The sequence below is a fragment of the Podarcis cretensis genome, assembly GCF_951804945.1.
Source record: "Podarcis cretensis genome assembly, chromosome: 12".
In the NCBI taxonomy this organism is placed as follows: domain Eukaryota; kingdom Metazoa; phylum Chordata; class Lepidosauria; order Squamata; family Lacertidae; genus Podarcis; species Podarcis cretensis.
The window spans coordinates 45,198,520-45,486,877 of record NC_137181.1 but is presented as its reverse complement, the minus strand read 5'-3'; the positions used below and the strand labels follow the sequence as shown (position 1 = coordinate 45,486,877).

General features: G+C 44.0%; 5 protein-coding genes and 3 long non-coding RNA genes across 11 annotated transcripts in view; 3 read left to right on the top strand and 5 right to left on the bottom strand.

The window, feature by feature from the left end:
* Positions 1-5,640, bottom strand: part of CMTM7 (CKLF like MARVEL transmembrane domain containing 7) — a 15,218-nt gene extending 9,578 nt beyond the window's left edge. Inside the window, exon 1 of the mRNA XM_079947461.1 lies at positions 5,388-5,640. Coding sequence (XP_079803587.1) covers positions 5,388-5,555 — 168 coding nt within the window. The 5' untranslated portion in view covers positions 5,556-5,640. The remainder of the gene's footprint in view (positions 1-5,387) is intronic.
* Positions 5,641-14,562: 8,922 nt separating this feature from the next.
* Positions 14,563-51,415, bottom strand: CMTM8 (CKLF like MARVEL transmembrane domain containing 8). Its single transcript, XM_079947460.1, has 4 exons — positions 50,991-51,415; positions 20,343-20,516; positions 15,438-15,554; positions 14,563-14,673 (listed from the first exon to the last, which is right to left on the bottom strand). Exons 1-4 carry the CDS (start codon positions 51,186-51,188, stop codon positions 14,590-14,592), a joined length of 573 nt encoding a protein of 190 aa, XP_079803586.1. The 5' UTR covers positions 51,189-51,415; the 3' UTR covers positions 14,563-14,589.
* Positions 51,416-76,640: 25,225 nt separating this feature from the next.
* Positions 76,641-121,074, top strand: LOC307199553. The gene is made up of 3 exons (XR_013832046.1): positions 76,641-76,655; positions 77,046-78,876; positions 121,044-121,074. It is a non-coding gene; the product is annotated as an uncharacterized lncRNA (long non-coding RNA).
* Positions 80,152-104,844, bottom strand: GPD1L (glycerol-3-phosphate dehydrogenase 1 like). Its single transcript, XM_079947411.1, has 8 exons — positions 104,642-104,844; positions 95,767-95,944; positions 93,782-93,922; positions 92,402-92,540; positions 91,771-91,883; positions 85,799-86,032; positions 84,320-84,426; positions 80,152-81,806 (listed from the first exon to the last, which is right to left on the bottom strand). The coding sequence occupies exons 1-8, from the start codon at positions 104,689-104,691 to the stop codon at positions 81,710-81,712; spliced, it is 1,059 nt and encodes a 352-aa protein (XP_079803537.1). The 5' UTR covers positions 104,692-104,844; the 3' UTR covers positions 80,152-81,709.
* A 1,438-nt stretch (positions 121,075-122,512) lies between the features above and the next one.
* On the top strand, positions 122,513-201,509 carry OSBPL10 (oxysterol binding protein like 10). Of its 4 annotated transcripts, XM_079947266.1 has the most exons (13): positions 122,513-122,856; positions 143,972-144,147; positions 146,518-146,597; positions 152,861-153,055; positions 157,815-158,025; positions 160,719-160,870; positions 167,167-167,220; positions 176,635-176,781; positions 185,468-185,945; positions 195,427-195,613; positions 196,753-196,935; positions 199,498-199,651; positions 201,400-201,509. In XM_079947266.1, the coding sequence occupies exons 1-13, from the start codon at positions 122,528-122,530 to the stop codon at positions 201,442-201,444; spliced, it is 2,391 nt and encodes a 796-aa protein (XP_079803392.1). In that variant the 5' UTR covers positions 122,513-122,527; the 3' UTR covers positions 201,445-201,509. The 4 variants fall into 4 exon arrangements, with proteins under 4 accessions (XP_079803392.1, XP_079803393.1, XP_079803394.1 ...); XM_079947267.1 differs by lacking the exon at positions 167,167-167,220; XM_079947268.1 differs by lacking the exons at positions 157,815-158,025; positions 160,719-160,870; positions 167,167-167,220.
* Positions 201,510-206,924: 5,415 nt separating this feature from the next.
* STT3B (STT3 oligosaccharyltransferase complex catalytic subunit B) lies at positions 206,925-250,678 on the bottom strand. The gene is made up of 16 exons (XM_079947264.1): positions 250,198-250,678; positions 236,496-236,604; positions 232,937-233,224; positions 231,125-231,190; positions 228,952-229,051; positions 222,393-222,491; positions 221,598-221,744; positions 221,152-221,200; positions 219,441-219,595; positions 218,127-218,338; positions 216,996-217,183; positions 215,854-216,025; positions 214,916-215,089; positions 213,652-213,765; positions 210,927-211,139; positions 206,925-208,472 (listed from the first exon to the last, which is right to left on the bottom strand). Exons 1-16 carry the CDS (start codon positions 250,497-250,499, stop codon positions 208,392-208,394), a joined length of 2,469 nt encoding a protein of 822 aa, XP_079803390.1. The 5' UTR covers positions 250,500-250,678; the 3' UTR covers positions 206,925-208,391.
* Positions 250,679-261,607: 10,929 nt separating this feature from the next.
* On the bottom strand, positions 261,608-262,222 carry LOC307199586. Its single transcript, XR_013832085.1, has 2 exons — positions 262,121-262,222; positions 261,608-261,794 (listed from the first exon to the last, which is right to left on the bottom strand). It is a non-coding gene; the product is annotated as an uncharacterized lncRNA (long non-coding RNA).
* Positions 262,223-264,290: 2,068 nt separating this feature from the next.
* LOC307199592 lies at positions 264,291-273,144 on the top strand. The gene is made up of 2 exons (XR_013832091.1): positions 264,291-265,249; positions 272,693-273,144. It is a non-coding gene; the product is annotated as an uncharacterized lncRNA (long non-coding RNA).
* Positions 273,145-288,358: the final 15,214 nt, after the last annotated feature.

Below are 288,358 nucleotides of genomic sequence, written 5' to 3'. Positions count from 1 at the left end.
AGTGGTGCTAAAGAACAGTTTCAGGTTAAGAATCGACCTCCAAAAGAAATTAAGTACTTAACCCGAGGTACCACTGTACACATACGATTCCTTAAGCTTCAAAATTCCAATATCCTCCACATTTATTTTATTTTTTTATAAAAATTTTATTGAGTTTTCACATTTTATAAACACAAACACACACACACAGACAAAGACAACACATATAAAATTTCATATCCTTACTTTCCTAACCCCAGTTCTTGACCTCCCCCCACCCCCCTTCATACATCCTAATTCAATTAAATTAGCTCAGCAAGTTCATATCTCTCATCCTTTACCTATTATTATTATATATATATGTTTTTTAAAAAATACTTAATTCTTATTACTTGGCCAAATTTTACTTATCCAGTTTTCTTATAAATATTAAATCCTTTTCTAAGGTCGACTCAAATTCCTTCCACGAATTTCCCTTTTATCTTAAAAATAGGTCATAATAATCAAACACAAAGGTCATAAACATATTTTTAAAAATTCTTTCCCCCCCCCACCCCGGTTTCTGTCCCTTCCCAATGTCCCCATGTCCACAAAAACAGTTTTTAGCCTGGATTCCTCACATCTGAGGCCTTTAAATCTCTGTCAGTCTCTCTCTGCCGATTTTGTTGGTAGCCCTCTTTGTTGATCCTCAGGTCTCGAAGGAGTTCTAGCTCAGTCTCATCAGATTTTCTTCCATCCAAAGTACTTGGTACCAGCTGCTGCGAAAGGTCAGCTAATCCATACTCAAAGAGGAAGCCCCAATCATGTTTCTTAATTCTTTTAAATTCAAATATTCCAAGTGTTCCAGGGGCTTCCTCCCTCCTCTTTCGCTTCTTTCGCAAATTTGTAATCCAAAGGTCTTCTTCTTTGTGTTCTGACAATGTAGGCTTCTGGTTGGTACTCTCCATCTGTACTGGCCCTTGTTCCCTCTCCTCCTGTTCCGAAGTTATCTCTTCTAATTCAGCTGCAGATTTTTTCCCGGTCAAGTCCATTGTGCATTCAGCAGAGCCACTTATTTTAGAGTTCAAGGTTATAAGTTGTTTACTCATAGCCGTAGTCTGCTCCTGCAACTTTCCCACAAGAAAAAACATTCTTTCTATCTCTGCCTGTAATTTTCCATCTGCAGCCATTGTAGTGTTTCAATGTTTCCCCTAGGGGGATTCTGGTTACTTAATAGTCTTTTCCCAACAGTCCGTTACTTTGTTATTTCACTACTTTGTTCCCAACCATTTTAATTCAAATATAACAAATTTAGTCCAGAAAGGTGTTAAATAATAAGATTTTTAACTTTCACTGCCCGTTTGACAGCTCCTTTGACAGCTGTCAAACTCCTTGTTCCTTTTTCTCCAGCTCACATACAGGACACTCCCGGGTCTGGGGGGGGGGGTTTAAAACAAAGGCTTCTAAAATTCCACTCTTACCCTCCAGCACAAATCTTCTTCTGTCAAATTCATGAAAATATTATCTTTTAAAAAACACCAAAAAGAAAAAACTCTCCACCTTAGTTCTCCGATCCTTGCTTTAAATCTTCTGTAAGCAGGGGGGTGCGGACTTCCCTTTAGCACATCCCCCGGTCGTACCGAATTCAAGGGTAGAAATTTTAAAGTCCAAATTCCATTCTACTCATGGATTAATTAAAGTCCGAATTTCAGGGAAGAAAGTCAGCGGTCTCCGGCCATGGCTCGCGGCTTCGCTCCACTGCAGTAGCGGTCCACTCACAGCACCACGCCGCTCCCCGTACCCTCTCCGCAGCCTTTAAAAAGGCTCTTCGTGGGTCGGGGGGGGCGCTTTAGGTGCCCGCCGAGTCACCAAGTCCGCAGGCTTCAGCGCCTGCGGTTTCTGAGGGTCCCCGCGTCGCCGTCGCAGTAGAACCCTTCTCCAGCGGAGCCGATTCCCTCCGGAGCTCGGAGGGAATCCGCCATTAACCAGGTCGCGCTAACCCGGAAGTCAATATCCTCCACATTTAGAGACATCCAGCCATTTACACACTTCAGAAGCTGCCAATCTTTCTGGGCCTGTGAGTACATTTGCAAACCAGAGAAACTGTTCTGGGCACCATGTACATAATCAGAACACAGATGCAACACACAAATGCACTTATTCTTCACCTGCCAGACATTCCATTTAACAGCTGCAAAAGACTATGTCTTTCAAAACTAATCTCAGCATGGCAGGTAGGGAAGGACAGGACCCCATAGGTGCTGGGGAAGACATTTGCATTAGATACTGGGAAGGTTAGCAAGCTCTACAACCAATGAAGGTGCTTCTGATTAGCTGCATTCTGGCATTATGCAACTCAACATTACATAGAATATGCAAACAGGGACGAGCATGCTACCTCTGTCCCCATCACTGTATAAGAGTTGGAAGGCAGAGTGTCTGCAGTTAAGGCATTGTGCTCCTATAGATTCCTGACAAGATGCAGAATACTGGAGAAATCCAGGCTCTACACTGCCATGGGAAGTTTCCATTAAGTACCAGAGGTCCCTCACTGCAGATGGTTGTCCTCCAACTCGTGCAAGGTGACAGGGACAGGTGGAACAGAAGTGGCACTTTCCTCCCCATCCACATATTCTACTTACTCATCCATATAATGCCTGAATTGAACTGCTCTTTCACACCAATTCAACAACCCCTCATGGAGATAAACGATTCCACTGCACAGATGGAGATTTCAGAACCTTCGCTTCCATGAAGGGTAGCTCTTCATGCAAAAAAGGAAATCCCAGAAAATGTGGCTGTCTTCATTGTAAAGGTAAAGGTAAATGGACCCCTGACCATTAGGTCCAGTTGCGGACAACTCTGGGGTTGCGGCGCTCATCTTGCTTTATTGGCTGAGGAAGCCGGTGTACAGCTTCCGGGTCATGACTAAGCTGCTTCTGGCGAACCAGAGCAGCACACGGAAACGCCGTTTACCTTCCCACCAGAGTGGTACCTATTTATCTACTTGCACTGGTGTGCTTTTGAACTGCTAGGTTGCCAGGCACTGGGACCAAGCAATGGGAGCTCACCCTGTTGCGAGGATTCAAACCACCGACCTTCTGATCAGCAAGTCCTAGGCTCTGTGGTTTAACCCACAGCGCCACCCACGGCTCTTGTCTTCATTGAGGTGCATACAAAACCTTGATCTCCCAGAGCACACCAGTCTACCAGTTCTCAATCAATATGTATTTCTGAAATAATAATATGTAAAAAAAGTACTCCTTCTAGATAAAAGTTAAGAGACCATATTTCCCCCCCCCCTCTCTGTTAGGGGGTGTGGCGTTTGCCTCCTAGGATGGATCAAGGAAAGGGTTAAAATGGGTGTGATGTAATTGGCCAGTGAGAATGCAAGGGGGGAGTAAAAGATAGAGTGGGAGGTTTTGAAAAGTTAGTTGAGGTTTGGGAGTTGGAGAAGGAAGAGGGTGGAATAGGTAGTGGGTTGGTCGAGTTGTATTGTGAGAGAGTGAGAGGAATTGTTAGGGAGTTAGATAGATAGTTGGGAATAAATCAGTTTGAAGTTGTTAGGAACTAAGATTTAAGACACTGACAAGAGAAAAATAAACTGAAACCATACGCTTATTCCTGCACTTACAAATAAACTTGATTATTTGTTTATGTTAACAACTGTCTGGACTCCGTGTGTCCCCATGAGAAGCGGGGTGGTGGCAGCGAAGAAAGCAACCGCAGTGGTGGCACAGGGTCAATAGACCATGAAACGTCCAGGGGCCCTGTGTGATCGCCACAGGGGGATAATGCAATTCCACTTGAGAAATCCTCAAAAAATAATAAGGAATAAGGGAAGAGATCCTAGAAAATTCATGCACCTTCTCCAATTCAAGATGGATTCCAGTCCCCACTGTGCAATGCAACAAGTGTGTGCAAGATAAGAGATTTGATACAATAAGCCCTAACTTGACAGTTACGCATTTGAGCAGAATTCCCTTTCTAAATCTCAGGTGTCGGGGTTACCATGTGCAATACTTTCTCTAGCTTTTTTTTTCAAGGTTAGAGAAAGTAGTTGACAGTAAACCACCTCAATTCCCAGGGTCTTCTTTGAACAGGAAACACATTTTTTGTGTCTTCCTGTTTTGACTCAGCTGAATCTGCTATTCCTAGTTCTTTACAATGCTACTCAAATCTTTCAATATTTATAGAACCCTCCTTTTTTAAGAAACAAGCAAACAAAAATGCCATACTGAATTGGTTTTACGTTTTGAAACCTTTGAGGAAATTCAGCCGCAACTGAAATAGAGAGCCCTCACATGGGGAAAAGATTACAGCAAAAATGTGTCTTTTTCTAGCAAGTGATGATTTTTAATGCAGTCTTTTCAGAGCTAGCCTCCAAGCTAAAAAAGACAAAGGGTTTAACAAACTTGAGCTTTAATCCTGTCATGTCCTAAAGAAATCTTAAGTTGACATGTTTTCAATTCATATGCAGATGCAAAGCTTCCCCTTATTATTTTTTCTTCAGATCTAGAAGAGAACCATGCACAACAAACACAAAACAAAGGTAAAGGGCTGGATCCAAATGTGCCCTTTCACTAGTGGAAATACTCCTCCACTCACGAAGGAGGCTTGTTTCTGGGGGGAAACCCTAACAAGCATAGCTGCCCTACCTGTGCCCCAAGGTACTTAATTTATCAAACAGTTACGGCAAACTTCCATGTCTCAGTCCTTTGTAGTTCTTCCAGGGCATCTAAGCGGCGCTATTAGAAGTGTGCGCGGAGGGAAGAAAGAGGCAGAGAGCAGACCAGAGTTGCAAGGCGAGGAAAACGGGAAGGAAGGAAGGAAGGAGGCAGAAGGGAAAGCAGTAAGTGGAGGGAGGCAGGCAGGCAGACAGCTGAGCCGTCGGAAAGGCTGAGAAGAGCAGACCCGACTCCATGGCCGCGGAGGAAGTCACTGGCGGAGCGCAAAAGACGACGGAAAGCAAACTTTTTTGGAGTTTCTGGTCCATGGTCTCTCCCGCCTTCGGAGGCGCAGATACAGCTCCTCGCCACGGACGCACGAGGGAGTCTAGGTACGCCTCTGCGTAAATATAGCTAGTCACAGTTTCTAGGCCATCGACTTTGAAAGCAGCAGTCCGCTCAGCTTCCCTCCCAACACCCAAACAGGATTGACCAAAGGCGGAGGGGAGCGAGAACAGCGCGAAGAGCCGTGCTTCTCCTTCGCGCGCTCGACGGCGCATTGTGGCGCCCGCTGTTCCTGGAGCTGGCGGGAGCGACACGTGCAAGAAGCCCTCTGCCTCTCGTTGGAGCGCCAGATTTAGGCCACGTCGTCCTCCGTTGAGGGGGAAGGAAAAAAAAGGCGCGCGGCAAAACAAGCTCCAAAACTTGGGAGAAGGAACCCGGACCCCGGAATCCGTGGACCACCCGCCTCGGCCCCCTTACCATCTGGGCCACTTTGAGCAAGGCGGAGCAAGAGCCCGCGTAGCCTCTGTCCAGCACCCCGGAGTCCGGCCCCGAAGCCGAAGGCGCCGCCGAGGACGTCGACGCGCCGCCACCGCCGCCGCCGCCGCTGCTGGCGTCGGTGCGGACCACCTGCAGCCCGCGAGACATCTTAGCGGGCGAGGAGACGGCGCGGCCGGCCCTTCCCTCACGCGCTCTTCTTCTTCTTCCTCCTCCTCCTCAGCGCTGCTAGGACCGCTCTGGGGCTCCGGAGGCGGGACAGGGCGGGGTTGGGCTGGGTTGGCTGGCTGCAGCGCCTCTCTGCACAGCTGGAGCGGGGCGGAGAGGACGAGCGAGGCTCCGGCGCCCCTGAGTCTCTTCCACCAGGCGGCCTGCTGGAAATCTGTGGCGCGCGTCCTGAAGAGGGAAGGTGGGCCTCAGCGGCGGCCGCCTGAGGCAAGAGCCGTTTCCTAAAGGGACGGCGGGGGTGTCAAGCCAGAGCTTTAGCCGGGACAGCGGGGCTCGGCTGCAGGGGACAAGGAGGGCACCCAAATCCTCTTCAACAAGAACTCTTAAAACTTGAGTTTACACGGTGCGAGAATTCACACGAGACTCCCGGGCCCAAGGCCTCTCTCGCCAACGCTTTTATTTATTTGCCTATCCCGTCTCAGGCGGCGGGGCCGACTCTCCTTTTACGTTACTTTCTAGAAAACTTAAGTCCACAATAAATATTTCAGTCGTCGAGGTGTCACCAGACTGCTGGGCTGTTCATTTATAGAAGCTTTAAAAACAATGACGGTGTTTTTCTCTTTCTCTTCCTCCACCCCCACCTAATATTCGGCAGAGTTTGGAAAGTCGTCTTTTAGCTTTTGCAACTTCCTTTCCGAAAGGTCTCTCAGGGTTCACTCTTCTGCTTAATAAAAGTAGGTGGTTAATTACTCGGAGGTGCAAGTGATGGGCTTTCCATTCTATGCTACCAACTTCCTCTCCAAAGGTTAAGCTCTGGACTGTTGTTGTTTTTAATTAGATCTTAATAGTCAGCAAATAAAACTCTAGATTGTGAACAAAATATGCTAACTGGAGGTTCTGGTGGGAAAAACAAAAACCCTTCCCTATTTATCTCCTGCTGCTTGTGCAAAAACAGTGGCATAATAGTTGGGCATTTTAGTCAACTCCTTTTATAAGGCACTATGGTGTTTTGTTTTTTTTTAAAAGACTTCTGAATTGTTTCAATTGAAGTTTTAACTCATTATTGCCAACTTTCCCCAATAAGGTATATAATTGAGGTGAGTGATAATGCAGGCAACAATTCAGGAATGTCAGCTTCCCTTTATCGTTTCTACAAGGGGAGACCCATGTTAGTCTGTTACAGCAAAATCAGGGAGCCTTGCAGCACCTTACAACAGTGTTTCCCAGCCTTGGGCCTCCAGCTGTTTTTGAACTACAATTCCCATCATCCCTGACCACTGGTCTTGCTACCTAGGGATGATGGGAGTTGTAGTCCAAAAACAGCTGGAGGCCCAAGGTTGGGAAACACTGCCTTACAAGACCAGCGAATTTTATTATGGCATAAGCTTTCATTGATGAATACTTAAAAAGGTAAAGGGACCCCATTAGGTCCAGTTGTGGCCGACTCTGGGGTTGCGGCGCTCATCTCGCTTTATTGGCCGAGGGAGCTGGTGTACAGCTTCTGGGTCATGTGGCCAGCATGACTAAGCCGCTTCTGGCAAACCAGAGCAGCGCATGGAAACACCATTTACCTTCCTGCCGGAGTGGTACCTATTTATCTACTTGCACTGTGTGCCTTCGAACTGCTAGGTTGGCAGGAAACAGGGACTGAGCAACAGGAGCTCACCCCATCGTGGGGATTCAAACCGCCAACCTTCTGATCAGCAAGTCCTAGGCTCTGGTTTAAATTTAAGGAGTTTGCTGTCACAGCCTACTTAGATGGGCTCAGCATGTCATTGGGAAACAGGCGCTGCCCTAAAGCTAGTCAGAACATTGGTCTGTTTGGCTTGGTACTCATAAAGAATCAGAATTGTAGAGTTGGAAGGGACCCCAAGGGTCATCTAGTCCAGTGTTTCCCAACCTTGGGTCTTCAGCTGGTTTTGGACTACAACTCCCATCATCCCTAGCTAGCAATACCATTGGTCAGGGATGATGGGAATTGTAGTCCGAAAACAGCTGGGGACCCAAGGTTGGGAAACACTGATTCTAGTCCAACCCCCTCCAATGCAGGAATCTCAACTAGATCATAAGTAACAGATGGCCATCCAGCCTCTGCTCTAAGGAAGGAAGAGTCCACCACCTCTCTTGGGAGTCTGTTCCACTGCCCAACACCTCTTTACTGTTGGAAAGTTCTTCCTGATGCTTAGTTGCAATCTCCCCTTTTTCTAGCTTGAATCTATTGGTTCTGGTCCTAGCTAGGAGAAAACAAGCTTGCTCCACCCTCCATGTGGCAGCCCTTTAGATATCTGAAGATGGCTATCGTATTTCCTCTCAGGTCTCGTCTTTACCAGGCTAAACATACCCAGTTCCCTCAACGGTTCCTCATAAGGCTTGGTTTCCAGAACTTTGATGGCCACCCTCTGACAACAATGGTGAACAGCACCTCTCCAGGAATTCAGGCAGAGATCTTTGCAGCCATAGCTTTGTATGTCAGGAATTGAACTTCTATCCTTATTTTGCCCATACCCCATGGGCCAATTTTGACAGGTTGGAACAAGAGTGCCCACCTGTCAAAGTTCAAAGGGGCTTGCTGAGATCAGCAGAAATTTCAGCTTCACCCCAAATACACAGGAGGAATACGTAATACTTGTCCCTGCTAGTGTGAATAAAGGACCATACAGTATTATGCATTTCTTCCTCTCTTCGTGGTGTAGTTTATCTAATTTCTGTGTGCAGGGATGTATTATATAAAAAGAGATAGTGCCCATGTCTCCACAAAAATCTTACCTTCACCGTAACATTCCAAGGGACCACAATGGAGGTTCATTTATCTCTTATTCAAATGTATGGGGGGTGGGAGTATTATAACACAGCAAGCCCAGAGACCAGACTGAGAAAAGAGTTACCGCATTTTTCGCTCCATAAGACGCGCCTAGTTTTTAGAGGAGGAAAGGGGGAAAGCCCTGTTTTTTTGGGATCAGCTCAGTTGTGCAGCTTCTTTTGCAAGGGAGAAAAGCCCCTTTTTCTGAGGATCAGTTCTTCAAAGTTGTTGAGCTTACTTTGCAAAGGGTTTTTATGGGGTTCAACTCACAGTTCTGCAGCTTTAGGAAAGGGAGCCTTTCTACAGTTTCCAGACAGATAATCTAATCAGCCAGTCATATGTCGCTGGGGAAACAAACAGCCTCCATCTGCAGAACATTAAAAAATGGAGGCCTGGGCAAGGGGGCGGGGCCAGAAAGGGAGCCAGTGATCGACCACACATTCGCTCCATAAGACACACAGACATTTCCCCTTACTTTTTAGTAGGGAAAAAGTGCGTCTTATGCAGCAAAAAATACAATAGCCTACTAGACCATTATACCATTTCCCCCCTTTAAATCAGGAGAGAAGTATTTTGGCTTCACAGGCCAGGTCCTTATTACGTCCATCAATCTTCTTCCTCCACCACCTGTCCAGAAGATGACTTGGTTCTCCTGTCCAGAAGGAGTGATTTAAACCCCTGCTGAAATGGAGGAAGGGGTTTGCCTTTTCTTCCCCTGAAGATATCCTGCAAGGCAGAGGGTATGGATTTTTCTTCAGGATTTACTCCTGAAACCTCTTTCTCATGAATGAGTATACAGTGGTACCTCTGGATGCGAACGGGATCCGTTCTGGAGCCCCGTTTGCATTGGGTCGCACTTCTGCGCATGACGTCATTTTGAGCATCTGCGCATGCGTGAGCGGCGAAACCCAAAAGTAACATGTTCTGTTACTTCCGGGTCGCCGCAGAGCGTAACCTGAAAATGCTCAACCTGAAGCATATTTAACCCAAGGTATATTTAACCCAAGGCATTTCCGTGCGCTGCTCTGGTTCACCAGAAGTGGCTTAGTCATGCTGGCCACATGATCTGGAAGCTGTATGCCGGCTCCCTCAGCCAATAAAGTGAGATGAGCACAGCAACCCCAGAGTCGGTCATGACTGGACCTAATGGTCAGGGGTCCCTTTACCTTTATGATTGTAACTGCAAGGCATCAGTTTTCCTTCTTGAAGGGCGACCACCTTCCCAGGTTGACAAGCCCCATCTGCCCCTCCCTTCCCTCTATAGCACGTGCAGAAATCACTGCCTTGACTGTTGGGTCCTCTATTGGTCTCGTCCACTCAACCCACCAGAACCTGTGCTACTGTAACAAGTGACCAAACTGGAGCATTGCCAATGTACATGCAGCTGCAAGAGGCTTTCCCTGGTACCCCAACAGTCCGTTGCACCTGCTGAAATTAGGCATGAAAGGTTTCTGCTGTAGTTGACGTAATATGTTGTGGTGCATGCTTGTTTGTAGAGTGTGTGTGCACACTGAGGTCCAGCTCCAAGGGCCTTCTGGCGGTTCCCTCACTGCGAGAGGCCAAGTTACAGGGAACCAGGCAGAGGGCCTTCTCGGTAGTGGCGCCCGCCCTGTGGAACGCCCTCCCATCAGATCTCAAAGCGATAAACATCTACCTGACATTCAGAAGACATCTGAAGGCAGCCCTGTTCAGGGAAGTTTTTAATATGTGACATTTTAGTGTATCTTTCATCTTTGTTGGAAGCCGCCCAGAGTGGCTGGGGAAACTCAGCCAGATGGGCGGGGTACAAATAATAAAGGTAAAGGTACCCCTGCCCGTACGGGCCAGTCTTGACAGACTCTGGGGTTGTGCGCCCATCTCACTTAAGAGGCCAGGGGCCAGCGCTGTCCGGAGACACTTCCGGGTCACGTGGCCAGCGTGACATCGCTGCTCTGGCGAGCCAGAGCCGCACACGGAAACGCCGTTTACCTTCCCGCTGGTAAGCGGTCCCTATTTATCTACTTGCACCCGGAGGTGCTTTCGAACTGCTAGGTTGGCAGGCGCTGGGACCAAGCAGCGGGAGCGCACCCCGCCGCAGGGATTCGAACCGCCGACCTTTCGATCGGCAAGTCCTAGGCGCTGAGGCTTTAACCCACAGCGCCACCTGCGTCCCTGCGTCCAAATAATTAATTATTTATTATTTACCTGCGTCCAAATAATAAATTATTATTATTATTATTATTATTATTATTATTATTATTATTATTATTGCAGGGGATTCGACTAGATGACTCTGGGGGGTGCTTCCAACTCTACGATTCTATTATTCTATTGCGGATGACAGGACCTATTGTTTGCAAGTGTGCCCAGAGGCCCAAAAAGGACAGTGACTCCATGTCTCGCAGCAAGAGAGAGAAGAAGGGGTGATTCTGTCTTGTTTGGAGTTCTCAGGCCTACCCAGCATGCTGGTTCTTGACAGACTGGTCCTGAAGAAATGAGACCTTTGACAGGAAGAAGGCCTGCTTACCGAGTCAAAAGATCAAGGTATAAATGCTCCTTGGATTGACATTCCACAATTTTTGAATTAGTAAGTGAAATAAAGAACACTGCAACAATTAATATTTTTTTAAAAAAAACTTTCGTTTTTATGTACATTGAAATGGTTCGAGGGAATACAAATCCAATACTTTACAAAATGTGCAATGAAGGTAGGAGGAGGAGATCATGGCACCACACAGGTTGGAAATGGTTTGCTTTTTATATATATAAAAAATAGCTTGGTAATCGTAATACGCAGATTTAACGATAAAAAAGAAATGATCAAATCATCTCCAACATAGATTCTGCTGTAATATCATAGCACCAATATTGCTATTGGACAAATTCATAATCAAGGAAGAACTTGTTTGTCAGCAATCAAATGAAAAACAAATTATGTCTGAGATAAAAATGTATCAAATGTGAACTTCCAGAGGATGTTTCTCTGTTTCTTCCATAAGCCACCCAATATGAGCCAGTTACTTAGAAAGTAATTTTTTTAAGGCTTCAATCCTAGGCACATCTTCCTTGGGAGTAAGTCGTATTGAACTCAGTTGGACTTACTTCTGAGTAGACACATATAAAATTGAGCTGTGAATTTACAAAGTTCCCACTGCTTCTAGCAATCTACCAGCAATGAAAGCTGATTGGCCTACCCATATTAATTTGAAAAAGGATCCACTCTACAGTCTTGTAGATTTCCCATTCTAGTCATATGTTTACACTGCAGCAGCTTCAGATTAGTACATTACCTTTGGCCTTTGGCACCATTAGAAGGTTAACTCTTGTAAGCAATTGCCAGATTGTGTCTTGTTATAATAACCAGAGGCTGAATATTTTCTTCCAGGCCAATTTAGAAAACATTAGCGCTCCAAGGAGAATCTCATTTATACCTCTAAATCTTCAAGACTGTGTACAGTAGCATTTAAGCAGGAAAGCTTTCCTAAACACAGAAAGTTAACATGTATAAAAATATTATAAATTATTCTAATATATATCTCATCACCTATTCTAAAAGCTGCAGTCCTATGTGTATCTGAGTCAATATATATAGAATTGGACTGTGACAGTTATATGTACAAAGTAAAAAAATAAAGGGAGGCACATTTCGTTACAACAGAATACATACACTGCCTTCTGAAACATATTAATTGATGTAAAATATTCAGAATACTTCTTAATCAGGCAGAGGACACTATTGCTTCTTGCTAAAAATGAGACACACTCACAGAGGCATTGGTGTGGGGACAGGAAGATAGGGCTTTAGGCTGGTGCAGGAATTGGGCCCAGATCACACCCATGGCTGGCCAGCACAGGCTAAGATTCCAAGCTGGCTCAGTCCTATCCTTGGAACACCCTATTCAGAACTTTCTTCCAGACTGATGAGAAATCAGTGGGTGGAATACTTTCAATGTGCAGAAGAGGGAGGTCTGTGCTGGCAGAGTAGCAGAAACACCACCCCACTGGCATCAGTCAGCAGGAGATGAGATGAACCGGCAGAGGCGAGGAGAGAAATGTCTTCCCTCTCTACAAATCCCCCCAGTCCAGCATAAGGGGTGGTGGTGGAGGTTTCCAATCTTAACCCCCTACATTTCCCATCAAATCTAACTAAGGCTTCTTTCTAATAATAATAATAATAATAATAATTGTATTATTTATATGCTGTCCATCTGACTGTCCTATCCGCTCTGGGTGGCTCTCAACAATATATTAAAAGAACAACAAAACATCAACCATTAAGAACTTCCCTGAACAGGGCTGCCTTCAGGTGTCTTCTAAAAGTCAAATATTTATTCATTTCAGGTAGGTAGCAATGTTTGTCTGATGCAGTAGAAATAGATAAAAAATTGTCCAGTAGCACCTTAGAGACCAACTGAGTTTGTTCTGGGTATAAGCTTTCATGTGCATGCACACTTCTTCAGATACACTGAAACAGAAGGACTTCAGATACACTGAAACACTGGACTTCTGTTTCAGTGTATCTGAAGAAGTGTGCATGCACACGAAAGCTTATACAGTGGTACCTCGGGTTACATACGCTTCAGGTTACAGACTCCGCTAATCCAGAAATAGTACCTCGGGTTGAGAACTTTGCTTCAGGATGAGAACAGAAATCGTGCTCCGGTGGTGCGGCAGCAGCTGGAGGCCCCATTAGTGGTGCTTCAGGTTAAGAACAGTTTTAGGTTAAGAACGGACCTCCAGAACGAATTAAGTACTTAACCCGAGGTACCACTGTACTCAGAACAAACTTAGTTGGTCTCTAAGGTGCTACTGGACAATTTTTTAGTTGTTCATTTGTGTGACATCTGATCGGAGGGCGTTCCACAGGACGGGCGCCACTACCGAGAAGGCCCTCTGCCCGGTTCCCTGTAGCTTCATGTCTCACAGTGAGGGAAGCGCCCAAAGGCCCTTGGAGCCGGACCTCAGGCTGGACAATGGAGGTGGAAACACTCCTTCAGCTATACGGGGCTAAGGCCATTTAGGGCTTTATGCATACTTACTTGGAAGCAGGCACCATCAAACTTATTAGTCTGGTTCACACTAGAATAATAGAATTGTAGAGTTGGAAGAGATCCCGAGACTCAACACCTGTGATGCAGGAATCTCAGGTAGCTCAAGAATGACAGAGAAGTCACCCAACCTCTGCTTCAAAACCCCCCAAAAAGGAGAGTCCTGAGGGAGTCTGTTCCACTGTTGAACAGCTCTTACTGTCAGAAAGTTATTCCTGATGTTTAGTCGGAATCTACTTTCTTGTAACTTGAAGCCATTGGTTTGGGGCCTAGCCTCCAGAGCAGGAGAAAACAAGCTTGCTTCATCTTCCCTGTGACAGCCCTTTATATATTTGAAGATGGCTATCAAAACTCCTCTCAGTACTTTACTAGGCTAAACATACCAAATTCCTTCAACTGTTCCTCATAAGGCTTGGTTTCCGGATCACAGACTCCCCTTGGCCTCACATGTTCTCATCTCTTCCTGCACGGCCAGGATGACTTCAGAAACCTCTGCTTTAGTTTCCCCTCAAACACAGCTTGTCACATCACACTTAAATTGGGGTTTGTAGTTTATATCAACTATGGTTAGTTTAAACAAGACAGCTTCATAAACCATGGTTTGAAGTTTGCTTGTTCTGAAATTGGCCAGAGTTACTGTTCTAGCGTAAACCCTAATCCAGATGCTACAAGCCTTGCTTAAAGAAAATTAAGTAAAACTTTATGGTGTCCTCCAACTTGCACAGGAGAAAGGGAATGTGCATTGTACTGAATCCTGGTTCAGTATCAGATGCTAACATGATAACTGGTTGAGTTTAGGTATCATAGCTGTACCATAGGTTTGGCCATCGGGAACATGCTATGAGTTTCCATGCTTTCTTCTCACAATCCCTCATGCTAATCCATAATCAGTTTCTTTATTTATGGTATCCTGCAATTTGGAAGTCACAGGAAACAATGGTTACCACAAATCAGGGAGTAAGAAGATGGAATTAGCTTGTATGAGGGAGAGGCAGGAAGGGGCATGAAAATCCACAGCTTCCTCCTGACAGTCAACTATGGTTTGGCCATAATGTGAGCCATGAGCCATTGAAGTTCTCTTGAGTAAAAATGCTTTGCCTGAGCATTAAGAAAAACCACTGCAGGAACTGATAATATAAAAACGATGCATTATACCCAAATGTGTTTTTTCTTAACTTAAAGAGGACATTTATTGCAAGTTCCGCGATCTCCAAGATACAAAACTAAAGTAGGCATTTCCACCGTAGCAGGAAGTTACAACGAATGCAAAGAACTGTGGGGGGAAAGAAAACAGCTGTTAGAAAATAGTAAAAACCATTTAGCAGATTTATTTGTATTCCCAGATCACGCATGGGGTACAAGAAAAGGGTTTTAAAATAACCACTCATTGTTTTATTGTCCTTCGGGACCCTGTCTTGAGCCCCCCTGTTCTGTTCAGCTTGCCATGTAAGGAATTCTTTTGGTTTCAGTTCATGTGTGGTTAAAATGTGCTGGTAGTTCAGCATCCTTCACTGCTTTAATGGTCTCAGTTTAATGAAACCTCTTGGTTTCATATCCTGGTTTGTAAGCAGAGCTTAAACCACAATTTCCCTCTTTGGATGTAGCAAGAAAATTGGCACCTGTCTGTCTTGGGAGACAATGTAGGGGATGTCTTCAAGGGTGAATAAAAGTGTGTTTTAATAAACCCATGAGGTTTTGAATTCTAGTGTTGAAGAAATAAATAAAAATAAGGAAGATGCTGCGCCAGTCTCTTTATTATGGTATCAACAATACTTACATATCTAGATCAGTGTTTCCCAACCTTTGGTCTCTAGCTGTTTTCGGACTACATTTCCCACCATCCCTGACCACTGGTATGATGGGAGTTGTAGTCCAAAAGCAGCTGGAGACCCAAGGTTGGGAAACACTGATCTAGATTACCCCTCTTTCAACCTGAACCAATTTAATACCTCGTTCCTGAATATTTGTTGGAACCCATAAACAACTTCCTCCACCCACTTCCATATTTCATGATTCAAAGATTAAAAATTAACTTACTGAAGAAGCCGCCCAGCTGTTGTAGTTGTGGCTGTCCAATTCCTTGGAGACGGCACATGCGTCTACAATGGCAGCAATGAAGTACAAAAGAAAGGCACTCCCGTTAAAACACAGGCCCTGTAGGGAGGGCAAAGAAAGACAAAATGGTAGGTTTTTCCCCATGTACAATGTTCACTAGATGCTTCCTATCCAACTGGAAGCAATGCGAATAACAAGAGATGAGAGCTTATTCCTGTGGCCACAACCCAAGACTTGCTGTTATTGCCGGACTTCTCTACCGAAAACTCATCTAGGTTTGCTCACATCTAGCTGAAGCTTCTGCTTTTACAACAACTTTTGTCAAAAGATCTGTGCCCCAGGAACAATTCCATACAATCATCGTTGTTTTAAGTCTGCCAACTAATGCACTGTCTTCAAAATTTGGGTCAGTAACAACTGGTGTTAGGAAGGACCCATTTGACCCTGCGATACCTTGGGTGGTGTCGCTGGTTAATGCTCTAGTTCTGCATTATTTTGGGGGGTGGAAAAGCAAGTACAGTGGTACCTCTAAATGCGAACGGGATCCGTTCCAGAGCCCCGTTTGCATCTAGAAGCAAACGTAACCAGTGTCGGCACGGCTGCGCACGCACGCACCGCTTTTCGCCACTTCTGCGCATGCGTGTGACGTCATTTTGAGCATCTGCACATGCGCAAGCGGCGAAACTCGGAAGTAACGTGCTCCGTTACTTCCGGGTTGCCGCAGAGCGCAACTTGAACACGCTCATCCCGAAGCACATTCAACCCGAGGTATGACTGTACCGCATTATGAAAGACTTAACTTCTTTTTGATGCTCCTCAAAGCGCCTGAATGGGACATCTCAAGGAATACTGCCCGTTTTCTCAGGATTAAGTGAGTTGGCAGGAAAAGGCTCCAAGTCTGCTGCTTGAAATGAAGAGCTCCAGGAAAAAGACTCCCCATTAACAAGCTGTGGAGCACTCTGCCTAGAGATGCACCAATAAGCAGACATCCCAATTCATTGGTTCACAAGACTGGGGTGCTTCCACATGCTTCTCATGCTCCAGTTTCTGGACACACATTTCGCAGAATCATAGAATTGTAGAGTTGGAAAGGGACTCCGAGGATCATCTAGTCCAGATGTTTTGGGACTACAACTCCCATCATCCCTGACCACTGGTCCTGTTAGCTAGGGATGATGGGAGTTGTCGTCCCAAAACATCTGGAGGGCTGCGTTTGCCTATGCCTGATCTAGACCAACCCCCTGCAATGCAAAATGCCTTCCAACCTCTGCTTAAAAACTTACCAATGAAGGTTTTAAACCTCCAGTGAAGGTCCGCAAGGCCAAAGAGTAACAAAGAATGTTCTGCAAGGAGAATGGGCGAGGAAGAATGTCACATTCCTCCTTCTTAAAGTACAGTGGTGCCCCGCAAGATGAATGCCTTGCAAGACGGAAAACCCGCTAGACGAAAGGGTTTTCCGTTTTGGAGGCGCTTCGCAAAACAAATTTCCCTATGGGCTTGCTTCGCAAGACAAAATGTCTTGTGAGTTTTTCCATTCTTTTCGTCTTGCCAGGCACCACTGTAAGTGTGAGGGGAACAACTTATTACTGTACATTCCAGAAAAAATCAAATGTTTGTAATTCACATTGGCTTCCCTGTTCACTTAGGTAAGAGGGGCAGTTTTACACATACACCACTGTGTGCTGGCTGGGTTTCTCGAGTGTGGCCAACAGAACACAACCGTATCCATTCTTTCAAAGACGTCAGAGCTCCCACTCTCAAGCAGCCTCTCTCTGGTATGCTTTGTGTTTGATATTGTATGTCAGCTGTTCATCACTTGAATTCATAGGCGTAATAATAATAAATTTTATTTATACCCCGCCCTCCCCGGCCAGAGCTGGGCTCAGGGCAGCTAACACCAGTAAAAACACAATAGGGGGGAAAAACCAATTTAAAATACAGTCATACCTCGGGTTACAAATAATAATAATAATAATAATAATAATAATAATAATAATAATTATTATTATTATTATTATTATTATTTATACCCCGCCCATCTGGCTGAGTTTCCCCAGATGCTTCAGGTTGTGTTTTTTTGGGTTACGGACCGCTGAAACCCGGAAGTGCTGGAATGGGTTACTTCCGGGATTCGGCAGTCGTGCATGCGCAGAAGTGCTAAATCAAGCTTTGCACATGCGCAGAAGCACCGAATCCCAATGCACGCATGCACAGACGCGCTGCTGTGGGTTACGAACGTTGCGGGTTGCGAACGTGCATCCCACATGGATCACGTTCGCAACCCGAGTGTCCACTGTACAGGTTAAAATGCAATTTAAAATGCAGCCTCATTTTAAAAGTAGCCCATAGATCAAAACCATAAGAAGAGGGAAACATAAGGGTCAGACTGAGTCCAAACCAAAGGCCAGGCGGAACAGCTCTGTCTTGCAGGCCCTGCAGAAAGATGTCAAGTCCCGCAGGGCCCTAGTCTCTTGTGACAGAGGATTCGACCAAGTTGGGGCCACTACTGAAAAGGCCCTGGCCCTAGCTGAGACCAATCTAACCACCTTGCGACCTCCAAAGTGTTGTCATTTGTGGACCTTAAGGTCCTCTGTGGGGCATACCAGGAGAGGCGGCCCCGTAGGTACGTGCGTCCTAGGCTGCATAGGGCTTTAAAGACAAAGGGCTCATCACTTCTACTGCACTCTTCCAAAAACTCAAGGAAGATTTTGCATTTAGAACTGGCTGTCCATGGGTTAACCCTCCTGCCCCTTCTTCTTCATGCTTCAGTCAGAGATTAATATTCCATCCACACAAGGATGGCTCAGGCTTCTTCCCCTTTGAAGTTGCTTGAAATCAAGAGGGCTTTTAAGACACACAAATTCTGGGAGCCATGCCTGGCACCCCATTTCTGCCAGCCAGTAAAGGAAGAAATGCACTCCCCAAATTCCAAACACCTGTCTTCTTTTAAGAAGGTCTTTGAGCTTGATTATCTCTGCTTATACATACTTGGCTTCCTATTTGTGGAGCATTTTATTATTCTTTTCCATTTTCGCTCCTGCTGGTAATGTTTTCTGTTTAAATTATTTTGTGTGCTACTGTTAAAGCTTCCTTTTTTATTATGCATTTTGAAACTTTTTTTAAAAAATTCCCTCTCCCCCTATCTGCTTTGAGTTATTTGTAGGGAGACATTACCATCTCCATTTTCATTTGAAATAAACGCAAGGCTTTTTTTTAAAGCCAGAACTCACAGGGACTCAGTTCCAGCACCTCTCAGCTGGGCTCCATTGCCATTATAAGAGAACAAGGGGAGCGTTCATGGTGAGTTCTGGCATCTCTTTTTCGAGAAAAATAGCACTGAATAAACCCATGTCCTTTTTTCAGTGCAGGACTGTTCTTTTGTTTCTATCCTTTGTTTGTTCTCACCAAACTTGCTATTGCCTTGGCCCAGTATACCTGAAGGAGCGTCTCCACCCCCATCGCTCTTTCCAGACACTGAGGTCCAGCTCTGAGGGCCTTCTGGTGGTTCCCTCCCTGTGAGAAGTGAGGTTACAGGGAACCAGGCAGAGGGCCTTCTCAGTAGTGGCACCCGCCCTGTGGAATGCCCTCCCATCAGATGTCAAGGAAATAAACAACTATCTGACTTTTAGAAGACATCTGATGGCAACCCTGTTTAGGGAAGTTTTTAATGTTTGATGTTTTATCCTGTTTTTAATATTCTGTTGGGAGATTCCCAGAGTGGCTGAGGAAACCCAGCCAGATGGGCGAGGTATAAATAATAATTTGTTGTTGTTGTTGTTGTTGTTGTTGTTGTTGTTGTTGTATACCCCACAGAGGACCTTACGGTCTGCAAATAATAACATCCTGGAGATCCTGGGCCTCAGGGAGATTAGGCTGGCCTTTTCAGCCTTGGCCCCAGCCTGGTGGAACGCTCTGCCACAAGAGATCAGGGCCCTGCAGGATTTGACATCTTTACGCAGAGCCTGTAAGACAGAGTTGTTCTGCCAGGCCTTTGGTCAGGGCTCAGCCTGACTCCCTTCCCTTTTTGTATAAGAACTAGTACGAAAGGCCTCCCAGCATTCTCACAGGTCCTTGTAAGATCAACGTACACAGTTGGGCCTGATGAGCATTTACTGTTCCCATCCCAAATCCTGTGGAAAGCCATCTAATTCAGATTTTAATTTTATCCTGACTTGTTTTTAAGAGGTGATTAAATTATTGTTTGATTTTATATCAATGTTTATATCTGATGTTAGCCGCCCTGATCCTGGTCTCGGCCGGGACACAAATAAAAGATGATGGTGATGTTGATGATGATTATCATTATTACGGTCCAATACTTAAAAATTGAAGGGATTCTTGTAAAAAGAGAACTTCGACGTGTGTTTAGGGCCTCAAGCACCTGTCGCAGTGGCAGAAATATTGACTCTTTCTGGCTTTTGGACTTTTTAAAGGAAAGAGGTAGAGGTCAAGGTTGAGAGGTTCAGGAGAAAACCCTGCATGTTCCTCAGTATTCTGTTACAATAGCCCCTCCAATGAAGTGAATGGAAGGTTTTCTCAAGGGTGGGGAGCTTGGTGCACCCACAGGAATTTCCTATATGCACAAGGATACAGTGGTACCTCAGGTTAAGGACTTAATTTGTTTCGGAGGTCCATACTTAACCTGAAACTGTTCTTAACCTGAAGCACCACTTTAGCTAATGGGGCCTCCTGCTGCTGCCGCGTCACCGGAGCACAATTTCTGTTCTCATCCTGAAGCAAAGTTCTTAACCTGAAGCACTATTTTTGGGTTAGTGGAGTCTTTAACCTGAAGCGTATGTAACCTGAAGCGTATGTAACCTGAGGTACCACTGTATGCTGTTATCATGACATTCCCATGTTCCGAATTAGATGAAAGCTGATACTCACTACAGTGGTCCATGGCACTTGGGGAATCCGAGTGTACGTCATTGTCATGTAGACGATTAGGAAGAACAGCGTAAGGACCCAGTAAAACACAGCTACAAACATTACCCAGCCGAAGACAGGATATAGGAAATATTCTGTTCCAGCAATCAGCGTCCATACCAACAACCCCAAGACCTGCAAATATGCAAAGAAAACAGAATAGTGTTACCCAGAAGAAAGGCATGATATGTACATGCACAAAGTATTGTTCTGCTTCATGAAAATGGGTTACTGGAATAGAAGGCCAACTCTAAGCAATTATTTGCTGGCACAGAAATCACAGAACGGGATAGAGCTCCTATCCTATTACAGTTAATGGGAATAAGGTTTGACTTTGGTGTAGTCAGGATTTTACCACATCTAGGTGTGTCATAAGAGCATTTCTATATGAAAAGGGTTTGTACAAATGTTAGCGCAACAGATTTGTTTCCAAAGCAATTTAAATAATATTTCACAGCCCAAAAACATCCATGGTTAAACAAGAGGCAATTTCAGTAGACAGACTGCTTGTATAATCTAAAATAATGAAAGCTAGGCAAAATGTGTAACATCAGGTAAACAGCTCTATAGTAAGGTAGGATGACAAAAAAAAGTTTGGAATCCTTTAGTGAGAGTTTCATTTTGTCAACTCAGCAGAGACTCTACATTCAAAGTAATGTATGGAATTGTCTACTCTCTCCCTGGCTATGACCTTGAGGAAAATGTAAGTCTGAATAGCTTTAATCTATCTTTCCAAATCATTAGGATTATATCAGTTCTGAATGCCCATATTTAACAGGCCTTAAAACCAAAAATTTCATACACTTTCATATTATAGAAAGAGGGTAAGCCGTTTTACTTTGGCTTTTTTAAGGACCTATTATTATATTATTCTTTGAGCATTGCTCAGGATTTATCCAAATGCAATGCTAACTTACACCACAATAATAGAATTTTAGGAATATTTCACATCCTACATACACGTTCATTTTTCTTAATTCTAATTAACACTTAAGAGGAACAACAGAAAGGGGCTACTATAATTTCGGGCACGCTTATCCAAACCCTTAAATCTTATATTTGTTCATTTGTATGTAGGAGTATTTTATGCAAATGAAAAGCGTGTTAAATAATTGACGTGTGATTTCTTTAATTTAGTAACAGGCCATATTAATATTCATTGTTATATTTTTATATAGGTTGTCATCAGTTGCCAACAATCATTTCTAGTACCAGTCAGCTTTTTCTGCCACTGGAGGTCACCATTGTTCTACACAGAAATGTGTCTTCTGAGGTATTAAAGCAGTTTCTAAAAAAACAGGGGATAGAATTAGGTTGTGATTTTTGCCTTGATCAAACCTCCAGTTCTGAAATAACCTATGGTAACCACTGAGTTATCCAATTCTTCAAATCTCCATTAATGACCAATAACTATAATTTCTAATTGATCTATAATAAAGGTAAAGGTACCCCTGACTGTTAGGTCCAGTCACGGACAACTCTGGGGTTGTGCGCTCATCTCGCTCTACAGGTTGAGGCAGCTAGCTTCCGGGTCATGTGGCCAGCATCTGGCGAAACCAGAGCAGCACACGGAAACGCCATTTACCTTCCCGCCGGAGCAGTACCTATTTATCTACTTGCGCTCTGATGTGCTTTCGAACTGCTAGGAGTTGGGACCAAACAATGGGAGCTCACCCCATCGCGGGGATTCGAACCGCCCACCTTCTGATCAGCAAGCCCTAGGCTCTGTGGTTTAGACCACAGCGCCACCCGCGTCCTTAATTAATCTATAATACTATCTAGTTAAAGTAGTTCTAACTGCCACAGCCACATAAGGGTGCAACAGATTTTCTTTTTTCTTTTCTCTTGCATTAAAAACAGTTGTGAGCTTTATGGTAGCTTTTCCTTTCCCAAGATGCTAGCTTTGCTGTCACTGGTCTAGTTTTCTCATTGGTCCAGTTGCAGATTTTAAGATTGGCTTCCTAAATAAAAAAAATGATGCTTTGCAAGTTGGCAGCCAGACTCCTCTCTTGGTACACGTTTTGCTCTCCCTTCCTCTGTTTATCTTAACCATTGCTTAGAGGTAACCCGTCCACATAGGCTAATAACTGTTCATTATTTATTTTAGACCTAAATATCCAGCAAGCAAGGCAATAAGAAGAAATCACAACATATTCTACATTTCACGAAAGGGGCAAAGGGCAAACAGGAGGGCAAACAGGAGGGCAAACAGGAGATTATGAGGCAGGCTTGCCTAATTGTGGTAGTCAACTTTTTTGACATACCAAACTAGCAAATAATGGGTTGTTCTGATAACCCCCCCTAGATGTCTCGGGGGGTGTGTGTGTGTGTGTGTGTGTGCGCGCATGTTACAGCCTCATATATTTTCTAAGCTGGCTGGGCCTGTGAATATTTAAATCAATTTGCAAGAGACATTTTTAACACTGTGGAAATTCTGTATTTCACACAAGTATACAGATATGGATTGAGCATAAGTCATCAGCCAACAGCCAGCCTGACCTTTTCGAAATTCTAATCAAGAAATGTGTAATGTTGTTTTGGAGTTTTGTCAGGCTCAATAAAATACAGTGTTCAGCTTTCCTGAAACAGCTGAAAATGTCAAACACCCCTGAACCCATTATATCTCAAAGCTGAGACCAAAATTAATGAAGTGTGCCCCTCAAAGCTCACACGGTGCCTAGAAGAACATCTTGTTTATCATCTTCATCAGGAAAAAAATGTTTTTGTTATGGATGAGGACTAGAAATATTCCTTCTTTATTTCAGGGAATCACAGAATGGTAGAGTTCGAAGGGACCTCTGTGATCATCTAGTTCAACCCCCCTGAAATGCAGGAATCGTTTGCCCAACATGGGGCTTGAACCCACAGCCTTGAGATTAAGAGCCTCACGTTCTACCAACTGAGCTATCCCAGGGCCTTTATGAATCTTTTCCCATAAGGCATCTCAAAGTAATTTGCAATGTAACTGAAAGAGCAATCTTACATGGAAGGGGGGTGGCATAGCCATGTCAGGTGAAACATCAATCAAAAGCACTTCCAGCATCACACATGGGGGAGGAATCTTTCCTTTCATCTCCCTTTTAAAGAGACATTGGTCACCATTTGTAAGTATTGAGTGTAAGTATGTCAACTGGTGTAACCCTTGCTCTTTTTCATGGTGTGATGTCAGGAGAACAGAGGAGGGGTTTTGCATTCTGCATATCCAGAGCCCCTCCTGATGATTTGCCCATAGATCATAGATTTTTTTGCCTGGTCCAATAGAGAGTGTGGTCTCATTCACATAATGGCCAGGTACAGATTTCAAATGTCCCCAGTTCAATAATTGTGGTTTGTTGGAATGGGAGCAAGTCATGAGCTGAGGTGCTCCCCCTTCTCTCACACACCTGCCTTGATAGGATAGTTTCTGGTTGGTTAAACTACAGTTTCCCTTGGTTCCTGCAAACCATGGTTTGCAGTCCTGGGTTTTGGACATCACCATTTGTTGGACCAAGTACGTTTCAGACGCACCAGGTCATTGCATCTATGAAAGATGCAACTTGCTATCTCTTGATCTAATCTGCTTCATAAAGCTACTACAATGATAAAATGGGAATACATCCTATAGGCTCCTCTGCAATTTCTTAGGTGGAGGGATGAATGGTCAAGCCAAGTTTGTTTACTGAACAATCTCAGAAGTCATCACAATAACAAGTAGGAGAGAAAGTTAGTAACACAATAAAGAACTTTCATGTCCATAATTCTTGAACCTCTGCCGAGATATTTTTTTATGAAGGAAAGAGCAAGTCTGTAGCAGCATATAAAGGATATGATGCATACAAATCTATTGCTGGTGTGATGGTTTCTAAACCTTGATTTGTTATAGCAGTGTTGGATCGTGTTAAGGCATAACTCTCCCCCGCAAAAAAACCATAAACACCCCAAAAAGGTTTATGTTTTCAGACTCTAACATAGAACATGGATAATCAAATACATGTGGACAATATTTCAGAGATCCATTGTGAAAAATAGCTCTGTGCGATCACTTTCTTCTACCTTTCTTGCCAGCAATGCACATACTGATGAAATAGGAACATCTTTGTGCAACAGAATAAATGGACAAAAATCAGGCATTATGTATGGCAAAGCTCAAAAACCTAGTGGCGCAGCAATAAAACTGCTAGCACATTTGCAGAGCTAAGCAGGGTTCAGTATGAATTCAAATTGGATGGGGACCATGTGTTGAGACTCCAGCATTGCAGAGGTTTGGACTAGATGACCCTCGGCGCCCTTTCCAACTCTACAATTCTATGACATGCTGTAACAGACTTGAAAGCAGCTGTGCTTCAACACAAGGGTATTTAACAAAGATAAGCTCCAAAGTTGGAATTCATGTGCACTATCAGACTTCGGCTCAATGCAGGGAGCAGCTGGCTGGCTACAGGAAGCAATTGTCTCAATCTAGACTTGTTCACACAATATTCATCTGGCTTTGCTAATTCATTCTATGGTTGGATGGTGGGTTGCACCAACTCGGCTTGGATCTTCTATTCATTTTGACTAGTTCTCCTTATCATTTATACCCTGCATAATAAAGTGACAGACACATGCACCTCATTGCCTTACTGGGCCTCCTAGCTTGTAATAATTTTTCTCCACCTTCTGCTCTGCTTTGCTTAAAAAGGTAAAGGTACCCCTGCCCATACGGGCCAGTCTTGACAGACTCTGGGGTTGTGCGCCCATCTCACTTAAGAGGCCGGGGGCCAGCGCTGTCTGGAGACACTTCCGGGTCACGTGGCCAGCGTGACATCGCTGCTCTGGCGAGCCAGAGTCGCACACGGAAACGCCGTTTACCTTCCCGCTGGTAAGCGGTCCCTATTTATCTACTTGCACCCGGAGGTGCTTTCGAACTGCTAGGTTGGCAGGCGCTGGGACCGAGCAGCGGGAGTGCACCCCGCCGCAGGGATTTGAACCGCCGACCTTTCGATCGGCAAGTCCTAGGTGCTGAGGCTTTAACCCAGAGCGCCACCTGCGTTTGCTTAGTACTCATGAATATACTGTACTTAACCTGTCAACTAAGAACATGTCATGCAACTGTCAAAGTGGGCACTGGCCCAGGGTGGCATGTGCACAAAACTGTTAAGTCTTATAGATGTCATAGACCCATAGAGTTGGAAGGGACCCCAAGGGCCATCTAGTCTACCCCCTGCAAGGCAGGAATCTCAGCTGAAGCATCCACAACAGATGGCCACCCAGCCTCTGCTTAAAAACTTCCAAGGAAGGTTCTTCCTTCTCAAAGAAGACTCTTCATTGGTTTAACCTGCACCCTTCTAAACTAGAATAAACAGATTCCTATTTATCAATGGAGAAATTTCTCCCAGTAGTGATGTATGGAAGTGAGAGCTGGACCATAAAGAAGGCTGATCGCTAAAGAATTGATGCTTTTGAATTCTGGTGCTGGAGGAGACTCTTGAGAGTCCCATGGACTGCAAGAAGATCAAACGTATCCATTCTGAAGGAAATCAGCCCTGAGTGCTCACTGGAAGGACAGATCGTGAAGCTGAGTCTCCAATACTTTGGCCACCTCATGAGAAGAGAAGACTCCCTGGAAAAGACCCTGATGTTGGGGAAGATTGAGAGCACAAGGAGACAGGGACGACAGAGGACGAGATGGTTGGACAGTGTTCTCGAAGCTACCAACATGAGTTTGACCAAACTGTGGGAGGCAGTGGAAGACAGGAGTGCCTGGCGTGCTCTGGTCCATGGGGTCACAAAGAGTCGGACACAACTAAACAACAAAATTTCTCAATGGAAAGCTGTGACACATTAGTGGGTTTTTTTTTTTAATGTTCCAGTACTTTTCCTACCCAATTAAGAATGTTCGTTTCCTAAAGTGGAGTACAGTGCAACAGGATCTCACAGATCCACTGGGGAGAAGACTCTGGTTTTCCTTTTTCAAGCCTTGTCCCAGTTTGCTTCTGGCAGAATATCAGAAAGCCAAGGCCTCCATCCTTGCAAGGATCTCAGCTTGACCTTACACAAAAGGGACTGTCTGCTCTGCTCTCTTACAATTGTGACATAATCAGATCAAAGAAATACAGCTTTCCTCCTTTCCCCCCTCTTCCGTCCCCCTTGCTGAATCTCCTTGAAATCTTCACTGGCACCTGTATTGTTCTTCAGCACACACCAAAGCGTACTTAGGTTTCACGAGAACAAATGGGTCTGAATTTCACTGAACTGCAGATAAAATCTGGACTCCCTAAGTAGCAGCGGCTAGTGCAAAATGCAAATAGATGGCAGCTCGCTTGGGCAAAGGTACCCTGAGTATCACCCGCTGTTAGGCTGCGGACTTGTCCAAATACAACTGAGTTCACCAGCAGTTAATACAGCTAAAACTCTATTACAGGATCAGGAAGTGTAATTTCAGCTGAGGGCTACATTCCCTCAAGAGTAATCTGTTAGGGGATGCATACTGGCAGTGGGAAGAGCCACAGGCAAAGGTATTATGGATTAAACTAATTCAAAATAAAGGATGCCCTGTTTCAATCTTCATCATGACAACCTCAAATTAAAATTCCCAGGCTTACGCAAGTTTATTCAGAAGCAAGCCCCACCAGATTTGGTAGATTTGCTCTCAAATGGGTAGATAAAAGATTATTTCAGTACCAGAGACCAATACAGCTATTGTTATGGAAAGCAAGCGAAAGTAATTCCGCTCCGACTTTGATGTGTTTACAATGGCACCTTGGGTTACATATGCTTCAGGTTACATACGCTTCAGGTTACAGACTCCGCTAACTCAGAAATAGTACCTTGGGTTAAGAATTTTGCTTCAGGATGAGAACAGAAATCGTGCTCCGGCGGCGTGGAGGCAGCAGGGGGCCCCATTAGCTAAAGTGGTGCTTCAGGTTACGAACAGTTTCAGGTTAAGTATGGACCTCCGGAACGAATTAAGTACTTAACCCAAGGTACCACTGTATATATCTACACACACACACACACACACACACACACACAAGGCAGGAACTTACAAGTCTGTTCTCAGAGAACTGGCAAAAGCCTCTTTGGCCCAAACCATACAACCAGAGAAATGTTCTGGTTTTTTAAAGAGCAATTATTATTTTTAAATGAAATACTGTCCCTTGCAATTTTTCTGAAACAAAAAGAGGCGGAAGAGACACTTTCATGAGCCAGATCTTTTAATAGGTAAGCTAACAAAATGTGGGTCACAGCTGTGGAAACTCTTATGGTATAAACCAGAGGTTTTCAACCTTTTTGAGTCCACGGCTCCCTTGACCAGCTACATTCTTTCTGTGGCACAACTGTGGGGCTCAGGAGCCCAGTTACGTCACCCTTTGCCTGCAGAGATGGCAGCCTCTCACCCTTTTTTGAGCATGCTCCCTTGTGGAGTGTTCCCTCAGCCTCCTCTCCCCTTTCCCTGGGAGTCCTCTGGGCAGCCGCTGCTGCAACGAACAGCTGTCCAAGCCTTTGGGAGGCAGAGACAGGAGAGGGCATCAGAGGAGGGAGGGAAGGAAAGACGCAGAGAGGCTAGCGCTGCCCAGGGCACCCCTGGTCATCATTCAAGGCACCCCAGGGTGCCACGGCACACTGGTTGAAAAGCACTGGTACGAACCAACAACTCTGGTGCCACATTTCTTTTCTCAACTAAATCTAATTTTAAAATATTGAATAACTTTTCTCAGAAGCTGGCACCAGGTTTAGCCCCCTCGTCTTCCACACTAACAAAGGAGCTTGCAGAGAACCAGCCATATTCCACCATAAACTTATCAATTAGGCTGTATCTTGTCAACTGGCTCAAGGTTGGGTACATAACTTCATAAAGCCAGGGAACAGTCTTATAAAAAGACCTTCACTGTTTCAACTTGCTTCTACTTTATTTTCCAACGTACCATATTTTTCCATGAATAAGATGGTTTTTTTTAATTATTCATTATTATTATTTTTGGTGGCTGTTTGCGTCAAGCAGGCAAACGATGGGTCAACAACTCTGGGCAATCTCCCCCCAAAAAAGCTCCACAACTCTGGGCAATCTCCCCCCATTTCCTTAATTTGGTATCCCAAAAAATAGGGGTCGTCTTATACACGGGGGCAAAAAATACAGTATTTCATATCAATAAAAAATTTGGTGAGGCGCGAACAGATTTTTATTCTGAAACTGTGGCCTAGACAAACAAGTTTAAGAACTACTGTGCTAGAAAGATTCATACAGAAGCTTCTTTCTGATCTCACCTCCAAGTACACTTGCTTGGATGCACGTCTCATCCTGTTTCTCAGTTTCATTGTATTTTGATTGTTTTCATTCTATTTCCCTTTTGCTTTTAAATGAGCTGCTCTAGGGTCCCCTTTGTAAGAGCCAAAAAGCAGTACAGTATATATAAAAAAAGTTTATAAATAAATGAATTCCAATTCACGGGACTTACACTTTCGGCTAAACAGGATGAGGATCAGGCTGTCAACCTATGAGAGACTTTTAACATTTCATATTTCACATGGGAAAAAAATGTGTGGAATGTAAAATACTAGACTAAAGTATGTCCTTTGTATAAGCAATTGCATAAAATATTCCCTTTGAAAAAGAAACTTGGGACTTTTTTTTTTTTTTACTTCAGTCCTAAAATTTGCCCTTTAATATTAAAAGGTTTTATTTACATTGATATTGTTTAAATGCAAATACACTGTAATGAAGAGTTGTCTTTTTAATGGCTGCAGATTTAATATCCCATTGTATTACTGAGCCAGTGCTATGCCTAAATAATATCTGAGTGACACCCCCCCCCCCCGATTTCTGTTCTGTTGAGGAATGTCTAACAGTGGCTGTTAACACTCCCGACCAAAGATTTATTTACATTGGTTTGTTTGTTTAAGGAGTTTCAAACCATTGCAAAAGAACAATGCTGTATACATCTGCTTCATTAATAGTGGCAAGCTTTCTTGTTGTTTTTTGAATCTCCACCTTCCTGCTACGCCATCTATATATAGCTGGCACCATCATTGTTCTGTGAATCTGTTTTTAACATGAGAAAAAGCTTTTCCTAACACTTGTTAGAAACAAGATTTGCATTGACTCCTGTTGTAATAAAAGCTGAACATCTAAACAAGGCAGAGACAAAATGGAAACATGGTCCAACCAGACAACAGATGCATTAACATATTCTCAAAGAAACCATTTAAGAACAATTCTAAATTTTTGTACTGTACATCTTATTTATGACATTTGCATGCTGCACCACAAGTTCTCTTGGCAGCTTACAAGAAATAAGTATGAAAACAATTTGAATGCAAAATGAAACATGAATACATAAACTGAAAAGTGAGATAAATGCAACAAGAAAACAAAACTCAATCCATAACCTCAAAGTGAAAAACAAAACAAAAGAAAACCAAATTCTAAATCCCTTCCGCAAGACTATTCATGTTTTTAAATCAGAAGACTGGAACCTTCATTTATGCTTGTGAAGTAAAGTACTTTCAGCTACTCTGCATAATCCAACAGAAGTGTGAACATTCTCCTCTAGACAATTTGCAGCAAAATACATTCAGAGTATAGATCAAGCAGTGCAAACATTAACTTCTCAAACTCCACAGAATCATAGAATCGTAGCATTTGAAGGGACCCAAGGGTCATCTTATGCCAGCAAGTTTGGAAAACTCAGCAGTGGCCAGAGGATTGGAGAAGATCAGTCTACATCCCAATCCCAAAGAAGGGCAGTGCCAAAGAATGCTCCAACTACCACACAATCACACTCATTTCACACGCTAGCAAGGTTATGTTTAAAATTCTACAAGACAGGCTTAAGCAGTATGTGGACCAAGAACTCCCAGAAGTGCAAGCTGGATTTCGAAAGGGCAGACGAACCAGAGACCAAATTGCAAACATGTGCTGGATTATGGAGAAAGCTAGAGAGTTCCAGAAAGACATCTATTTCTGCTTCATTGACTATGCAAAAGCCTTTGACTGTGTCGACCACAGGAAACTATGGCAAGTTCTTAAAGAAATGGGAGTGCCTGATCACCTCATCTGTCTCCTGAGAAATCTCTATGTGGGACAAGAAGCTACAGTTAGAACTGGATATGGAACAACTGATTGGCTCAACATTGGGAAAGGAGTACGACAAGGCTGTATATTGTCTCCCTGCTTATTTAACTTATATGCAGAATTCATCATGTGAAAGGCTGGGCTGGATGAATCCCTAGCCGGAATTAAGATTGCCGGAAGAAATATCAACAACCTCAGATATGCAGATGACAGTACCTTGATGGCAGAAACTGAGGAGGAATTAAAGAACCTTTTAATGAGGGTGAAAGAGGAGAGCGCAAAATATGGTCTGAATATCATGGCCACTGGTCCCATCACCTCCTGGCAAATAGAAGGGGAAGAAATGGAGGCAGTGAGAGATTTTACTTTCTTGGGCTCCATGATCACTGCAGATGGTGACAGCAGCCACGAAATTAAAAGACGCCTGCTTCTTGGGAGGAAGGCGATGGCAAACCTAGAAAGCGTCTTAAAAAGCAGAGACATCACGTTGCCAACAAAGGTCCGTATAGTAAAAGCTATGGTTTCCCAGTAGTGATGTATGGAAGTGAAAGCTGGACCATAAAGAAGGCTGATCGTCGAAGAATTGATGCTTCTGAATTATGGTGCTGGAGGAGACTCTTGAGAGTCCCATGGACTGCAAGAAGATCCAACCTCTCCATTCTGAAGGAAATCAGCCCTGAGTGCTCACTGGAAGGACAGATCCTGAAGCTGAGACTCCAATACTTTGGCCACCTCATGAGAAGAGAAGACTCCCTGGAAAAGACCCTGATGTTGGGAAAGATGGAGGGCACAAGGAGAAGGGGACGACAGAGGACGAGATGGATGGATAGTGTTCTCGAAGCTACCAGCATGAGTTTGACTAAACTGCGGGAGGCAGTGGAAGACAGAAGTGCCTGGCGTGCTCTGGTCCATGGGGTCACGAAGAGTCGGACACGACTAAATGACTAAACAACAACAACAACAACAACAACAAAGGGTCATCTAGTCCAACCCCCTGCAAGGCAGGAATCTCAGCTAAAGCATCCCTGAAAGATGGCCATCCAACCTCTGTTTAAAAACCTCCAAGGAAGGAGAGCCCACCACCTCTCGTGGGAGTCTGCTCCACTGCCTAACAGCTCTTACTGTCAGAAAGTTTTTCCAAATGTTTAGTTGGAATCTCCTTTCTTGTAACATGAAGCCACTGGTTCAAGTCCTACCCTCCAGAGCAGGAGAAAAGAAGCATGATGCCTCCTCCATGTGACAGCCCTTAAGATATTTGAAGATGGCTATCATACCTCCTCTCAAGTCTCCTCTTTTCCAGGCTAAACATACCCAGCTCCTTCAAGCGCTCTTCTTAAGGCTTAGTTTTCAGAACCCTTGATCATCTTGGTTGCACATGTTCCAGCTTGTCAACATCCTTCTTAAATTATGGTGCCCAGAATTGGACACAGTATTCCAGGTATGGTGTGACCAAGGCAGAATAGAGTGGTACTATTACTTCCCTTGATCTGGACGCTATCCTTCTGTTGGTGCCACCTAGAATAACCATTAGCTTTTTTGCTGCTGCATCAGAACTGTTTTTCCAAATAACCCAACGGGCAAATTTGGAAACAAATTATTTAGATTCTTAGTATAAGAATTATACAACAGAAAATAATATTCAGAGTCCACTGGACTCCAGCAAAACTATACCAGAAAAAAAATAACAAGTGCAGACAACTGCTGGAGATGTGGGAGTAAAAATGCGAACTTAGTACATATGATGATTAAATGTCCAATGATAAAATCATTTTGGTGCGAGGTGAGGATATTTATAGCAAGAGTAATAAAAAGAAATTGTTATTTCGGGGATCTGAATTTAATTCTAAATTATATTCCTGAAACGTGGGAGATTACAAGGGGTCAAAAAATGTATGTAGAAGCAAAAAAAACTTGTTTTGATGAATTGGAAGAACAGCAAAAAGATTCCAGTGGGCACATGGATAGATAATATGAACAGACTAGCTACATATGAACAAATTGCATGTCAACACAAATTAAGAATGGATAAATATGAAGAAATCTGGAAGGAATATTTAAGGAATAAGGCGGATAATGGTGGGAAGTAGGGGGAGGAGAGAGAGTTGGGGAAATATTGTTTAAAAGGTGTAGTCATAGGTGTATCAGTATTCAAAGTTGAATTGTCAAATTGTGTTAGTAATGTTATTATGGTTTTTGTTGTATGTGTCTTTTGCGGTTGTTGAAAAAATGATTAAATAAATTAAAAACTAATAAATCATTTAGATTCTTTGCCTATGGAAAAAGCAGCGTGCATTTGGGCACTGCCGGTCAGACAAGACCCCCAATCTATTTCCAGCTCTCCTGTTTTCCTCAACTCAGATTTCCAGGCAATTCCGATGAACCCTAAAAATTATGGACTTCATATTGTTCTAGGATACACATAAGAAAAGCCTGCTGATAAGGCCAACCACATGCCTATGGGAAGCCCGCAATCATTACTCAAGCAGGACAGCATTATTCCCATCTACAATTCCCAGAAAATGGTGTTCAGGGGCCAACTGCCTCAGGTAGCAGAGTCATCAGTTAGAAGCCGTGATACACATATCCTTCATGAATTTGTCTAATCCTCTTCTATTTTATTTTTTAAAATTTATTGGAAATTTCAACACAATAGTTTTATCAAAAATACATCATCCACATTATTATTTCCCCCCTCCATTTTCCCCTCCCCCCCAAACAAAACAACCCCCCCCCCAACCTCCCACCCCACCCCCTGACTTGTCTCAGCTCCTTTCTCTGGTTTCTCAACACATATTTCTATCTGCATGTTATAAAATTGTAAAAATCCTCAAGTTGTCTATCTATATCTTACAATAAACAGTTTGTGAATGTTTATTCAAAACCTGCCAAAGAGTCCAGTTCATTTTGTTGCTTCTTCAAATATTTCATAAAAGGTTCCCGTTCGTCTTTGAGGTGACAGTTATCCATATCACGTAGTTTGTGTGTCAGTTTTGCCAATTCCGCATAATCCATCAGTTTTTCTTGCCACAGTTCTTCCGTCGGGATTTCCTCATTCTTCCATCCTTGTGCTATTAAGACTCTTGCCCCTGTTGTCGCATACATAAAAACATTTTTTACAGGTCTTTATCCACTATCCCTGTCTAATCCTCTTCTAAACCCAGCCAAGATGGTGGACATCATTGCCTCTTCTGGGAGCAAATGCTATAGTTCAACTATAACCTGTGCATCTTTCATCTGTCCCTAGTCTCCCAAAGTTTAGCTTCGTTTAATGCCACTGAGTTTTAGTATTTTGAGAGGAACGAACACTTTCCCCTATCCGCTTTCCCAGCACTGTTCATCATTTTATTGCACAGTCCTTGGAGAGGTAAAACGCATTCCTTGAAGGTCAAAAGATGAGCCATAATTGAGGCCTGTGCACAGAGCTCTCTCTCTTGATACACACCCACACACAATTCTCTGTTTCTTTTTTCAGTTTCAGTCCCACCAGAGGGTGTTCAAGGTGGCTGACAACAGTAAAAGAGAGACCAAAATACCAAGCGAGAATTAAACACCTAAAATCAGGCAGGTAGAAAAATCCATAACAACCACCATCAAGCAATCTGCTTGAACAAATGGCAACATATTGACAGCGGCCAAAACATTGTTCATTAAGTCATTCATTCAGCTTTTTATAAGGTCAAGTGCCTGCCTGCCTGTCTCCATAAATACATATTTGCTTGATGATCAAAGAATGAGCAGCTGCCAGGGCTGAATAATACCAGTATGTTTCCGAGCACAATTCAAAGTGTTGGTGCTGACCTTTACAGCCCTGAACAGCCTTGGCCCAGTATACCTGAAGGAGCGTCTCCACCCCCATCATTCAGCCCAGACACTGAGGTTCAGCTCCAAGGGCCTTCTGGCAGTTCCCTCACGGCGAAAAGTGAGGTTACAGGGAACCAGGTAGAGGGCCTTCCCAGTAGTCATGCCTGCCCTGTGCAACGCCTTCCTGTCAAATTTCAAGGAAATAAACAACTATCTGACTTTCAGAAGACATCTGAAGGCAGCCCTGTATATGGAAGTTTTTAATGTTTGATATTTTTACTGTGCTTAATGTTTAAATTGCTGGAAGTCGCCCAGAGTGGCTGCAGAAATCCAGTTAGATAGGCGGAATAATAATAATAATAATAATAATAATAATAATAATAATAATGCACCCACAAAAAGTTATGTTCTCCACAGCCTGCCCAAAATCTGTTTGGCAAACTGGGGGAATGTAATTTTGTCAAGAGAGAATGGTACACAAATGGGGAGGTATGCCTATATGAACGTCTATGAATTTACCCCCCACCCAGTTCAAGTCCCACCCACCATCACATATGGCTTCATGGAATGAAATGGTTGCCCCCCTCTATTCCACTCCCATGAACAATGTAACACTGGTGGACGAGTTTCTTAGAACTTTAATCGGCTAGACGCCCTATTTCACTGGACATCCTGTTCAGCCCAGGAGATCTGCAAAATAGAACATATCCTCCTTTGTTTCCCTGTGTTACACTGTTCATGTGAGGAGTTAAATGCACAAGGGAGCTAGCGACAACACCCCAAACCAGCTCTTAAGTAGAATAACATGATAATTTAGTTCCAACCTGAACACGTCATAAATTAGCATTGTTGTTTGTATGGAAATGCCTTGTAACTGCTTCCAGTGGACCTTGTGAAAATGTAGAGCTAAAGAAGCGCCACATCAGAGCAGGTTTCCAGTGCCGAGATAAGAAAATTGCAAAAGGAAAGCAAGACAAGAGAATCTAAAGGCAATTCCATTGACTGCAAGACCTGCAGACCTTTTCTGGCATTTAAAAGCCACTATATGTCAAGACTGTCAAGTCCAATATTGTTAAGCACAGTACACTATGCAGAGCCTGAATTATTTCTTCTCTTATCCCACAGTTATTGTGAGTGTTGGGTGGGTGGTTTTTTTTGGGGGGGGGGGAAAGAGGTACTGGCCTTCAAATGCACTGTAATATAAACCAAGCAACCTGTACTTGCTCAAAATCACTGCTCACCACCTCTGCATATAGTTTAGACAGCCGAGCTCGCAAACCATTTTCTGTTGTTGGGTTGGGAGGTGCTGGTGTTGGGAGGTGCAGTCAAAAATAAAGAAACAGCATTGCTGGAAAAGGGTGGTTTTATTGCCCAGCTCGTTTTCTTTCCACCAAGAATCTCAGGTTCCAAAGATGCTTTGCAGTATATAACTGCTGGCAAAAATATCAACATGTGAGCCAGTGAAGATTTCTCTTTTCACTGTGCTGCAGTTCCAAATCCAGAATAAGAAGCTTGAGTTCTTGTTACATTTAATCTTCCTGTAGTGCGGGACTGGGGAACATCTGACCCATGGACCAAAAGTAGCCTTCACACACACACACACACACACACACACACACACACCCCTCTGATGTCACAAAAGACACCAGGTGTGGGAAAGGCAAGAGTGGGATTTAAAAGTTGTTCCACTGATCAAGAAAGGCATGCTGCTGCCTCCAGCCTCACTTCCTGCTTCTTCTTTGAACTGTAGAGGGTGTTTTAAGGCACACTACTGTCCCAGCAACTGATGGGTAGCTGACAGCATCCCTCAAACTCTCCTGGCTTCTTCTTAAAGTAAAGGTAAAGGTAAAGGGACCCCTGACCATTAGGTCCAGTCATGGCCAACTCTGGGGTTGCAGCGCTCATCTCGCTTTATTAGCCGAGGGAGCCGGTGTACAGCTTCTGGGTCATGTGGCCAGCATGACTAAGCTGCTTCTGGCAAAACAAAACAGCACATGGAAACGCCGTTTACCTTCCCGCCAGAGCAGTACCTATTTATCTACTTGCACTTTGATGTGCTTTCGAACTGCTAGGTTGGCAGGAGCAGGGACCGAGCAACCGCCAACCGTGTGATCGGCAAGTCCTAGGCTCTGTGGTTTAACCCACAGCACCACCTGTGTCCCTCTTCTTAAAATACCCATGGTTTAAAGAAGCAATGTGGGGCCCTTCTTTGTAAACTTCCCTGTGTTGGTATGCTCTCAAAAGGGCTGCTTGACAGTCCTGCAGTTGGCTTTTCAAGTCCTGACAACCGGATAGCATCTCCGGGGTAACGTCACTATGATGTCAGTTGACTGGCAGGCAGGCAGCCCTGCCCACCTGTCAGCTTTGGCCCATCATGGGTGAGGGGAATAAAGACGTCGCCCTCTAGCCACCACCAGAACAGGTTCCCCATACTTGCTGTGGTGCCACACAAATGCGTCCTCTGCTGCGAGCCAGAATAAGGATGGGGGGGAAAGTAACAGAAGGGAACATGCCCCCCTCTGTTTAATCCATCCTGTTAGTTATTGATGTAAATGACAAATAGACATAGGTCAATTCACAGGAGGTTTCCTCCAGCAATACAGTACAGCAGCAGATGCTGCATAAAGCAACATGGTGCATCTTTGCTGGTTCCTGACATTTCATCTGCCTCATCTGGATTTGGGTCTGAAAGACCAAGGAAAAGTTGTTGTGGAAGGTTAAGTTGTAATTAAGCACAGCTTGTGATTACAACATTGCAAAATATATTTGCATTTGTGTTAAGGCATCATCAGCCTTCATTTCCTGGCTTTGTAGAAGAAGAAGAAGAAGAGTTTGGATTTGATATCCCGCCTTTCACTCCCTTTAAGGAGTCTCAAAGCGGCTAACATTCTCCTCTCCCTTCCTCCCCCACAACAAACACTCTGTGAGGTGAGTGGGGCTGAGAGACTTCAGAGAAGTGTGACGAGCCCAAGGTCACCCAGCAGCTGCATGTGGAGGGTTTTCTCTAATCTAATTGTAATTGTAATCTAATTGTAGGGTTTTCTCTAATCATTGCATTGAAATTGCTATGCTGATCAAATCGGATTTAGTTATACCAACTATGACCAAAAACCCATCTCTTTTTTTAAAAGTGTACTTTTGCATTAACCACCATGCAAACATTACCTGCCTTCCCAAATCGTGGCAGGAAGACAACCTCTATCTCCCCACTATGACCACCAGTGAGCAGATGCAAGGATTTCCCCCATTTCCAACCTTTAAAGTTTTCAAAGGTAAACCAGGTTTTTGGGAACATTTGGAAGTCCACAATGTGTGTTGGCTTTAGTACCTCTGAAATATTTAGGGGAGCTTTAGAACATGGGGGTCTCTTTCCTTCATGACCCCCTCATTCAGCCCAGACACTGAGGTTCAGCTCCAAGGGCCTTCTGGCAGTTCCCTCACGGCGAAAAGTGAGGTTACAGGGAACCAGGTAGAGGGCCTTCCCAGTAGTCATGCCTGCCCTGTGCAACGCCTTCCTGTCAAATTTCAAGGAAATAAACAACTATCTGACTTTCAGAAGACATCTGAAGGCAGCCCTGTATATGGAACTCAGACTCTACTCTGAATTCCTGGAGAAGGTTTGGAACAGCCATGAGAAAAGGGTTCTCCCCTATTTCATTTTTCCTCATTCAGTTTTCCTCTGATACAGCAAAGTAAGGCTTACGTTACTATTTCAAATTGAAACCATGAAAATTGATCTGCTTGCTTATTTGCAGATCTAGTTTCTGCTCCAAAGGGGCCCAAAACAGTGAAAATAAGAACTGAATTCTACAAGTTTTAGAAACCAAGGACACAATTCATGCAAAGTTAAAAGCCCATGCAAAGTTAAAAGTTTAAAAGCCTGTGGGAAATTGAAGGGTGTGCTTAATGCTCTGTTGAAACCACAAGGTCTTAGAAGTGCTTAACTTTCCCTGGGTAAATTTGTCTAATTTATTCTGCCATTTTTACTGTATTGCCTAATTTATCCTACTGCTGGAAAGACCCAATATGCTACATGAACACTGTGATCCTTTCAAACTACTCCAAAACTTCTCCAGAAATTCCTATGGCTTCTGAGATCTTACCAAGCATTGAAACAAAAGACAGTATAGTCATATCACCTCTGTAACTCTACTTCTTCACGTAATCTTATAAGGAGAACATAAATGCCAACTTGTAACTAACTTAAAGAATTTGGCTTCATTAATCACTTGTGAGTGATGAAGTGAGTTTTGACTGTTCTCAACAATGGCACTTTCTAAAGCAGGGCCATTACCTCCCAGAGATTATCTTGCTCTGCAAATATTTGCCCCTACAGCCCTTTTCCGTTGGACAAAGAGACAAGCCAATGGGTTTTGCACAATGCGTCTGGTCATGTCTGATGATAACCAGATTCTAGAAATAAATCCCCAACAAGCTCATTAAAGTATTGTGTGACTCACTGCATATTGTCTGGTTTGATCATTCCCAACAGGTGAAAGAATCAACGACTTCTTACTCTTAGCCATTTCTACTATTAAGAGAAAGGGAAAATAAGCCTTAGACATGCATCAATTGATATAATCTGTAATGGCAATTTGTCCTTATAAAAGTGGGGGTGGCAGGCAGAGGGCAGCCCCCTATTTCTGCCCCCACCTTCTCTCTTCTCTCTCAATCCCTATCTCACCATTTTCATCCCGCCTTGCCACCCTAGCAAAACTACCCCTCTACCCCTTTTATATTAAACAGGCTTCCTTGAACCTGGCCATCCAGATGTTTTGAGACTACAGTTCCCATCATCCCTGACCACTGGACCTGCTAGCTAGGAATCATGGGAGTTGTAGGCCAAAAAATCTGGAGGGCCGAGTTCGAGGAAGCCTGATATTACTGTATTCTTTGCTCTATAAGACTCACTTTTTCCCTCCTAAAAAGTAAGGGGAAATGTGTGTCCGTCTTATGGAGCAAATGCAGTCTGCGCAGCTATCCCAGAAGCCAGAACAGCAAGAGGGATTGCTACTGCGATCCCTCTTGCCGTTCTGGCTTCTGAGATTCAGAATATTTTTTTCCTCGTTTTCCTCCTCCAAAAACTAGGTGCGTCTTGTGGTCTGGTGCGTCTTATAGAGTGAAAAATACGGCAAATATCATGGGGTTAACAGCTGATATTTTATAAACAGGAAGGTGAAGACTCGGCACATTGGATCTTTTACTCTTTTTGACTGATTCTCCTTGTCCTTAGTGCTCTAAATAATACTTTGACACATCTGCTACTAACTATAGGGTTGCTAGGCCCTCTGGTCTCGCAATAATAACATTTTGCTCCCTATCCCATCATTCTTCCATGCAGACAATCTGCTGACTGAGGGCAAGACTTTAGTGTGTTTAATGAAGTGGGCTCTGGCCCATGGAAGCCCATCCTACAAGATTTAAAAATAAATTAAAATTAAATTAAATTTCCAGGTGTCAAAAGACTTCCTGTGCTTTTGTTGCATATCATAATTGTTACCCACTGGAATAATGAATTTGTATCAAGTCGAAGAGCAACGTTGACTTACGACAGATCAAACAGCCAAATAAAGTTTCGTAAGGATATTACACTACACATCAATATCAGATTACATGCCAATAATCTTGACTTCTCACCCACTGGGTGGGGTGGAGGAGTTGCTAGATAGGTGAAAAAGTTGGGGCACACAGCCCATGATGCTATTTTGCATTTGTATGTACAGTGGTACCTCGGGTTACATACGCTTCAGGTTACAGACTCCGCTAACCCAAAAATAGTACCTCGGGTTAAGAACTTTGCTTCAAGATGAGAACAGAAATTGTGCTCCGGCGGCGTAGCAGCAGCAGGAGGCCCCATTAGCTAAAGTGGTGCTTCAGGTTAAGAACAGTTTCAGGTTAAGAACAGACCTCTGGAATGAATTAAGTACTTAACCTGAGGTACCACTGTACAAATTTATATGCATAGATACTTCTGGTACCGCCGAATTTAATGTATAGGTGGATGGCTGGAATCTCACAAACACAGTGCACTTTGAAGCAATTTGTTTAATAATAATAATAATAATAATAATTTGCACGTATAAAAAATTTGTAAGTACAAGTTCATATGCATAGGTACCTCTAGTACATTTAATGCATTTAATGCAAAGGTGGATGGCTTGAATCTAATCAAAACTGTGCAATTGCAGCTAACAATAACAATAATAAACAAAAAGGCACAGAAAGGGCCAAGAGATCTGGCCACTTTAAAAGTCTCCTGCTTATGAGTATCTCTAAAGAGGTAGATAGGTTTTACCTTTGGCTAAAATGTCTTGACTGATCAGCAGATAGGAATTCAGAAACATCTTTCTCAGGGACCAAGACAAGGAGCAACTTTGTGAGATTTGTAACCCAAACTGCTGTACAATTCCCTTGACTGAGCAAGTTATGCACACAGTTATACAAGCAGAGTTATACGTAGCAACATGTTTTGTGGTTATATGTCCTTTAATAATTAAACTAGTCATTCACAATTATGTGGCACCGATTGTTCAACAGAAGGCCTGAAGCGGGCAAACAATCACAGGTGCCGATTCACAAAATGTATTAAGAACAACTGTTCATTTATTTCTGCTGTCTGTCTCTATGGTCTCAGTCATGCGTATCAAAGGATGGATTATCCATCACACTAACTGACATTTGCTAGTTTCAGTTATAGCAGCCTCTACCTGCATATGACGGAAGCCGAAAACTAAATAGGAAGAATACTTTAAGACTACACATTTACTTAGCAGCAGGGCTTCTTTTTTCAGCCGAAACTCACTGGAACTGAGTTCCCGCACCTCTCAGGTGGGCACTGTTGCTATTATAAGAGAACAAGAGAGGCATTCATGGTGAGTTGCAGCACGTCTTTTTCCAGAAAAATAGCACTGCTTAGGAGTAAATCTCACTGAACACACTGGGGCTTACCTTTAAGTAAGCTTGCATAGGTGTGCGCTGCAAGTCAGGGGTTGTTCACACACACATTTTTTTAAAAAAAGACCAGAGAATTTCCTCCATATGAGCACTGAGTACACATTGCTGTCTTGGTGTTTTTTGTTTCGTTAGCCCTTCATTCAATCTAAATGTGAACTGCATGATCATTCATTCCCTTGTCAATCTCTCCATCATTTTCTTGATGTGCTGGGCTCATTCCATGTCTCACCTCTCATTTTTTTCCTGTTTTTGACACCACCAACCTACCGCTTTTATCACCCACACCCAAAAAAACCACAGCCCACAATAAAGCACAGCAAATTATATTTCTCAAGGAAACATACTGGACAGTTGTAGGTCTGTCAGGAGACAGAGTTTAAAAGAATAGTACATTTTCAAAGCAACCTAACATGTATGCACACATGCACACACAAACACAACATGGAACACGCTCACGCAGAGTTCTGATTATTGTGAAGAAAAGATAGTAACAATGTAACATCTTTTAAAAGACCGCCCAATAGCCATCTTGTTAAGAAAAGAAACAAACAACTCACCCAAAATTTACAGATCTGCTACCTTCTGAAATTTGACTACACTGGGAATTTTACCTGAACAGGAAGAGTAGGTGCTAAGTCAAATATTCACGGAGTACTTTGCTCCCCTCCCTACTTTTAGTGTATATAAAACAAAGATTTCAAAAATGAAGTGACCTTAAGTGTATAGGACAGATGCAATCAGGAGGTCGATGTCCTCAACACTCTGTTGCTAGATCTTCTTGGAAAGATTTTACTTCTTAAAATCTGCAGTTCACATTCAGCAATAAAACTGGTTTGGGGGTGAAACACTAGTATGGCTGGAACACTAGTCTCACTGCTGGAAGAGCTGCAGCTATTTGCTCTTTTGGGCCAAGTGAAGTAGTTCAGTTGCCCTCATGCATCCCCCTTGGTAAAGGTAAAGGGACCCCTGACCATTAGGTCCAGTCGTGGCCGACTCTGGGGTTGTGGCGCTCATCTCGTTTTACTGGCCGAGAGAGCCGCCGTACAGCTTCTGGGTCATGTGGCCAGCATGACTAAGCCACTTCTGCCAAACCAGAGCAGCGCACGGAAATGCTGTTTACCTTTCCGCAAGAAATGCCGTTTACCTATTTACCGTATCTACTTGCACTTTGAAGTGCTTTCAAACTGCTAGGTTGGCAAGAGCAGGGACCAAGCAACGGGAGCTCACCCTGTTGCGATGATTCGAACCGCCGACCTTCTGATCGGCAAGCCATAGGCTCTGTGGTTTAACCCACAGCACCACCCGTGTCTCCACAGTGCACCCCCTAGAGAGGTCCACAAAAACCAGATAGCCCAGGATTTGCAAAAGGCACATGATTTCACCCAAAATGCCATTACAGTGGTACCTCGGGTTACATACACTTCAGGTTACAGACTCCGCTAACCCAGAAATAGTACCTCGGGTTAAGAACTTTGCTTCAGGATGAGAACAGAAATCGCACGGCGGTGGCGCAGTGGGAGGCCCCATTAGCTAAAGTGGTACTTCAGGTTAAGAACAGTTTCAGGTTAAGAACAAAGCTCTGGAACAAATTAAGTACGTAACCAGAGGTACCACTGTAAATATTTCCCCTTTTGAGATAAGAATAAAAATTCATCTTAAAATTCCACATTAATAAGGGTAGCAGTGGAACTCCAGTGCAATCTTTGGCAAGAAATTAGTCAAGCTTCAGCTTTATCCTGCATCAATTCTACAGTCAGGTTTTGGTAGCCTTTGAACATTCAGCTTACTAGTAAAACGTGTGTCCTCTCAAACTTCCTGTACAGAAAGTAAACACATGGACCACATCCTTGGCAACCTAAACGTTCTGCAACAGGATCTGTAACAGCTTGGAAGTGTCTCATCATTTAATCATAAGATTACTGGAAAGACAAACATAATGCCTTATGAGAGGCACCAACTTCATCACAGGAAAAAATAAACAAGGGAAGCTTTATGGGAACAGACAGAGGGATGGAGAGAGCTTGCCCTATATAGTATTCAAATCATTTATCCAAAAGGCCCCCAGAGTTTATTACAAAAATCAGAAGTAAAACAGTCCCTGCCCTCAGAATAATCCCTAGTTTGTGTTCAGTAGCAATGATCCAATTTTTAAAAAACAAAATAAAATACAGTATTTTTACACTTAGCCAGTGTTAGAAACTCAGATATGTAAGCAAGGTGCCAAATGGCTGCGTAAACTGTTAGAATTCCTGCTCCGTGATTGCAGTCATAGGATTGTTGTGTATCATATGATGGTGTATGTTTTGATTCCACAGAGTGGGAAGTGACGAAGACAGGATGTTTGTGTTACTGTGTTCCATGAAGTGGGACTATTGTTCTTTGTTCTTTCTCTTTGCTGTCTGATGCTAGAGAGGGATAGGGGGAGTCATGTTGCAGTGCTCCGTGTGTGTTTATATGTAAATAAAGTAGATTAGCCAAAATGCTGAGTTGCTGAGGTCTGTTACGCAAGCTGCAAAGACTCTGCAGATCCCTAAGTGTGCCGGTGTCTGTTGGCATCGGTCGCTGTGATGTTCGGGCTGAAGAAAGCTTTTGAAGGAAGGCCAGGAGGGAGAGAACATGCCAGTCGGGCATGTGTCTCTGCCAGGGTCCTACTCGAGTGTAGGAAGAGCTCCTGACATAAACCAGGGTTGCCGCCACCAAAACAGAATGCCTAGTTACCATTTTGGGACCAGGCGGCTAGAAAGCCATATTGAAAAACACAACTTTTTGGTTCCTGAAATTCATTCAGATTGTGCAGATAAAACATAACTGATAGAATTCTACAGGATGGGGTATTAGTGTGTGAAAACAGTCCGGATCCAAGGATCCTCAGGTATGACACCTACAGAAGGCGGAGGCGTCAGGTGACATCCTGGTGCCCAGGCATCTTCACTTGGCTGCAAGTGGCCAATAAAGGTAAAGGTAAAGGGACCCCTGACCATTAGGTCCAGTCGTGACCGACTCTGAGGTTGCGGCGCTCATCTCGCTTTATTGGCTGAGGGAGCCGGCATACAGCTTCCAGGTCATGTGGCCAGCATGACTAAGCCACTTCTCGCAAAACCAGAGCAGTGCACAGAAACGCCGTTTACCTTCCCGCCGGAGCGGTACCTATTTATCTACTTGCACTTTGACGTGCTTTCGAACTGCTAGGTTGGCAGGAGCCAGGACCGAGCAACGGGAGGTCACCCTGTCGCGGGGATTCGAACCGCCGACCTTCTGATCAGCAAGTCCTAGGCTCTGTGGTTTAACCCACAGCACCACCTGCGTCCCGAAAGTGGCCGATAGCCAGATGCAAAATGTAACTGGCACCTGGCGAATTTTGAACGCTGCTCTTAGCTCTATACAGTGGTACCTCTGGTTGCAAATGGGATCCATTCCGGAGGCCCATTCACAAAATGAAAAAAGCGCCACCCGCAGTGGTGCATGTGCACACACGTGGGTTGCGATTCGCTGCTTCTGCGCATGCATGTGACGTCATTTTGTGCTTCTGCACATGCGCGAGCTGTGAAACCCGGAAGTAACCCTTTCCGGTACTTCCGGGTCGCTGCGGGACGTAACCTGAAAGAACATAACATGGAGCGGACGTAACATGAGGTATGACTGTATTAACTTTCACTTTTTTAACTAAGAAGATAACAACATGTTACTAAAGGTACAATAATGGCACCAAACAAGACATCCCTCAAGGCCTTTTTTGGCACTCTCAGCAACATTTGATATCCCCTTTCCCACCAACAGCGCCCCTGGGCTTTGAGAAGGTGGCATGAGATTTCTAACAGGGTCCCAGAGTCATCCTGTCTCCTTGCCAAAGTCTAGTTAGAACTTTCCAAGATTTGGGAAGAAGGTAGGAGGGCTCTAGGACCCTGCCAGAGCCTCACACCTTCTTCCCTTTGGGCTTCACTATAAGGCACTATTTTAAAGGTGTACTTGACAAGGAAGACACACAGCCCTGGCTATGAATTCCATGTTGAAGTACTCTTGCAGTCCACTTGGTATGAAAAGTTGGACTGGCCTGACCTAGAGGAATGCTGTTGCTGAAGGTGGCTTGGTGGATGGTTCCATCCTTTACAATAGGCAATAACTGCAAGAAAGAGCATAGTGAAGGTGACCACAAACACTGGCATGGAATCATAGAATTGTAGAGTTGGGAGGGACCACGAGGGCTATCTAGTCCAACCCCCTGCAATGCCAGATTCTTTTTTCCAACTTGTGACTTGAACCCATGATCCTGAGTCACATGATCTATCAACTGATCTATCTCAAAATTTCAGAGCAACTGTCCCTCTTAACTCTCTGTGACTATTTTCTATTTTGCTGCAACGAATCAAACGTGTGTTGTTGTTGTTATTATTATTTGTTGTTGTTGCCGTAATTATCATGGAAAATCTTTACCCATCCATTTCTTTCAAGCAGCTATGCAAAATAACCAAATTGGCAAAGATGGGGCTCCTGCTCCAAAAGAATCCCACAGACTTAAATCAAAATGTTGCAAACAATTCCTATAGATTGCAGCCATTATGTGCTGCAAATATGAATAATAACTACCTGCAAACAACAATAACAGTTTTATGAAAGGAGAGCAAAGCAACTTTGAGAATTCAGCCGCAAGTTAGGAGAACACTTTGAAGGAGAGTGCTTTGGGGAATACAAAACAACAAAGCTTGGTATCTGAACTATTTTAAACTATTTTAAAGGTGTACTTGACGAGGAAGAGGGACCCACACACACAGCCCTGGCTATGAATACTCCTTACAGTTAATAGCACATATTATAGTGCAATCCGGTTCATGGCTACTCAGAAGTAAATTCTGTCAAGACTTATTCCCTGGTTGTGTGGCATAAGAATTGCAGCTTTAGTCAACATTTTGTAACATAGTTCTTTTCCTGTCCTATTCCCAAAGTTCTAAAATGCCTCTGTTTCCTATTAGGACGCTTTTGTTTTGGAAGCCATGAGGAAGTGAGTTGAGCCGTCCACCAATCCATTGTTTTATCTGCAAAGCCAACAGCAGCTTTCCACCCCCAAAGGCATCCAGGTATATGTGATCAAGCAAACAGCCTATTTACATCATCAAAGCCAAACAGTCAAGTAGAACAATTCATAAAAGGTTTAAAGGAGGACTTGCAAAAAAAGAGAGAGGAGCAGAACAAAGGGCTTTAGATCCCCTAATCATTAACCACTTAAAATTAATTTGTGCTAGGGGTGAGCACCCAAAACCCACACAGCACTCTTTATAATGAGCTGAAGCACCAACGGTCAAGATCATAGCAGGAATGTTTCCGACTTTATATTTACAAAGCCTGACTTAACTAGCTTATGGATCGCTGTTTGCAAATAACAGCATTTTCTGCTATTCTGAATATTTCTGTTTTGCGTAGCAAGATGTCAGAAGTATATGCTGAAAGCATTTGAACAAAAAGCACTCTGGTCTCTCTAATAACTTTCAGGAACTTTGGCAGAACGCAGCATTGAAGGCGTGGCAGCTAATAAGTGTGGCAGGAGAGAGAGAGCTACCTCTCGAGTACACTATGGAACAGGCTTTAGAAGAGAGGCTCTGAATGTGTAAATAACCTGTTCAACAAAGGCCCAGGACAAAAACAAAACAGAACAGTTACAGTTACTCCTTGATCTATGTGAGCAGGTCTTCAGTCTCATCTCACACAGCGTTCCCATGAAATAACATTTCCCCTGCAGGAGCATTCTTAATACCATTGCAGATAAATCTAAATGCCTTTATTTATTCTAAAGAAATAAAACACTGGGCTTTAAGCAGCCCATTTTCCATGCCAGTCATGGTTACTCAGGCATGCTGAAACCAAACCAAAAGTTATTCTGCCTTCAACGTGGTCCTCAAAAAAGATACTGTGCTTCAAACTTTTGCACCAACTACCGGTAAAGGTAAAGGTAAAGGGACCTCTGACCATTAGGTCCTGTCGCAGCCAACTCTGGGGTTGCGGCGCTCATCTTGCTTTACTTGCCGAGGGAGCCAGCTTCCGGGTCATGTGGCCAGCATGACTAAGCCACTTCTGGTGAACCAAAGCAGTGCACCAAAACGCTGTTCACCTTCCCACTGGAGAGGTACCTATTTATCTACTTGCACTTTGACATGCTTTCGAACTGCTAGGTTGGCAGGAGCAGGGACCGAGCAATGGGAGCTCACGGGGATTCGAACTGCCAACCTTCTGATCGGCAAGTCCTAGGCTCTGTGGTTTAACCCACAGCGCCACCCACGTCCCTCTCAACTACTGGTACTTTAATGCAAAACAAAACCAGGTTAAGAACAGTTCAGGTTAAGAACAGACCTCCAGGACGAATTAACTTCTTAACCCGAGGTACCACTGTATTATAGGCAATTTGACTTAAAACATGTGGTGCCTCAGAACGTAACTCCCACGTCAAAGGTGAGTTGCCTGTACAGTGGTACCTTGGTTTAAGAACAGCTTAGTTTATGAACAACTTGGAATAAGAACGCTGCAAACCCGGAAGTAGGTGTTGTGGTTTGTGAACTTTGCCTTGGAAGCAGAACATGTTCCATTTGTAAATTGAGGCCCCCCACTGCTATGGGAAAGTATGCCTTGGTTTAAGAATGCTTTGGTTTAAGAATGGACTTCCAGAACAGATTACGGTAAGTTCGTAAACCAAGGTACCACTGTATTACAATTTAAAAACCTTTCTATTGTTGGGTTGTGATTCAGGCTACCTGCTCAATACAGAAAGGCAGCGTATAAATATTTTTCTTTTAAAAAAAATTAAAGAAAAGATGGGTAACATAAACACCTGCTGCTGTAGTCTACTTCCAATTCACTATACTATACTAAGGTAAAAGGTAATGGACTCCTGGATGGTTATGTCCAGTCAAAGGCAACTATGGGGTTGCGGCGCTCATCTCACTTTCAGGCCGAGAGAGTCGGTGTTTGTCCACAGCATACTGTGTCATGTGGCCAGTGTGACTAAACCGCTTCTGGTGCAACGGGACATTGTGACAGAAACCAGAGTGTACGGAAATGCGATTTACCTTCTCACTGCAGCAGTACCTAGTTATCTACTTGCACTGGTGTGCTTTCAAACTGCTACGTTGGCAGGAGCTGGGACAAAGTAACGGGAGCTCACCCTGTTGCAGGGAGTTGAACCACCGAACCTTCCAATCGCCAAGCCCAAGAAGCTCAGTGGATTATACCACAGTATAGTATATAAGGTATATAAGTATATAAGGGACGCGGGTGGTGCTGTGGGTTAAACCACAGAGCCTAGGACTTGCCGATCAGAAGGTCAGCGGTTCGAATCCCCGCGACGGGGTGAGCTCCCGTTGCTCGGTTCCTGCTCCTGCCAAGCAGTTTGAAAGCACGAAGAGCAAGTAGATAAATAGCGGGAAGGTAAATGGTGTTTCCATGCGCTGCTCTGGTTCATCAGAAGCGGCTTAGTCATGCTGGCCACATGACCCAGAAGCTGTACGCCAGCTCCCTCGGCCAATAAAGCGAGCCAGCACCACAACCCCCGAGTCGTTCGTGACTGGACCTAACACTCAAGAGTACTTTTACCTTCACCTTTTATATTATAATACTATACTACACACTTTGATAATGGGAGTTGTTCCAGACACCTCTACTCTCCCATCTCTGGGCTCTCCTACAGCACACATTCTTGGGAGTGGATATCTAGGCTGTTAGGCACATTCCTGGGCAGTTTTCTTCCTCTTCACTACCAAAGGCTTAACAGAATGCCATTCTGACTATGGGTACTGAAGTGCTTACAGGAGATAAAAGACGGTTGTGAATGTGCCCAGCCAGCCCAGCTTGAGTTATTCAGGATTCACCTGACACCAGGATTCTAATCTCGCCTCAGGTGACCTATTAAGGGCAACAATAACCTGTCCAGCCTACAACCACTTTAGCGCCTCCATTTCAATAACACAAAAAAACAACAACCAGAGGAAATGGCCCCAAGAAGCTTCCGAAAAAGCCTATTATTCAGATAGCTGGAAAAAAAGAAGCCCACCCCAACTCCAGGGCATAGGTTCTTTGTCTAACTCTCTGCTGTCCAAGTGAGCTGTTAAGCTCGAATGAATTTGCAACAAGCTGGGAGAGATGTGTTAACAAGCCAGTGGAGAACAAGCACAGAACAAAGCTCAGGTAAGAAACAGAAATGGAGAGAGGAAACTGTTCTTTGGCAGATTTGAAAGCAACCGTCAGTATTACTCCTGTATCTTCCAGATCTCTGCTAACAAAATAAAGGAATTGAGGTCCCTTAGCAGTTAAAATGATCTTAATGCATGACTCCCTCTCCTTCTTCCACCCCTGTTTTCTTCTTCCCTTTAGCATGGAGTTACAATGAAAAAACCGCCCAGGGAGTCGTATCCTATTTCCACGTCGCAAACGTCCAAAGGAGCGTTACACCTGTTCAGTTATGTCTAAATCAGTTCTTATTAATTGGTGCAGGGTTTTTGACCAGCTATAGGGACGTGGGTGGCGCTGTGGGTAAAACCTCAGCACCTAGGACTTGCCGATCGTATGGTCGGCGGTTCGAATCCCTGCGGCGGGGTGCACTCCCGTCGTTCGGTCCCAGCGCCTGCCAACCTAGCAGTTTGAAAGCACCACTAAGTGCAAGTAGATAAATAGGTACCGCTTACCAGCGGGAAGGTAAACGGCGTTCCGTGTGCTGTGCTGGCTTGCCAGATGCAGTTTGTCACGCTGGCCACGTGACCTGGAAGTGTCTGCGGACAGCGCTGGCTCCTGGCCTCTAGAGTGAGATGAGCGCACAACCCTAGAGTCTGGCAAGACTGGCCCGTACGGGCAGGGGTACCTTTACCTTTACCTTTACTTTTGACCAGCTTACCATGCTCAGGTCTTGGCACTTTTAAGGCAATGGGCATGCCTCTGAGCATGTATAAAGTCATTTTCTTCTCTCTTCCACTACAAGCCACACACGTGGATAGCTCAGTCGGCAGAGCATGAAACTATAAATCTCAGGGTTATGGGTTCGAGCCCCACATTGGGCGAAAAGACTCCTGTGTTGCAGGGGGTTGGACTAGATGACCCTCGGAGATCCCTTCCCACTCAGATTCTATGAAATGTTCCAAGTTCCAGAGGAGTGCAGGGATGGATCTCTCTCCCTCGCACCCCAGCTTTATTTTATAAACACATCCCGTTCCAAAACACTCCGGGGGCAGAGCCAATTCCATGCGAGAGAGGCTTCACATATTTGATTTTATTGCATTTTCTACTTTACACCTGCCCTGGGAACTGAACCCTTCTGCCTGGGGGCGGGGGAAGAGCTATGCATTGGCTAGAAGAATGAAGTGGCAACATCAGGAAGCATTTGTAACAGGAGCGGAAACCTAATTATATTTTTTTTTATAAAAACTGTATTAAATTTAATAATTTGGACAGTTTTGTTAAAATTTGGAAAGCTAATAAAAATAAAAAAATGTATTAAATTTTAATTTTAATACATTTTATAAAAAATGTATTAAATTTAATAATTTGGACAGTTTTGTTAAAATTTGGAAAGCTAACAAAAATATATTTTTTTAAAAAAAGAGAGAGAGAGAAATGCACTGGCGAGGGGGATGTGGACAAGAAGAAGAGCGGAAATCGCAACCGTGTCTACTCGGAAGTAAGCGCTATTGAATTCAATGGGGCTCCCTCCCGGATAAACGGGGAGGTCCGGGTTGTGATCGGTCCCAGCGAGCGCGGGATGTGGCGGCGGTGGCGGCAGCTTCTCCTGCGCAGCTCACGTTTCCTGGGGAGCAAGCGAGACGCGCTGCTCCTCAGCTTGGGCTACTTACAATCTCGGCCACCATGAGGATCCCGGGCAGCGTCCTCAGGAACTCTCGGTCGTAGGCGAGCGTGCTGGAAGCGGACGACCAGTTGGCCGTGAAGGAGCTGCTGGCGGTGGTGGTGACGGTGTGCGAGCGCGAGCGCTCCTGCGCCGGGTGGCGGTGCGGCTCGTGGTTCGGCTGCTGCTGCTGCTGCTGCTGCTCCATCGTCGCTTCGGCTCCCGGAGGAGAGCCGACGCCCCAGCCAGGGCGCCTCCGCTCCCCGCAAAGTCAGGCCAGACTCGGTGCTGCCCGCCTGAGGCGAATTGCGCGCGGCGAAGGCGGCGCAACAGCCCGGGGACGAAGCGCCTGAGGGGGAAGCGGCGGCTTTTGTGCAGCGCCTGTGAGGAAGCCCGTCGCCGGGACTCCAGGGGGCAGAGCTAAGGAGCCGGGCGCGCGGGGAGGGGGCGAGGCCTGAGGCTGCAGCCGGGTCCCGGGAGGGGGGCGCGGGGCGCGCGGGCTGGCTGGCTGGGGAGAAGGGAAGGAGATACCCGGTAGCGCGCGCGCGCGCGCCAAGCCCTGAAGTGGCGTCCTCTGCTCCCTCTTCGCCTCAGGTTTTTGCCCCCGATTACTAGGGGGCGAGCTCCCTTATGGAATATTTTGAACCCCCCGCCAAAAAAAAAGTTGATAAGCATTGCCATTCAAATTGTGGGTGTTGTGGGGCAGGGCTTACCTGGGGACAGTACCGGATTAAACCCTGTGGAGGACCCCCCCCCCCCCAGGTAGTCGAAATCTTGCAAATGGTCTCCTTTTTAAAATAAATTTATTTATTTGATTTTTTTTCAGATTAAATTTTTATAGTCACAAATCCAGCATGCCACATAAAAAACAAGATTCCAAAGAATGGCATGGACTTCCCTCTTCCTCTTTGTGGGTCCTATTGTTAATCGTTTCCTCCTGCATCTTTAATGATACAGTAATCCAAAATATTTGACCACTCCATTGTGTCCAAAATTCGCCATTAAACGACAGGTGACATTTCAATCCTACTAACAACCTTAACTGTTTACAATGGTTTTTAAGATAAGTTATAACCCCCCCCCCTCAATTCCTTATTAAAATTTTGGTCTTTCTGATTCTTCTGTTCATTTCAGCCATTTCGACATAACCCATCAATTGATCTGCCTTTCTTCTCTGGTGGGCCAATAACATCCATGCAGCTGTGGTCGCATACATAAATAATATTTTCTGCTCCTTTGGGATTTCCGCACCTAGAATTCCTAAAAGAAATGTTTCGGGGTTTTGTGTTTTTTAAGAAAATGTTATTTCAAACATTTTCCCCAGCTCATTATATATCATTTCCCAAAATTCTTTTACTACCTTACATTCCCACCACATATGACAAAAGGTGCCTTCGTTTTCCTTACATTTCCAGCATACATTTGACCCTGTTTTATCCATTTTTGCTAATTTACCAGGAGTTAGATACCAACGGTACGTCATTTTCATATAATTTTCTTTCAGCGTGTAATTTAAAATGCACAGCATGTTACCTGCAAATGATCTCCTAATACGTTTTTGATTTTTACCAACCTAACAATTTTAACTCACTAATTTTATTACACAATATTATTTTGATCCGTTTTGAGGGGCCCCTGAAAGGCATGGGGCCCATAGGCTGATGCCCACTCTGCCTATTTGGTAATCTGCCACTGCCTACCACTCCCCACCCCCACCCCATAATTTATTCAAGTTGGCACCCCTGGCCTGACATGGCAGGAAATGTTGCTCTGAACCTGTCAGTTATTACCCTGTAACAAGAGCTGTTTAGGCTGCAGATATTGACTGAGGGCCATTCAGTTCAATGGGACTTGCCTCTGAGGGGACATGAAGGCCGCAGTCCTATGCGCACACCACCCAGGAGTAAAGTCCCACTGAAGCCAGTTGGCATTACTTCAAAGTAAAATGAAGAAACATTAAAATGTATAGATTTGGAAGGGACCATGGGGGTCACCAAGTCCAATCCCCAATGAACCTACAACCCTGAAATTGAGAGCCTCGTGCTCTACTGACTGAGCGTACAGAACCTCCCTGTAATGAGCAAAACCAAGCAAATATAAATATTATTTTTAAAGGGGCTTTTTTTCCAGACAGAGCTCAGCTCCTGCACCTCTTAGGTGGGCACCATTGCCATTCTAAGAGAACAAGGGAGATGAGCTCCAACACCTCTTTTTCTAGAAAAACAGCACTGGTTAAAAAGCAGTGTAAACGGAGTGCGCGTTTCAGATGTGCAGACGCCATGCAGGAGTTTGCGCAGTTTAGCATGTGCTAGGGAAAACAAGAATGTCTAGATGCACTTGCAAAGTGCCTATTTTTGGTGACAGGCTTAAAAGAATAACACAGCTGCTTCTCAGTGCCGTGTTTAAGTTTCACTTGGTTAATAGTACAATTCTGTATGCCCCCCCTGACTTCAATGGGACTTGTTTCTTGCTAAGTGTATAGCAAAGGTAACTAACCCCTCGTTTGGGCTATGGGTGTGCTCCATGCCACTCTAGTGATTCTGGCAGCGGCAACCTTTTTTAAAAAAGTGCACATAATTCTGGGGTGGGCAAAGCACATCATCCTGATCTAGATATATACGTAATTTTATTTGTACGGCACCTTTCCATAGTTAAAACCATTCTCAAGGCGGATTACAACGTGATTTTTTTTTTTTTGCATAATTACAAACTTACCTAAAGTAGTCATAAGCAATAAATAAAACAGCCAAAAGTACACAACCACATTAAACAACTTCCACATAAATCGTAATCTAAAGATCTGAACAATTTCAAAAATGGCAGCTCCCCCGCTCCCCCAATCAACACCCCAGCCCAAGAATCTGTTCAGCAACCTCAGCTTTTGTAGCTGGAGTCAGTCAGAGCCCAACCCTCCCAGGCCAGGTGGGGAAAGGCCTGCAAGGCAGGGAGCAGGTCTTCCAGGAAGACCACCCTCTTCCTGGTCATAAGATTGAACATTTGATTAGCTCAGAGGTGGCAATTATCCCCCACCCCTCCTCTTCTGTCTGCCTGTGTGCTGATGACATCTGGTGTGCGCATGTGAGAGTGTGCGCATGATTGTAGAACAACCCAATCCACTTCTGGGTTGGCCAAGGATTAATGCAGCACTTGCTTGGAAAACACTAACCACTTCTCATTTTTAGGAAACTGCAGCCCTTTTTTATAAGATTGTATTAGTTTAAAAGGATCTGAACCATTTCGAACCTATTTAGTTTCTTTCTTTTGAAAGGTAGATTGCACATTTCAGTACAGTGGTACCTCGGGTTACATACGCTTCAGGTTACATACGCTTCAGGTTACACACTCCGCTAACCCAGAAATAGTGCTTCAGGTTAAGAACTTTGCTTCAGGATGAGAACAGAAATCGTGCTCCGGCAGCACGGCAGCAGCGGGAGGCCCCATTAGCTAAAGTGGTGCTTCAGGGTAAGAACAGTTTCAGGTTAAGAACGGACCTCTGGAATGAATTAAGTACTTAACCCGAGGTACCACTGTATAAGAAACTGGAGCACGTCACTGGCTTTTTAACATGCAAGTTTGAATAGTAAAGGAGCACCCACATGCAAAACGACAACCGCAGACGTCATCATGTTTTGCATGAAAAACGCACTTCCAAAGCCAGCAAAATAACAGTACGTGCACGGCACACATGGTGGGAGAGAGTAAATGGCAAGGACTGACTACCCAGGAGGATTTCTGGTCGCAAGATTGCCCTGGCAAAGTTAATATGAATAACCAAGGCTTCTTACTGATGTGGCAAATGCATTTTATAATTGTGGCAATTTTCGCACGGGGATGCTGTCAGGCAAATGTGAAACATAAGGCAGCATGGAGTCTGCATAAAAGCGTTGATCTACAATTACATCTCAGGGCTAATCTACATTTAGTAACAAGCAGACACACACAGTGCAGTCCTCCAGGGATTTACAATTTTGGAATACAGATAGACTGTCAGTTTTATCACACCAGGTCCCCTTTGCTTATTGGGAGCTAGCGTATGATGGGGGAGGGTTAACACCTAGCTTTCTCCCTGTGCATACTAATTGTCTGTGCGCATGGAGCCTTTAATGTGTGGATGGGCAAGCTGAACATGGTTTTTCCTTGCCGGCATTCTGAAGTGGTACAGTGCCCCCGGGAGAGCTATGCCACTTGCTTTTTCTAAATATGAGGAGCCTGGCCTCAGTTTTGAAACCAGATTTCAGTGTCCGGGTTGAACGATGGACCAGGGGGCGGCAACCTAAGGTCCATGGGCCACAAGCGGTCCACGGGGGTTGTTTAACTGGCCCATGAGCCGCCCTCGAACCAAACCGCCCGCTCAGCAAGCCCTCGCATGCGCTAAACTGGCACAGCACGGCACAGGGACTCGCTTCCGTGGTGCGGGAAATCGCATATGCGCATGTGCAGTAGCTGGAAACCGTGTCTGCGCAGACGTTGGAAATCGCATCTGCACAGATGCAGATGCCAGAAATCTCATGTCCACGAAGGAATCTCTACTAGAGTGAACCAGTCCAGGCAAGGTAAACCTTGCCGACCCCTGCTCTGGACCATCTATTGCTTGTCATCTGTTCTGGATCTGTCCCCCTTAATGTTTAGGCATGCAATGCTGCACTCAGTACAGTGGTACCTCGGGTTACATATGCTTCAGGTTACATACGCTTCAGGTTACAGACTCCGCTAACCCAGAAATAGTGCTTCAGGTTAAGAACTTTGCTTCAGGATGACAACAGAAATCGTGCTCTGGCGGCGCGGCGGCAGCAGGAGGCCCCATTAGCTAAAGTGGTGCTTCAGGTTAAGAACAGTTTCAGGTTAAGAACGGACCTCCGGAACGAATTAAGTACTTAACCTGAGGTACCACTGTATTTGAGATGAAGGAGCTAGGACCCGCATGTCCGATAATGAAGGGGTGACTAACCAAAGTTGTTGGATAGCAGCTTCCATTAGTCCCAGTCATAATGGGCAGTGCTCAGGGATCATGGGAGCTGGCAGTCCAGCAACAGATGGAGGGTTATGCAAGGTAGCTGGTGGGGTTTAATCCCATTTTCAAAGTGTAGCTCAACCTCCTTGAGGTTTTTTCCGCCCCCCTCTCGAGAATCTCATTGCAGAAGTAATGCGCTTCCCACAGTCTGTGCTTTGTGATTCGAGTGCTGAGGGCTCTTTACTTTTAGACAACAACAAATAAATTGCCTTGGGGTGTGGGGAGGGTTAGTAGTGGGAAGGAGCTATCCTGTGTTTTCCCCCAGTAGGACATTTCAGACATTATTTGTATAGCCATCACTTTTCTCAAGTTGACGAGGCTTAATGTAGCTTTCTTTAAACATACCACGACAATTATTCCAGCAGGAAGCGTTTTGCTGTGCTGCATTTCAGTTTGCTGAAATTCAACACAAGAACTATAGCTCTCTTGCAGTTCTTTTTAAATTGTACCTCTAGGTAGCCATCTGGCATTCTTAAATTGCAGGGCTGTTCTTTCCTCCAGCAGACCAATTCTTGCAAAAAGATGGGGGGGGGAATGCAGCAGATGCAATCACCCTTTTATAGCTGTGCAGTCAGAATGAAAGAAGGGGCCCATTTACCTTATTTTTTTATAATGAACTTTTCAAGTAAGGGTGCAAGCCAGGTCACTATGATACTTCAGTCAACACTTGGAACCTGATTTTGACAACTGTGCTTCATCATGCACCCTAATTACACATTCACCTAATGTGCTACACTAGCAGGCCAGGGTAGTGCAGAGGACAATAGCCACAACCCCTCAAGCTAATTTGGGGAAATAAAACATAACAGGAGGCATTGAAAGCTGCAGCTGATAGAGACTTAGGTGGTTATGAGCTCTAACCCAGGGCTGGATGAGAGCATCACGTGGTTTTAATAAATAATATGGAGTGCAGGTGAATAACTCTGAACCCTGAAGGATGCAATCCATATGCATGGTTAAGTACAGTGGTACCTTGGTTTACAACCACAATCTGTTCCGGAGGTCCGGTTGTAAACCAAAACAGGTTGTAACCCAAGGTGCACTTTTGCAATGGGGCCTCCCCCTCAAAATTGGTTGTAATCCAAAAAAAGGGACACACACTTCCGGGTTTGACATGGTTGTGATCCAAAGCGGTTGCAAACCAAGGTACCACTGTCCTCTGGAGTCACTTATAGAGAATTTGCTTCCTGTAGACTAGAAATGTTTACTGACGGATAAACGCATGAGAACAAGATACCAGAGCACAGGAGATAAGAGAGGCGATATCTGAACAATGCAATGTTAGTATTATTAGTGCACAAAGTGCTTTGCAGTCATTTCCGAAACCATACTATTTTTCCTTTGTACAAATGGGAGCAACTGGTGCAATCAAGGTAGGACTTGGGGGCAGCACTTTAGGGCCCTATCCAGCAGGAGAGCAGAGCAAGTGCAGCACAGATTGCCACCTTTTGCAAGAAGTAATGGATACCCCTTGCTATCTAAAGAGGCAGGTCCCCACTAGACTTTTCAGTCCTCTGTCCAAAATCACCTAATTGCAGCACTGAGCTGAGCCTAAGTGCACAAAGAATTTTTGTGCCAAAGGATCCCATGCCAAGGAAGGATTTGTCTCAGTTGGAATCTTAATAACAGCAAAATTATCATACTGACTCTGATGAGCAGTACACTTTAGCATTATTTCCAGATGATTACCAATATATCATGTACACCTGAAGTATATAATAATATTTGCTTCCAAAAATAAAAATAAAAATCTCATCAAGAATTCTATGGCTGCCTGTATATCACCTGGTTATGTGTCTGTTGCTTCATCTTCACCTGAAACAGAGGCTTGACTGGTCCTTCCCCCACCAATTACCCTATTTTAGCAAAAGCCTGGATGAAATGTTCACTTCCAGTGCATTAAGCAACGGATGGATGGAAGAGAGAAACCAGCATATATCTGCCTATATTTTAGGTGTAACCGAGGCTGCTGAAGAGTGTAAGAATCTTAGCAGCTCCTAATAGTTGTTCTGTGATAGAATAAGCACAGAAGAAGAGCATAGTGAAGGTAAAAAAATGGGTAAAGGACCCCTGGACGGTTAAGTCCAGTGAAAGGCAACTATGGGGTTGTGGAGCTCATCTCGCTTTCAGGCTGAGGTAGCCGGCGTTTGTCCACAAACAGCTTTCTGGGTCATGTGGCCAGCGTAACTAAACCGCTTCTGGCACAATGGAACACTGTGACTGAAGCCAGAGCACGCACGGAAACACCATTTACCTTCCCGCCACAGCAGTACTTATTTATCTACTTGCACTGGCGTGCTTTCAAACTGCTAGGTTGTCAGGAGCTGGGACAGAGCAACGGGAGCTCACTCCGTTGCGGGGATTCGAATCGCCGACCTTCCAATCGCCAAGTCCAAGAGGCTCTTGTTTAGACCACAGTGGCACCCACACCCCTGCATTGTGAAGACAATGTGTGCAAGGCAGTATTTCCAGTGAGCCAGTGCTTTACAACCTACTCAGCAAAATGCTTATCCCATGCTAAGGTCCAGAATGCTAGCAGGCTATGGAATCTGCTGAGTTTCACCTATGACCCCACTATGTACCTCCACTTTATATGTGTGTGTGTGTGTGTATACACACAAACACTCACAGAGTATACATTAATTGTATGCTCCTGTTGATGTGAAAGCATTAAATACAGCCCTTAAACAAAGCAAGTAATTTAATATGACACACTGATTTCTAGCAGAGCCTTAAAACAGACTTCAGTAGTACAATGCAGAGACTTATCTTTGCTAATGTGAGCCTGATCTGGGCTTTGATAACTCTCTAACAACAAGCAAGCTGATGTGGTCTTTTGATAAAAAAACCAGCCTCAGCTGGCGGGAACAAAGGTTATGCAAAGAAGCATCTACTAAGGCTCAAAAAACCCCAAGAAACCTCCAAACCTCTGACGCGGGTTCTGTTTTGAAATAATGAGGTAGAAATAAATTGTGGAATAGAAGCATGACAACAGTTTTTGACAAAACCAAAACAGTGATATGGAAATCCCTTTCTTGGTATGGGGGAGAACAGCCGAAAAAGCATGCCAAAAAGATGGCTCCAAACCTCCAAATGTCTTTATTTACCAGGTACAGTTGTACCTTGGCTCTCAAGCAGAATGCGTTCCGGGAGCCCGTTTGACTTCCGGAACTGTTCAAATACCAAGACATGGCTTCTGATTGGCTGCAGGAAGCCACGCCGGATGTTCAGCTTCCAAAAATCGTTTGGAAACTGGAACACTCACTTTTGGTTTTCAATCATTCGGGAGCCGAAACATACGAGTACCAAGGCTTTCAGCAACCAGGGTATGACTGTATAGTCTTACTTATCCCATCCTCGTCCCTGATCCCTGTTTACGGGAGTCACATCCATGTCATGTGCTTCTGTCACATGGCTTCCCCCCAATAGAATCCTGGGAACAGTAATTTGTATCTGCTAGTTACCATGAAGTTAATAGCTTTAAACAACAGTTGTTTTCTAATATGTGGGATTTAGGTAGGGTGAGGTAGTGCTTTCAGCCTCACTGAGTAAGAAATCTGGTTAATTAATTGATACACTTGCAGTCGGGGCCTTATTAAACTTATGCCTGCATTGTCAGTAATAAATAGCCACGTTTTTAGCTGTGAAACCTGAATGTTTCAAACATTGGTGAAAGTCCATCTCAAAGACGACGACTGCGAAAGTCTGTCCGGATGCTGAAAACAAGATACTTACAGTGCAATGCAATGCATGCTTACTTGGAAGTAAGGCCCACTGTGTTCAGCGTACGTATGTTTAGGCAGCCTTTGTATATTACAGATCTAACTACTTTCTTTCTGCCCTGCAGCTGATGTGGACAGAGCAATTTATCTTGTCTTTTTCACAGTATATAGATATTGTTACGTGCCACCCATACTTCCAAGTGGTGTGAGGTTCCAGAGGTCCCAGGAACTTACCCAGAATTTCCTACAGAAATTAGGCACGGCAGACACAGCTGTGTCTTTGATATAAGGTTTTATTTTATGCATATATGCAACCTGCACCTAGGTAGAAGAAATGCAGAGCATTCACATCCTATGAGGGCCTGGCTGGATTCAGAGGACATCAATAAGGCATCCTCTTGTGTCTCTCTGTTCCAGCCTGTCATCTCCAGCTCATTTGGAGTTCTGCCCTCCTTCTCTTCTTCACTGCTAACCAACCTCAAGGACACCCTCCCCCCGCTGACATCATTCAAAGGTGAAACCCTAGTCAGCATAACTAAATGCAGGGGGTTCCATGTTTGGCAAAGTTTAATCAAGCCTTGATCAATTCCAACTTTTACTAAATCCAGGAATTATGGGGAGGATCTGGCACCCTGGAATTTAGGGAAACATGACACACCCACACACCACAAACCATCATGTATAGTGTTTGGGTATAGAGACGCGGGTGGCGCTGTGGGTTAAACCACAGAGCCTAGGTGTCAGAGCTGCCTCCAGGTCCCAGCTCACAGAGGACCAACGCTAGGCTGTAGTTATGTACAAAAGTCTTTATTGAGATTCAGTCTCCATTTTAAAGCCGCAGCGTGCAGCTCTACGTCCCGACCTTAGACCGGCGAAGTCCCGTCTGAGTCTCCTCCCCCTCCACACCAGTTTAAGACTCTCGCTTTGCTCCACCTCTTCCTAAGTTCCTTTCTCCTCTGGGCCCTCCTGCCCGCTAGGGTCTCATCCTTCCTGGACTCCTCTGACGCTGACCCTGACGATTCTTGCCCCTCCTTCCGGCGGGCTTTAGGACCTGGTTCCCTATCCGGGCTACCTTCTGTGCCGCTCGCCTGTACCTTTGAACTTGGCGTGCGCGCCCAGCCTGCAACTTTCCTCTTAACCGTTAACTCGCTCTCCGATGGAGGCGTGGTCAACCCTGACTCATCTTCTCTCGCTGGTGGTGCATATGTGGGCTCTGACACCTGGGACTCCTCCCCCCCACTACGCTCTGGTGGGGAAGCTGGTCCTGATTTCCAACTGCTGCTCTGGGAGTCCCCGCTGGCCCCTTGCTTCTGGGGTGTCCCCCTTGGGTCGCCCCTTGCCCTGCCCATCGGCGCCCCCTTCTGTGAATCTTCCGATTCGCTGGAGAGGCTCATGGAATCTATCGGGCTGCTGTCATATTCTCCTACGCTGCCCTCGGATTGCTCCCCCTCGCTTTCCATCTCCTCTCCTCCCTGTGCTCCCGCTGAGTCCCTGACATCCATCCCCCCTCGAAGCCCCCCATTCCCCCCTCCCCCTCTTCTGGCGTGGGTTCCGGGTGCTCCAATGCTATGGGGGTGCATGCCGGATACCGGTCTTCCCCCCTGGCATGCTGCCAGTCCGTGACGGGTACATCGACGTCGCTCTCCTCCGCTTCCATCTCGTTGCCGGCGTGCTCGAACCCAAGATCCTCCCCCAACCCGTCCATGCCCCCTTGTTCCCCCATTTCCTCTGGGTAGTCTGCGTGCCAGGGCCCTCTGAGCAGTCTCCTGCGCCACTCCTCCTCGGGTTGAGTGTCCCACCAATAAGAGCGTTCCGCACCCAAGTCTGAGACCGACCCCTCCGGCGAGGTAGTCTCTGGAACCGTCTCCTCAGCCGAGGAGAACCCCTGAAACGTACTGGCTGAGAGTGTGGGGGTGAAAAGATATTCGTCAAAATAATCCTCCGGCATGGGCCTGTGTGGGAAGAGTGCGTGGAACTCGTCTTTGAGGTAGTGCTCCTCCACCGCACAGTACGGCACCCAGCTGTTGGCGCTGGCCGGGGCACCTTCCCTTGCGATGAGATATTCGACCCCCTCTTCCCCCCATCTTGAGTCCAAAATCTCCGTCACCTCGTTGAGTGGCCCCGCCCTCGGCGACCCCCCTGTCATGGGTGCATCTCTAAGCGGACTGGGAGCTGTCCCTGGCTCCTGAAACCTGTGAGGTGCCTTGTAGGGCGTTAGCACCGATCTATGAAAGACCGGGTGCATTCTGGAACCCTCCGGTAGTGTCAAACGGAAAGCCACTGGGTTGATCTGTGCCTCGACTAGGTAAGGGCCCAACTGCTTGTGTCCTAGCTTCTTCTTAGCTAAGGATCTGGCCGGCACTGCCTCGGCCGCTAACCAGACCCAGTCCCCTACCCGTATGTCCTCCCCCACTCTTCTGTGTTTGTCTGCTTGCATCTTGTATACGTGTTTTGCTAGGTCTAACTGTCTACGGAGCTGTTCATGGACCTCCTGTAACTCCTCTGCCAATGCCTCTGCTCCCTGTGGCTCCCCCTCCCCCTCTTTCTCTAAGCCCGGGAAGGTCCTGGGATGTCGCCCGTGGTTGGCAAAAAACGGTGTCACCCCCGTGGACACGTGTTGTGTGTTGTTGTAGGCAAACTCGGCCAGGGGCAGATAGTCCACCCAGGTCGAGGGCTGCTGGTTGGCGTAACATCTCAGGTACTGCTGCATGACGGCGTTGACCCTCTCCGCTTGTCCGTTGGTCTGCGGGTGTCTTGCCGACGCTAGGTTGACCTTGACGTTCAGGATCCCCATCAGCTTCCGCCAGAAACTCGAGATGAACTGGCGCCCCCTGTCGGACAGGATAGACCGTGGCAGGCCGTGTACCTTGAACACGTGGTCTATGAACAGCTTGGCTGTCTGTTCCGCTGTGGCCACCTTCGCGCAAGGAATGAAGTGCGCCATCTTGGTGAACATGTCGACTACCACGAGTACTGCTGTTTTGCCCCTCGAGCTGGGCAGGTCAGTGACAAAGTCCAAGGCTACCCTCTCCCACGGTTCGGACGGGGTCTGTAGCGGTTCTAACAGTCCCGCCGGCGGTCTGTGTACTGGCTTGGCCCTTTGGCAGGTGTCGCACCTCGTGACGTAATCCGCGACTTCTCCCCGCATCTTGGGCCACCAAAAGTCTCTGGCTACTAATTCCACCGTCTTTTCCTTGCCGAAATGTCCGGCGCTGGGTGCGTCGTGTAGCTGTTGCAGTACTGTCGCGCGGAGTTCATCTCCCGGTACGTAGATGGCCCCCTTGCGGAGGAGCATTCCGTCGCGTATCTGGAACTCGTCGTCCTTTGCCGTGCCGCTGCGCACCTCCTCCATCTTGGAGCGCGCGAAGGAATCTGTTCGCAGCTCGCGCCGTATCGCTTCCAGGTCTACTGTGGCAGAAGCGCATGCCCACGCCTTGGGTGCGAAAATGTGTTTGGCCGCTACCGGTGCTGCTTCCTCCAGATACTGCGGCTTCCTGGATAGCGCATCAGCCATGATGTTGTTGTCTCCGGGGATATATTCTATCCTGAAGTCGAAATCCGCAAAGAACTCCGCCCAGCGGATGTGTCTCTGGTTCAGGAACCGCGCTGTGCGCCAGTACTCCAGGTTCTTATGGTCCGTGCGAACTTGCACCGTGTGTTTGGCTCCGATGAGGAAGTGCCGCCACGCCTTGAATGCTGCATGAATGGCCAGCAACTCTCTGTCCCAGATGGTGTAGTTCTGCTCCGACTTGCTGAGTTTCCTGGAGTAGAAAGCACACGGCCTCCAATCCCCTTGCGGGTCTCGCTGCAACAGGACTGCCCCCACGGCTCTGTCGGAGGCATCCGTCTCCACCCTCATGGGCTTGCTGGGGTTCACATGCAGCAGTTGTTCCTCGGAAGTGAAAAGACGCTTGAGTTTCTGAAAGGACTGCTCCGCCTGCTCCGTCCAGATTAACTTCTTCTTCTTGGAGCTGAGGGTGTCCGTGATGGCCGCCGTCTGCATAGCGAAACCCTTGATGAACTTGCGATAAAAGTTAGCAAAGCCGACAAACCTCTGGACCTCCTTCCGATTGCGCGGGCTCTTCCAGTCCAGTACTGATCGTACCTTGGCGCTGTCCATGGCGATTCCCTTGTCGGACAGCTTGTAGCCCAGGAAATCCACCTCCGTCATGTCGAACTGGCACTTCTCCAGTTTGGCGTAAAGCCTGTGCTCCCGTAGTCTTTGCAGGACTTCCTTGACATCTCTCTCGTGAGCCTCCTGCGATTCCGAGAAGATCAGAATGTCGTCCAGGAAGCAGACGCACTTCTTGTAGAGGAGCCCCGCTAACACGTGATGCATGAAGGCTTGGAAGCAGTGGGAGCCATTTTGTAAACCGAAGGGCATAACCCTATACTCATAGGTGCCCAAGGGCGTGAACATGGCCGTCTTCCACTCGTCGCCCTCCCGCATGCGTATAAGATTGTACGCCCCTCGTAGATCCAGCTTGGTGAAGATGCGTCCCTTCCTCACCGTCGCGAGCAAGTCGTCGATCTTGGGCATCGGGAAAGCCGTGGGCTTGGTTTTCGAATTTAAAATTCTGAAATCAACTACTAGCCTCTTCTGGGGCGTGTCTTTTTTCTTCACAAAGAACACAGGACTGCCCCCCACTGCTTTGGATTCTCGGATGAATCCCCGCTTCAAATTGTGATCTATGAACTCCCTGAGCTCTTGCAGTTCGTCTTCAGACATGGAGTACAGTTTTCCGGTCGGCAGCGTTGCCCCCGGCAGGAGGTCAATCTTGCAGTCGTAAGGTCTGTGGGGAGGCAGCTTGTCCGCTTCCTTCTCGCAGAAGACCTCCAAAAACGCCTTGTACTTGTCGGGTACCGCTTGCAGCATGCCCAGTTGTAGCTGTGGGTCATCCTCTTGCCCCTCGTCCTCCTGGTTAGTCATGATGCAATGTTCTGCGCAGTAGGAGGAGCAGAAGGTCAATTTACGCTGGTACCATGCCAATGCCGGGCTGTGCCTGTCCAACCAGCTCATGCCCAACACTATGGGCGTGTCTGACAGGTGGGTGACGTTGAAGCTGATGACTTCGCGGTGATTTCCAATTCGCATCACCATTGGCGGCGTTTGCTGTACCACCTGTCCCCCCAGCAATTCTCTTCCATCGACTGTCACTACTTTCAGGGGCATCGTGGCAGGCAGGAGCGCTATGCTATGTTGCTTGATGAAATCCACTCCTATAAAGTCTGCATTGCTACCAGAGTCAATGGTAATAGGCACTTCCATGGTGAGCCCATTGGGAAGCTGGAGTGTTGCGGTGAGCTGCACCACTGGTTTGGGCGGGAGGGGGTCTGTGGGCTGTAAGATTCCTGGGGACTGCTTCACTGATTCGTCTGGCTGGGCCCCAGCGGCTCTGCTTCCAGCCAGACTTCATCGTTTCCCTGCTGCGGTTCCCTCTGCTGAGCTGCTTCTGTTACTTTTGCTGAGGCTGCATTGTGCTTGCGGAGCCTCTGGGGGCACTCTTTTGCCATATGCTGAGCACTTTCGCAGATGTAACACTTCCTGTTCCCTCTAGGAGGCTTCACCTTGGCTGCTCCTGGTGTGAGGGCTCTGGTCGCTGACTGAGCCTTGGCACCACCTATCTCCATCGGCTCCTCTCCCCCTCCCAGTGGAGGCGTGGATTGAGCGCGCGCTGAGTCTCTGGGAAAGAAAGGAGGTGCCCTTGCTGGCGTGCGTCCCCAACGCCCTTCATCCTTGCTCCAGGGACGTTCTTCTAGCCGCACACCAATCGTCAACGCCTTCTGGACCACTTCTTGAGTGCTCCGTGGCCTCTCCCCCCTTGCGATTTCGTCTTTCACAGCCCCGTTGAGCCCCTCCCAGAACAGGTCCCTGACGGATGCTGAGTCTTTTTCCCATCCCAGCGCGTTGACCAATGCAAAAAAGCGGGAATGATATTGCCTTACAGTGGCTCTGCCTTGTTTCAAACCGTGAATCTCTTTTCTAGCGACATCCACATCTATCTCCGATAAAAAACAATCGTCCATCGCCTTAATGAAGGCTTTTGCGTTTTGGAGGGCTGGATCATTATCTCTCCACAGATTGCGCAACCACGCTTTAGCTTCTCCATGGAGATGCGTTAGTATGAAGCCTACTTTCTCCTGCTCATCTCTAAAGTCCTTCTCCAGCAACTTTAGCGCAAAAACTACGTCTGCTCTGAAGTTAGGATATTGCTGCAGACTCCCATCGAAATGCGACACCAGGCTCCCCCCTCTCTTCCCGAGCCCGATCCCTTCTGATTTGGCTCCCGGTGGCCCCTGTTTAGTCAACATTTCCAACCTGTTTTGCAGATCCTTGCAGACAGCATCTGATTCCTCTTCTCTCCTCCTTGCCGCTCGTATTTCTGCGTTAAGTTGTACCACGGCATCTTGCAAAGCTGCCAGTCGTTCTTCTGTAGTCATCTTGTGCTGCTTTTGTGAGCTCGCGAAGCACCAATCTTCGCCCCTCGCTGCGTCCTCTCACATTGCGAGGTTCTTTGAAATGAGAGACGGGACTTACTGTCAGAGCTGCCTCCAGGTCCCAGCTCACAGAGGACCAACGCTAGGCTGTAGTTATGTACAAAAGTCTTTATTGAGATTCAGTCTCCATTTTAAAGCCGCAGCGTGCAGCTCTACGTCCCGACCTTAGACCGGCGAAGTCCCGTCTGAGTCTCCTCCCCCTCCACACCAGTTTAAGACTCTCGCTTTGCTCCACCTCTTCCTAAGTTCCTTTCTCCTCTGGGCCCTCCTGCCCGCTAGGGTCTCATCCTTCCTGGACTCCTCTGACGCTGACCCTGACGATTCTTGCCCCTCCTTCCGGCGGGCTTTAGGACCTGGTTCCCTATCCGGGCTACCTTCTGTGCCGCTCGCCTGTACCTTTGAACTTGGCGCGCGCGCCCAGCCTGCAACTTTCCTCTTAACCGTTAACTCGCTCTCCGATGGAGGCGTGGTCAACCCTGACTCATCTTCTCTCGCTGGTGGTGCATATGTGGGCTCTGACACCTGAAACTCCTCCCCCCCACTGCGCTCTGGTGGGGAAGCTGGTCCTGATTTCCAACTGCTGCTCTGGGAGTCCCCGCTGGCCCCTTGCTTCTGGGGTGTCCCCCTTGGGTCGCCCCTTGCCCTGCCCATCGGCGCCCCCTTCTGTGAATCTTCCGATTCGCTGGAGAGGCTCATGGAATCTATCGGGCTGCTGTCATATTCTCCTACGCTGCCCTCGGATTGCTCCCCCTCGCTTTCCATCTCCTCTCCTCCCTGCGCTCCCGCTGAGTCCCTGACACTAGGACTTGCTGATCAGAAGGTCAGCGGTTTGAATCCCCGCAACGGGGTGAGCTCCCGTTGCTTGGTCCCTGCTCCTGCCCACCTAGCAGTTTGAAAGCATGAAGTGCAAGTAGATAAATAGGTACCGCTCCGGCGGGAAGGTAAACGGCATTTCCGCGTGCTGCTCTGGTTCACCAGAAGCGGTTTAGTCATGCTGGCCACATGACCCGGAAGCTGTACCCTGGCTCCCTCGGCCAGTAAAGCGAGATGAGCGCCGCAACCCCAGAGTCGTCTGCGACAGGACCTAATGGTTAGGGGTCCCTTTACCTTTACAGTGGTACGTTGGGTTACAGACTCTTCATGTTACAGACGCTTCAGGTTACAGACTCAGCTAACCCAGAAATAGTACCTCAGGTTAAGAACTTTGCTTCAGGATGAGAATAGAAATTGCGTGGCGGTGGTGCAGCGGCAGCAGGAGGCTCCATTAGCTAAAGTGGCACCTCAGGTTAAAACAGTTTCAGGTTAAGAACGGCCCTCCAGAACAAATTAAGTTCTTAACCTGAGGTACCACTGTATAGTGTTTGGGTATAGAAATATCCAATTCCTTTATTTCCTGACACAGACTCTCTCTCTCACACACACTATAACTATATATATAAATAGGTCATTTTTAATGTTTACCATACAGTGGTTGGTTGGGTGCTTGTCAAGCAGCTGTGTGCTTGTGGGGGTGGAGAATCTATTTTCAGCTGCTGAAAATTGCACATTTGTTTGTAGGTAAATACTCCAAGATCAGAGGGGCTTCAACCCACTGATCTCATCATATCGCACCAAGTGCTATTTCCAGTTATCTTCAGAATTGTGCAGCCTACTCAAGACAAATCCCAATGGCAAACACAGAAACATTGTGGGGGAGGGCACTGTGCTACTCTGTTGCTGCTAAAACAAAGAGCCTTGGGGCACGGCAGCTCATTTTAGACTAGCACACCTTGCAAAAATTCTGCATTATCAGTTTCTCCTTTCTATGCCGTTCTACAGCTGCCTTACTTCCTGTTTGTAGGCAATTTCAGCTAATGCCTCAGAATCAGGCTTCCTCAACCTTGGCCCTCCAGATGTTTTTTGGCCTACAACTCCCATGATCCCTAGCTAGCAGGACCAGTGGTCAGGGATGATGGGAATTGTAGTCTCGAAGCATCTGGAGGGCCGAGGTTGAGGAAGCCTGTTCTAAATGGCTTCCTCAACCTCTACAGGGCAACTCCAATACATCTGGAACTTCCTTAGATAGACAACTTGTCTAAACCAGAGCTTTAAAATAACCTTTACCTCGAGTCTTTGCTGTAAACCCCATAGTTTTAGTGCCCATATAGCTTGTTATTGACACAGGTCATTCCATTGTTTTATCTCGTGGTTTTATTCCTATTGTTATCAAGCCCCTTTGCATTTACTTGGAATTCAGTGGGGTTGCTGTCATCAATAGCATCAAATATCTACTGGCATGTCAGCTGTTCTAGTTACCCAACAAATTGCAGGTAGCACAGAGGGGGATTCCTCAAATTTACACTTGCCTATAAGAACACTAGGGACGCAGGTGGCGCTGTGGGTTAAACCACAGAGCCTAGGGCTTGCCGATCAGAAGGTTGGCGGTTCGAATCCCTGCAACGTGGTGAGCTCCCGTTGCTCAATCCCTGCTCCTGCCAACCTAGCAGTTTGAAAGCACGTCAAAGTGCAAGTAGATAAATAGGTACCGCTCCAGCAGGAAGGTAAACAGCGTTTCCGTGCGCTGCTCTGGTTCGCCAGAAGCAGCTTAGTCATGTTGGCCACATGACCTGGAAGCTGTACGCTGGCTCCCTCAGCCAATAAAGCGAGATGAGCGCCGCAACCCCAGAGTCGGCCACAAGTGGACCTAATGGTCAGAGGTCCCTTTACCTTTACCTTATAAGAATACTGCAAACACTCACATTATGAAGATACACTGCAGTATATTCCTGCTCCTAATTCTCACTATTGCTGCCTTTTAGAACAGGAACGGAAGACCTGTGTCAGAAAGACGCTTCTCCCAGAGATGCTTCATCTTAGCGATTATCCTAATAACCTAATCAAGACCAGGTTAGAGAGAAAAATAATGGGTTTCTTAGGTGTGTGTAATAATTAAAATAAATGGATGTGCAATGGTTGTTCACAGTTTGAAAACAGCTGTGTTCATTAGCACTGGGTTCTTTATGTCACTTGGAATGATTCAAAAAGGGGCGCCTTTAAATTAATCTTTCCAAATCTCTTTTCTTTAAGCTCTTTATAGAAATGCTGATTTGTTCCTATGGAGTTCTCTTTTAACTGTTTCTATGGAGAGCCCCTTGATCAGCAAGAGAGCCTAATTTAACGCTTTGTGGGCGAGGGAGAAAGAAGGGATATTTGGAGGGGAGAGAGTTATTTCCCCTGCAGGAATCTTAAGGGCGTTGGGGAATTTTCTTAATCTATACTGTGCCCAGGGACGCGGGTGATCCTGTGGGTTAAACCACAGAGCCTAGGACTTGCTGATCAGAAGGTTGGCGGTTTGAATCCCTGCCATGGGGTGAGCTCCCGTTGCTCAGTCCCTGCTCCTGCCAACCTAGCAGTTCGAAAGCACGTCAAAGTGCAAGTAGATAAATAGGTACCGCTCCAGCGGGAAGGTAAACGGCGTTTCCGTGCGCTGCTCTGGTTCGCCAAAAGCGGCTTATTCATGCTGGCCACATGACCCAGAGGCTGTATGCTGGCTCCCTCGGCCAGTAAAGCGAGATGAGCGCTGCAACCCCAGAGTCGTCCACGACTGGACCTAATGGTCAGGGGTCCCTTTACCTTTACCTATACTGTGCCCACCAGTCTGGGAGCAACCCAGTGGTGCTTACTTCTCTCTTTTTTTGGGGGGGGGACTTAATATTTTTCATATATAATGGCAACATATTAAAAATGCAATATATAACAGTCCTATTTGGTTTGATTGGTCTGGTATGCACCCTTACCTTTGTGTTATTGTTCTTACTTACATATTATAAAGGGATAATTTTAAGAGCAATGCATTATTCCATCTCAGCCTTTCCAGTCTCTCCATGAAACTTCTAGTTGGGGCTTACTTCTGATTAGATGTGCACAAGATTGCACCGTTAATACACTATTTTACACCCCAGTTCCTAATTTACTAGGTACTTCTTACCTCCACCCTGTGGAAGGTGGGAATTTGCCTGAAGCAAATACTAATCCACTTGTAATATTATCAGCGAGAAGAATAGCTCCAACTGTGTAATGTAAACTTTGACCAAACCAACATTGTATAAAAGCTCTTAGCAACAGGACTAATATGAAGAGCTAAGTGCTATGCAGGAACTCAAGTAAATCACCATGTCAAGTGCACATGTGACTTCTGATGGCATGTTTGAGGCCTGAGCTATAGCAACAGGAGAGCTACAATTTGAGGAATGATTCATTAGCGTTTACACCAGTTTTCCCACAAGTCCGTGCCTCTAGGTCAATACAAGAAAGATGTAACATCTGGTGTGCAAACAAAGAGGCGGCAGGTTGAATGCCCTTTTAGTCTGATGATGACTAGCCACTTATTATCCAAATGGTCAGAAGCAAAAACAAATAATCTGCCTATTTCTAGTAAATCTCTGTTAAGCCTCGACTAGGAACGCAGGTGGCGCTGTGGGTTAAAGCCTCAGCGCCTAGGACTTGCCGATCGAAAGGTCGGCGGTTCGAATCCCTGCGGCGGGGTGCGCTCCCGCTGCTCGGTCCCAGCGCCTGCCAATCTAGCAGTTCGAAAGCACCCCCGGGTGCAAGTAGATAAATAGGGACCACTTACTGGTGGGAAGGTAAACGGCGTTTCCGTGTGCTGCGCTGGCTCGCCAGATGCAGCTTTGTCACGCTGGCCACGTGACCCGGAAGTGTCTCCGGACAGCGCTGGCCCCTGGCCTCTTAAGTGAGATGGGCGCACAACCCCAGAGTCTGTCAAGACTGGCCCGTACGGGCAGGGGTACCTTTACCTTTACCTTTTAGGAAGTCTCTATTATGTCTTGCCTATTTACATTGCAGATGCCTTGGCTGTATTGTTTTAGATGCCTGTTGAAAACTTTTGTTTGTTTTAAAACTTTTATTGATTTTATCTTTACATCAGGCCAGTGGCTCTATCTAGTCCACTGTCCTGTTCTCACAGTGGCCAACCAGATGGGAAGCCCAAAAGCATTTTTAATCATGTTTCTAATGATAGTTTTATGTATACATACCCTCCAACATTTCTCCGATGGAAATAGGAGCGTCCCAAGGAAAAGTGGAACATTCCAGGATCAAATCAGAAACCAGGACGACTTCTGTAAATCTGGGACTGTCCCTGAAAAATAGGGGCGCTTGGAGGGTCTGAGAAAGTAGACTTCAGAACACAATCATGTGTTTTAAACAGTGGAATAGCATTAATTTGATTTTTCAGCAACTTTATACGTTGAGTCAGGCTGAAAGGCAGTATATTAAATAGAGAGAGAAATTCAAGTGAATGAGGTGTGGTCATGTTTTAGCCTGAATCAGGCTACAACAAAAATGAAGATAAAATGCTATATATATATATATATATATATATATATATATATATATATATATATTGTCCAGTAGCACCTTTGTTGTTGTTCAGTCGTTTAGTCGTGTCCGACTCTTCATGACCCCATGGACCAGAGCACGCCAGGCACTCCCGTCTTCCACTGCCTCCCGCAGTTTGGTCAAACTCATGTTCGTAGCTTCGAGAACACTGTCCAACCATCTCGTCCTCTGTTGTCCCCTTCTCCTTGTGCCCTCCATCTTTCCCAATATCTAAAGTAGCACCTTAGAGACTAACCAAGTTTGTTCTTGGTATAAGCTTTCGTGTGCATGCACACTTCTTCAGATAAAATTGTTCAGGTGGTACTCAGCCACTTTAATTAGATATTATTGAACAAGGTTTTTCTCTCTGCCAAAAACACGGTGGCAGCCCTGAACTGTATGTGTTTGCTTGAATAATTTGTCTATCCTAAAATAGCCCTGGGCTACCTGCAATCTCCTTTGGGGGAATATTTGCTAGAACTGGCAGCCCCTTCTGTCTGCAATGAGAATATAGGAAACTGAATCAACAAGATGGAATGGCTTATTATACACTTTCTGCTCTAGCTTGATTACTTTCTGAGTAAAACGGGGGACAGAAACTCTCAAAGAGATCTCTCCTTGGAACCAAGTATATGGTAACTCTTGAGTTTCATGCAGGAATGACTTTAGTTACCTTTTCTCTTCCTCCTGCCCCTGCCCCATGAACATCAAAGAACAAAATGAATAAGAGCCAGTTATAGCATGAAAGAGAACTTGTGTTTTCCCCTGTACTTGAAAAACTGCTGGCTTTCAGTGTTTGCATTGCATTGTTTATATTCCAAGGTTCTCGACCTACCGTATTTTTCCGTGTATAAGACGGCCCCTACTTTTGGGGACCCCCAAATTTAGAAAATGGGCATATGCACTATCCATGTATAAGCTGCTCCCAGATTTTTAACCTTATTTTAAAGTAAAAAAAACCCTTGTCTTGTACACGGAAAAGTACGGTACAGTCATACCTCGGGTTACAGCCATTTCTGGTTGCATTTTTTCAGGCTGTGGACCGATGAAACTCAGAAGTACCAGAATGGGTTACTTCTGGGTTTTGGCGGTCGCACATGCACAAAAGCACTAAATTCCGCTTTGCACATGCGCAGGAGCGCCAAATTGCAACCCGTGCATGCGCAGGCATGGGTTGTGAATGCTGCGGGTTGCGAATGTGCACCCTGCATGGATCACGTTCGCAACCCAAGTGTCCACTGTGCTTGTAGCTTGTTCCTAACACTTTAATAAACTATATGGAGGTGTGTTCTCTCTCTCTCTCTCTCTCTCTCTCTCTCTCTCTCACACACACACACACCCTGCCCAAACTCACCTGTTCATGTATGTGATGTGGGAGTGGGAATGCACTTACTACTGGCCCTTCCCCCAAGCACCAACATACACATCGGCCGTTCACACAACAGCCTGCATGCCTGGCATCTGTGTGAAAGGGCTATGCAAGTGTACAGATGCACACAATCCTTGACATGAGTGGGAATCCTGGGAGAGTTCAGGATCAGTCACCATGCAGACCTGTCCCCTTCACACAGGCATCAAACATGCTGGCTGCAGGTGCAATTCTGTTCATCCCATGCACACGTAAGGAGGTTGTGTGGATCACTCTAATGTAAATACCTTGTATGCCAAGATAAGGGGAGATACTACTGAAGGATAAATTGATCAAGGTTGTATTCAAAGAGCCTGTTTTCCACCATGCGGTATCAATCTCTCTCTCCAGGGCAGCAGAAGGTGGCAGTTTATGGTTTTGTTTTTTAAGAAGTCCTGGCAGCATTCCCCAACACTGCCTTTTTCATAACCTTTCAGCTATTGCTCTATTAGCATGAAATTATTGAGTAACTTTGTTTTGGAAAAGGAACCCTTGGCAAACTTCTGGTTTTATACATGCTTGTTGGATAATTTCTGCCTTCCTTTCTGTGTTGATTGAATACCTTGGATTTTAAGGAAATGCTTACAAAAGAGCAGCCTCAAAATTGTGAGTACAGCATACACATACACACAAATACAGAGCTTTGAGCTGAATTAAAAACTTAACAACTGTGCTTTGTAGCACCTACAGGAAATCAATGCTCACAGCTCCTTTTAGAATAAATATGTTGTCTTGGGCTAACTAAAGAGTTTAATAGAAATTATAATTAACAAGGAACAAATGGAAACTGGGATTTAGTTCTTTGAACATGAAAAGCTGTTCAACCATCATTATATATAATACATATAACAATGCTACAATGTATGCAATTAATTCCCTAATTGCATATATGTAACATGCCTTGTTAAAAAAAAAAACAGGAGTTGTGGGCAGGACTTTTCCAGCTGTTTCTCACCTATATAGAGTGGGCGCCCTTTGGACTTTTACTGAAAAGCTAAAACTACACTATATTAGCTACATATGTGTGTGTGTGTGTGTGTGTGTGTGTGTGTGTAACACTGGGGACGTGGGTGGCACTGTGGTGTAAACCAGTGAGTCTTGGGCTTGCCGGTCGGAAGTTCAGCAGTTCGAATCCCCGCAACAAGATGACCTCCTGTTGCTCTGTCCCATCTCTTGCCAACCTAGCAGTTCGGAAGCACACCAGTGCAAGTAGATAAATAGGTATCACTGTGGCAGGAAGGTAAATGGTGTTTCCGTGCCCTGCTCTGGTTTCACCAGAAGCGGCTTAGTCATGCTGGCCACATGACCCAGAAAAACTGTCTGTGGACAAACGTTGGCTCCCTTGGCCACTAAAGCAACATGAGTACCACAACCCCAGAGTCGTTTGTCAGGGGTCGTTTACCTTTACCTTTTTTAGTTTCTGAAAGCCTGTTATTTGGATTCTAGGGCAAGTGTATGGGCGGAACACCAACCCTAGCCCATTTTTTTTTATTTAAAAAAGATTACTGAATGACACTATGAGGAAGCAGGGCATGGCCTGTCCATCTGTGCCAATTAACAGGACAACACTGCATGCGCTCAGCACTTCCATTGCAACGAGCTGCATGCAGTCATGCCACTGTGCACCAGGTAGACCAGGGGTCTTGTCACACGTGCCCTTTCAGTCAAGACCAGGGGTCAGCAACCTTTTTCAGCTGTGGGCTGGTCCACCGTCCCTCAGACCATGTGGTGGGCCAGACTATATTTTGAAAAAAAAAAATTGAATGAATTCCTATGCCCCACAAATAACCCAGAGATGCATTTTAAATAAAAGCACACATTCTACTCATGTAAAAACACCAGGCAGGCTCCACAAATAACCCAGAGATGCATTTTAAATAAAAGCACACATTCTACTCATGTAAAAACACCAGGCAGGCCCCACAAAAAACCCAGAAATGCATTTTAAATAAAAGCACACATTCTACTCATGTAAAAACACCAGGCAGGCCCCACAAAAAACCCAGAAATGCATTTTAAATAGAAGGACACATTCTAGTTACGTAAAAACATGCTGATTCCTAGACCATCCGCGGGCTGGATTGAGAAGGCGATTGGGCCGCATCTGGCCCCCGGGCCTTAGGTTGCCTACCTCTGTCCTAAAGCACTAGCAAAATCTCAAAAAATAAAAAGAAAAAAAAGTTTTGAGTTATTTTTTAGGAACTTTGCCAAAATCAAGACTTTCGACACGGGTCCAGATTTAACCGGACATTCCAGCTATTTCCTCCCAGACTCTGGTTCTGACTGCCGTATTCTGGCTATGTCCGGACACATGGCAACCCTACTGTGGTCCCTTCCAGCTACTATTCTATAATTCTAAAAGAACCCCAGCAACTATTGCAGAGAAAATGCTAGGGTCGCCACCCTAGCAATTTGCACAGCAGTGCCCTCTAGTGGAACTTCACATTATTGCAATGAAATGTGTTGATTATAATCTGTGCAATGGTTGAATAAACAGGAATAGGAAGGAATTGGATGGTATGCCACAGGTGAAAGTCTTACGTTTCATAAAGATAATCGTAAGTGTCCCTTTCCATTGTTATGATTTTTTGCTACCAACGTGGGATCTCTACCACTTGCACAGGGCCCCATTCATCTTGGCAGATGTTCACACATGTGAAACAAACAGAATGGTTTATGTGCAGGAGCTTCATACGCACGCTGAAGCACACATGGAGCTCTGCATTAGGGCAGCAGTGGCTGCTCGCTGAAAGCCTTTGCACCCCAAATACGCATAGTCAATACTAAATCCTGCTTTGTTAATTGTGGAGGAAGCCACATTTAAAACAAACAAACAAAAATTAAAAAAATAGAAGTCAGACAGCAAAGCCATCCCACAGTAAAATAAGTAAATAAATAAAAATTCTTAATGGCTTAATTGCTGTTCATTTGTGACTTAACGAAAATATCTACCCACATAACACTACATGGTTGAAGGTAAAGAGCTCTGTCCACCAGCTATTTTTTTTTCCTTAAAAAAAACCCTGAATGTTTATCCCTTTGCTGTAGTGTATCATTTTTTAAAAAGCTAGCTTGCAGTTCAATCCTAAACAAGTTCACGTAGGAGCGAACACTTTCTCGTAAGCGTACTTAGCATTGCAACCTTAGAGGCACATTCCAATATACTTAGTTTCAGGCGTAGTGTTCCTTCAAACTGCAGGCTTCGGTGACTTTTAACATCATGCCAATTTTGTCTTCCCCCATCCCTGCTGTTTTGCTTAATATGCTGCATAAAGGAGACTTTTGAAGAACTCAAATGATTGCTGCTTATTTTGTGAGATTTCGGCTGACCTTAATAAAGGCATGCTGTACTTTGGATTTTGTGCTTCCCCTTCAATTGACCGAGGCAGCTACCTATTATTTTGTGCATTAGTTGTGTAACTTTTAGAATTATAGAATTGTGGAGTTGGAAGGGCCCCCCAAGGGTCATCTAGACCAACCCCCAGCAATGCAGGAATCCTGCTCACAGCTGTCCCTCAGTGGGCTCGAACCACCAACCTTTTGGTTAACAGCCAGATGCACTGCCCCATTGTACCACCTGTGGGCAATCCGAACTATGTCTACCTGGAAGTTAAGTCCCATTGAATTCAATGGGGTTTACTCCAGAGTTAGAGGCGTAAGGTAAAGGTAAAGGTAAAGGTACCCCTGCCCAAATGGGCCAGTCGTGTCCAACTCTGGGGTTGCGCTCCCATCTCGCTTAAGAGGCTGGGGGCCAGCGCTGTCCGGAGACACTTCCGGGTCATGTGGCCAGCGTGACGAAGCTGCTCTGGCGAGCCAGCACCAGCGCAGCACACAGAAACGCCGTTTACCTTCCTGCTATAAAGCGGTACCTATTTATCTACTTGCACTTAAGGGTGCTTTCGAACTGCTAGGTGGGCAGGAGCTGGGACCGAAAGACGGGAGCTCACCCCGCCGCGGGGATTCGAACAGCCGACCATACGATCGGCAAGTCCTAGGCACTGAGGTTTTACCCACAGTGCCACCCACGTCCCTAAGGACGTAAGGCGTAAGGACTGCAGCCTAATTTAGGAAATCCACGGGAAAGAAACGAGTCCTTTCCAACCTTTTGTCCTCCTTCCGTATTGTTAAAGTGCAGCAGAAAACAGCAATGAAAGAAAAAAGTCTTTGTAACATAGGAGTATTTAGCTGGGCAAATAAATGTCTACAGGAATAAACACAACACAAAGCATAGATTATTACGTTTTACTGAAAAAACAATAACAACAACAATAATAATGAGTGGAGCTTGGAGAAATCATTCAATGTTACTTCCATTGCATTTCAAAACCAACTGGCTTAACAGAAACAAAACAAATATTCATTTCATTAAACAGAGTTAATAGCTTTTAAAGCGATTCAACAGTACATGTAATTTGCTACATTCGGTTTACATAGCCCTTTATGTACTACACAAAACATAAATGGACATACACATTGTATGTTTAAAAAATAATAAAGGCAGGTCCATTATTAAGCTAGATAATTAAAAATTAAAAAGAAATGTCATAATTTCCCATAAGACCCTATAGGGTTTACGCCATCAAGGGGAGTGTGTACTTTCTGCCCAATATAGCCCACCAACAGCTGGATTAGCCATTCTTTCAAACATGCTCTTCTGAGATTCTAAACAAATCTCACAGTTACACATTAAATTTGAGCCACTCAAGTCCTGAGTGTGGAATAGTGGAATCAAGAAAATGAAGGCAAAATGCAGCCCATAAAATTAGCAGCTGCACACTTGTGGTGTAGAGAGTTAACAAAACATGTTTACAGATTATTATTTTTAAATTGCTATAGCAAAGGCTGTTTCACATGTGCTTTTATTACATGTGGGGGGGGGGGAAAGGTGTGCAGTTCACTTACGTGACTATGGGGAAGGGGCTATAGCTCAGCAGTAGAGAATTTGGTTTGCTTGCAGAAGGTCAGAGGTTCAATCCCTAGAATCTAAAGGGTAGGGCTGGGAAAGACTCCCCCTTACCAGAAATCCTGGACAGTGCCTGCCAGTTAGTTGACCCACAGGTCAATCATGGCTCACCATGATTGAAGGAAGGAGAGATAAAGGTCTGGCCCACTGAGCAATAAAAGTTCCTTACCCCCTGGTGTAGGCAATTCTGATCTAGATGGATCCAGTGGTGTAGCATGGGTTGCCGGTATTTAGGGCCGCGTGGCAGGGCTGGGTGGGAGGGAAACGGACGGAATATGCATCTGCGTTCAGTTGCCTAACGGCATCTGTGTCACCCAGGAGACTGCAGCCGCAGAGATAAGAAAAGAAGGGTCGTTCCATTGTCTGGAGAGGTCACTTCCTGGTTCACACGGAGAAGCCGTTTTCAACGGAGCCCAGTAATGGAAGCATACAGCTGTATTGAGGCAGCACCGAGTGGTGAAATTTTGCGCCCCTAACAATTTTGCACCCCTGTGGCCTCGCCCACACACTACGCCACTGGATGGATCAATGGCCTAGCACAGTGTAAAGAAGCTCCCTATGTAGCAAATACATGCAAATGCAATTAGCACACACAAAGAACATCATGCTCTGCGTTTTTAGTTTCCACCCTTTTCCCTGCGTGGCAGGAGGGGCGTGTGAAAGTATCTCCATTCTCAGGTTTTAAGCACTATCTCAGCTGTGTAAATAAACGTATGTGAGGCATTCATTCCCAGGCATCCATTTCGTCATAACACATATAACCTCAAAAGGCTGCACAATAAAACTACTTGGGGCACTTCCATAGCAGGACTATTCTGGGTCTTCTGAATCATATAGGAGTTGAACTTCCAACAAGAAAGACCTTAATAACCATACCCAATCCCTTTGAGGGCTAGGAGGGTATGTAAAAAGGTAAAGGTAAAGGGACCCCTGACCATTAGGTCCAGTCGTGAACGACTCTGGGGTGGTGGCGCTCATCTCGCTTTATTGGCCGAGGGAGCCAGTGTACAGCTTCCGGGTCATGTGGCCAGCATGACTAAGCTGCTTCTGGCGAACCAGAGCAGCGCACGGAAACGCCGTTTACCTTCCCGCCGGAGCGGTACCTATTTATCTACTTGCACTTTGACGTGCTTTTGAACTGCTAGGTGGGCAGGAGCAGAGACTGAGCAACAGGAGCTCACCCCGTCACGGGGATTCGAACCGCCGACCTTCTGGTTTAACCCACAGCGCAACCCGCGTCCCTCTAGGAGGGTATGTAAAGGTAGCTAAAAAGCAAGTGTGCTGGAGTGGTGAGAGCATTTTGGTCTACAATTGGGGAGACCCAAGTTCAAATCCTACCATGAAGCTTCACTGGGTGACCTTAGGCGAACCGCATCTCAGCCTAACCTACTTCACAGGGTTGTTAGTTGTCAGGGAACTGCCATCAGTGCCGGAGGGAGAGAGCCAAATCCAGAGGGATTCCAGAGAGCGTCCCGGGATGGGGAGAGGCAGCCCATCTTCTGGGGAAGAGAATCAGCGTAGCACCAGTGGAGAAGGGGGGCAGATGGGGGAAGCAGCGAGGCGGTCCATGACTCCTTCCCGGGGACCAGCGGGGAGAGTAGGGGTCCTCCGCTGCCTACGCCCTCCTTGCGCAGAATGCTTCCGCGCAGGGAGAGTAGGAGGAGACTAGGCGTCAAAGAGCTTCTTTGCTGGAAGAAGTTCAAGAAACGCCCACTGACGGATTCTGCCAGCGATTGAGACAGCCACGGGTGAGTGGCTGTCCGGACAGAAAAGGTTCACTCAGGCAACCCAGCCAGGTGTTTGCACCGGCTTACGCACGAGCAACCCCTAGAACCATTACATTAGTTAAACTTGAGGACCACACACATCACTTTCAATCCCTTTTAGGAAAAGTGGGATATAAATGTATAATAATTTCCATGCTGAAAGTTTGATAATCAACACAGGATTGTCTTCTAGTACTTGACATACTTGCATTCATCTCCAGGTTATGAAATCATATTAATACACCTGACAACATTCCCCCCCCCCCAGTTTTTGGTATCTTTTCTTCCAACATAAATAGGCGAACTATTTAATGTCCAATTCTTCAACAGCTCAAGATAAAGTAATTATTTCAGTGTTTAAGACCACAGTCCTATACACGCTTAGGGAGGTCAAGGCAGTTTAGATGAGGAAGAACGCCCAGAAACATTTCTTATTTTAAGTCAGTGGGTACTATTAAATATATTTCAACAGCTGGGCAGAGAAGTCATAACAGGCACTGAAATAAACCAAAGTCATAACTGAACACAGTTTGCTTATTATACGTACAATCATGTGCTAATGGGAATTGCCATCACATTCCTCGGTGTGTGGTATTCTGAGCAACCCCTGGTATATTACCTACACCAGGGAAGGGGAGCCTGCGCGCCTCCAGATGTTGTGGACTACAACTCCCATAATCCCTTACCACCAGCCATTCTGTCTGGGGCTGATAGGAAATGGAGTCCAACAACATCTGGAGGGCCACAAGTTACCCACCTTTGATCTACACTAAGTACAACATACTGAGTGCTAGAAAGCAGGGCCTGTGAATCATAACCACACAAGTTGCTGTCAGATAACAGTATAACAGCACTAAGTTCCCTGTGTAGGAATCTTTCTGTGGGATACAGGGGAATTTGCTATTTCTAGTGTAACTTGAGGAGTGGACAAACAACTAAGACAATGAAACTGCAAGAGGTTTTTCCGTCTCTGCGTACTGGCCATTTCCAACACATCAAAGCATGCCAGCAGATCAGTAGCAAGATTGCATCTGAGGATCTGTTTTGAATTCCTTTGAATAGCTTTCCAAGCCAAGTGGCAATGAATTTGCAATTTCCCTCATACATGCGCTGGATCAGATAATTCTCTCTCTCTCTCTCTCTCTCTCTCTCACACACACACACACACACACACACACACACCTGTTTGCCTGAATCCAGACGGCATAAGGGCAGTTTTGCATTTGCATGTTCCAAAACCACAGTTTTGTTTTGGTAATAAACGTGGGATGATGCTAAGCACCAAAGCCGTATCTATAAAGCCCCTTGCTTGGTACACAGGTCCTGTCTACATTATTACTTCCCCTTTTTAAAAGATGAAAGATATTGCAACTATTTAAACACATTTGATCCCCCCCCCTCAATTTCTTAAAATCTCTTTTAAAATGTAAGTAAGTTAAAAGGTCAAAGTGCTCCTCCCTCGCCTAATTAATGCTATCAAATTGATTATCATCAAAACATTTGTTAAAGAAAAGAAACATTCTCAAGAAAAGGCATGTAACCCTGATTAAAAGCTGGGCGTACATTGCAGAAGGCTCATTTTTTATATATATAGCAAAGAGCCTCAATGCAGAATGCATTTCAGGCCATATAATCACTGGAGTGCTCCAGATGGGTCCCTTTAGAAAAAGAAAGCATCAGAATGAAGGCTACAAAAACATCAAGCATTTTCCATACTGCTAAGACACATACATGGATACTTAGAGGAGTGTGAAAGCCCTGCTCGGCGTTATTCTGAAATCTACCCAAAATGTTAGCCAGTAAAGAAAAGACCGCTGACATTCTAGGCATCGCACTATTACATCAAACTGAAAATTACCTACAAATTGACATTCATTTTGCCATGATTGCTTAACAAGTTAACGCTTTGCAAAACTTCATTATATCCATTTGAACCCACGTATTACTATGAAAAGGCAGGAATTGCGACAATGGCAAGGCATGCGTTATATATGCTCGGGGTGACTCTGAAGACAGGAAATCATATCCTGGACGGGTTTCCCTTCGTAGCAGATTTGGTAGACAGCAGCAAATAGTGGAAACCTAAAAAACAGACACGAGAGGAAGTCAAACACGCTTTACTAGATGGAGAGGAGAAAAGCTAAGAATGCTGAGCATTCAGGATGCATTGATGGCAGAACAAAATTTGATAGACAAATCTATCTATCTATCTATCTATCTATCTATCTATCTATCTATCTATCTATCTAGGGAAGAGGTTTGTTACTGAAAAAGAGCTTGAGGAATGTATATGAATTAATGCAAGAGTTCTTTATGGGACATTTTAGACAACTGCCCATCTAAACAAAATTTTCATCTCCCAAGAAAAGTCAGTTGTAGATGCTGGGGCCGCCAACTCAGGGCTGAGCTTTCTTCCCCCACCCCACCCTATTTTCTAACCCTTCTAGAAAGTTAGGAAGCAAAATACGCATGTATCCTAAGCTGTTTCTGTGAAATGAGCCAACGTGGCTGCTTCCACCCGTCAGTGTTTTCAGACAATGAGTGAAGTCAGAGCCTCATTGCAAAGATTTCACACTTGAAGGAGGAGGAGGGATTATTTAACATCCACCTGTGCTTATTGTGTCATATCGTTTGCACAAAATAACTTCTAGGGACCTACCTGATCTCAGACAAACCCGCCACTGGAAAGATGCATTCCCTGCTTGCTAGGGGAAAGGGCAAACTACAGAAAAAAGAAGTGTGCTAAAGGGGATGGGACAATAGCAGCTCTTCAGGACCCTGGGGATTCCTATGGCCTGATGGCCTGATGTCCAGAGAACTCACTTACCATCGCAGGGATTCGAACCGCCGACCTTCTGATCGGCAAGTCCTAGGCTCTGTGGTTTAACCCACAGCGCCACCCGCGTCCCGCAATGAGGCTTAGGCTGCTACTAAGAACGTGCCCATTTGTTTGCTGCCATTCATGGGAACCGGGTAACTTTTTCATTTGTGGCAATAAAAATGCTGCCTTGGACTCAGAAAGCAAGGTAAGCATACCGTATTCCTGTTACTAACACCAGACAGGGCTGGATCTAACACAAATCCTTCTGCAAACTGACGTAGTCCTTCCGTTTGAGGAAGGAACTTCAGTTTGGCAGAGGCTTTTGTAAACAGAGCTGAGAAGTCAATCTTCCTCAATTCCACCTTATACCTGTAGCCACCTCTAACATCGTCCCTCAACCCTCCAGAGCAGATTTTCAGATGCAGGGGGGAATGCCTAAAATAGTCTCCCCACCTTCTCTTCACGGTAGCCAAATGTGCCCTGTTCCACAAGCAGAATTCTGCTCATGGATCTCCTTGTTCCTTCTAGGAACAAAACAAATCTTATTTTTTAGGATTAAGCCCCCAAAACAGACTTTGGACATGTCTGACGCATTTCTCTTCCTTGCCTCCCGCAGGGTGCTAAAAGGTGGGAGAAGATAAAACAAGAATACTGAAATCTAAGTTGGCATAAGTGGGAGGGTCAAACATTTTTCAACTCTTTTTTTGGGGGGGGTGTGTGCAAAAAACAAGAGCGGAAAACTAAATTCAGTGGTAGCTTCCAAGTTCCTCCAATAAGCTACTATGCACATCTTATTCCTTGGTAAAACTGCAACCTGTAATATAGAAAAGATGACAGCCCAAGAGAATTGCTTTTAAAGCTGATGGATAAAAGTGGCACTCCTAAAAGGAACTGCCAATCAAAAAGCAGCAATTATTTGGGAGACTAGATTGAACAAAAAGAACAATGAAAAAGTGGGGGAACCACTCGATTTCTAAGGTCTTTTGGTAAAAGTCCCTTGGAATTTCTCATGATTATTCAAAAGTCTATTCCATCATTGGGAGCAGCCATCTATTAAATGCACGAGTACTTGAATACAATGAAACCAGTGCCCATGTTTTCCACTGAGACAGACATGAAGAGGCAACCTACATTTTAACTTTACCTTTGCGATGAATCTTTCGTCAATACATTAATGTCAGTGTGTTCTGTAGAAATGCTTCTTTTATTTGCATATAAACCAGGCATAGGCAAACTTGGCCCTCCAGATGTTTTGGGACTACAACTCCCATCATCCCTGACCACTGGTCCTGTTAGCTAGGGATGATGGGAGTTGTAGTCCTAAAACATCTGGAGTTTGCCTATGCCTGATATAAACAATGAATATATTTTAGTGAGAGGCACCACGAGGTAGCTGTTCGTTTATAATAGGGATGGTTAACCTTTTTTCATTTTCTTTTTGCTTGAGGACCGCATTCACCCTCAGCCAACTATCTGAGGGCCACATGCTAGCTGTCGATGTGCTCACCCACACTTTCAGACACAGACAAGGCACACAAGCCCCCAGCGGATCCATGCAGACTATTTTCCCCCACCCTGCTCATCAAATGTTCAAGCCCATGCCAAACTGCATCTCTTATCAGGGTACTGGGGTATAATTTGTTCTGGAGATTATGTTAAAGAATAATTTGGGGCCAGGGGGAAAACAACCAAAAATAAAGTTACTAGAAGCTAGTGCCAGCATATTTGAGAAGGAAAACATTTTAAAACATGGCTTAAACACGTTCTCACTTACTTCTCCACTAATCCTTTCTGTTGAAGAATGCGATACACCTCTGCGGATGTCTGCGGCCCTTGAAGCTTTTGTCCATTCAACATCTCTTGCTCCAATTCTTCAATAGACTGAACATTTTTTTAAATAAAAAAGGTGTATCTTTTAATAATCCATAAGATGTAGATAAGCGATATCTTTTTTGTGTGTGGGGGGGGGCAGTGTACCACCTTGGCTACCCCAGATTTACATGTATCCAGGCTAATCCACAAAACACAGAAATTGCCTTGTTAGATCACACCACTTTGTCTTCAGCTATGGATGGTGGCTGCTGTAATCCAGAAACATCTGGAGGGCTGGATGTTCCCCGTTCCTGATTTAGAGGGAAAACTTAACAACTCTTTGGACCAAGAGGAGAACCAGCGCAGGCTGAACCTAAACTGAATAGTCCATGCCCCAAATCAGAAGAGTCCATGCCCCAAATCCAAAGCCCTATCTACTGCAACAATCCACAGGTTACAGAATCATAGAACTGTAGAGTTGGGACTCTCAGGATCATTTAGTCCAGTGATGGCCGAATTTGGCCCTCCAGCTCTTTTGGGACTGCAACTCCCATCATCCCTAGCTAACAGGAGCAGTGGTCAGGGATGATAGGAATTGTAGTCCCAAAACAGCTGGAGAGCCAAGTTTGGCCATCACTGATCTAGTCCAAGCCCCTGCAATGCAGGAATATGCAGCTATCCCAGGCTTCCTCAACCTCGGCCCTCCAGATGTTTTTGGCCTACAACTCCCATGATCCCTAGCTAGCAGGACCAGTGGTCAGGGGTGTAGTTCCAAAACATCTGGAGGGCCGAGGTTGAGGAAGCCTGAACCATCCCATCCAGGGATTGAACCTGCAACCTTGGCATTATCAGCACCCCAATCTAACCCAGTGTTTCCCAACCTTGGGTCTCCAGCTGTTTTTTGGACTACAACCCCCATCATCCCTAGCTACCAAGACCCAGTGGTCAGGGATGGTGGGAATTGTAGTCTCAAAACAACCGGAGACCCAAGTTTGTGCTAAATTTACTGAAGGGAGGTGAGAGGTAATCGTAGAGGACACCTTCGGAAAATTCCCATGCCTCAAACCCTGACTCTGTCCCCCCACCCCAATTTTAAATAAATAATATTGGCCCTCCTGTTCCCTTCCAAAACCAATTATCTAAGGAGCTCATCACACTAGGTAATGGAGTCAGGTCCGATCTGATACATCCTGCAATGGAACACTACTTAAGAGAATGAGATACAAGGCTGTGGCTGCCATTATTGTCATCTCAAGACCCCAGCAAGTCACCATGAGACCCGCGTTGTACTTTTCCCACATGACAGACAATTATTTTACTCTGTGTGTCCACCTGTCACAAGATTGTTCCAAACAACGGAAGAGATTCGAGAGTCAGTCAGTCACAGGACACAATTTGGGGGAAAGCAAGTGAGAAGAAGAGCGAGTCCCAGGGACCGTACCTTTCCTGTTTTCACAAATGCTTCGGCCACTCTCCGATTGCGGCCCCCGTAGCACGTGGTGATCAGGTCTGCCACGCCACAGCTCTCCAGGAACGTGGCAGTGGACACCTGCCCCTTGCAGAAGAACTTCGCGAAGGCAATCATTTCCATCAGCCCCAGCCTAATAACAGCTGCTTTGGTGTTATCGCCGCAGCGGAGGCCATCGCAGAACCCAGCTCCCACAGCCACAATGTTCTAACGGAGGATTGAGGAGGAGAAGAAAAAAAGGGAGGGGAAAACAACTGTTTGAGAAATAGACTCTGAAGCAGCAAGGAAGGTGGAAGGGCTCTTGCTTAGTGACATAGCTCACTGGATGACCTCAGCCTAACCTACCTCACAGGGATGTTGTGAGTGTATGTGCCTGGGGGAGCCATGTGTGCCATCCTAAGCTCCAAGAAAGCAGCAGAAAAGTTTTAAAGCAATTTTAAATGCAAAAAAAGATGTGCAATTCTTATTGATCCCTATTACTCCTACTCTTACACAAAGCAAAACACTGACTTGTCCAGGAGACCTCAATGACTTCGCAGTTCTGGTCCAGGAAAATAAATCTTCATGCTAGAAATGCTATGTAAATGATCAGGCACATTTCGCCAAAATGATGTAGCGTGCTTAAAATCCCCACCCTGGCTCCAGGATAAAGAGGCTACGAAGCTTCCTCTTTGAGCCAGAGAGCTCTGTAATGTTCCATCCCCATTTGGTAGCAGCTTACAGCATTTCACTGCACCACTTAGATCAACCTGTTATTGTCGTAGGATCATAGAGCTGGAAGCGACCATGAGGGTCATCTAGTCCAAGGCAAGAATCTGTTCCCCAGTTTCAGGGGACTGCTATTGGAACAGGGTAGGGAAGCAGAGGGGCAGCTGGGTTACAGGGAACCTCTGAAAATCTTGCGAAGCAGTTCCTCTTCCTGTGTTGGGGAAAGCCCCACCTCTAGTGGGGAAGAGGGGAAGGGACCAGAGGATGCTGCTGGGAGCCTCAGCACCGCTCCTGGCCAAGGAAACACGCCCCTTCCGTCACCCACCCTGCGCAGAGGTGTAAAACGCAAAGAATGAAGGAAAAGGCTGGGGGTGACGAAGCTATTGTGTTGGGGGAGGACCCGGAAACGACCACTCCCGGATTCTGCTAGCCACTGAGGCAGACATGAACTTGTGGTTCTGCACTGTAAATAGTTTTGCACCAAAATAAAACCTGTAAAAGACAGGTCGGAGTCCTGACTGGTTACTCACGAGCAACCACCATTGCCATCTGACACCCAGCATGGGAATCGAACCCACAACCCTAAGATTGAGAGTCTCGTGCTCTACCGAATGAACTATCCCAGCAGACACTGAGATGACAGCTATGCATGCAAAAAGGCCCACGTTCAATCTGAATTCTCCAGTTCATTCAAGTACCTTTGCCTGAGGTCTTGTACCTCCCTCTCCAGGCTATTCTCTCACTCACTCCTACTGTGTGTAGGCTCCTTTTTGAATTTGCATATTTGCGGCTGTTCCATACTAACACGAAATGCTGCCAGATTCTTTTAGGGTAACTGGGTAACAGCAGCAATTACGTGATGTACAGCGTTGTAAATATATGTCTGCGCTTCCTCTGCTGTTGAGGAGCTTTGTTTCTGGCTGTTCCATGCCCTGGAAATGAGGGAATGCAAGCCACAATCCATTATTCACACCAGCTCTCAGCTAAGCTTGCCAAGGTGCATGTTGGCCATCTATTCTGAATTTATTTCATTTCTGGCAAAGTTCTCTGCGCTTCATTGAATCTGAGCTCAACCTTGTGATCCACTGCCTGTCTCCCTGAGCTATGGGCAGTCTGAACGGGAAAGCCAGTCTCGGACAGCTATAGATATCTCCACGGTATTTACATCATGAGCATATGATGCTACTTTGTGAAGAATCGGACCATTGGTCTTGCAGCAGAATGCCAAGACCTCAGGCAAAGGTATTTGGCCTTAAAGAAAGCACTTTCTACCTCTCTGGAACACAATTTTGCTTACACCAACTTGCAGGTGTTTAGGATGCTGAAGAGCAGCGCACTAGAAAATTTGTGTGTGGTCCAGCACAGCTACATCTCTTCCAGAACTAGCTCTCAGCAGTACCACCATAGCCTTGGGCAACAAGAGAATGAGCAAAGTGTTGTGTCAAGGAGTTCACTGGAAATTGATGCTGCAGGCAATGAAGAAGAGTGATGCTCTTGCTGGAAGGGATGGAGGAACTGGGATTGTGCATCCTAATTGTCTCTCTCCAGCAGGTATTTTTTTGGCAGTAAAGGGGAACTTTACTGGAAAAAAGCAGAGACGTCACCTTGCCAACAAAGGTCCGTATAGTTAAAGCTATGGTTTTCGCAGTAGTGATGTGTGGAAGTGAGAGCTGGACCATAAAGAAGGCTGGTCGCTGAAGAATTGATGCTTTTGAATTATAGTGCTGGAGGGGACTCTTGAGAGTCCCATGTACTGCAAGAAGATCAAACATCTCCATTCTGAAGGAAATCAGCCCTGAGTGCTCACTGGAAGGACAGATCCTGAAGCTGAGGCTCCAATACTTTGGCCACCTCATGAGAAGAGACGACTCCCTGGAGAAGACCCTGATGTTGGGAAAGATGGAGAGCACAAGGAGAAGGGGGCGACAGAGGACGAGATGGTTGGATAGTGTTTTCGAGGTTACCAGCATGAGTTTAACCAAACTGCGGGAGGCAGTGGAAGACAGGAGTGCCTGAAATGCTCTGGTCCATGGGGTCACGAAGAATCGGACACGACTAAATGACTAAACAACAACAACAACAAAAGGGGAACTGGGACACAAAGACACCAATTATTCTCTGTATATCCTTTCAGCAGGACCAAGCCCTTTCATAAAGCAGGTGGAAATGTCCCAAGGGTCTCCTGTACTGTGCCCCCTTGCATTGGCTGAGGCCAAATAATCCTATTGGCTGCAAAGGAGAGGTGACCCCCCTATCGCTGCCAAAGAGAGTGTGCAGAGAGGGGGCAACAGGAACTCACCGTGAAGGAATGAAAGAATAAAGTTTACTTGGACCTTCACCCTCCTCGCCGTATAACGATCTGCCGTTCCCTATTTGCTTTCACATATTGTGGAAGGAAGGGTTTCAAATCACTGAAAGACCTACATTGGCTCACAGTATGTTTCCGAGCACAATTCAAAGTGTTGGTGCTGAACTTTAAAGCCCTAAACGGCCTCGGTCCTGTATACCTGAAGGAGTGTCTCCACCCTCATCGTTCTGCCCAGACACTGAAGTCCAGCTTCTGAGGGCCTTCTAGTGGTTCCCTCATTGTGAGAAGTGAAGTTACAGGGAACCAGGCAGAGGGCCTTCTCGGTAGTAGCGCCCACCTTGTGGAACACCCTCCCATCAGATATCAAGGAAATAAACAACTATCTGATTTTTAGAAGACATGTGAAGGCAGTCCTATTTAGGGAAGTTTTAAATGTTTGCTCTTTTATTGTGCTTTTAAAAATCCTGTTGGAAGCTGCCCAGAGTGGCTGGGGAGACCTGGCCAGATGGGTGGGGTATAAGTAATTAATAAACAACAACAACTACGGCAGCAAGGATTCTTCTAGCAAAGTATTGGAAGACACAAGAGCTACCCACGCTGGAGGAATGGCAGGCGAAAGTGATCGACTTTATGGGTCTGGCAGAAATGACCGGCAGAATCCGTGACCAATAGAAAGAGACTGTGGAAGAAGACTGGAAGAAGTTTAAAATATATCTTAAGAGTTATTATAAAATTGAGGAATGCTAAAATGCTAAGGGAGAGGAAGATGTAGAATTACAGCGGCAAATTTTGTTTGATTTAGGGTAAAATTGAAAAGGAGAATGAATTTATATTTAAATTGACTAAAAGGGTTGTTGAACAATTGTAAAAAGAAAAAAAGGATGCAAAAAGGGGAAGGTATGGGGAAGTCCGAGAAAAGAGGCTTATGGAAATAGGGTTAAGAAAGTATGACTTTTTGTGTTTGTTTTTATGTTGTTTTTGTTGTGTTTCTTAAAAATTGGAAAATTAATAAAAAAAATTATTAAAAAAAAACAACAACAACTCTTGGGGCCAAGTACAAAAAAAAGCCTCTATCGCGCACAGATGTTCAGATCTTACTGTGAAAGTTTTAAATCATATCTCTAATGGATTCCAGCATCTGAAGTGTGGCACTTCTCCACTCTCTTAAAAAGAAGGGAAATGTATTGCTTTCAAAAGTACTCATGTATGCTTTTCACCAGATTGGTCCCTAGCAATGAAAATGGCCAGTGCACAAAAAAACAGGCAGGAAGCTCTTGTCACCGGGCGCTCGTTTCTAGTGCCTTGTCTCTACGGCACCAGTGTGAATGATAACAATCTAACACATCTGGTATTTTTTGAAATGGGGGAAATCTATTTGCAGAGCCTTTTAGCTGCATCTGTATCTCCACCAGCTTGTTGCCAGACATGATAACAATACATCCAATGAAAGCGGATATGCAGCAGATGTTCTTTCATCATCTTCCAGCTGCAATCATTATAGGCACTGCATTTAGATGTGCCTTTAAGCAATGTCGTGAGCTAAAAATGATCATGATTGGCACATGAATCCCACCTGCAGAACTTTTTTTTTTTTGGCGCTTGATTCAGTCCTAAGGCAGCTATCCTTAGGGAAACCTTCCCTGTTTTTAGAAAAAGAAGGCAAAGGTAAAGGGACCCCTGACCATTAGGTCCAGTCATGAACGACTCTGGGGTTGCGGCGCTCAACTCGCTTTATTGGCCGAGGGAGCTGGCATACAGCTTCTGGGTCATGTGGCCAGCATGACTAAGCTGCTTCTGGCGAACCAGAGCAGCACACAGAAATGCCATTTACCTTCCCGCCGGAGCGGTACCTATTTATCTACTTGCACTTCGACATGCTTTCGAACTGCTAGGTTGGCAGGAGCAGGGACCGAGCAACGGGAGCTCACCCCGTCACGGGGATTCAAACCGCTACCTTCTGATCGGCAAGTCCAAGGCTCTGTGGTTTAACCCACAGCGCCACCCACATCCCTATTGAAAAAGAAGAGCCAATTAAAAAGAGTGGGGCGCCGCATCCCACAAAACAGATATGTGAGTACAAGGAGTTTTAGCTGTGCAAAATAACTCCCCCCCCCTCCTATCCTGATGCACCCAACTAAAATTGTTCCGTACTTTCCCCCAATCCACTAGAACAGATTTGGGGAGAACACTGAGGTATATGCAGGGAGGAGAAGGTCTGTTGCACAAGCCGAAATCCTTCTGCTACTGGATCTATTTATCAGATTTATATAGTCCAGCAACAACCAATGGGGCAACGTTGGTGGTACTCATTTGATACTTAAGGACTTCAGAGTATTGCCCTGTGCCTATTTCTCTGGTGCTCATCTTTTGAAATCCAGCCTGCAGATAAGAGAGCCAAATGCAAACAAAAAACATGACACCTTCACACATTAGGAAGTGCCCCTACCACCAAACCCCTTTACAAAGAAATAAAGTCTATGTTTGGGTCACTGTCCCAAGCTTGGCCAGATTCTTCTGCTTTGGCACAAAGGAGACAGTTCTTGGGACTACAACTCCCATAATCCCTGTCCACTGGCCCTGCTGGCTGGAGTTGATGTGAGTTGGAGTCCAACAATTTTGGGAAGGCCGCAGGCTTCCCCATCCCTACCCTTGTGGTTTGTTTGGGGGTTCTTGTTGCATAGGAAGAACGGAAGATCTTGAGTATGGCATCACAGTACTTCCCCTCGGACACAAAATATGAGGAAGCCATCTGAGAGAAGGCAAGTTGAGTGGAGTTTTGTCATCACCCTATAGCCAAACTCTAGCATCAAGAGGAAGCAAGCATCAGGTGTTGGCCTAGTACCCAACTTCCCATAGCTCTCTGCTCTCTAGTTTTAGGGTTGTTGTTTTTTAGCTTTTAAAGTCATCCCTGCCCAAAAACAAATATTACCTTAAGAGCACCGCAAAGCTCAACAGTATCGGCATCGTCCACCACAGTTATTCGAAAGTTCGGAGTCTGGAGAAGTTCTTTGAAGAGGAAGCCATTCTCCAAAATTTTGCAGCCTGTTATTTTGGGGTGTGGAGGTGAAGGGCAGAAGGAGAACGGTCAGCTTTATTTTAGCTAGCATGCTGGCTTTTAGAAACAAGACAGAACTGTTTAAAACAAGGTACTAGGCAACTACTTTTATATCCTTTAAAGCCCTTGATCAGGCATATACTGTATTGGCCCACATATAAGCCACACTCCCCCCGCCCCCAAATTCTAACCATTAAAAGTTAAAGTGCAGCTTAAATTCGCGACCTTACAAAAATTATCTTTTACGATATCGCTGTTGAAACAGAAATGCGGTAAAATGGAACACACACACAAAAAATGTTTTATTGCTGATTTGCAAGCTTGAGACTGTCCATTTGCCATTTATGGGTGTGAGTGCCTGCGGAATTGTAGCAATTTAATAGCGATTTCCTATTTTAGCGACTGTGGGGTACTATAGAGGAATCAAATTCTACTGTTTGCGTCTTGGGTGAAGGATGGGATAAAAAAAGGTCGTAAATAAAATCTAAAGTCCTTAAAAAATTACCTATTGTGGTTTCACAGAACTTCTCCGCTGCTACTTCATTGGCAATATTTGCTCCCATCAGCACACTGATGTCTATTCCCATTTTCTCTCGGATGATGTCAGATATGAGTTTGAGACCCTCTGGACCTTCGTCTATTCCCTGCAGTAAACATTAAAAGGTAACCACTAGCGTTAGTTATCAACATCGGACAGAAGACTGATGATTATCCTCACTAGTGGGTGAAAATTTGCCTATATGCCATCTGGGTGGAATCTACACACATATTAAAAAACGCTGTGAAAATGTTTGAATGAAAAACTGTTCGAAAAATACACTGAATTTTTGCATAGCTCACTTTCACCATCTAGTGTCACATTTCTATATTGCACTTTAAAAGGTAAAGGTAAAGGACCCCTGATAGTTAAGTCCAGTCATGGACGACTCTGGGGTTGCAGTGCTCATCTTGCTTTACTGGCCGAGGGAGCCGGCGTTTGTCAGCAGACAGTTTTTCCGGGTCATGTGGCCAGCATGACTAAGCCGCTTCTGGCGCAACGGAACACCAAAACCAGAGCAGCGCACAGAAACTCCATTTACCTTCCCGCCGGAGTGGTACCTATTTATCTACTTGCACTTTTTTGGTGTGCTTTCATACAGCTAGGTTGGCAGGAGCTGGGACAGAGCAACGGGAGCTCACCCCGTTGCAGGGATTCAAACCGCCGACCTTCTGATCGGCAAGTCCAAGAGGCTCAGTGGTTTAGCACCCATAGTGCACTTTACAACACATTTAAAACGTTTCATTTTAACGTGTAGCTAAGTCCATAGATTAGGCCGAATCCGTAGAACTGCAATGACCATTTAAAAGCTGTGGGGTTTTTGTTGTGTGTTTTTTAATAAAAAAATCAGAATTCATAAACTGCTTTGCAGAGAAGACCCAAGCAATGTGCAGAAATGAAAAACACAACACAACACAAATCAAGGAGCAATGTTAAAACATAAAAATCAACAATGAACAAAATCAGAAATAAAATAGGAGTAATCTGAGAATGCTTGGGGAGAAATAAAATGTTTCCACAAACATCAAAAACAGAACAATGTAGGAAGAAAATTCAAGAGGGAGGGTGCCACAGGGTTACAATGATGAACTCCAGTCACAGCAAGTTTGCCGCAGGGGTGTGTGGCATTACGCCACAGCCTCACTGACTCTCCATGTTACCATCTTTACATAATTACATGATGCACAGCGCCTTTCAGAACTCAAAACTACTGATCCAAATGAGCTGGATCTATATTGCCGTAAGTCTAGGGATGATACATCTCTTCAGCACTGTTTTTGTCCAACAGCCCATTGAACAATTCCAAAGGATTCATTGACACCAAAGTAAGTCTTGTATCTGTTGTACCTTAATGAGAGTTATACCGACAGCTTTCTTGGCTACGCGCCCCGTGATCTCATCGCAAATTTTATGAATGAACTGGTGGGGAATGACAAAAACCAGCAAGTCTGCGTCTTGTACGGCATCCTTCAGATTTGGGACAGCAACCTATGGACATTTATTCAAGGGAGGAAGAAAGGGAGAGATGAGAAAGAGAGAACAAAGAAGCCATTTCTCTCAATGCGCTGATTTTATTTTGTTTGTGGAAATGCTTTTTTTTATTACCGTGTTATAATGGACGTAAAATTTAAAGATTTTAAACTAGCACAGATTAAAACTAAGCACAGATTATTTCTACTATTCCAAAATGACTCTTTTGTTGGCTGGTTTTGACCATTTGCAAATGCATCCAGCTGGAATTGCAGAAAACTTATTTGCACAGCAAATATTTTATACTGCCAAGAAGCTAATACCTTGCAGTGCTATCTAGTATACTGGTCTTCGTGTTGCTTGTATTGTTTGTTGTAAGAAGCTAATACCTGACGAGCCAACTGATAATAACAGCAAATTTCAATTATAAAGGCACAAGCAAATTTGGAACTCATTCCCACCCAATGTAAACTAGCAAAGTATTATTAATATTATTAATTCAATTTGTAATTTTTTTGGCCAAATAATATTTATTAGTTTTCCAAATTTCAAACAAACCAATGGCAATTTACACCAAACTTCTATACTGCCCTTCATCCGAAGATCACAGGGCAGTTTACAATATAAAAACACGAAAATAAAGTTTCTGATTGCTTCTAAAGTTGGAAACAGAATTAAATAAGATACCATTTACATTGGATTTGGGGGAAATCTAATACTTATTGCAGATAGTAAATGGTTTCTATTCTCTGTGGGTTAGAATCAGAGGTTTGTGAGCAGAATTTCACTCACAGAATGGAAACAAATTCTGTCTCCTTCTCCCCTAGTTAGCCCCCTCATGCTTCTATAAAAATCAACTTCAGATTGTTGGTGCAACTTCCAGAAAAATAACTTGTTTTGCGACGCAGCACAGCAGAGAAACAATTTCCTCTCAGTGCTATGAATGGAAGGCCTGCCAGGCCCAGGCCCCTTCCACAAATGGCAGAACTCCTTCGGTTCACTGGGAGGGCACAATGGGTTCCAATTTTTGCAAATGACTGACAGCTATTATTTTGGAATTTAACAAAACGTAAATGTGAATAAGAGCTTTGGTTCTTTTACTTTAAGCCTATTGTCTTTACTCTGCGCCGTTCCTCTCCTCGCACAAAAACCAGGTTCTGAAGAAGTTTGTCAGTTGGGCCCAATGGGGTTGGACCCACACTAAAGTCACATCTGCATTTGAAGCTCTCTTATTTCACTTCAACAGGCATAGCTTCCCCCAAAGAATCCTGGGAACTGTAGTTTGCTAAGGGTGCTGCGATTTGTTAAAAGGTAAAGGTAAAGGTACCCCTGCCCGTACGGGCCAGTCTTGACAGACTCTGGGGTTGTGTGCCCATCTCACTCAAGAGGCCGGGGGCCAGCGCTGACCGCAGACACTTCCGGGTCACGTGGCCAGCGTGACAAAGCTGCATCTGGCGAGCCAGCGCAGCACACGGAAACGCCGTTTACCTTCCCGCTGGTAAGCGGTCCCTATTTATCTACTTGCACCCGGAGGTGCTTTCGAACTGCTAGGTTGGCAGGCGCTGGGACCGAGCAGCGGGAGCGCACCCCGCCGCGGGGATTCGAACCGCCGACCTTTCGATCGGCAAGCCCTAGGCGCTGAGGCTTTTACCCACAGCGCCACCCGCGTCCCTTGCGATTTGTTAGGAGACCCCTTATTCCCCTCACAGAACTACAATTCCCAAAGTGGTTGAGCAGTCAATCCCTCTTCCCAGAGAACTCTGGGAAATGCAGCAGTGTGAGGGGAATAGTAAAACTTTTAAAACAATACTTTTAGAATACTAAAATGCTTAAAATAAACATAGATAACTAATATGTCTTACCACATTGTCTGGAAGCTTGTGTCCAGGGAGATATTTTACATTCTCGTGATCATTATTTATGATATCGGTTAATTTCCGTCCATCAATGTTTTCCTCAAAAACCCACATTTTCACTGTAGAAGCAAACTTTTGCAGCGTTTTTACATTGTTGCCGATTATTTTAGCCACAGCAGAACCCCTGTAATAAATAGAGAAAAGATGACACCTTATTAAATATGCCACATTAAGACAGAGGGCTTGCCGATCAGAAGGTCGGCGGTTCGAATCCCCGCGACAGGGTGAGCTCCCGTTGCTCTGTCCCAGCTCCTGCTAACCTAGCAGTTCGAAAGCATGCCACTGCAAGTAGATAAATAGGTACCACTGCAGCAGGAAGGTAAATAGCGTTTCTATGTGCTCTGGTTTCCGTCATGGTGTCCTGTTGTGCCAGAAGCGGTTTAGTCATCCTGGCCACATGACCTGGAAAGCTGTCTGTGGACAAACGTTGGCTCCCTTGGCCTGAAAGCGAGACAAGCACCACAACCCCATAGTCACCTTTGCCTGGACATAACTGTCCAGGGGTCCTTTACCTTTTACCAAACTACAATCCCTATCAGCCCCAGCAAGAATGGTGCCAGAACTGAGCTCTGGCTGGCGGATAAAAGCCCTGCTTTTACCGGTTCTTCTATTCCCCCTCATTTCACTTCACTGAGAGCTGAAAAGCAACTTGTGCAAGGGATAACAAAAGTAATCTAAACCATCGTATCAACAACAATCCCATTTACCCTTCCTCAAACTTACATTGGAAAGTCAACTCCTTATTTCCTTGATATTTACTAGCAGAACATTTGTAGCGCACAAGGTCCACGCTAAGAAAATTCTTGCATGGTTTGGGTTAGTGCAGGGGTCGGCAACCTAAGGCCCATGGGCCACAAGCAGCCCACGGGGGTCGTTTAACTGGCCCATGAGGCACCCCCGAAACAAGCTGCCCGCTCGGCGAGTCCCCAACCGCTGTGCTAAACCGGCGCAGCATAGCCCGGGGACTTGCTTCTGCAGCAGCAGAAATTGCGCCAATGCAGACACTGGAAATCGCTGGCACACGCGTTCCCACACACGCGTGAACCCGCCTACGGAGGGATCTCCGCTGGAGTGAACCGGCCCAGGCGCGATAAACCTTGTCGACCCCTGGTTAGTGTATGCAAAACTCTGTGCCTACAGCAGCCCAGTTACACGGGCAAACTGCACAGCAAGGCATTTTGCATTAAGCACCAGTTTGGCACCTTCGGGGAGGAGGTTAAACTTCTTCAACTGATAAGCAAGGTAATTTGAGAAGCATAAAACTCTGCCCCAGTGCAGCATTTAAATTTATGCCCTTTGAACAATGACAAGTGCTTCAAAGTCACGGACACTTGTGCCTGAAGCTTTGTATCATAAGGGCAGAGCAGTTTTATGTTCTCAACTTGCCTCCAGTCATTCTGTACTTGTCACATGTCTTTTATATGTTAAGGATAATAAGGACGGGTATTTAAACTGCATGTGCTTTCTTTGACGCAAGGCCCCACTGAGCCATGAGGCAATGGATAAATTAAAAAAATGCATTTGTTAAGAGACTTCTTCTGTCTTACTTGTGCAACCGTCTCTTTCACACACAACTCTCTTTCATGAGTTCTGCCTAGGAAGTGTCACATGGGCTAGAATAAATTTAGAAATAGACGAGGTCCGATATAATGAAGGCTTTTATAGATTACTAAAACACACTGAGGATACAGCTCCTTTTTCTTCTTCTTCTTAGTATCAGCTGCCTTAAAAAGGGGAGGGGGTGACCCCTTTGGAAATAGATGAAACATTGACGTTTTATACTGAGCTAAATGCAAGACTATCAAAGTCACTAGGTTTTAATTTGAAAATTATGCGCTCTCCTGGGTGCGGTACGTAGCTGACAAAATCCATTGCTAGGGAAGCAATCAATGAATCAATTCTTTCTTATCAGGAGATATTTTTCCAGTGTTTTGCAGTGATCATAATCCAGGCATCCCCAACCTTCGGCCCTCCAGATGTTTTGGACTACAATTCCCATCATCCCTGACCACTGGTCCTGTTAGCTAGGGATCATGGCAGTTGTAGTCCCAAAACATCTGGAGGGCTGCAGGTTGGGGGTGCCTGTCATAGACTTTCAAACTACCACTAGGTTCAAGTCACTCAGTCAGGAAGCTCACTTAGTGACTCTGGACGAACCACTGAACATGTTGGCATGTCATGCTAAGCCAAACAATGACTTAGCTTGAATGCACTGTGTAAAACAATTATCGAAACAGCTATTAATATTCGTAGCTTAATATATTTAAATTAAACTGAATGATGCAAGGCAAGGCAAATACAGTGGTGCCTCGCAAGACGAAAAGAATCCGTCTAGCAGTTTTTTCGTCTTGCGAAGCAAGCCCATTGACGGCTTAGCGGATTTGCACTATTAGCGGCTTAGCGGCTTTTAGCGGCTTAGCAGATCAGCTGATAAGCAGCTTAGCGGCTTAGAAAAAGGGGGGGGGGAGGAAAAAAACCCCGCAGGAACTCGCAAGACATTTTTGTCTTGCGAAGCAAGCCCATAGGGAAATTCGTTTTGCGAAGCGCCTCCAAAACGGAAAACCCTTTTGTCTAGCGGGTTTTCCGTCTTGCGAGGCGTTCGTCTTGTGGGGCCCCACTGTACCAGTAGTTCCTAAAATTAGGGTTATGTGCACGTACTTGTCAAATCCTTAATTGGAAGAACTAATGTTCAGGGTGTGCTGAGAGAGTTTCCAAGCCCCCCCCCCCCAAATGGTTCATCTCTTTGGAAATACATTAACCTGTTGCATGCCAAGGATCTGCATTTGTAACCACCTTGGGGTTTGTTTGTATTTCCACAATTGGGAACCTCTTTTTGCTTGTCTGTCCCAACGTGTATTTGCTCTACCTCAGATATTTTGCACATTTAAGATTGAAACAAACGATTAAACAGGGGTTAAGACCTCAGACTCACTCAAAAACACACTTTCCCTCTTCAAATTCCTTGGGTATATCCAACAGAGGAAAAGCCCCGTGTAACTTAAAATATTGCATTGTGCATTGTGAACGTGAGTTTGCCCTCATAAAAGCTATATGATAAATTCTATTCCAACAGGCCAATATATAAAATAGGTCAACATTGCTAAGCTTTGACCAATATGCTACCTGTAAAAAATGGAATAACGTATTCACGTAGAGCCTTTGCAACAAAGGAAACAAAACAAACAGATAGGGCATCCATGTTAAAAAGCAGTCGTGTTACTGAATATATTTACAGTGGTACCTCGGTTTATGAACTTAATCGGTTCCGGAAGTCCATTCTTAAACCAAAACCGTTCTTAAACTGAGGTGCACTTTCCCTAATGAGGCCTCCCGCCGCCGGTGCCCTTCCACCGTTCGGCTTCCGTTCGTAAACCAAGGTAAAGTTCTCAAACCGGAACACTACTTCCGGTTTTGTGGAGTTCATAAACCAAATAGTTCATAAACCGGGCTTTTCGTAAACGGAGGTGCCACTGTACTGCAGTATCACAATGGCAATGGATGAAAGCAAGTAACCAGTATAGGAACACAAAATTGCAAAAATCTCCCATTTCCTCATTCCCAGTCCTGAAAAGTGTGTGCTGTGTAGGTTTGCAACAATCTGTAAAATGCTTCTGACAGCTCCTACAAGTGACCACGAAATAAAGTTTTGTCTTTGCAAGTTTGTAAAACTTATGCCCTTCAGGAAACAAAGTCAGCACTAATCTGCTGCCAGCATTGAGCAATTTGAAGAGGCTCTGTCAGCTGACATTGCAGAAGATATCTCAGTGGGTGGAAGACAAAAAGCAGGTTAAAAATATCCCACGATTCCTCCTGGATATAAACATCCCTCCCCCTTTTTTTAAATAAAGTACAGTGGTGCCTCAGGTTACATACGTTTCAGGTTACAGACTCCGCTAACCCAGAAATATTACCTCGGGTTAAAAACTTTGCTTCAGGATGAGAACAGAAATTGTGCTCCGGTGGCGCGGCAGCAGCAGGAGGCCCCATTGGCTAAAGTGGTGCTTCAGGTTAAGAACAGTTTCAGGTTAAGTACGGACCTCCGGAACGAATTAAGTACAGTGGTACCTCAGGTTACATACGCTTCAGGTTACATACACTTCAGGTTACAGACTCCGCTAACCCAGAAATATTGCTTCAGGTTAAGAACTTTGCTTCAGGATGAGAACAGAAATTGTGCTCCAGTGGCACGGCAGCAGCGGGAGGCCCCATTAGCTAAAGTGGTGCTGTCAGCATCGCCCTTGAGCCAGTACCACCAACTGGACTCATGCACTTCAGCCCCAACTGGGCTAGGCGAGCTGGGTAGCACTTCCAAAGACCACCTTCTGGACAGGAACAGGTCAAAGTGCTGTGGACTCACAGCTTAGAGTTGTGAGAACCGGACTCACTTCCACAAGAAGACAGTCGTCGCACAGCAGAGTATAGCAGAGCATATAAACGACTCGGAGAGCAGCTCTGTAGAATATCTTCTTTATTCTATCTACAACTATAATACAACTATATACAGAGCTAAATGAGTTCTAAGCATAAATGAATGCTAAACTGCACTGAGTGTCTGCAGCTGCTCTTAGCAGCAACCTTATCTATACACACAATCTCTAACACTCAGTCTCTATCTCTCCGACACACTGACTGACTGACTGACTCTTTGATGTGGTGCTGGAGCAGAATATGTAGAGAGCAGAACACTGCCCCTCCTCTCTGGAGAATCAGCAGAGACATCAGGAGATTCTTGGATATGGGAGGGGTGAAATCTCCTCAGGTGCTTCAGGTTAAGAACAGTTTCAGGTTAAGTATGGACCTCCGGAACGAATTAAGTACTTAACCCGAGGTACCACTGTACTTAACCCGAGGTACCACTGTAGTACTAAGCACCCCTATGGGGATGGTATTGAATTGTACAAGTGACCTTGGTGAAATATAGGAAATGAACTATTGACCCAAACCCATCTTGTGATGAAGCATTCAGATGGGCTGCTAGCAAAGCTTTACCGAAGACACGTTTCAGAAATGTCACAAGCCATGGCTGTCCATATATTACCAGAAGTTAGAAACGCAATGAAACCAAAGGCAGATAACTCTTGCCAACATGACCAGTGGAACCAATGATGAGAATGTTCTTAATGGGATTGTGTTGCATTTTGTGTTTTCTTGATTTCTGTAAGCTACCTAGAGGACTCAGTTTATGGGCAGTCTAGAAATATAATTCCTCCTCCTCTAGGGCTGGTGATAGATATATGAGTATATCATCCAAATCAGTTTGAAGTCCATATTGTGATATCGGTTTCATAATTTTTGACCTCGCAATATATCATAAATCATGATGTGTATGTGTGTGATATGCAAAAATCACGATGCAGAAAAAACCATGAAGCCAACCAACGCCTCTACATAGCTCCATCTTTTCTTCAGACATTGTGATATATCAGTACAGTGGTACCTCAGGTTACATAAGCTTCAGGTTACATACGCTTCAGGTTACAGACTCCGCTCACCCAGAAATAGTGCTTCAGGTTAAGAACTTTGCTTCAGGATGAGAGCAGAAATCATGCTCCGGCGGCGTGGCGGCAGCAGGAGGCCCCATTAGCTAATGTGGTGCTTCAGGTTAAGAACAGTTTCAGGTTAAGAACAGACCTCCGGAACGAATTAAGTACTTAACCCGAGGTACCACTGTATATTGCAATGTTTAGCTGGTGATATATCATAATGTTGAAAACCAGATACCGCCCAACTCTATCCTCCTCATCTGTAAACAGACCAAAACATTATCCAGATTCCTTGAAGAGCAATCTGAACTGCTCCCCAGCCCGCAAAAAGCTGCTCCATTCGAAGGGATAAAAATGCTATCCCAGTTATATCTCTATTGGATTTGAACTTGTTTTCATATATGTAATTTTTCTAGGTTTAATTGTATTGTAGAATTGCTTTGAGGTGCTTCACAGGAAGCAATTTGCAAATATCAGTTATACATAGAGCCATACACTAAGCTTAATAATAATAATAATTGTACCCCACCCACCTGGCATAAAGGTAAAGGTAAAGGGACCCCTGACCATTAGGTCCAGCCATGACCGACTCTGGGGTTGCGGCGCTCATCTCGCTTTACTGGCCGAGGGAGCCGACTTTTGTCTGCACCCAGTTTTTCTGGGTCATGTAGCCAGCATGACTAAGCCACTTCTGGCGAAATCAGAACAGCGCACGGAAACGCCGTTTACCTTCCCGCCGGAGCGGTACCTATTTATCTACTTGCACTTTGACGTGCTTTCGAACTGCTAGGTTGGCAGGAGCAGGGACCGAGCAACAGGAGCTCACCCTGTCACGGGGATTCGAACCGCCGACCTTCTAATCGGCAAGTCCTAGGCTCTGTGGTTTAACCCACAGCGCCACCCATGTCCCATACAAAAGCATTAAAATCAAAGGTCAGCTAATGGAAAGGTGAAATGCCTGCATAAGCACAGCAGGCATTTAAAAGCTGACACAGGAGGCGCCTGCGGAATTTCTATTGGCAGATGACACTAAAGGCGTGGCTACTTGTTGCAGTCAGCCGCAGGAGCCTCACCTTCACCAATGACGCACCTGCGGATGAATGCCCAGAGGGCAAACTTTAGCTGAATGTGCAGAGGGTGGGGCTGGATAGCATGTTCCCCTTCTCCTTCCATTTGTTCAGACGACAGGGAGAACAGGGCTAGGTCTCCCAGTCCTGAATACAGACTCCATGCATGTGTAAGTAAATTGAGCATTTATCCATGTGCAGTCTCAGCTTTGTCTGTTCTGCGGAGCTTGGGGGGGGGGGGGAGTGGGACCAGCTAGTGTGATTCTCTCCCTCCGTGTATATTCCATGAAAGGATGAAGACAAAGGTGAGCAAAGGGAGTTCTACAAGTAATACTTTCCAGAGCAAAAGGTATTCTTCTTAATGCAGCATGGAAAGTGGAAATATCTATATGCAACAGGCATCGTGCAAAAGGAATGACAGCTACTGTGGTTCAACGGTTGACTAGAACCCAGGAGGACCAGGTTCAATTTTAGCCACATTCAGGCAGCAGACAAGAGGAACTTAGGACAAAGTTTGTTACTGACGGGGGAAATAAGTAGCATTCTGAAACAGACACTTCTGGTTTGTAAGTGGAGTATTTAAGGCATTGTGGGACACAGGAAGCAGGAACATGGTCATCTCACGGAAAGTGAAGTATAATGGGCCTGTTTCCATCTCACTAGTTATCTAGCACACATTCATCTGATAGCTTCAAGCACAACTGCTGGAAGGACTAGACACTGTCATGCAAAAGGAGCCATCGTGGTGCAATGGTTAGCATACTGGACCAGAGCCCAGGAGAACGAGGTTCAAATCCCATCTCCAACATGAAGTTCACTGGGTGGCCTTGGGTCAGTGACTATTTTTCAGCAGAACAGGACTGCTGTGTGGATAAAATGGAGGGAGAGAACAGAACCACTCACTTCACCCTTGGAGGAAGAATAGAATATGCATGTAAAGCATACGTAACAAGTGAGCCCTGCAAAAAAAATGTTACGTATGTGTAGCTGGATAGCTCAGTCAGTAGAGCATGCAACTCTTAATCTTGAGGTCATGGGTTCACATAGCTGTCAACGTTTCGGGTGGAACTGTGGGTTAAACCACAGAGCCTAGAACTTGCCGATCAGAAGGTCGGCGGTTCGAATCCCCGCGACGGGGTGAGCTCCCGCTGCTCGGTCCCTGCTCCTGCCAACCTAGCAGTTCAAAAGCACATCAAAGTGCAAGTAGATAAATAGGTACCACTCTGGTGGGAAGGTAAACGGCGTTTCCATGTGCTGCTCTGGTTCACCAGAAGTGGCTTAGTCCTGCTGGCCACATGACCCGGAAGCTGTACACCGGCTCCCTCGGCCAATAAAGCGAGATGAGCGCCGCAACCCCAGAGTCGGCCACGACTGGACCTTTTACCCTTTTACCTATGGGTTCAAGACCAATGTTGGTTCCCTAAACAGTCAGCATACTGCAACAACTTAGCATGCTTAGACTTCATCTTCATCAAGCTGTTTTGAGTTACCTTCCCCACCTCACAATCCCATTTATTTGTACTTCCACAAACTCTGGAGAGCTATTTCTCACTTGCACATGGACTCTTTAATCTTAGGGTTGTGGGTCTGAGCTCCACGTTGGGCAAAGGATTCCTGCACTGCATGCGATTGGGCTGGATGACCCTCAGTGTCCCTTCCAACTCTACAATTCTATTATTCTACAGATGGCACCCTTTTGGCGTTGCATGGACCCGAGTTCACGTTGAGTGCATGGGAGTTTTGTGGGCTGTTCTCTGGTGGCGTGCGTCCTGCCCACCTGCCTCGGGAAAACCCTCCCAAACTAGAGAACCGTCATCGGTGCCCTCAGAATAACGCCATCATTCTTCCACTATCATAAGCCAGGGCGAGGACAAGAAAGAGGGGGGAAATCAGCGGGTGATCAGGCCCAGCCCTCGAGGTATTAAAACGAAACGCAAACCTGACGCACGTGCGATTAACTACTCAGGAAAAATAAATAGTTGCCATTCAGAAAAAAAGGAGATTTGCAAAAGGGTGATCAGGGGTGTCGCCTATTCCCGCCCAACAAGGAAGTAGAACAAGGATGACAGCTGCATATATTATTTTGCAGGGAATTCTTTGTTAGGAAAAACAGACCTCGATCCAGAGGAGCTGGAGACGCCTGATTCTCCACCCCTGCCTGCGCCCCTAACCCGCGCATCCTAAGCAACAAGGGCTGAGGACCAGGAAGCGCAGGTTCCTCTCGGTGCCCCGGCGGCCTCTGGGAGGATCGCGCCCCCCACCTGCGCTCACCAGTTTCCTGAGCCCACGATGCTGACTTTCAAGGGCGACGCTGTAGCCATGGGGGCGGCGGCAGCGGCAAGGGAAGCAGCGCGAAGGTAACGGCGCCTAGAGACCCTCCAATGGCCGCGGCCAGCAGTCCTCCGCCGCCCATGCAGAATCGGCGCAGGAGACGATCCCGCCCCCCCAGCAAGAGCCAGGGACCTCCTCCTTCACCCGGAGCTTGCTGGGAATCATAGTCCTCTTCCGACTGACTAGGATAGACACGTGCCGCCGGGTATTGCTTTCATTTCATTTTTTTAAATCTTGCTGAGGATGCAGCGCCGTTGCGCTGGATTTGCTTTGCGCGGCTCATTCTTTGCAAGCCCAAGGAGTTTAGGCAAGCGTTTTGCAGTTACCTGGGAAGGAGTCCCGTTGAACTCGATGGGGTTTACTTCTGAGTAGGCACGGTGAGGCTTCCAACCTTGGCAGATCCAATCTTCTTATTTCTGTCTGTGCAGAGGATTACTCTTGCTAGAAAATGAAAGCGCTGCAAGGAGCCACAGGACATTCCCTAGCAGGCACACTTGACTCACAGGAAAGAGAGAAATTCCACGTGGGAGTGGATCCTGCCCGCTTGTGGATCAGACGCTGCTATTCATATTTATTTCCTCTCTCGCGCAGGATTAAACAAGGGCATCTTAAGGTTTTTACTGTAGCAGCAACTGTATATATTGTAGCAGAATAAATATAACATACGTGTGTGTGTGTGTGTGTGTGTGTTTATCCTGAATATCTACATACTTTCCCCAATATTTTCTGTGTATCAGAGACAAAGCCTAGGTAGCAGAACACCGCTGGGGAAAATGTGCAAGAGGTGTCATGTGACAGCAGAGAGTTTTCAGAAACACAAGTCACATGCCTTCAGATGCTTGCTAGGCCTGCATATGCAGAAGTTACAGACTCATAGAATGGTAGAATCGGTGACCCTAAGAATTATATATTCCAACCCCCTGCAATGCAGGAATATGCAGTTGTCCCATATGGGGATCGAACCTGCAACCTTGGCATTACCAGCACCATGCTCTAACCAACTGAGCCTCAAAATGCCAATGGGGTTTAATCACAAATAAGCATGCATATGATCACAGCTGTGCAATGCAGCTCACCCCATAATAAGTCCTATTGAATTCAATTGTGCCTTACTCCAAAGTAAGGGTACGTAGTCTTGCAGAGAGAAGAGGAGAGTGGGCAAGGGCAATGTTGGTTAAGGGATGCTCGATTTAGCCTTTCCCAAGTTGGCTGGGGATTATTTGAGTCTATGACAACATCAGCCATAGCCAAAAGGACCTATTAGAAGTTGGGGAACAGATCTTGTCGCATTCGTGTCTCTGAGCGACACCGTTATTCTCTTTCATATTTGGATGTGGCCTTTAGGGTGTGGCCTTTAGTAATATGGTGCCTTGAGCGATGACAAAATTTGGTGCCCCCGCTAAACATTTCTTATTTTCACAATAATTCGTTTTTTTATTTAGCACACACACACAAATGTGCCTTTTTATTTATTATTAATTTGTGCAGGGGAACTGCCCATCCCACCTTAAATCCGGTCCTACATCCTTTCCTTTAGGGAGCCCCCCCTTCTCCCTCTTTCCTTCTTTTTGCAAAATGTCATAAGTAAAATCAGATCAGATTGGAGCCATCAATTCCTTTGAGAGGACAATGCAACACTAGAAAAATACAGCCATACATGGAAGCTGGGAGATGCATGGATCATTGAAGGCTTAATGGAGTATGTCAAGAAGAGTAAGATATATTGGCTTGAAGGATTTACTCTCAAAGCATGAGAAAGTGCATTTAGAAGAATACAAGCCTTTTTGATCATAACAAGCTGTGGATGAGACAGGATTTTAAACATTGCAGCTGACAGTTTGACGTCAGGTGGGCATACTGATATTTTACTTTCCGTATGGGGGTGGGGAAGCATTTCATTTGCCAGAGCCCTCCCTTGCAAGCTAAGGGAGGTGCAGTGTGTGGCATTAAGGTTGGTGCCTTAAAACTTTTGTCCAAAAGTTGCAGCAGTGCACTGTTGCGGTACAGTGGCGTAGCGTGGGTTGTCAGCACCCGGGGCAAGGCAAGTAATTTGCGCCCCCTAACCCTGAGTGAGCCAGGTAGGGGCAGAGAGCTGCGAGTGCGAGCGCGCCCCCCCAGATGGTGCGCCCGGTGCGGTCGGCCCCCCTGCACCCCCCACGCTAAGCCACTGGTGCAGTAGCAATGAGGCAATATTATTGCTCCACTCGCAGCTGGCGTCTCTTTTGCTGCATTGCCTCACAAAGGCGTCCTGAGAGATAGAAACATGCAGAGAAAGGGATGTGGTTAGTCCTTGGTTAAAACTCAAGGCCTCTTCGACAAAGCCAGTTAAATTGGCGGAAAAGGGAAAATTACATGTGTACAGCACACACAGACTTCTAGTCATGTGGAAGGCTAGCCACGTACAGCTATATAAAGCTGGAATAAGAGATTATGAAGCCCCAAACCATGCCCCTATTACAGTGGTACCTCGGGTTAAGAACTTAATTCGTTCTGGAGGTCCGTTCTTAACCTGAAACTGTTCTTAACCTGACGTACCACTTTAGCTAATGGGCCCTCCTGCTGCTGTCGCGCCGCCAGAGCACGATTTCTGTTCTCATCCTGAAGCAAAGTTCTTAACCCGAGGTACTACTTCCAGGTTAGCGGAGTCTGTAACCTGAAGTGTCTGTAACCTGAAGCATCTGTAACCCGAGGTACCACTGTATTCTAACAGAAAGGATAATGAAAACATAAATGGTTTGAAGCTACGGTGTGAACAGTTATGGTGGAGAAGAGTTGTGAAACACACTGGGCGGGGGGATACACAACTTTACTGACATTAAGGCGGTAATGTGAACACACCCAGAGTGTGTTGCAAGGCCAGAAGAAATACCCCATTGCCACCATCACATCTACCATGTTATCCTGCCTCTGCTCATAAAGCCCTGCAGCTCTCAAAAGCTTCTATGGGCTGCTGTTAGAGACTGGACAGAGGAGGAATGGTGGAGACGGCCTGCCCAGCCTGACTCTCCCAGAGAAGAATAAAGTTCAGAATTACAACAGGGGTTTGAGGGAGGTCACAGTTCAGAGGCAGATGAGGGGAAAGGCTGGGAAATAATGGGAGAGGGGGACGTTAAGCACCAGGAGGGCAACAGCTGATGGACAACAGCTGATGGACACAGCATTCCAGACACCGCCCCCCTCCCAGAACTCAGCAAGCCTTGAAAGTAGGAGAGCAAATACCACCAGGTAAATGATATACTGAATGAGGACAAGAGGAAAGTTGGGTTTGAGGATAAAAATATATATATCAAGATTTCAAATAGAATTGATAGAAGGCAGAGGTAAAACACTATCCAGGATGTATGATTTGTTGTTAGAATGGTTTACAAAAGATGAGGAACTGAAAGAAGCGAGAATAAAATGGGCTATAGATTTTGGGCATAACATTGAATTGGATGCATGGATAAAATTATGGAATGAAAGTATGAAATTTACGACATGTACGGCTCTGAAAGAAGATTTATAGGTGGCATTTAACACTGACAAAATTGGCAAAAATGTATAGGGTGAGGGATAAAAAATGTTGGAAGTGCAAAGAGGTGGATGGTGAATATTATCACATGTGGTGGACTTGTGATAAAGTAAAGACATTTTGGGAGTCGATTTACAACGAACTTAAGAAAATATTAAAATATACGTTCCCTAAAAAGCCAGAGGCTTTTTTGCTTGGCCTGAAGGGAAAGGAGATTAAGACAAAAGATCAAAGATTATTCATGTATGCCACAGCTGCGGCAAGGACTTTGTTGGCCCAAAACTGGAAATCACAAGAAGTTTCTACCATTGTGGAGTGGCAAACAAAAATGATGGACTACGTGGAGTTAGCCAAACTGACTGGCAGAATTCAAGATCAGGATGATCAAAGATTCCAGGAAAATTGGAGTGAATTTATTGTGCATTTAAAGGACAACTGTAAAAACTTAAAGACACTAGCATGATTGAAGTAACTCCTACAATGTGGACAAGATGATTTAGGTGTAAAAAGATAAAATACGCCACAGGATGTGATAAGGGATACCAACTGGAGGGAGGGAGGGAAGTCGCAAGCTTGGGTGAGCACAAGGTTTATAGGTTGATTAATGTACTGTAAGAATGAATGTGTAAAGAAAATAATAAAAATTTATGGGGGGGGGAGGGGAGAAAGTAGGAGAGCAAAGGGCTCAGAAGGAAAGGGCCCTCAGCGCCACCTTTAGAAGGGATGACGAATGAGGAAGTGGGAGAAAAAGCTGGTGGAGAGTCACTTGGGAAAACACCACTATTCTAAGAGACTGCTTTCCCAAGCCTCTCTGTGAATAAAAAGCAGGTGTTAAGGATTTTTCCTTGTCTTATCCATTCCTGGCAACCTGCCGCGGCGGTTGGTTCCTCTGCTGCCTGACAGCTCCATACATACCATAGATTTCAAGTACAGTGGTACCTTGAGTTACATACACCTCAGGTTACATACGCTTCAGGGTACAGACTCCGCTAACCCAGAAATAGTGCCTCAGGTTAAGAACTTTGCTTCAGGATGAGAACAGAAATCATGCTCCGGCGGCATGGCAGCAGCAGGAGGCCCCATTAGCTAAAGTGGTGCTTCAGCTTAAGAACAGTTTCAGGTTAAGAACAGACCTCCGGAACAAATTAAGTACTTAACCCGAGGTACCACTGTACATGCTTTCCCTCAAAGAATCCTGGAAACTGTAGCTTATCCATTGCAGAACTAAAGTTCCCAGCACCCTTAACAAATTACTATTCCCAGGATATTTTTGAGGGGCTGAGAGCCATTTTCTTTAAACATATAGTGTATACACAGCCATCGTCTCTAACCCTGAGCCCCAAATATTTTTAATCTCAAGGGGCAGCACCCTTACACAAATCTGCAGTATCCAAATCACTATTTTTTAATTTTATTTAAAAGAGGTTCTCTTTCTACTGGGGTAGGAGAGCTGGGGGGAAATCATGTCTGGCAACCAATGCATTGTTTTGGTTTCAGATAGTACATGGGTAGAGGAGTCTAAAAAGCCCAGGACACAAATTTTCACATCCCTCTAGTGGTGATGGTGGCTCATGCGGCAGAAGTAACATATTTAGCATGAACTCTGGAAGTGTATCATTGATTCTGACAAAACTAAGCCTTCTAGAGTTCCAGAGTTAACATTAAATAACATTGCTTCTGTTAAATGAGCAACCATCGCCACTAGAGGGATGTGAAAATTTGTGTCCTGGGCTTTTTAGACTCCTCTACCCATGTACTGGGACACAGGTGCCGCTGTGGGTTAAACCACAGAGCCTAGGGCTTGCCGATCATAAGGTTGGTGGTTCGAATCCCTGCAATAGGGTGAGCTCCCATTGCTCAGTCCCTGCTCCTGCCAACCTAGTAGTTCGAAAGCACAAAGTGCAAGTAGATAAATAGGTACCACTCCGGCGGGAAGGTAAACAGTGTTTCCGTGCGCTGCTCTGGTTCGCCAGAAGCGGCTTAGTCATGCTGGCCACATGACCCGGAAGCTGTACGCCAGCTCCCTCAGCCAATAAAGCGAGATGAGCGCCGCAACTCCAGAGTCATCCGCGACTGGACCTAATGGTCAGGGGTCCCTTTACTTCTTACTACTAACAATAATTTAATTATTTATACCCCACCCATCTGGCTGGGCCTCCCCAGACACTCTGGGTGGAGGCCTAAAAACAGAAGAAAACTCCAAACATTAAAAACTTCCCTAAACAGGGCTCCTAGTTTTTCACCGGCTTCTGTTCAACCTGCCTTTGATTTCCTCTAATTGCAGCTAGTTCCCCTTCCCTATCTCTTACTTAGGGAAATGCCAGGATTTACAGAAATGCAAACTTTTTTTCCCCAAGGGGGGAGGAGCTCTAAAGGGGATCCCTTTTGTACCAACAGCTGGTGCGGGTTTTATCATCTTATAGTACAGCGGCCACAGAACACAGACTGACTTCGTTAGGAGCAGCAGGGGGGGTGAGCAGCAGCAGCCCCCACTGTGATATTTGGGTGTAGGGCCCTCTTGTCAATCATCTCAGTATCAAGATGGGTTTCGTAAATGTAAACAAAAGATGCTTCAGGCTGCCATTTCCTGAACATCTACTACATCATGACACCAGGCGATATGATAAATTAGTGTTTCAAATCTGAAATAAAAGTTAAACGTATGCTGGGGTTATTTAATCCAATTAGGCATAGAATCCCAAAGGAGTTCAGAGCCATTAAAAGATTATAAGGGCTAGTATAATGTCATGTGCTGAGTTAATTACTACATTCCCAGTTATCAACTTAAATGTGATTTAGTATGTCTAAGAATGCTGGATCGCTTGTAATGAATTCTGAGTAGTTTTGCATCGTATCGCCTTCAATGCCTTTTATTTCGAGCTCTTTAAATCTTTTAAATTCTAGAGGGCAGAGATGAAGTCTAAAGACACGGCTGCTGGGTCTCACTGATGTCAGTTGTGCATGCAGATAGGGGCAACTGATGTCCTCTTACATGGTGAGTAAATAGGGACCATCCGGAAAATGGTTTCTAGTTCCCCGTGGCTCTCCTTAGGCTCAATGGGGCAGGTTGCAGTAAACAAGACTGTTAGAGCCCTGAAAACCAATTGCCTTGAGAAATCCAATGGCTGTAGGTCCCTTTAACTGGTCGCATTCTGCTCCAAGAGCTTGAGCAGAACCTCAAAGTTAACCTTCCAGTCTATCTTGTTCCAAGGCACCAGCCTTTGTTGGCTGGAAGAAACAGCTGACCATGTAATATGGAACTGTTTGAAGTAAAGCAGTGAATAGTGGAGCAGGAGAGCTGAAAACAATGCCAATATATTTCACATCTGGCAACCAATGGGCCCTTGGTTTTCAGATAGTACATAGGCAAGGTAAAGGGACCCCTGACCATTAGGTCCAGTTGCGGACGCTCATCTTGCACTATTTTGGGATCAGGTCAGAAACTAGGGATGGCTTCTGTAATTCTGGGACTGTCCCTGGAAAATAGGGACACTTAGAGGGTCTGCAGAAGGTCACAACAGTTTAAAACACAACCTTAAAGGTAAAGGGACCCCTGACCATTAGGTCCAGTCATAACCGACTGGGGTTGCGGTGCTCATCTTGCTTTATTGGCCAAGGAAGCCGGCGTACAGCTTCTGGGTCATGTGGCCAGCATGACTAAGCCACTTCTGGCAAACCAGAGCAGCGCACGGAAACGCTGTTTACCTTCCCGCCGGAGCGGTACCTATTTATCTACTTGCACTTTGACATGCTTTCGAACTGCTAGGTTGGCAGGAGCAGGGACCGAGCAACGGGAGCTCACCCCATTGCGGGGATTCGAACCGCCAACTTTCTGATCAGCAAGTCCTAGGCTCTGTGGTTTAACCCACAGCGCCACCCGCGTCCCAAAACACAACCTTAACAACAGCCTAAAACAAGCTACAATCACAATAAGAGGATGGGTCCTAAATATACACATCTCAAGTGTCAAAGGGCAGGGGGAAGATAGAGGTGTGTATTAGAAATCTAAACAAGCAACCCAAGAGCAAATGCAATTAACATTTATGTAGATTTGTCTCCTCTTCTAAGGGTGGGGTGCAAGAGGAAGACATTTCCTATTTGCATATTTACAGGTATGCCCTGTTAGCTAACATCAAGGCTAAAGCTCTTACAAGGCAACCTCTGCTTTGAGTAGGTTTATATATGGCCATGTTGTAATCTTATTGCTGTATATCCATCTTCCTCAACATGGTGCCACCCAGATGTTTTGGCCTGAAACTCTCATCTGCTCGACCCAGCATGGCCAATGGCCCGGGATGGTGCAAGGTGTAGTCCAGAAAATCTGGAGAACATCAGGTTGGGCAAGCCTGCTCTATATGAATATGTCTCCATCATTAGTACCCTGAGCATTTGCATATTTGCTCACTGAATGCAATGGGACTTACTCTCAAGTAAGTGTGCATTAGAAAGCAAGTTTCATTAGTCTAGTATTGACTCGTTGCTAGACTCAGTATGTTACTTCCAAGGATGTGATTCATTCAGCCTGAGTTCAGTGCTGTTCGGTTTATTTTAAAAGTTAGTCATGTTGTTAAAAAAACCTGTGTGTCCCCCCCCCCGTCATCTTTAACATTTAGACTTATTTGTTCACTCAGCTCTGACAGTACTAATTATCTGGTGGTTGTTATAGAGATGTTATTTACCTTTCTACATTCACCCAGAGTGCAGAGGAAATTAAACAGATGACATGACATGCCTGGGAAAGTGCAAGCAGACACTTTTATGGGCCTGTCTTACAGTTCTCTACTTTATTTGAGCAGTAGATGCATTTGCCTGGAGAACTGTAGCCCGTGACCTTTTTGGTCTTTAGAGTTTAGAGAGAGAGTTTGGATTTGATACCCCACTTTATCACTACCCTAAGGAATCTCAAAGCGGCTAACAATCTCATTTCCCTTCCTCCCCCACAACAAACACTCTGTGAGGTGAGTGAGGCTGAGAGACTTCAAGAAGTGTGACTAGCCCAAGATCGCCTAGCAGCGGCATGTGGAGGAGCGGGGAAGCGAACCTGGTTCACCAGATTACGAGTCCACTGCTCTTAACCACTACACCACACACACTTTCTCTCTATTGAAACAAAGAAAGCACTAATGTTAGGAGAGAGGCAAGAGAAGTGGAATTATGGTTAGGGAGAGCTACATGGAAAGAAAGCTGAGACGGTAGCTGAAATTGGCCTCCTCCCAGAAGCCAGAAGAAGTCTTGGGAGAGGTTCTTGATGGAAGAAGACTCCTGGGATGGAGGATGACTGAAACTGCAGAGAGCTTTTGTCAGTCATGAGCTACCCTAGACCACTGGCCTGACTCAGTGTAAGGTAGTTTCCAACATTCAACCTTAAAGCACTGGGGATGCTCTGCGTCACACTCTCATCTCAGTTCACTCAGGCTGATACTCAGGTATCATGAGCTAAATGTGCCCTGTGTAGCACATGCCTCTGAGCTCAGATCTCCAGTCGGAGCAGAAGGAGGGCTGAGTCTCTGAAAGAAGTCACTGAAGAAGGACTTAAAATGTGAGAAAGGACTTGCCAGGACAAATATCTGATGTTAACCTGAAAAGATGTTCCAGCCCTAAGCCATGAACATAAAAAGTGAGGAATACAGTGGCAGATCCCAGGGGAAATGTCTCTTTGACCTCCTCTTGACCTTGTAGTCTAGGCTGTATGTTTGCCGTTATTCATTGGGATGGGGATTTATACAATATAGAGGATCCTTTCGAGACCTTCTTCCCCTCTCACACAACTGCATTTTCAAAGGGTGGAGGAAGTTGAGGTCAGGGGCTACCCCTTCATTCACCTCATATCAAAGAGGACTTGTTTGGAGCTTCTGTATTTTTTCAAAAAACAAGAAATAGTTTAACAAACCAAATACACACACTTTGTGTAGTCCGACCCTAATGCACACCAGTGTAATCTGTCCCAAATGACGTAATTACATAGCTGCTGTCACTCTGCTGGAGTGGAGGCCACACCCTGGAGGAAATCTTTTATGATAATCCCATTCCCAAGCCTTCAAACAATGCCAACCCAGTTCTGCAGAAAATCAGAAAGAGCTCTGCCCCAACTCCTGGGGTCAGGATAGAACTGCCTGAAGGGGAAGGAGATTCTGCAAGAAGACTCTGTATATCAAATGCTTGTACATTATATCTCCAAGTTTCCTAGTACGTTAGTGCGTTGGATTCAACATTAACTATGGTGGGTGAATGTTGAAAGGAAATGGACCAGAAACATATGAGTTGGAAAATAAACTTATTTGCAATGCTTCTTTAGGGTGGAGTTTCCTGAATTGTGGACAGCTATGTTCTTGTGAAAAGTATGACTCAATATTTTTTTTAAAAAAAGGCAAACGTAACAAGGAAAAGGAGTAGGATGAATTCCCCGCTGCCTCTCTGTGTAATGCATTTCTCTATAAGCAGCAAACAAGTCACAGGCGTGCTTTGTATGCATTTGAAATGCAGGAATAGCTGGTTAAGAGCAGTGCCAGATTTACGTATAAGCTAACCAAGCTATTGCTTAGGGCCCCACTCTCTTGGGGGCCCCAAAAATATTTAAAGGAAAAAAAAACCTGGATGTACATTTCCAAAATATAAGATAAAAAACAAATAAAAATAAAACCTACATACATACAGCAACAGTGTTTTGTGTTGTTTAGGCTCCTATGATGTAAGTAATGCTAGCCTGCTCCCTCAAATATCACTGGTTTGCTCATTTCAATATATAGGATGCCTACATTCTGCATGTGCAAATGGCTTTAGATACCTATTAGGTCCATAAATTACCATATAGCATATATTCAACACAAAAAAGTGAGTTTGTTGTTGACAAAGGACAGCTGGACATATAAAGGGCCCCATTACCTTCAGTAGCCGAGGGCTTCTCAAACCTAAATCCAGCCCTGTTAAGAGTCAGAGAATGGGTGGCATGCAGAGCACCAAGAGAAGATTCATTCTCTCAGCAGTATCCCTCACGGCAGTGCTTTTCAATCTTGGGTTCCCAGATATTGCTGGACTAGAGCTTCTGTGCTCCCTGAGCTGTCTAGTGCTGATGGGAGGTTGTAGTCTTGGGAAGACAGGCGAATTAATGCCAGTGTACTGAAGAAGCAAAGATCACGAGTGTTGAAGCAATGATTCTTCAACATCAACTTCATTGGACTGGTCATGTTGTGCGGATGCCTGATGATCGTCTTCCAAAGCAACTACTCTATTCCGAACTTTAAAATGGAAAGCGTAATGCTGGTGGTCAACAAAAGAGGTTTAAAGACTGTCTCAAGGCAAATCTTAAAAAATGTAGTATAAACACTGACAACTGGGAAACACTGGCCTGTGAGCGCTCCAGTTGGAGAACAGCCTTTACCAAAGGTGTCATGGGCTTTGAAGACACTCGAACTCAGGACACAAGGGAGTCACTTATGGACTCATTGTTAAAACCATGTTTATGGAAGACAATCTTACTCGGCTACGAGTGATCACCAAAGAAGAAGTCTGGCAACATAGCAAGCCTTAAGGCTGGAGAACAAAGCAGGAGTGTTTCAAATGGCTAGAGTTTTTCAAACGTTCAACCTACAGGAAACCTTCCCTACATCAAGATATCTGCTGCAGAAGCTCTGTAGAGTTCCAGGGATTACTGGTATTCAGAAGGATGCTGCCTCGGACCATGGAAGCAGAGCAGAGCCATAATGGCTAGCAGCCATTGATACCCTGCTCCTCTGTGAATTTGTCCACTCCTCTGTTGAAGTTGGTGGCCATCACTGCCCCTGTAGGAGCAAGTTCCACACTCGCTGTCACCAGTGTTGAAATGAGATTCAACTGCCAGTCCTGCTACCCTCTGTACATGGAATGGAGGACAGAGGGGTAGAGGTTGTCAGCTTTTTATTTGACTCAGGCGGTAGAACACTTACCTGTCCAAACATCTAGGCTACTTTTGGAGGATCTGTTGCCTCTGCCTTCCCAAGTAAGGCAGGTGATGACTGGGGAAAGAGTATTTTCATTTGTTGTCATACCCCAACCCTGGAACACTCTCCTCTAGAAGGCTTGCCTGGTAGACAAATTATTATTATTATTATTATTATTATTATTATTATTATTATTATTATTATTATGGCACTCATCTGACTGGGTTGCCACAGTCACTCTGGGCAGCTTCCAACAAATTAAACACATTTAGCACAGTAAAACATCAAACATTAAAAACTTCCCTATACAGGGAATTGATATATTTCCAGGTGTTTGCTATTTAATTATTTGAGGCTGCTTTTGACCTGCATCTCCCCACCCTCCCACTTCATACTGCACTGTTTTAATTTCAGATTTACAGTGTTTTGTTTTTACTTTGTTAGCTTCCTCAAAATGTAGGTTAATGATGGGCAGGGTATAAATACGTTGAAGAAATAAATAGTACAAAGATGTAGGAAAGAAGAGGATCGTAAAAGTTTTGAAACTTGCAGAGAATGTGGCTGTAGATTCCCCACCGCCGCCACCCAAAGTCTCTGCCTTTGCCACAGCAGCTATAGTGAGGGACAGGACTGAGTTTGCCAGAAACACTTTGCTAAGCACATTTAGCTTGGAGTATAGGATTGCACTGGTAAGGTCTCTACGCATATGCTCTTGAAAGTATTTGCTTCCATGTAAAACCTGCCTAGGATCGTGGCCAAATAACATTGTAAGCTTGTGTTGAGGGAGAGAGAAAAAAATCCCATTGTCACCTTCTGGGTCTTTGTATAGGAGGAAAGAGCAAAGACCAAATCTGTAGTGCTAAGTTTCATTTTGTATTGAATTGGACAGAATGGATTCCTCTTGCAAGATTTGAACAGGAATTGACTTGGAAGTGTGCACCAGTTCATATGAGTTCCAAACTGTTAGGCATGGGCGGCTGGGCTTCTGAACCCAAGCCCACATTTTCTGGCATTGTTTTCTCTGTGTCTGTAATCCTACAGTAACAGATACATCAAATGATCCAGCGAACCATTTTGGCTTATTTTCTTGGTGCATTTTAGTATTGGTTTTTTCTTCATCTTTGAAGGCTTTTATCATTGCATTGACTTACATTTTGGACAGCTTCCAATACTTGTATGGCAGCTATTAGCTTTAAGAGGTGAGAAGTTTCTAAATATAAAAAAATGAATCACAAAAGCTGAGTAATCCATTTAACATGTTCCTAAAACATAAAGGAGACGCGGGTGGTGCTGTGGTCTAAACCACAGAGCCTAGGGCTTTCTGATAAGAAGGTTGTCAGTTTGAATCCCCGTGACGGGGTGAGCTCCCGTTGTTTGGTCCCAGCTCCTGCCCACCTAGCAGTTCGAAAGCACATCAAATACAAGTAGATAAATAGGTACCACTCCGGTGGGAAGGTAAACGGCGTTTCCGTGTGCTGCTCTGGTTTGCCAGAAGTGGCTTAGTCATGCTGGCCACATGACCCGGAAGCTGTTTGCGGACAAATGCTAGCTCCCTTGGCCTATAGAGCTAGATGAGCGCACAACTGCAGAGTCGTCTGTGACTGGACCTAACAGTCAGGGGTACCTTTACCTTTACCTTTTAAATCATAAAGTGGCACAGGTGGTCTTGGAAAAGAAATAGGTCCTGCCTTGTACTCTTTATGTACCTTGACGGAATGGTACCTTTATCCTCAGGGCCATCTTAAGCATATCTGACATCGTGGTGCAAAGATCCCTCCGGCGCCCCCCTGGCAACTCCAAAACAAGGGAGGGGGTGATGGAAAATGTCCTCTGCCTCCCCCACTGCTCTGATCCCTGGTGTGGTGGTGGCGATCAAGCAGGAAAACATGCTGGCGGACATGCTCTCTGGCGTTGGGGTGTCTGAGAAGGGAGCGCAGGAAGGCTGCACGCCACCTTTCGCCAGGAAGCAGGAGGAGAACAACGACCAGGAACAGGGCCATCTTTAGCAGATGCAGAGGCTTGGGAGAGAAGCTGCGTGAAGTTTCCTTCCTAAGCCTCTGCGGGGATTGCTCTCCTCCTGCGGAGGCTTGGGAAGAAAGCTGCATGCCCGCCAACCATATAGTTGGCAGGGCGCAGCTGGTGGGCGTGCAGGGAAAGGGGAGGCTGCTGGCAAAGCCGCGCAGCTCTCCCACTCACTAAGGCGCCCCTGAGAGGCCGGTGCCCTGGCACAACGAACCACTAACACTAATGGGAAAGATGGCTCTGTTTATCCTAAATATTTGTATTAGCATATATTGCATAAAGAAGGCTGATTGTCGAAGAATTGATGCTTTTGAATTATGGTGCTGGAGGAGACTCTTGAGAGGCCCATGGACTGCAAGAAGATCAAACCGATCCATTCTGAAGGAAATCAGCCCTGAGTGCTCACTGGAAGGACAGATCCTGAAGCTGAGGCTCCAATACTTTGGCCACCTCATGAGAAGAGAAGACTCCCTGGAAAAGACCCTGATGTTGGGAAAGATGGAGGGCACAAGGAGAAGGGGACGACAGAGGACGAGATGGTTGGACAGTGTTCTCAAAGCTACCAGCATGAGTTTGACCAATGTGCGGGAGGCAGCGGAAGACAGGAGTGCCTAGCATTATCTGGTCCATGGGGTCACGAAGAGTCGGACACGACTAAACGACTAAACAACAACAAAATATTGCAATGCTGAGCTGCTGTGGAACTGCAAATCTCCCACATCTCATTTGATTGGATCGAGCTACATCATGAGAGATATGGGGGGGACCAGAACTGCAGACAAAATGAAGGATAAATCCTGACATGAAGCTCTGTGTGCTTTAATGGGGTCAAGCTTTTACCTCTGCTTCAATTAATACCCTTATGGATCGATCCATTAAGTGTTTAAGTGCAGTGCAACATCAGTAAGAAGGCACTGCAAGCAGAAACTCTAATACTTGGAACCAGGCTGCCAGCAAACACATTATAGCAACCTGCATAGCAGGAACATTTATATACAGTACTTCGGTATGAACAATACAAGGGTGTTGGTATTTATTTTAGAAAAAAAATGCTACAGGGCTCTAACACTTTTTTTAAAAAAATGAGCACTAAAACATTACTAAATACAGACTAATAACTCCTTTACTCGCTCTCGTATTTATCTACGTAGTGTTGATTCACACATACGACTGTGTGGAGGATGGCACCACGGTTGTAGTCATTCTGAAAAACTCTTTTAAAAAAATTATTAAATTTTCCATTTTAACAATCCAATCAAATCACATTAAATATTCCAAATTATACAAATACATATCATATAGCCTGAATATTCTGCCAAATTATAAATTTTTATTGGGACTTCCCCTGCTTCAAGTTCGGGGGGGCTCTGATCATCTTATATCTCTACTGCCTTGAGTTTCCAATAGTTCCTTTAAATCTTCCTGTTGTTAACCTTCCTTCTTTCATGGCCTCTGAGTTGTTTCCACAGGCAAGTTGAAGTAAGCAATGATATGCTTGTGTGTGAATTTTGTATGCTTGACTCTCCTATTGTTGCAGCTTGTAAGCCTATTGTTGCAGTATCTCCTCACATGCTGGTGTTTATGCCGAATCAATCCAAAAGTCATTTCACTGCTGGCAGACGTCATCTTCTCTCAGTTCCGATGAAATCAAATATAGCCATTGCTAGTTATTCTTAAAAACTCGTCGCAGTGGACTATTTGCTTAGCTCATTCCTTGCTGAGGTAGCTTTCTATTTGCAAGGAGTTTTTTGTGCAAGCCTGCACTCAACAAATGCTATGTGCTATAGGCAGCCTGAAGACCAGGGCCTGATTGGGATTTACACCAAGTAGACAAGCACAGGAATGGGCTGCACAAAGAGTCACAGGGTTGCATTATTCTAACGCTTTCAAAAGCCTATGATCAAGAAGTGGTCGCGGTTTGGTTTTAATCCATGCAATCGAATGTTATTTATTATCCTCTATATCCCACCAGACTTGTTCAGTTCCCAGTTCAAATTATGTAGGGTGGTGGCAGTGCATTTTGTGATTCATAAACCCAGAACCAATGTTCATCTGTTTTAATTCAGGTCATGCTCCCACCAGCACCTTAGCTTCATGCCCCATGGAGAACATACCCCACACATCCAGAGCCCATGGTTACTTCAGATTTAGGCCTCCTAGTGGTGCAACGAAACTGCTAGCTCATGTGCAAAGCGAAGCAGGGTCCGATTTCAACTTGGGAGAACCTAGTGTTGAGATTCCTGCATCTCAAGGGGTTGAACTAGATTACCCTCAGGGACCACTGCCAACTCTTGTATTCTGTGAAATTAGCTCACAGCAACCGGCCACACCTTTCAGGTGCATGTGGGCTTTGCTTTTGGCAAGGTGAGGCGGAAGGCTGCTTTTAAAGCATCCCCTGAAGCAGGGGTGCCAACCTGAATAAATTATTGGGGCAGGAACGAGACCCAGGTAAGCCCTGCCCAGTATAATCAATCACATGATGGAGTGCACCCACATTATTTGAATGACAATGCCCATTAACTTGGGGGGGGGGGAGGGTGGTCCATAGGTGTAGGGGGGGCAGCTGCCTCCCAAATCAATACAAATCTGAGGTTCTCCCCCTCCACAAAAAATTCTGGCTACGGCCTACCTCACATACTTTATTGGGGGTGGGGAGTTGGCTCCTATGCCCTGAAGTAGTTGTGACCAGTGCTTTTTTTTCTGGGGAGACGCAGGGGTATGCATACCCCTAAACATTTTGTGAATCTTTGTACTTTTGTCCATTTACTGTTATTTATTTCCCCCCAATTTGAACTGTAAAGTGGTAGCTTCCTCGAGTGAAAATGAGAATAAGGGGGGGAAACCACACTGGATAGATAGAGTGTTTTCCCCTAGGGGTGCACATAGTTTAAAGGGACCCCTGTCCATTAGGTCCAGTCGTGACCCTCTCTGGGGTTGGCTCATCTCGCTTTATTGGCCGAAGGAGCCGGCGTACAGCTTCTGGGTCATGTGGCCAGCATGACTAAGCCGCTTCTGGCAAACCAGAGCAGCGCACGGAAACACTGTTTACCTTCCTGCCGGAGTGGTACCTATTTATCTACTTGTATTTGATGTGCTTTCGAACTGCTAGGTGGGCAGGAGCTGGGACTGAACAACGGGAGCTCACCCCGTCGCGGGGATTCGAACTGACAACCTTCTTATCGGCAAGCCCTAGGCTCTGTGTTTTAGACCACAGCACCACCCGCGTCTCCTTTATGTTTTAGGAACATGTTAAATGGATTACTCAGCTTTTGTGATTCATTTTTTTATACTGTATTTAGAAACTTCTCACCTCTTAAAGCTAATAGCTGCCATACAAGTATAGGTCCAGTCGTGACCCTCTCTGGGGTTGGCTCATCTCACTTTATTGGCCGAAGGAGCCGGCGTACAGCTTCTGGGTCATGTGGCCAGCATGACTAAGCCGCTTCTGGCAAACCAGAGCAGCGCACAGAAACGCCGTTTACCTTCCTGCCGGAGTGGTACCTATTTATCTACTTGCACTTTGACGTGCTTTCGAATTGCTAGGTTGGCAAGAGCAGGGACCGAGCAACGGGAGCTCACCCTGTCGCGGGGATTCGAACTGCCGACCTTCTGATCAGCAAGTCCCAGGCTCTGTGGTTTAACCCAAAGCGCCACCTGCGTCCTGGGGGGGACTCATACCCCTAACCATTTTGTGAATCGAAGTTTGGCAGTCTTTCAATATCAGTAGGAAAATGAGAGTACCCCTAAACATTTTTTTTAAAGATACAAAGCACTGGTGGTGACGCCTGGAAGCCATTGCCTTGAGAAGGCTCGGACTAGACGACCCTCGCGGTGTGTGTGTGTGAGGGGGGGGGTCGCTTCCAACTCGACGATTCTGAGAGACGCGTCGCCAGCGACCAAGCTCCCTCTCCGCACATCCCCGCGCAATTAAGCGCGGCGCGCGCACCGGGGCGTAGCAGGGCCCTTCCTTCCCTCCTCCCTCCCTCGCCCGCCTGGAGGGCGCGAAGGGTGTTTCTCCGTCCCCTCCTCCTCCTCCTCCTCCTCGCATCGCCCATCTGTGGTGGGAGTCTCCTCGCGCTCGCTCCCGGAGCGAGGCAGCGCTTCATGGCCGCGCGCCTGGGCTGAGGGGCCGGGCTTGAAGCGGGAACATCGAGGGACGGGGCGGATCTCTCCGCCGCCGGACACAAAGCGTCGCCGACGCCGACGCTGCTTTTCGCGAGCCCTGGAGAAGGAGGAGGAGGTGGCGGCGGAGGAGACGGCGACGGCTGCCCCTGGGGTCTCTCTCCGGCCCTTCCTCTCTCTCTCTCTCTCCCTCCTGGCGTATGAGTCAGGTATTTCCCTGCCCGCCGTCGGCAGCCGAGGCCGCCTCCTCGCTCCATGGAGAAGGCAGCGGCGCAGGGCGGCGACTCCGGAGCAGCCCCGTCCAGTGGCGGCAGTAACAGCAGCAGCCGCAGCAGCAGCCGCCCCACCTCGGCGGGCTCCTCGCCGTCCTCCTCCGCCAGCCGGGGAGGGCTCTCGGGCCGCCAAGGAGCCGCGGCGGCGGCGGCTACACCAGCGGGGAGGCCGGAGGGAGGCGGCGGCGGAGGCAGCAGCAGCAGCCCCAGCTCAGCCGCGGCCAGCCCGGGAGGGAGCGGCAGGACGACGGAGGCGGTGCTCGAGGGCTCTCTCAGCAAGTACACCAACCTCATCCAGGGCTGGCAAAGCAGGTAAGGGTGCCAATAACCTCCTCTCTCAGTCTCATTTTTTTTTTGGGGGGGGGTCCAGTGGGTCGACCTACTTCCTCAGCCCCAAGGATTTGCCCCCTCTTCCCGCCCGCCTCTCCCACGCCCGCCCTCTTTGACTCAGAGGTAAGCTGGGCGAACTGTGGAAGTTTCCCCCTGTCCTGCGACGGCTTCCCCGTGGGATTCCCCACCGCCGCTTCCCACAGGGCAGGTGTCTATGTCTCCCCCTGCTGGCTGCTCAGGAGGTGTCCAACGCTGTTCCCCCCCCCCCCCCAATTTACCTAATGGGTGGCGCTGTGGGTTAAACCACAGAGCCTGGGACTTGCCGATCACAAGATTGACGGTTCGAATCCCCGTGACGGGGTGAGCTCCCGTTGCTCAGTCCCTGCTCCTGCCCACCTAGCAGTTCGAAAGCACATCAAAGTGCAAGTAGATAAATAGGTACCGCTCCAGCAGGAAGGTAAACGGCGTTTCCGTGCCTGCTCTGGTTCGCCAGAAGCGGCTTAGTCCTGCTGGCCACATGACCCGGAAGCTGTACGCTGGCTCCCTCGGCCAATAAAGCAAGATGAGCACTGCAACCCCAGAGTCAGCCACGACTGGACCTAATGGTCAGGGGTCCCTTTATCTTTAATTTACCTGATTTTTCTTTCTTTTAGATGTTGCTTTTCCAGCACGCATTCATATGCCAAATTTGAACTCTCTGGACCTGTTCCATATGTAGGGGATAGCTCAGCCAGTAGAGCACGAGATCCTTAATCTCATGGGTCACTGGTTCAAGCCCCATGTTGGGGAAAAGATTTCCTGTGTTGCAGGTGGTTGGACTAGATGACTCAAGTGGCCCCTTCCGACTCTACAGTTCTGTGATTCCAGTGGCAATGGGATAATAACAAGACAAGAGCTTGAGAAGCCATGTGTTTGGTAGTACCCAGCTCTTGGGAAATTGGCTGTGTAGGCAGCCCAGTGCTGTGGGCCAAAGTTGCAGGTTCGATCCCCGTGTGGGACAGCTGCATATTTCTACATTGCAATGAGTTGAATTAGATCAGGCATAGGCAAACTCGGTCCTCCAGATGTTTTGGGACTACGATCTCCATCATCCCTAGTGGTCAGGGATGATGGGAGTTGTAGTCCCAAAACATCTGGAGGGCCGAGTTTGCCTATGCCTGAATTCAATTATTCTCAGGATCCCTTCCAGCACCACAGTTCTATGCTGCTAGTATGCGGGACTCTGCTTTTTGAGGCTTTCTTGCGCATGCTGAGAATTTAATTTTGCATGTGGCAGTGGTGCATGTGAGCAAGCTTTTCCCAAGGCTACCATGTTCCTGGAATATCTAAACTGGCTATGTAAATAGCCTGAAGTACCTGGAATGATTGGGAGCATGTCCTGAAGACTTAAAATTGATCTGTTTTCCTTCTTGGTATGCTTTATTCACCCTGTCATGTGGGCTGCTTTGACTGCATGCTTACTAGTGAAATTGAGGTTATGAAACATTAATTCTGAATTATTCAATGCATCGTTGTGATATTCTTTACTTTTTAGTTAAGATTAGACTGCATTAACTGCTTGTTTCACACTCAGGTTGACTAGGGAAAAGAGTAGTGGGTTCTTAACCCTGTCTATACAAGTTTATAGAAGAAAAGGAACTCTTGTTTTTCATGGTTTCCCCAATTTGAAGTTTGAAAGCAGAGATTGCGCAGTTGTGTATGCAGCAGAAAACATTTCGGGTTTTTGGTTCCTGTGTTTAATTATCCCATCTCTTCTGGGATAATACACTGTCAAAACGTTTGTCCTGTCACTTTAGAGTTGAAAGCTGCAGTCCTAACCCCAGTTTACCTGGAAGTAGGTAATTGGAATCCTAACCCCAATTTACCTGCAATCAAATTTACTTCTTACTAGACAAGGTGACGCGGGACGCGGGTGGCGCTGTGGGTAAAAGCCTCAGCGCCTAGGGCTTGCCGATCGGAAGGTCGGCGGTTCGAATCCCCGTGGCGGGGTGCGCTCCCGTTGCTCGGTCCCAGCGCCTGCCAACCTAGCAGTTCGAAAGCACCCCCGGGTGCAAGTAGATAAATAGGGACCGCTTACTGGCGGGAAGGTAAACGGCGTTTCCGTGTGCTGCGCTGGCTCGCCAGATGCAGCTTTGTCACGCTGGCCACGTGACCCGGAAGTGTCTCCGGACAGCGCTGGCCCCCGGCCTCTTGAGTGAGATGGGCGCACCAACCCCAGAGTCTGTCAAGACTGGCCCGTACGGGCAGGGGTACCTTTACCTTAGACAAGGTTAGGATTGTGCTATCAACTGTATTTTTATTTTTACTCTTCTAGACTTTTGCATGGTTGTGGTTGGATGCTAGCAACTAAAATTTTTGTTTGAATTTTTTTTGTCATTTTGACTGACAATAAGAGTTGGATTTGTTTGTATGGTGGTAAGATCAATGACATTTGTTGTGCGCAAAATGGCGCAATTTCTGCTACAAATGACATTAGTGGAAAGATGGAAGGAAATATTCAACGTTCCACAGCACAATCCTATACATACCACTTCTCAGTTGACCCGAGTCCTAGTTCAATAGGGCTTACTCCTAGGTAACTGCGTACAGTCTTGCAACACAATATTCTTCTGCCCATTCGGTCCCCACTCCCGGGGAAAAAAACAAAACTTTTTCCATTTAATACTCACTGGGTGAAGAGAAAAATTATTGTATTTCATGTGCATAGAAAGCTAGGGATTGACAATATTGATTCTTTTGGTTTGCATAACTTCCTGGTGCATTATTAAGAGCAATCTGCCCCTTATAAAGTCACTCTGTCTTTTGATGGCATGCAGGTGGAGACAGCCACTGTGAAGGGGAAAAAGGTGTGGCATGTTTTTGCAGCCATCTGTAGGAGAATGTAATGCTGATTCCTGCTTTTTTCTTTTTAATTTATCAGAGCTGAGGTTTCTGTTTTCCTGTTTTACTGAAAACAGTAAATTTGCAGAAATGTTTACTCATTTCAGTACAGAACATATACCCTTGGCTTAGCCACTCATTTTGCTGGAGAGGCAACATGAGAAAAGGGGTTATGGTGGCCAAGACTCTGACCCTAGTCCCTGTCTGACCTGCTAGCAAGGCTGGATGTCATGTATACTCCATGTTTTTCAAATGGCAACTTGGGAAAGGGAGGCAGGCAACTCCTTCTAGGAGGCTGGATTTGGTCCAGGAACTACTGGCCGCTGATCTTTATAGTCATTCTTTTCCTTACTGGGAACTGGGATTTTCTAAGTCAGTGTTTAACTTTCGGATGGGGAACATAGATTCTACACAACGATCTTAAATATAATTCTTTTGAAAAAGCTTGCGAGAACCAATGGTCTTCGATGCGCCTGTTCTGTTTCTTTGCAATTTCCTTTCTGATACAGACTGGAAGCATTATTTCTAGCACAGTATGGGCATGCTGTTATCTTATGATAACCTGCTCTTCTGCTGTTTCAATCCATTTCCCTGTTAACTTTCATAAATTTACATGAATATCATTCTTTCGGTTTCCTTCCTACCTTGATTCTTTGATCTGCTTGGTTGGTAGATAACAGGTTTGTTTGTTTTTGTAATATTTAAGTAGTGTCTATCTAAAGTTAAGATAACATCATCCCAGTGTGTATTACTTTAGAGCACTGTTTCCCAATGTTGGGTCTCCACCTGTTTTTTGACTACAGCTCCCATCATCCCTAGCTAGCAAGACCAGTGGTCAGGGATGATGGGGATTGTAGTCCGAAAACAGCTGGAGACTCAAGGTTGGTAAACACTGCTTTAGAGTTATACCGTACTTTATGATCTGCTGATTTTTTGAGTTTGAAGAAATTAGTGGAGTTGCTCAGCCTTGAATATTCACCATCCTGTATAATTGGGTGATATCTACACACCTGCCTGCCTCACTGTCTACTGCTGACTCAACATAAACCCACCTGTTCTGGTTTGAATGTAGATCCTAGCAGAGTGTACTGTTTGTGGACACTGACATTTTGTTCCTACACACACACGGTTCCTTAATCAGTTAAGGATCTAATGTTGTTGTTGTTATTATTATTATTATTATTATTATGACTATTAAGTCCTGTTGGAACCTTTTGTGATGAGCTGTGTTAAAAGGTCTCCCCCATCCAAAATAAAAAAATCAAATTGAAAATGTTCCCTATTAAATGCATAGGGACATCCCTGAATAACACGAAACACTTCTGTTGCTGCTATTCATTAGATTTCTTATCTGCCCTTCATCACAAGGTCCCAGGGAGGGTTACAGCAATCTAAAAATATAATATTGAAAACAGTTGAAACAGATTACAACCAAGAGAGCTGAGTAGATCCTAACCTATATATCTGAGGTGTCAAACCACAGAGTAAATATGTGCATACAATAAAAACTACATTAGGTAGGTGACAGATGCGCACCTCGGGGGATGCCACGGAAAGGCCTCTCCTGGGCTCTCTGCTGTTCTTAACACCGAAGAAGGGAAGGAGGCAATATTTCAGATATTTGGGTCCGATGTATTGAATACAGTAGTTCAGAATTAATGTTTCGTAACCTCCATTTCACTAGTAAGCATGCAGTTAAAACACCCCAGAATACAAACATAGGGTGATTAAAGCATACCAAGAAGGAACACAGATCAATATTAAGTCTTCAGGAAATGCTCCTAATCATTCCAGGTATTTCAGACTATTTACATGGCCAGTTTAGATATTCCAAGGTACATGGTGGCCAATTTGAGCACCTTGAACTGGGCCTGGGAACGAACCCCAAACCAGGGCAGCTATTTTAAAATGGGGGTTATACCAGTTCTAAATGGAACTCCTGCCATTGATCTGGCTGCTGCATTTTGGACCAGTTTAAGCTTTTAAGCCAACCTCAAAGGCATCCCCAAGTAGAATGTGCTTTAATAACCCAATCTGGAAGTTACCAGAACATGGAGCACAGCAGTCAAATCATTTCTGCCTGAAAGAGACTGTAGCTGGCGAACCAGCCATAGCTGGAAGTAGGCCTGAGACTCTAATGACATGTTGGATCCAGGAATTCCCTGCTTTATAATGTAGTCCTAACTACATTTGCTCAGATGTAAGTCCTGATTAATTCAATGGAGCTTACGCTCGGGTCATTGGCGTTAGGACTGCAGCCTGAGTTAGACAAGGCTTCCCCTTACAAAAGCCATGCTGGTTCTTTTTGGTAAGGCTTGTTCTACACTCAAGCACATGTTTGTTTCACCCTACTACCCCCTTGCTGATCATTAATTGACCAGGTCAGAAGAAGTTACAGGTTTGCAATTTCTTGGTATCTTTAACCACTTTCTAATCTAGTTGTATGGTAAAGAGGTTGATATGAGAGAATACGTTTCCTCTTTTGCCCCACTCACCAGATTCAACTGTTCCTGGTCTGGATATCATGTAGATTACTTACAGCTGCATATATCTTTTGTGAGGGCTCCCAGATGCTTGTTAGAATTTGGTGTGGGGAGGAGAGGTTGCAGTTTGTAGTTCCACACTCCATTGCATCCTCCCCTGTCCTGGACACGTTGCCTGCTGCTGACCTCCAAGCTGGTGACACATGTCCTTCCTCAAGAGTTGTGCTTCTATAACTAGGAAAATTAAAGACCTCCGTTGTATGAATTCTAACCTGCACTAGCTGAACTCCTATAGCTGAGTCTTAAGTATATCCACTAGGGCTGGGTGATAGATCGATAAATTGTCCAAAACTAGTTTGAAATCCATATTGTGATATCTGTTTCATAATTTTTGACCTGGCAATATATTGTGACTCATTGTGTGCGCGCGCACTTATGCAAAAATCACAATGTAGGAAAAGCTGTGAAGCCAGCCAGTGCTTTTACATGGCGCTATCTTTATTTCAGACATTGTGGTACATTGATGTATCACAATGCTTAGCTGGTGATATACAGTGTTAGAAACTGAGATATGAAAGCTAGGAGCTAAATGGCACCTTGAATCTAGGTTATGGGTGCGGTGCAACAATGGAATGTCTAGGTGCACTTTTTTATAACAAGAATACAAAGCTGAAAATGAATGAACTGCAGCTAAAATCTTAACATTCATTTTTCACATGGTCTAGACTCTAGTCCTCCTCTGAAGACTGCAAAAAAACAAAGCCATACTTTCTAAGGGGGTCTCTTCTCCAGTCTTCAGTCTTCCTTTCCTTCCACTCTGCTGTTTTAATCTGAAATCTACTTCTCCCAGACCTCAGAAACTGCTTGCGCTAGTGAAATTCCTTGTCGCAAAATGCTCCTAGAACAATGGGAGTTTTGAACACCGGTGATATATCTCAGTGTTGAAAAACAGATATTCCTCAGCCCTGATATCCACTGAGCCAATGTGTTTCTCAGTTGCTTCACATACATTGGGGTTCCTGACTTTTCCCAATATGCTTGGCTTAAAAAGCCACTTTTGAAACTTGGGGAAATGTTGAATGTTGGTTATGATGCAGAGGGGTGGTGGTGGTTCTTAGGTCTCCTGAAGGAGATGTTGCGACCATCCGTGGTAATTGTTTATTGGCATCAACGCAGCATCCTGCTGTTAGCTTGTAGGCCCATATCTGAGTGAATAGTTTAGCTCCATTGACATACAGCTTGGTGGGAACTGATGTGTAAAATGGCACTGCTCTACAGCCACATTTGCTTCCTTCAAGATCTGAGATATTTTTGAAAACATGATTCTTTTGCAGTAGAATAGAGTGCATCGTAATCATTTTTTTAAAATTATACCTGGTAGGTCCATAATTTGTGGCACAATCCACCCTGGGCTTCTTTAGTAAGAAGAGACATATATAAATTGGATAAACAAAATAATAAATAAATCGTCTAGTCAAAGACTAGGTCTCGTTAATTTCAGTGCGAGATGTTTGAAGCACGTGACCGTTGTTCATTGGCTGTATTCAGTTGTCATCCCCTCAGTTTCTAATGTATTCAGAATTTGCTTCTTGCTACAAGTCTGGTTATAAATTATCAGTTAAGTTTTTAAAATGAGCAGTTCCCTAGGGCACATGCTCTTTACAAATTAACCACTGTTGTTGTGATCCATTAACTGTTTGCCACACTGCAGGAATTAAAAGGCCTGTGTAGAGTATCAGTCTGCTTTTTTTGAGTCTGTGATCCAGCTAAGTAGAAATGGAATGAATGGAATATACCAATATAAGTAGAACCCTTTCAGAACATGATTGCTCTAATCCAGGATTTCCCAACCTTGGGTCTCCAGCTGTTTTTAGATTACAGTTCCCATCGTCCCTGACCACTGGTCCTGCTTGCTAGGGATGATGGGAGTTATAGTTTGAGAAATGTGGCAACAACGTTTCTCAAACTTGTGTCTCCAGCTGTTTTTGGGCTACAGTTTCCATCATCCCTGACCACTGATCCTGCTAGCTAGGGATGATGGGAGTTGTAGTCCAAAACCAGCTGGAGACCCAAGTTTGGAAAACCCGGCTTCCGATCCCTAAAACTTCTGTTATGAGAAGCTGTTGTCAATACCACACAAATCACCATGGCGTGTGTGATACATTAAAATACTAGGCAGCTAGTAAAATTATTAGCATTAGCATTTTAATCGCCGCTTTTGATGTTCAGTCATTTTATTTGTATACAACTTTTCTGAAGTCAAAACCATGCTCCAGGCTGTTTACGACCTATATAAAAGAATTACATAACTACAAACATAACAAAAAGCAGCCATAAACAATAAATAAATCATCGAAAAGTACGCAACCAAATCAAACAATTTCCACATAAATCATAAGATCCAAAGGCATTCTTAGTTTTTAATTTAAATCCCACTCCCAGTCTGTTAATAATGGAACAAAAATAATCAGCAAGAGGTTAAAAAAAAATCTGTTCTGTTTGTATCAATAACGATATGGAACAGCTTGATGTATTCTGGCTTTACACTTTAGGTGAAGGCTGTCAGCTAATTAAAATGCTCTCCACACCTCCTCATATCAGTGTTGCATAATATGAGCTGGTACAATAGTTCTGTGTCAAATACACTCTTCATGTCCCCAGGTGTTTGTATTCCATAGGCACTGTGGAGTTTTAATATATTATCTCACACAGAGCTTGCTTTAATTCAGTTAATGTAGAATGAAGTATATTAATGCTTGTCGTTTTACATTTGTCCTTGACTTAGTAAAATGTCTTAGACTTCTACTATCTCAAATCATTTCTGTCATAGATGTTATATTAAAATACGTGTGGAGTAGTAGTTCCTGTTTTGTTACTCTTTCAAAGAAGTAACTTTTCAAGATTTATATCTCTGATTTATAGTTCTTTGATTACAAAGAACTCATAAATTTTTTTTCCTGGTACATAAAGCCAACTGTGAACTGAGAGATTTTGGAACCGGGACTGAAACTGCAGTCCTATATACACTGACCTCAGAATAAGCAACCATTAAATTCCCTAGGGCTCATTTCTGAACCCGATATGCATAGGATTCACTGTGAATCAATTCAGTGAGCAAACTAATATAATGCGAATGTTGCCTGATATTAGACAGTACATAGTGCTGCGCCTGGCCTGAAATATCTGTGTGCTCCATCTTCAAGCAGAGCTCCTTGCCAGATTCTTTCAGGATTGAAATTCTTCCACCTTTTGCATCTCTCTGTCCATTTCTTAACTGCAGTCTGTGACAACAACAAAAGAAATTCCAGAACAAATCCCTCATTTCTCTTCAAAAAGTGGTTTTAACTTCACAATACCTTGGAAGTCGAACAGAATCTATTCTGCAAGTGTGTTCGACATCTGAAACATTCAGAAACTAAAGCACAGCTTCTGAATGGCTGCAGGAAGCTGCTGCAGCCAGTCGGAAGCCCTGTCGGACGTTCGGGTTCCAAAGAACATTCGCAAACTGGAACAGTCACGTCTGAGTTTGCGGTGTTCAGGAGCCAAAACGTCCAGGTACCGAGATATTTGGGATCCAAGGTGTGACTGTATGTGCAGGAAGCTCCTGCAGCCAATCAGAAGTCACACCTTGTTTTTCAAACAGTTCCGGGAGTCGAACGGACTCCCAGAATGGATTAAGTTCAACAACCAAGGTACCACTGTATGTTGGGACGCGGGTGGCGCTGTGGGTTAAACCACAGAGCCTAGGACTTGCTGATCAGAAGGTGGCGGTTCGAATCCCCGCGACGGGGTGAGCTTCCGTTGCTCGGTCCCTGCTCCTGCCAACCTAGCAGTTCGAAAGCACGCCAAAGTGCAAGTAGGTACCGCTCTGGCGGGAAGGTAAACGGCGTTTCCGTGTGCTGCTCTGGTTTGCCAGAAGCGGCTTAGTCATGCTGGCCACATGACCCGGAAGCTGTACGCCGGCTCCCTCAGCCAATAAAGCAAGATGAGCGCCGCAACCCCAGAGTCAGCCACGACTGGACCTAATGGTCGGGGTCCCTTTACCTTTACCTTTACCACTGTATATTGCCCAGGCCTGGTAGGTAGGCAATCTTAAGTGGCCTGATGGTCTGAAAGAAAGCCGAAAAATGAGAGTAATTTAACATTCTGATTTCAAATGTCTCCTCCCTAGTTCCTGGTTGCTTGGATGTGATCCTTTCTTGCTGCAGGAGACCACATAAATGGTGGTTTGCAAGCCTCCTTGAGAAGTAACCAGATTTGAAGCAACTGCATCAAATTGGATGATCCTGTAGCTACAGTCAAAACAAAATAAAAAAAATCCTTCCAGTAGCACCTTAAAGACCAACTAAGTTAGTTCTTGGTATGAGCTTTCGTGTGCATGCACACTTCTTCAGATACACTGAAACAGAAGTCACCAGACCCTTCTGTTTCAGTGTATCTGAAGAAGTGTGCATGCACACGAAAGCTCATACCAAGAACTAACTTAGTTGGTCTTTAAGGTGCTACTGGAAGGAATTTTTTTATTTTATTTTGACTATGGCAGACCAACACGGCTACCTATCTGTAACCTGCAGCTACAGTGAGGCTGGAGATACTTTTTTGGGTGGGCAAATGGAAGCTTAGCAAATGGATGAAGAAATATGTACATTTTTATTCTTCATATAAGAGTTTCCCACATATGAGCGAGAGGCTGAGGAATTGGTTTAGAAACCTATCAGCTCCTTTTCTCGGTGTTTTATTCCAGAGGCTCTTGATGCACAGCCTCAGCTCTTTGCAGCTTGTTTCCCATTCTCTAAAGAGAACAATGGCACATGTTATGAGATTAAACCCAACAGATATGAGGTGCTTGGATATTAAAAGAGGTTGAATCTTGTCACTAACGCTAACTTAAACCAAGCTCATCCGCTCTGCTAGCTACAGGTCAAAGCAGCAGCACTTAGCCTATGTCAGCAAAACGAGAACAGTTTTTTTTTAAAAGGTGAATGAATAATTAAACGAAATAAGGATTCCTGTATTTAAGGTGGATTCATTTTTATCAAATGGGAGTGGTACAAAGAGGCAGCAGTGCTGGTTTGAAAGATATGAGCTCTAGAGTTCTCTATGCCTTATAGTCCCTTATTTATTCAGGTGTATATGTGCAACAGCATTGGTGTGCATGGTCTGATAGATGAGCTTGCCATCTAAGATGGACAATGGGAAAACCGACAGTGGAAGGAGTTCTAAAACTTGGGTAACTTGCTGTTAATTATCTCTACAAGTTGCACCCCCCCACCCCGATCAACAGTCTCCCTACCTGAGCTAGCAGAGGGTGTCCTAGGGATGGTTTTAGTGTCCCCCCGGCTTAGTTGTCCAGGGGGACTTCTGCATCCATTCCAAGGACCCCTTGTCTGCTGTGGCTCAGGATTTCATAACCCATATGACAACTGTGGTCTTGTCTCTGTTAATATCTGCTTCCGTCCATGTAGCAGGATGTACTCTGGGTTTATTTTTCTGCAAAGGATGATGGTGATCAGGATATTAGGAGGGGTTGAAATATCTATTACCTTGGACAGTTAGTTTCCTGAAAGGATTTAGGACATTTATTAATGTTGGAGGACCAGTTAGGATGGTCTATTCTCAGACCCTTGTAGGGGATTTTCCTGCTACCTCTTTCTGGTCCATTTGAAAGCATGGTTCCTTCTTCTGGAATAGGGGAAATGGCCAGGACAGTTGGCATTAATTCTGCTAAACCAGGCATAGGCAAACTCTGGCCCTCCAGATGTTTGGGACTACAGTTCCCATCATCCCTAGCTAACAGGACCAGTGGTCAGTGGTCAGGCATGATGGGAATTGTAGTCCCAAACATCTGGAGAGCCAGAGTTTGCCTGTGCTTGTGCTAAACACAGTGTGTCTTGTTGACTAGATCCTAAGCTCCCTGGTTTTCTGAGAAGCTGAAAGGGAACATGTTTTAGGAGAATACATTTTAGCAGACCAGGGAGGGATGTGTTCATATCTTCTGCTTGCTTCATTTTCATAGATAGCTTTCGGTTTATTCAGCCTTTGATGATGCAGACTAGTTGCTTGGAGATTTTAGGCTACCCATGTACTCAGCTGAACCTTAACAATCCTGACTCATGAAGGTACCCAGAAGAGACTTGGCTAGATGAGGAAGAAGAAGAAGAAGAAGAGGAGGAGTTTGGACTTGATACCCCGCCTTTCACTCCCCTTAAGGAGTCTCAAAGCGGCTAACAATCTCCTTTCCCTTCCTCCCCCACAAGAAACACTCTGTGAGGTGAGTGAGGCTGAGAGACTTCAGAGAGGTGTGAGTGGCCCAAGGTCACCCAGCAGCTGCATGTGGAGGAACAGGGAAGCGAACCCAGTTCACCAGATTACGAGTCCACCACTCTTAACCACTACACCACGCTGGCTATCATGGTGGCATTTGAACACCACTCTTGGGGATGGCGTTTACCATCTGTTTTGAAAGAAGTGAGACTTCTGCTGGAAGAACCCTGATCATCAGACTCCACCCCTATGGATTACTACCTGCCTGTGTCTGAGTAGTGGCAGCTCAGCTCCAAACTTTCTTGGATGATACTGATTTCTTGGTGAATATGGATTCAGGCCTGGCTTGGGCCTGAAATAGCACTGGTGGACAGGGAAAATATGTCTATCAACAGGTTCTGTTGGAACTTTCAGTGGCTTTCTGTTGGAACCTTCAGAGAGCCAGTGTTGTGTAGTGGTTAAGAGCAGTAGACTCGTAATCTGGTGAACCAGGTTTGATTCCCCGCTCCTCCACATGCAGCTGCTGGGTGATCTTGGGCTAGTCACACTTCTTTGAAGTCTCTCAGCCCCACTCACCTCACAGAGTGTTTGTTGTGGGGGAGGAAGGGAAAGGAGAATGTTAGCCGCTTTGAGACTCTTTAGGGTAGTGATAAAGCGGGATATCAAATCCAAACTACTCCTCCTCCTCCTCCTCCTCCTCTTCTTCTTCTTTTGATAGACTTAACCACAGTGTCCTTCTGTAAGTAACTAACTAACTAACTGGGGCCTCTATTAGGAATGGGACTTGGAGATACTGTTCTGTGGCAGTTCTGGACTTAACTGGTGGGTAGGTATCAGAAGGTATTGCTGGGGATTGTTGCTCAACACACCATGGCCCTCTTCTTTTGGGATTTTATACCTCACCCAGGGATGCTTAACGCATCCACATGAAAGTGCTGAGGGAGATATCTTGTGGATTTGGAGTTGAGTGTCAACAATATTCAGATTCAGTTGTTGTATGCCTTTTCATGCTGCTGTTTTAGTTTTTTAATTGATTTGTTGTGCTTTGCGGATTCAACTTGGAATTTGCCTTGGGGACCTGATTTTTTGTAAAATAAATATTTTGTAAAGAAGACAAAAAAATGACTTTTTGCATATCACTTTTTAAGGGCTGCTTTCCAATACTGTTGCAGAAGAAATAAGGAACGTTGTTAATCTAAAACCAAGATAATCACAACACCCGCAATAAACTCTTCCCATTAAGGAAAATTGGCATTCTTTGTGCGGCATGATCCTGGTATCCTTCCTTGATCTGTCTTCACTTAGCATCTTAATATATGGATGTGCTGGTTTTCTTGAGCACTTCCATACATGGCAGCAGTGACTTGGACCAATTATGGCAATGTGGTCAACTTTACTGTCACACAGTTCAGCAACTGGTGTTAGAAAGAGCCCAGGGACTCATTAGTTTTTTTATGGTACGGTTTTATAGCAAGATAATATGGGTCTGAGTTGGCATTGGCTTTTAATTTTCCAGTTAGAAGCTGTGACTAAATCAGGCTGTGACATTAGGCAAGTGTGGGAGGTGCCACAGATGGTTTCCTGCTTAAATATAAAACACTGAGCCTGGGACTGGTCCCAACTGTGTCTCGGGAGGGTGCCTTCAAAGTGAGCAGCAAAACCAGTTGGCTCAGGCTAAATATAAAGCCAGCACTGTGAAAAGCTGGTTAGGGAAGAATGCAGTTGCATTGCAGACAATGGCTTTGTTGTGCAATAGATTTGCAGTCAGGTGGTTTTTATTTAATGGGCTCCAGATCTCTCTTACCCAGAAAATTTGTCCCTTGTAGAGAGATCTCACTTTCCCAGCACAGAAATAACCATGGGTTGTTGATACTAGGAAAAAAAGTGCCACTACGGTGGACGCGCGGGTTGTGAACGTGATCTGTGTGGGGTGAACGTTCGCAGCCTGCAGCGGTGCGTCTGCGCACACGTGGGTTGCGATTTGGCACTTCTGCGCATGCGCAAAGTGCAATTTAGCACCTCTGTGCATGCGCGACCTCCAAAACCTGGAAGTAGCCCATTCAAGTACTTCCGGGTTTCGGAGCATCCGTAACCTGAAAAAACGTAACCTGAAGCATCTGTAACCCGAGGTATGACAGTATTCCCTTAGCTCAGGGGTTGGCACCCAAGGCCCATGGGCCACAAGCAGCCCACGGGGTTGTTTAACTGGCCCATGAGCTGCCCCTGAACCAAGCTGCCTGCTCGGCGAGTCCCCATGGGCTGCGCTAAACCAGTGCAGCACGGGGAACTCGTTTCCGCGGTGCCAAAAATTGAACCTGTGCAGATGCAGACGCCGGAAATCGTGGGCGCCTTCACTCACACGCACCTGCGATCTGGCCCACGGAGGGATCTCCACTGGAGTGAACCAGCCCAGGCGAAGTAAACCTTGCCAACCCCTGCCTTAGCTAATGCTTCCTCTCTGTTTGGGAGGCAAATGCTGCATGAAATACAGCTGCACAAGGAATTATGAGTACCCATTGGCCAGTACCTATGTAGTCACCAGTTACAAGCTGCTTTCCCACCTATATCATTAAAAAAGAAATCTACCAGTGAGCACGTTAACTGCAATATATTTCACAGGCAGTTCATTTCCACTGCAGTGTTAGAAGTTAGCCAGGTGCCAGGCACATTTTGCACCTGGCTTAAGACCACTTTTGGCCAAGTGAAGATTCCTGGGTGCCGGGATGGCCCCTGACATCTTCACCATCTAGAGGTGCATGCTTAGGGATCATTGGGTCTGGACTGTTTTCACACACTAATACCATATCCTGTAGAATTATATCAGTTATATTTTATCTGTAAAATTGGAATGGATTTATGGATTCCTTTTTCTGTGCAGCCTGATCAGGAGCAGTTACCATTAAGAAAAAGAGCCTAGAATCGGCCAATATATATGTGGACTGTCCCTGGATCAAGTGACTTGTCTTCTTTAAGTTCTCAAAGCTCTAAACCTAGCTCAAGGTTGTTATCTGAACAAAGACAGATGTCTAACTGATCAATCACAATCAGTTTGACATTTGAAAAATAAGACTTTAGAGCTGTCTTGCCCCCCAATGGCAACCAGACATTCCGTTTTGGTGATTGTAACTTTGGTTTTGAAAGGCACGCGGGTGGCGCTGTGGTCTAAACCACTGAGCCTAGGGCTTGCCGATCGGAAGGTCGGCGGTTTGAATCCCCATGACGGGGTGAGCTCCCGTTGCTCCGTCCCAGTTTCTGCCAACCTAGCAGTTCAAAAGCATGCCAGTGCAAGTAGATAAATAGGTACCACTCCGGCAGGAAAGTAAACGGCGTTTCCGTGCACTGCTCTGGTTTCTCCAGAAGCGGCTTAGTCATGCTGCCCACATGACCCGGAAAAACTGTCTGCCGACAAATGTCGGCTCCCTCGGCTGGTAAAGTGAGATGAGCGCCGCAACCCCAGAGTCGTTAGCGATTGGACTTAACTGTCAGGGGTCCTTTACCTTTTAACCTTGGTTTAAGGAGCCATTTGGTGCCTAGCTTATATATATGAGTTTCAGACACTGCTATAACGCAACAGTAAAACATTTCTTTTCTTTCTCCAGCTGCAGGAGAATTGAGGAATCAAACCTTTTGATGTAATCAACTGACTGGGTGTGGGTTTGCCAGCTGAAACTAATAAGGCCAGTGAATTGTGAAATAATTGTGAGGTTGGTCAGGTTGAGGATTATGATTCCGTGTCAGCTTTGAAGCCGCAGGGTGCTTCTAGGTCTAAGAATGCCTTTTCAGTTTGCAGCGGTGGTTCTGAAACTACATATTTCTCACCAGCTCTACCAGATGCTAATAGCCTTGTCTATCAGGTCTTGGTTGCAACGGTCTGGCAAGAGTGTTGGTGACTCTCCAAGGTCTTATGCTTGGAGGTCTTCTCCGTCATCTTTTACCTTTATCCTTTTAATCGAACATGCCAGGGTTTAAACATGGGACCTTCTAACTACAAAGGATGCGCTCTAACCTTCAGTAGAGCTATGATGCTTCAAACTGCAACAAATTACCCCTGGGGCTGGTTTTTGAAAGAATTGAAGATCAGTGATTCCTCACAGGATTGGGACACTGGGAACACATAATTCCCATGCGCTTGGTGCCAAGTTGGCTGCACTTAGGAGCTTCTGATCAGGTGTTGCCAACTTCATTCCTGAATGAAGCAGATCCCAATGGCACTTGCATTCAGTTCTAAACTTAAAAGACTGCAGTGAACAACTGGCAGCCCTCCTTAAGGATCCTGACTTCTTCTTCTTTTTTGAAACTGTTTCTTTACCTGGCACACACACCTGATGTCATATTATGTCATCTGTTTGGGACAGGTGGGTGTGGCTTGTGGGAAATGGCTGGGCCTCTTGTGGCCCAGAGGGTGGAGCTTTCCCACTACACCATGTTGGCTTCTCAGTGGTTTTGTTTCTGTGTTTATTGTTTGCTCAGCCGCTTTATAAAATGTTTATATGCATTTTATTGCGACACACAGCACTCTGACTTTAGATTCTTTAAATTCAGTGGGTGCGCATAAGCCTGTTCATATATTTATTTATTGCAAATAGCCTTGGGGACTATGTGTCTATGGATATTAATGCTTTTCCTTCATAACATTGCAGATTTGCTGGTGTCTGGCAGTGATTCTTGCTGAGGGCTGAGGGTTGCTAAAGTGAAGGGTGAACCATGAAGGTCTGGGGAGGAGGGGGGAAACCAACATGACTTTAGTATAGAACTCTGCTGACTGAGGATAGTTTAAGTTAATCTATATCATATTCACAATGACAGTTGACCTCTTGGAAATGCAAGTGCCAAAAGTTTCAGTAGTTCGTCCTGAAAGTGCACTTTCCTAGCAGTTTGTGTATTAAAATCAGATTAATGGGTCTTAAGCTGTATGTGTATTTAATATGCAGTAAATCAGTTAAGGTGGTGTTTTCTGACGGTTATGCAAACTTTGTATGAAGTCGTCAGCACAAAGTTTCCTGCAAGCTGCTGTATGAATAAAGATTAAAGGGATAGCTTGCCGCCATTGAACAGCACGGGTCCTGTGGACTTCTGTCCTGGAGTATGTGTCTGTTTATGCATATCTAAAGACCAAAGTTCAGTAAAAAGGAATGTACACATGTTGGTAGTCTGTGGTGGTTAGTAGAGAGTGCAGTTTTCTGCTTCTCCTATACTGTGGATCATATATACATGACAATGTTTGCAAACTGGTTCTGTTTGCACTAAGGGCAACTCCCCATTTATGTGGGGGTTGCATTCACGTCAGTGGAATGTGCATAAGACCATCCTGCTCCACGCTGCCCCCTTGCAGGACCGGAAACAGTGTTCACGTGCTGATCGCATGCAAATGAGGAGTTTTATATGGGAGAACTAACCTATTTTATAGGCCCAGTTCCTTTGCAATGCTAAACTGTGGTTTAGTGCTACATGGACAAGCCTCAAACAGTCCAAAGAAAGTTGCTGGGCTTGCGTACTCGCTTCAACTCTTATTGCTGAATTGAATTAAACTTTAAAACAATCTCTGCCTAGCATCGTACATGAATTGGGCATCTTGCTTTAAAACAAGCTTTGGTGAGTTTCGTGCTAAGCCACACCTTGCGCTATGAAGCTGGTTTATCAAACTACCCAGAGTTTGTCTTAAGCCAGGATCCCTGGTTCGTGTGGTGCACAAAGCACTTCAGCAGAAGTCCTTCTTCTGACCACAGAAAGGAGAGGGTCATGGTGCTTTCCTCAAGCTAATTGAGGCTCATCGTCATGGTGCTAAGCATCACTTGCCAATGTGATCCTTGTGCCCATAGCAGAGGCGTGTGAACTTGGCCCTGTCAGATCCAGAGCCAAATCTGTCTCCCATTACTGAGTCACACTGCCCAGGCTTATCAAATTAATGGTACTGTTTTGTTGATCTTGGAGACTATAGTGGCTGTCAGTCTTAGGTGTGCATGGGGCCTAGTGGCTGGAGGGTACATAATCCCCATGTGGTGTTATTTTATGGGGATTACATGTCCACCACCAACAATAATACTACAGTGGTGCCTCGCAAGACGAAATTAATTCGTTCCACAAGTTGCTTCGCCTTGCGATTTTTTCGTCTTGCGGAGCGTGGATTCCCCGGGTATTAACGGCTTTAAGAAAAAGGAAGCAAACCCGCAAGACGTTTTCGTCTTGCGAAGCAAGCCCATAGGGAAATTCGTCTTGCGAAGCGCCTCGAAAAACGGAAAACCCTTTCGTCTAGCGAGTTTTTCGTCTTGCGAGGCATTCGTCTTGCGGGGCACCACTGTACTCAATTTGGTTCCTATCAGGATTGCTAAACTAAGGGTTACCAGACTTCATTTTGCTCTCTGACTTCTCAAGGGACCCATGACCTCTGATCAGAGCTACAAATCAATCCTAATAGCTGTTGGTTCCTTATATTTTCACAGGGAGAACGGCAGTTTCTCCTGGGTTCCCCATGCTACTTAACATCTATCTTGAAGAGGAGTTTCAGGGAACCTGAAAGCTTGCTCACTACTTTGAGATAGTTTGGTTAGTGCTGATAAAGTTGCTGTATCTCCTGTTAACTTCTGTAAGCAGATACAGTCAGCTATCACTCTATTTGGGCCAGCTGATATTCTCATAATGCCAAACATTGTGATCAATAAGTTCCAGCAAGCTTTGGACTTGCCCCAAAGGAGGAGATAGAAAGCTTCCATTTTCCATTTGGTCCTATCAGGAAACTGCAGTTTATTCCAAACTTTAAAGGCGATTGCTTTCAACAAACTTGGATCAAATGCATGCTTCCAGATCCTGGTTTGTTAACTAAACCTCAGTTGGAATAAACCAAGTTTTGATGTAAGGACTGCAATTTATTAAGAACAAAAATGGGGAGCTTTGAATTTTGTGTGTGTAGGAGGAGGAGAAGGAGAAGGAGGAGAATGCCTGAGCTCAGTGCTCATAGCGGCTCATTCTTGTAAAGCCGAGCTACGCTGCTGCAACATGCCCATTTCTTAGCAATAAGCTGCTGAAGGATTTTATTATTAAAATAAGCTCTAGGAGAGTTTTACATTACTAAGGCGGCCAGAACCAAATGACCCATTTATTAATTTATTTACGCATTTCTGTAAACCAAGTTTATCTCTCTGGGACCGATTGCAGTATGCATGTTTCTCCACACCCCCAGCAAAGTCTGGTTTGCAAGATAATGCACAAGCGTGGGAAATGTGTTTGGGCCTGTTATTTGAACTGCAATGAAGAAAGGGCACGAACCTTATATGATGATAGTGTTCAAAATTCATGCTGTCTGCGTTTGGGGTTGGTTTGCTCTCCGGATTAAGAAGCTTAATTGAAGGGGATATGGACACTACGCGAAGACAACAGCAGTTGAATCCAGATGTGAAACTGTGGCAGAAGTGAATGGGAAAGAGGCTGAGGAATGTTCTTGTTATGTACTGAAGTTCTCACCCTGGGCCAGCAGGGGGATACTGTAGATAGTTATGCAAATAAGGGATCGAAAGTGATGTTCAGTGATTGGATGGTTTTAGAAAGTTGTTACAGTTACATTGTACTGGAGCTCTATATAAGCAGGCTGACTGAACCCTTCAGTTCAGTTCTGTTCTGGCCTGTGAATAAACAAGAGCTGTTTGAAGAATCACTGTGTCGTCTGATATGTTCACCCACAACTTAACAGTTCTAATTCAGGTTACAGGAGCTGTTTTGCTCAGCTTGGCACCTACAGCTGACATCAAGCTAAGGGGCCGCTTATCATTGTGACCATCTGCTTCTCCCTTCCGTTTCTACTCAGATTTCTCACTCAAATTGGTGATGGAGGGACCTGGGGTTGCAGTGATGTAGCCCCACTTCATGGTTTAGAAGCCACTGTTTATTGTTTCAGTGAGTTTTGCGCTGGCTAGCCTAATTACTGAGACTTCTTTGGAATAACCTTTGAGGTTCCTGAGCAAAGATTCAAGCTGCCTCAGTAACTTCCCAGTCAAAAGGCAATCTCATGGAGTTGTAGCCAGCTAACTAATTCTGGGAAACTATGAAACAGCCAGTGCCACCACTAGGAAGGAACCGTAGCCAGGACAGCACGTTCCATTTCCACTGCCTGAGGTTTATTTTCATTGTTTCATTGCTTATATATTTGCCACCCTTTGGGAAGAAGGGCAGGAAACAGATTTAATAAATAAAATAATAATTGCTTTAGCTAGAATGCCAAGAGATTAAAATACCTTTAGATGCAAGATTTCCTTAATGAATAAGCCCATTTATGGTATCAGGATTTTCATTACAGGTCTGTATTTTTAAACTGTCAAGAAAAAGGCTGACTTGGTTTGATTTGCCAATTAATTTTGAATTTCTAATATTGAGTTCCTGGCATTTTTCCTTAGTCTACAAATGTTTGTGTACAAGCAGCCTCCTTGAAATCTGTGTTGCACCGTCTCTGTTTTTGGAGTTTTGGTTTGAACTGCCTGCTTCACAGTTTCAAGAATGAACGACTACAGTGTGTTTTCCATGGGGCTGCCTTTGCTCAGGGTTTGGAAAATGAGGTGATACATAAGACCTTTTCTCCACCAGTTGCACTGTCTTCTAAGCTTAACTCACCATTTTGGTTCTTGCATAGAAAGAGAGCTCTTTTCTAGCCTGGGCTCAGCAAACCTTGCCCTCCTCTCTCTGAGCTCATCCATCCTTCAATATCTGCCTCAGTCACATTAAGTTCTAAAGTGAAAGGCATAAAGTAACTTGAGCAGGATTTGGCTATTATTGGGGACAATATAGGGGTATAACATAATACTTTTTAGCTGGAATAATTTGTCCAATTCTGGGCACCAGAGTTTAAGAAGGATGTTGACAAGCTGGAACGAGTGCATAGGAGGGCAACCAAGATAATCAGGGATCTGGAAACCAAGCCTTATGAGGAGTGGTTGAAGGAGTTGTATATGTTTAGCCTAGAACAGAAGAGACTGAGAGGAGATATGATAGCCACCTTCAAATATCTCATGGGCTGCCACATGGTAGAGGGAACAAGCTTGTTTTCTCCTGCTCTGGAGGGTAGGACTTGAACCAATGGCTTCATGTTACGAGAAAGGAGATTCAGGCGGAACACATGGAAAAACTTTCTGACAGTAAGAACTGTTTGACAATGGAACAGTCTCCCTCGGGAGGTTGTGGACTCTCCTTCTTTGGAGGTTTTTAAGTAGAGGTTGGATGGCCATCTGTCATGGAGATTCCTGCATTCCTCATGCTCTCTTCAAACCCTATGATTCTCTGTATTGCTTGTATTCTTTTGAAAAGCCAGATTATTAGTCCACTTCTAAGCGTTACAGCAAAAATGTAAATGTGGAACAAATGTGTACGGTAGTCCACTACTATTTTGATATGCAGTACATAGTTGCATATTAAAAATGAAAACTTTTTCGGGTGCTGCATAGGAAATTAGATTACATGCATCTGTTTATTTCCCTCTCTATTAACAGGTATTTCATGCTGGATTTTGAGACTGGAATCCTACAATATTTTGTGAACGAACAAAGTAAAAACCAGAAGCCACGAGGGCTGTTATCCTTAGCTGGAGCAGTAGTTTCTCTCAGCGATGAAGCCCCTCACATGTTGGTGGTATACTCTGCCAATGGAGAAATGTATAAACTCAGAGGTATGCTTATCTGTCACCACTGCTGTTTTTGGTGTGTGTGTGTGTGTGTGTGTGTGTGCACGCACGCACGCACGCACGCACGCACGCACGCACCCAGTAAGTCCGCAACTCACACTGGGTTTACATTTGGGTGATTTCTCTTAAAGCCAAAATCGCATATAGTCAAGCCAAAATTGCATATAGTCAAAGCACATTGGGTTCAATGTTGGGTGGGATTGCCAACATCTTTTCCCCCTGGACATCCAACCCCTTTTTAATGAAAGAAAAAGCCCCTTTTGCCAATTGCGTAAAGCTGAATGCACACAAGTTAAATGTGTGTCAGTTGTGGGCTTATTGTGCTCTTTAAACTTGCCTTTCCTGCAGCTGTTGCATTTCCCCAGCTACTCTTTGTTTAATAGTGACAAGCTTTTAATTGGTTTGGAGAAGGTAATGCTTTTGTGTTTGAAACGTTGAAATGACTACCTTAAGGCAGTAGACTCAGCCAGGCAATGTGGTTCACCTAAGAGCCAATTTATGAAAAGTGAAGCTTACTCTCTGAAATACCGTATTTTTGGCTCTATAAGACGCACCAGACCACAGGACGCACCTAGTTTTTGGAGGAGGAAAACAAGAAAAAATACATTCTGAATCTCAGAAGCCAGAACAGCAAGAGGGATCGCTGCGCAGTGAAAGCAGCAATCCCTCTTGCTGTTCTGGCTTCTGTGATACCTGCGCAGCTTGCATTTGCTCCATAAAATGAAGGGAGGGAGGGGGAAAAGTGAGTCTTATAGAGCAAAAAATATGGTAAATAGTCTACTGATGGTTGCCTTGTTTTCCAAGGCCAAACTGAGGAAGTCTTGAATATAGCTGGGATGGAAGAATCCGCCCTCTTCTTCCTCCCCCTGCCCCCAGCATAGGAGGGTAAGCATAAAATGAGCTGTGATGGATTAGACCAAAGGCCCAGCTAATCCAACATCCTGTTTTCCGCAGCAAGGGTCAACAAGATGTCTCTGGGAAACCCACAAGCAAGACCTAAGCTCTTTTCACTGTTATCCATACCCATATCTTAGGAAAGAATTTCTAATTGATATTCAGTCATGGAATGTTTTGGTGCTGAAATGAAACAAGATCTGAATTCCTTTAAGATTATCTTAATGGGAACTTGCCCATATTTTTCTTTCTGTAAACAGAGGTCCTAAGGTCAGTACAAGGTGATATGTCCCGGTTGTATGTGTGGCTGCTTTGAATGGTGCTCTGCAGAACCAAGGCAAAACTGAAAGATGTAGGTTTTATTCTCCACTTGAAACAGAACGTCCCAAAATCTCAAAAGTGCAAAGTGTGCATTTCCTTATCCAACTAAAATTTTAATAGGCACTGCATAATACCTGTTCTATGAAAAGATTGTGCTGACTTACGTTGTCTTGATTCTGAACTGGAATGCTGGCATTCAATAGATTAATCTTAGATTGCCTTATTTAAAGTGCAATTCTAAGCACCTTTACTCAGAATGTAATCCCATTGTATTTGGTTGAGCTTACCCCTTGGCAAAGTCTGCAAAGAATTGCAGGCCCATATTAGAATAATGCATGTGGTGCTGTGGTTTAAACCACTGTGCCTAGGACTTGCCGATCGGAAGGTCAGCGGTTCGAATCCCCGTGACGGGGTGAGCTCCCGTTGCTCAGTCCCTGCTCCTGTCAACCTAGCAGTTCAAAAGCACGTCAAAGTGCAAGTAGATAAATAGGTACCGCTCCAGCGGGAAAGTAAGCGGCATTTCCGTGCACTGTTCTGATTTCGCCAGAAGTGACTTAGTCATGCTGGCCACATGAGTTGGAAAAACTGTCTGCAGACAAACGTTGGCTCCCTCAGCCAGTAAAGTAAGATGAGCGCCGCAACCCCAGAGTTGTTCATGACTGGACTTAACTGTCAGGGGTCCTTTACCTTTACCTTTATTAGAACAAAGTCTTTCAGGACTGATAAAAAGGGTACATCCCCCAAAAGTCTGTTGATTTTAACGAAGGGAGCAGTTCAGGCAATTATCAAAATCGTGTGACATTGGTTTCCCTGAACAGCACCATTTCATTTCTCCATGGGGAACCGCCCCCCCCCCCCCCATTCCCAGTGTATATTGGTTGATAAGTAATAATTTAAGTTGTGGTTCACGGGAAAGTAACAAACAAACCTTAAAATATTGTGTCAGTTGTATGCTAAAATGCATCAAGTTAAAAATGAAGATAGAAAAGCCAGTTACTGTATCAATGTCAATAACTAGGTTGTTTCTATAGGGAGAGTTTGAGATGAAAGGGACCGTACATAGCAGGAAAATTGGTTGGTTTTAAAATGAGAATAAACTACACATTTATTTATTTTTCTGTATGTGTTTTCTTTTTCCAGCCGGGGATGCAAAGGAGAGGCAGTACTGGGTGACTCAGCTCCGATCCTGTGCCAAGTATCACACGGAAAATAATTTGAAGGTAAATAATTATAGGGCAGGAAATTGCATTCTTGCATGCCATTTGGAGTAAGTGAAGGTCGTGCCTGGAAATATTAAACTAGTGAAAAAACCACAACAGTTGGTAGAGCCCTTCCGTTATTCTCCCACTTTCAAAGTCTCTATAGTTATCTCTATACAACCTGCTTGCCAGATTTTTAGCCAACAGCAAAATGTTTAGGACTGCTTACTGTTAAAACAGAAAGAAAGTAGTCGGCAGAAAGCAACTGGATGTCTCTCTGTGTTATTTTGAAGGGAATGTGTGTGTTATTTTGAGGAATACTGCTTGGGAGGTACGTATTGATTGGAATCATGATAATTTTTATTTTGAAAAGTCTGCTAAATGGATGGACAAGAAAGTTATGCTGCATCTAAAATTTGCAGAAGGATGAAAATCCTCCCCATGTTTTGTTTTGTTTTTGCTGCTTGTAGCTGCATTTTGATTATCAGATGTTTGAGGAAATGCTGGTGCAACGGAACATATCTGATATCTCTTTAAGTCAGAATGGAATGTGGGGAACAGCTGTATGGTGTAGGGAGTGGCTCAGGTGAAGATTGGTGGGGTAGATTATAGGAGAATGATTTACTTGGCTTCCCAGCTGAAGCAGGGGGATCAAGCTGTGTGAGGAAGGCTACAGGTGAGTTGGCAGTGGCTGGGAACTTTTCTGACGTTGCATAGTTGTTGTTGTTGTTGTCGCAGCTGTGACTGGAGAGTGCATGGCTGGGATTTCAGAAAGGTGCGAGAAGAGTTCCATAAGGAATGCCGGTCATCACAATGACATGACTATTTGCAAGGAAGGAAGAGGTGTGGGTCGACTGAGCTCCTCTAGAAAAGGGGCAAGAAAAAACACACAATAGGGAGTTAATAGAAGGCAATATTTGAAATGCAAGAGGATGAACCCAAGAGAGAGAGAGATGAATAACTGAGGAGGGAGCTTGTTTCCTTTTCACTACATGTAAGATTATAGGAATTCTGTAAACTACCTTGAGACACTGAGCGCTCAAATACCTCCGGTAGCACTTTGCCATTGGTCGGGCAAGATAGTGAGGGGTTTAGAATAGCGCTCTGGTAGCCGAGGGGCCAAGCCCCTTTGTTCATCTAGTGACACCGTGATTCCACCCGTATGCTTGGAATCTTAAGCCGTAGGTTCTGAAATAAAAGCAAGGGCACAGATGGTACAGTGTGATGTTTGAGTGAGCTCTTTATGACCATAACCAACTGCCAATAGCTGTTTCCAAGGGCTTCTAATTGCAGGTGGTAGAAAAAGAAATGGCTTTTCTAAACCACACAAAAAAACCACTGTAAAAAATTATTGGGCTGTAAAGAAAATGCCCTAGTCTTTAGACTAGGTAGCAATTTTGCCCAGTCTCATAGCCACGGCATTCCTCGTCTTTATAGAAAACGTACTAAGTAAAGGGGTGCTAGGAAAGTGGTTATGTTTAATGTCTTATCTAACATGCAAAAAGACTATTATTAATAGAAGTGATGTCAGTACAAGCCATTTATTCAAAAGCTGCTACAGTCAGCCTGTCATTTTGACCATGAGTCAGAGTAATCACCTACTACAACTTTAATAATTCTGAGGCATGTCTGAAGCAATGTCCAAGAAATCCTTGCTTTACTCCTTGTACAAAAACAAAAACAAAAAATGGCAGTATTCCCCTCCCTCTCTTTCTATATATTTTAAGTGAAACGCTTTGTATTCTGAACAACAGTGAGTGAATTCCACCAAGTTTTCCATCAGGTTTTGTAGCTTATCCCTTTCTCGTCCAGCAAATGTTTGGCTTGATTATTAAGCGTCTGTATAAATGGGATGTGGGTGGCGCTGTGGGTTAAACCACAGAGCCTAGGACTTGCTGATCAGAAGGTCGGTGGTTCAAATCCCCATGACGGGGTGAGCTCCCGTTGCTCAGTCCCTGCTCCTGCCAACCTAGCAGTTCGAAAGCACGTCAAAGTGCAAGTAGATAAATAGGTACCGCTCCGGCGGGAAGGTAAACGGTGTTTCCGTGCGCTGCTCTGGTTTGCCAGAAGTGGCTTAGTCATGCTGGCCACATGACCTGGAAGCTGTACGCTGGCTCCCTCGGCCAATAAAGCGAGATGAGCCTCGCAGCCCCAGAGTTGGTCACGACTGGACCTAATGGTCAGGGGTCCCTTTATCTTTACCTTTATAAATGAAGGAGAAATTTTACATGTCTTAAACTCATTGTTAATACTCGCTTACCTTTATTCCCCTGTGATTTGAAATGTAGCTTATAGATGTGTGACCTTCTTTATCTTGTATGACTCCAGCATCAATCAGCTACAGTCAATATGGCCAGTGATGAAGGCTGATGGAAGTTTGAGTCTGACATCTGGAAGGCCATGATTCCCCCTCTCAGTTCTTCGTATTCTCATGTAAATGCTAAGACAATTAGTATTATTTTCTCTTTGACCTCTTTCTTTCTTTCTTTCTTTCCACTGTTTTCTCATGGCTGTGTGTCTCACTGTTTAAGTTAAGTCTTTCCCCTGGACTGAAATATACTTCCTTTTTTTGACTTTGGGTCCTTGTCTTCCCATTCTTTTTTTAACTGTTTATGCAATCACATATTCTCATCAAAGCAGAGATCTTTCTTTTTATCTTCCCAGACAGTAGCTACATATTGTCGTTTTCAGTTGTCAAGTATTGCTTACATTTCATTATTTTCTTCGTGTCTTTTATCTTGTCCCAGTGGGTTATTCTTATACTCTTTTTAGTTTGTCTTCTATATTTCCACGGTAATCCTCTTTGGTCTATTTTGCTTCCTGCGTTTCACCTCCTCTTTGTTTGCAGATATGATAGGTTTTTTCTCCTCATTCTTATGATTTCTCTGAGCTGGTTGCCTTCTTCCTCTTTCACATTCAATTTAAGGCTCTGTTTCTTCATTCTCTAGCTCCTGCTGATCTTTCATTGAAAGATATTTTCATTGAAAGATATTTTATTCATTCTCAATATTCTCCGTCTCTGCATTTTTCTAGTTCTTTGCTGCTTGTTAAACCACATATTTCTCCCCCTCATTGTATCTTTGCACACTTTTCTCTAAATGGGCCTTTTTGTGTGAAATTCTTTTTGCAGCTGGCTGAATTTGATTCTTTGTAGTCTCTCTCCCACAGTTCTTTCCCCCCGTTTTCCTTTTCCCTTTTGCTATTTTGTTGTTTTTGTTGAATTGGGCAGGACTTATAGTATTTAGTGTGTGTTTTTAGGTGCTTCAAACATATCATGCACATGGCCTAGAGGCTCAGTGTTCATTACAGAGTCCTTGTATTTAGAATTGCTTCTCTCTAAGCCTGCTATAGGAGTGATATGCCAGAGAGCCCACCAGTTGGATTTGCAAAGATGGATCGGCCTGGTTTATAACCAGAGTTATCCCTGGATGGGTTTCACCTAGTCCGTCTGGCCCTTATGGTGAAACAAATATATTCCCATTCTGGGTTTCCCTTCATTGGAGGAAATCAACCCACAATTGGCTCCTTGAAGTCTTGGTTATATAGTGATTATATTATTTTATTTCTAGACTGCCTTCATCTGACAATTGTAGGGTGGCATATTGTTGGAAGTTGTACCCCAGCTTGCAGGGTTAAGACCAGGCACCCCAAACCTTCGGCCCTCCAGATGTTTTGGACTACAATTCCCATCATGCCTGATCACTGGTCCTGTTAGCTAGGGATCATGGGAGTTGTAGGCTGAAACATCTGGAGGGCCGCAGGTTGGGGATGCCTGGTTAAGACTGATAAAGTAAGCTCCCTGCCCCTATTTATCTCTATGCTGACTTCTGTCTGTTTGATGTTTAGAGTGGTAAGTTTTAGGTTGCGTTATGCTTACAACTTCCAGCTCCTCACACACAGTCTCCGGACCTCGAGGCAAGAGGTCTTGATGGTTCTACCTTCTGAGAAAAAAGTGCTTGTGTGGCTTCTCTGTTTCTCCAGCTAGATGGGGGGGAAAGGAGTTCTAAAGTCCTGGTTTACTGTCAACAAGATTCCTGCATTTGCAAGGGGTTGGACTAGGTCAGGGTTCACCAAACTTGGGTCTCCAGCAGTTTTTGAACTACAATTCCCATCAGCCCTCACCACTGATCTTGCTAGCTAGGGATGATGGGAGTTGTAGTCCGAAAGCAGCTGGGGACCCAAGTTTGAGAAAGCCTGGACTAAGTAACTCTCACAGACCCTTCCAACTCTATGATTCTGAGAATGTACTTCTTTTAGTAAAGCTTTTTAAATTTTATACCAAGTCTCAGTCTGAATACCTTTCAGCTAAAGGCGTGCTCCAAGCAAGGATTCATTTAACTAAAATTAACATCTGTTGCAACACACACACACAATAGTATATAATATATTTAAAAGCTGTGAGGTGTGAAAGTGTGGTTTTGGGGAGGCTTGGGTAGCCCTTTTGGGGAGCCACCAAGCACAGCCAAATAAAGTGTGAGGAATGGCTTGGACCCTTGGCCTCAACTTGCTCCAGGGATGAGATGAGGGGATGAGACCTCTTTACTGCATTTGTCTCTTCTCTTTTTCCCACCCTGTCTGTTTGACTTTCTCCTTCTTGTGCACAATCCCTGCTTTCCCTAGCAAACAAAGGGCATATCAAGTGTTTCCTCCATATTTCACTGTCCAGAGCCTGGTTAAGTAAGTGAAATTTCTTGCACAAAATAGGTGATAGATTTGTTTGTGCTCCTGAAGCAGAGTTTGGCCTCGGGGTAGATGTATGTGTCCTGAATATTTCAGGTCATTCGCCACTCTCCTCAGTATTTAGAAGGTCCTTTTGACAGCTGAAGGGGGGGGGGGGAGAGCCTTGTTTGCTGTCACTGCTACAGGGCTGTTTACAGAGGCAATCTGTATTGCATTCATGCTCTGTGATTTAAGTACTGCTTGAACACTAATAATCTCTCCTCCAGCTTCAGTTGTGGGAGCTCCTCATGAACAAAAGATGTGTGCTGCCAAAGTCTGTAGGAGAAAGCAAATGAGAGCATCAATATTAATAGACAAATAGTTGCACGTGGTATATTTTAGTGCAGCAGCTAACCTTTGGAGTTGTGCCATGACAGTTTGCAAAGCACTGTGAGGATAAAAATCATTTGCACCCACTGCAACCTGGATGCTACTAATCGGTCTATGGATGCACCCAGAGCCCTGTCTAGTCTTGCGTTCATGGGTGAATTTTGCTTGTTGAAAGATTCAAGATGCAGGCAATGTGTTTGGGCAAGTCCGACATTATAATTTGTGTGCTCAACCTTCACCTATGAAGCTTGGTTGCATCAAGCAGAGAGGGTTTGACCTCCTCTGCATAGGGTAAGGTGAAAATCTCCTTGTAAGAGGGGGTAGTTCTAGCTGCCTTGCTGTTTAACATTTACATGAAAACTCTGAGTGACATCATTCACAGGTATAGGGTGAGGACCAGCAATATGCAGCTGACACACAATTCTTCTTTTCTCACACTCCTCTCCTTCATCTAATGAAGGCAAGGCAAGGGATGTTCTGAATTGGTTGTTGGGTGTAGGCATGGTCAGGATTAGGGCCAATAAACTGAAACTGAAGCTAGGCAAGGTGGAGGTTCTCTTTGGTGGGAAGTTCATCTGCTTAGGTGAGTGGTGTTCACCTATCTCTGAATGGGGTTGCTGTCCCTTGAAGGATTGGGTTTCCAGACTGGGGCTGCTTCTTGATCCAGTTTCATCACTGAAGATGCAGGTTGCTTTGGTGTTGTGGACTGCCTTTTGCCAGCTGTGTCAGCTGCAACCCAATTTACACAGCCATAGCCTAGTTTTGACTGTCCGTGCACAGGCAATCTCAGCAGATTATAGTCTGCTGAACATCTGTTGAATAGCAGTGTTTGCACTGTCTACAAACATCTTGTCTAGCCTGGTAAAAAGGAGGCTGAGAGGAGATATGATAGCCATCTTCAAATATCTAAACGGCTGTCACGTGGAGGATGAAGTAAGCTTGTTTTCTCCTGCTCAGGAGGCTAGAACCCAAACCAGTGAAGTCAAGAAAGGAGATTCCCAACTAAACTTTCTGACAGTAAGAGCTGTTCAACTGTGGAATGGATTCCCTTGGAAGGTGGTGGACTTTCCTCCCTTGGAAGTTTTAAAGCAGAGGTTGGATGGCCAGCTGTGATGTATGATTTAGCTGAGATTTCCTCGGGATCGCTTCTGACTCTACAATTCTATGATCTCCTCACTAATTGAGAGAGTTCCTTATGCTGTCATGTTATGCTTTTAACTTCTTGATTATTCCAGAGTACTCCAACCTCACGAATGAAAAGCTTGTCTTTGTTGCCTCCTGGAACATCCAACTCCACATCTTCTTCGAGTTCTCAGAAAAGCCTGAATCAAGTTGGGCCACCAGTTGTCACCATCACACATCACAAATCACCTGCAGCAGCCCGAAGAGCCAAGAACCAGTGTCCTGGCCAGCTCAATGAAGTCAGAGAGGTAGGGGACAGATGGAGCTGTCTTGTTGGTGCAAAGCATGACACAAGTGGGTTTTCCAGTTCTAAAAATTAAGATATTTAACTTGAATAAGTTCTTGTGGTTTAAGATAAATACCAATTTTACCTTTTATCGGTGCAACATTTTGTGTGTGTATGTGTTTGTGTGAATAAAGTAAATGGATGATTAGCCGGCTCAAAATAATGTACTTTAGTTCTGCTTGGGGAATTGGTTGAAATGAATCTTAGCAGGAAACCTGTACGTTCTGTCTCTTTCTCTTGTCTTCACAGAAGCAAGTCCTTTTCATTCTATGATTAGCATGCTACCTATTTTGCAGAGAAAGTTTTCTGTACTTAGTTCAGGTTTGGAGAGCCGCTGTTGTGAATTCGGAGTTTGAGGGGAAGCTTGTCTGTGTCTGGACCAGCTTAAAATCTTCCACCCAGTTCCGTCAGAGGGAGGAAAATGGACCTGTATAGCTAGAGACTCCCTTCTCCTAGTTGGTTCAAAAATGCCTTTCTTTTGTAAAAGCATCAAGAAAAGAGGATGAATCAGGGCGTTCTCGTTTGGGTGCGGTTAGCTGCTCATACATACATTGCATGGACTCTCCCTGTCTTTGCAGAGTAAAGAGTTCACTTCAGCCATGGGAAGCTGAAGTGGTACCGTCCAAATGTTTTGGATTGCAACTCATATCATGCTCAACCAATATGGCTAATGGTTGGGGATGGTGGAAGTTGGAAGTCCATCATCATCTGGAAAGCAACTGCATTGGCTTCTCTTGACAAGCCATCTCCTGCTGCATGAAGTTCTAAGAAAAATGACTCTACTCCTTAATAGTCTTGGTCCACAAGTGGGCCACAATCCATCTTTTCAAACTGCTTCTTTGCTGCAGGTAGAAGCTGCGATATCCATGCAATCCTAAGGGTGCAACTCTACCAGGGCTTGTCTCTTATGTGCAATCTTTCTGGATAAAAATGCTTGCCAGGAATTCAATTGCACAGGCAGGAGGCCATGATAATAGGGGTGCAGGTGGTGTCTCCTTTCTTGCAGCAGTGGGAAGATGAAAGGACTGTATTAGGGAGGAGGCTTCTCAGGGTTTATTTATGAACCTGTGCATTTACAATTAAGATATTCTAGGAGGTCAAGCTTTGTGGGCAAAAAGAGCTTTCCCCTTATCGAACCTGCTGCAGTCGAACTTCTACTCTTCTCATGGCTGAAAGCTGCCACTATCTGCTGATGGCTCTGCACTAGGGGTTTTAACAGCTTTGATCAAGACGGAGTACATAAGGAAAGTGGGAGCTTTAATAAAAGCTGTCTTCTAAATGAGGGAGATGCTAGTGCCGTAGCTTCAGATGAATAGAGATCTCTGAAAGCTTTAGTGCTTTTTATTTGGCACAGTTGCGCTACTAAGACGGAACCACTCTGTGTGTGCCCTGTTTTCTGTGATGGATTTTGTTCCATTCAGCACTGATGGATAATACGAGTAGTAAGTAACCGTGGTAATATGGGGATGTGTGGAGAGAGGAATTGTATGCCAGATCTGCTTCCTCTGAGAGATAAATCTAGCAGGGTAAAATAACTAGTAATACTTGCTAATCATTTCCTGTCGTGCATGGTGGTTACTTGAATTTTATTACATGCAGTGGACATATGCTCCAGAATTGGTTTTACGCAGGGATAAAATGTCACTAAGCTTATGGCATAGCTTTTTAAGGGGTCTTGATGAAACAATGAAAATGTTACTGCCTTTTTTATGCTGCGTAGCCAATGTGGATGTTATGGACTACAGTTCCCATAATTCCATAACATTCAGATGTTATGGACTACAGTTCCCATAATTCCTGACCAACACCACCCAGGGGACTTCTCCTTGGCTACCACTATTTCATAGGGATGCCAGTAAGAGAATTTAGCACCTGCTGGTATCAGTGATAATCATTTTTATGTATGTGGAGCGGGTGGTGTTGTGGTCTAAACCACTGAGCCCCTTGGTTTTGCTGATTGGTAGGTCGGTGGTTTGAATCTGCACGATGGGGTGAGCTCCCGTTGCTCTGTCCCAGCTTCTGCCAACCTAGCAGTTTGAAAGCATGCCTGTGCAAGTAGATAAATAGGTACTGCTGCGGCGGGAGGGTAAGCAGCATTTCCATGTGCTCTGGTTTCCGTCACAGTGTTCCGTTGTGCCAGAAGTGGTTTGGTCATGCTAGCCACATGACCCGAAAGCTGTCTGTGGACAAACGCTGGCTCCCTTGGCCTGAAAGCAAGATGAGCGCCGCAACCCCATAGTTGCTTTTGACTGGACTTAACTGTCCAGAGGTCATTTACCTTTACCTTACCTTATACCTTCAGATTATCAATTTTGCACCCAGCATTTATTGGTTGTTGATTGCAAAAAGATTAGGGATTTAACACCAAAATTATTAAATACATGAGGGTAGGCATGATCAGAGAAATCTCTGAATGAATCCTTTCTGGTGGCATGTAGGGTTGCGTTATATAGGATTGGATACTACCCAAGGTTGTGTGTGTTTGTGTGTGTGAGAGGGAGCGCTACACAGTCTTTAAACTTTACATTTCAGAAGATGAATCTTTGCCCTTCTTTGCTACATGCTCGTAATCCTAAGAGAGTAAGCTTCAATATTGGGCAAAGAGCTGAACTGGAGGAACATGTAGCTCAGCCATGTGCTTGCCTGTGGCAGAAAAATGTGTATATTTTAACCAAGCCGCTTCACTGACTTCTCAAACTTGCATTGGGGGAACATTGGAAGCTGGTTGCGTCAGTCCAATTCTAATCTTGTCAAGCATTTTGCCGTATTCATGCTAAATGCGATCTATTTCTGAAGGAGGGTGTGGGGAAGCACCAAAAGCTTTTTGCTAATGGAATTGTGGTAAAGAAAGTTGGAGGATTGCTATAAGAGACAGAACACTTGTGAGGTTATTGATCATTAACTTAAAATATCTTTAGAAGAGCATAAATAGTGCTTTTGAGACAAATCTGGAACAATAATGTAGCGCATTGTAGATTCAGGGTTGGTACAAAACGTACTAAAGATCAGGCATTGTGGGTCTCATTTCCATAGATCCTGGCTCCTATTGCTGTTCTACCAAACAATTATTCCAGCCAAAGTAATAATAACCTGCAATCGTAGAAAATATTCTAGTAAGAGGTAACTCACTTTGAACTCCCTAGGCCATAACCCTAAGTTCCTTTTAAGTGTGGAAAAACCTCAATTTGAACGGAAAAGCTTTCAGAGAAGCAAAGGGCAAAATTGGCACTTGATTACATGAAGAGTCGGTTCCTGCTGTATTGAAAGAGGCAATGCTGTATCCGTTCCTAAAGGAACCATCTCTAGATCTGGTGTTTTTGAACTAGATATCAAGCAGTCACAAATACCCTATTCTTAGGTTGTGGAGAGGGTCACGGTAGGGCAACTGCAAACTTTCTTGAATGGTACTGATTATTTTTTAAACCCATTCCAATCTTGGTTTGGGCCTATGATTTCCTACTGCAGTGACTCCGTGGGGTAGGTTTTGGGGCACTGTGTTACATCTGAAGATTTACAGACAGTGTACAGTTCATTGGGGTTTTCTGTTATTTAGACTTGCTATCATATTAATACGGGATGCGGGTGGCGCTGTGGGTTAAACCACAGAGCCTAGGGCTTGCCGATCGGAAGGTCGGCAGTTCAAATCCCCGTGATGGGGAGAGCTCCCATTGTTCGGACCCAGCTCCTGCCCACCCAGCAGTTCGAAAGCACGTCAAAGTGCAAGTAGATAAAAAGGTGGGAAGGTAAATGGCGTTTCCATGTGCTGCTCTGGTTCGCCAGAAGCGGCTTAGTCATGCTGGCCACATGACCCGGATGCTGTATGCCGGCTCCCTCAGCTTGTAAAGCGAGATGAGCGCCGCAACCCCAGAGTCGTCCACGACTGGACCTAACAGTCAGGGGTCTCTTTACCTTTACCTATCATATTAATGGCATTTGCCATTAATATGTGAACCGCCCTGAGATTTACAGGTAAAAGGTGGTATGCAAATTTTAATAATAATGGTGATTTCTGTATTAACAGATTAGCTTTCAGCTACTGACAGACTTACTGAAAATAAAGTTTTAATTGGTGAGTGAAGATAGTGTATAGAATGATACACCCTTACAAGATACCTGAATAACATTTGGTATGCACATTCAGGGCAAAATTCTACATTTCAGGTTAGAATGCTAGTTTTTGAGGGGAAAAGAAAAGGACCTAAATATATTGTAATGCCATGTCCCTTTGGTATTCATTTGGTAGAATGAAAGTTGGTACAGTGGTGCCCCGCAAGACGAATGCCTCGCAAGACGGAAAACTCGCTAGACGAAAGAGTTTTCCGTTTTGGAGGTGCTTCGCAAAACGAATTTCCTATGGGCTTGCTTCGCAAGACGAAAATGTCTTGCGAGTTCCTGCGGGTTTTTTTCCTCCCCCCCCTTTTTCTAAGCCGCTTATCCACTAAGTTGATAAGCCGCTAAAAGCCGCTAAACCGCTAATAGCGCTAATTCGCTAAGCCGTCAATGGGCTTACTTCGCAAGACGGAGAAACCGCTAGACGAAGAGACTCGCGGAATGGATTCTTTTCGTCTTGCGAGGCACCACTGTATTAAATTATGGATTGGAGCAGGATCTTTTTTTCCATCTGTACTGTGCAACTGAGAAGTCAGCAAGCAGTGATAATTGTAACCTGTTGACAAATTGGCTGCACATATGAATGTTTAAATATGTACATATACTTGCAGATCATGAGCCAGGTGGAGGGACAGCAGAAAAGCCTTGTGCAAGCCATTGAATCCCTCCCAGGTTCTGGTCCTCTTTCTGCCTTGGATCAAGACCTGCTGCTTTTAAAAGCTACCTCTGCTGCCACCCTCAGCTGCCTTGGAGAATGCCTGCATATGCTACAACACAGCATACAGCAAGCAAGCCAACACAGTAACAGGACATTGTCTTCAGGTGAGCAATGCTAACCTTCTTGACTCCTCTCTGGGAGTTACCAACAGTATCGTAACACCCCCTTTCTTGAAAAGAAGACTCGCCTCTCAAGAGAACACACCGAGTCATTTAACCAAAGTGTAAAATAAAGGGAGCACCTGTGAAGTTTCTTCACAGTTCTGGGTTCTTACATCACGCCTAAGTTAAACCACGGCTTTGCACAAATGTGAACTCCCAGAGAGAAGATCCTAGTTGCTTCGCTTTTCCCCAACTTTGCTGAGCTAACCCATGGTTTGGTTTTTACCATGTTGACCAAATCTGGACTTGTGGTTTAGCTCTCCCGGACAACACATGAGTTGCAAACCATGGGGCAAACCTTGGTTACAGCTGATGGTTAGTCTGGAGAGAGCTAAATCATGAACCCAGGTCTGGATGTGATGCTAAGCCAAATTATGGCACAGCGTCAAAAAGACTGGGGAGTTGCAAAGCAGCTGGGATCTTATTTCCAGAAACCTGCATGCTTGTGTGTTCTTGAAATGAGCCAGCTGAGCTTTGATGTTGGGTTTCAAACTGGAATGTTTGTGTATAAGACTTGCAACACAGGCCAATAAACAGCCAGGAAAGTCATGCTAGTTTCTTTGCCAGTGCTTTGTGAAAGCATAGCCTTAATCTTGCATTCCAAGTACAGATACTGAAGATTGGGTTGCCACACTGCCAAATTGTCATAATCCATTGGCTGATGCAAATTTAGCTTACGGTAGCTTGTTTTGTTTATGCACTGTGACAATATAATAGTGCAAACTGTAGTTACATTTTGTTTCTGTTCTTTAAAATAGGAATGACCTTTCAGCATATTTAAGCCCATGCAGGTCATACAGAGGCATTTTAAGTTCTGAAACTTTTAGCAGTTAATTTCTAGGCAGTCTTTTATTTGAGCTACAGTTTCAGAACGTAGCATTGGAAGTGCAAATATATAAAACAGCTAACACTTTGCATTCTAACACTCTCGTCATTATCATTGAATGTTGTTCAGTACCTAACCTTTTGGGTCTATAAATAGCCATAAATTATCAAGTGTCAAATCTACTTGGGTGAATTCCCCCTAGGTTAAGTTAATTATGAACATCTTCTTAAGATCGACAATTATTTAGGCAAAAGTATGCCAGTTTAGACTTGATATGGCCCAGTGAATAGGCTTTTGTTTGCCAGCCATTGGTCATTTTCAAAGTGGCACATGCCTTGAACATGCTGATCCAGAGGCTTCTTTGCACCTTAGAGGGAAGATGATTTATCATCTGTATGATAACCTGGGATTTTTGCCTTTGAGCCAAGCCCATTGACTTTGTGGGCCATTTGCAGTAAAGCAGTGGTGACCAGGAGGTGATGGCTACTGAGTTATGATGCTGCCCTGGTTCTGATTCAAGTTGAAGTATGTGTTTGCAGCTAACAAGAATCGGAACATTTTTAAAATTACAAGCATCTCCTATATGCTGTTCTTGTGAGGAATTGCTGCCATCCGTGATTGCATGGGACAGTCTGGTCCACGGTGCCTTCAATTTATTGGTGGTGTTGCCAAGTTTTCAATGAAATATGCCTGTGGAGAGGCTGTTTGCCCCAAAGGTATACCATGAACACCTTAGCTGAAAATATCACTGGGTCACAGAGTGTGCAAATTCTAGAATTCTGTCTTTGTTCCATCACAAACACCTGATGTGAGCAAAACAGGGTTAGTAGAATTCTGTTGTTGTCACACAAGCCTGTCCTCCCTTTGATCATGGAGTGGAAACTGCTTCAAGTCTTCATCTTTTAAGCTAACGTCAACTTGCCTATCAATGCCTATGCACCTTTACTTGAAGCAGGTTCTGGACTGCTGCTGCTGCTGCTGCTGTTGTCCAAAGTCTGGAGCCAGTTGCTCAAGTACATGTTTATGTTAGAGCCTTAAATAACTTGAATATGGGTATTAAGATAATCTTTGGAGTAAACTTGATGTTCAGCAGCATTCACAGCTAGAGAGCTAAATAACACGTGAATAAAAGGGATGATATACTGTTGCCTGCCCTTGGGTGTCTGTGCAGTGGTGTCTTTGGGCATATATATAATATATGCAGTCACTGGGGGAAATGTCAGTGACTCTCACTCAGCTGTTAATATTTGACACCTAAGTACTGTCTAAAAGGCAGAAGTGAAATTGCCTGTACTTATTTCAGAACTGAGCGAATCAAGTCAAACTCCCATTCTGTTTCGAGAGCGGTGCTCTTATTATGCTGGTTCTTGCTCAATGGAACTGCACTTGCTACAAATAATAATAATAATAAAAAAGACTGGTGTTAATATTTGACACCTAAGTACTGTCTAAAAGGTAGACGTGAAATTGCCCGTACTCAGTTCAGAACTGAACGAATCAAGTCAAACTCCCATTCTGTTTTGAGAGTGGTGTTCTTATTATGCTGGTTCTCGCTCAACAATGGAACCACACTTGCTACAAATAATAATAAGACTGGTGCTGTGATAGGAGGATCTTACGAGTAGCAAGAAGGGATGCAAACAAGGTTGAAATGCAAGTGACTTAATGGGAGGCGGGGGTACAAGTGGCCAAGAGAGATGTTCTTTATTGAGACCTCCCTCAGGCGTTGAGAGAGATTCCCATTCCCTGAAAATGAGTATGCATTGGAGGAATGACATTGCTGGTAACTTTGGCTCTGTTTCTGTTTCAGAAAGCTTTCTGGGATGGCATGGGCCAAAGTCACATTCCGCAGAGCAGCTGAAAAATGGTGCCCTTAGTTCTTTGACAGTTGCTAGTGCCAATCTTACGTGGCCAGGAGTCCCATCTAAGCCGCAGGAGGCACAAACCATATCGTCTTTGTTGGTGAGTGTGGTGCAGTTAAAACACTTGGGCCAAGTATTTCTGTGTTCTAGGCATATTGTGTATATGTGCTGTGTTACGTAGCTGAACAGATCACCTTTGAAAGGTCCTTTTTACTAATGCTCGTGTTTCCTCCCTAGTCTAGGAGTTCTGGTTTATATGAACTCACTTGAATGCAAGTTGTTGTGCAGAACTAGAACTTAACCTCCTTAAGCTTTATTTTACACTGTGCATTTAGACCTCCCCATTATAGCAGAAATATAGGAAGCTGTTTTATACTGATACCTCCCTCTCATGCGTGGATGCAGACATACAGATCAGCACATAGGCAAACATGATTAGTACATAGGTTGGGAGTTATTGGTTCTTGTAACCAGAGAGGTTTAAATAGCCCTTTTAGATGTTTGGTGAAGAAAAAGGCTGGAGAATATAAAGACTGTGGGTAAATGAGTTAAGTGCTTCTGCTCAAGTGCTGTGGATGCTGTTCTTTCAGTCTTATTAGATTGTGGAGCCCTTCGATTAACAGGTTAAGTGTGTGTGTGTATGTGTTATATATACATAAGAGACCTCATTCCTTCCCCTTTATTTTTTCAGTTCACTGTGCAGTGAAGCAAATGCCCGCAGAACATACCTAGCATAAGCAGAATGCTCTCTCCCTTTTGTGCTGAATTGTTTCCAAAGGCCCCCTTGAATTATGAACTGAGAATGAAATGTTGTGGCATATTTGAAGTGGCTCCTGGGTAGCTGCTGTAGTGGGAATTGGCTGCATAAATTCTGTCTGTGTTGCCTGTGGATGTGACACCTGAAGTTGGGAGCTTTTGCTCAGTATTCACTCTGCCAAAATAAAAATAAAAACCTTCAGAAAGTGATGAATGGCGTTTTCAACCCAGGGAGCGCATAATCCACAGGTAACCTCGCTGACAAAGGAATTGCTTTAATAAACACCGTAGCTTCCCTCATCATAAGCCTGTTAATGATTTTCATTTTCACAAGTCTCATTATCTTCATCCAAGTCAGCAGTATTGCTTTCTATGCCCTTTGCTTCATAATGTCTAGTCATTCAGACAAGATGAATATGTTTACTGCCTCCTTGGGAGCCAGTCAGAGCTCATGCAGACAGCCCTGCTCCCCATCTCCCCTTAACTCACATGGTCCACCTTATTGAGATTCCCTTTGAATGTGTGCCACTTACATCCCACTTTATTTTCTTCCCTCTTAGGCTGCACTAAGAGATTACTTGACAAGCAGTGTAGTGTTGCCATAGATCACCACCTAGTGGTCAAACGCTGTTCCAGTGGTTACGCTTTGAAACCTTTTACTGTATAGAAAAGTCTATGGTAGAAGACTGAAGTTTTTTCTTCAAGAATTAGAACATATTACAGGCAGATTCTAACAATACCTGGCATCACTCATGTCATGTGTGTAGTTGGTCAAAAGCTCAAGAGACAAGGATGCTCAAGCTTATTCATGTAAAAATATTAAAAGTAAAAATATTAATACCTCGAGTTGAATGTGATTCGGGTTGAGTGCATTTGAGTTGCGCTCTGCGGCAACCCAGAAGTAACGGAGCACATTACTTCCTGGTTTCGCCGCTCGTGCATGCACAACGCTCAAAATGACGTCGCGCGCATGCACAGAAGCGGAGAAATGCGACCCGCCGTTGCGCCTTGCATTCCATTCAGGATGCAAACGGGGCTCCGGAACGGATCCTGTTCGCATCCCGAGGTACCACTGTACACAATTGTACCCTCTTTTGTATAAATTGAAGTAAAAACTAATTTAATAGTTGTTGCTTGCTTTTATGCTGATTAAAAATCCTTCTGCAGGATTTTGTTTTCATAATGAGGCATTTGTAAAACTCATGTTTTCTTAATTTTAAACCAACAACAACAAGAAGAAGTTCAGGCTTGTATAAAGAAACAAATATAGCATGAACAAAGTAGACTTCCCTCCCTTTGTTCAAAGACATTAATATTCTTTTTTTTGTAAATCTTAAGTTTCTCATTTGAAAGTAAATTTTTGAATTGCAATATCTATCTATCTATCTATCTATCTATCTATCTATCTATCTATGTGATTTTTGCCTAACAGTGAGTAAAGCTAGAGTAAATAACCATATAGATGTAGCTGATTGTGGAGATTTCTGGCCAGATTTTGCCTATGAAACTTTCTTCTTTTGTGGATCATCCTTCTTCCATCAGAGCACCCCAATTTATGAAACATCAAGGGCTGTATCTGGGGGTTGGGGGAACCCTCAAATCAGGTGGGATGATTTCATTGGATACAACCCAAAGATATGAAAGTTAAAAATTTGTAATGAGTAAGACATTTTAAAATTGCTCAACTTTTGTCTACTTTATACTTTGAAATGGCCATGGTTCATGGAGTATAATTTGCACTTTCAAAACAACAACAACAACAACAAACCTGATAAATGGAAAAATGGTTAAAGGGGAAAATACAGCCAAGTGTCATTTGCGAAGCTATACACGGAAACATCAAATCAGCTCACAATGCCCTCGTTCTCACACAACACACTAAGCCATTAAGTTAGTATTCTCTGCACCTCTGCTCATGCTTTTGCTGTCCAAGACACACCACAAGCTGCAAAGCCATAGGGCAAATCTCGGTTGTAGCTCATGGTTTGTCTGAAGCAAGCTTAACCCACAAGCCTGGGTTTGGACGGTACATAAAGCCAGATCATGGCTTGGCTCAGCTCAGCAGCAAAATAAGAGGGGAGAAGCTCAGCTGCTGCCCTCTCATCTCCTGCAGTTACTTGTTCTTGCCAAGCCGTAGCTTGGCTTAGTGTTACCTGCCAGTCTTGGTGCATCACTTTTGTAGTTAATGCCTTGCTTCCAGTATCTGAATACCTGCAAGGTGCTTTGAACCACTTCAGAAAAGCAGTAACTTAGTCACCCTTAAAATAACCCTTGAAGATAGGCATCACTAGATATCTGTCTCTTGAGACAGACATTGGATGCCAACAACAACACTAGATATTCCAAAGAGACAATTCCTTTCTTTTTCAAAGGACTCTGACTTTCTGTCTCTCTTCCCCCTCCATGCACCCAAAAGCTGCTGAATTTCCTTTCTAGTTGTTCTTTTTGCCACCAACCCAGGCAGCTTTTAAAACTCCACTTAGGGAGTGCATTGATTTTCCTCTCCTAGGGTGGGTAAGCTAGGCTTTTCCCTGCCTTTGCTGTGAAAAGAACAGATGTACATTTCATTGATTTTTGAGCATTGATTCACCCCTCAGGCTTGGCCCCCCTCCCGGGCTTGAAACAGACTCCCTGCCTTCTCCCCCCCTTTTAAAAACCCCCACACACAATTTAAGGTTTGGCCTAGATATTTATAGAATTAAATGTACATTTGCCCTTCAACCCCTTTTTTGAAGAGAGACTCAATTTTAAAATTACGTGGTGGAACTTTTTATATCCCATCTTTTACACTTTAGATATGCAACCTATTGAAAATAGTTTTAATTCCTCAAAACGCTGCCGGCTGCTCGATTTTATGGCCCACGTTAATTCGAAGGGGTTGAACTGGGAGAGTATTGGTGATGGTGGAGAGTATTGTTTTATATCAGGGATGCCAGCTCCGCAGAGAGGAGAGGATCAGTTGCTGGTCAGTGTCTGAAAGCAGACTGAATGAGGCAATGTTTGTTGTGTAACTGGGGTAAGGAATATCTGACTTGTGGGCCAACTTTCGCCCACCAGCGGGTGACCAGTTTTGCTTGCCAGGCTTGCCATCACTGTTGACATCAGCTGATGGGCGGGAGGGCAGGGTTTAATCCTGTATTGGCTGTGCTACCCTATTCCCAGCTAATGAATGGAGAGTAAAAAAACCAAACCTTTGCCTTCTCCTTTAAGCAGGCGGGGAACCGGTCCTGCTGCCGCCCAAGTGCCCTCTGACGGCAGCTGGAGGAGGGAGAGGCTGCTTCAAAAGGCACTTTGCTCCTTTATGACAATCTTTCAGTGCTTTCAGTGGAGGTGTAGAGCAGGGGTTGGGAAGGTTTTTCTTGCCTGGGCTGGTTCACTCCAGCAGATGTCCCTCCATGGGCCGCATTGCGCCCACGGCCGAGATTTCCAGCATCTGTGTAGACAAAATTTTTGACGTCTGCATCTGCGTTGGCACTATTTTTGGCATCTGAGCATGCGCAGACACAATTTTTGGCATCACGGAAGCGAGTCCCCACGCCGCGCTGTGCTGGTTTAGCGGGTTTTGCCACCTGCGCATGCGCAGAAGCGGTCTACGCGCCGTGCGCATGCGCAGAACAGGCACCTCCGGTTGCGGATTCCTCGGCATCCTGTGTGCAAACTTTATATAAACCCATTTCATTCAATCATCCCTTATGGCCACCATCTCTTCTGTCTCATAGACTAAACACTGGCGTCTCAACAGGGTTGCAGCTTGTCATTTACACTGTTTAATATCTACAGGAAGCTGCTCAGGGAGGGTGATACATCATCAATACGTGGTTGCACCCCTCTCTCCTTCCCTTCCCTTCTTAGCCTAGTGAGACTCGAGTTGCTCATCTGGTACTTGCCATCATCAAGTTCCTTCACCCTTTTTCAATGTTCTGGTGGTTGTCATGTCTTATCCTCCACGAATAATGACTTCTGCAGCCTGGAATAGATAGGGAGTGGCATACCTAAAGAGCTTTAAAAACCAGTTTAGCACGTAAGCTGCTGAATGAAGTGTATAGAAATGGATAGCTCAGTTGGCTAGAGCGTTGTCCTGATGATATCAGGGTTTCAGGTTCAATCCCCATATGGGACAGCAGCATATTCCTTCACTGCAGGGAGTTGGACTCTACAGTTCTCTGATTATAAATTCCACCCCAGTCTCTGAACAGTGAGAGGCTCCAAGGTTTCCCCAGGGTTTGGTTTCCACGGAATGGAGGTCAGCGGAGACTGCGGTGTCTTTAGGATATATGGTTTTATTTGCACATGTACACGACCCGAGCATGAGATCTCAGCTTTAACACCGCAACATATTTTGTTTCCCTGTCTGGTTGCAAGGGGAGCCCCAAAGTCCAGCACAGAGTTAAAAAATCCATGCCTCTCTGCTTCCACCTCAGCTATCTCTCTCGCACACTCTTTAGCCCAGCCCTCCCCATTTTGGACCTATTCTTCCCCTTCGCTTAGCTGCAGCTATTGCAACTTAGCTCATTCTGATCAGGGCAGTCAAATTGCCAGCTTAGGTCATTGTCTTACTAAGGAACTTGCCTGACTGGTTTGGCAACCTTCTCTACTAGAGTCTAACATTCATGGAACACAAGATCCCAAGAATTAGAAGGGATTTAGGGCATCATCGAGACTGAAACCCCCCCCCAACCCCCCCAAACATTATATTTAAAACTGCTTCGCTTTCCATACACACATGCCACCTTGTTAGATTCTCACTGTATTTTTTCAAGGAGATAGCAGACTGTTTGAGAGGCTTTGTGGCTTCTGTCCCAAGTGCAGAATATAGCATTGATTGCAACGTTTGTTGCTTTGTGTTATCAGCATGCTTTTGACTTTGCAATATCTGGCAAGCGAGCTTACATAGATCCTGAAAAGGAGGATCTCTATGGCAGGATTCTGCTTCTTCCTGGAGTGTTGGCATGGCGCTTGAGTATTTACAGATTTCGTCTAGTAATTGGCTTTCCTCTGACTTCTGTTGGGGTGTGTTGCTGTAAATTGCATCTCTCTTAATTAGAGTTCATGAACTGACTGGGAGGGGCGGGGTGGGGGGAGAGTTTTGGCTGACATCCAAAATATACATTGCAAGTAACTAAATAAAATGAGGTTTGACTTGTCTCTTGAAACAGAACGAACCATTTAATGCTACCCCTGAGGAAACAGACTGACACAGATATTACCAATAGTAAATAATAATGCTCCTTTTTGCCCCCTCATACCAGTAGTTCAGTGTTTCCTAAACTTGGATCTCCAGCTGTTCATAGAATCATAGAATCATAGAGTTGGAAGAGACCACAAGGGCCATTGAGTCCAACCCCCTGCCAAGCAGGAAACACCATCAGAGCACTCCTGACATATGGTTGTCAAGCCTCTGCTTAAAGACCTCCAAAGAAGGAGACTCCACCACACTCCTTGGCAGCAAATTCCACTGTCGAACAGCTCTTACTGTCAGGAAGATAGTGGGCTGTGTGTGTGTGTGTGTGTGTATAACCAAACAAATTACACGGGTTGGCAAATCCCTAGTCTGGAGTGAGATACAAGGTGGCTAAGAGAGGATTTTTCCAGCTGCCCACAGTTCTGCTTGCTAGGAGTATGTGTCTTTTGCTCCTCTAGGAAGAAGGAACTCCCAGAAATCGCAGAGAGGTTCTCGCTTCCACTGCAGTTTTGGTAAGAGAAGAAATAGCAAGTGTCCAAGCCTTCACATAAATAATGCAAGACCCTACCTCTCCCCAAGGCCTCTATGCTTGCTGGAGGGGACAAAACATTGATATGAAGAACAGAAGAAGCTTGATTAATGGAGCAATTGCACATTTGTTGCCCTTTTCTTCCAGGGGAGTGTCTGTCAGCAGAATGCATCTTTACAGAATGCATTCTGCTTATTCCACAGTTCGCACTCAACTCCGCAACTTTCCCCCTTCCCCCTCATAAAACTGTTTAATGAATAGGCTGTGATAGGTGTAGCCCAAGGTGCAAAGCTAAGGCAACTTGGGCAGGTGTTAGCTAAGTGGCTAACTTGTTGACTCGAGATGATACCATGGGCAGGAGTTTATTCTGAATCTAGGCAAAACTTTGCAAGGTGTGTGTGGGGAGTTCTTTTTCAGATGAGAGCCATTGGAGACTCTCTGATTCTGCTGAACGTGCTCCTCTTATTTGCTTTTAAGGTCGAAATGGGGGGAAAAAATCTGTAACCCCCACACTCCCATTTTTATCATTGGCTTCTCAGGTCCTGTTTGCTGCCTCTTTCGGTTGCAACTTTTGACATCCCTTTGCTTTCATTACTACACACCTGAGCAAGCCACATCCAGTCCTTGTTTCAATGCAGGGTCTGCACCAGTGCCCAGGTAGCTTCCCCATGTTTGCTGCCTGTCAGGGAACTGCCATCGGAGCCAAGGGTGGTGGTAAGGCTCCCCGATGACGCTGGAGAGGGAACCAGCAAGGAGAGAGGGAGGGCTTCTGCTGGGGAAGGAAATAGACGTGACGCCAGGGAGAAAGGGGAGGCTGAGGGAGCTTCGGAGGGAAGGCTCCGGGACTGTTCCAGCGAGACCAGCAGGGAGAGCACAGGACCTCCCCTTGGGACGCCCACTCTGCGCAGAAAGCTTCCGCGCAGGGAAGCTAGGCGGCGACTTGGTGTCGAAGAACTTTTATGTTGGAGGAAATTCAGGAAACGCCCACTGATGGATTCTGCCAGTGATTGAGACAGTCACGGAATACTGACTGTCCAGCCAGGGGAAAGTTTTAACCAAACTACTCAGCTTGGAGCAGTTTGCGCCTTACGCACAAGCAACCCCAAACCCCATTACACTGCCAAATATTGCTGCTTGTCAGGATGGGGAGTGTGATTGTGATGAAGAGGAAGGGTACATTAGGGAGAGTTCGTCCCTGTGTACCTTCCCTCCATGGAAATCACTGTTTGGAAGGATGGGGGAAACAAAACTCTGATGGGAGGAAGGCATGTGGGGAGAGACACCTCTGTACATCTCCTCTCCATGTAAATCTCCATTGTGTGTGCATGTGTGAATGGCCTAGCTCACTTCAGGCCCCTGGTATGCAGCCTCTTACCGCCAAATTTGGTGCTGAAGTGGTGGCGAAAAGATCACCCATCCCTGCATTGGTGCATCATAATTCGAATGTTAATGGAGGATCCCATTGTAAACAATGCAATATCAACAGCTGAGGGTGGATGGAGCCCCTTCAGAGTGTGGGGCAGTGCTTCGTGAATAGGGGAATACTTTCAACCTCTTCAAACAAAACCTGATAAACATGCTACTTTCTGAAGGTGCTGGGATGTTTGTGAAGACTGCCAGTCCTTTCATTTCAGACCTTCTTTACATAGGCTTGAAAAGAATATTTTTTATTTGTGCATTGGAAGTGATGGAATTTAATATACTTCAGGCCGTGAGCAAATTAGCCCTGCAGTTCAAATCCCAAGTACCCATGTCCTGAGCAAGCTGAACTTAATGGTTTATGACTTGCATACATCATTGAGGATCATTGTGACAGCATAGGTGCAACTTATCCTGTCAGTATCATGTTTCCTTAAGGGACCTGCTCTTTTCCTACCCCAGGTGGGTAGACCATTCTCCTAGGCCTTATCCTTTATCTTGGCTCCTATTTTAATTTCCACTTGTTGCTCTGCTTCCCGTTCCAGCATTTGTGCTGACTTATAAAAAACACACACCATGTTTACAAGAACCCTCCCGTTTTCCTACTTACTCCTTTCCTCCTAATTTCCTCCTTCCCTACTCATCTCACTGATTTAGTGGATAATTAGCTCCTTACCCAGTATGGAATTTGTGTCTCTCTCCCCTGCTCTGATCCTCACAGACCTCAGTTGTCCCCCTACAGACTCGGGCCCTTTCTTAGCCACTTGCTAGCTCCCTCTGACCATCATCTCCATCCTTCCATCTCCTGTAACTTCCTTGTTTTTCGACCTGCATGGTAGGAACTGCAGGCACTGCTTTCTTGTTTTCTAGAGTTTAGAAGTTCTACCAATGCTCCAGAGATTCTAACATCATGTGGTACAGTCCTAGTACACCAGAGAGAAAAGATCTAGCCAAGTCCTGTCCCTGATGGTGCTAGTTTTTTTTATGGCATCTTGCTACTCGGGTGCCAGCCCAGGGACCAGTTCATATGCCTCCCAGGTGAGTAGCAAGGTTGTGTTGTGCCGTACCTGAAGTGCATTGCTGCTCTGGCTAGTCTGCTAAAAAGAGTTTATTCTGAATGTTTATATTTAATGCAAGGTGACTTTATATTGGACTTGGATCTTTATGGCATCTTGGTTTGTATGAATGATAAAAATAGTTGCACAAAATAGACATTCTATGGACTCCTGTTGCTAAGCTTGCAGAAATACACGGACACACACACAGGAATTACCTGAGATCGGAATGTTTTCGTTTTGCCTTGCACTTGAAATGAAATGCAAGCTTTTAATGATCCCAAATGGACTAAACGATAAGCGTACCTTGTCAGTGTTGCTTGCACTTACCAGAAAATGAACAGTTTCAGCTTTGACGAGAGCATGTTCAGTATTACATAGCAAGGCACATTCTCTGTGTGGCAGAGACATTAAAGGATTTCTTACTGTGGCCTGTCTTTTTCCATTATGCTTGATTAAATCCTTTTTAGGCTGCATAGTACTGCAAATGCCTTTAGCCTGTAATGATTCGTACGACTAAATTAATCTGTTGGCAAAATGCTGCTGTTCTAAGCTTATTTGCTATATCGGACCACCCAAATATGACATCTGACATAATCAATTGGAAAGTCCCAGGTAAGGTATGCTTAGCTCAAATGATTAAATGTACAATTACACTAAAAGTAGAATTAAATGACATTAAGCCCACTGCAGCAGCATTGACAGAAATGACTTATTCCAATCTAACTAATCTTGATTTTTATAGCTTGCTGCAACAGACATTGTGCACGCAAGTAAAATCTCCCTGGTAAACCTGTTTGCGTACATATTTTATACTGTAGCAAATGCCTTTTAAGCCAAAGCTTCTGCCTTTTATTTTCTCTTGGGAGTGGAACACCCTGGATAAGATGTGTGTTTTGCACAATCTCTCCAATAAAAACAGGAAATGCACATCTCCCTGTAAATATATTATAGTTGCATAAGCTTGGAGCCTAGTGTTTTGCTAACTTGTTGAGTTACACTCACCCAACTTCCATGAGGGCTGCTCCCTTTCCATGAACAGTAACGCCTTCCTTTCACAAAGTTAAGATCCAAGCCATAACCCTAATTTTCATCAGATTCTTGGGATTTTTATGTGGCATATGCATATCAGGGTATGGCAAAAGGTGGATGTGGTCCTCCTCTGGCCACTGACCAGTTCATAGTGAACTGTTTAATTCTGGATTATTATTATTTTTGCAAAGAATACTGGACTGGGTAGACATTTAAGGCTGATCCGTTAAGGTTCTGAGTGTTCACTCTTGTTTGCAAATTTCAAAAACCTGCAGTGAACCATGGGGATTCTAGTATTGTCGGGTTTTTAAACTAGACCCAGCAATGTTAGCTGCAGCAATAATTTTAAGTCTTTTCTCTTTCTTTATTTTCAATTAAGGACAAACCTATAAGGGCCACTGCTTGCTTTGATTCATATCAACTCTGTTTGGTGCTGGCCTGTTTCTTGAGTATTTGATACCAACTCTGATTAAGATGCGTTGTCCTTGAGATTTACCATGTGTTCAAAACGAACATTGTAATTAGTTTTGATCTTTCTCTCTTTGCCATCCCAGCATTGCCAAATGTTATTGGCCAGGATCCAAAGAGGTACTTTAGGTGCATCCAAGGCCTTGAGCATATCCATGTGGAATATTTGACTTGAACACCAGATACCCATATCAGAAACTGCTTTTGAAAAGTCTCCTTAGTTTTTAAAAATGAGTTTGCCATGTTTCACAGAAGTCTGCTGCTTGGGAAATAGAAGCCATTAGCCCTTACCTCTCCCTGAAAGAGTGGAACAAGGCGGGTTTGCTTTTTGGGGAAGATTCTGGCCATAATAAAGAAACCACGAAATTTTAATTGCAGGTTTACACTGTGTTGTGTGTTTATAACCTCATGGACATTGATACTAAATTTCAAGGAAACGGCCCATTTTAACGCATAGTTACTTGCAGAATTTAGGGGACTAGACTTGCTTGGCTGAACTGCCTCCCCCTTCTCCCCCTTTTTGGCTGCTCTAGAATGTGCCAGTGTGGTGTAGTGGTTAAGAGCGGTGGACTCGTAATCTGGTGAACCGGGTTCGCTTCCCTGCTCCTCCACATGCAGCTGCTGGGTGACCTTGGGCCAGTCACACTTCTTTGAAGTCTCTCAGCCCCACTCACCTCACAGAGTGTTTGTTGTGGGGGAGGAAGGGAAAGGAGAATGATAGCCGCTTTGAGACTCCTTCGGGTAATGATAAAGCGGGATATCAAATCCAAACTCTTCTGCCGTTGTCTGTTTTCATTTGTTCAAGTTTAATACTGGTGCAAAATGCAGGAAGGAAACTTAAATAGAATTGAGAGCATAATATATCATGTATTTGGATAGAAACACATTGGTTCATTGAATTGGGCCATCAGCATTGTTCATTAGAAGAATGCTAAAAAGGGGATCAGAATCCTTTTTGTAAGAGTGCTAAATATACAATCTATTATTATAATTGTCTAAACATTTTAGTGTCCACTTAGAAAAAGAAGATAAAGAACAGCAGGCTAACTGAAGATCTTCTTTACACTTATAAAACTTTGAATGTGTCCCATTAAATTAAGGATTGGGGAACCTGTGGCCATTCAGAATTTATTTATTTATTTATTTGATTGATTGATTGATTGATTATATGACTCCCATTATCCTTGGCTGTTGGCCATGCTGTTGGCCAAGTAATTACATGCAAGTAATTACAATTAGAAGCAAAACCCTCTTTTAAAAAACAAACATTGCCTCAGGTGTGTGTTTTGGGACTGTGAGTGGTATTTGCTCACTTGGAGGTAAAATTGAACTCAGTAGGGCTTACTTCTGAGGAAACACTTCTAGGGTTGTGCCGTCGCTGTCTGATACGAGTTTAACAGGATCTTAATGAGTTGGTTTCTCTTTGGGAGCGCAGCACACAGCCATTGACCATGTGCTTTGACAAATTCAATAGGTCATACTGCCTGATCGTTACTTAGAGCAAGGACAGAGTGCATTAAAACTATCAATAATTTCCCTCTCTTTCGAACATAATAGTAAATTGATCAGTCACTTACTGGAGTGTCCTCTGGAAAAGGTGACATTATACTGATAATCATTGCGATGTTTTTCTGTACACACTAATACAGTGTTCAGGATAAACACAGTGAGCTGTGGGTTGGTAGACATCACTGCAAACTAATCTAGCTTAAATTGATGCATCAAACACCATTTAGTGGCTGTGGAAGAAGTTTCTGAAATCTGGTTAACTTGTTTAGTTTTAGGTTTGTAATTTTTTTTAAAAAAAGAGGAATACTACCTTTTATGTAAGAATCATTCCCCATTCAAGGTCACTAATATGCAATTATATAGACTGATTATGTAGTACATAATAAACACAGGTGGTGCTGTGGTCTAAACCAAAGAGCCTAGGGCTTGCTGATCAGAAGGTCGGCGGTTTGAATCCCCACGACGGGGTGAGCTTCCGTTGCTCAGTCCCAGCTCCTGCTGACCTAGAAGTTCGAAAGCACGTCAAAGTGCAAGTAGATAAATAGGTACTGCTCCGGCGCGAAGGTAAACGGCATTTCCAAGCACTGCTCTGGTTCGCCAGAAGCAACTTAGTCATGCTGGCCACATGACCCAGAAGCTGTCTGCGGACAAACGCAGGCTCCCTTGGCCTATAGAGCGAGATGAGTGCACAACCCCAGAGTCATCCGTGACCGGACCTAACGGTCAGGGGTAGCTTTACCTTTTCATGATTAATGCGTTGGATACAGACTATGGCTGCACACACAAATTTGTGGGGACAGTTAATGTATGAAGTGGCTCTTGACTGATGGCTTTATATGCATTTTCCTAAACCAGGCATAGGCCCTACAATTCCCAGCATCCCTAGCTAATAGGACCAGTGGTCAGGGGTGATGGGAATTGTAGTCCCAAACACCTGGAGGGCTGAGTTTGCCTACGCCTGTCCTAAACTCATCTTCATTGGCAGCAACTCACATTTCATTCATATAAACCAGGCTTCCTCAATCTCGTCCCTCCAGATGTTTTTGGCCTACAACTCCCATGATCCCTAGCTAGCAGGACCAGTGGTCAGGGGTGATGGCAATTGTAGTCTCAAAACACCTGGAGGGCCGAGGTTGAGGAAGCCTGATATAAACCTTCCTGGGTGAGTGTGCGTGTGGATGATTTTGTAACCCTTTCTCTAAGTCTAATAAACTTCTAGCAAAATTGCAAGATGCTTCTTATAATCTGGCACAGGGTAGCTCTTCCGCCTCTGCAGAGGCACTTGGAATCTGACATCTTGTTTTAAAAAAGAAAGAACGAAAGCCCTCTGCAATAGGAATTTTTTTAAAAACAAAACAAAACACAAAAACATCTGCTAGCCGAAATCCGCCCCTGTTCTCAGCACTGAACAAGATGCTCTTTTTGTAAGGTTAGCTCCTGTGCCCAGAGGGGGAAGAGACCCAGGGCCCCCGCAGCACAGCATCATTTCTCCCGTTGTAAGCGATTTGTAGTTTAAGCTCGCTGATCCCGCGTCACATGACTGGGACGGCAGGCAGCAGATTCGTGCTGAATTGACATCATGCTTTTCAAATTCAGTGGAAATTAAAAAGGAGGTGGGGGCAGAGCAGAGAGGGGAGGCTTCTCCTGACTCTTCCTGGTACTACTAATTCCTAGCTCCAGCTCGCCTGTTATTAAAGGAGCTAGGCAGCAGCCACCGAAAACAGCAGCGCTGTTACGTAGCTCAGGACGCTCAATGAGGTCGAGCTGGATGATAAACAAACCCGCTGTAGAAACATCCTCTGTAAGTTTTGAAGCTCCATTAATAAGTTCTTTCTGTCTTCTCCTCTCCCCTTTGCAAGTTAAACTGTGTGTTTAACTCTGGGCAGAATATTAGTTTACACCCAAGTATAAAATTGCAGCATTAGGTTGTGCGTAGTGCTCACTTTTAAATCCCGTTGAAATTGAAGCCACTCGTTCAAGTTAACAAGTATGGTAAAATAACCGTATGAAAGAATATTATTCCTTTGGTTTTTAGTGCCTTGGCAGGGGGGAAAACAGTTGCTGTTTTACTCTTTCAGAGCTACTGCAATCTACAAAGCTTAAATGGATATAGCTAATGTAGTTAATGCAGTGCTATCTTTGAAGGCAGTGTTACAGCTACTCTTCTAATGGAATTATATTGCCAGATAAAGCTGTATATGTTGCTTAGAGAGCAAGGATATTTAATGCATTGTTTTGGAAGGTATTGAGGGGTCTGAGCGAATTTTTACTCTGTAAGTTGCTTATATAATGATGCCTAATGTAGATCAGAGATCCCTCTGTGTTTTTGACTACTAGAAAGTTACTGAACTTCAGTAAGTAGCTTTTGGGAGGTAAAAAAAAAAAAGGATTCAGTTTTGTGTGAAGTCACAAAGATTCAGTAAAACATGTTATTTTCTTCTGGACCTTAAATTCTCTGATCTGTTCCTTTTCTTTCAGTTCCCTCATCATACCAGGAGAGCAACTCCCTTCTCACACTGCTTCTTATAGCTGCTAAAAATATTTATTGGTTCATTTCGAAGTTACTGCTATGGAACTATCGCTGAGCTTTTATGAAATGAAATATAAATGAGGCAAGATTTCCCATGGTGTCTAGTTTATACCAAAGCAGTAATATAGCCTCAAGAAATACCTGGCCTAACCCAAATGATTCATTTCCTGAAACTCCTTGAGTTGTGGCCAACTAAGTTCTGTTATGGTTGCCATATCTCTGGAATTTCCTGGACATAGCTGGGATTTGGTTGTTGGAAACAGTGTCTGGGAGGAAATCGCTGAAGTGTCTGGGAAAATTCAGACTTATGGCAACCCATGTCGAAAGTGTAGATTTTGGCAAATTTCATTAAAAATAGCTCCAAAATGTCATTTTTGAAGAAGTTTTTTTTGTGGGGGGGGGCTCAACAACTTTGGTCTAAATTAATATACAATACAATACAATACAATACAATACAATACAATACAATACAATAAAATAAAAAGCTCAACAACTTAAAAAGATCATCAACTTTTGTGTCTGGATTTCCCCTTTTTGAAATATGGTAACCCTAGTTCTGCTCCAGGTTGACCCATTGCAGTTAATGGACCTAAGTTAGCCATGTCTCTTATTTTCAGTGGGTATACTTTTGAGTAGAACTAACTGTGCATGCAACCTCCTGAAAACAGGAAATCTTAGTAAATTTGGAATCCTGTTACTTTTAGTTAAAAGGGTACGGATTATTGCTTTTTTGACAAGGAATCCTTTAGTTCTTCTTTTTCTTCTTCAAGAATAAGTACAGGAGTTGATATTTGAAACACTCACCAATATGTCTGAAAAATGAACACATTGTGCAATGTTGCCATAACCTTTAACACCAGAAGTTAGAGCATCCTGAACATCACAGCCTTGTTATTGACAGATGCATAGTCTTAAAATAGTGAATGAACCATTTATTTTCGTCTATTACAACCAATCTGCTTGAAATATTTAGCTAGCTGATTCTTTATTTGACCCCTAGCCCTTCAAATGATTATATCCTCCTCTGGTTTACTAGGTGATAGTAGAACATTTGTCCTGCTGCGTAGCATCCAAAATTTTCAATGAGTAAGATGACAATATCATTTTTAAAAAATGAAAGTGGTAGTATATGCTCAGATTCATTCTGTAAACTCCTTATGACTTGTCCAACTCCTCAGCTCCGTGGATTTGGTAACTGTTCATAACTTACTGAAGATTATGCTAGTCAGTTAGCAATGTTGAGTGAGTATTTGGGAATAATCTGGTGTTCTAAGAGATCTCTGTAATTAAGCTCATATGAATTCACGCCATATTGTTCTTTGTTGTGTCCAGCCGGTGATACTGTTTATATATTTTTCCTCTCTCCCTTCCACCCCGAAACCAGTGTTCCACGCGTGACTTGATCCTAGTTGAAGATGAGGTGACAGATACTGAAGATAATGAAGAAGAAGATATAGGAGTCCTGGAAGATCAACGCAGTGTAATTCTTCACCTCATCTCGCAACTCAAACTTGGAATGGACCTAACTAGGGTATGCATCTCCTCTTCCTCTTCCTCCAATCAATAAAGCCTTCTTTAAGAGTCACATGCTATTAAACAGGCAGTCTCATTGGACTTTGCCACAAACCCCTCCGCAAAATCTGCTATGGCAACATTTGTTCCAAGTGTTCCCTCCCTTAATGAGTGTAAGGAATTTGATCCGCGTTACAAAGCGGACAGTGTACTGCCTTTTTGTGGGAGGTTTTGCAGTTCAGTCTGACTCATACTATGCACTTTGACACCGTTTCTTACGACTGAAAATGCTGAAGCTTCCAGCTTCTTCATGGGCAAAATCAGGAGGAGAAGTAAAAGCAGGAGTGAAGCTAACCCTTTTTTGTGGAGGGGGCAAGGGTTTCACTGACCTATCAGCAGCCCTCTAGGAGCCATATTTAAAGTGAGTATGGCTGCAGTAGATGGGGTGAGTTTTAAATTTTGTTAAGAGACACATTTTGAGGGTCACTAAGGCATCATTGAATTGTTTCAGGAACCCATCCCGCAGGAGACTTTTTAAAAAATATATATAATTTTTTATTAGTTTTTTTTAACATACCATTTTCAATAGTAATTAAACATATTTTTACAACTTATTCCTTTTTTTTCACTTCCATCACTCCTGTCTGAAAATTTTCCGATCTAATCTCTTAGTATACATTTCTTATTCTCCCTGTTACATTTAAAACTCATAACCAATATCTCTATTCTTTACCTACTTTGTAGCACTTCATATATTCCTCCTTCCAAAACTTCTTGTAGTCCTACTAGCATAATTTGTGGGTTTCAATTGCTTTTCAAATAGTTCATATACTTCTTCCAATCTTCTGTAAATCTCTGGTCCCGCAGGTTTCAAATCCTTCCTGTCATTTTGTCCAATTCCGCATAGTCTTTATTTTCATCTGCCTTTCTTCTTTCGTCGAAATTTCTTCTTGTTTCCATTTCTGGGCTAACAAACACAGGATAATTTTTATTATTTTTTAAATGCACACATTTGAGGGACCTTGGAAAGTCACAAAGCTTACAGTATCATGGCAGGGAGCAGTCAATCAGCGTTTCTTTTTAAATTGAATTTTAAATAACTGGGATGCAAAAAACTTTTGGTACCATGGCATAACAGTGAGGGGTGGCTGGGATAGGAGCAGCCAGTTGTCATTGTTGTTGTTTTTAACGACAAGCCTAAAGGGACCTCACAGGTTAACCACACCTGAAGTATGCAGATGATACCTAACTCTATTACATCTGGAACCATGTGTGGCCATGCAGGTATTGGTGTCTGGTCGTTGGTGGTAGGCTGGAAGAGAGCCATTACGTTGATTCTTTGTAAGATGGAGAGTTGGCAGGTGGTTCTGCGAATAGGGGCCGTTTGTCTGTCCCAGATAGGCCACACTCCTTCTGAAGAACAGGTGCATAATCGGGGGGGGGGGGGATGTTTCTGAAAGCCAAGTTGCTAAAATAGCTGTGAGCATCTTCTGGCAGCTTGGTATGGTGTGCTGGCTTCAGTGGTTTGTGGACAGGGATCGCTTGGTCATCAAAACTGGATTACTGCAAAGTGAAGACCTTCTCCTTCCCCATGAGTAGTCTGTAAAAACCAGAGCAGTCTTTCATGTTTGTACTTACTGTATTTTTCGCTCTATAAGACACACCTTTTCCCTCCTAAAAAGTAAGGGGAAATGTGTGTGTGTCTTATGGAACGAATGCAGGCTGTGCAGCTATCGCTGAAGCCAGAAGAGCAAGAGGGATCGCTGCGCACCGATCCCTTTTGCTCTTCTAGCTTCAGGGATAGCCACGCAAAGCCTCTTGAGCAGAGCGGGAGCACTCCTCCCTCTTCGCTGAAGAGGCTTTGTGTTGCTTTCTTATTTTCCTCCTCTAAAAACTAGGTGCGTCTTATGGTCGGGTGCGTCTTATAGAGTGAAAAATACGTCTTATAGAGTGAAAAATACGGTGATTACTGACTACCATATCCAGCCAAAATTTGTTGACCATACAAGGCTAAATTATTTAATTTTAATCGTTCTTTTTATAACATGTTAGAAAACAAAATTGCCTCTAATAGTTGTCAAACACAGTACACCGGTGACATGGCTAATATACAAGTGTCCACACTTTTGGGGAAATGTTCCACATCCCTATATGTAAATAATGAAGAGTATTTAGCCTGTGAAATATAGCAGGAGTACTGCAGAAAGCTCTCATTAAATTGTGTTGTCGTCTTGAGTGTATGTCATTTTTCTGAACATGGGAAGGTCAAAAAACCACTGACTTTGATTGGTGTCGTAACCCAATACACCGAGAGAGTACTTTCCTGAATAATGCATGAAAAGAAAATGGTTTCTCAGTTTGACCTCATAGACCAAATGAAAATATAAAGGGCAGCTGAAGCAGAGGCATTAGTGAAATATGTGTTTTCCCTGTGAATTAAATGTATTGGCAATCATGGAACAGAATATTATTAAATATTCATTTGCATGTTTGAGGACATTGTGGAGAACTTTTCAATCAGAATGGTTATCTAAGGATGATGCTAGAATGAAAAAATATGGCTAAGTGAAATTGTTTTAGAATTATTTCCCTTGGTAACAATGGAAGGATCTGTATTGTATTTTAGAAAAACATTTATTGGGTTTCAGCATTTTGGGTACATAGCCGAAATAAAAAGGGAAGAGACAATATTGGACAGATAACAGGGTTAGAGAGGGAAACCCCAACCTCTGTATTCTCATCTGTTCAAAAGCACTAAAACTAAATTTCACATTCTTTACACGTCAGTAATCAGGTCCATTTGGGTTCAATCTGTGCCCTAATTGATCTTTGGAAATTTGTTGTTGTTTTTTTGCAACCCTAATCATTTAGTAAATATAGCAGAGTTCAGAGCGGAGTATCCCAAGCGTTAAAGCTCATCGTGTGATATCCGTGTTGATTTTAGTCAGTGCGCTGTTGAATTCTAGGCTTTGCACAGTTTTGCCTAAGCATATCCACTTTGGATCAAATTGTGCAATGACTGCTGTAATCTTGGCCAAGGGAAGGAAGTCTGCAGTTTTAAAATGCAGCCTTCCATCTCCCAGTGGCAGTGGGGGACTGGAAGCAAGGTGTACTTCGTGTCTTCCCGTCAGCAGTGGCGACAACTGCAATGAGACAGGGAGCATGGGAAGCCTTGTCTAGGTTACCCATCTGCTCATTTTCTTGCTTTGCCTGCTCCCTCGCTTGGGGCTTTCCACTTGAATGTGTCTCCTAGTTCTTTAACAATCCAAAACAAAAATTCAACTCAATGCAAAATGCTGCCAGGTTGGTGGTGGTACGAATTCTCAGTTGCAGGTGAGTTATGGAAAGGTATCTACCATTAGCGCTCACTGGAAGGACAGATCCTGAAGCTGAGGCTCCAATACTTTGGCCACCTCATGAGAAGAGAAGACTCCCTGGAAAAGACCCTGATGTTGGGAAAGATGGAGGGCACAAGGAGAAGGGGACGACAGAGGACGAGATGGTTGGATAGTGTCTTCGAAGCTACAAACATGAGTCTGACCAAACTGCGGGAGGCAGTGGAAGACAGGAGGGCCTGGCGTGCTCTGGTCCATGGGGTCACGAAGAGTCGGACACGACTAAACGACTAAACAACAACAACAATCTACCATTAGCTAGTCAATGAATGAAGAGGGGTTTTTATCAGGACAGGTAAAAGGAGTCCATTCTCCTCTGGTTACTAGGTGTGCCCTGCATTTGTTTTCCACCCAAGTTCCTTGTTTACCAAGATCCTATGATTAAGGGCAGTACAGTGGGACCTCGAGTTACAGACGCTTCAGGTTACAGACTCCGCTAACCCAGAAATAGTACCTCGGGTTAAGAACTTTGCTTCAGGATAAGAACAGAAATCACGCGGCGGCAGCAGGAGGCCCCATTAGCTAAAGTGGTGCTTCAGGTTAAGAACAGTTTCAGGTTAAGAGCAGACCTCCAGAATGAATTAAGTTCTTAACCCAAGGTACCACTATATATAAATATAATAAATCACCACCACCACCTTACAGTTTTGGTAGAGTCCACTGCATTGGGTCTGGCCCTTCTTTATTTGCTACGCCACTTACCGTATTTTTCGCCCTATATGACGCACTTTTCCCCCTCCAAAAATGAAGTGGAAATGTGTGTGCGTCCTATGGGGCAAATGCAGGCTTCAGGAAGCTCTGCGCAACCCTTGGGAGACCGGCGCGACTTCGTGCCAGTCTTCCAAGGGTTGCGCAGAGGTGCCTGCACTCCCGGGCTTTGCACAGCTCTGCGCAACCCTAGGGAGCCCAGCGCGAAGCTCCCAAGGATTGCGCAGAGCTGCATGCATTCTGAAGCCTGGGGCGTGCTGAAGAGCGCGCCCAGGCTTCGCGCAGCTCTCCGCAAGCCTGGAGAGACCGGCGCGGCTCCCTAGGCTTGCGGATAGCAGGCTGTTCTGGGGGCTGGGGTCGGGGGAAGCTCGGGCTTCCCCCACGCCAGCCCCGTGCCTGGGGGGGAAATATATTTTTTTCTTTATTTCCCCCCCCAAAAAAAACGGTGCGTCCTATGGGGCAGTACGCCCTATGGGGCGAAAACTGGTTGGCCACTGTGGGAGCAGAACCAAATGGAACCGGGCTGCTCTTGTTTTCATTCATCCTTTATCTTGCGTGCTTTATCTTGCGTGTACAGTGGTACCTCGGGTTAAGTACTTAATTCGTTCCGGAGGTCCGTTCTTAACCTGAAACTGTTCTTAACCTGAAGCACCACTTTAGCTAATGGGGCCTCCTGCTGCTGCTGCGCCGCCAGAGCATGATTTCTGTTCTCATCCTGAAGCAAAGTTCTTAACCCGAGGTACTATTTCTGGGTTAGCGGAGTCTGTAACTTGAAGCGTATGTAACCTGAAGCATACGTAACCCGAGGTCCCACTGTATTATGAAAAAGCAGTTATATTTTAAACATCAAAAGCTGTGTTTGTGACAGGCCTTACTCTTCCCTATAAAAGCATCACCTCTGGGTATCCTGATAGTCGCAGGACAGTTCAAAGATGGAGTGACCTCTTGATTAGCAAAAACACGACCTCTACAGGCTTGGTTGAGTGTCAGGCCTAATGAGCAGAGCAGCTCATTCCCGATGGTCCGTTGCCAAGACTGAAAGTCCCCGCCTCCTCAACAGGACTTTCCCCAAGTAATCGGAGACTGCGCTTGTCATAGCAAGAGGGTGAGACACCCGTGCCTCTGACTCTTGGCCTCCCTCCTCCCACTCACTTGCTTCAGCTTCTGCCTCTGATTCTGGACTTCTCTCTGTCACAGACTCTCCCTGCTCACTAAGCCCTGTTGCCTCTTCAGCTTCTGACACTTCCTCTCCCCAGGCTTCTCCCTCTTCTCCTCTGACCGCTCACTGTTGTCCCACCACCACTCTCTGGGCTCTGAGTCTTCTTCCCTTGGGGGTTCCCCAGCTGCTTCCTCCCACCATTCTTCTGCGTCCAACCAGCCCGTAACACTGATGCTGATGTGAGATTAATAGCTTTTAGTTATTACAGAAGAGGTGCCACTTTTTAAATAAAAATGAATCACTTGCTGTTTTACTTGTAAATACCACCTTTTATGTAACCTAAATGCTGGTGCCTGCAATCTCAGGATCTTTTCCTTATTAAACTTGAAATTGCAATGTGGGTGCAGAGAGCTCCTCTGCAGAAAACTTAATGGCATTTTGCTCCTGACGGACTTGCTCATTATGTAAGCTCGTATGCTCTTCAAAAAGTAGGATAACTTTGCATGTGCTCCGCGCCCCAGTAACTAAAGATTGTTGGTAGTGGCCCCTAGACACATGCAATTTTGACTCCGTTCTCTCTGTAAGTCAATATTAGCCCTGAGTATTGCACAGGTGTTAAAGAGGAATGTAGCAGAGCTTCCTTTTGAAAGCGCTTTATTACGCTGGCAGCCTTCCCAAATTCAAGCATCGCTGGTGGGGTGGGGAGGGCCAGTTCTGTATTGGATTTGCAGATGACTTGTCTAAATCGGCCTGCAGCAAACTTTTTGAAGCTTCCTTGTTCCGTAGCCTTTTCAGTGCAACAAATAATGCATCTATTGTTGTTGAAAATAAAAATACACAGCTATTCTTGCAGCATGCTTACAGCTGCTATTTCTGTCCATTAATAGACAGAACAGTTTGGCAAACAGTATCATCAATCACACACATGGCCGTTGGGTAGTCAGATCAGTCCGGCAATGCTGGGCATTATTCCAGAGCTGATGCTTATGCTCCTTTCTCTCCCCAGCTATTACTATTCCATTTTCACGGGCAGCCCTGCCAAATCCCAGGCGTCTGCTTACCAGAAATTGATATTGTAGATGTGCAGATTCTCTCCCTCCCGCCCCGGCCACATGCTGCTTCTTGTCTCCATGTTGCATCTGGCCTGGAAGTCTACAAAATAGCATTTGTCCCTTGTTATACACTGTGTGTGTGTGTGTGTTGTATTAGAATAGGGAATTATTTGGGTAGATTTTACTTCTTAAAGGTAAAGGGACCCCTGACCGTTAGGTCCAGTTGTGACTGACTCTGGGGTTGTGACACTCATCTTGCTTTACTGGCCGAGGGAGCCAGCATACAGCTTCCGGGTCATGTGGCCAGCATGACTAAGCCGCTTCTGGCGAACCAGAGCAGTACACGGAAACACTGTTTACCTTCCTACCAGAGGGGTACCTATTTATCTACTTGTACTTTGACATGCTTTCAAACTGCTAGGTTGGCAGGAGCAGGGACTGAGCAACGGGAGCTCACCCCGTTGCAGGGATTCGAACCGCCAACCTTCTGATCGGCAAGCCCTAGGCTCTGTGGTTTAGACCACAGCGCCACCCGCCAGTTCTTAGGTTGTGCTAATATTCACTGATCAAATGACACAAGTTGGATTCAATAGTGCTTCAAAAAGCTTCTAAACCTATTTATCCAGAGACAACAGCAGAGCAGGAAAAATGGGCAGCTCTATGAGTAATGACAGCACTGTATCAGGTCTCTGAAAAGGAGATTATTTGTAAAGACGAATATTTGTATGCATGCTTAGACCAGGTACAGCTGTGACGCATAACCGTGGTTTAGGTATACAGATCAAGCTGCTGGGTTGCATCCCTTCTGTCCCTTCTCTCTTGCACATGAATCCCTTCTCTTCTGCTGGCTCTTTTGTGCCATTGCTTTGGATTAGAAATTGCCAATTATAATTAGTGCCATTCTTAAAACTCCAGAATCACGCTGTAAATCCTAAAGCTTGGCTGAGGATGGGGGTAGAGTAACTTTGTGCCCATGCTCCTACAGACTGCTCCATATGTCTCAACCCTGATTTAGTGTCCTTATGGCTAGTGCAGATGTAAGAATGGCAAATTATGATAACGTGTTTTGAGAAGGCAGAAGCAAACACCTAGTTATTTCCCCCATTGTTGGTTTTGGCCCCGTGGAGACTTAGGTTCAGATTAATGCTGAACCATAAAGACGCAGAGAGAGTAACCGAGAACTCTGTGTTTCCATCTGTGCAACTGAAATATTAATGTGGACAGGTTTGCTGTAAGGTCCCGATCAATCAAATAAGGTGCCCTGCGCTGCATATTAAAGTGTAGTGGAAGTTGTACTACTGGCAATGTGGATTGAATGAAAATCTTCTCCATCTCTACTTTTGTAACATCCCTAAAGGAGAATATTGCACGCTTCCACTAGCAGTCCCTGTATATGATGATGTGGCCATATCACGCTTTAAAGACCCAGTTGTTTAAAACATTGCTTTTACCTAGGACTGATTGTGCCATTGCTTGGTTTGGTGCTTTTTAAAGCGTTTGATTTAAATTTAGTGTTGTATTCTGGGCTTAATGTTTTTTTAATGGTTCATTCTGGTTCGTTGGCATAGAATTGCTCATCATTACGGCGATTTGCATGTTGTAAGCCACCTAGAGAGGGTCTGACCTGGAAAGACAGCCTATAAACACTTTCAAAATGAAATAACGCCAATCCTCAACTGGCAAAGACAAAATTAAGGTGGGATCAGAAACTTTCTGCTGGATGAAGCCCCATGTCAGTTTTGGAGAGGCATTAAGAGCGCCATCATTACAAAACACCTGCTCTTTGGCACAGCTGAAGCATTACATGCCAACACTAGAGAGCGGTGGAAAATTAATGTGAAACAGTGTGTGCTTATAATCAGGTTTGTTTTTCTTACGAGTGGAATCCTGGGCAACGCTTTTGCCTCGCTCTGATTTGAAATGTGTCAGAACTACCGGTGTCCAGATACAGATTTCTTTGTGCCACCCACATCCAGCCTGCCAGCTGCCAAAGTTGGCACGTCACTAGTAGAACTCAATTAACTTGAACCAAACTGATGTACCACTTTCTGTAAGCAAGGAACGCTGTCAGGGAACAATTGGCTCACTTATTAGCTAAGCCGAGCAAGACAACGAAAGAGTCCAGGCAGTTTGAATAGTGTGACCTTGTGAGGCCACTGAGGACTCTGGCGAAATAGATAGTGACTTGTAGAATTGACCAAAGCAATGAGTGTTGCCTTCATTCATTATTTGCACTTCTCAGTCCTCAGAGCGAGCTCTCTGGCAGTGCGAGGAAAAAAGCATGTTTATTTTGGCACAGGAAGTTTTGCAGCTGCCTTAACTGTTTATTCCTCCCTGTTGCAGTCATGGAAAAAAAAATGATTATTTGCTTTTCCCCTGCACTCGATACAGGTAGTTCTTCCAACCTTTATTTTGGAGAAGAGGTCGCTGCTGGAGATGTACGCAAACTTCCTGGCCCACCCCGACCTGTTTTTGACAGTTTCGTCTGGAAGCACCCCTGAGGAAAGAATAATTTACTTTGTGGAGTATTACTTAACAGCCTTTCACGAAGGCCGGAAAGGAGCCGTTGCCAAGAAGCCCTACAACCCAATTATTGGAGAAACTTTCCATTGTTCTTGGGATGTGCCTAAAGACAAAGTGAAGCAGTCGAGAACTAACTCTCCCTCTCCAAGCCCCAAGGGCAAGGCGCCGCCGCCGCCACCACCAGAAAACTACAAGCTGCGGTTTGTAGCTGAACAGGTATCCCATCACCCACCAGTCTCCTGCTTTTACTGCGAGTGCAAGGAGAAGAAGATGTGCGCAAATGTTCATGTATGGACCAAAAGCAAGTTCATGGGGATGTCTATAGGTGTTTCTATGGTAGGTGAAGGTAAGGCATACCACAAAGATATAATATATATTATAGCAGGCTTGCTTATCGCACAGGATTTTAGGAAGCATTGAAGAGAAGTCCCGCACCCCTCAAAAGAAACAAACAAACCCTGAAATCTACCATCCTCCATTAAATAACATACTTCTGAGTAATAGCAGCAAAGCACTTTATGTACTTTTCAGCCTCTGGACACTAAAATAAAACTAGTGGAAATGTCCCTTATATAAGCTTTTCGGGAGTCCCAACAATTTAACATGTGGTCACAGAATCGTAGAATTGTATAGCTGAAAGGGACCACGAGGGTCATCTAGTCCAACCCCCTGCAATGGATGAATCTTTTGCCCCATGTTGGGGCTCGAACACATGACCTTGAGATTAAGAGTCTCATGCTCCAGCAACAGAGTTATATCTCTGGATCTTCATATTCCTCCCCAACTGACTTACTGTATTGGCCCGAATATAAGCAGCACTCCCCCCCAAAAAAATTCCGACCGTGAAAAGTTAAAGTGTGGCTTAAATTCGCGACCTTACAAAAATTGGCTTTTACGATATCGCTGCTGAAACAGACCTGGGTAAAACGGAACAAAAAACGTTTTATTGCCAATTTGCGAACTTGAGACTGTTGTGCAATTACCATATTTCTCGCTCTATAATACGCACCAGACCATAAGACGCACCTAGTTTTTGGAGGAGGAAAACAAGAGAGAAAAAAAATCTGAATCACAGAAGCCAGAACAGCTGAGCAGTGAAAGCAGCAATCCCTCTTGCTGTTCTGGCTTCTGTGATAGCTGTGCAGCCTGCATTCACTCCATAAGATGCACACACATTTCCCCTTACTTTTTAGGAGGGAAAAGTGAGTCTTATAGAGCAAAAAATTCTTAGATAGTAGATGATTTATCGCTCAGATAAGCCCTGGTGTCCAGCCCACTTCGGCTGCACAGCTCTGCTGGACTTCAAAGGCCACATTCCAAAGGCTCTGAGCAAAAAAAACGCAGAGTTTACGCAGCAAGAGAAAACTGCAAAAACTTCTTCAGAGCTTTCTTCAGTGTGCTAAAATAAAGTCCACTCAGGATATTAGCAGCTAAAAGCAGTTTATTTACAGCAGACTATCCATTATCTATCACAGCGAACAGCATCGTGAAAACACGTCCTCTCTCCTCAAAAGCGAAAGTAGAGAAAAAGAACAAAGGCTGGAGACTCTCGGACATGACGTAGAATCTCCCCCCTCCCAACAGTGGGCAGTGCGTACACTCTGAGCTGTTTTAACCCTGTAAGCTCAGGTTATCCTCACACCCCCTCTCGCGCTGCACCACTGTGGGGGGAGTAAGTACAGAACTTACCCCCAACTCCAAACCACCACAAAACTCCCCATGACGCTGGAAGCTTAAAGGTTTGGTGAATCCATCGGCCAGGTTACTGTGACTGGCACAATACTTCAGCCGAATCAAACCTGACTGAACACTCTGACACACATTTTGGAAACGTATGTCCAGATGCTTGGTTCTGGCCTTAAATTGCGCAGATTCAGCCAATTTCAAACAAGGTTGATTGTCTTCCCAAACCGTGATGGGCAAGCTACAATCTCCATAGATCTCTTGCACCAAGCATCTATAGAACTCTAGTTCCCGGCACAAATCTGACAGTGCACTGAATTCAGCTTCAGTAGAAGACAGCGCAATGAGACTTTGCTTCCGGGACTTCCACCCAACTAGTGACTTCCCAAACTTTACCACCAACCCAGACACAGACTTGCGGTCCTGCGAATTCGCCCAGTCACTGTCCGCATAGCATGTGAGCTTCGCCTCACCTTCAGCTGGCAGCTTAAGACAGAAGTCTTTGGTATGCTGCAGGTAGCGCAGTACCCGCTTGATACCGTGCCAAGCACTCACACTGGGCTTTGACGCTTCCCTACTTAGCAGATTGGTAGCAAAGGCAATGTCTGGTCTGCTCCATTGGGACAGATACAACAGACTACCTAGAGCTGACTGAAAGAGCTCATCATTCTCAAACTCGGCATTTTCTGCTTGCTGGCTATCTTTCACGAAGTTCGTCTCCATGGGTGTCCGAACTCCTGCACAATTGGACATTCTGAACTTCTCAAGCAACTGTTCAATCTTGCCTTTCTGACTGAGCAAGAAGCTACCATCCTCAGTTCTCGCTATCTGCACGCCTAGGTAGATCTTTACTGCACCCAGGTTCTTGAGCTGAAACCGCTTTCCAAGCTCTTTGGCAAACTTCTGCACCTGTTTGTCTGCCTTTCCAATATGGATGATGTCATCAACAAAGAATAACACCAGTTCCTGTGAGTCTCCTGATCCTCTAAGGAACAAGCAACTGTCAGCAAGACTCTTCCTGAAACCTAGCTTCTCCAAAGCTTCATTCAGGCACAAGTTCCAATTCCTGGCCGACTGTTTCAGGCCGTAAATTGACTTGTGAAGTTTCCACACAGTACCTCGCTCATTTCCCTCAAACCCTGGAGGAGGAAGCATGTACAAATCCTCCTGGAGGTCTGAGTTCAAGTAAGCAACGTCCACATCAAAATGATGCACCAACAACCCTCTTTGTGCAGCTATGGCCAAAAGCAAACGTAGAGATTCACTCCTACAGGTGGGAGCATACGTTTCCGTGTAATGCAACCCCCTGCGCTGCGTGAATCCTCTCGCCACTAATCTAGCCTTATACTGCCGTTCTCCTGTCGCTGTAGGCTTAAGACGGTAAACCCAGCGGCTACCCACGGCTTTTTCGCCCATCGGCAACTTCGTGAGGGAGAACACACCTAAAGACTCCATTGAGTTCATCTCCTTCTGCATCGCCTCATGCCATTTCCTGGCTTCTTCCTGAGGCAGTTTCTGAACATCTTCAAAACTTTCGGGTTCACACTGTGCCATTCCGACCCACACGCTAGTGACAGCAAACCTTTCAGGAGGCTTCCCCTTGGTCGTCCGAGCAGAACGGCGCAGCACCACTTCAGGAACCTCCTCTGACCCACTGGGGCCAGCCAGAACGTCCTTGGCATCAGAGAGCCCCCCCTCTGACTTACTGCGCCTTCTGGACTTCTCAGCCGAACCTGTGGGGGAAGATGGAGCACTGTGTTGCTCAATCTTCACAGCCTTGGGAGAAGTTCTCCCCTCTGCCTGCACTGGGTCTGAACTCTGAGCCTCGGCTGCAGGTTCAACCTCTTCCTCACCTTCATCAGCAGAGTCAAACAGACTCTCTGACAGGATGTCAGGGTTCCCATGTATCCTAGCCCAACCACTCTGCTCACAGAATTCAGCACTGTTGCTGAGCAGAATCCTGGACTGATCCCCTGACGGATAAGCAAACCTCCACCCCTTGGTCCCTGGCTCATACCCACAGAAAATCATCTTTTGGGACCTGGGTTCACCTTTCTTGCGTTTGGCCTTTGGTATGAGGACCCAAGACTCACAACCAAAAACACGAAAATAGTGCAGTTTCGGTTGCTTTCCGTGCAACAAGAAGTACGGGGTGTCACCTACCACTGAATTGAACGACCTGTTCAGAACAAAGTTGGCCGTTCGCCAAGCCTCCCCCCAAAAGCGCTGTGGGAGCCCGGCATCAAACAAAAGAGCTGCGGACATCTCCCCTAAAGTCCTGTTCCGTCTTTCCGCAATCCCATTCTGTTGGGGAGAGTGCGGAGAGGTCAATCTGTGTTGAATCCCCTTTTTGCGGAAGAAACTTTGCAGTGCAGACCCGGTGAACTCCCCACCGCGATCGCTCTGAAAGCTTTGCACCCGTGTGGAAAACTGCAGTTCCACAGCCGCAATCCAGTCTTTGATTAGTGGTGCAGCCTCACTTTTGTGTTGGATCGTGAAGGTCCAAGAGTTCCTAGTATGGTCATCAATCAGAACCAGCGCATATTTGGCTCCGCCCATACTGGTCACAGACATGGGACCTGACAAATCTGCATGAATTAACTGAAAAGCCCTAGTGGTCACCCTTTCAGACCTTGGGTATGTGCACGTTTTTACCTTTGCAGACTTGCACGCTCTGCAATCTAGAAACTTAGCACAAGGTTTCATTTTGCACCCTTGCGCACACTCTGGGATCTTCTTCACTGACCCCCAGGACACGTGAGCCATGCGTCGGTGCCATAAGTGAGCACACGCATCATGAACTGGAACGTTGGCACACTGTGCTTGAGCCACCTCCGTGTCACCTGTACCTGCAAAAGAAGCATTTATCACAAACAACCTGTCTTTACATTCAACACTGACTAGGTGCTGTCCATTCTTAGAAATAGAACACTTATTGTTCTCAAAACACACTTTGTAGTTTTCAGCAAGAAGGGCGCTGACAGACAGCAACGCGCAAGACAGTCCTGGAACAACAAAAGCCTGGATCGAATCCTGTAAGAAAGAACAAAACAGTGAGCCAGTCTGCGTGAGTGCGTGTTTAGTCCCATCTGCTAAACACACAGTCTTCCCAGAAGTCACAGAGGTGCAGTTCTCCAGGAATCCTGCAGATGGCACTAAGTGATGCGAAGCTCCACTGTCTATAACAAAAGTCAGCACAGCATCCTGTTGACAACTCTTGACTGCAGCCATAGAGGCTGCCAAATGTTTACATTCAGTGTCTCTGCCAGCTGCCTTCGGCTTGCCTTTCCCACGCTTTGAAGCAGAGCTCTTTATCTGGTTGCTACGGGAGACGGCCTTCGGCTGTTCCTGTGCCTCGACTGGACAGTCTCTCACCAGATGGGAGGGGGAGCCACAGCGATAACAGCGGCGACGCGTAGCAACAGCTCTCACAGCTCCCTCTTCAGCCATTCCTTTGTTCCCAGCACCCCCACCTTTGGGTGCACAGCCTGGGCCTGCACGCTCCCCAGCACTCTGGTTGTAGGCCTCAACATCACACGGCCCCTCGGAGACAAAGCAGCTACTCCCAGCTGTAACTTCAGGAACATGGCCAGCAGCCCCCTCTGGGCTCTCCGCTTCCTCCCTGTTCTCGGCTTTCTTAAGGCCCTGGTCTCTTGCTGAGCTTGCACACAGACTCCTCAGCAACTGCCAAGCGGCCTGAGCCGACTCAACGCCCTCCAAGTGGGGCAACAGCGAAGCATCTACGCTGGCTTTCAACATGCAGAGCTCCCTTTGCATTCTCTGCTGTCTATCCTCCAGCAAAGCAGCCTCAAAGCCTGCTGCGTCATCTTCAGAAGCAAGTGGCATGGGTGGGGCCGGCTCCTTCTGGGCTATGCTCCAGAGCCCTGTGGCCAGAAACCACCCCCTTACTCTTCTTGACCAGACCTCCCAGGACTGGGCTGTGAGCTTTTCAAACGGGACATCATAAAAGTCCTGGAGCTCAGCCATCTCCTCCCCCAGTGCTCCCATGGGGCTTGAAGTACTCACACGTTCCAGCCAGCTTCAAAGGAGAGGCATCCAGCGACTCTTTGCAGCACACAGCTTGCAGCCACTCTCCCTGCTTTCTCCCAGGCAGAGCAGGTCTTTTTCTTCCGGCAGCAAAAACAGCAGCGTCTCACTTTTTACAGCCTTTGTAAGCACACAGCATTCCAAACAGGCTCTCCACCGGACATCAAAGCAGCTTCCTCTAATTGCAATTACCGTCCATAACCTCTTAGATAGTAGATGATTTATCGCTCAGATAAGCCCTGGTGTCCAGCCCACTTCGGCTGCACAGCTCTGCTGGACTTCAAAGGCCACATTCCAAAGGCTCTGAGCAAAAAAAACGCAGAGTTTACGCAGCAAGAGAAAACTGCAAAAACTTCTTCAGAGCTTTCTTCAGTGTGCTAAAATAAAGTCCACTCAGGATATTAGCAGCTAAAAGCAGTTTATTTACAGCAGACTATCCATTATCTATCACAGCGAACAGCATCGTGAAAACACGTCCTCTCTCCTCAAAAGCGAAAGTAGAGAAAAAGAACAAAGGCTGGAGACTCTCGGACATGACGTAGAATCTCCCCCCTCCCAACAGTGGGCAGTGCGTACACTCTGAGCTGTTTTAACCCTGTAAGCTCAGGTTATCCTCACAAAAATACGGTAATTCTAATGTCATTCATTACTTTTCCCGTATTTTACAGTGCAGTATTGATTTTTTATTTGCATTTATGGTGCTACGAACAGGTGTTTGATCCACTTACGGGTCCTTTCTAGTACCCGTACGATTTTCTTCTACATTTTCTGTTCATGGGTATGAGTGCCTGCAGAATTGTAGCAATTGAATAGCAATTTCCGATCTTAGCGGATGTACGGTAACTTTTGCCGGCTTGCCAGATCAAAGGCTTAAATTGGCTCGGAGTTACAATTCTACCAACCACAGCAATTTTCAGCCTGTAACCCAATTTTAAGGGAGTGACTTATATTCAGGTATTGTCCTTTTTCCTCCCTGCCCCCCTTGAATTTTAAAGGTGCAGCTTATTTGTGGCTGCGGCTTATATTCGGGCAATACAGTACGTACCCCAGGCTTTGCAACACACCTTGGCTGTGAGAAAACGCCACATTCCTGGCTTTGATTTTCATATATTTCTTTCAAATACATATTAAACATATTATTACAATATTAGTAAATATGGCATACTCCGACTTACCCGTTAAAAGCACATAGCTCAAACATACTAATGGAACGATAACACAAGTTGTAAATCGCTGCTTCTCATTTTTGGTTCCTGGAAGACATGATAGCCTAGGAATATGTCTTGAGCTTTGGGTCGTAACATGGTTTTGAACATTGGTTCTTGCTCACTGTGTATTACTTCTTACAGTACAGTTGTCTTTGCTCAGTCTCGTCTTAAGAATTGTGGGCCTTTTCTCGCCTCTCCTATCTGATGCCATTCCGATGTTAAAGGGACCCCTGACCATTAGGTCCAGTCGTGACCGACTCTGGGGTTGTGGCGCTCATCTCGCTTTATTGGCCGAGGGAGCCGGCATACAGCTTCTGGGTCATGTGGCCAGCATGACTAAGCCACTTCTGGCAAAACAGAGCAGCACACAGAAATGATGTTTACCTTCCCGCTGGAGCGGTACCTATTTATCTACTTGCACTTTGACATGCTTTCGAACTGCTAGGTGGTCAGGAGCAGGGACTGAGTAACAGGAGCTCACCTCGTCACCGGGATTCAAACCGCTGACCTTCTGATCGGCAAGTCCTAGGCTCTGTGGTTTAACCCACAGCGCCACCCGTGTCCCAGTTCAGATGTTGCTGAGCCACAACTACCATAATTCCTGACTGTTAATGGTGTTGGCTGGGGTTGATGGAAGCTGGAGTTCAACAATATTTGGAGAGAAATACACTGGAGAAGACTGATATAAAGAATATTGGAATAATGGGTTGATCTGCAACTGCTTCCAGGCCAAGACTACTTCGTGGTCTGCCAAAAAGGAAAAAACACACACAAAACATGCTGATTGGAAGTTAGTATACGAGAGATTCTTTATGGCAAGCCTCCCCAAGTTGAGAAATTAATTTCACGCTGAGAAGTATGAATTTTCTCATCTCTTCTCTCCTTGGGAACGTGTGAAAGAAGCCTTTATTTTGAATTCAGGGGAAAAGCCCTCATGTCCTTATTTGCTAGGATAGCAGTGTATACAATTAGACTGTCGTAATCTTAAGCTCACTGGAAACAAGCAGTTTGGAATAAATTATTAGTGTCTTCCCAGGTGGGACCAGTCTCTCTGCTTGCTTATAGGTGGGGAGTGATCATGCTTCTATTCTGCACAGCTTTTAACAGTTTTTAATATGTGAAAGTTTGATTCCGTTCCTCCTGGTTGTAAGATGCTTTCTGCTTCGTTCTTAATATGGGTTTGTTGAATTTTGGTTTTAATGTTTGCATGCAGCCTTTTTTTTTTTTTTTTGCGGGGGTGGGCGGGGCATCCCTGTTAGGATTGAAAGGAAATACTCATGTGATGATGGCGTTCCATCATATGACTATGTGTGCCATTTGCCGTGCTGTTCGTAGTTATTTTCATTCTGCAAATCAGTGTAGCTGCTGGTTGTCGTAAGTGACTGAAGTTGTGGCCTAAGCGAGTACCATGTGATTGAAAAATAAGAGATGTGTGTGAGGACCCTTCTCTTGTAGGAAACCACTTAAGACTGATGACGTCTTCCACAACCATTCATTACATGAATCTGAACAGAAAAGAAAGGGAATGTTGATTCTGACTCCTTATGACTTTGTTACCAACTCTTTAATTGGTTTCCCAAACTTAGATCTCCAGCGGATTTGGGGACTACAGTTCCCATCATCCCTGACCACTGGTCCTGCTAGCTAGGGATGATGGCAGTTGTAGTCTAAAAAGAACTGCAGACCCATGGTTTTTGACCTACAGCATCACCCTGTTTATTTTATTGATGTGACCTGTAGAAAACATGTTGCTCAGAAGTATGGGGTCAAAGAGGGGAACAAACCAATATGTTTAGTAGTATATATAATGGATGCTTGTAGTGAGAGCTTTCCTTGTCTCATATAAGCAATGACGATTACATGGACCTGCTTCAGATTTTCTGCTAGGGAACTTGGAAGCATTTGTTCACATTAAATGCCCAAATCAAGGATGCTGTGACTATGTCCCAGAATACATGTCCAGCTCAAATCTGTAGTTTTTGTGTGTGTGTGTGTGCTGAATGTATTTATCAATTCATATTGTTAGTTCTAGTTAATGGTAACTGATGGTGGATACAGTATAAGGGTCTCTTGGTTTGACTACTCAAGACTTGAGTCTTGTTTGCAGGTTTCTCCAGAAGGCAGGCATCTGTTTGGACACCATGAGGATGATGAGCTAGATGGGTCTTTGGTGAGATCCAGCAGGCTCCTATTGGGTTTTAAAATATTGTTTTAGGGGAGCCTTGTTAGATGTACTGCCAGGCTACCTGCAGTTTGTATCACTTTGCCATATTAGGCACCTCATATGCAAGTCAGGTAGCACCTGACGTTTTGGCTGAATCTAAGCAAATCGGTCATTCTCATGGTGGGACTTTCCATTGCATGTAGGCTTCTTATTCAAAGCTGGCAGGAAGTCAGATAGATAGGCTATTTTATCAAATTTTCAGGAGAGCGACTTTAGAAGTTAGGCAGTTTTCTCTTTGGGGGGTGGAATATAACACAACAATTTTTATTTTTATTTTTAAGCTTGCAGCTATGTTGAGCATGGAGACCAGAGTGGATTGCTTGAATGGCTTCACCAGCCATGTCTGGTTTTCGTTTTAAATTTTGTAGCCTTTTAAAACCAAATCACCCCAAGAAAAGGAGGATTTTTTACAAAAGGGCAGTTGCAAAAAGAAAAGAAAAAAAAGCATCTTATTCTTGGTGGAGTGCGTTCCTGTTATATCCTTCTTGGTGTTTCTCCTCCCCTTCAAGGAAAATAAAAATAAATAACACTTACTATAAACTATGTTGTTTCTTTTCAGTACCAGGTAAACAGTGACCATCCTTCTGGAAAGAATATTGTCAAATTCTCAGTGCTGAAAAGTATTTCTCTCCATCCCCACCTTCCATTTCTGCCCCCATCCATAGGTATTCTTTATCTGCTGGAACATGGGGAGGAATATGTGTTCACGCTGCCTTGTGCATATGCTCGTTCCATTCTTACCGTTCCTTGGGTGGAGCTGGGAGGTAAAGTGAACATTTTCTGTGCCAAGAGTGGCTATTCGGCTACAGTCACATTCCACACTAAGCCTTTCTATGGGGGAAAAGTACACAGGTACTGAAACTGCTCTTTCACTTACTTTTATTCTTCTTTTTTAAAGATTGCTTTGTTAAAAAAAATAAAATACTAAGACAAGCAATATTAACTGCCAAACTGCTTACTGTTTATAATGCTGCAGTTGCTAGTATACTACTTTAGAAATGTGCTTTGCAAGCAATGTCCTGTATGCTTTCATAAGAAGAACAACAACACGTGCTCGTATTCGAGGCTGTTCCATTTCCTGCAGCTTAGAGAACTGAAGGAGACTCCCAGGCACTCAGTGGCTGAAACTTTACAGGGTCTTGAATCCATATCACCATCAGGACTGGAAGATACCTGGTTTTCAACATCGCGATCTATCACTAGCTAAACATCGTGATATACCGATATATCACAGTGTCTGAAATAAAGATGTGAAACTGTGTAGAGGTGAACAGCAGGGCTGGGTGATATCTGTTTTTTCCAGCATCGTGATATAATCAAGTAAATATCGCAACATATCGCTATATCACAATGTTTGAAATAAGGGGGGAGAGCGTTGGCTGGCTGCGCAGTTTTTCCTGCATCGTGATTTTTGCATAGTGCATGCGCACACACATACATCATGATTTACAATATATTACCAGGTTGAAAATTGTGAGACTGGTATCACGGTACAGACTTCAAATTGGTTTTGGGCGATATATTGTATATATTGCCCAACCCTAACCACCATATTCTAGCTCTGGGTGCTGTGTGAAATGTGAAGCACCAACCACAGGGAAGTAATTAAGATGAAAAGAAAGGACACTGTGCAAGAACAGGATAGTTCTTTGGTGTGCCCCCTCTTTTTAAAAAATAATAATATCCAGACTAAGATAGGAGCCGCAAAATTGGCAATACATCTGCATAGAGCAATGGTCCCTGGTATTTTGTTTGTAATGGAGACATCAAGTTTATGAGAATGTGGTCAATACATAATGAATGTAGCATCTTGAGTGCTCTCCAGCTCAGAAATGTCTCTGAATTGTTCTTGTTGCTGTTTTTCTAAAAAACAAAATGATTATTCTTGGCCTCCTTTTCTGAGTTTGAGTCCAGTGGAAATATTTGCTATGCATGCAAGTGATTTCCTTTCACCTGTGTCTTAATCTCCATATTTTATCGTTTTGATGTAGGGTTACAGCTGAGGTGAAGCATAACCCCACCAACACCATAGTGTGTAAAGCACAAGGGGAGTGGAACGGCACGCTGGAGTTTACGTACAGCAACGGAGAAACCAAAATAATCGACACCACCAAGCTACCCATCATCCGCAAGAAGATCAGACCGATAGCAAAACAAGGTCCATTTGAATCAAGGTGAGTACGCTTTTGCAAAACTATCATGACTAGTTGCGCTTAAGAGAAGCAGGAAAAGAAAGGATATATTGAAGCGCTTGTCCCTGTTTGTACAGCAGTGTGGAAAGAGCAACATAACTATTTTGCTTCCCTAAGGATGTTTCCAAGTTTTCGGTTTTTTTCCAATGACTTGTATGCTGAATCAGCATGCTGACATTCTGCCTGCATGGGGATTCTTCCACCCACTGTGCTATTTGCTGCTGCGCAAAGGCTCTTGGAAGCTGCTTTCCCGTAGATGTTATTTTTGTTTGTTGAATGTTTATCCCTCTAATACTGAGGGCCCAGAACAAGCAAGAAGAAAAGTCACGTAGTACATTGATATCATTGGGAGAAGGGCTGTAGTTTAGGGACGAGCCATCACAGCTCATTGGCAGAGCATCTGTCTTCTATGCCATGGTCCCAAATTCAAGTCCCGGGATCTTCAGGTAGGGTTGGAAGAAACTCCCTGTCTGAAATTCTTGAGAGTTGCTGCCAAGTCAGTGCAGACAAAACAAGAGTTATAGGTAAGCTCAGTGACATTCACACACTCCACCCATGAAAATTTCGCAGAGATTTTGTTCCCAAATGTTGCCACGCTGCACTAATTTTCAGATGCAATTCATTTTCTCACTAACTGATGGAGAATGCTGGGTAGCCCAGAGAAAAGGGGGGATCGTCACAGCAGTAATCTGGATTGTTGGGCTTAGGTGAACTTCTCTCAGAAGAGGATTCTAGAGTTGAAGCTCACCTACAGGTGGTATACAGTCGTTCCTTGGAAGTCGAACAGAATCCGTTCCAGAAGTCTGTTTGACTTAAAATGTTTGGAAACCAAAGCGCAACTTCCGATTGGCTGCAGGAAGCTCCTGCAGCCAATCGGAAGCCGCAGAAGCCCTGTTGGACGTTCGGCTTCCAAAAAAAGTTTGAAAACTGGAATACTCGCTTCCGGTTATCGTTCGGGAGCCAAAAGGTTGGGCAACTAAGCTGTTCAGTATCCAAGGTACGACTGTACTTAACACCACGGAAGCTGGTGCTGATACGCCCAGGAACCTAACCAAAATGTTGTAGAGATTGCGCCTTCTCAGGCACATTCCTCCACATGCCCCCAAATCCAACCCTTCTGGACAGCAGTCCTACAAGAGATACGCAAACAAGATTAACAAAATATGCAAGAGATTAGCTAAACAGGTATTAGAACTAACCCCAGAACTGGCCCTACTGAACATCTTTCCAAGATCATAATGACCATTTACATTATACAGAGTTTATAACCCACCTACTCTCAGCGGCCAGAAGCCTCGTAGCCAGACACTGGCGAGACCTGACAGGAGTGAACATGGGCCACTGGTACCAAATTGTATGGGAAACTAGAAAAGCTAACCAACAAACAGACACGGGGACAAATAAAAGAGGACGCCTTCCCCCCAAGTATGGCTCCCCTTTATCACATGCACGGCCTAAGAAGACAACGACAAGAACCCACTGTCAGCATATGAATCAATCTGGCTTTCTTGACCCAACAAGCCCCTCCCCCCACAAATGTAAACAAACCCAAACTGCAACTAACTGCAGATAACCGACCACACCCCAGGCCCCCAGGCCCTCTCATGACCAAGGAAATGTAACAGGTGAATAGAAAGAGAACCTATTCGGTTGACACTGACACAAAACCCCACACGTACACTATAAAAAAGAATATAGGTTTCACCACCACCCCTCCTCTTCCCTGACTCAACACTAATGTCTCATAACAAATTTAACTGATCTGTAAGAAAGACTGTACCACCCGAAAAAGAGACAAGGCATGTACTTTTGTAAACCAAGAAAATCTTTAATAAAAATTATTAAAGTAAAAACAAGAAGAAGAGGAGGAGGAGTTTGGATTTGATACCCTGCTTTATCACTACCCGAAGGAGTCTCAGAGCGGCTAACATTCTCCTTTCCCTTCCTCCCCCACAACAAGCACTCTGTGAGGTGAGTGGGGCTGAGAGACTTCAAAGAAGTGGGACTAGCCCAGGGTCACCCAGCAGCTGCATGTGGAGGAGCGGAGACCAGATTACGAGACTACCGCTCTTAACCACTACACCACACTGGCTCTCTAGAGTCTTCACACTGGCAACAGGGTTTTCAGGACCCTCTGGAGAACCGCAGATGACTCCCCGGTCAGTGTGGACCCACGGTGCAGGGCAGGCGCGGTTCCCTCGGAGAAGCGGTGAGCAGCCCCCTTCTCCCATCCCGCGCCACTGGCCTTCGGGTCTCTGCCGGGAGAGGGGTGGCGAGGTGGGTGAGCAGCTGGCGGCGGGCTGCAATCCCGGCTCCAGGACCTGACTAAACCCTCGAGCGGCCCCTGTGCTCCCGTGGCCGCGGCAGCGTTTCCCAGGGACTCGCTGTGTGAAAATTCTAGAGTTGCATGCTATTCCCTCCTGCTAGGCTTCGCTTGTTTTCCACCTGTTGGCTAGGAGGTTCCTTTCCATTCCAAAAAGCAGACTGGCAATTTTCTTCATTCTCTCCAATTCCCTTTATGTCCTGCTCTGATCTGCTCGACAGGCATCTTTGGCAACACGTTACGAACGCCCTGAGAGAAGGCAACATCAGCGCAGCAACAGACCACAAACAGCTTCTTGAGGAGAGGCAGCGAGTAGAGGAGCGGCAGCGAGCAATTAGCAATACGGTCTGGAAACCAAAATATTTCATCAAAGAGGTAACGAGACTGGCAGGCAGCTATTTATTTTTCCTTTTACCATGGCAACGCATTAAACAACTGTGTTCAGACATCATGCTCAACTAGGGTTAGCAAGATGTGAATGAACGTTGCATCCTCCTGTGTGCTCATGCGTCTCCTTCCCCTCCTCTCTTGTCCTCTCCTCAAGTAGGACTTCATGCCTTTTGTTGACCACAGATTGCTGTGTTGCCTGTACCTGGAACTGTGATTATCATTAACTTTGCCTAGTTTAAGCAAACCCACTTCAGAAACCATGGTTTGAAACCATGGCTTGCTGGACCTAACCATGGTTAACATTAAGCGCGTATGATATTTACTAAAATAGGGAGTAACTGCTTCTGAATTCCATCAAATCTCTGGCCCCGTGTGGAAGGAGAGAAGGAGAGCATTCAAGCCCTGGAGGCAGTTAGCTTCCTTCACTAAAGGAAGATACCTTTCACTAAATGAAGATATCCTTCAGCGTGATATCTGAACACTGCCAGCATTGTTAGGATCACGATGACCTTTGATTTTTAAGATTTGTCTTAGCCATAGAACATGCCTTGTTGGAAAGTGCTCTGATGTTGACTCACGCAATATAGATAAAGATGGATTAAAGACAAATGCTCCATTTAGCAACACTGGAGCAAATTTTGACAAACTATTTTTGGACGCCATTTAAAGTTACTTTCAGGCTATTCTGCTTAATCTTAGTAACCATTAATTCTTATTAAATGCAGGAAGCCGGGAGATGAATAGAATGGGCGAGATGTGGAACCTATTAGATGCCTTTTACCACAATAAATATTTTATTCAGTTATTTATAGGGAGACTTTTATGGAGTTCTGCAAAACTCTATGAAATGTCACGAGCCACTACAAGCTTAAAGCAATAAGCTCAGCGCCAAATGTGTGCATCTTTCTGTCTCTTTTTCCTTTTCCTTTCATTGATTTCCCCCTCAGTTTGATATTTTTATGTGGTTTGTGGAAGAGCTAATATCTAGAAACAGGATTACTGCTGTCCCTCAATAAGAAGACGGTTTTATTGCAAGCCATTTTTCTGGAAGCCAAACAGATTGTCTATTATCTTTTTGTTCAGACAGAACGTTTAGGGCGGGGGTAGGAATCTGTGCCCCTGCAGATGTTTTTGAACTCCAATCCCCAGCCAGCCTGCTCAGGGATGTAGGGAGTTTTTTAACCCAACACCTGAAGGTCTACTTTCCTCCATCCCTGGTTTAAAGTAAGGTTAATAAATGAGTAGCTTTGGCCACGAGGTGCAATTAGCCTTGCAGACAGAAAACAAGAGGAGCCGAGATAACATTCTCTGGTGAATATATTCCCTGTTAGAGACACCCCAGTAGGAAAATTGCCCTGCCACTGAGATAAAACAAGGCAGACTGCTGTATTAAGCAGCAGTTACAAGTTTGTAAGTGCACCTTATCCACAGGGGAATCTTTCTTTAAATCTTTCTCTGTTGTAGATCCAGCTTCACAGAGGCAAGCTCACTTAGTCTGAGAAGTGGCTTGCTTCCTCAGGAGTGGAGCTTATTTGCAGAGAGGCTATCAAAGGAAATGTTTTCTGTGTGGATGGCGCTCTTATTGCCAGATTGATTGTGACTTTGGGATCACGACTCAGTACATGCAAGCTTTGCAGAAGCTATGCTGGACTTTGCAGAGTATTTAACTTTTTGAAAATTTGTTGTACGGCACTAAAGTGAGACTGACTTGCAATTTCTGTGATTCTTTACAGGGTGAAGGGTGGATATACTTTGATCCCCTCTGGAAGACTCATTGATAATCAACTCACCTGGACTCAGAAGGAGCCCATTTTCTAAGGCATTAAAAGATGCACTTTTTAAATTTCAGGTGTGATCTTAGTCTTGCTATAAAAGCTGCATACTGTGAATTATGCAGCTCAAAACAGCTAAAAGCTCAAGTTTATTGAAGAGCCATTTCCTGTTCATATTAGATATATGCACTTACAGTGTATTGATATATAGACGTCTATTATAGAACCCCCCCCCCCAAAAAAAATACACGGACGATGATTAAAACACAGTTCTTTTGCACTCAAGTCACAACATCCATCACACTGCTTGCAGGATCAGCCTTCGTATTGGTAATTGACACTTTAAGTATTATTATTAGCTGAGATTTTCAATTTTTCACATTGCCAAAAAAATAAAAAAATAAAAAATAAAAAGGGTTTTGCACTTAAGGCCACTTGACACTGACAGCAGTTTCATGGTCAAGCCTGTGGCTTAAACAACCTGCTTTGTCTGACACAAGAAAATTTCCTTTGTGCATCCATACAATAGAATGTTTCTGTCTTGGTGATTCACTCTCAAGCACCCATTTCTTGGCATCTTGTAGGAAGACAGGAATACCTAAGCAGCCTTGTTCATCTGTTGCCCTCATCTTTTCAACTGTATGCTATGCGTGCCCATTGTCATTCATTTGAAGACCCAGATTCCTTTTGGTGAGTCACCTGCCAGCTGATGCAGCAGAGACGTCTGTTATACCATGCTTTATAGAGCAGGTTTCCTCCACCTCGGCCCTCCAGATGTTTTTGGCCTACAACTCCCATGATCCCTAGCTAGCAGGACCAGTGGTCAGGGAGGATGGGAATAGTAGTCTCAAAACATCTGGAGGGCCGAGGTTGAAGAAGCCTGCTTTAGAGACTATTAATTGTTCTTTCAAGTTGTAAGCAGATTTGCCTCGTTTCTGTATACCATTCTTTTGCGATACTAATTGCTTTGATACTCTTCCATATAGGGGGAGCGTATGTGTAGCCTCTGAAGAAAATATCAGCTCTACAATAGAGATTTAATTTAGATGCTGAGACTATACTACTTGGCATAAGTTAAGGGCTTTAGAAAGGGGGGTGGGGGGTGGGAAGAATCCTGCACCATAGTTTTTGTAGTGTAAGAGAGATGCCCTAAAGTGCTAAGTGACGCCAGAGGTTGTCAGAGTACTATCTTGTCTACTATTAAGATTTTTGGCTTTTTTGTAGGAAATTTATGGTCCAAACTGGTTGTTCAGAATACTGTTTATCAGCTGCTGAGAAGGTAGAACAGGGGAGTAAAACCCAGCCCACCCCCAGCCCCTAATTTCTCATTTCCTGGTTGATGGCATTTGGAATAACCCAAGAAGCACTGGGCAGTAGAATTGTCTGCACATCAGCCCTTTGGACACAGGTTACAGATGCTTGACTAAGCATAGCCATGTTGAGGTGATGGGGGTGCATATGTATCCCTCTGAATGGTTCAATAGGTAATTGCTCTGTTAGAGCCAGCAGCCATTCTCTCTCCCTTTTTTGTACATACATTTGAACCATTCATAGATGCGATCGGGATGCATGAAGAAAACCTGATGGGAAGGAATTGCAAAATCCATTTCAGAGTAGGAAAAGGGTTGCGTGAGTTTACCGTGAGATCATTAGAGGAAGGAATTCTAGTTGTGCTTCAGTTGTAGCTGCACAATTGCTCGTATATCCTAATGGTTAAATAGGCTTGATTTAAAATAATGGATCAGTGTAGAAGGTTCTCTGCATAGTCCATGAAATCATTTTTACAGTCCCCCTAAATCATTCTACGTATTAGTTAGGAATGCTGATTTTTTCTTTGTATTATTTTCGTGCCTTGCCTGCTCTGATTCACTACTCACAGATTGTCTATTAAAAAAAGGAAAGATACATTAGTTAGCTTTTTAATAATTTTCTCAGCAGAAATGTAAGGTGGCAGTCCAAACTATACACATATATCTATATATAAAGGAATGTATTACAGCTTTGCATTATCCTTGCTTTTAGCTCTTGCCTTTGAAGAGCATCCAACATTTTACCTGAATACCTATGAATCAAACTCTACCTTTGTCCCTCTTTGTTGTATACTTGTATCAGCATATGAAAGCCATTGTATTTATAAAAGCAAATTTTTCTTAAATATGTTTAAACCATATTTTAAAGGGGGGGGAATGTACATCCTCAGTGTAATACAAATCTTGTTTTAAAAGGAACCTTTTATAGATACTGATTTTCTGTTTTCAAATTCTAAGTCTGAGTGGTCTCTAGTTGCAGCAGAACCTGATTTGCACTGCTTGTATAAACTCTTGTTTTAAAGAGGTTAGCCTGTTAAGTCTCTGGTAAACCACAAGTAGTAAACCAATGCTCTCAGTGTCACCTGAAATCCGAAAGTATCACCTCTCAGTATTTTGCTCATTCGCCAAAGAAATTGTTACATCCTCAGATTACATTATTAATGTTAATTTGAACGTCTAGGTTGTATTTTCCTTTTCTGATTTAAAAATGGTTACCAGTACTGCAGGATAAAGCTACATTTGAATGAACACTTTACAATTCCTGGTGTGTTAAAGAGTTTTCTACTTAGCACCACATGGTTTTAAAAAACACCGTTTAACGTTCTAGTAAATACCTTTCTTTCCTCATGTCGGTTAAACACCTGCTTCCTCTACTGAAATCAGCCAGAATTTTATTTTCCAACACTAAGAGGTGCAGGCTCGTATTTGGATAAAGTTAATCAACAAGAGATTCCAAACAGGAAGCCAGGTGGACTTTCCCCTTGCGTTCCAACTTTATGTACCTCTCCTTGTATTTCACAATTATGACAGATTATTTTGGAATATGAAGAAGCAACATGCCTTATTTGTAAGTTATTTCATGTTTGTCTTGCACCTGCAACTGAAGGATTCTTTTCAGTGTAGATGCTGTACACTTTGAATGGTAATGTAAATTTTGATGTTCTTGCAGTTAACCTTTGTGCACAGCTGTAGGACCTATGCAAATTTTTTCTTAAACACAACTGTTCGTAAACGAATTTATACTTATTTGTTTAAGATCCAGTTCTCTGGCAGTCACTTCTGATTAGCCTTCCTTTCATAATTTTGTGAACTGAACTCACAAACGAAACACTCAATAAATTTTATTTGAATTTATTGATTCTGATGCGCTGTCTGTTCAGCTCGTACATAACCGTGTGGGTTGGAAACCAGTATCTACAATGGAGCCAGCATGTAGCTAGTATTAATTGCTAAAACATCCACTCACTCCTGCAGGCATTGCATTAACAAGACTTGGGAGACTTGTGTATAATGAACAGGCAAGTTGTGCTTTTCTTAGAAGTTAAACATTGGTCATGGGTCAAGACCAGACCCAAGATTGGTCCTGCCAGCAGCATTTACCACTATATGAATGAGGCTAAAGGTGGATCTGAGCTCTGAAAAGATGGACCTTGCCATTCAGTTCTGATTCAGTTTATGAACAATGTTGCGGGACTGTTCACCTTGGATAACAAGGTAAGGAAGCAAGTAAGACTGGACATAATTGGTTTCTTGCTTTTCCAGTCTAAAGGGCATTTTGGTTAACTTCACATAAGCATAATTGGGATTTCTTCTTGGATCTCAGTGTCAGTCTCACAAATGCTTTTGTTAAAACCATAATTGCTACTTGCCTCGAAAGAGATGGTTTTTTCTTTGGGATCTGCGTTATCTACCTTCCCCTTAAGCAATGGAATGTAAAGTTTTTGGGAAGAGAGGAATGTAAGATTGAAGGTTTCTGAGACTTTCAGACAGAGAATAAGAGAGAGGGATTGTTTTTTAATCAGCTGGCTGTATGTAAAATTGAGGATTAAATTTGGCGAAATGTAGGTGGTGGGTGACGCTGGGAGATTGGCAGTGGGGGGGATGTATATTATATATTTATACAAAAAATAATAATCTAGGGGTTTCATTTTCGCCCTCTGCATGCAGCACCAGCGAAGCTGAGTTGTTTATTATTGGGGTCAGATGTTAGACAGCAATGTTCAAGGCCATGTTAGGGAGGAATGTGTGCATGTTGTCTGTTTTTCTCAGACTCCAGAGGTATCGGAAGGAAATATTTCAAAATTGATGAATGGCTATTATAGATAGAGGAAAGAGAATTTACTTGGCTGTTTTGGGGACAGGTTATAACAATGTATAAAAGCCACAGCAGAAATTGGCAATTGAACAGGAAAGGAAAGGCACTGCATATTCTTAAGGAAGGTTTGCAGTAAAGTTTTTCAGTGTGGCAGGTTTGTGTTCAGGGTACTTAACCGGCGACATCCTTTGTCAGGATACTCATTTTCCCCTGCTTCAACACTCAGTGTTCCATGATCGTTGACTATACAGAGATTCCTTCATCAGGCTGTTTATAAGTATGAGACCTTGAGGCTCCCTCCCTGCTTGTGGATGGAGGATGCTGTTGTGACTACATAAGGCTTGACGGGAGAGGGAGTTCAGTATTAGTCTGGATGGTTTTTGTACATGTTGCTGCTTGTTGCAAACATGGCTATGAGGCCCAGAAATGCTTCTCAACAGTGCTGTTTCTGGTCAAGATTTGAGCCTTCCGTGCGAGAGCATTTTGTGTCACCTGCTTTTCTTGATCAGTTTAGCTCAAATGCAGTAGCTGCAGCAACACAACTGCACAAAGGATATGGAGGCCTTTAAGATCCTAGATGGATCCCATGAACTGAGAGGTAAGAGCAGCACTATCAAAAAATGGAGAGGAGTATGAAAGCTGTTGTTTTGCAGCTGTATCCTGCAAAAACAACCACCCTTAAGACCACTATAGAAAAATGAATTGTTCCAAGTGATAACAGTCTGAATTTTAGGACAGATCTGCACTTGGTATCAAGGTTGGATTGGAGTCTTGTACTAAAGAAGTAACCAATTTCCCACTAGAACTGAAACTCAGAATTTAAATGTGGTACTGGGTACAAGAACCCAAAAGGAAGCCAGTGTAAATCAGAGGTATCGGTCCAAATTTAACGTACCATAAATATGAAATGTACTAGATCAGTGTTAAGGATTAAGCCTGCAAGCATAAAGCTTAATTATTTCTTGCAAATGGTTTAAACAGCTCTTTTCCAAACCCAGCTTAAGTTATATTGTGGAACACAAAGGGTTGTCTCCAATAGCGCCCCTCTGCTGACAGAAAGCTTTGACTGGTACATGATTTTGAGGCAATATTTCGCAAATCCCCCTATCACCTGCAGGCCTTCCACCACAGCTAATTTTTTTGGGGGGTGGGAATAGCTGAAGATTGCCTTGATCCACGTTGCATACTAGAAAGCTTTGCTGATCCTTCTGTCAGCAGAAAGGGAGCAACTGGATGCAACACTATTCCCTCAGTGACTGGGCAAAGGGTAGATGATCGCAAGAGAATTTGTAAGCAAGTCCCTAAGCAGAATTGGCAAAGCTTAATGTAAGATAATAAAAAAAGGAACAGCAGCCAACCACTTAACACAAAACTTGATTTAACTTTATTTTTCCCTATAGTCAACAACGGGTCTGCATTGAGCTTGAAAGCAACAAAGTAATATAATCTCAATGACAAAGGGTCAGAAATCCAGATTGTTATTTTGTGAAAATGTTGCCACTGCATTATTGATTTAATAACCTCTTTACTCAAAAATGAATTTACAAATAAAAATTATACATCTGAGAAGAAAAGTCAGCAGTAACATTCTCACTGAGCAATAGATAATTTTTTGTTTGTTTGGAAGGTACATACTATTCTGCTTTACACCAATACATCTGGTATAAGCTGTTTACTATATTGAAATTATGTCCTGTGGCTGTCAGGTGAGCCATACCCCCAAACACATTTAACTTTATTAAAATAACTAAAGGATGTTCAAGTCTGTAAGGTTTCCTATAGTTGGAAAGTGAACGTGTTCAGTCTCCATAATTTAGTGCACTTGATAATTGTCTTTTTAATAAAATAGAAAAGACAAAGCACATAGTCAAGCAAAAAGTTTCCCATCAACTGAAGCACTAAATAAAAATATGGAGAAAAGCCAGTCATTTCCACAACCCTGTGAAAATGGAGGCAGGTTTATAAACCATCTGCCTTTCAATAGCCACAGAAAGACTTTGGATACTTGTCAAAAAACATCTCCTAACAGGCCAAATTATGGTTTAATGAAAATATTAAGCTAAACAAGCAAAATCTGAGAACACCAGGTGCTAGGGTGCTCAGTAGCATTCATTACTGTCGTGTCTGATTTAAGATACAGATTTAGCCCTTGTATCTACCTACAAGATTTGCCCTATATAGTCCAAGAATACACCTGCATATGGGCAGCAAGACCACCTCTTCTCAAAACAAGTTGCATAATCCAATTATATAACCTGTCCGGTGATTAGTGAAACTGCAGCTTGGTTTACAGTCCAGCACGCAACATACAGCAAGAGGAGAGTACATTTCATGAAGTCTTGTAAAATAAATACCTTTAAAGGAGTCCTAGTAGCTGAATATAAAAATATCCACACGCCTGAAAGTGTCAGACCAAGGCTAGTCAATTCATACATTTCACCATTCCAGTAAGATATTGCTGTTCAGCTCAACTACTTAAAAAAAATCTCGACAAGTATGCATGTGCCAAGGACCGAATTAAAGGGCTCTTTGGTGCAATCAGTCCAAATTCAATCGATTGGAAGGATAATATGTACCAGTAAAATCAAAAAAATCTGCTGCTAGACCTGGACAGCAGCTCAGTCTTGCTCCACAATACAAATCTAAAACAGCTGTTCTCAATAAGCCAAAAAATTTAAAGTCAGACATTGCCTGAAAGTTTTGTACAATAATCTGGACCAATGATGGTTCTGTACCCTCATGTTGCTGTGAAACATGACTTGAGCTAAAGGCAAAGACTGGTTATCTCAAGGACAACTGCTTCAATATTAGCAATCAGTACAGTGTATTTAAACTGTCTTCCTGTTGGGTCTCTTGCCTTTCTTTAAAATTAGTTTATTCTTAATGTAGCCACGCTTCCTTTTGGCAGTCTAAAAAGAAAAACAGAATAGTGTATTAGTTTCTTACAATGCTCTAGTGACTACATCAAGTTCTGCATTGCTCTAGAATATTTAAATATTACATTTGGGGTCAGGGCTAGGAAAGTGGCAGGCCTAAGAATCTGAAATTTTTAACAGCCCCACCTTATGCATGTTTTCTCAGTCCCACTGTACTCAATGGAACTTGCCCCCTAGTGAGTGTGTTTAAGATTATTGCCTAAATCAGGTAAAACTTAGTTGTAGATGATTTGCAGTAAATTTTCATAAGGGCTACAGAACGCTCTTCTCCATATTTTTGACATTTTACTGGTGTCACAATAACCTTTAACACTCAAAACCTTTTCAAAAACTGAACTTTAATCTTTTAAAGAAACTGGGCTGTTATCTTGTGAACTTGCCCTAAGATAGGGCAGTATCTAAATTTAATAAATAACAAATAACAATCTGGCTTCATAAATTTATTTTCTATGTACATTTAGTCAACACCCCTTAACGTAGGTTTCTGTTTAGTACTTCATGTTACGCGTATTTTTAAAATAAAAGGTAGACAAACACAGCATCCATTTTTCCTTCTACAATTGTGCCTCCCAGAACTATTTTAAGCAATTTTAACCTTGGGTTGGATTCTACAAAACAGTTGAGCTAGTGGGAGCCATCACAGTGATGTGATAATTATATGTTAAAGCAAGGTTTGCTTGCCACGTGGCAGGCAAGACAGGCAACAGACTTTTCCTGGGGTCTGATATACTGACAAAATTATGGCTGTCATTTCCTTTATCACTGGGACACAACTATTCTGTCACTACATCAAAAAGGCCATTATATGCAGGGTACAGTACAATTTAGATCCTTAATTCTAAAAGCAACTTTACCTTACACTCTCAAAGGGAAGGGGAAATTCTGAACTGAGCTTTTTCCTGGAAGCAAAAACTAATATAAAGACTTGCAGTTGCATACCGCTGTTGCTTATTTTAAGCCCTACATCCTTGACTCATCCACACCTGTATCTCCAAAACTAGAAATGTGATTCGCTCATCTTAAGACTTCCAAAAATGAGGACAAGATTTTTTGCTGCAAAGGTACATGTCAACGTACAGCAAGTGCAACTAATATCTGCAACACTGAATCTGAAAATTCTTAGTACCTCATTCCAAAACATGTATGACTCCAATGCCAGAAAAAAACACAACCCACATGGTATGATAATGCACTGGTATCCAACCTCGCAACTATTGCAAATTGTGTTCATATGTTGCTCATACTATGCTTTTAAACACAACATGAACATGTCACTACCATATGATTTGTGTTATGTATGTATGATGATTTTTAAGGGTGTAAGACAGAGGTCGGCATCCTAAGGCCCTTGGGCCAGTTCTGGCCCATGGCCGTTTTGTGGATTGGCGTGGAGATTACATGCTTTTTCCTCCTGCGGTGCCATTTTTTTCTCGCTGTGGGGACCGACTTCCGGGTCGGAAGAGTGCTGGAAATAGTGTGTGTGCATGCGCACGGGCACTCATCCATCCTGGAAGTGTGCTGGAAATAGATTGAGCGGGCATGCACTGCATAATAGGTACATGCAGGAAGCCAGGAGCACCAAACTGGGAGATCTCAAAAGACAAGTGGGAAGTAAATACTGTATAGCAGAAAACATTTGTGCATAAAAGTAGAAGCCAGAAAACACCTTTGGTGGCTTACATGGGTATGTGTGAATATGTCCTTGCCACTCAAGTATCAAGTTATTAATTAATTTACTCTTTGAATGCTTTTCCGACATCCAACAATGTCAATAGTTTATATAGTCAGCCCTTAACTCTATACAACTCTGCCCTTGAAGTGACCTTCCTAAAAGATTAAACATTGCCTGTCTATAAGGTTCTATTTATTTTGCAAGGAATCATGTAAAAAAGGGGGAGTTTGTTTAAAAGGATTTTATTTCCATGCCTGAACACTTTTATATTCAATAAAGTAGCGCGCACACACAAAAATGAGTCTTTAAAAATGAAAACCTGTGTAAGACAATTTCAAAAGGAGTAAGCCAGACACTCAAGCTGTCAACAAAAGCTCCAGGTTTAATTGTTTTACAAAAAAAAAAAGAAGTCATTCTGAAATTTCTAGATATCACTTTTCAGAAAGACACTTTCACATTTTACTCAGTGAGCTGCCATAGTTACTAAAACACTACTTACGTATTTTGGATAGTACTCTGTTACACTTTGCTGGGATTTTCAAGAGATTCTGAGACAGCCTGCCAATTAGCACAACAATGAATTTAGTTGCCCTCACATGCTTAGTCAGTGTTAGTTAACCATGGTTACCATCAGGCAGGTCTGATATTTGATACAAACTCTCTCTGCGTCTGGCTAGTAGAAAGAACTAATCATGTAGTTGGTAAATTTGTGTAACACTATGAACCTCCTTAGGGATACTTCACTGGGAACCCACCTTTTTTGACAAATACTTTTGTTTTGGTAAAATGTTGGTTAGCCTAGGCTTATGATCCAGTGTCTCTCTGTTGTCTAGCTGTTTCACTTTATATATTCTAACAAGCCAATGCTCTGATGTGAAGGCTTCTTCCAAATGTTTAAACTTAATGTCCTTGTTGCCAATCTCAGCATTGCGTGTGCGATCAAATCCTGGAGGTGTCCGAAAATCCAGCTACAAAAAGTTAATGTCACACATTAGGTTGAAGATATAAAATGCAATCCTGTGAATAGAACTCAATCTAAGTACTACTTTGAGAAATATCTACCAGTGTTCCAAGTTCTACTTAAATATATATAAGTTGCCATACATTTTACAATAGGATATTGTTATGGGGGCCTTAACTTCAAATCGCTACATTGCAGTATAAAACTATAACATTTAAATGTTTGGGTCTCAAATGTGGGTACAATTTACATGAAAAATCTGGAGCCCCCTGATCTATGGCAATTGCTTGCAACAAGTTTCTTATTTTTATATGTATGCAGTGCAAAATAAAAAAGTACAAAAGGACTATCCAAAACACTATTATCTCATTTATTTATAGATGTGTAATCTTTTCCCAGAACCAAATCTAAGAGCTGGAAATGGGAGACTGATTAAAGGATTCCATCCAGCCTCACAATGAAAAACTGCTGATCATAAATTTAAAAAATCAAAAATATAAGCCACCACAACAACCAAAAGCAACAGTTAAAACACCAGAATCAAAATAGGAGAAGGCTCCCTGAATAAAGTCAGCTTTACTGCCTACAAGAAGCTGGGTCAAAACCAGGCATAGGCAAACTCGGACCTCCAAATGTTTTGGGTCTACAATTCCCTTCATCCCTGACCACTGGTCCTGTTAGCTAGGGATTATGGGAGTTGTAGTCCCAAAACATCTGGAGGGCCGAGTTTGCCTATACCTGGTCAAAACCAATAAACTGATACCAGTGGGAGTTGGTAAAGGATCACTGTTGTGTGCTTTTATCTCCTATTACCTTAAGAACTCCAGCAGTCCCTGTTAGAGTAACACATTACAACAGTGGCTTTCAACCAGTGTGCTGTGGCACCCTGGGGTGCTGCGGGCAACACTGGCCTCAGTCCCTCTTTCCTTCCCACCTTCCTCTGATGCCCTCTTGCGTCTCTGCCTCCCAAAGGCTTGCGTGGCTGTTGGTTGCAGCAGCCCTGGCTACAAGCTCCCCAGGTGAATGGTGCCTCTGGGGCTGGCCGGGGGTGCTTCCTAAGCTCCTGTGGGGCAATGTGAGGAGGCACCTCTCTTTGGGGTGAGGGGGGCAGCTCAGAGACCGGGGGGGGGGGCAGCAGTGGCTGCCTGGAGGACTCCCAAGGAGAGAGGAGAAGAGAGGAGGCCAAGGGAACACTCCACAAGGGAGGGTGTTCAAAAAGTGAGGGGCTGCCGGCTCTGCAGGCAAGGGGTGACATAACTGGGCTCCTGAGTGCCGCAGAAAAAAATGGAGCTGTGGACCCCAAAAGGTTGAAAACCTCTGCATTACTGTCATCAAGCCTGTAAGTAATGGGATGCCAGATTTCTTCTGGGAAGGTTTTGGTAAAAGGTGCTTGGTGATGAGAGCTACATTCACAAGACAACTCTCAAGTTGTGCACCTGCTGCTACAAGATTCTGATCTCATCCAAAAGAGGTTGCATACATCTACATCTGTCATCTGGTTCTCCTAATGGTTTGTTCAGCTGCATCCAATATCAAACCGCCCCCAAGCACCAGTTTCGATTTTACACCACCTCCCTGGGATCAGATTGAAAGGCAGAGTTGTGAGTCATACCACTGACACCCAAGCTAAACTTCCAGATTACCCCATCCAGACATTTCCCTTAAGTGTATTAAATTTAAAACTTATATGCCTTATTTGTTTTTCTAAAAAAACCCCAAAGTGGTCTATAGCATGTGCATTTAAAAAAAATATTAATTCAAAGATTAGCTTAAAATACATATTATACAAACTTGTAGCCCACAGAAGAAACATGCACTGTGAAATCTACAATTTTCATTATAAATATTAGAAACGGCAACTTTCACATAAGAAATATAACAGATAATGAATTACATTCCTTTGCCCTTTATTTAACTTTGTAATATAAGCTCATATTAACCAGCTCTTCCTAGTTACTTATAATGAAAGCTCCATGCAGATGTTAATACCCACCTGATCCTTTAACCCTGGGGTTACAAGAGCTCAGAGCATATTTGACCTCTACTGCTTCTTCCTTTCCCTCTTAGCCCTTTGGCTATTTTATCATATTAGCATTAAGTACTATAATACTATACTAATGGGTGTCCGTTACTGGATCTTGATAGAAGGCTATTTGATCCAGTAAGTCTCCCATCAACTAAACAGCGATTGAAGCACTCTTCAGGTTGATACTATTCCCCTTCCCACCTAGCCACCTGTCAATCTGCTCTAGAGGTTTGGGAGAATCACTGAAGACCACCCCAATCCTTATTCTGCCAAAGGAAGACTACACAACCCTATGGATTCTTTGAGGGATACACAGGTTAGTTGTTAAACTATATTCTAAAAACTAGCACAGTATTTTGTTTTAAAAGTTTTGCCGATTTTAACTTTTATTGATAATTATATTACGCATATCACTTAGAGATTTTCCGGATTAAGTGGCCTACATTTCCCCCCCCCCCCAAAGAAACATTTAAGATAGCAAAATTTCACTAACCTGCATTTCTCCAAATCTGTAATATGACATTTTATACATGAGACAGTTTAGCAAGGTTGGAGAGCCTGCTTTATCAACTCGAAACTCTCCCTGTGGAGTAAAATAGTCGCTTTCCTTTAGGGAGAAAAAGGAAATACAATTAGGGTTATGCATGTTGCCACAATATGGGAAATAAAGTGGTGCTATAACTGGTTTCTACTTCAAATAAACTGACAACTCTCACAGACTGAGCTCAATCTTGTTTTTTTCTATACAGGCCATAACCATGATTTTTGAGGGGGGTACAGTAGCAAAAAGAGGGACGCGGGTGACGCTGTGGGTTAAACCACAGAGCCTAGGACTTGCCGATCAGAAGGTTAGCGGTTCGAATCCCCGCAACGGGGTGAGCTCTCGTTGCTCAGTCCCTGCTCCTGCCAACCTAGCAGTTCGAAAGCACGCCAACAAGTGCAAGTAGATAAATAGGTACCGCTCCGGCGGGAAGGTAAACGGCGTTTCCGTGCACTGCTCTGGTTCGCCAGAAGCAGCTTCGTCATGCTGGCCACATGAGCCGGAAGCTGGACGCTGGCTCCCTCGGCCAATAAAGTGAGATGAGCGCCGCAACCCCAGAGTCGGTCACGACTGGACCTAATGGTCAGGGGTCCCTTTACCTTTACAGTAGCAAAATTATTACTTAAGCATTCAGAAATTGAATTATTGGATTATTCAACTGTAAGAATATTCAGCTGTGTCACCAAGAAAGACACATTTCTGAACATCCATAAGCAGTACTTTTTTCTGGTGGGATGCAGGGGTATTGGATACCCCTAAACATTTTGTGAATCTTTGTAGTTTTGTCCATTGACTATTTTATTTTCCCCGATTTGAACTATAAAATGGTGATTTTCTTGAGTCAAAATGTGAGTACCCCTAAACATTTTTTAAAGAAAGAAGCACTGTCCATAAGGGAAGACCACAATTTGTTCTCATTTCATCTTACCACTGATCTTATCAGGTATATTATGATATAGCACCAATGTCTGATAAGGCCTGATTTGAAGCAATCCCTCAACATAAAATACTATTATTTATTACATAAAATACTACGACTATTAGGATGTCATCTAATTATAGCTCTACTGAGAAGTACCTAGAATCCAGAGAATATATCAGGAAAATTTCTCAATAGAAGTGTAGAATTAGAAGCAAGATCTTGATAGATTGTACCAACAGCCTTAACATAAATACTAAAGGGTTTTTTGGGGGAGCAATTTATATTTCAACTCACCCTGATATCTTTAGGATGTTCTCCTTCAGCTATCCTCACCATCCACAAGAATTTGTTGATATCATCACCAGAGTAGCCAATTACACCTCCAAAAATTATTAACACGTAATCCACATCCAGACTCTTCATGATCTCATAAGCTGCTGTCTCATTTGAAGACATAGCTTTTCCTACCTGCAATAAAGAGAGTTATTTCTAAAACTTGCAAGCGTTCTTGTCTAAAAAGCAGTTATTAACCAACCAGTCAAGATATATCATTAGCCCATGTTATTAGAGGTCATTTCATTCAATGTGAAATATAGAACTGAAATAATCGTAGCATCGAGTTTAACTAAAAGATACACGAGAGTCAGTGGTTGGCTTAAAATATGTATAAATACAACTTAAATATAAAATAAAACATAAAACACTATAATTATATATCTTCCAAACCTAAAACTTCAGTCACGTTCAGTATGTGGCAACACTACAGCACATATTTTTGTAGTCACTGGCCCAGTTAAGATGTCATAAACCATGGTTTGTTGTTATGTAAATCGGGCCACTTTTTATGAAGACAGCTATAGCCCCATTAGAATATACTCTTCCCCTGCTGCTCCTCTCAGCAAGGAGTCCAGAGGGAGTAGTGATAATGGTCATTGTCCTTTAACACAGTTGACAGGCTGTGGATATAAACAGGATAAGGTCAGGTAGATATCTCAATGTTTATTGAGAATAAAAGTTGAAACACTGTGTTCTGTTTCAAATTCTAAGTTATCAGATATCACCATCAACCTAGAAAACGAACATTTCTCAAACATGATCTTGGAGTTAAGGCATAAAATACAGCAACATAATGGAAAACAATCTTCAGCATATATTAAAATGTAATTGTTTATAAATCTAGAGCCACGTGTTCTGTCACCCAGTTCTCAATAAACAGAAGTACCACTACATACCAGGGCTATGTGGCTGTTATTCCAAGTATTATTGTCAACTAGAGTAGTCCGATTTGCCATTCCTGCTATCTGATAGCCATAATCCCACCAAGACATTACTCTGGCATGTTCATCTGTGTTTTGTCTTAGCCAATAGTAGGCTTCTCTGAAGTCATCCAAAATGTTTCGGGTGCTGCAACAGAAAAAAACCCCAGAAAGTTTTTATCGGAAAGCAGACTCACTTTGATTAGATCTTATTTATTCTACTCCATTTATGAACTGCTTCCTATAAAGCATCTTAAAGTGAATGAATAAAGGGTTTCAGATATTTGTAGCCTATTTGTAGCCTCTTTTAGTGAAGCGGGATCTGTAAGACCTGTCTTTATCTGTATGGATCGGCTTATAGGTTTCACTGGTTGTTATACAAAGTTGTTTATTGGTTATGTAAATTGTTTTGGGTCACTTTTGTGAGGAAAAGATACAACTTTAAAAGCAAATATAATTTAAAAAGGAAAAATAAAAACATATGCAAAGCAATTTCATATATAAAAGCAATTTCCTATCCCTTAAGTACAAACTAGGATAAAAATCTCCAATTAAAAGGCTTGTTGAAAAAGGAAGTCTTCCATATGTGCCAAAAATTCAATAGAGATGATGTCTGTCTGATACGTAACATAAGGGACTTCCAAAGGGTAGTTGCTGTCATGCTAAACACCCAATTCCTGTATCCTTCAGAATGAACCTCCTGGTGGGAGGGCACCTGCAGGATGCTCTCGCAGAGAGCAGTGACTGGTTGTGTATTGAAGTAATAAGGTGATTTTTAAATGCATCTTGGACCCAAGCTGTATAGGGTTTTGCACATCACTTCCAGCATCTGGAATTCCGGTAGCTAACTGGCAGCCAGTGCAGTTCTTCCAGCAGTGGCACAACATGAGAGTGATAAGATATCCCAGTGAGCGGTCGAGCTGCTGCATTATGCACTAGCTGCAACTAGCCAACAACCTCAGTGGCATTTTAAATTTGCAGTAGTTCAAGCCAGAAGTTACGAGTCCATGGAGAACAAGGGTCAGGCCAATGTGTCACATGATGTGTTTTGCATTCCTAACCATTCTCACACAGTCATTAAACTCACACTAAGATGCATACAAAATGGGGCGCCTTACCCATCATGATTGTAAGAGGCCAGGACAACACTGGGACTGGAGTAGGCATTGCTAGTTACCCATGTACAGTGGACGGCAAACATCATCAGCAGCATGAGCATCAACATTGTCACAATGCTCTTGATATTCGGCCCAAGACCCTCTTCTGTTTTCTCCTGTTCAGATATGTGTTTCCTCACTTTACCTGCCTGAACAAAAACAAATTAGAATTTCGGGGCCTTTCAGCTTATGCCAGGCTTTTCGGGTTTATAAGCCCCATATTCAACAATAAAGCCACATTTCTAGAGCCCTCCCTTGTGAGTTGTTTTCCAAGTTATGTGCTAGACAAATGCCTATTTATTAGGGATGTCAGAAGCTGTCTTCTACTGGTTGCTTTTTTTAAAAGAACACTAGTAATTGTTGATGTATCTCAAACAAAAACAGCCCCCCCCCAAGTGTGTGGTAGTGGGGTGGCATTTAACATTTAACATCTGCATGAATGAGACTGTGTTTCCTTACATTTTTCAGTTCATCTGCAAAAGTTGGAAAGCAACATCACCCCTTCTAAAAAGGGTCCAAGTCTTTTTGTAGTCATTCTTATGTACAAAAACCTGCATCACTAGTGCAGATAGGAAGCAGCAGCTAAAAGCTACGCTGCTAAAAAAACACCCCACCTTTAGTCAAAATAAACAAAGGAACGAACCTCCAAAACAATCTCACTGTGAGACTGAAAGGAAACAATTGACAACCAAGTGTGAAAGGGAATGGAACAGAATGGCTGGAAAGGGAGAGAGATGCATCTATAAAGGGTAGAAAGAACTGTTTGATACTGAGAGCCTATGTTAAAATGTCCCCAGGGATGGAACTGAAAGCTATCTAACATTTTAATGTAGCAGCGACAGCGCAGTAGTGTGTCCGCTGCTTCCCCAGAAAAAACCAATGAAGACCGCACATGCTCAGTGAGCATGACTGATGGAAGGAGATGAAAAATTGGGGGAAGGGGGAGAAATGGAGTACTTAGAACCCCTTGGCCAGAACAGAAGCACTACACATGCAACCATTTTGCTCTCTCTGTTTTTTGCTTTTAATGTGGATTCATTTATTTTTTAAAAATATCTAAAATCGGAAGCCATCTAGATCTTCAAGTCCCACCTTATCATAAAGATTTCCTGGGTTTCTTTTATCGTCCTCATCACTGCTATCTTCTATTGGTGGATTCTCTCTCTTCATATCATCACCCAAATAATGCTCAAAAACGTTGGAGAAAGCAATTGCTGACAGCATACAGACTACTGGAGTCAAAGTTAACATAAGACGAACCATCACTCCAGCGAAGTAAACAGCACTGATTGCATACAGAGCCACTGTAGAGAAATAAAGACACTGAGATTTACTATAGGACATTTTAAAATCTTGATTACTATCCACTTCAGAAATAAGCACAATTACTGTACACTTGAAGAAGCCTAAAATCTGCTGTGTGCACAGAATTGAACCTACCTTTGAAATATATTACATTTTATATTTCTGAACTTTAAAAAGGGATTTCAGTTGTTTATCAAAAAAATGGAAAATTACTCAAAACCAAATCAATATGTATGTTATCTTGCTAAAAGACACCCCACTTTACTAAGATCTGAAGGACAAAAGAGTAGCTTTACCAAAGCATATAAATTACTCCACAAGGTTTCTGTGAACTCCTGAAACTTGACTGCACTAAAGCGAGAAGGGAAATAAATTTTTAAAAGTTCTCACAAGCAGCATTTTAATAGCATTTTTACAAATTAATTTGAAGAAAATCATTTTCTTGCACTGGGTTAAAATGCAGACTAATACAAACCCTACACTGGTGGAAAGCTTGTGCAACCTAAAGACAGTATAACTTCAGAAGCAGCTAACTACAGCAATGCCCGTTTTTAAATTACCTGTAACTACAGTGATGGAAAGGTCCCTCCCCCCCAATTTGAAACCAACCAAGTCTCACCTCTGGAATCACTGGAATTTCACCATAATATGAGCAGAGTCATCAATTTGCAAACAAAATTATGTAAAATAATTGTAGAGTGTATTTGCTGATGAATAGTCTATCTGTTAAATTACCATAAATCATATTTATCATTTTATTCTTTAATATTTTTTGCAAACGGCTTTGAGGGTTTTTCCCTTACAATCAAGCGGTATGTAAATTTATGAAATAACACATAAAATTACATTAGCCATTTAGTGAGAAGGTTCTATTTGTATATTCACAGTGTAAGCATTCAGTATAAGTCATTCTAAAAGGAAGTTCAATCAAAAGGAATCACGTTAAGAAACATTATATCTACTTCCTGAGGAAATACATTTAACCCAACACTGAAGTAACAGCAGTAAACTAAGCTAATGAATCTAAGCTAACAACTAGGACATCAGCATTTCAGCTAAAGCTCATAGTTTATTTCTGAAAAGATGATTACTTCTTCTTACCAAAGACTCTCTCATCATTGATGTTTTTGATACAGAACCACAGCCCTGCTGGGAAAGTACACACGAGAATATGTAGATCAAAAAAGAAGGAAACCCATGTTGTAGGCTGATGTTCAGACACAGAGGCAATGATCGGGATGTGAATTTTCGCATACCTTGTTTAAAAAAAATTCAGTTCAAATTATTTTGAAGTGACGAAACTACTAAAGATAGTACAACCGAGGACTACTGAACATTCTTCAATTATTTTTGTAACGTTCTGAATACACCTTTAAATATGCAGGTTAACATTTACTGATTTATTTTTTTAGCTAAAATGCATTTCATTTAACCCCAGAAACTGCAAAAAAATAATTCTCATTACAAAGCTTCCCTATGTCGCCTTGCCAAAGTGTGTGGATCAAATGATTATGCACATCCTCGTTTAGGGCTAAGGGGCAACACAGCACAGGCAGTTAGTGACTGAGCCATGAGCCAGCCCCTTCTCCAACCTGGGGAACTGAGTCTGTGCTATCAGCCAGACCTCAGGTCTGTGGCTGCTGTTGCTGAATGCCAGGTTGGCTCTCAGTAAGACCTCCCTCATCCATGCTTTGGTTATGGATGAGGAGGCTGATCTGGTCCTGCAGCAATGGAACCTGGGTGGGCGAATAGGGTGGGGTTGGTCTCACCTAGCTGTGCCCACCTGGGTACTCAGTGCTGCATCAGGACAGACTTGAGGTTTGGGGAGGGGGAGTTGCTGTAGTCTATAGAGATTTCATCTCTCTCTCCACACTCTCTGTCCAGTTGTGGGGGGAATCTGCCCACCTTTCTGCCCAGCATTTTCCCTGCTTGAGTTGGTCTCAGAGGTGCTGCTAAGGACCCTCAGACTGCCAGCCCAATGCATACGGCAGGCTACATTCTGACCTTTTTTCTCAACTGGGCAGGAAGAGGGTGAAAAAGTGGAGGATACTGACATCAGTTCCTTGTCATGGTCAGATCATTTCCTGTTGAGATTTAGATTTTCAGCACCTTTCCCCCTCTGTAGAGGTAGGGGTCTGCCCTCAAGAGATTGATGAATCCAATGGGTTTCTGGGGGATTTTCTGGCTGACTGAAGCCCTGACCAACATCTGGAACATCCAAATGGCTCGGGACATTGACACAATTGCCCTGAGTACCCTCGCCTGCTTGGGTCTCTCATATACTCCAGAGCTTAGGGTGAGGAAACAGCTGGGAGGCAGCTTAAATATGAGTGGAGGAAAACTCTGGCCAGATGCAATTGAACACTGGGGTGCAAGCGGGGAACAGGTCTTCCAGGACTCACAGCTAAGCATAATTCCACTACTGATATGCACGACATATATAGCAAATATCTAAAAATAAACTCTGAAACACTTTCCCTCTTTCTTCACCTGTGATGGGAAGAAGTTTAATACTTCTTTTTGTTATCTGGAACAATTCAGAAGTTTCTCAATGTACAAATACAGAGAGCAATGGTTTGTTCAAATGAAACCAAGGCATGAAACCACTGAATGAACTCACTGTAGTTTGTGTAAGTCAGAGTTGCTCGTATTTGGATTTAATGGGAAACTGCAGATTGTTTCAAACAGCAAATGGAAGCTTAAAGTTTTCTCATAACAGTAGACCATTTCAGGAGGTTTGTCTGAAATGGATAAAACTTGTCACCCACTCAGCATAGCCTAAATGTATGGTGCTGTTTCTATTCCTACTTACCCAGTATCCCATAGCGAATAAAATCTGCCACTCCATGGGGCAATGTAACCTGAAAATTACAACAAAACAATTTAAGTTAGTAGATGAGCATTATTATGGATTTCTAGAAAGGCTTGGATCAATATCTACTTTTCACATGTTTCAAAAGGAGAAAGACCCTCAAGAAGGACAACCGTTTTTTGTTTTAAACTAATAGAAAATGAAGGAAATACTGAATCAGTCCTTAAAAAAAGAAAGAAAAGCAAGCTGCTTTGAAAATGCTTAAATGGGTGCAAAAAGCCAGCTATTACACCAAATGCTGTTTCTATAAATAAGGTTGCTGAAGTTTCTTTTGCATCATGCAAATTTGTTGGGAGGCCTGAAGGGCTCATTGAATCTTGTGGATTACTCAAAGCCTATCTGAAACTCTATTTGCCAATGAAAAGCATTTCTTTTGTATGATTTACCTGTATACGTTAAATAGATGACACTCAAGAATACAACTCCAGCAGCTAGAGATATACCCAAGAAGAACAAGGTCTGAAATTCTTGTTTTGTAAGCCGGTCTCTCATATATTGCAAGAAAGCATAGGCCTGCAGCAGTGCGAATACACCTGGTTAAAGAAAGACAACCTTGGTTTAAGTTCTCAAACAACATTTCAATCCTTACTCTAAGGACATTAATTTTAATTATCCTTTTATGGCATAGGAAGTCAAGGGGGTGTGGACTGTAAACGGGAGAGGAATATATTTACCATCCTTTTAACTGCTTATATTTTGCCCTTCAGTGAGGTACGCCATTCAATACTCTGCTCCCATAAGTAAACAAAAACTCCAATTCTCTTGTGGATCCTTTTAGTTCAAATATGCCACATTTGGCTGTCATTTGGTTACCAGCCAAAATAGTGTCTGTGTGACTGATTACGATACAGAGTAACACCTTCACAGTGAGTATTTTCAATGCATTAAACTGTTCTTTTATTTAGGGATTTTCTGAGGTGCACTGGATCCTAGATATTTTTTACTGTAGATTGCCTTGAGGCGCTGGTGTAAGACAACATACCATATTTTTCTGTGTATGAGACTGGGGTTTTCCCCCTAAAAAATAATGTCCAAAAATTGGAGGCGTCTTATACATGGAAAGATTTCCCATTTTCTTAAATCAGAGTCCCCCAAAATAGGGGGCATCTTATACATGGGGGTGTCTTATAGACGGAAAAATACGGTAAATTTAATATATAAAATAATAATAATTTTATTACCTGCAGCTGCCATATGTTCACTTGTTCTTATTGGCTGAAATCCAACAAAAGGTATCTGCATGGATAATATTAAGCCCACAATATAGAAGGTACTGTATGCTGTGAATGAAAAACAGCAAAAAAGGAAAATTATTATGCACACAGAGAAAGTTTTGGTTTTGTCTGTGCTTAAAATTATGAGGGAGAAGACATATTACAGAGTTAAAAGCAATACTCATAATTTAGGACTTAAAGCAGGGGTGTATCTGTCCCCATGTGCATGTTTCCATCGGGAGGAGCATAGAAAGAGGACCATGTCCTTCAGTTTGTTGTCTGATTAAGGGAATGACTTCCAAGCACTGAACGACTGGTATATCACAAGTGGACTCTTTATTCCTACGTTTGCAATTGTCCAAGGTAAAATCTCCTTGGGACAGAAACTACATTTTGCCATTTTTATGGATGTTTATTGTTTGTTTACAGATAGTTGCCTTGGTGATATTATCTTGTGTTGATTGCAGGAAAATATACAGCAAGCACAAAAGCAAAAATATTGATTGAAAATGTATTGTAACTATATTGTAACTTTTGGATAAATGTTCTCTGAATTTTTTAAAAAGCAAAAATATATGAATAAAAACCATGTATAAGCTAAAATAAAACACGAAGTCACATATTGCTGCTAAGGATTAAACATCCAATTATGAAACTGCAAAATCCTGTATAAATAAAAATGTTTTCAATTGACATCTGAAAACCAACAATGAGGGAGACACAATGATGATGATTATTTGAAAGTTGAGGCCGCATCACAGAGAAGGTCTTTCTACACCCTCCCCACTTATGAACCCTGACCTGGACCCAAACAGAGGCTCCTCCCCTTGCCACCAATTTTAAAGACTGAATTGCCTGGTATTGGAGCAGGCACGCTTACAGATATTTGGGCACCAAGCAGTTTAGTTTCATAACATGCATTTTTGTGGATGTCCAAAATACAGCAAAAGTGAGCTTAACTAGCTTGAATAATTATTATTGTATGTAGATTGCCAACTATTTTTTCTTTGCAGATCCATCTAGACAAGCTGATATGACAATGCCCTGGTAAAACTGGATAATCAGAATAAAGCTGCTAATATACCGTATTTTTCGCTCTAAAGACGCACCAGACCACGAGACACACCTAGTTTTTGGAGGAGGAAAACATGAAAAAAAATATTCTGAATCTCAGAAGCCAGAACAGCAAGAGGGATCAGTGCGCAGTGAAAGCAGCAATCCCTCTTGCTGTTCTGGCTTCTGGGATAGCTGTGCGGCCTGCATTCGCTCCAAAAGACGCACACACATTTCCCCTTACCTTTTAGGAGGGAAAAAGTGAGTCTTATAGCACAAAAAATACAGTATTTGATATTTTCCCAGTTTATGAACACAACATACCTCTACCAGCTTTCCTTATAATTTTGGACTATGTTCATTATACTTTTGCATCCTCAATCAAGCAGCTTTTTTTCAAATGTCATGATCTCCGCACAACACAACTCATTTCACTAAGACTCATTTATCAAAACATTTCAGTCAATAGACAATGTGTTGGAAACCACAGAAGCACACAGTGATCAATGGCATACATTTTTGCATAATTTCTCCCCTTTTTCTTTCAGTGCAGGGTCTGTATCTTCATCTAACCAAGATATTTACACACATAACTCTAAAAATGCCAAGCCTGCCACTATTTTGAAATTCATGTCACAAAATTATTGCAACACTGCCATCCTGTGGCATTTAACAGCAATTAGTATCCATTGTCACATTTACAGTTTTGTGTTCTTCCATTATGCTAATTACAAGTTTATTAATTCTGCACATCAACTCCCCCACCCAGTTACACTTTAGATGGCTGCAAAAACAAATTTATTACTGTTTGCTCATATGAAAATGCTAATAAGATTCCTAAGTCTGTGCGAAGGGAATATAGACCCATTCCATGCCATCCCAATATCCTTTGCAATTCTGACACATTTTCACAATGATACCTTAATAAAGAATTTCCTCCATCCTCTATAACAGGCATGTCCAACAAGTAGATCATACTCTACTGGTAGATCACTGGCTCCCCCCAAAGAAGCTGAACAACTGCGGCTCCCCCTAAAAGAAGCTCAATATTTTACCTCCTCCCAGAAAAAACTCAGTAACTTTGACACGAACGCCCCCAAAATGGGCCTTCCTCCTTCCTAAAAAAAGCTGAACAACTTTGACCTGAACCCCAAAAAAGGGGGTAGATCACTGCCAGTTTTTAACTCTGTGAGTAGATCGCAGTCTCTTGGGAGTTGGCCACCCCTGCTCTATAATATTGATGCTACCAGGGGATAAAAAGGATACTCATCAGCCAGTAGGATTCCCAAACTGGTAGTGCTGGGGGGTGTTTAATTGTTGCTGCTTGTCTATAACTCTTTCCCCAACTACTATTTCCTATTTGGCCAGAAAGTAGACTCTGAACCAGATTTCTTTCTTGGGGGGGAAGATATCAGATGGGGAAAGGATTAGCAGCCCCCTCTTAACCTTTGCATATCTCTTGCCAAAGTGTTTTGATGAGCTTGCTTCTTTAGATACATCACAGCATGATGAAAGCAGAACAGTCGGGTCTAGACTGTATAATTAGATGGTGAGCAAGGTTAGCTTGAATTGCAAATGGACATTGGACCTCCCTTTCTCAGACTTCCTGATATGGTTAGCTCACACTCACCAGCAGGCTAAGGGCCTTAGGTGTATTTCAGCAGCACAGAAATTCATTTACTGACTGCTTTACATATTTCAGTTAAAGGCTTTCAGAATACAATGATACAAGATTTTTGCACCATCCCTTACCAGTCCTTTGGCAACAAACACAGCGTTGCTAGTCTTCCCTAAATACACTAAGTACTTTTGAAAATCTTCCGCCACTCAAGTTTCTTTTTGAGGACACCTTTGTCAGAATACAGTCTCAGAGAAGTTAGAAACTGAAGGATGGGCTGTTCCCACTAGAAGAATCTTTTGGAAGTACACCGTAACAACAATGTCCATCTATGAAGATGATCCTGATTGCTGTAACCTTTCTAAACATAATACCAGATGTCTTGGTTATTCATTATCTCCTCATGAAACATTCAATCCTACACTCGAAAGGACTAACCTACAAGGCAGTTTCGGTGCTGCTTAATAATACAATGGCAAACCCCGTTTGCTAATAACTAACAAAACTGACCAGCTAATTAAGTATTCTGACAATTGGGAATGTGAAAAACCATGTGAAAAAAGAAGCAGTTATGGGTCTACTTTGTTCCACTTATTTTCAATGCAAAGGCGGCAAGCATTATCCTGTTGAACAATTCAAAAGTTGCTTTCTTATGCATATAAGCAGAAAATCAGATTTATACTATATGTTAGCCAAGTGTTGAAGGGAAGGGGCAGCATTCAATGTACTCTATACAAGAGTAAAAGAAAGTAGAAATCCTGCTATTTATAGCACATCACATATATGTCTTTCTAAGCAGTATAAGAATAATTTTACTTTCCTTAACAAACAAAGCACATTACATGTGCATATGAAGTTAAAAACAGTGAGAAAAGTAATGAGAAAAGTAATACCATGTGCCTACTATTTTACTGGTTATCTTAGCGAGCAACACCCCATGGTGTCATCCTGCTTGTGCAATGGGCTTTTGTAAAAGTCTTCCACTAGCACTATGGAACTATCACCTCCTCTACTTCCCCATGTACCTCCCCCCCAACTGCTTTGGAGGGTTGAAGGACCCTACAGAAGAGAGAGGTGGGAGACACCGCAGCAAGAAAAGGAAGCACAAGTTCTCTCGTGTCCACTGGATATCCATAATATTGGCTACTGAGCATTTTTCTATGAAATGTGCATTAAAAGTGGGACCTAAAAAAGATGTTGCAGCATAAGAGTGACTCCTACACACCCTGTTCCAGGATAGCCACTGTATTTCTCCTTCCTCTGCTTTTTCCCTCCTTCAACAGATAATCAGTACAGTGGTGCCTCGCAAGACGAAATTAATTCGTTCCGCGAGTTGCTTCGTCTTGCGATTTTTTCATCTTGCGGAGCGCGGATTCCCTGGGTATTAACGGCTTTAAGAAAAAGGAAGCAAACCCACAAGACGTTTTTGTCTTGCGAAGCAAGCCCATAGGGAAAATCGTCTTGCGAAGCAACTCAAGAAACGAAAAACCCTTTCGTCTTGCGTGTTTTTCGTCTAGCGAGGCATTCGTCTTGCGAGGTACCACTGTATTCTGCAGCTACTGGGCATGATCAATCCTCATTGAGTATAGAATGATAAATAGTCCTACAATTCAGTCTGGATATTTCCATTATATTGTTCATTTTCCTTGAAATGTGTTATTAATTACTAGCTAATAAACTTGAACATTGAAATTCTGCCAGCTGCTTTAATGTGGAAGTCAGCTATAGTGAAGGATCACTTAAAATTATGTTTACATTAAAATTGCTTAAAAGTAACAAGCCAAAAAACCTGTTGTCCTAAACAAAAAAGAGAAAAAGACTGAAAGACAATCAACGTGACCAAATTATATTTTTAATGTCAATATGTCCTTGCGTAGAATTAAGCCTACAATGTTGCTTCTGATTTAAACTAGTTTTCTGCATGTATATAGTACTTTACATCCTCTCAAAGTTATTTGAAACTAGATTTAAAAGCTCTAAATTGTGACAAATATTTGTCTACTACTGTTGCAAATGTTTACCTTTACTGCTAGACTACTCTAAAATAGATCACAGGGAGCTTATTCTGTTTATGAAGGTTTTTTTCCTTTTATTCAGCACTGTAACCTTTTGCAGCTAAGCACTTGCAGAAAATCTTCTGCAATATTCCTAAACTGATTCAAAAGTAGTCACACTGATGTCAACATCAATAACTCTGCATCAAATATGCATGAGCAGTCAGCAGGAGTTTAGTCAGCATTGTAGTTATGATGCCAAGTAGGTCAAATAGAATCTCAGTTTACATCCATTTACAAAAGGCATAAAATATGCCCAATTCTGGCAAAGAATTTACATTCCGGAAAAGTTCTGTGAACATCAAATGATCCTGAACAAGATTGCGATGCAAATTAGACCATGCCCCATTAGTCTTTTTGTTACTGTATGTGTGTCTGCAAAAAAGAAAATCATACCAGGTTTCTTTCCCACATAATTTCATTCTTTCTTGCTGCTCGCTTATATGTGGAATGTCCGACCTGAACGTTTATGTCAGGGGCAAGATACTGAATCACATACCCTCCTCAGTCCATTTTTTTTGACAGGTGACCATCAGTCAATCACCTGACAGCACATAAAGTCAGGTATTCAAAATGCAAGCTGTAAGAGCAGGAAGTGTTTTATCACCAGTATTAGTGCTATACTGCCCAGCATTAAGGCTGCATACAGGCCTCTGATTGCTCTTTAATAGTAAAAGGCAACACCAGTGACTTATCTCCAATCGAAGAACACATATTTACAGAATGCAATGCACTGTAGCATGTCACCTTTTAGCACAGCAGAATTGCAGTTTTTCCACTGTGCAGTTGGCCTTTTTTTTAAAAGGGCTTCATTTGTGTGACAAGTGCAGAATTATTTGGGATAGAACAGAGCATATGAACTCAAGGAAAAGCCCTAGCAATGTCTAATACATGGGTAGGCAAACTAAGGCCCGGGGGCCAGATCCGGCCCAATCAACTTCTAAATCCGGCCCGCAGATGGTCCGGGAATCAGTGTGTTTTTGCATGAGTAGAATGTGTCCTTTTATTTAAAATGCATCTCTGGGTTATTTGTGGGGCATAGGAATTCGTTCATTTTTTTCTTCAAAATATAGTCTGGCCCCCAACAAGGTCTGAGGGACAATGGACCGGCCCCCTGCTGAAAATGTCTGCTGACCCCTGGTCTAATACATGGCATCCATCAACTTCAGGACACCAAATTGTACAGGGAAGCAGACAAGATTAGTATAAAGCTCCTCTCACATTAGTACATCCTACTGGGGACAGAGACTGAGAGGTTAGTTGCCTCCTTCCCAGGGTGGAATCAAAGCCACTTGCAGGAACAATGCCTGATATCATTGCACTGGGATGATCAAGTGTCATTCATTACCAACTTCTTCAGTCCCATTATAAACAGTTCTGTCACACACTGGTAATAGTAAGAAAGTTGCATACATTTCTGAAAAATTATCTTGAGATGAATGATTGCATGTTAAATTATCATTTTAAACTACATTTTATTTTGTTTAGACTACACTGTTCATTTTGAAGTATTATTACTCTGGTTATTAGCTGCCTTAAGTGTATTTATTTGTAATAAATAAATAAATTTGTTTCCTTATGGCAGAAGCAATAACCAATGCAATGCAAGATGATTTAAAAAGTAAAACAATTCTAATAATTCTAATAACCTTATTGGAATTCTAATAATTCTGTTTTATGATTTTGCCTGTAACTAGACAAAAAGCACTTAAATTAAGTTACATTCATAGTCATTTAAATTGAAAAAGGAAGTAATGTGACTAAGAATGGGATAACCCCCCACTTTTCATTCAACACTCACCTATGTAGACCCTCCTACTGTATCTTTGCATCAACAGGAGCACAAATACATGCAGTGGAATAAGGTTGATGATGAAAACATAACCACCCCATGCAGAAACCTGAAAAATAAACATATCAGAACATAATACTCCTTTATAAACATTATTGTTAAACCATTAAACTAACCAATATGAATTAAATTTTGTCTTCAAGAAAAGATAATCCAGGCCACAAGGAAAAATCCACAGGACAGAAAGATTTCAGTAGAAAGCAGATCCAGGAAGCATTTTTTACTTATTCCCCCTCAACTAGTCCTTTACGCAGATTATACACATTGTATGTGACCTTCAACGTTAGCTGTACTCAGAGTAGACCCATTCAATGGACTTAATTAACTTAATTAAGTCCATTGATTTCATTGGATCTAATCTGGGTATGCCTTAGTTAAGATTTTACATCATGGCTCTCAGTGAAATGTTTTCCAGAAAATTATAAAAACCATCACTTTACTACTGTTAATATCAATTATTATGTATTAACATAAAGAACTACTTTTGTGATTTATATATAATACATTATAATGTATTTGTAAACTTAATAAAGGAGTAAATAAAATGGGGGACATACTATCAAACAGGAACTCATTAACTCCAATTAAGAAGACTGCAACATTAAGCAATTTGCCAGTTAGCTGAATTTTAGAGGCATTATTCACTTTACCAACAATGTCAAAATAAGAACTGCAATGTTTTCCTCTACAATGAAAGGATATAGTGATTAACACTAGTGAACAAACCAAGTATGAACAGATCTGTAGCATCCACACCTTATGCACCATTGATAGCTTGGTCACACATATGGCAACCAAGTACAGTGCGACCTCGGGTTACAGACACTTCAGGTTACGCCATTTCGGGTTGTGCACCTCACCAAACCCGGAAGTACCAGAATGGGTTACTTCTGGGTTTTGGCGCTCGCATATGCACAGAAGCGCTAAATCATGCTTTGTGCACATGCAAAAGCACTGAATTGCGACCTGCGCGTCCGCAGACACAGTGCTGCAGGTTGTGAACGCTGTGGGTTGTGAACGTGCCTGCCGCACAGAGCAACTTTTAAGAAAAAAACAACACTTCTTTAATAATCTAGCATATATATCAAAATCCAGGGTAAAGTACTTTAAATAAAGAGCTAGTGTTAGCTATAGTACTGAAATTATTACCTCCTTCCATAAATATATCTGCTCGGATCTTGAGAAAGTCACTTGAGGCCTTTCTCTGGGTTCTTTCCCTGTCTCCCTTAAGAGCTGAAGTGGGTGGTTACTAAGCAGAGGGCATTTTTGATGGAGGTGCTATGAAAACAGAGCATCCTTCGCCAAAGAGACTCACCTGGCACCCTCATTAAGATCATTAAGGTGAAGATCTTTTTATCTTCCACACATTTTAGATTTTCCCCTTTGGAACAAATGCTTTATGATGGATTTTAAAGACTGCAGTGAATAGTCTCACAGCGGCACAAATCAGTTCACCTGGTCTTTAGGGTTAGAGAGACCTAGCTCACACACCACAGTAAGGCATAAGTTTAAAATAAGCTATGTGCTGATGCATGCTGCTCCAAGAACCCACAGCACACCTCTCTTGCTGACGCCATACTGTGGAATAAACAGAATCTCGCCTGTTGTGTTGTTCAAACAAATGCCTGTGGTGACCAAGATTTGCAGATCACTTGCAGATCATGGTTTATTTGGAAGTAACTAACCAGGAGCCTTGGTTTGGATGACTCTGGCTTCTTTCATTCTCAGTGCAGCAGCATATGCTAAGTACTGCAGGAACATTTTAATAGGGTGAGCAACTATGCTGCTCATTCACTCTTTGATGTGAGGTGCAAAGCGGGCGAGTGGCATGCTTAAAATAAATCTTCAACTAACTTCAGTCTAGATACAAAATGCAAACCAATTCTCTAAAGTGAAGAGGCATTTTCTGTTAAACTTTTCAAACCTACCACCATATATATATAAAGTCAGTGTTTTCAGACAAGTGCTGATAGACTTTTTTCTATCTTTAAATGTTGCTCCAATATACTATTAATAAAAGCAATTACAGTGTACAAATAAAGAATGTGACTTGCACATTTGGGTTCTGCCAATAAATGATTTCAAAATCACATTACGTACATTAGTTTAGGATACTACTTACCATGTAAAAGTAGGATAGGCAGCAGCATATGGTCCAGAAGACTGATCCAGTTTTCACAGACTTCACCTACAAATGGTGATTTGTGTTATAACTCAGCAGAAACAAGAAAAAAAATGTATCATTCAAATAAAATAAAAAAACCCAGTTAAGGTTGAACTAAATACACTTTTAAGGTTTGCATCAGAATTAACTAAGGTACTTTACTGAGAGATTATTCATTCCATTACCACACTGATGTGCTTCAAACACAGTATTAAACAACTGTTTGGTGTTACATGTTCCCCAGGCACACGTGCACTGAAGATTTCCCAATACACAATGCACTGTGGGCTTCATGCCACAGCTGGGCATGGCTAATGCGCTTTCTTTCTTTCTCTCTTCTCTCTCTCTCTCTCTCTCTCTCTCTCTCTCTCTCACACACACACACACACACACGGGTGCAGTCCTATATGAGCTTATCTGTTATGTTTGTATTATATATACTAATATTAAAGTTGCATTATGTATTAAATTATATTGTATAGCTCAATTTTTGTAACAATAGCAAAATGTCACCAACTTTAACTATTAAACTTTTTAATGTTTGATTATTATGACTTCTACTGCACTTTTAAACATGCATGTGTTAGACCGTGTAATACAATTTTAGGGTCTAAACTACACAAACTTCTAAGTAATGATATCCTGATGATCAACTCTGCTTTGTAGGGAAAAACCAGTTCAGGAGTTGATTTAGAATGAAGCAGCAACGGGGGAGAGGGGAGAGAAGACCGTTCTTAATCATGCCCTCATATTACTTTGCTGCTACACCTCACCTCTCCCAAGATAGCTCTGAGGGTTAACACATGTTTGGAATCCTGTGGGAGGAAATGGGACTTGGGAGAAAATAGATTAGGAGCAGAGAACAAGCAGGTGGGAAAGCAATAGACTAATGTACCATTACTATCTCTAATGTAACCAATTATGATCTCTATTAGTGTCAACATGACCCCATCAGACCACTTTTAAAAGTCGTATCTACAAGAATGCTACATTTAACAAAGGATACTGTTCAAAGGTTAGGAAATAAAGGTCTTGGATTGGCTTAGTTCAGGCCACTTCCATCAACATTATTTCAGGAACATGGGTTTAGAAATTTGCTCAAACTGATGACATGTTAAATGAAACTTGCATGGCTACCGTTTATGAATGCTTTGAGCTGCCCTGAGAGTTTTGTTAAACTGATAGAAGGGGGGTGGGTGTATTTTAAATAAATAATAAAGTAATGCTTATGGCTGTTGAATTCTTATCATTTATACTTGCGATCCCTCTAGTTCAGAGCTTTCCAAACTGTGTGTTGCAACACATTATTGTGTAGGTGTGTTATGGGAACACTCCCCATGCTCCTCCTACTTTAACCTCCAGTTTGCTAGTAAAACTGAATTACTGTGTTGTGAAATGATGCATGTCTAAAAAGTGTGTCACCAACATGAAAAGTTTGGAAAGCTCTGCTCCAGTTAAAAGGCCCTGAAGAATAAGTTGGTCCTTGACATAATGCAGGAAGTGTTCAAGCCGTATCTAGCTAAAGACCACAAAATATTTCACCAGTTCAAAACCAGTTTACTATATAACAATGCAACTTTTTCTTTTGGAAAGAGAGTAATTAGCATAAGCAAAAAAGGCCCTCAAATTTTTAAATCGTTGCTTTCTTGTGAGTACCCGATTGAAGAAATCTAAAATCAAAGCCAATTTAAAAGGCAGAAACAACGAAGACAGATTCAAAATACTAAAAGACAGTGAGATAAAAATTATGAAGCATGAGTTGTTACTTACCCACAAGTAGTATGTGAACTGCAGTGCAAAAATAGCTATCCCTTCATTGTCAAAAGATCCTGCAACTGATCGTGATATGTAACCTGGTACTATCGCAATAAAGCAAGCAGCTAGAAGCCCTGCTCCCTGGTTCCACAGTTCTCTGGTGAGCAGGAAAGTAGAAATTGATGTAAGGCCGCTAAAAACTGGTGCTAGGAACACACATACATCTCTTATATGGACAGTTATGTTAAGCATATTTAAAATCCAATGTATAAGGCCAGCTGTCACCATCAGCCCTGGGTAGACCTAGGAGAGAGAGTGGAAAAGTCATTTACCAAATTGCAGACGAAAAATTCATTTTTCTTCTATTTGAATCAATGTTATAGAAAGACTTAAAATATATTAATGTAACCCACATGCAGAAGAGATTATTATTTCCACAACCCATATAAAACCAAGCTATTGCCAGAGACAAACGTCTTTTTAATACACACACACACACACACACACACACACATTTTCATTAACATTTTCTTCGGTAACAATTGAACATACAGATATATTTTTCAGTATCTGCATTGAATTAGCTTTAATATTATAAAACAACATATAATATGGTATATAATTCAGGGTTTCAAGGATGGCTAAGGAACACAACAAAAGACACCTGCTTAATCTAGATTGCTTTATAAAAGATTTTCACAAACTGTGAGCAAAAAAATCATATTTTATGAGGGCGGGCCCAGGATTTTTCTCAACACCGCCTGCATGGATCTAATTGTATTTAAAATCCAAATGAGCATAAAGCTAATGTTCAAAAAGCACACAGGTCATTAACTAGAAAATCTGGAGCATTACACCCTAGCCAGCTAAATGAATCTAGCAGCAGCTAGGGAAAGGAGTACAAGATAAACAAGAGAAGCAATCTCAAAAGTAGCCTCTGCAGGGGGAAACAAAAATATTGGGGGGGGGGGGAGCAGAGAGACTATTCATGCAAATATTTTAAAGGGGGTACTTCTAAGGATCCTACCACAGATGGCCTGTATTCTTTCAGAAACTTTTTTTTAAAGAACATACCTCATTAAATGTTTGTAAATCTTGAATTGCCTAAAAGGAAGGCCATGAGATATGATAGCTGACAAAAAGGAGAGATCATCAGGGGGTTTGGGCTGTGTGTTCATCAGTATGTGGATGACACCCAGCTCTATCTCTCTTTCAAATCAGAACCAGTGAAGGCGGCGAAGGTCCTGTGTGATTGTCTGGAGGTGGTTGGAGGATGGATGATGGCTAACAGATTGAGGTCGAATCCTGACAAGACAGAAGTACTGTTCTTGGGGGACAGGTGGCGGGCTGGTGTGGAGGACTCCCTGGTCCTGAATGGGGTAACTGTGCCCCTGAAGGACCAGGTGCGCAGCCTGGGTGTCATTTTGGACTCACAGCTGTCCATGGAGGCACAGGTCAATTCTGTGTCCAGGGTAGCTATTTACCACCTCCATCTGGTACGCAGGCTGAGACCCTATCTGCAGCGGACTGTCTTGCCAGAGTGGTGCATGCTCTAGTTCTCTCTCGCTTGGACTACTGCAATGCGCTCTATGTGGGGCTACCTTTGAAGGTGACCTGGAAACTACAATTAATCCAGAATGCGGGAGCTAGACTGGTGACTGGGAGCGGCTGCCGAGACCACATAACACCGGTCTTGAAAGACCAACATTGGCTCCCAGTACGTTTCCGAGCAGAATTCAAAGTGTTGGTGCTGACCTTTAGAACCCTAAATGGCCTCGGCCCAGGATACCTGAAGGAGCGTCTCCATCCCCATCGTTCAGCCTGGACACTGAGGTCCAGCTCTAAGGGCCTTCTACCAGTTCCCTCGCTGCAAGAAGCCAAGTTACAGGGAACCAGGCAAAGGGCCTTCACGGTAGTGGCACCCGCCCTGTGGAATGCCCTCCCACCAGATGTCAAAGAGAAAAACAACTACCAGACTTTTAGAAGACATCTGAAGGCAGCTCTGTTTAGGGAAGCTTTTAATGTTTAACAGACTATTGTATTTTAATATTTTGTTGGAAGTAGCCCAGAGTGGCTGGGTAAAACCCAGCCAGATGTGTGGGGTATAAATAATAATAATAATAATTTATTAGTATTAATAATCACAACAACAACAACAGCAACTTCTTACACCAAGTCAGGTCAATGGTTCATCTAACTTAGTACTGTCTACACAACTGGCAGCGGCTCTCCAGAGGTTCAGACAGGGGATGTTCCTAGCTCTACCTAGAGATTGCTGGGGGTTGAGTTGAATCTGGGACTTTCTGCATGCAAGGTGGGTGTTCTGCTGAGCTACAGCCCTTCCTCAGGGTTGCCAAAAGTAATACAGCTATCACTTAATTACTGAATTTCATTTGCTGAAGCCACAGCAGAAAGCATCAAATAGTTAATTTACAGAAATAGTACTTCTGATTTTGAAAGTTTATGGCGTAAGTTATACGTACTAAGGGAAAGCACCCTAATATAAAGCTAAACTGAGTAACCCAAAACTATTACACAACCACATCAAGCAATATTGACACGGTTTGCTGCTAAAATTGGCAGAGCTATGCTTTATGATATAATAATTCAAATCAGAACAGAAAAATCAGGATTTTTAAAAAGAGGAACAAATTGATTTCATCAAATGTTTTATTGATCAAATGCGCAAGGATTCGTTTTATTGACTAGCATCTTGTAAATCTACTCAAACAGCACTTCTTAGATTGAAAAAGGAGCTAACTGGTGTTCAAGGACACATCTATAACCATCAGAGATGGTTCATGCAAAACATTTCTGCAGTACAACAGCAATTATATTCTACTACAACCCTATCATGAAAAACAAAGAAGTTGAATCTTTTGTTTGCAAGAACATTTTCTCATAGGAATGTTTTTGAACTACAAGCTTTTGAATTAGTTCTGCCTACACAGCTCACTAATACCCTTCTCTTATAAAAGCTAGCTATATTACAGTTCTAAAATTGAACTGTCCTAGGGACTATTCTGTCCAGAGTTAGAAATTCACCAAGCACATTATGTGACTGGTGCAGGTACAACTGCAACCATGTGGAGATTTCTGGATGCCAGGTTGGTGATTGACATCTCCATCTGGCTGGCCCCTCCAGCTTTCTTAAGCAGGTAAGCAGAAGAGCTTATTACGTTTATATCCCACCTTTTTCTCCAAGGAGCACATGGTTCACTCCCCACCTCAGTTAATCCCTACGACGACCCTGTGAGGGAGGGGTAAGGGGTTGTGACTGGCCTAATGTCATCCAGTGAGCTTCATAACTGAGTAGGGATTCGAATCTGGATCTCCCAGATCCTGGTCCTGCTAGATGGTCATGATTCAATACTGAGATAAATATAAATATAAATATGAACACTTTAAATTTAATTGAAAAACTGCTTATTTTTTACATACTTGCTGTAATTGAAATTTTAACATCTGATATAAATGGAGTTAAAAACTCAAAGTAAAACATGGAATGGAAGTAACAGTTTTCATTTATAAATGGACATTTTCTTAAAACTTGATTACATTTTCTGGTACTTACAGTCCCACCTACTATTCTTCCTAGTGGATACCATGCTCTTTCATCAAACCAGTTTAGGAATTCATAAAATCCATGTGACGCAAGATGATGTGTTGATCTGTAGTTAAACCTAGAAAAAATGGTAAAATTTAATAGGTTTCTCTAAGCAATTAAATCTACTTATTTTATGTAAATGTATTTGTCAGACAGCTTTTCAAATACATGGGACTGGATCTGAACAAATTTAGCTGAACTTTAATTTGTCACATTGATCTCAACAGGATTAATCATGATTTAAGCCTTGTAGACATCAATGTGATCCAAATGTAACTAAGTTAGCCTGGATCAAACCCATAGTTCCACTTGGTGAGTAGAAGTCTGACACAGTTAACAGCTTACTACTCTTGATCCAAGTTAGAAAGGAATGTGAAAATTGAAAATACTGTTAGGCACCCCCTCAAACTCCAAGAAGTGAGACTCCAGGAGTGCCTGCACTTTACTCAAGGTTCTGTTACCTTCCAATGAAGGTCAGCAAAGACTCTGGTGTCTTCAGGGTATATGGTTTTATTTACACATACATGCAACCTGCACATAGGATAGAGGGGCTCAAGCACTAACACGAGTCTAACAGATCTTGCTTCTCCATTAGGTTTCAAGCAGAACCACAAAATCCAGCATATCTGTTCTCCAACTTAGTCTCCAGCTATTGTTCTTCTACCTATCAGCCAGGTGATGAGGATGGAGAAAGGCCCATCCATTTGTTTCTGTGGCACAGGGCAACTTCTTTGGATATGGTAAATCATGGTACTTAAAAAGCCAGCCAAAGCTATTAGTTTGACAAAGGAACTGCTTTGGCAAGCTTCCTCTTAAACATTCCACTCTCACAGATTTCAACTTCAACTTCATCACCAAGCTACCAATCTTCTACAAACTTCAACCAGATTCTTCACCAATTCCTTAAGCTGTGACCTCCCAAATAAAGGGAAGGGTTTGTTAACAAACGCATCTATTTTTTAAAAGTCGCACCCCTTCCCCCTGAATAAAGGAGTTGCTCAGTGCAGTTTACAGATACAATGCAAGCATAAAAGTAACCATAATCCCTACCTTTATAACACTAATTATTAACTAAAATTAGCAGCATAAAACAAATAAAAGCATTCACAATCAGTACCATAAGCAGCAGCAGCATAATAAATAGTGTGTGCCAGCAGAACCCAAATAGAGAAGATAGCCCAACCTCTTGGGACAGGGTTCTGCTTATTGGGTGCCACCCCCGAGAAGATTCTTGCCTTAAAAGGCAATGGTACACAAAAGAGGGTCTCAACAGCTGATCTTAAAGAACAGGGCAGATTCACATAAGAGGAGACATTGCTTCCAGCAGCTTGGTTTCAAGCTACTTAGGGTTTTATACAAAATAACCAGCATCTTGAACTGCAGTCAAAACAGAATGGAAGCCAGTGCAGCTGACAGACCACTAGCCCCAGTCAAAATGTATGCATGTATGACCAGGACTAGGAATGGATTGGCACGCCAGCCAAAGCTGGACAGAAACTCTCCTGACATCTGAGCAGCTAATAACAAGACTAGATCCAGGAATACTCCTAAACTATAAACCTGGTCTTGTAAGCAGAATACAATCCTTTCCAGTACAGGCCGATATGCCTTCTGACCAAAAGCACCTCTGTCTCATCCAGATTTAATTTCAGTTCTTTTATTCTTATCCAGTCCCTGTGGTTGACAATCTCAAAACATTTTAGGTAAAGGAAGCCACACATACTCCTTTAAAAAGTTATCAGTTTTAGACCCTTAAGTACTAGCAGTTGCCAGGACATTGCCTGTGTAGTTCCTTCCTTATTTCAGATATCCTTTGATTTTATATAGATTTCTGTTTAAGCTTACTTTGCAGCACAATGTTATTTCTGTTCTTATATTATAATTGCCACTTGTAGAGTACTTCACAGACAGGTCCCTTTTATTTAAAATTATGTTATTTGAATGTTTTGTAACTTGCTGCCGCTTACAATTTATGATATTGTTCACATATCCATATAGGTTTGTTTTGTTTTAGAAACAGAAAGCAGATTATCATTATTATCAAATAAATTTCTATTATCGCCCTTTATCCAAAAATCACAGGGCAGTTTACAAAACACAAAAACTACATACCAAAACCCTCCAATAATCCCCACGTCCACAGTTTAAAAGAAAATAGATTGTTTAATTAGTCAAAGGCCTGGAAGAAGAAGGTTTTTGCCTGGCCCCTAAAGATATGTAATGAAAATGTCAGGAATGCCTCCCTGAGGAGAGCACTCCATAAGTGTGGAGCCACTACAACAAAGGTTCACACTTGTGTTTTCACCCTTCATACCTCTTGCAGACGGGAACAAGAAGGGTCTCAGATGATAATTGCAGGGTCTGGGCCAGATCACATAAGGAAAGGATGTCGTTCAGGTATTTTGGTCCTGAGCTGCTTAAAGCTTTGTAGGTCAAAATCAGCACTTTGAATTGGACCTAGAAACGAACTAGCAGCCAGTGCAGTCGGGCCAACATTAATGTTACATGCTAAAATGGTTTGGTGAGCAACCTGGCTGAATTCTGCACCAGCTGACGTTTCTGAACAATCTTCAGAGGCAGCCCCACATATAACATATTGCAGTAATCTAACCTAGACGTTACCAGAGCATAGACAACAGTAGTTAGGTTATCCCTGTCCAGAAAGGGGCCACAGGTAGGCCACCAGTTGAAGGTGATGGAAGGCACTCCGCACAACTGAGGCCAACTGAGCCTTAAGCAACAGCAATGGATTGAGAAAAACCCCCAAGGTGCATACCAGCTCCTTCAGAGGGAGTATAATCCCATGAAGAGCAGGCTACCTCCAGGGTTCGAAATTAGCAAGGCGCCAGGTGCATTTTGCACCTAAAGATTCTCCATTTGCGAGCACCTCAAAAAGTCTGGGTGCCATTTTTTGAGCCTGGCCAACACTCAAGGATTACTGATATGTATGTGCTTTGAAGCCTTGAAGTATATGTTAACTGTAGACAATATGTTAAGGAGTTTAAGAACAAAAAGTAGAGTGTTTTGAAAACTGAAGAAGTATGGTACCAATATTTTTATTGTAAACACCAAATTAAACATGTATTAACAATTTCTGCTAAAAATATGATATTAACAATGTGACACTTATTTGAATTGTGTATTAGTTCCTGCTTATCAAAATAATAAATAAAGTGTTGCCGACCCCCCACAATGGTGACTAGACATTCTGTTTTGGCACCCACAACCCAGTTCCCAGGAGCCCTTTTGCTCCTAGTTTTTCTATCCCAGTTTCTAACACTGGCTACCTCCTATCCTCCCATCCATCTAGGGAACCACTCACAAACATTGCCTCAATCTGGATTGAGCTTCAGTTTCTTAGTTCTCATCTTGTCCATTACAGAGCCAATACAACAGCCCTGCACAACCACTGCCACACCTGCAGTTGTAAAGGAGAAGTAGGGCTGTGTGTCATCCTCATATTGTTGACAACATACTCCAATACTCCAGATGACCCCACTCAGTGATTTCATCTTAAACTTGAAGCATGAGGAACACCACACTGAAGTCTTCCCAGGGTGGAAGAACACTCCTCAAGCATCACCCCTCTGGAAATGACCATCCAAGTAGAACTGGAACCATCACAAAGTAGTGCCACCCACCCCTAACTTGAACAGCTGCTCTAGGATACCATAATGGATGGTATCAAAAGCTGCTGAGAGGTCAAGGCAAATTAACAAGGACAATTTTTTCCTGTCTCTCTCCCAACAGAAGTCAACAGGGCGACCAAAACACTTTTTGTGCCAAAACCAGGCTTAAATTCTGATGAAAATGGATCTAGAAAATCACTTTCCTCCAAGAGCTCCTGGATTTACTTTCAAGCAATCAAAGGCTGGTTTCCAGCTGATGCAGGCAGGCAGGCAAGAAGAATCTGCATACACTTGAACAAGGGACAACAAAACTCACGTAAGTACAATGTAGGTGGTTGACTTTTAAAGAAGTAGTGAAAACTAAAGAGTTAAGCAGCCTTATAAGCTCATTATGTACCATGGACTGTAGCTCATATAATTTTAAAACTGCCAGCTGGAAGAATCAGAAATGTTTTAAGGGAGAAAGATAGGCCTTAAGAAATGATACCAGTCTTAATATCAATATAATTAAAAAGTGACATCAAAAATTATCCACATCTTGAAATTCTGGCCTACATTTGACTAGGATATTGTATGCTGCTCTAAAGTGGCTGTAAAAATGTTTCAGAGGAGATAATGAGGCAGAACTACACGAGGCAACCCTCTTTCATCGAGATTCTGAGGCAGGTTCAGATAAGTCAAACTAACTAATGGCAGGTAAAATTTTAAATAAGCATGTGTAGGATATTTTTCTTCCCTTTTCAAAGTGATGAGCCTTCCTTCTGTGAAAAACTACACTAATAGAAAATGGCATATCATAGTGAGTTAGGGAACTGGGGCATGCCAAGACTCCATTTATAGGCTACAGAACTGCAGGATATTGCCTTGATTTAACTAAAATTAGATTTCTACTTCATCTAAGTTTGATCTCACTAATTCAGTATATTGACAACTATAGTTCAGCTAAAATAATTCAATGTTTTTGTTTAAGTATGCAGTTAAGAGCCAAAGGTCCAAACTAGATGTCAGTCAAGTGGCTTGGCTTGCACACAAAGTCAAAACACATTATAAATATCACATCTTGTTTAGTCCTGGGATTAATGCATTGAAAAGGTTCCACAGCAAAGTGTTACTACATGGACAGATACCGCTGTTAGATAATTGGAAACAAGTGGTATCATTCTAACTTCTAACTGGGAGTGGTGGGAATGGGAGTGGGAGTGGGAGTTTCTAGTTGGTTGTAAAACAAGGCATACACTCATCTGAAGGAAACTGTGTCTAACCTGGCCTGTATCCACTGTGCAGCCTGCTACATATGTGGATCAGACATTGAATGCCTTTAGTAATATACCTTTAAGAGTTCAGAACTCCTTTCTATTCCTAATTAAAGTCTGAGCAACAATGCATGGTCTCTGAACCCACTACCAAGACAACTAAAGAAGAAACGTAATAAAACTGCCATTTCTGCTCCGAGAAATGGCAAATGTAGTCCCCCATGAAAATATTCCCTGGAAGTTTCCAGCACTACAGGAGGTTATTGTATTTCTCATGGAGTAAATCCTGTAAAAAACTTATAGATCAGGAACGAAAATATAGGGGTGAAAAGCTTGTAGAAAGTTTTACCTCATCAGGGCAGTTTATATGACCACAGCAAGCCACAAACCAACCTAGTTTAAATCTCATTTTTGTAGACTGAATATGTGTATGTGTGTGTATATATGCGAAACTAGCTATTGGAGAACCCAGCATAAAAAGATCACAGTCCGTCTTCATTTGCATGCAAAAATTGGAAGGCTTTTGAAGAAGAGATGTTCCCCTAATTAACAGGTGATCAGATCAAGTTGGCATATATAGTAACAAATCTGCCCTCACTGCTCTGATAATGTCACATTAAAAAAAAAAAAATCAAAAGGAAATGCCAGTGCCTCTTTTTCGCCTTCAACAGTATTTTCTGCATAATTACTCCACTGAAATGGACAAAATTTGGAGATTTTGAAATCATACCACATTTGCTCATTCTGGCATCATGATAAACCATGGTTTACCATAATATAGGGATGGGGAACCTGCTACCTGCCAGAATATAACTCTCATAATTCTTGACTACTACCTGCTGGCTACAGTGGATGTGTGTTAGAGTCTAACAACATATGGATGACTAAATGTTCCCCATTACCACTAACTTAAAGGGAACAAGTGGAGCAGAGCCTAGTCTCCCCACAGGCTTGTACGATTTCCCTCCCTTTCCAATGCATCCATGAGGAGGATTTGTGAAGCTTTCACCTCCATTTTGACCACATTTTAACAGCATTATTTTCAGAATGCGTACCATTGGTAATTTATCTATGGTTTGCTGAAACAAGCCACATTGGTAAACCACAACTTATTTGTCCTAGATAAGTTGTTCCATATGTACATTGCATTCTGGACAGATATCAAAAAATGTAAAGAGAATTTAAAGTTGATATTCTGAACTGGTAGGAACTAACAAAGATCCAATGGAGGGGAAGAAATGATATGCTCACAGAAGTAGGTTCAATGGAGTTAGAAAGCACTGTTTCAAATAAATTTTGCAATTTTCCTGTACACTTTAAAGAAAATAATAACCATAAATAGAAAAAAATGTTAGTTTTTACCATCATCACTTTGAAAGTTAAATATAAACCACTAACGTTCTGTTGACATGGTGGAACAAGTTAACAAAAATGAAGTATATTATTGAGAGAAGATCACTGGCTTCGAAACAAGCTGATCTATAAAACCTGATTTGCAAATGAAGTCTATGTAATGAAGGCTGGGTCACTTCTTATCAATAAAAATAACAATGCACAGAAGTATTTATTGTGGCCCTGGATACTGTTTTAAAGATGATCAGATTTGATTCTGTGGTAATTTAATGTGAAACCATATAATTGGATAACCACAGTATATTTCATTTAACATTTATACAGAATGTTAGTTTCCTAAAAGTTTAGATAGTTTTGTTGTTGTCCTTACTACAATCAGGTAACAAATAATGATGTAGATAATGCTGTCTAAAACCAGGTAGTTATATTTCATGCCTCTCAGACCCTATACCACTTTACTGCTAATCAAGTATAACCTCTTTTTACTTTAAAACTGAAATTTACCTTAACTTCACAACTTCACAACTTCTCCTACATGCTACCTACTTGTAACTGCTCACACATTACATTTGCATCCTGAACTTGTTTGAAACATAAAAGCATAAAACATCTTATTTTCAAAGCAAGTGTCTAAAATTCTGAACTGATTTTTTTTGAACATTTGTTTTACCAATAATTTTTGTTTGAAGATAATGGAGGTCATTCCTAACACATTATTTTTATTTATTTGTGAAATATGGGATTTAAGGGTGATAACGGCATAACAGCTTAGGACCACAATATCTAATGGACTGCTTTTCTTCACACCTGATGAGGCCATTCTGAACATCATGTTGCCTTCTGAGATATGGCTGGTTGAGAGGTACAAAAAGCCCTGAAATGCAGGACCTCCTAGTATTCTATCGCCTCTTGAACACTATTATTTTCCACTGGGTACTTAATTTAGGTGCTGTCTCGGTTTTTCTTTTTGCTTAGTCCTGGCTCTAGGTTTTTCTGCTCATTCATTTATTCATAAACTGATGTTGTTTCATTGGCCACTTCTTTATTATGTCATCTGCTTTGAGCACTTCTGTGTTTGGAGATGGAGGGAGGAAGTGAAGTAGCTGCATGTATAAACAGACACAATTGCAGCTACTGTAAGAATCACCATGAGCAAAAAGCTGTACTGGTAATGAAAAATAATATGACAATTTAGTGATTATTCTATAATGCTTGACAAAGACTGAGCAGGTTAGACAGATGACCACTACAGATGAATGTACTAACCATGTAAATAATAAAAGATAAGGCAGCCAAAGTATCTTTAGAAGCACATACTGAAAAGCCCTTGTTAGAGGCTACATAATCTAAAACCAATTTCAGTAAACCAATACTACAAATGATGAAGAGGTTGTAGAAGTCATTTGTAACAGTTTTGTGGCTTGCAAAAATTATGGAATTAAGAGAGCCCTCTTTCACTGAACCAGAAACAGACCAGAGATTAAGTCTGAAAAGCAAAGTACAGTCATACCTCGGGTTAAAGACGCTTCGGGTTAAATCTTTTCAGGTGACATCCTGCGGCGACCCAGAAGTACCAGAAAGGGTTACTTCTGGATTTCGCCGCTCGCGCATGTGCAGACGCTCAAAATGATGTCACGCGCATGTGCAGAAGCAGCGAATTGTGACCCGCGCAGATGCGGGTTGTGTTCTGCTCATGATGTGAATGGCGCTCCGGAAGAGATCCCGTTTGCATCCAGAGGTACCACTGTACTGTACTTTTCTGTGTGTAAGACTAGGTTTTTTTTTTACTTTAAAACAATGTTAAAAATCTGGGGCGTCTTATACATGGATAATGCATATGCCCATTTTCTAAATTTGGGGTCCCCGAAAGTAGGGAGTGTCTTATACATGGGGGCGTCTTATACACAGAAAAATATGGCATATGAAATATGTTTTTTCTAATATTTGTACAGTTTATAAATTGTGAAAAGATGATGGATGTACAACTGTATTCTGTCCAAGGCATAGAAGCCAGATCATGATGATGATGGATAACTTATTTCTACTTGTTCATTCAACCCACATGGAGTCACACAATTTAAAGGAAAATCTAGCAAGTGTATCAAAAGCATACATAGATAAACATGGTTATATTTGGGAAAGTAATTATTATTATTATTATTATTAATAATAAAAGAAATCTCTGTTGCATTTCTGATTTTGGTAATAATCCTGGCCTTCAATAATCTACTCATTTTACTTATGCAAAACAGATGGTAAGGTTGCATAATCACATAAACACAGTGACTATATTGTAATTGGTGAAGGACCTCAGCTTGTATAGCTTTCTACCTTCAAGAGGCTAGTGGTAAGGAACTTTGGCACAATGAGCCACTGCAACATTTGAAACAAGTCATTTATGAACTGCTATGGAATACCTAAGAGCTTCCTTGGGTGTACCCAGTGGGATTTTATACTATTTCTTCTTCATGCCATGTCAGAAATATGCTTCTCAAAGAAGCCTCAACTTCTGCAGTATTGGCTCATGAACTAACTGAATGGTTCTAATTGCATGATCCCAGCACCTAGTTTTAAATTCAAGCAATGAAATTGCATTCATAAAATGATTATGTATTCAACAAAATTAGTTTTGTATTCAGCTTCCTGTCACTAAGGTTGCATATACAAATGGAACTGGACAATATAATGGCCTGGTTCACTCTTAGTGTTAAGTCAAACTATGGCTTAGCATGAATGAGCAAATGTGCTGTTCACTGGAAAAAAGATTACAGCTGTAGTCCTGCTGCCACTGCTCTGCTATGAACTAAGTTAAAGTTTGGCTAAGTGTTACAACTGAACCCAGACTTGTGGTTTATGCCCCGATAACAAACCACAAACTGTAAATCTTAGAACAAACCTTGTTTACAGTTCATGGCTTGTCTGGAGTGGTGTAAACCATGAGCACTGATTCAGATTCAGTGCTATGCCAAACTATGGCTTAGCTCATAGCAGCAAGGCGGCAGCAGGACAGGAGGAGGAGAAAAGCAGTCTGATCTCCCAGAATCTGCATGTTAGCCTGTTTGGATTACATATGAACTAGGTCACTGATTTTTTTTAATATTCATTTAAAAAAAACTGCTTTATTTATTTAAAGGCAGCCAACAGATAAAATAAACTAAGCCCAATACAATAACCAAATTAACAAATCCGTAAGTCATTAAAAGAAACACTGCCTAAGCTAATGTAGAAGTTATTTAATCAGTCAACAACCTTATTAAAAAGCCATAACTTTACCAGACACAAGAAGGAACAGAATGATGGGACTCAATACACCACACCCTTTATGTAGCAGGCACCTCTTGAGGTTGCGTGATCTGGAGCTCTCTTGGGAACACTTTTACATGTGCTGATGATTGGAGCATGCAGAAAAAGGGCAGTTCTTGAGTCATCCAGGTCCCAAGCTAAATGCTTTAAAGGTTTTATATCAGCGCCTTGAATTGAGCCCAGAAACTATTTGGCAGCTAGTGCAAATCACAAAGGGATAATGCAACTGTTAACATGGTCAGTTTTAGAAGTTAATTAGCATAATGGATGTTTTCCACACAGGAATCCTTCTTTGTTCATTCATTTACACGTCTAATTTTTCTAGCACTGCAACTAATGTTTATATTTGAACCCTCATAAAGCATAAAAGTGACCTGTTGAGGTATGTGAAAAGCTCCTCAAAAGTCCACACTGTTTTTTACACCTAATTCAGTCCCATTTGCTGCTGTTTCAGCCTATTTTAGGACATCTCTCAAAACACGATCCAAGCCAATCACACTGGGGAACTGGGTGGCACTATGTCACTGTGTAAGCAGATATGGCTATGTGATATTGTCACCGAGGTCTAAGTGAAAGTGGCAAGAGAAACTGCATCTTTGTTATTGAGCCAACTGGGCCAACTCTCCCTGTGTTGCTGTCAGCACTGCACAGCAAGACTTTTGCTCTGATCCAGCTTTAGTCATGCATAGTTATGCATGAGTAGCTGCAACAGAAGAACAGTGATGTCGATCCAAATGTACATCCCCGTTCTGCCGCAGCTAAATATACACAAATGAATTGATTTAGAGAACATTCCCTCTTCTTGCTCTCTTGGGGAAACTTACACACCCTCTCTTGAAAGGGGTGCAAACATTTTTTTTTTGGGGGGGTGCTGACTGCACAGAATAAAAAAGGTCTATGATGCTACCTCTGTTTCGACTCAGCTCTGATTGTTTTTCCTTTATATATCTATTGTCTATCAACAGCAGGTGGTATCAATAGAGGTGGTAGTATACAGAAGGACACATGCAAGTGTTACTCCAAATATGTATTTATTTCACTTTCTTACCAAAGCACTGTGGGACACACACACAAAATCTATTCACAGGTTTAACATAATCATAGTAACCACTCCTTGGAACAAGGTGCAGGTTCAGTGCCTCTCAGCAGTGTCCCAGATTGCTTTACTTTCTCCAATGTGTCTTAATCAAAGCCACTGAGAATCCTTTTTGTACAGCTCCATCCTAAGTCCTGTTTCAAACAGTGCAATCCTAAGTATGTTTACTCATAATTAAGTTTCACTTTGATCAGTGGGGCTTTCAGTTGTTCATGGGACTGCAGGTTTAGTCAGAGCAGGGGTGTAATGGCACCTTTGAAACTGATTTTAGCAAACACTTTCATAGAATTCATTTTTAGTGACAATAAAATGCGAAAGTGTTTATCCAATATTAATAGTCAATATGCTTAAACCTCCAATTTATGTGTCATATCAAGGTTTTTTTTTATAAAAAAGAATCTATTATATGACAATGTACCCACCACCATTTTTATCCTTTGCTTTCAAACTACTTCTATTTGATTATTTTAAACCTGTTTTCTCTTGCCTTTGCTAAGTGCAACGTTAAGTGCTCAGGGCCACATCAGCAGCTTTATTCTGATAGGTGCATGTTACAGACACAGCATGCATCCACTAAAACAGTAACAAGTAGAGGTACAGCTGCTTCAAAACACACACACACACACACACACACACACACACGTAGCTGGTCCAAGCATTGAAGAAAATATATGAAACTGCCATATACAGACTCAGAGTACTAGTCCATATTCTTTACTCTGACAGCAGCTCTCTAAGGCTCAAGGTAGGCTGATATGATATACATGCCAGAGATCACTGAACGGATCTTGCACTGTATTTTGCTTTGCTAAATGAGTGAGGGAAAGAGGAACACACATATGCTATGCCTTATTTGAATTGACCTTCTCCAGAGCTCATATTTGCCCTGCTGCAGAAAACTGATAGTACACATATCACTAGGGAAGTGACAAATCCTGTGCCATTTTCCCAATCTTAATCCCACCCCAATCTGTTATTTGCTCTAGAAGGGGGGCAAATAGACACTCCAATCCCACTACTTGGGGCAAGGGATTCACCCAGTACCATGGCTCCAAGTATATCTCCCTCCTGTGGCTATTATTACCTTTAAAAGAGGGGAGAGATCTGATAAAGGCCCTCCTGACAATGCATGTAGCTTGGCCCTGAGATCCTTCTAATTTGAAAAATCTTTCTCCAGATAGTGAATGTACAATCCTCTACAGCTAAAGCATGTACTGTACTCTACTATTGAGCTGTATGTTTTCCTCAAGAGAGAAACATAAAGCACGTCATCTGGTTTGACATGGACAAGACTGTACAGAGACCTGTGGTATGGTACACTAAAAACCATTTAATTCTTTCTGCACAACACACAACTGTCCACTAACATGTAATTATTATTACACTGGTGTCTCACCCTAAAGGGTTCAGAGAAGAAGATAAGGCTGTGATGCATTTTATCCTCTCAACAACCCTGTGAAGCAGGTTAGACAGAAAGATAGTAACTACAAGAACATAACAAGGCTAACCCACTATCATTCAGTGAGCTTCATAGCTGACGAGGGCTATGAATCTAGATCCTGTCCAAGTCAAACTTCTATTCCACTGCACCACACTGACAACACTAATTACTGCTGTAATCTAATCACATTACTGATGTGATGTGTGAAGTGGCTCTCAGGATTCCCCACAGTTTAACATGTGGCAGTTTCTCAAATGCATCCCACTCTATGAGAAATATGGCAGTCCACATGGCAGGCTGCAAATCATGAGATTAAAATAAGTGATGCAATCCAATATAAGGGCAGAAATGTACATCTCCATGCAACCGTGTGGCGACACAGGAAGCTCTCAGTCAGAAATAACCCTATCATGATGCATTAAAACCTGCCATTACATTCAGAAATGAACTGTTCCACAACATAAAGTGTCAATTTAAAGCCAATCAATGCAGCATGGGGGCAACTAAGCACAGAAAGTATTCCTGAGCCTGCAGAAATAGACCTCAGGACTGCACTTGCCTCAGTGCTATTTGGATAAAATTTGATGTGCAATCAACTCATACATTTTCTCTAGTGGAGACCACAGCCATGTGGTATGTTCCATGGGATGGGGATTAAACCTCTATACTTGTTTTATATGGAAACAAAGCAAAGTCTCATGAGAAACCATCCTAAAACAAAGCGACACTGCATGCCTACCAATACCAATATATCAAAAAGCTTGAATATCAAAAATCACCTCTCACATTTCACCAACGCCACACTAATTTTCAGTATTTCAGATGGGGTTACCGACCAGCAAGGTTACCCCCTTCCAACTTCCCGATTTGCTCTCCCGTCCCAAATCCTGGGCAGACCGTCCCCCGAGATTCCGCATAGCCGCGTTCACAACATGCCCTCTGGGGAAGCAGAAATCCAGAGGAAGAGCGCGAAATGCTTATCCCCTGGTGGGATTGCACTCATTTCCCTACTCTTAGCACACGATTGCAGAGGCAGCTCCGCAGACCCCTCTGCCACAGCACGCAGCTATTACACCTAACGGCGACCCACCTGTACGCAGCAGCAGCAGCAGCAGCGGCAGCCTCCGCCTGCCCCTTTCCCGGACCAGCGTCCCGTCAAGCAGCAGCCTTCTCTCTCTCTCCGCGCTTCCCCTGCAGCCGCTCCCTCGGCCATTCCCCCCTTCTTCTTCCTCCTGCTCCTCCAACGCACACGCCGCCCGTGCCGCAGCGAGGAGGAGAAGCGGGCGCCGCACAAGTTTTGCCGAATGAAGTGCATGAGCAGGGCTTGGGGGGGGGGGCCGGCCTCTCGGCCCAGGATGGAAAGAAGCCGCAGCTCAAGGTCTACCTGTCCGCTCCGGAGCATCTGCCGGCGCAGGAAGGGACCTTTCACCCACAAAGGTTCCCGTAAAACCACGCCTAGCACTCCGCGTGCTCCGAGTCCCTTCCGCGCTTGGCCCCGGGAGACCCTTCCCGGGACCCGCTTGTGCAGAGGGCCGGCGTCGACCCCGCTCCTCCCGCGGGGCTACGTCCTGCCTCTGCTCCCCAACTCACTTACCAGGGGTCGAACTCGTGGATGATGCTCTCGAAGCGGATGACGGCGAAGAGCCTGGAGCTGAAGCCGGCCAGCCAGGCCAGGAAGAGGATGGTGAAGGAGAGCAGCGACTGCCAGCCCGCCGGCTGCGACAGGCCCCCCGACAGGCCACCGCCCGCCGGGGGCCCGGCGCCGGTCGTCGACGACGACGACGAGGAGGAGGAGCCCCTGCTGTTGGCCAGCGCTTGGGAAGCGGCGGAGTTGGACGACGACGAGGCGGCGGCACCGGTCTTGTGCTTGTGGTCGGGGGCCGAGTGCTCCGCCATGTTGCTCCCCGGGGCTCCTCGCTTGCCTCTCCGCCTCACGCGCGGCGAAGGAGGAGGAGGAGGAGGAAGAAGGGCAGAGTCCGCCCCGTTTCCCTCAGCGCGCTCTCCGACGGAGGGAGGGAGGGGAGGCGAGGCAGCGGCGCCTATACCGCGCCCGTTTCACTGGCGGCGGCGGCGGCGGCGGCTCCTCCTGCCTCCCGCCTCCTCCTCCTTCTGAATCTCCTCAGCGACCCGGGAACTGCCGCCCGATGCCGCCGCCAACATCCCAGTGCGGCGCGAGGCGGGCGGAGAGCGGGAGCGAGACCCGAGTAGCTCGCGCGCGATGTGAAGGGAAGGGAAGGGAAGGGCGGGGGGCGGGGGAGGGAATGGGAATGGGAGGAGGAGGCGTGGCCGAGATCGCGAGGTGGGCGGAGCAAAAGCCGCGGGTGAGGAGAGAGAAAAGCTTCCGTATGAGGCAACGCTGGCTCGGGACGGTGTTGTAAGCCGTTGACGGGCGAGTGACGTGCCACGAGGCGCGCGCGCGGAAGGAATCTGCGGAAAGAGGTGGTTAACTGAGGCCGAAGCATCCGATGACATTCGCACAGGATGGGCGGAGCCAACAGCGAGGCCCCGCCCCACTTGTCGCTCCTGCCGCTCACCCCTCCTTCTCCTCCGTCCGTCCTTCCGTGAGGGAACTCCCTACTAACCTGTCAGAGAGCGACAGGTACTTCAAAAGGGCAGGCCGGCGGCCAATCGGAGCCCAGAGCCGCAGGGCGCGGAATGGAGAGAGGCAGAGGCTCTAACCGCCTCCACCAATGGCGGAAGGCGTGTGCTAAGTGGAAGGGTGCGATTGGCCAAGGGTCCCGACCATTCGCAGGCTAAGGTCGGGTTTGGTTGCGCGTCACGTGAGGCGCACGGGAGCGTCGGCCTCTCAGGCGAGCGCCGCTTTCGCCGCAGGGTCTGCAGTGGGGGGCGACGTCTGACTTTCGAAGCTTTGCTGGGAGCGTTGCATCCTGGGGGTTGTAGTTTGCAGCTGCTGTGGCTTGTCAGGCTCTTCTTGCGTAAAGCTGACTATCCCTGTGGAAACTCTCTGGATGCTTTCCTGTAAGTAGTGATGAGCTGGACAAAGGCAAATTAAACGGAGCCTCATTCCAGATGGAGCAGGCCATGCGGATTAGTTCCTGCATTTGCTGCTGATCATGTGGCCACACTCTTCAGAGGATCTGCTTTGCAGCCACTGCTTGGCTCTCGAGGGGCAAAAGTGGCAATGAGTGTTCCTTTCCCTTTCTACATGTTTTAGTGCTCCCTTTGCCACCCTGATGTATGTGCGTATTGCTCAGACTTTTACTTTATTTACTCTGCTGAAGCTCCTGTGCTGCTTTATTAGTCCTTCAGAGCAGCTCACATACCCTCCAACATTTCTGCGATGAAAATAGGGACATCCTGTTCAATAATAATCATAATATTTATACCCAGCCCATCTGACCGGGTTGCTTCCAAAATATATTTTAAAAATCATTAAACATTAAACATATACAGGGCTGCTTTCAGATGTCTTCTAAAGGTCCTATGGTTACTTATCTCCTTGGCTTGGGACAATCAGAAACCGGGACGGCTTCTGTGAATCCCGGACTTTCCCTGGAAAATAGGGACGCTTGGAGGGTCTGAGCTTACAGTTTTGAAATGGTTGTGAAGAAATAATAAAAAGAAAGAAATTGAAAAAGCCAACAGCATTAGGAAAATGTCTGTGTTGGGGGGGGGAGGAATACCCTCCTCCCACTTACACCTCAGCAGAGCCTAGGCAAATCAAAGGTTTCCAAAAGGTAGCATTGTCAGCCCCAGTTAACCATCTCTGGAAAATATTTCCATAAGCAAAACAAGGCATCACAAGTGGCTCTTTCTCTGGTCACTACAGTTGAAATGCTTGCTAGTCTGGGAATTGCTATAGCCCTGAAACATTTTGCTGTTGTTTTATTTATATAGCTTAATCCATAGTGCGGCTTATAATCTAGAACAGGTGAGCTGCTCTATATCAGGGACCAAAAGCAGTATTCCAGACTTCTCTATCCCGCCCTTGGGAGTCTCTTAGATGTTGCCCCCTTCCCAAGCCTTACCCATTAGCAGCCCTGCTTCTTGGTTTGCCTGCGCTGAAAGGTGTCGTGGAAGAGGGGTGATGCCTCTTGCTTCCTCGCATTGAGTATACAGATATGTGTATGTTGTGATTTGAGTGTGGCCGCCCACTGTAGAAAGGTAGAATTCACATCCATTGTTCCACCTGCTTTTGCCTCTGGCGCTAACTGCTGCTGGTATGTGGCACTGGGGAAGGTTGCGCACTAGGGAATGTAGCCCTCAAACTGGGAAAGGTTCCTCACCCTTGAACCAGACATTTCTGAAATATCTCCTTTGTGTCTAACGGAGATAAGGGAGAGAAACAGAGGCAGGTGTAAACAACAAACAGTTCAGTTACACACGAGTTAGTTAAGTTACCGTTGTAGTGTATTGGGACTAAAGGGTTGTGCCTATAACTTTATGGAAAATGTTTTGAGGAGAGCTCTGGAAGACATAAGCGAGATGACCTCATAGGGCCATTCTGAAAGGCACTTCCGGGCATAAGGGGCAACGGGGGAGAAAGGGCAGTCTCATTTGAGGAAATAAAAGTGCAACAGAAGGCTGAGGGTGGTTGAGTTGGATGAAGAGTTTGGATTTGTTACCCCGCTTTGTCACTACCCTACGGAGTCTCAAAGCGGCTAACAATCTCCATTCCCTTCCTCCCCCACAACAAACACTCTGTGAGGTAAGTGAGGCTGAGAGACTTCAGAGAAGTGTGACTAGCCCAAGGTCACCCAGCAGCTGCATGTGGAGGAGCAGGGAATCGAACCCGGTTCACCAGATTACAAGTCCACCGCTCTGAACCAGTGCACCACACTGGATGAAGCTCAGGCACCTATGTTTTGTGGTATAAGAACGGAGAGATGTGGAGGTAAAGGTGTGAAGGTTGTGAAGTACCCAGGAACATACAGGAAGCTAGTGTATGGATTTATGGAGAGGTGTCATGTGATCAGGATGATGGAAAAGGTGAATAATGTCAAAATAATAATAATTTATTATTTGTACCCCGCCCATCTGGCTGGGTTTCCCCAGCCACTCTGGGCGGCTTCCAACAAAGATTAAAAATACATTAGAATGTCACACATTAACAACTTCCCTGAACATGCTGGAAAGAAGTGAGATGATGGAAGGCCAGAGAGGAGATGAGGCAAAAAGCTGACCAGGGAACAACTCCCCTAGGAGGAAAAGTTCCTGTGTTTGTGCCTTTGGGGTTTGGATAAAGGATGGGGAAGAGGCAACAAGATAGGAGTGTTGTTTTTTAGTTGTGTCCGACTCTTCGTGACCCCATGGACCAGAGCACGCCAGGCACTCCTGTCTTCCACTGCCTCCCGCAGTTTGGTCAAACTCATGTTGGTAGCTTTGAGAACACTGTCCAACCATCTCGTCCTCTGTCGTCCCTTTCTCCTTGTGCCCTCCATCTTTCCCAACATCAGGGTCTTTTCCAGGGAGTCTTCTCTTCTCATGAGGTGGCCAAAGTATTGGAGCCTCAGTTTCACGATCTGTCTTTCCAGCGAGCACTGAGGCCTAATTTCCTTAGGAATGGATAGGTTTGATCTTCTTGCAGTCCATGGGAAATATATATATGGCGAGTGTAGAAATATATATATGGTGTGGAGAACGTGGATAGAGAAAGGCTTTCCCGCCTTTCTCGTAACAATTGAACTTGTAGCCATCCAATGAAGCTGAAATGTTGGAGGCTTCAGAACAATCAAAATAAAGCATTTCTTCACGCAGCGCAGAGTTCATCCATGGAATTTGCTCCCACAGAATGGCCACCAACTTGGATAATTTTGGATTGGACAAATTCATGGAGGAGGAGACTGCTAGCCACGATGGCTATGCTCAACCTGCACTGTCAGCCTCTCAATGTCAGTTGCTGGGAACCGCAGGCGCGGAGAGCACTGTTGTGCTCAAGGTCCGTTTGCAAGCTCCCCTAGGCCCCCGGCTGACCCTTGTGAGAAGAGGAGTCTGGAGCAGATGCTCCATTGGCCTGATCCAGAAACATCTTATGTTCAAGGCATGGACCAGAGAGTTGCTTCTGAGGGGGACACAGAAGAAGCGGCATATTGCAATTTTATAAAGAAAGAACCAAAGGTCAACGAGGGATGGTGATGTTATGCACTCTTAAGTGCTGAGAAACTGGCTATGACAGCACTTGTATATAAGTGCTGCCTTTCAGCTTACCTCTTCAAATAAATATATTGTTCTTCTCTTGTTACAGGTTTAGAGAAAACCTGTGCTGCAGTAGCTTTCTCGCAGACCTATTGCCACCCCGTGCTATCTTTTAGAAGCATATGCAGCATTTATCGAGGTCCATCCTGAATTTTCACACATTTTCTTTTAAACCAGCCTTGGGTTTTTTTTATAGCAGTTACCAGGGTCTCTTCTCTTCCTTCCTTGCAAGAGATGTGGAAACCTTAGATGCAGCAATGTCTGGGTCTGTTTTCACCTGCCTCTCCCCCCCCCCCATAAAAAAAGACTTAAGACTTCTGTAGGCCGTATCTGACAGCTAATTTGCATCTATACGTTTCATCACCCGGGATGTCATCATTCAGTGACTCACACTTGAATGTAGGCAGTTTTGCTAACCAATCAGAATGTTACAGATCGGCCTATATTTTTACTACGTTGTGTTTGCCATAATTACAGTATGTCACTGGCAGGTGAAAGCTTCATCTTCATGCAGAAATGTACTGAATGTCTTCTTCTCTAACTCTCAGACCCACCATGTTGCAATGTGTTTGCATCTTCTTGACTGGAAGCTGAGGAGAAAAATACAAAGTGTTGGAGTGGAAAGAGGTTCCTCAACCCCGACTCCCCACTAGTCATTTATATCTTGCAGCACCCATATACTGTTTTTCCACCAAGCCTGGTTGACTTGAGGATGGTGCCTTTGAGGACATTATCCAGGCCAGGGGTAGCCAATATGTTGCCTTCCAGCTGTTGCTGGATTGCAGTTCCTGTCATCTCTTATCACTGGCCGTACTAGTTGAATCTGATAGGAATTGCAATCCACAACCTGTACAGGGTACCATATTAGAACTTGTGACTAGGTTGTGGTACTAGACGCGGGGGGTGCCGTGGTCTAAACCACTGAGCCTCTTGGGCTTGCCGATCAGAAGGTCCGTGGTTCGAATACCCGCGATGGGGTGAGCTCCCGTTGCTCTGTCCCAATTCCTTCCAGCCTAGCAGTTTGAAAGCACACCAGTGCAAAGTAGATAAATAGGTACCACCGCGGCGGGAAGGTAAATGGCTTTTCCGTGCACTCTGGCTTCCGTCACGGTGTTCTGTTGTGCCAGAAGCGGTTTAGTCATGCTGACCACATGACCCGGAAAGCTGTCTGAGGACAAACGCCCGCCTCCTCGGCCTGAAAGCGAGATGAGCTCCGCACCCCATAGTCGCCTTTGACTGGACTTAACCGTCCAGGGGTCCTTTACCTTACCTTTTACCTTACTAGTCTAACTTGTCTCTTGTTTAAGTGCCATCTCCCTTTCTCTGAATGCTGCCTTCAATCTTGATCCCAGCTCGGTTTTGATTACACACTTGCTCCTTGCCTTCTTGATCCTCCTTTGTTGCCTTGGCTTGTAACCCCTGATGATTTTGGACCAGGCAGCTGCTGCAAGTCCAATTGGGTTGGTAGCCAGGGCCCCTTCTGGTTCCAGAGCCTCGGTGCCTGAAGCCTGACAAAGGGTCAGCTTTTAAATAACTGGGACCCAGGACCACAGAAGAAGAGGGTTGTATTCAGTAAAAGTCTAGCAGGTTCTTTCAGTTCAACGATCCCAGTAAGAACCACTCTAATTATGGTGCTATTTAAAATTGTTTGTATGCAATTTTATTCTCAAGAGGCTCCCTGGGCTCCCTTTGGGAGATGAATGGTGGGCTTACGATTTTTAAATAAACAAATGTGTGAATGAAATTAACATGCACATTTTGTGTTCTGTAAATAGGTAGCTGCAGGAAAGTGTGAGATAATGTCAGCACCATGAGGGTGGTTGTGGTGGCGAGAAGTTTTAACACTTTCTCTCCTGGCCACGGCCTCAACAAAATTGCCTCTCCAAGTCTGCTGTTTGCTTTCAAGGGAAACTCCCAGTGGTGACCATAAGCAAAGACTTTTCCCTTGCAGCAGAGAAAGCCTTGCTCCTGTCCTTTTTGTTGTGACATAATTATTGGTAGATGGAAGCGGCAACAGTGGTGCAGTTCTGGGTATCTGAAGTATCACTGGCACATGCAGAAGCCATATGGAAGAATCTCCAGTACCAAAACAGATGTTCACTCCACTACCCTTATATGTGTTCTTTAAGGATTGTAATCCATAGTCTTAAAAGAAACTGACATCTCAGTTGGTCAGAGGTGGAGCATCCAGAATAGAAGGCGTATAAATCTTATTTCTGTGCTTTTGCTAACAACAACAACAACAACAGTAGCAAACAAACCTAAAGAATGTGCACCTTTCCTTAAGATATATTAAAAATATATTTTATCTAATAAGATTACTATTTTATTGTTTATTTTATAAATCCGTGTTTTAATTCTGGGGGTATGGTGAGGTTTTTTTGTTTGTATTTATGTAGTTTTTGATTCATGCTTTCGTGTTTTATTTTGTACATATATTTTTAAAAATTGCTTTTTTATTATAAGCTTCCCAGAAAAAATTATGGGGTGGCATACAAATGCCAGCAATTTTTGTCCTGGATAGGAATAATGGTGTATACATGTTCAGGAAAGATGCAAGTTTTTCACATCTGTTTTGGTTTTGCAAAAGCACCATGTTACTACTTTTAAGATCTTTAAAGCTGCTAACTGTTTCAGTTGATCTAATGTATGAGAAAAAGAAAAATTAATATCCTGCATATATCAGCATTATTATAACCATAATGCATTAATGAGAGAGAGAGAGAGAGCGCGCAAGAGAGAGAGAGAGAGCGTGCTTCTATTAAACCAATCTTTAAGATCTAAAGAATATATATATTTTTACATATACATCAGTAGAATTTATTTGTTTGGGCTACTGGCCATAACAAAACATACAACAAAATACCAGAAAAAAATAAATAAAAATAATCCCCCCAATACAGCCCCACAGAGCATCAGTAGCCCAACATCAACTAGCACTGGGCCACAAATACTCTTACAAGGCAAAAGTGCCGTACTTTTCCGTTTATTCCTCCCTTCTGTCTTTGTTCATTTTACTTGGATTAGTTGGGACTCGCAGAGAAGTGCGTAGTGCGTGCATCTCCATTTGAATGGTGGTTCTGTGCAATTCAGGGCTCAACCCACTCTCTGCCTCCTATCATCCCCCTTTCTCCAACTCCTTCTAGATAATCAATATAGTAAAGGTAAAGGGACCCCTGACCATTAGGTCCAGTCGTAGCCGACTCTGGGGTTTCCTGTTCAGGGAAGTTTTTAATATATAATACTGTTTTTAACACTTGATTGGGAGCCACCCAGAGTGGCTGGGGAAACTCAGCCAGATGGGCGGGGTATAAATAATAAATTATTATTATTATTATTATTATTATTACAGCACTCATCTCGCTTTATTGGCTGAGGGAGCCAGCGCTTGTCCGCAGACAGCTTTCGGGTCATGTGGCCAGCATGACTAAGCCGCTTCTGGCGAACCAGAGCAGTACACGGAAACGCCGTTTACCTTCCCGCTGGAGTGGTACCTATTTATCTACTTGCACTTTGACGTGCTTTCGAACTGCTAGGTTGGCAGGAGCAGGGACCGAGCAACAGGAGCTCACCCCGTCATGGGGATTCAAACCGCCGACCTTGTGATCGGCAAGTCCCAGGCTCTGTGGTTTAACCCACAGCGCCACCTGTGTCCCTAGATAATCAATATATTGTGGTCCAAAAGAGCCAGGGGTGTCTGACCCGCAAGAAGTTGCGATAACACCAGTGAGCACATGCTGAGAACGATCTCCTGATCTCCTGTAACCCTGTCAATGAGAGCTTCTCTCCTGCTGACTTGGAATATGCCGCTCTCATTTCAGTCGTCCTCTCCCTTGCTGACTGTTGCACAGGTGCCAGTGCCTGCTTTGTAGCAACATGTATTTCCACTCCAACCTTCCTCTTTAACCCAATTTGGCTCCTTGCATGCTTATCTGACGCCTACCATCGTCTCCATATTTGGCATTAGACCCCTCCTACCTCTACCACCTCGTCAGATTTAACCGCAGTGTTGCTGATTCAAATCTAATGCACTCTGTGTAAAGAATCAATCTTTATATTTTGCAATGAATTCCATGCTCTTTTATCCTGAAACTTGGTCTATCAGCTGGTTGCTGATTTCCCCTGCTATATGTGGAATCTACCTGTACTCCAAAAACATGCGCTGCTCATTGTACATGTGAAAACCAACACAGGATGTAGACAAGGACATAGAGTAGCGTTGCCCCTATTGGCCAGGGAAATCTTTGATTTATGTTGGTTGGAGTAGTTTCCATCATGTAGAAGGTGCTGTAACAATTCATGCTAAATACTTGTATAAATAACAGTGTAGAATATTTAATGGAGACTGTTTAGTGTTGAATGTTTTTCACTGTCTTCCCACAGATGCAATAATGCAGATTAAGAGGCACATTTGTGATATTGTCCATCTGGAATCAATGCTGGAATCTCAGTGAAGCCTAACACCCTCTTTAAACGAAACCTTAATATGCAATTTTTCAGTTCATGCTGAAACTTTATATCTGCATACCATGGCACTGATTTTACAGCTGATAAAGAATATATGTGCGTGTTTCTGAGATGAAATTGAGCTGCTAACTGCTAGTTTCCATTAAAACAGATCTGGGAGAAACAATGGGGGATATCGAACTAAGTTAGAGCAGACGTGTTAAATTCACGGTCTTGTAACTTGAGTCAGTCGGTTGAAGTGGGTCTGCTCAGACTAATGCGATATATCATTCCATATGACTGGATCCTATCACCAGTGCTGGGAAACCAGATTCTTCAGCTAGTCAAAATAAATTGTCAATGCTCATCCGAGGCAACCTTGTTTCTAGCAAATGATTTATTTTGTGCCAGAAGTTAAACAGAAGAGAGTAAACAACCATCTCGACTTTGGAGCATTCCTGTTTTCATATCCTAAATGAAATTTGCCGGGTTTGTAAGTGTAGGCTGGAAACCTGAGCCAGAGAAAGAACGATGCAGAATTCAAGAGGTGGAAGGGACCTCAGAGGGAATCGAATCCACCTTTTTCCTTCATGCAGGCTCTACAGCCACAGTGAATTCCTGCTAGATTTCTGTTTGGCCTTTGCCTTTCCTGCATTAAGCAAAATACCCTCAGGGAGAGGGAGCCCACATTTTTCCACAAATGAACAACTCTTACCTAGGAATAGAAGGATCAGTCCATTTCAGTTCTCCCAGCTTACAGCCAAGAAAAACAGGTATACATTTAAAAATCAAACAGTGCAAAACTGATTTCATAATAACAGAATAAAACAGCAACATAACAGCAAGTGCAAAAATGTGCAAACAACAATGACATTTCAGTACTATAAATATAACATCAACATCCAGCAGCAGAAATAAAAAGGGAGTGCGACAGTTTCACCTTGGACCTAGAAACACCCCTCCCATGTCACTGTTCCCTGTCTGTCTCCTGCAGAAACTTCTTTTAAGCTTCCAAAGGCAACAGGTGGGGAAGCTGGGAACACCTGTCCCATGATGTTGCTCTGTTCTCAATATTTCTGCAATATTTCTGCAGCACTTTGCAATTTTTCTTTAAAAAAAATCTCATGAAAATTTATCAGCATTTTAGTACAAATTTCTCTTAATAGGATCAATTTTGTGTGCAGTTTTGACTAAAATATGGCAACCCTAACTCACCAAACTGGTCACAATTAGTAAATGTTCCCCTTAAAACATGGCATCTGGAACTGGACACGGTACTCCAAATATAATTTGATTTACTTACTGTCCTGCAATATTTAGATTTCTTGATTAACTGAACAAATCATACTGCTGGAAAAAACTTGGTGTAAGAAAAAGAAAGTACATGCGAACATTCAGCCTGTCATTTGTTCTTGCGATGCAGCTGTTTGTTCACTATACCTGATCCATTGTATTTCTTGTTCTACAGGTATAGCAGGATATTTGAACATCCCTCTTGCAAAAAAAAAAAAAAAAAAAAAAAACCCAACCAAAACCTGATTCCCCTTTCTTGGAGATGGTGCTTCTAATAAGTGATTCATCCGTGGCTTTTTTCAAAGTGGTAATGAAGGTGTTCAGATGAGGTTGTGGTCCTTTTTTACACTTCATTATTGCACTGGTTACCAGCTCAGCGAAAGTTTAGGAAGAGATTTTTTAGACATTGGGGGTGGGGAATTAATTAGGATCGCGGAGCACATAATAATTCTTTTGAAACATCTGAAGCCTGTCAGAAAGTAGGAGTTACCTGCTTGCTGCAGACTAGAATAACAACATTGCTAATTGTTTAGCGGTCAGGCTTTCAAATCTGTCAGGAACGGGACCAAAATAGTAGTTGGGGCTAAAATGACATCCCTATTAAAACCTCACAAATCTGATCCACTAGCCAATTAACAGGCAATTGCTGGATTGAACTGGTAGAGGATAGGTTTCTGAAACATTGACTGCAGAACTGTTCCTTCAGGCAGGGCTTGCAGTGGTCTGTATTCCATTCGAATAGTGCTGGGACATTAAACATATTAGACTTCAGAATGTGATTGATCAAGTTCCATATCTGAAGCCTGGCGTATTTTTCAGACCCAAGTAGTTAAAATTGAAAAATACTGATGGGGTCATTGACTGCATCCTTCGGCTAGTGAAATATACATCTTTCGCTAGCAGATATAACATGATGAATGGATCAGCTATTCATTTGAGAGCAAGGTTTGATAGGAAGCACTGGGCCTGTGGAATTTTGGAACATTTCTTTTGACCCATTTCTTGATGTTCTAGATATGCCTGGCGGGATCCCTATTGTTCTATGTACAACCCATTATAGATTCCTGGATCATGAAGTTTTTTATTTGCGTGTGATTCCTCCCCCCCCCCAATTACTCTTATAATTTTTGTAATACACCTCTGTGAAGTTATGGATTCCAGAAAGCTCACATAATTGTCTGGGAATTAATTTACCAGTAAACCAATAACACAATTCAGCCAAAGTCAAGCACTGATTTAAATGAGAGAGACTTGAGGTTAACTCTTCCAACAAAGAAGCAGTGGGAGTTAAAAGCACTTACAGTGGTGCCCCGCAAGACGAACGCCTCACACGACGGAAAACCCGCTAGACGAAAGGGTTTTCCGTTTTGGAGGCGCTTCGCAAAACGAATTTCCCTATGGGCTTGCTTCGCAAGACGAAAATGTCTTGCGAGTTCCTGCGGGTTTTTTCCCCTCCCCCCTTTCCTAAGCCACTAAGCCGCTTATCAGCTGATCGCTAAAAGCCGCTAAACCGCTAATAGCGCTAATCCGCTAAGCTGTCAATGGGCTTGCTTCGCAAGACGAAAAAATCGCTATACGAAGAGCCTCACGGAACGGATTAATTTCGTCTTGCGAGGCACCACTGTAACTTTGGCTGGATTGAGGCCTTATTTTCCTAGAATCATGGAACTGTAGAATTGGAAGGGACCCCTAGGGTCATCATGTCCAACCCCCTACAATGCCAGAATCTTTTTTTTTTAAAAAAATAATTTTTATTCGTTTTTCAAACACATAATAAAAACAGAACAAGACAAACAGAAGAAAAACAAGAAAATCAAAACACACAAAACAATTAAACCAATATAACTTCAAAATCATCATTTCATACCCTTCTTTCTTTTGACTTCCCCATACCTCCCCATCCCTGCATCCTTGTTTAGTGATTCTTTAGCAACCCTTTAGTCAATTGTCTTAATTCCCTTTCATAAAATTTCCTTTAGTTTTTTAGTTACTGCTGCAGTTCTCTACCTCTTACCCCCTGACATCTTAACATTCCTCAATTTTGCAATAGTTTTTGAGATATATTTTAAATTTCTTCCAGTCCTCTTCCACTGTCTCCTTCCCCTGGTCGCGGATTCTGCCCGTCATCTCAGCCAGTCCCATAAAGTCCATCACCTTTGTTTGCCATTCTTCCAGAGTAGGTAGTTCTTGCATCTTCCAATACTTTGCCAGTAGAATTCTTGCTGCTGTGGTGGCATACATAAAGAAAATCCTATCCTTCTTTAACACCAATTGGCCAACCATGACCAAGAGAAAAGCCTCTGGTTTCTTAGGAAAAGTCCACCTAAGGACCTTCTTAATTTCATTATAGATCATTTCCCAGAAAGCTTTAACCTTTGGGCAGGTCCACCAAAGGTGGTAAAAAGTGCCTTCAGTCTCATTACATTTCCAACACTTATTGTTAGGCAAGTGATAAATTTTTGCAAGCTTGACTGGGGTCATGTACCACCGATAGATCATTTTCATAGTGTTTTCTTTTAAAGCATTACATGCAGTAAATTTAATACCGGTGGTCCATAACTGTTCCCAGTCAGCAAACATAATATCATGACCGATATCTTGTGCCCATTTAATCATAGCTGATTTCACCGTTTCATCCTGTGTATTCCATTTCAACAGCAAGTTATACATTTTTGATAAGTTCTTAGTATTGGGTTCCAACAATTCTGTTTCTAGTTTTGACCTCTCTTTCTGGAATCCTATTTTCCTGTCCTGTTTGAATGTCTCATTTATCTGATGATAATGCAACCAATCTCGAACCTTGGGCTTTAGTTTCTCATAACTCTGAAGTTTAACCCTTTCACCATCATATTCTAAAATTTCATGATATTTTGGCCATTTAGAGTCCATATTAAGCTTTTTTACTTCCCTCGCTTCCATTGGTGACACCCACCTGGGGGTTTTACTTTCCAACAGATCTTTATATCGAATCCAAACATTATACAATGCTTTCCTTACAATATGGTTTTTAAATCCTTTATACACCTTTACCTTGTCATACCATAAATATGCATGCCAACCAAAACTATTGTCGTACCCTTCCAGATCCAAAATGTCCGTGTTCTCAAGAAGTAGCCAGTGTTTCAACCAGCAAAAAGCTGCCGATTCATAATAAATTCTTAAGTCCGGCAGGGCAAACCCCCCTCTGTCTTTTGCATCAGTTAAAATCTTAAATTTTATTCTGGGCTTTTTGCCCTGCCAGACAAATTTTGATATGTCTTTCTGCCACTTGTTGAAACAGTCCATCTTGTCCAAAATCTGCAGCGTCTGAAATAAAAATAGCATTCTAGGCAATACATTCATCTTAATAGTAGCAATTCGGCCTAAAAAGGAAAGTTTCAGCCTTGACCATATTTCCAGATCTTTCTTTACTTCTAACCAACATTTTTCATAATTATCCTTAAATAAGTTCACATTCTTGGACGTTAAGTTTATCCCCAGGTATTTTACCCTTTTCGTTATTTCCAAGCCTGTTTCATTCTGAAATCTCTCTCTTTCTTCCATTGTTAAATTTTTCTCCAACACTTTCGTTTTTTGTTTGTTCAATTTAAAACCTGCTACTCGACCAAATATTTCAATTAGTTCTAATACTCTTTTAGTGCTAGTGTCTGGCTGTTGCAGGGTCAATACTAGGTCATCTGCAAATGCTCTTAGTTTGTAGTGTCTAACTCCGACCTGAACTCCTTTAACCAACTGGTCCTTTCTAATCATATTTAACAAAACCTCCAGGACTGATATAAAAAGCAGACAATGCCAGAATCTTAATTAAAGCATCCATGACAGACGGCCATCCAACCTCTGCTTAAAAACCTCCAAGGAAGGAGAACCCACAACCTCCCAAGGGAGACCGTTCCAATGTTCCACTTCAGGCAAAACAGAAAATGGCGCCCTCCATGCTCACACACTGCCATGGCTGCTTCTTCCACACCCAGCCACTTCCTCTGCTGCATGCCCACTTTTGTGCCCGTCTCCTCCACAACTGCCCACCGCTACAGCCAGGCACAGAGGAAGTGGCGACAAACAATCAGGTAAAGGAAACAATCAGGTGGTGCATGGGCAATCTTTCCGGAAGATATTTGTATTTCGAGGAGTTAGTTATCTGACTTGGCTCTCCTTTTCCTGCCCCCTCTTCCTTCCTTTTCCCTATCTTTTGTGAGGCTCTTTGACGCCTGAGAACAGCCTTTAATGTCCTAGTCCTAATCTGTTGGAAGGAAGTGATATTGCTGGGTACAATGGTACCTCGGGTTAAGAACTTAATTTGTTCTGGAGGTCCGTTCCTAACCTGAAACTGTTCTTAACCTGAGGTACCACTTTACCTAATGGGGCCTCCCGCTGCCGCCGCCGCCACGTGATTTCTGTTCTCATCCTGAAGCAAAGTTCTTAACCAGAGGTACTATTTCTGGGTTAGCGGCGTCTATAACCTGAAGCATCTGTAACCCGAGGTACCACTGTACTTTCTTTGGTGTTAGACATTGCTTGGAGAATGTGAGGCACTGGGAGAGGTAGCTAATGAATGACCTGCACGTAGCTACTCTGGCAAGCCACACAGGCCGAGACGCTAGCTATCTGTAAATCAGATGGTGTTGGGCAGAGTTTTTTAGAAGCTCGTGCACGGACTGATGGCCGCAGGGCTGTGCAAACTGAGGCTACCTGAGGGAGTCCCTTCACCACTTCTTGAGGGCTTCTAAGTGGCAGGTTGAGGTGCATGCTTGGTATGAATATCTTGCAAAACTCGTGCTTTGTATTGCCGCTGAATCTCATTTTGAAACACCTTGCATTTGGCAAGCCAAGTGGGCATGGGTGACACGGTGGACATGGTGGAAGCTGTATCTGCTTCCTGTGCCAACCACTTCAACTCGCCTCACGGGCAGGCCGGCCCTGTGTTTGATCACCTTTCCCTGGAAGGCTTGCCAAAGTGGCAGTGGGGAGATTCTTTTTCGCAGCAAGGAAAGGAACTATGGATTATGGACTATGCGGAGTTGGACAAATTGACAGGAAAGATCAGATACTTAAGAGACCAAAAGTTCATTGAGGACTGGGGGAAATTTGTGGAATATCTGGAAGATATAAGTGAGGGTCAGATAACGCTAATGGGATTTAAAGAAGCACTGTGAAGGACTAAGAAATATTGTCTAAAGGGAATAGAAAGAAAGATATAAATAATGTCAATATAAAATTAAGGAATGCGTAACTTAAACTATAATTACGGATGATTTACGGATAAGCTGGAGGAAGTTCTGAAAAGGAATAAGTTGTGAAATTTTGATGTGAAACTAATATGTTTTTGTTTGTTTGTTTGTTTTTTCTTTTGATGTAAATTAATAAAAATTCATTAAAAAAAAAGGAGGTCTGGAAAGTAAGTTAAAAGAAAATAAATGGAATTTATATGTGCTTCTTTTTTTTCTTTACTTTTTGCATTTTTGTATTTCTGTTTTTTCTTTTCTTTTTGTTATAATGTATTAACTTTGAAAACTTTAATAAATATTTATTTTTATCTAAAAAAGAAAAGGAAAGGAAAGCCGCCAGTGCGAATCACGATTCTGCTCCACCGAAACTTCGAAAGTGAGCCTGTGAGTTTAATATATAATGAAGTGAAGAAACTTCTTAATTACACATTCCCGAAAAAACCGGAAGCCTTTCTATTAGGGATCATAGGGGAGGAAATTAAGGAGGAGGACCATAAACTATTCCAATATGCTACTGCAGCAGCTAGAATACTGGTAGCTCAAAAATGGAAATTACAGGAGACCCCAACGATAATGGAATGTCAGGCTAAATTTTTTGAGTATACAGAATTAGCTAAAATGACCTACAGATTTTGAGACCAAAAAGGGACAAAGTTTGAAGAAGAGGGGGGTAAATTTGTGGCATATATAAGAACTAACTGTAGAAATTTAAAGACTACAGCAGGGTTGATATAAATCCTGTGATGTGTATGGAAGGCGAATAAGAATCTACAAGAGAAGACATATATAAAGAAAACTGAAGGAAGGAAGTCTGGGCGTGAATATACGCAGTGTAAATAAGATGACATAAAATGATGAATGTAAAAGATTGTTTTATTTTGTTTTATTTTTGTTTGTGAAAAATTTAATAAAAAGCAATTTAAAAAAAGAAAGAAAGTGAGCCTGTGAGTGACCACTTCATGCGTTGCTTTAGAAAGAAAGAAAGAAAAAAAAGAAAGAAAGAAAGAATGAAAGAAAGAAAGATGCCCATAAATTTGATAGAATCAAGCCATTTTGATTTGCCTCAGGTTGATAAATCTTTGGCATATTGGCTCAGCAAAGTTTACTATCCCACTAATAGAGTATCTTTAGTGCATTAAGTAATTCAGGCAGAAAAATTCAGATCCCGTGTCGTTAATGTCAGCAAAGAATCCTTCATGCCTGAAAAATTACCTTGTCAAGCTTTCTTCGTCTCTTTCCATTATGAGGTTTGTAGCCTAAATGTTTCTAGCCTTGAGGGACAAGAGGTTATATTGTATCCAATATTATTTTCAGTGTATTATAGTTACTAATAATTTGGAATCATATCGCCCATCTTGGGATTTTCTGTCTGCCCTTTGACACTCTGCTAACCAACTCTGCAATGTTAATGAATGTGTCAAGATTGCGAGATGGATCCCTGGCGTGCAGTGGTTCAGCAGAACGCAAACCTGAAGCTTATGCGCTTAGAAAAGAAGTATAATTTTAATTTGCAATAAATGTATCAGAGGGGTGACCAAAATATGCCTGAGAATAAAGTTCAGCAGTTGACTAATATTTGAAGTTTAATGTTTTATTTGCATTTTCTAATCTAACACCGCACACACGCATTCGCTAAAATTGCATTAGTCCCTGTGCACAAGAACTGAATCGCGTCGCAAAAATTAATAACTTCCAGCCGGTGAGTTCATACTTCAGGGGTGATTGACTCTCTTGTGCAGCCGTGTAAAAATATTTCATAATGCTTATCTGTCATTTCTCATTCCGTTTAGAGCAGGGAATGTCATTCCCAAACCAAATCTGCATCTACCTTGCACAAGGCGGCAAAGAAATACAATTTACTAGTAAATACCGGCTTTCACACCGAAAGCAGAGGTGCTTCCCCTTCACTCCCCACAGGATGGCCAAAGGGGTGAAGGAAGAATTCCCAGGACCTTCCATTCTGTCAGGTTGCGAATTCCAGCCCCGCTCTGCCCCTCTCAGTCTAAGAACCGTTGGACGGATGTAAACAAGCATCTCACAGCCTTGCAGCCTTTGGGAGACAGGGCCAGCCCAACTCATTTTGCTGCCTGAGGTGAAGGACAAGTTCATTATTTAGAACAGGGTTGTCCAATGCACAGCCCAAGAGCTGCATGCAGTCTTCAAGGCCATTTTTGGTGGCCCTCAGCAACGTTTGACCCCCCCCCCAGCCCTTGCACTGCCTTCCTAAAGGCACTGGGCTTTGGGAAAATAATAATAATAATAACTATTATTATTATTTATTTATTTATGTCCCGCCCATCTGGCTGAGTTTCCCCAGCCATTCTGAGCCGCTCCCAACAGAATATTAAAAACACGATTGTCAGAGCTGCCTCCAGGTCCCAGCTCACAGAGGACCAACGCTAGGCTGTAGTTATGTACAAAAGTCTTTATTGAGATTCAGTCTCCATTTTAAAGCCGCAGCGTGCAGCTCTACGTCCTGACCTTAGACTGGCGAAGTCCTGTCTGAGTCTCCTCCCCCTCCACACCAGTTTAAGACTCTCGCTTTGCTCCACCTCTTCCTAAGTTCCTTTCTCCTCTGGGCCCTCCTGCCCGCTAGGGTCTCATCCTTCCTGGACTCCTCTGACGCTGACCCTGACGATTCTTGCCCCTCCTTCCGGCGGGCTTTAGGACCTGGTTCCCTATCTGGGCTACCTTCTGTGCCGCTCGCCTGTACCTTTGAACTTGGCGCGCGCGCCCAGCCTGCAACTTTCCTCTTAACCGTTAACTCGCTCTCCGATGGAGGCGTGGTCAACCCTGACTCCTCTTCTCTCGCTGGTGGTGCATATGTGGGCTCTGACACCTGGGACTCCTCCCCCCCACTACGCTCTGGTGGGGAAGCTGTTCCTGATTTCCAACTGCTGCTCTGGGAGTCCCCGCTGGCCCCTTGCTTCTGGGGTGTCCCCCTTGGGTCGCCCCTTGCCCTGCCCATCGGCGCCCCCTTCTGTGAATCTTCCGATTCGCTGGAGAGGCTCATGGAATCTATCGGGCTGCTGTCATATTCTCCTACGCTGCCCTCGGATTGCTCCCCCTCGCTTTCCATCTCCTCTCCTCCCTGCGCTCCCGCTGAGTCCCTGACAACGATAAAACATCAAACATTAAAAACTTCCCTAAGCAGGGCTGCCTTCAGATGTCTTCTAAAAGCCATATAGTTGTTTATTTCCTTGACATCTGAGGAGAGGGCATTCCACAGGGTGGGCGTCACTACTAAGAAGGCCCTCTGCCTGGTTCCCTGTAACCTTACTTCTCGCAGGGAGGGAACAACCAGAAGGCCCTCAGAGCTGGACCTCAGTGTCCGGGCAGAACAATCAGAGTGGAGACGCTCCTTCAGGTATACTGGGCTGAGGCCGTTTAGGACTTTAAAGGTCAGCACCAACGCTTTGAATTTTGCTCGGAAATGTACTGGGAGCCAATGTAGGTCTTTCAGGACCGGTCTTATATGGTCATGGCGGCCACTCCCAGTCACCAGTCTAGCTGCCGCTAAAGAGGTAGGGCTTTGACAGGGTCCTGCCTTGTTAGCACATTCCCAGCTTTGGAAAAGAGGTGGGAAGGCCGTGCCAGAGCCTCATGCCTCCTTCCCAAAGCCCGGCACCTCGCTAGTCCAGCTTTGGGAAGACGACACAAGGGCTGGGTGGGTGTGTCAAATTTTGGCCTTGCTCCCCCCCCTCTCATCGCAACAAGGGAGTGTGCGTCCTCAGGTTCCGTGTAGAAGTACTCTTGCGGCCTACTTGGTATGAAAAGTTGGGCTGCCCTAGAATCATAGAATCATAGAGTTGGAAGAGACCACAAGGGCCATCGAGTCCAACCCCCTGCCAAGCAGGAAACACCATCAGAGCACTCCTGACATATGGTTGTCAAGCCTCTGCTTAAAGACCTCCAAAGAAGGAGACTCCACCACACTCCTTGGCAGCAAATTCCACTGTCGAACAGCTCTTACTGTCAGGAAATTCTTCCTAATATTTAGGTGGAATCTTCTTTCTTGTAGTTTGGAACCATTGCTCCATGTCCGCTTCTCTGGAGCAGCAGAAAACAACCTTTCTCCCTCCTCTATGTGACATCCTTTTATATATTTGAACATGGCTATCATATCACCCCTTAACCTCCTCTTCTCCAGGCTAAACATGCCCAGCTCCCTTAGCCGTTCTTCATAAGGCATCGTTTCCAGGCCTTTGACCATTTTGGTTGCCCTCCTCTGGACACGTTCCAGTTTGTCAGTGTCCTTCTTGAACTGTGGTGCCCAGAACTGGACACAGTACTCCAGGTGAGGTCTGACCAGAGCAGAATACAGTGGCACTATTACTTCCCTTGATCTAGATGCTATACTCCTATTGATGCAGCCCAGAATTGCATTGGCTTTTTTAGCTGCCGCGTCACACTGTTGGCTCATGTCAAGTTTGTGGTCAACCAAGACTCCTAGATCCTTTTCACATGTACTGCTCTCAAGCCAGGTGTCACCCATCTTGTATTTGTGCCTCTGATTTAGAGCTTTGTTTATTTATTGCAATTATATCCCCACTTTTTCCCCAAGGAGCTCTCTAGGTGGTAAAATTCGCATTATTTCTCTGGCCACTTTTGCCTCTGCCCTTCCCTGCTTTGGTCCCTGGCTCTCCCCACCACTGACTTGGTTGTCCCCAGGGGAATGTGGCTCGTAGGCTAGGAAAGATTCCCCACTCCCATTAGAGACAGAGGTATCTTAGTGAGCTCTTGAGCTAAGCATTCTCTGAATGGAATCCTAAGTGCAGATGCTTTGAGGTTTCATTGTTGCTTCCCTTGTTATTTTTGGCCATGACATTTGTCTGCCCACGGTAAGGAGTTCTTATAACTTGGTTGAGAAAAGGCTTGCACTCAAGCCCTCGAGCTATGTCAGGATTAAGACTCGGAAATGTACTTAGAGAGTGTCAAAGCAAGCGAAATGAATTCACTATGGCCTGACCTTTCCTTTCACTCAATTTTATTTGGAACAGAATTCTGCCTCTGTACATCTAGGATAATAGTGCAGTGGAATACACAACTCCATGCTTTTCTTTTCAAAACATCACCACCTCATTGTATAGCCAGATTCACAAGTTATTTGTTAAGGTGCCACGCTTGCATTGTGATTTATATTTGTTCTGTGCTTAACTTGGTGAGAAAGACCACTCCGTTCGAGTTTTGCAGTGAACTTGCATTCCCTTGGGCTTTTCCTAACACGATTTTAACGCAACGGGAAGTATTTTCAAATTTTCCCAGCAGATTGTCTCATATTGGCTGCTAACGGGCAGAGCCTGCCTTGAGTTTTTAATTTTTGTACAGCGTAGAAATATTTGATGACTATGGTTTATTATTTTTAAATTTATTTACAGTGGTACCTTGTTCCAGAGGTCTGTTCTTAACCTGAAACTGTTCTTAACCTGAAGCACCATTTTAGCTAATGGGGCCTCCTGCTGCCGCCGCACCGCTGCTGCGCAATTTCTGTTCTCATCCTGAAGCAAAGTTCTTAACCCGAGGTACTGTTTCTGGGTTAGCGGAGTCTGTAACCTGAAGTGTATGTAACCTGAAGCGAATGTAACCTGAGGTACCACTGTATACAGTAACCTCCACTGCATTACGGGGTATCTTTGGGAGAAGAAAAAGCTAAGGAGTTAACCCTACACAAATCCAGAGTGGAGTCCCTAAGATGGTTTGAAGGTGCCTTGTATGTCTCCTGGCAACTCCTGCAGCCAGGCTGATGCAAAAGATATTGCTCTGCTTTCCTTGGACCACCTCAGTGGTCAGCCCAGGACCGCCATACACATTGACCAGGCTTGCGCCCCAGGGAGGTCACTTCAGTGCTGCTAACACAGCAGTTTGACTTCACCCCCGGAGGTGCACTCCATTGTCTCTCAAGATAGATGCCAACAACAAGCAACAGCAATACTATTACAGTGGAACCTTGGTTGTCGAACATAATCCGTTCCAGAAGACTGTTCGAATTCCGAAATGTTCGACAACCGAGGCTCAATTGCCGGCCGGCAAATTCCTTTTAAAAAAATGGAGAAATGCGCCACGGAAGCCATTCGACTTCCGAGGTGCGTTCGAAAACAAAAGTACAGTACTTAATTCGTTCTGGAGGTCCGTTCTTAATCTGAAACTATTATTAACCTGAAGCACCACTTTAGCTAATGGGGCCTCCTGCTGCTGCCGCACTGCCGGAGCACGATTTCTGTTCTCATCCTGAAGCAAAGTTCTTAACCTGAGGTACTACAGTGGTACCTCGGGTTACATACACTTCAGGTTACATACGCTTCAGGTTACACACTCCACTAAGCCAGAAATAGTGCTTCAGGTTAAGAACTTTGCTTCAGGATAAGAACAGAAATCGGGCTCCAGCGGCGCGGCGGCAGCAGGAGGCCCCATTAGCTAAAGTGGTGCTTCAGGTTAAGAACAGTTTCAGGTTAAGAACGGACCTCCGGAACGAATTAAGTACGTAACCAGAGGTACCACTGTATTTCTGGGTTAGCGGAGTCTGTAACCTGAAGCATATGTAACCTAAAGTGTATGTTTCCCAATGTACCACTGTATTCACTTCCAGGTTGTCAGCGTCCAGGTTCCGAATTGTTCAGCTTCCAAAGCGTTCAACAGCCAAGCTTCCACTGTACATTGTTGTTGTTTGTTTAGACTCTGCTACTGTCTTCTTCTTCTTCTTCTTCTTCTTCTTCTTCTTCTTCTTCTTCTTCTTCTTCTTAGCTACAAGCAGGGCAGCAGGAGTAACTGAGCTACAGGGAGCCAACAAATTGACCACTTTCAGCTGCTCATATCAAACTATTTGCAAACCATTTTCGTGTGCCCACAGCCCCTTATATAGTTCCTTCCTTTGTGCACTGGCAATCAAACTAGGAAGCTTCTAATTAACTGCAGACCCCCTTTCTTTGCTCTCTGCCATGAAAAGCATCCTCTCCCTGGGATGTTTTGCAGAAGTGGCTTTGTGGAAGACTTGCTAAGGTGTACTGAGCAGGAAGCTGTCCTGGCAGAAGGAAGATGTTCAGTAGAACATGCCGAGATCGATCAAGCAAACCGTGTCCCATGCCAGGGGGAAGGGAAAATCATCCCAGAGCCAGCCGCAACTCTGATCCCCATGCCCAGTATGAAGAGCTATTTGAAGTTGAGCATGAAAGCAAAAGCTGTCAGCTTTGCCAACCTGATAGCACATTCTCCTGGCACGTAGCGTCCCTCCTGCCTTAAAATCCATCTCCAGGCATGCCTATCTCTTCAGAAAAGGGAGAAAAGGTGTGTGTGTGTTGTGGAAGGAGTAAAAGATATGCTAAAAACCTCTTCCTCGCCACAGTGTGTTCCTATTCAGGCATTGGGGATGCAGTCCCCACCCCCTTCCAGAAACTCATACAGTTTCAGCAAACATACTGAAGGAAGGGGGGGGGGGAGACTTCTCACCATTGAATTTTGCAGTATGAGAAGTATACTTGAGTTCCACTGAATCAATGATTTTGTCACTCAATGCTTAGATCACCCACCTGCTTCTTTTGAAGTATATATCTCCCTACCGATCAATGGTGCTGAGTCCAAGTACCCATTCCATTCCTTTCAGAAGCACAATGAACACTTTTTTTTGGGGGGGGGCGGCGGAGATTGATGCAAAAATTGCTGCGGATAGTAGTGCCTGCTGCTTCTGTTCAAATAAGATCCTGTGCTTTTTGCATGCTTGCGGACGCTGGTGATTGTAAGCTCACCTTTTCCCCATTCCCTGTTGCTGCCACTCCTTCTTTGGAGAGAAATTACCTCTCCTGAGCAACCTGGCTGGCGAATTCTGCACCAGCTGACGTTTCCAGACCGTCTTCAGAGGCAGCCCTACATATAAATCTCAAAGATTCCCAATCAGCTGCTTCTGGGGTAGTAAGGAGACATCATTAGAGGTAAAAAAAAAAAAATGGAAATGACCACTGCTTCATTGACTGCTGCTAGGCTCATCATTGCTGCCAAATGGACATACTTTCAGTTAACTGGATATACACCAATGGTATAATAAAACCTGGGAAGGAGCTTTTTTTAAAGAACACAACAAAAACCTTACCTATTATATATAAAATGGGTGTTATTAATATTCTTATGTATTTTGTGTTTTTATGCTGCAAACTGCCCTGTGATCTTTGGAGGAAAGGAAGAATATTTTTTTTAAATAAAATAAATAAATAATGAATGAATGACATTAAGTCAAGGAAAATCAATATATTATCAACATTTATTAATCATCGATCACTATGATTGGAACCATACAATGTAAAAGAAAAAGAAAAAAAAAAGGAAGCAAAGCAATACATTTTATCTCCTCTAATGAGATGGATGAGCCTGATGGAGGTGATGATCACTGGGTTTGTGAGTTTTGAGTCTTAAGTTGCTGTGCTCTTTGATATTCAGCAGGTTTCTCTGTTTGCTCAGAAGATCACTTACATGGCTGGATCCAGCTGTGATCAGGTACAAAACTGGAAATACAAAGTTTTTCTTTTCTACTCCAGACCCCTTTTGACCCCCTAGATCTTTTCCTACTCCCTACCTACACATTCCTATTGACCCCAGGGGAAACCCTGCTCTAGGCAGCAAAGACTTCTAAGGTGTGGAATGGCTCCATCCATCCAGGCTGAGCATTGACTTCCCTGACCAGAAAGTACTACAGAGATTTCCTGTTCAGGCTGGGACTTCACCCAACCTTTAGCTGTGCTCAAGTATGTCTACTCCTGATGTGTGCTCTGCAGCTCTGGGTTCCTGCTCTTGCTCAGCAGCTACCTATGATCCGCAGAGGCTTTTGTGTGATCTGGCCCAAGGTGTCTTAGATGGGGAGGGGGGATGCAAAAAGGGATATTTCTGCAAAATTCCAGAAAGATAAAAAACATGAATTCTGATTGGTTCGCATTTTCCAAAACCAGCTTCATATGGCGAAAACTGTTTTGACCTTGAGGAGTGAATTGCAGAATATTTTACATTTAAAATTAATATGACTGCTTACACAAAAATGTCCTGTAGCTCTCAGTAGACTGTAAACGCCTGCTAGTTGAGAATACTTTCACAGAGAGATCAAACAGCTTCTTTCTCTCCTAAAGAACTTTCTGCCTGAAATATGCAATTTTGGTGGGGTTTTTTAGGTTAATGGTTTCTTTTTAGGTTTTTTCCATTTGCTAATGTCAGGTGTGCATACAGGATTCATTAAGTTAATGGATGGTTTTCCTTTTAAGGAAATGTTTACAGCGTCAATATAGGACCCTGACCATTAGGTCCTAGCAGTTCGAAAGCTCTGGTTCGCCAGAAGTGGCTTAGTCATGCTGGACTTATGACCCAGAAACTGTACGCCAGCTCCCTTGGCCAATAAAGCAAGATGAGTGCCACAACCCCAGAGTTGGTCACGACCGGACCTAATGGTCAGGGGTCCCTTTACCTTTACCTTTACCTCGGGTTAAGTACTTAATTTGTTCCGGAGGTCTGTTCTTAACCTGAAACTGTTCTTAACCTGAAGTACTGCTTTAGCTAATGGGGCCTCCTGCTGCCGCCGTGCCACTGGAGCACAATTTCTGTTCTTATCCTGAAGCAAAGTTCTTAACCCGAGGTACTATTTCTGGGTTAGCGGAGTCTGTAGCCTGAAGCGTATGAAACCTGAAGTGTATGTAACCTGAGGTACCACTGTAACTTGAATTCATTGGTTCGAACCCTATGCTCCAGAGCAGGAGAAAGCAAGCTTGTTCCATCTTCCATGCGACAGCCCCTCAGATATTTGAAGATGGTTATCATATCTCCTCTCAGTCTCCTCTTTCAACCGTTCCTCATAAGCATGGGTAGGCAAACTAAGGCCCGGGGGCCAGATCCGGCCCAATCGCCTTCTAAATCCGGCCCACGGACAGTCTGGGAATCAGCGTGTTTTACATGAGTAGAATGTGTGCTTTTATTTAAAATGCATCTCTGGGTTATTTGAGGGGTATAGGAATTCATTCATTTTTTTCTTTCAAAATATAGTCCGGCCTCCCACAAGGTCTGAGGGACAGTGGACCGGCCCCCTGCTGAAAAAGTTTGCAGACCCCTGCTCATAAGGCTTGCTTTCCAGACTCTTGAGCCTTTTGGTTGTTCCATGGTCAGCTAACATAAGTAGCACATTTCTTTTTAAAAATACAGCGTTATGGGTTGGCAGGGGGAAGATTCCCCCCAAAGTCCTGGGAACCGGATTCGACCTCCATCCCCAATAATTTCTAGAGTTAGTAAATGTAGGATATTACTACAAATGCTCGAAGTCTTCACCAAGGTGTGAGAAAGCTTAGTAGTGAAAAAATATACACCGAGTCAGTTTCTCAGCCAGGATTTGCCTGGGGAGAAGAACCACAATACACAAAGGGCAACAGGCTGAATGATAATAACTGTGAAAATTGTACTGCTGTTTCCTATCGTAAAGGTCTAGTCCAGTATGTGCAAAATATACAGTTCATATGTTCGGTGTATAACCATTGGGGCTAATTCCAATGTTAATACATTTCTTCTTTTCTTATCTTACTGCTTCTTCTTGTAAGTTCCTGTATAACACAATCCTTAGGTAAGAATAGAAAATTCCCCAAGGTATCGAGAATAACACAGGTGATGTAGATTGCTGGCACAAGCTGGCTGGTGCAGGCTGCTAACCTGAGCAGAACAAGGTTTCCACATATCTCCCCTGTTTCACCCTGAAGGACTTCCTCAGCTGATATTAGATCGTCAATGTGTATAACAGGTACATAAGTAATTGTACTTGAATGATTCTCAGTAGTAATTATTATCGTTCAGCCTGTTGCACTTTGTGTATTGTGACTACTGTATTTGCGTAGCAAGGTATTGAACTTGGGGAGAAGAACCTTCATGCAGGACCAAGGAAGATAATGGGTGATTGGCACAGTTACCCTGTGCTGTGAGCCCTTCCTTCTATGGAGGGACGGTGGAGCAGGACAAAGGCCAGCTCAAAGATTTCAGCGTTTGATTATGTAAGCTGGGAGGGGGAGTTCCAGGTGGGCAGTGGGCGGTGACATAGGCTGAAGGAAAAATGGTGGTGTTAAGTGGCTTGGAAAGGGGAGCCAAGGGAGAACTCCATGCACACTGGCTGGGACAGGCTGCACTGAGAGACCAGGGGCAGTGACTGGCTGTTGCTTTGGATCCAAGCATGCTGATGCTATGAGAAGAGGAACAAGAGACACTTGTACTATTCTGCACCCCTTCCACTGAAGGCTTCGGGTGTAAATAAACCATATTTCTAAGACACTGCAGACTCTGCAGTGCCTTGATTTTCCAACAGAAACACAACCCTGCGTGAGTACAGTTGTACCTCGGAAGTCGAATGGAATCCGTTCCAGAAGTCCATTCAACTTCCAAAACATTCAGAAACCAAAGCACGGCTTCTGATTGGCTGCAGGAAGCTCCTGCAGCCAATCGGAAGCCCCATCAGATGTTCAGGTTCCAAAGAACATTTGCAAACCAGAACACTCACTTCCCGGTTTGCGGCGTTTGGGAGCCAAAATGTCTGAGTACCAAGGCGTTTGACAAACAAGGTACAACTGTACTTGGAACCCCTTGGAATCTCAGCAGAGATTGTGGGTGGCGTGCAGCAGTATCCGTTGCCTATTTTCTGGGGGTACTCAACAGTATGCAGGACTGGCCCCTTTTTAATGGATATATTAAAAGTTCAGCACTTACTGTAATATCTTCATGGTGAGTACTGGCACCTTCCCCCACCTATAACAAGATCTATAATTATATTAGACAAATATATTGCTGTTCAGTCGTACTGTATAATAAGTTGACTTCTGAAATAGTTTTATGAGGACGTCCTTTCTATTCCTTTGATGGGCTGTGTATGTTAGCTAGTTCATTTGTGCTGTTTCTAAAACCTTGATTAGGCATTCCACCAGAAGTCGGTGCCATTGCCAAGGTCAACATTTCCAATGTTGTGTCTCAGCAACTTTTGCAAATGCTTAAGATTTAGCAACGTTTAAAAATAAAAAATGGGACGCAGGTGGCGCTGTGGGTTAAAGCCTCAGCGCCTAGGGCTTGCCGATCGAAAGGTCGGCGGTTCGAATCCCTGCGGCGGGGTGCGCTCCCGCTGCTCGGTCCCAGCGCCTGCCAACCTAGCAGTTCGAAAGCACCTCCGGGTGCAAGTAGATAAATAGGGACCGCTTACCAGCGGGAAGGTAAACGGCGTTTCCGTGTGCGGCTCTAGCTCTGGCCAGAGCAGCGATGTCACGCTGGCCACGTGACCCGGAAGTGTCTCCGGACAGCACTGGCCCCTGGCCTCTTGAGTGAGATGGGCGCACAACCCCAGAGTCTGTCAAGACTGGCCCGTACGGGCAGGGGTACCTTTACCTTTACCTTTAAAAATAAAAAAGCAGTCTCCCCAAAATCAAATGCATTTCTGCATGTTGTTTTCACTAATGCATGCATCTTATGCACACTTAACCCCAGTTATCTGAGAGCCAGTGTGGTGTAGTGGTTAAGAGCAGTAGATTTGTAATCTGGGGAACTGGGTTAGCCTCTCCGCTCCTCCACATGCAGCTGCTGGGTGACCTTGGGCTAGCCACACTTCTTTGAAGTCTCTCAGCCCCACTCACCTCACAGAGTGTTTGTTGTGGGGGAGGAAGGGAAAGGAGAATGTTAGCCGCTTTGAGACTCCTTCGGGTAGTGATAAAGCAGGATATCAAATTCAAACTCTTCTTCATTTGTATCCACTCTACTCAGCTGGAGAACTACATTGCAAAATTCAGCAGAGTGTGAATTCTGAAGGATGGCCAAGTTTCAGTTCACAGCTTGTTTGGGAAAAAGTATGAAGTATTTATCCCCCATCTCATCTACCGAGCCCGCCTCAAAGAAGAACAGAGTGAGAACACATTGAATCCCCCATCCCAATCTTATTCAGGCTAGCCTCACCTAAATCCCTAGGCCATAGACTTTTAGATGAGTGCCTTTTATCTCTGTGATTATTAACTGTGAGAACTATTCTCTCTTATCAGCTTTTCTTTCTAGCAATCCTTCAAAGGATGTTAAATTTCTTAACTTGGTAAGCTTGTGTGTAAAATGCCTTATTTGCAGAGATTGATACCAACCTGTGTTTTTGTACTAATCTCTTCTTGAATAACAACCCTAAATTGCACCCATAAACCTAAAAAATGTGGTGCTATTACCACTGAGAAAAATCACCAAGCTTATATCACGTTTCTGCTCTGACTACGTGACCTGGACTGGGCTATGAGCTTCTTATTTCAGGTTTGTGAGTTCAGTTCAGATGCTGTTCACTTCATCTTTCTTCTCTGGCATATGACTAAAGGATATCTCCTGAATTTTAGAAAGGGCTCAGCTGCCTTGAAAATGCACAAATATATGTGGGACTGTCCTTTCATGGGACACTATACAGTGGTACCTCGGGTTACATACTCTTCAGGTTATAGACGCTTCAGGTTACAGACTCCGCTAACCCAGAAATATTACCTCGGGTTAAGAACTTTGCTTCAGGATGAGAACAGAAATCGTGCTCCAGCGGTGTGGCAGCAGCAGGAGGCCCCATTAGCTAAAGTGGTGCTTTAGGTTAAGAACAGTTTCAGGTTAAGAACGGACCTCTGGAACGAATTAAGTACTTAACCCGAGGTACCACTGTACCAGAACGTATTGCATTGGATCCACACATGGTCTCTCCTAACCAGCAAGAAGTCAATAGGGTTAATTGTTTTTCACCCGGGGACTTCGAGAATCAAAAATATTGAAACACTACACTTGAGAACAAAAATCAAAGCTGGCACTCTTAAATGGTTATAAAAATTCTAAGATGTCACAAATAAAATGAATGTCCATAAGTGGACAAGATAAGCACACATACATCAGTACATAAGCCACATGTCCGAAATAGTACAGGAGAGCAATGATGAAGCCACCTTGACTCTCTTAATGACTCCAAATATTTCCTCTGCATAAGGAAGTATCATGGAAAAACTTTCCCAATAGCTCTTTCCACGTACAGATCCTTCAAATCCAGTCAAAAGACCATATTTAGTGTACGGATAGGGGAAGTCTGTGACAATGGTTTCAGAAACTAGGGTATTTATCATTTCTAACAATGGCCCAGACTGGCAAGGATAATGCCATCAGCAAGCACTATCAGGTATCCTGTCAAATTTCTATTGAAATTGTAGAGTTGGAAGGGACTACAATGGTCATCTAGTCAAATCCCCTGCAGGGCAGGAATCTTTTACCCAACATGGGGCTTGGATGCTTGACCCTGAGATTATGAGTCTCTTGCTCTACCGACTGAGCTATTTGGTTATCTGTTGTTGTTGTTGTTTAGTCATTTAGTCATGTCCGACTCTTCATGACCCCATGGACCAGAGCACGCCAGGCACTCCCGTCTTCCACTGCCTCCCGCAGTTTGGTCAAACTCATGCTGGCTTCGAGAACACTGTCCAACCATCTCCTCCTCTGTCGTTCCCTTCTCCTTGTGCCCTCCATCTTTCCCAACATCAGGGTCTTTTCCAGGGAGTCTTCTCATCTCATGAGGTGGACAAAGTATTGGAGCCTCAGCTTCAGGATCTGTCCTTCCAGTGAGCACTCAGGGCTGATTTCCTTAAGAATAGATAGGTTTGATCTTCTTGCAGTCCATGGGATTCTTTTGGCTTTGGCCCAGCTGCTTCATCAGCTCTGAATCTACTTGTACTTGTCCTCCGCTCTTCCTCAGTAGCATGTTGGACGCCTTCCGACCTGAGGGGCTCATCTTCCAGAGTCATAACTTTTATATGCCTGTTATCTTTGTCCATGGAGTTTTCTTGGCAGGGATACTGGAGTGGCTTGCCGGTTCTTACTCCAGGTGGATCACGTTTGGTCAAAACTCTCCACTATGACCTGTCTGTCTTGGGTGGCCCTGCACAGCATAGCTCATAGCTTCTCTGAGTTCTTCAAGCCCCTTTGCCATGGCAAGGAAGTGATCCATGAAGGAGATATCTGTTGAAGACTGCCTCTTTCTGTGACACTCGTATCACGATTTTGGGTGGTCTTTTGCTAATGGGTTGTGCAATTTCTAAAGTCTTTACAAGCTGTTACATACTTTTGCTCCGGTTCTTCACCTCCTTGCAGGTTTGAGGGAAACTCCGTTGCAACAGAAAAGCAAAGATCTTCCTTGCTTTCCTTCTGCTGGTTCCTGCCTCCGCTCATTCTTCACTGACCGATAATAGACCTAGGGGGACACAATTAATGCCTTGATGGGGAGCTGGGTTGCAAAAGCCAACCCCAAATTTTTACATAACAAAACGGAGGGGGAAATGTCATTTCCGTTGCATATGCAGGGCCTGTAACATAAGGCTGAACAACTGCGGCCCTAAATTCTCACACAGAGGTTTGCTTAATTTATTTTCTTCCAAAGCAACAAGGAAAAATGGTTATTACCCTAGTCACAGATGAGCAGCAAGCACTTCCAGCGATTGCTACTGGTCATCGCAGCCAGCGTACCATGAAAGCTGAATACCAAGTGTTGAGAAGGAAAGTGCCGCTGTGAGGGCCTTTCATATCATGCCTTTTTATTTCAGTTGAGAAAGGAGTACGTTACAGAAGATCAGCCGTGTTCTCGAGAGTATTATAAGCACTTGTTGCCAGCATAATACAATTACGTTACGGAGTGCTAGAGGGACTCCTAAAAAATTTCCCGCAAAAGACAAGGTCAAACCCAGAGAGCTTCCAGGTATGAAATGCAGAATCCTATGAATTTATTATGGCTGGGTTCCTCCCCTCCCACCACCCAACTCTCGTAATCTGTTACCGATAAGGGGAGTCTTAGGGACCATATTTCTCATTAAGATTAAAAAGAATGATTTCAATATTTTAGTTCCTCATCTATCTTATCCTCTAATTACCCTTTCATATGGTGCAGCAAGTACGGCAACATCTAATCTCTCCTTGACAGGGGAGGAGATGGCTTTTTACCTCAAGGTCCCAAGGTCAAAAGCCAAATTCTCCCTGGTGCTGAAACAGCTCTATCTATCAAGTTTGTCTTGCCCTTAGAAAACACACTTGGTGCCTATTTGAGCCTCTAACAATCGCCCCTACCATTGGGACTTCCACCCCTCTCCCTCGATCTCACCTTGCTGCATTTTAGTAAATTAGCAATACTTATGCTCCATTTCACCAAGGCACTGTTATGCAAATCACGTTTACGCATTGCTTAATTGGGAAATGGAATGCGAGGGGAGGCTTTTGCAATATTACAAACAATGAATATTTAAATGGGTCTGAAATGCATCTCATGGGCGCTTATGAGCCTATTAAAAATGTCAGGTTTGAAATAGCTTGTTTGCTTCAGGTTGAGTAATGTGTGTGCTCAGGTATGGCCCCTTCCTCCAAGACGGAAGGAAAGTGCCTTGCGTTGTAATTGACATTGCATCAACATGGCATCATGTTGATTGTGTACAATCCATAGTACAAAGTTGCTGCCAGGCAAACAGGCACACTGTCTCTTTGAATATTTAAAAACGCAGCTCAGAGTCTTCACTGATGTTCCAAGTTTGAACACATAGGATTTCGCTCTCCTTTCCCGCCACACCCGCTCTGCGCATCCTGCAAAATCTGCTCCAGAGAAACATTGCATTTGCATGCATGTGTGAATGTGCTTGATGTTTGCGTGATGTAAGCCTGTGGGCCTATCTATGAACATACAGTGGTACCTCAGGTTAAGTACTTACCGTATTTTTTGCTCTATAAGACTCACTTTTTCCCTCCTAAAAAGTAAGGGGAAATGTGTGTGCGTCTTTTGGAGCAAATGCAGGCTGCGCGGCTATCCCAGAAGCCAGAACAGCAAGAGGGATTGCTGCTTTCACTGCGCAGCGATCCCTCTTGCTGTTCTGGCTTCAGAGATTCAGAATATTTTTTTTCTTGCTTTCCTCCTGCAAAAACTAGTTGTGTCTTGTGGTCTGGTGCATCTTATAGAGCGAAAAAAAAGGTAATTTGTTCCGGAGGTCCGTTCTTAACCTGAAACTGTTCTTAACCTGAAGCACCACTTTAGCTAATGGGGCCTCCTGCTGCCACTGCACCGCCGCTGCACGATTTCTGTTCTCATCCTGAAGCAAAGTTCTTAACCTGAAGCACTATTTCTGGGTTAGCGGAGTCTGTAACCTGAAGCGTATGTAACCTGAGGTACCACTGTAATAAAAACATGAGAAGAACTTGCTGGATCAGGTAAATGGCCCATCTTGTCCAATATCCTCACAGAGACCTATGGGAAACCCAAGGAAGCCCAAGGATCTATGGCTTGGGATGACTGGTATGCATTGAAATGCTATCCATCTACAATGCATTGCTTTCATTAGGATGCCCATCCAGACTCCAGAATATGAGGCGGATAGTCAGAATTTTTACTCCCTTCACTCCATTGAATGAAACTGGAATTCTCCTCTTGTATTTGGACAAACTTGCTCAATTCGTACGGCAGCACTAGAGAACAAGGCACAATGAAGGGGAAAGTTGAGTGACAATTAAGAAGTTTTGTTATGGTCATAAAGGTAAAGGTAAAGGTACCCCTGTCCGTACGGGCCAGTCTTGACAGACTCTGGGGTTGTGCGCCCATCTCACTTAAGAGGCCAGGGGCCAGCGCTGTCCGGAGACACTTCCGGGTCACATGGCCAGCGTGACATCGCTGCTCTGGCGAGCCAGAGCCGCACACGGAAACGCCGTTTACCTTCCCGCTGGTAAGCGGTCCCTATTTATCTACTTGCACCCGGAGGTGCTTTCAAACTGCTAGGTTGGCAGGCGCTGGGACCGAGCAGCGGGAGCGCTCCCCGCCGCAGGGATTCGAACCGCCGACCTTTCAATCGGCAAGTCCTAGGCGCTGAGGCTTTAACCCACAGCGCCACCTGCGTCCTATGGTCATAGCAGATCATTATTCTTATCAATTCTCTCTATCGGCATAGAATTCCTCATCTTGTTATCAGAGAACATTTCCCTATGCGGTATCATTCTAAACATAACCAGGTCTTTATTGATTTAACCCTTATTCCCTTGATAATTATTTAAACATTCCCATACAATAGACGAGCTTTCTTGTGTTTTGGCTCATTTCCCCTCCCCCCCTTTTTTATTCCTTCTCCTTCTTCTTTCCTTTTTTCTTTCCCATAACAGCTTATGTTCTATGCCATGTACTTTGATATTTTTTGTAGTTTTCTTTTAGCCTTTTCCATTATTATTATTATTAAGGATTTTTCTTTTGTAATTTTGGTTGTTTATATTTATCTGTACAGTGGTACCTCGGGTTACAGATGCTTCAGGTTACATACGCTTCAGGTTACAGACTCCGCTAACCCAGAAATGATACCTCGGGTTAAGAACTTTGCTTCAGGATGAGAACAAAAATCGCGCGGCAGCAGCGGGAGGCCCCATTAGCTAAAGTGGTGTTTCAGGTTAAGAACAGTTTCAGGTTAAGAACAGACCTCCGGAACGAATTAAGTATGTAACCAGAGGTACCACTGTATTTGTTTAAAGCAAAATAAAAATTATTAAAAAAGAGAAAAGAGAAAAAGAATAAGTTTTGTTATGAGTTTGTTCACAGACGATAAAGAGCAGGTGTCCCTCAGCTGCCATACAATGGCTCATCCAGGTTCTCTGAAAATGTATTTGCATCAAGGTCATTTTGCAAACCACTGTACTGTGTAGCGGAGAAGGTGTCAAGTTGTACTGAGAAACCCTGGATTCAAATCGAGGGCATTGTTAGGGGGGTGGTCCAGGTGGCCAAAGCCCTGGGAAATTTATGCTGCGCCCCAGTTCTCCTGCTTCTCCCTCTCCTTTTGAAAAAATTAATAAAAAACACAGTACTAGTGAGATCAGCCACCCGATAACTTGCGCAGAAATCAGGGCTTTTTCCCCAGCCGGAACTCTCCGGAACTCAGTTCCAGCACCTCTCAGGCTGGCACCATTGCCATTCCAAGAGGACAAGAGAAGCAAGCATTCTCTATTACATCCTCGGTCTATTGCACAAGCACACCTTCGTTCTGGAGTCTCAGGACAATTCCGGGGTGGAGCAGAAGAACTCTTTCACTTGAGAAAGATTCAATTGCTAGACAAAACTAGTTAAAATAATGTAAGTGGACATTTATGAAATCGTGCTTTAAATCTGGAGCATTAATTTGTTTTAAATTTAGAAGCAGCAACTAGCAGGTCAAATTATTCAGTCTTACAGAGCCTTATCACTACTTAATGCAGGAAAGTAAAGAGCTTTAAGGAGATACTACTGTAATGAGTGTTTGTTTTATTATTAAAAATAATTTGCCTCCATTGTGTGCCATATGAATAATAGAAATTAGAAATGGAAGAATTGTATTAGGTCCTTTATCTTCTTTCTACTGCAGAATAGTTCCCAACAGTATATTTTCCAGCACTTTTATCCAATCTAATTTAAAGGTATCTTATATAATTGTGCTTCTACTCTATCCCTTGGGAAATTATTAAATAGTGTCACAGCAATTACATTTTAATTTTTTCCCCCAGTGCTGTTTTACATAATTTTTTTTATTATTCTTATAAGGAGCTGATCAATTCAAACACAAAACTTGTTAAAATATTTCATGTGCTATACTTTTCTAAGTCCTTCTTTTTGCAAATCTGCAACATTTTGCTATTTTTTTAATATTGAAAACTGGTCTAATACATTCAGAGAGTCTCAATGATAGTAATGGGATATGACCTGTATTGGGACGCAGGTGGCGCTGTGGGTTAAAGCCTCAGCGCCTAGGACTTGCCGATCGAAAGGTCGGCGGTTCGAATCCCTGCGGCGGGGTGCGCTCCCGCTGCTCGGTCCCAGCGCCTGCCAACCTAGCAGTTCGAAAGCACCTCCGGGTGCAAGTAGATAAATAGGGACTGCTTACCAGCGGGAAGGTAAACGGCGTTTCCGTGTGCGGCTCTGGCTCTGGCTCTGGCCAGAGCAGCGATGTCACACTGGCCACGTGACCCGGAAGTGTCTCCGGACAGCGCTGGCCCCTGGCCTCTTAAGTGAGATGGGCGCACAACCCCAGAGTCTGTCAAGACTGGCCCGTACGGGCAGGGGTACCTTTACCTTTACCTTTATGACCTGTATTTGGAGAATTCGTTTGCATTAGGCTATCCTCTAACTTAGGTAGAAACAGAATTACAACAGAATGCTTTAAGAACATGAGAGCTCTACACGATGAGGCCAAAGAACCATCTAGTCTGCTGTTCTGCTCTCACTGTAGCCAAGCAGATGTCCATTGAAAGCCCACAAGGAAGGCACTCTTGCAGGCCAAAAAGTTCACATTAAATATACAGTGGTACCTCGGGTTACAGATACTTCAGGTTACAAACTCTGCTAACCCAGAAATAGTACCTTGGGTTAAGAACTTTGCTTCAGGACGAGAACAGAAATCACGCGGCGGCAGGGGGAGGCCCCATTAGCTAAGGTGGTACCTCAGGTTAAGAACAGTTTCACGTTAAGAACGGACCTCCAGAACAAATTAAGTTCTTAACCTGAGGTACCACTGTATTATTCTCTTTTACTGGTAGTGTCTAAATTCTATTCCACTTTCAACATGCAACATTCCTGACTGTCCTCCTTAGACAGAGTTTTACAAACATTGAGGTAAACGGACTTGCTGAAGGCCGTTCAATAGATTCATAGGTTAGCAAGTTCGGAAGAAAAGCAGGGTTTCCCAAGTACAATGCCAGTGCTCTGTTGGATAGATCATTCTGATATTTGCTTTTCTTGCAATTTCAGTGTTGCTTCAGCTGCTGCATAGACAGACAGCTGTCTGGTCTATGTATCCACAACGGCAACCACACTCGCTTCACCCCCCCCCCATACATTAAGCTACAGATTTAGGAAATTATGATGTCAGAATCAAGTATACACTTCTAGAGAACACCAATACATTACTTTTGGTAAATGAACCACCATAGCCTCTAGAGGGCTGTGAAAATTTGTGTCCCGGGCTTTTTAGACTCATCATGGAGGCGCAGGTTGCAGCCACAGCAAAGTTGGCATTTTTCCATCTCTGCCGTATTAAGTAGTTAGTCCCTTACCTTTCTTGCCTGATCTGGCCACAGTGATCCATGTGACGGTCACCTCCAGGCTTGATTATTGAAACTCATTCTACACGGAGCTGCCCTTGAAGCTGACCCTGAAACTCCAGCGGGTGCAGAATGCCGCGGTGAGGCTCCTTACAGGGTCCTTGCCGCAGGATCACATTCATCCAGTGCTTTACCAACTGCACTGGCTCCTGGTGGAGTACAGGGTCAGGTTTAAGGTGCTGGTTTTGACCTTTAAAGCCCTATGTGGCCTAGGACCCACGTACCTACGGGACCGCCTCTCCTGGTGTGCCACGCGGAGGACCATAAGGTCCACAAATGACAACACTTTGGAGGTCCCAAGTCCCAAGTGGTTAGATTGGTCTCAACTAGGGCCAGGGCCTTTTCAGTACTGGCCCCGACTTGGTGGAACACTCTGTCACAAGAGACTAGGGCCGTGCGGTACTTGACATCTTTCCGCAGGGCCTGCAAGACAGAGCTGTTCCGCCTGGCCTTTGGTTTGGACTCATTCTGACCCTTATGTTTCCCTCCCCTTATGGTTTTGATCTATGGGCTACTTTTAAAATGATACTGCATTTTAAATTGTATTTTAACTTGTATTTTAACTTGATTTTTTCCCTATTATGTTTTTATTGTAATTTTACTGGTGTTAACTGCCATGAACCCGGCTCTGGCTGGGGAGGGCGGGGTATAAATAAAAATATATTATTATTAATTATTATCTACCCATGATGACACATTGGTTGCCAGATGTGATTCCCCCCCCCCAGCTCTCTACCCCGCTACTATTCTTTGAGGCTTCTGGGTTTGTAGTTGCTTTTGCTGGAGAAGCAGATGTTTGCAAGTGCTCTCAAGCATATGTTTAGATCTGCTTTCCTCAAATAGTGCCTTCCAAATGTTCTGGACTACAACTCCCATCACTCCCAGCCAGCATAGCCAATGCTCGGGAATCACATGAATTGTAGTCCAGCAACACCTGGAAGTCACCATGTTGAGGAAAGCCTAGATTAGATACTAGGGGACGAGGGTGGCGCTGTGGTCTAAACCACTGAACCTCTTGGGCTTGCCAATCGGAAGGTCGGTGGTTCAAATCCCTGTGACGGGGTGAGCTCCCGTTGCTCTGTCCCAGCTTCTGCCAGTGCAAGTAGATAAATAGGTACCGCCGTGGCGGAAAGGTAAATGGTGTTTCCATGCGCTCTGGTTTCTGTCACGGTGTTCCATTGTGCCAGAAGCAGTTTAGTCATGCTGGCCACATGACCCAGAAAGCTGTCTGTGGACAAATGCTGGCTCCCTTGGCCTGAAAGCGAGATGAGTGCCCCAACCCCATAGTCGCCCTTGAGTAGACTTAACTGTCCAGGGGTCCTTTCCCTTTTACCTAGATTAGATACTTATGGGTATGGGTATGGGTGGTCAGAGTTTTTACCAGCATGCTCTTTTTATTTGGACTTAAAAGTACAGTGGTACCTCGGGTTAAGTACTTAATTCGTTCCGGAGATCCGTTCTTAACCTGAAACTGTTCTTAACCTGAAGCACCTCTTTAGCTAATGGGGCCTCCTGCTGCCGCTGTGCCGC

What these genes read in the sequence shown, in the direction of transcription:
- CMTM8 (XM_079947460.1), bottom strand. Translation starts at nt 51,188, where the DNA reads ATGGAGCAGCAGCAGCAGCAGCAGCAGCCGAACCACGAGCCGCACCGC. An exon ending in TCCTCATGGTGGCCGAGATT is followed by an intron (nt 20,517 to 50,990) that starts GTAAGTAGCCCA and finishes GCATATTTGCAG; the next exon opens with GTCTTGGGGTTGTTGGTATG. An exon ending in AAGTGCCATGGACCACTGTA is followed by an intron (nt 15,555 to 20,342) that starts GTGAGTATCAGC and finishes CCCTCCCTACAG; the next exon opens with GGCCTGTGTTTTAACGGGAG.
- GPD1L (XM_079947411.1), bottom strand. Translation starts at nt 104,691, where the DNA reads ATGGCTACAGCGTCGCCCTTGAAAGTCAGCATCGTGGGCTCAGGAAAC. An exon ending in ATCGTGGGCTCAGGAAACTG is followed by an intron (nt 95,945 to 104,641) that starts GTGAGCGCAGGT and finishes TATTTATTACAG; the next exon opens with GGGTTCTGCTGTGGCTAAAA. An exon ending in AGCTTTGCGGTGCTCTTAAG is followed by an intron (nt 86,033 to 91,770) that starts GTAATATTTGTT and finishes ATCCTCCGTTAG; the next exon opens with AACATTGTGGCTGTGGGAGC.
- OSBPL10 (XM_079947266.1), top strand. Translation starts at nt 122,528, where the DNA reads ATGGAGAAGGCAGCGGCGCAGGGCGGCGACTCCGGAGCAGCCCCGTCC. An exon ending in ACACGGAAAATAATTTGAAG is followed by an intron (nt 146,598 to 152,860) that starts GTAAATAATTAT and finishes TGATTATTCCAG; the next exon opens with AGTACTCCAACCTCACGAAT. An exon ending in TCGCTTCCACTGCAGTTTTG is followed by an intron (nt 167,221 to 176,634) that starts GTAAGAGAAGAA and finishes CCCCGAAACCAG; the next exon opens with TGTTCCACGCGTGACTTGAT.
- STT3B (XM_079947264.1), bottom strand. Translation starts at nt 250,499, where the DNA reads ATGGCGGAGCACTCGGCCCCCGACCACAAGCACAAGACCGGTGCCGCC. An exon ending in ATCCACGAGTTCGACCCCTG is followed by an intron (nt 236,605 to 250,197) that starts GTAAGTGAGTTG and finishes CATTTTTTCTAG; the next exon opens with GTTTAACTACAGATCAACAC. An exon ending in TATTCGCTATGGGATACTGG is followed by an intron (nt 219,596 to 221,151) that starts GTAAGTAGGAAT and finishes TTTTTAAACAAG; the next exon opens with GTATGCGAAAATTCACATCC.